The sequence below is a fragment of the Capricornis sumatraensis genome, chromosome 5 (assembly GCF_032405125.1).
Source record: "Capricornis sumatraensis isolate serow.1 chromosome 5, serow.2, whole genome shotgun sequence".
In the NCBI taxonomy this organism is placed as follows: domain Eukaryota; kingdom Metazoa; phylum Chordata; class Mammalia; order Artiodactyla; family Bovidae; genus Capricornis; species Capricornis sumatraensis.
Genome location: NC_091073.1, coordinates 55,308,461 through 55,596,818, shown reverse-complemented (window position 1 = coordinate 55,596,818; position 288,358 = coordinate 55,308,461). Strand labels below are relative to the sequence as shown.

The window sequence follows — 288,358 nt, the reverse complement described above, 5'->3', positions numbered from 1 at the left end:
ACTAGATGTCCATCCTTTATTTCCCGAACTTAACAGATGCTACTGCGTTTTGTACATCCTGCCCATTTTCACATTTTGCGTATTTGCACAATGCCATCTTCCATCGACGTGTTTCTCTCCCTTAGGCGATGATACCTTTATGGTCAGGAAACTACCCTTGGTACCTTGTAGGCTTGGTGCAGGGCCTTAGTTATCCCCTTGGTTGTCTTACTGCCAGTGAGTCTGTAAACCACAGTCAAGGCCTGTGTTTGGAGAGGAAGGGAAATAGGTAACCCTGCTATGTTATCTAATTCACCTTAACCAGTAAATCCACTACATTGAGTGTAGGTTCTTATCTTTGTCCCTTTGGGCAGCCAAAACAAAAATACCGTAGAGTGGGTGATTTGTAACAACAGAAATGTATTTCTGTCAGTTTTGGAGCCTAGGAAGTCCCAGATGAAGTCACTGGCGGAATCATGTCTCATGAGGGACTGGTTCGTAGACAGCTGTTTTTTACCCCTGTGACCTCACAGGCAGAAGGGACAGAGGAGCACTTTGATGTCTCTTGCTGCTGCTGCTAAGTCGCTTCAGTCGTGTCCGACTCTGTGCGACCCCATAGATGGCAGCCCACCAGGCTCCTTGATGTCTCTTATGTGGGCACTAATTGCATTCAAGAGAAACCTAACTTCAAGACCTAATCACGTCCCAAATTGCTCCCTCATGAAACCATCACACTGGGGATTAGGTTTCAACATAAGAATCTGAGGAGACACACATTCAGACTATAGCATTTCTTCACTTTGGGTCCTTGTGTTTGTTTCCCAGTGTTTGAGACTCCAGTGAGTTATGACTGGATTATGGCTGTATGGACTATAGCTGTATTACGATATGTGGAACCATTTGAAGTTTTTACCCCTCAGTAAAAAATCTCTTACATTGTTTCAGTAACTTGGGATGAAAACTACTGCAAGATTCAGATATAACAGTGTATAGCCAGGGCCTCTATCTTATAAGGTAAAAATGAATCACCGTTTTTCCTGGGAAATGTACTTACTGATCAGAATGGAGACTGTTTAATGCTATTGCTAAGTTCTTCAGTTGAAGCTCAATACAGCCCATCTGTATTAAGCTTAAGCTAGTCCAACTAGCTGTACCTAGCCTTATTATCTTCATTGTAAATGCTACACAGTAGACTGCAGTCCAGGAAACATGTTTAAGACTCTTCACACTTGATTAAAATTCACTCTAGGCTTCACAGTGTCATACAGAAATATTAGTAAATAGTTGTGGGTGAAATTAAAGTTATAGAGCCCTTGCCAATATAAACCCCTCTAAGAGACTTTTCTGATAGCCAAGCACTCAGATGACCAGTGCTTAGATGTTTCATAATTGGTGACTTTTTATCATTTCTGAAGGTTAATATTTTGCTCTCCATTTAGAAGTAAAACCCTGGGGACCAAGATTTCAGTTCCAACAGTTCTAATTTCCACTCATTACATAGCTACTATTGGTCTATCAGGGTTCCTTTTATTCAGAGAAAAAATATTTTCTTTTAGGAAACTTTGTGAAGGTCAACAGAACACAGAGTGGATTTATCTTAATAATCCTTTTGTATTAGCAGTATTTACTTTAAGGATTATTAAATCTATTTTCCTCCCAGGTAGCAAGGTGGGTTGTTGCCACTGCAGAACAAAAAGTGGAGATTGTTAGTGTTAGAGAAAAGGCCGGAAACTTAATGTCATAAAGGAAAGGAAGATGCAGTTAGATAGGACCTGAGAGGAGCTGAGGAAAGGGCTTGGAAAAGAGATTTACTCTTCTATCTTAAATGTGGTAGATCCTTCCATGTGAGATTCTTTTCCAACCCATATAAAAATTCATTTTTCATTTTCCATAGGTTTAACTCTAAGTTTTTTCTTTGCACTTTATTCTTTGAGGTTTGGGGAGGTGAGCCATCCTCCCTTGATTTAAGATTCTTACCTTTTTAACTTTCAATCTGTAGAGTCTCTGACTGTCTGGGTCTACACACAGAGGCCATTCAGAGCTCCATTTCAACAAATGATTGCATCTTTGATTCAATAATTCTCTAGAGCCAGAATTTGACAATCCTTCTCAAAATATTTTCCAAGGAGTGTTTAGAATCATCCTTTTCATTAGATTAAGTGCCAGGTAGATAGGCATGGCCAAACACTTTCCATGCAGCCTTGACAAAGAAACAACTAAGACATGGATAATTGATTAAGCCATGGTTATAGGAAGTTCACATAATATTTGACCACCTCTTGTTTGCTTGTGACTGCTAGGTTACTTGTGACATTGGGCTGACATCCTGCCTTTAGACATCATTATTCCTACCTGTAATGTGTAATAAAAGGATTACTTGGTCAGTGTCTCAAAACGACCAATTATAGACCGCTGAAGCCCATTGGTGGATCATGTCCAAGTTCATCCCTGAATTTCATCATAACATAAACTTTGGTGGCTGGGTCCTCTTCCTTTTCCCTTCCTCTGAGTCACTCTTAGAAATTTTTACAGTTTATTTAAATGGCTAGTTCTCCGGCCTAGGGTTAAAAGTATGCCAAAGAAGTTTACCATGAAGTTTAAGTTTGAGGATGTTATCTTATTTTGACTCATTCCAAACCTTCAATCATTTGCCTCAGTGGTTGCAGAATATACAGTAGCCACAGCATGTGATGAGAGATATGGGACACTTATCCAGAAGCCTTGATGACCCCAGACCAGTTCTACCTCTGTACCCCTAAAATTTGACCCTAGTAGACCTTAACCAGTGTCTTTTGTCCCAAGGAGAAGAATCTGAATGAGTCACTGCTTTGCTGTCTGAGGCCATCCACCATATCTTAACCTATATGACCATCTTTTCCATCCTATCTACAGCCAGAAGCACCACCTTAGCAAGAAATTTGCAGATGAGGCATTATCAATGAACCTAAAATGATTTAGTCTATATTGTTCAGTTGCTTAGTTGTGTCCAACTCTTCAGCCTCATGGACTGTAGCATGCCAGGCTTCCCTGTCCTCCACTATCTGCCGGAGTTTGCTCAAACTCATAGCAATCAACCATCTTATCCTCTCTCGCCCCCTTCTCTGCCTGTCCTCAATCTTTCTCAGCTTCAGGACTTTTTCCAAAGAGTTGGCTCTTTGCATCAGGTGTCCAAAGTATTGGAGCTATAGCTTCAGCATCATTCTTTCCAATAAATATTCAGGATTGACTTCCTTTAGTATTGACTGGTCTTGGACTGATCTCCTTGAAGTCCAAGGACTCTCAAGAGTCTTATCCAACACCACAGTTCAAAACCATCAATTCTTCAGCACTCAACTTTCTTTATGGTCCCAACTTTCACATCTGTACATGACTACTTGATAAAACTAGCTTTGACTATGTGGGCTATTGTCGGCAAAGTGATATCTCTGGTTTTTAATACCTGTCTAGGTTGATCATAGCTTTCCTTCCAAGGAACAAGCATCTTTTCATTTCATGGCTTCAGTCACCATTCTCAGTGATTTTGGAGCCCAAGAAAATAAAGTCTTGTCACTGTTTCCATTGCTTCCTCATCTATTTGCCATGAAGTGATGAGACTGGATGCCATGGTCTTCATTTTTTGAATGTTGAGTTTTAAAACAACTTTTTCCTCTCTCCTCTTTCACCTTCATCAAGAGGCTCTTTCAGTTCAGTTCAGTCACTCAGTCATGTCCAACTCTTTGCGACCCCATGAATCAGCACGCCAGGTCTCCCTGTCCATCACCAACTCCTGGACTCTACTCAAACTCATGTCCATTGAGTCGGTGATGCCATCCAGCCATCTCATCCTCTGTCGTCCCCTTCTCCTCCTGCCCCTAATCCCTCCCAGCATCAGAGTCTTTTCCAATGAGTCAACTCTTCACATGAGGTGGCCAAAGTATTGGAGTTTCAGCTTTAGCATCAGTCCTTCCAGTGAACACCCAGGACTGATCTCCTTTAGAATGGACTGGTTGGATCTCCTTTCAGTCCAAGGATTCTCAAGAGTCTTCTCCAACACCACATTTCAAAAGCATCAATTCTTCAGCACTTAGCTTTCTTCACAGTCCAACTCTCACATCCATACATGACCATTGGAAAAACCATAGCCTTGACTAGGCAGACCTTTGTTGGCAAAGTAATGTCTCTGCTTTTGAATATGCTATCTAGGTTGGTCATAGCTTTCCTTCCAAGGAGTAAGCGTCTTTTAATTTTATGGCTGCAGTCACAATCTGCAGTGATTTTGGAGCCCCCCAAAATAATGCCTGCCACTGTTTCCACTGTTTCCTCATCTATTTGCCATGAAGTGATGGGACCAGATGCCATGATCTTCGTTTTCTGAATGTTGAGCTTTAAGCCAACTTTTTCACTCTCCTCTTTCACTTTCATCAAAAGGCTTTTTTCTCTTTGCTTTCTGCCATAAGGGTGGTGTCATCTGCATATCTGAGGTTATTGATCTTTCTCCCGGAAATCTTGATTCCAGCTTGTGCTTCTTCCAGCCCCGGGTTTCTCATGATGTACTCTGCATATAAGTTAAATAAGCAGAGTGACAATATACAGCCTTGACGGACTCCCTTTCCTGTTTGGAACCAGTCTGTTGTTCCCTGTCCAGTTCTAACTATTGCTTCCTGACCTGCGTGTTGTTATCTGAATATCTGAGGTTATTGATATTTCTCCTGTCAATCTTGATTCCAGCTTGAGCTTCATCTAGCCTGGCATTTCTCATATATAAGTTCAATAAGCAGGGTGACAATATACAGTCCTGATGTACTCCTTTCCCAATTTAGACCCAGCCCATTGTTCCATGTCCAGTTCTAACTGTTGCTTCTTGACCTGTGTATAGGTTTCACAGGAGGCAGATGAGGTCTGGTATTCCCATCTCTTGAAAAATTTTCCACAGTTTGTTTTCCTTACTGTCAAAGGCTTTCGTGTAGTCAGTGAAGTAGAAGTTGATATTTTTCTGGAATTCTCTTGCTTTTTCTTGATACAATGGATGTTAGCAATTTGGTTTCTGGTTCCTCTGCCTTTTCTAAATCCAGCTTGTTTGTACTGTGAGTGTGTGGTTGTTCAGTTGTGTCTGACTCTTTGCAATCATCTGGGCTGTAGCCAGCCAGGCTTCTTTGTCCGTGGGATTCTTCAGGCAAGAATACTGGAGTGAGTTGCCGTGCCCTTCTCCAGGGGATCTTCCCAATGCAGGAAAAGAACCTGTGTCTCCTGCATTACAGATGGAGTCTTTACCTACTAGCCATTGGGAAAGGCTTAATCAAAATAAAGTTTGAAAAACTGGTAGAGTCAAGACTGAATTCTCTATTTTTTTCTATATAAAATTTTATAGCATCATTGCCACATTAAAAGGAAAAAGAATGCTATGTGGTCCATGAAGAGTACAATCCTTAGACTGCAACTTTTATTTCATTTTTTGGGTAACAACTTTTCTGAAGTATAATGCACCTATAGGCTTCCCTGGTGGCACAGATGATAAAGAATCTCCCTGCAATGCTGGAGACCAGGGTTTGATCCCTGGGTTGAGAAGGCTACCCACTCCAGGATTCTTCCCTGTAAAATTCCATGGACAGAGAAGCCTGGCAGACTACAGTCCATTAGACTGAGCAACTAACACTTTTACTTTCTTTCAATGCACCTATAGGTAGGATAACATACCATTCCTCCATTTAAAGCCATTACAATTCAGTGGTTTTTAGTGCATTGATAATTGCATTGCAACCATAACCAAATCAATTTGAGATATCTTCATCACCTCAAAAAGAAACCCTACAACCTTCAGCTATAACTTCCCTCAATTTTCTATCTCCCCTAGGCCTAAGCAACTGCTAATCTACTCTCTATCTCTACATATTGTTGTTTTTTTAAAAGTACATAGTGTTTTGTAAGAAGATTTTTAAAATGTTTTTAAAAAAACCATTAAAAATGATTTCTTTTTATATTCTCTGGCTTGAAATTCCTTGCAGAATACGATTTTGTTCTTTCTGGCTGCACTGGGCCTTCAATGCTGCAGGCAGGCTTTCTCTAGTTCCTGCCAGCAGGGCTTCTCGTCGTGGAGGCTTCTCTTGTTGTAGAGCACAGGTTCTAGGGCACACGGGCTTCAGTAGCTGCAGCTCCTGGGCTTAGATGCTGTGAGGCATGTAGATTTCTCCTGGGGCATGGATCAAACCTGTATTCTCTGCATTGGCAGGTGGATTCTTAACCACTGGGGACCTGGGAAGTCCCCCAAATATAATTTTCAACTCTTTATATCATATCAAGCATTACACTGAAAAGGAAAGGAGGTCTGTGCAGAGTAGAGAATGTCTGATTCGTTTTAGATAGACTTTCTTTCCTTTTTACAAAGGTTGATCCTTAACTGTGTCTGGCATGGTATAGTTGCAAGTTATATTACTTAGAATTTTCAGTCTCAAGAGACAGAAGTCTCACTCACACTGGCTTGAGGAAAATGAGAATTCATTGGCTAGTGTGAGCTTATGGGTCTTCAGTTCAGTTCAGTCGCTCAGTCGTGTCCGACTCTTTGCGACCCCATGAATCACAGCACGCCAGGCCTCCTTGTCCATCACCAACTCCTGGAGTTCACTCAAACTCATGTCCATCAAGTCGGTAATGCCATCCAGCCATCTTATCCTCTGTCATCTCCTTGTCCTCCCGCCTTCAATCTTTCCTGGCATCAGGGTCTTTTCCAATGAGTCAACTCTTCGCATGAGGTGGCCAAAGTATTGGAGTTTCAGCTTTAGCATCAGTCCTTCCAATGAACACCCAGCACTGATCTCCTTTAGGATGGACTGGTTGGATCTCCTTGCAGTCCAAGGGACTCTCAAGAGTCTTCTCGAACACCACAGTTCAAAAGCATCAATTCTTCGACACTCAGCTTTCTTCACAGTCCAATTCTCACATCCATACATGACCACTGGAAAAACCATAGCCTTGACTAGACAGACCTTTGTTGGCAAAGTAATGTCTCTGCTTTTGAATATGCTATCTAGGTTGGTCATAACATTTCTTCCAAGGAGTAAGCAAGCGTCTCTTAGTATCATGGCTGCAATCACCATCTGCAGTGATTTTGGAGCCCCAAAATACAAAGTCTGACACTTTCCACTGTTTCCCCATCTATTTGCTGTGAATGATGGGACCGGATGCCATGATCTTCGTTTTCTGAATGTTGATCTTTAAGCCAACTTTTCCACTCTCCTCTTTCACTTTCATCAAGAGGCTTTTTAGTTCCTGTTCACTTTCTGCCATAAGGGTAGTGTCATCTGCATATCTGAGGTTACTGATATTTCTCCCGGCAATCTTGATTCCAGCTTGTGCTTCTTCCGGCCCAGCGTGTCTCATGATGTACTCTGCATAGAAGTTAAATAAGCAGGGTGACAGTATACAGGCTTGACCTACTCCTTTGCTTATTTGGAACCAGTCTGTTGTTCCATGTCCAGTTCTAACTGTTGCTTCCTGACCTGCATATAGGTTTCTCAAGAGGCAGGTCAGGTGGTTGGTATTCCCATCTCTTTCAGAATTTTCCACAGTTGATTGTGATCCACACAGTCACAGGCTTTGGTGCTGCCGTATTAGCTGCTCAGACCCTATTATCAAGGCTCAGTCTTGTGCTCTCTGCTTTTCTTTGCTGACTTCATTGTAAGGCAGACTTGCTCCTTCAGGTGGCAAGGTGGCTGCCAGTAGCTCCAGACTTCACAATATGTCCTCTCAACAACCTTAGTAATGGGGATAATGCCTCTGTGTGAACCAGAAATGTTGTTCTAGAATCGAGTGTTCTTTGGCTCTAATTGGCCTGAACTGTGCCACATGCCAACTCTTGATGCTGGAGGGAGCGTCAGCTCTGCCTGGTCCACATGACAGAAAAGGGAAGGAATTATTTCCTAGGGGAAATTGTGTGTGAGAGCAGAAGTGATCAAGGGGATGCTTTGGGGGAAGATAAAATGAAAGGATAATGATTAAAGACCGCTGCAATATGATTCATAAAATCTGAGTTTTAGCCTTATTTGCCGCTAAGTAGTTTTACTATCTGAAGCACATCACTTATTCTGTAGGCATTGGTTCCCAATGTTGTAAAATTATAGACTTCTATACGTAGTCTTTAATGATCTCTGTTTAAAATTCAAATTCAGTGATGAGCTGGCTAGATCATTTGGTATTAAATGACTAACCCTGATTTTCTTTGATAAAATCAGGACAGTGACTTTCATGGAATAGAAATGCATCCTACAGCAAGCATAGTTCTGTCTGGAGTCATGAGGTTGTGTGCTGTTTTTGATACTGAATGTTAACTAGAGGAACGCAAGGTTTCTAACTCAGTTTTGAACTCTCCAGTCAGTTTAAAGAAGTTTAATCCCTTATTATTTAGAAGCAGTCATACTGGATATCAAGTTACTTCCAGTGCTTTCTGTATGTTTATGTCAACCCTTGTGGTGTTAAAGAATCAATAAATTCTTGGAAGTAGCAGAAATCAATTAGTAGCAGAAATCAAAAATGAGATTAAAATTCCTAGCATAAATGAACTTTCTGATATGCTTTTTTAAAAAGGAGTTATCATCATACGCTAGCAACTACAGAAGTGAACTGGAGAAAAGAGTGAACCTAAAAGAAGGGTCTTACGATATTTGATGTGAGCCATGATGAGCAGTCAGCATCGACAACTGGGCCAGCTCAGGATGTGTTGAGAGGAGCTGGGAAAGACCTTGGTGGGGTAGGGAAACAGTCTTCACGTTTGGGTGTAGTGTAGCGTGGGAATTCATTTTCTCAACTAGAGGTTCTAGCTTTGGGTGTTAAAGTCCTTTTTAAAATAAGTTTTCAATAAAAATGGAAATATTAGATCATTGAGATTCAGATATCAATTAAAAGTCAAGAAAATTATGAGTCTTTAAAAAATTCCAACAAAACATGCTTCATCTGTCTGTAATACTAGCAACAAACCTCTTGGCTTTTACTTTGATATAAATGAGTCACTTGTGTGGGGCTTCAAAGAAGCACATCTTTAATTTAGGACAGGCTCTTAGCTTGGACATAAAGGGCAGGTACTGGGTAGGCAGACATTTTTCACAATCCAAAGAACGCACTACTCATATGGAATTCAATATAAATGGTGTACGTGGAAGCATAAGTCTGTTGAAAGTGAAAGTCGCTCAGTCAAGTCCTACTATTTGTGACCCCATGGATTATACCATCCATGGAATTCACCAGACCAGAATACTGGAGTGGGTAGCTGTCCCCTTCTCCAGGGGATCTTCCCAATCCAGGGATCAAACCCTGGTCCCCTGCATTGCAGGCAGGTTCTTTACCAGCTGAGCCACTAGGGAAGTCCATAAGTCTATTGGGGTCTCTTTAAAGACTCTATATTGTCAGATTCTACAATATCCAGGTTGGCCATTCCCAAGGGGAGATACAGTTTGATTTGAAGTTAAAAATCAGGCATTCAATCTCAAGTCTACCCCCAAAGTACAATATGCTTCCATGAATTTGGCCACATTTTTGAAAAATCAAAGGAAGGTGTGAGAAGGGGCAAAATAATGATCCATCTTGCCACTGCAATTGCTCCAGCAAGTGGGGCAGTTGGTAGACGTGAATCTAACCGGATGTAGGCTTATACTGGAATGTGTATGGGCATACAAACATACTACAAGATTTCTGTGACTGACATGAGTCACAGCATGAACATTGTATGAAGAATTAGTTGGTACAGTAATGTGCTTCAGGTACTTTGGGTAAACATTAGGTTTAAAGGTAAAAGTACTGTGTATTTATAGGATTAAGTGAATTATATATTAATATTAGCACCTCAAAGGGAGAGAGATAAGACAGTGTTGTGGTCACCCCTCAGAGGGTTCCGGTGGAACCCTCCACCCAAAATTTGGTTCAGATATCAAAACTGATGAACACACACACACATCCAAGAAAGTATGAAAGGTTTATTACTTATATGATGAGGTCTTCTAGGCAAAGTAGGGTGGGCTCCCATGCAAGTCCCAAAGCAAGTCCTGCTTTCAGTCAGGGAGGGCTTGTGGTTATATGGTGGCTAAGTGGTGGGGCTGTGGTTAATGATTTGTTTGTATGGGTGAGGATTACATGATTTGAACTTCTCATCAGTGCTAAAGGTAGGAAAATCCAAGCTTTCTTATCAGCTTGCCCAGATGTGGGTAGGGGGAAAGGGAAGCTTGAAAGCAGCCAGCAGTCAGGTTCAATGGTTAGTGCTTTACATGTCCTGAGAAATCTGTACCTAATCTAAAGTTAAAGGTTTTTGCCTAGAGTTTCTTTTAGAAGTTCTTTGCTTTTGCTTCTTAGATTTAGGTCTATACCCCATTAGAGTTGATTTTTATATATGATATAAAGTAAGAATTGAGTTTTTTTTTTTACCTTTTTGTGTTTTACATATTGATATGAAATTGTGTCAGTACCATTTATTATAAAGAGGATCTTTTCCCCATTGACTTACTTTTCAAAATCAGGTTGGCTTTTTTTTTGGTCCTATTTCCATATAAGTTTTAGATTCGGCTTGTAAAATCTTAAAAACAACAATAGCAATTGAGATTTTGATGGAGATTGCTTTGAATCTGTGAGTAATTTTGGGGAGAATGGATATCTAAAAAATACTAGCTTTCTTCATCCACTGGCATGGTATAACTCTCCATTTTTCTGAGACCTCATTTATTTTCACATTGCTTTACAGTTTTCAGTGTACATGCCTTACATGCAAATTTTATTGGAGGTATTTCTAACTTTTGTTAATTTAGATGATGTTATAAATAAGATATCTTTTAAAATTTTCATTTGCCACTAGATAAAATTGCTATTGATTTTTTCTTTTTTTCAAAATTGAAATATAATTGATAGATAACATTATTTAGTTTTTAGGTTTAACACATAAAGAATCAATATATGTATATATATTGATATATTGTGAAATGATCACCACAATAAATTTAGGTAACACCATCACTATACATAATTACTTTTTTTTCTTTTGATGAGCACTTTTAAGAATTACTTTATTAGTAACTTTCAAATATATAATAGAGTAGTATTAATTATAGTCCCCATGTTGTACATTATATTCCCTGATCTTGTTTAATTTTATAGCTGGAATTTTACATCTTTTGACATCCCTAACCCATTTCACCGCCTGACTCTGCTTATGGCAACCACTAATCTCTTTGCTATATTGATGAGAGGTTATTTTTGTTTTGTTTTTGTTTTTAGATCCCATACATACATGATATCATACAATATTTGTCTTTCTCTATTTGACTTATTTAATTTAGCAAATCCTCTCAAGGTCCATCCATGTTATTACAAATGGCTGAATAGTATGCCAGTGTGTATATATGCCACATTTTCTTTATCCATTTATTCATTAATGGTCACTTAAGTTGTCTCCCTATCTTGGTTATTATAATTAATACTTCAATAAACATGGGGGTGCAGAAAACTTTTTGAGATGATTTATTTTCATTCTGAGAGAATTTTAAAGAACTATTCTATTAGTAAATTTCAAATATATAGTAAAGTATCATTATAGTAACCATCCTATACATGACACCCCCAGGACTGACTTATTTTGTAACTGGAAATTTGTACCTTTTGGCCACTTTCCCTCATGTCACCCACCTATCCCCTACCCTACCCCCTACCTCTGACAACCACCAGTCTGTTTGCTGTACCCATAAATTTTATTTTGTTTTATAAGATTCCCAAAGTGGAATTGATAGATCATATGATAATTCTATTTTTAATTTTTTGGGGAACCTTCATACTGTTTTCCATAGTGGCTGTACCAATTTACATTCTCATAAATAGTGAATAAGTGTTCCCTTTTCTATAATACTTGCTATCAGAACTAAGGCAATTTGGGCACCCATCTTTTAGGTGGCAGCTGCAAAAGTTGGGGAACAAGTGTGTGTACTGGTTCCCTTGAGGCTAATACTAGCTACATGGAGCAGGCAGGAAGGAGGTGGTAGGTAAGGTGTCTGCTGGGCCTCTCTCATCTCTGGGAAGGATTGCACTTACCCCTAGTGAGTAGTGAAAGTCGCTCAGTCAACATGATATATAATTTATATGTACATAAATTATTTGATGTAGTAATTCCCCATTAAATAGAAAAATGTTAGCTGATCAGTTGTGTCCAACTCTTTGTAATCCCATGGACTGTATCCTGACAAGCTCTTCTGTCCATGGAATTCTCCAGGCAAGAATACTGAAGTGGGTAGCCATTCCCTTCTCCAGGGGATCTTCCTGACCCAGGGTTGGAACCCAGATCTCCTGCATTACAAGCAGATTCGTTACTGTCTGAATCACCAGGAAAGCCCACATTCAGCCCTAGGTGTATGTTAAATTAGAATTTTGACCCTCAGGCAGTAGCTTTTAAAGTCTGCAAATATATTTTACTCAAGGAAAGACTAGGAAATGGGCATTTTTTTCGCAGCTATCTCAGCTTAACCCTGGTGAATGACAGCTGCTGTGAATGCTTGTGCTGTTAGAGTCTTATGGGTCTAGTGGACCTGAGTTGTTAGGTTTCAGAGGTAGGTATTTTGGGGGCCCACTCCTCATGTGGGGGACTTAAACATTGAAGTACTAGACTGGGGTCTAAACTCTTCGCTTCTCAGGGAGAAGCTTGGAGTTGAGGGTTCCCTCCCAATTGTATGGCAGTCTGCTGGGGAAAGGTTAATGGCACTCCCTTTTTTACCAGTTTTCATGTGGCTTTTCTCATTTGCCTGATGTGTAGGAATCACTCAGCTAATTTCTGAATTTCTTTGGGAAAAAATTGTTCCATATGTAGCTGTTCATTCACTGCATCCATGGGAAGAGGGGTGATAATTTAGGAAACTCCTGTGTCACCATTTTAAAAGGCCTCCATGGTTTTCATTTTTTTAAGTGCCTTTGTCGACTAAAAATTAGTCACAACCTGAGAACAGAGAGTTATTTTATTTAGTGGAAATGTTTAGGATTCTGAGCCCGGGAAACAGCATCTCAGAAGCTCTGAGAAAACTGCTTCAAAGAGGCAGGGTCGGGAGTCAGGCTATATACAAGTTTGCAACAAAGGGAGCAGGCAGTTTGAACATCAAAGATCAGGTATCAAGTTAAAGAATTTGGCATTCTGTGTATGGGAAGATGCAAGTCTCTGGGCTCACTAAATTCATTCCTTTCATATACACCTCAGCTATCTGAGACCAAATCCTGTTTCCTTGTTCACCTTAAGGAGTGACAGATGGCTGCTTCTTCCATCCCCCCAAGCTCCTCAGCAATCACTGTGAGGGGTGGTGGCATCTGCTGGATCACAGTCTTGGGAGCCCTTATTCACATTTGGAGGCCAGAAATCAATGATGGCTGTGACATTTCTTATTTATTTATATGGCAGGAGGTATTTTCATTTCACAGTCCCTCTCCATGTTCATAAAGTCAACCATATTTGGGAGACATTTCATGACATTTTGTTTTGGCACTGGGAGGCTCATCCCAGATCAGGGAAAGGTCCTCATTGGTGTGTCACTCCAAGTGTTAATTTCCGGATTAGGCCCATTGATAAATAATGGAAGATTCTCTGGATCTTCTACCTTTTAACCAAACAGAATCCAGGAGATATTTCCTTTATTGCCTCTTCCCATACCTAGAATCACACTATTACAATTATGTTATAAATGTGATCTAAGATATTTAGCTACCATTAATTTTGGCTGGAGGCCTGGTTATACATTATGTAATACAAAAAACAGCAATCATAAAATAAACAGAGTACAAGTAATATAGCTAATAACTGACTAAGTTTCAAGGGATTTAAGCCATGAGCTTTCAGGACCAGACCGTCTTTTCTAAAACATTACCAAGACTAGCAAGTGGATCATCTAGGGCAGCAATCTGATTTTTCATATGAGTCATTAAATGTGTTACATTAGAGGATTCATCTGGTACATAAACACAGCATTCTGCTTGAATTATAGCACAGGTGCCTTCTTAAGATGTTGTAAGGATATCAAGGGCCATACAATTTTGTAAGATAGCTTTTCTCATCATAAGAGACCTTAGAATTTAGTAGGCTAATAGCCTGATTGCTATCATTTATTGTGTTCTGAGTGAATTTTATTAGGGCTTCAATGTGAGAAATAACATTTTCCAATCCTACTGAAGGCACAAAAGTAGCTGCTAAATGATCACACTGCTGAAATACACATCTCTTGGCCCATTGGGCTCATATTGGTGGTAAATTTGCTGGAGTCATATCTAAATTTGTATGTAAGTGGCTTTGAGCCCAAGAAAATCCCTCAGTACACCTTCCTAGCTATCCTGGTGGAAGCCAGGGCCAAAGACTGAACCCATGAAGCTATTGAGTCGCATTAGGTGCCAGCCAGTATATTTCTGGATATTTGACCCAATCTGTACCATACCAGTCACTGTCTTTAAGAGAAATGGTATATTGGTAGTTTTCTTAAGGAACCCATCCTAATTTTCTGGTTATATTTGTATGATTTAATTGTTCGCAGAATAGGGGGGCCTTTAGGCTTAGATGACATAGCCTGGTGTTAACCAGGTAAATCTATCCCATAACTGAGGAAGCATCCCTCCTGATAGTCTAGAGTTTGCATTTTTTTTAATTTGGAATTTTGTTTGTTGCTCTGATTGAGCTTGAATAACCTTAAGGGAAAATTCATATTTATGGCCAGGGTCAGAATAAGTATATTTGATTGGCCAAGTGAGTAGATCCCCTCTAGTGATACCATTGGTAGACAGACAGAACTATAATTTCTTTCTTCTAAAATAAACTTCCTAAAAGCCATCTAATCAGAGCCTAGGAGGGGAGAAACCCACCAAGGTAAACCAGAAGTACTGACTCATCAAGGTAAACCGGAAGTGCTGACCCATCAAGGTAAACTGAAAGTTCTGGAAGCAGGTGATTGACCACAAACCCAACAATTTGATTGATTTCTAAAATCTGCATAAGACCATGCCCATGATAGAAACACATTTGATTTACATGTAAGAGTCAAAGAAACCAAGAAGAAAACATGAACAATCATACAGGTCAGATCCAGCATCTTGGGACAACCATCTGTTTCCAGTATCGTTGTCTTGTCCTGCATTGGTGTTTTCTTATTATCAGAGTATTACTTTAAGGTGAGTTTGAGGTCAGCAGGTCTCTTCATAGACCAGCCTGGTACAGGGGCCCTTTTTAGTTGGGAAATATGAATTCAAGAGTCAGTTCCTTTCAGTTTTGCTGCACATGAGCTAGTCAAAAGAATCTGATAAGGGGCCTTCCATCTAGATTGGAGGGAATCCTTTAAAAGATGTCTTTTCTAATATACATAATCTCTTGATTGTAAGATATGGGACATTTGATCTTCATTTAAGGATAGATTACTATGGTAAGCTTCAGAAACAACTTTAGAATGACTTGTCAATAATTTGATTAAATCCTTGCAATAATTTATCTCCCTTAAGTAATACAGGATCATATAGCCTTTCATTCAGTCTCATTGGTCTCCCTGTAGTAATCTCAAAGGGAGACAAATGATATTTGTCAAAGGGAGTGGATCTGAGGTTGAGGAGACCAACAGAAGGGCCTTAGGCCAAAGTAAAAAATGAGCATCCATAATTTTAACCAACTGAGTTGTTGTTCCATTTTTCCTTTCCATTAACCCACAAGACTGGGGGTGACAGGCACAATGGAAATGTTGCATAATTGACCAAATTTTATAAAATTTTATAAATTTTCTTAACAATTTGTCCAGTAAAATGGGTCCCTCTGTCTCTATGTAGTTCAGAGGGGATTCCCCAGATAGGAATCAGTCTTTCTAAAAGCAGCTTCCCTACCAATCATGCTGTAGCCCTTCTACATGGTTGAAGATTTGAGTACACTATAACTAGGAACCTTGGATATTTCTGCAACTTATAACATGTAGTATAATTACTAGAATTATAACAACTTTATATCAGAATATGTCAGATGTTAGAGATTCCATGTAAATTTTGAAATATCTGTATTAATGATATTTACCTATACATTACAACTTAAAATTCACCTTTAATCACTTGGCAATGGTGGATTCATGTCAATGTATGGCAAAACCAATACAGTATTGTAAAGTACAATAAAGTAAAAATTAAAACAAACAAACAAACAAACAAACAAACTTAGCCTAACGTTTGTCTCTGAGGTTCCTCTGAGGATGTTTCTTTGAAACATCCATCCCAGAGTCAGCTAGAGGCTAAAAAGCTTAGTTAGATTTTGATGTTTGAGAAGTTTGTTAGAAATATCAAAAATATTTTAAAACACAGGATCATAGATCACTGAAACAATACCTATTCATTTAGCTAAGGTCACAAAGAAAATATAGATGATTTAAGGACACAGAAACTCACACAATCTGTTATCAAAAGGAGCACTTACAACAGAAAGGAAAAAAAAATCCCAGCCTTGCATTAGCTCACTTAACAAAATCCATTTACTTAGTTAACTTCAACCTAAATTTAGTTAATCCTAACTATGTATAAAACTTTTTTCTCAGGATTCCTCTTCATAATCTCTGATCACTTTTTGTATCCAGCCTGTCTTTCATTTTTCACCTAAATAAAATTAACCAGCTCTTTTTTTTGCTAAAATATAATTACATTTCTCATATTTTCTTTACATATATTTTATTTCCTACTATATCCTGAAAAATAACTGTATTATTTTTAATAGTTTAAATTTGTATGTTGAAATTAGATTCCTCAACTCTTAAAATCTTAATTTTAGTAAAACTAAGAAGCAATTATGAACTATCTTTGCATTGGCATTTTATAAATTGGTGAGATTAAATATCAGTGATAATTTCTAAAAACATTTGTTTTCTTACAGAGAACATCTTAGGTGATACCAAACATTTTCATTAATATTCTCAGATACTTTTAATTTTTTTAATGTAGTAATTGATGTCTCGGTATCTTTTAAATAAACTTTCATCACATAGCTTAAACTGGCACAGTGTTAGGATCTTAAGTTACCAAACATCTGGAAAGATCATTTTAAGTACACTTTTCTAAAATATGATTACCTGAAAGGTTTAATCCAAAAGTTCTTACCTCATTTACATTTACTTGAAAGTTTTTTCATGTCGAGTTATTTTTGTACAAGAGATTAGTAAGGTCTTATTTATTAACCTAGGTGCAATAAAGTATTATGCTTAATTGATAAAGAGCTCTTTATAAATCTCATTCTAATACCTTTAGAAGTAGAGATACCTAATATGTATAATGTGTTCTTGTTGTTCAGTCACTCGGTCATGTCTGACTCCTTGCGACCCCAAGGACTGCAGCATGCCAGGCTTCCCTGACCTTCACCATCTCCCAGAGTTGGTCAGACTCACATCCTTTGAGATGGTGATACCATTCAGCCATCTCATCCTCTCTTGTACCCTTCTCCTCCCTGCCTTCAATCTTTCTCAGCATCAGGGTCTTTTCCAGTGAGTCAGCACTTCACATCAGGTGACCAAAGTATTGGAAGTACAGCCTCAGCATCAGTCCCTCCAATGAATATTCAGGATTGATTTCCTTTAGGATTGACTGCTTTGATTTCCTTGCAGTCCAAGGGAATCTCGGGGGTCTTCTCTAGCATCACAGTTCAAAAGCATCAATTCTTCAGTGCTCAGGCTTCTTTGTGGCCCAACACTCGGATCCATACATGACTACTGGAAAAACCATAGCTTTGACTATACAGGCCTTTGTTGACAAAGTAATGTCTTTGATTTTTAATACACTGTCTAGATTTGTCATAGCTCTTCTTTCAAGGAGCAAGCATCTTTTAATATCACAGCTTCAGTCACCATCCACAGTGATTTTGGAGCCCAGGAAAATAAAGTTTGACACTGTTTCCATTTTTCTCACCATCTATTTGCCATGAAGTGATGGGACCGGATGCCATGATCTTAGTTTTTTGAATGTTGAGTTTTAAGCCGGCTTTTTCATTCTCTTCTTTCACCTTCATCAAGAGCCTTTTTAGTTCCTCTTCCCTTTCTGCCATAAGAGTGGTCTCATCTGCACATCTGAGGTTACTAATGTTTCTCCTGACAATCTTGATTCCAGCTTGTGCTTCATCCAGCCTGGTGTTTCACATGATGTACTCTGCATGTAAGTTAAATAAGCAAGGTAACAATATATAGCCTCGACTTACTCCTTTCCCAACTTTGAACCAGTCTGTTGTTTCATGTCTGGATCTAACTGTTGCTTCTTGATCTTTGTACAGGTTTTACAGGAGGCAGGTGAGGTAGTCTGGTATTCCCATCTCTTGAAGAATTTTCCGCAGTTTGTTGTGATCCACACAGTCAAAGGCTTTAGCATAGTCAATGAAGTAGAAGTAGATATTTTTCTGGAATTCTCTTGCTTTTTCTGTGATCCAGTGAATGTTGGCAATTTGATCTCTAGTTTCTCTGCCTTTTCTAAATCCAGCTTGAACATCTGGAAGTTCATGGTTCACATACTGTTGAAACCTAGCTTGAAGAATTTTGAACTTTACTTTGCTAGCGTGTGAGATGAACAGAATTGTGAGGTAGTTTGAATGTTCTTTGGCATTGCTTTTTGGAATGAAAACTGACCTCTTCCAGTCCTGTGGCCACTGATGAGTTTTCCAAATTTTCTGGCATAGTGAATGCAGCATTTTAATAGCATCATCTTTTAGGATTTGAAATAGCTAAAGTGGAATCCTATCACTTCCACTAGCTTTGTTCGTAGTGATGCTTTCTAAGGCCCGCTTGATTTCACACTCCAAGTTGACTGGCTCTAGGTGAGTGATCACACCATCATGTTTATCTGGGTCGTTAAGAGCTTTTTGTCTGGATTCTTGCTACCTTGTCTTAATATTTTCTGCTTCTTTTAGGTCCATACCGTTTCTGTCCTTAATTGTGCCCATCTTTGCATAAAATGTTCCCTTGATATCTCTAATTTTCTTGAAGAGGTCTCTAGTCTTTCCCATTCTATTGTTTTCCTCTATTTCTTTGCATTATTCACTTAGGAAGGCTTTCTTAACTCTCCTTACTATTCTTTGGAACTCTGCGTTCAAATGGATATATCTTTCCTTACCTCCTTTGCCTTTTACTTCTCTTCTTTTCTCAGCTATTTGTTAGTCCTCCTCAGACAACCGTTTTGCCTTTTTGCATTTCTTTTTCTTGGCCTTGGTTTTCATCACCGCCTCCTGTACAAAGTTACAAACCTCTGTCCATTGTTCTTCAGGCACTCTGTCTATCAGATCTCATCCCTTGAATCTGTTTGTCACTTTCACTGTATAATCATAAAGTATGTGATTTAGGTCATACCTAAATGGCCTAGTAGTTTTCCCTATGTTCTCCCATTTAAGTCTGAATTTTGCAATAAGGAGTTCATGTTCTGAGCCACAGTCAGTTCCAGGTCTTCTTTTTTTGCTGACTGTATAGAGCTTCTCCATCTTTGGCTGCAAAGAATATAATCAATCTGATTTTGGTATTGACCATCTGATGATGTCTATGTGTAGAGTCATCTCTTTTGTTGTTGAAAGAGGGTGTTTGCTATGATCAGTGCATTCTCTTGCAAAATTCTGTTTGTCTTGACCTGCTTCATTTTGTACTCCAAGGCCAAACCTGCCTGTTATTTCAGGTATCTCTTGACTTCCAACTTCTGCATTCCAGTCCTCTATGATGAAAAGAACATCTTTTCTTTTGGTGTTAGTTCTAGAAGTTTTTGTAGGTCTTTATAGAACTGTTCAATTTCAGCTTCTTCGGCATTAGTGGTTGAAGCATGGACTTGGATTACTGTGATATTGAATGGTTTGCCTTGGAAATGAACAGAGATCATTCTGTTATTTTTGAGATTGCACCCAAGTACTGCATTTAAGACTGTTTTGTTGACTGTGAAGGCTACTCCATTCCTTCTAAGGGATTCTTGCCCACAGTAGTAGATATAATGGTCATCTGATTTAAAATTTCCCATTCTAGTCTATTTTATTTCACTGATTTCCAAAATTTTGATGTTCATTCTTGCCATCTCCTGTTTGACCACTTCCAATTTACTTTGATTCATGAACCTAATATTCCAGGTTCCTATACACTATTGTTCTTTACAGCACCAGACTTTACTTTCACCACCAGACCCATCCATAACTGGGTGTTGTTTCCTCTTTGGCCAAGCTTCTTCATTCTTTCTGGAGCTATTTCTCTGGTCTTCTCCTGAAGCATACTGGGCACCTACTAAACTGGCGAGTTCATCTTTCACTGTCACATCTTTTTGTATAATGTGTACACAGACATAAACGAATGAGATCTAATGGCTTTACTTAAAGCTTAGATGTGAGCTTTACATAATAAGTTATCTTTTTTTTTAAACAGGTATTACAATATGGTTGTAAATTTATTAGTTAGCAGTTGGAATATCTTAAAGTTGCTTGCTCAGATGATTAAGGCTTACTATCTGTTCGGTTTGGCTGAGGAAACATTCTTAGCAGTTTCGATTTAATACTGGCACTTTTTTTCACCTCGATCTTGCAGATCCTGTCAGCTTAACTGGGCTTAGTCTAGGTCCTTGCGACCTGTATTCATATCCTGGTTTACACATTTGCTAGGCAAAGGCAGTTCTTTAGTTTTTCATAGAATGATTGTGTTGCCTAAAGTTTTCAGTTCAGTTCAGTCGCTCAGTCGTGTCTGACTCTCCTGATCCCATGGACTGCAGCACGCCAGGCTCCCCTGTCCATCACCAACTCCTGGAGTTTACTCAGACTGATGTCCGTTGAGTTGGTGATGCCATGCAATCATCTCATCCTGTCATCACCTTCTCCTCCTGCCCCCAATCCCTCCCAGCATCAGGGTTTTTCAGATGACTCAGTTCTTCACATCAGGTAGCCAAAGTATTGGAACTTCAGCTTCAGCATCAGTCCTTCCAATGAATATTCAGGACTGATTTTCTTTAGGATGGACTCGTTGGATCTCCTTGCAGTCCAAGGGACTCTCAAGAGTCTTCTCCAACACCACAGTTCAAAAGCATCAATTCTTCAGTGCTCAGCTTTCTTAATAGTCAGACTCTCACATCCATACATGACTACTGGAAAAACCATGGCTTTGACTAGACAGACCTTTGTTGGCAAAGTAATGTCTCTGCTTTTGAATATGCTGTCTAGGTTGGTCATAACTTTTCTTCAAAGGAGTAAGCGTCTTTTAATTTCATGGCTGCAATCATCATCTGCAGTGATTTTGGAGCCCCCAACAATAAAACGTCACTGTTTCCATTGTTTCCCCATCTATTTGCCATGAAGTGATGAGACCGGATGCCATGATCTTAGTTTTCTGAATGTTGAGTTTTAAGCCAACTTTTTCACTCTCCTCTTTCACTTTCATCAAGAGGCTCTTTAGTTCTTCTTCACTTTCTGCCATGATAGTGGTGTCATCTGCCTATCTGAGGTTATTGATATTTCTCTTGGCAATCTTGATTCCAGCTTTTGCTTCATCCAGCCCAGCATTTCTCATGATGTACTCTGCATATAAGTTAAATAATCAGGGTGACAATATACAGCCTTGATGTATTCCTTTCCTGATTTGGAACCAGTCTGTTGTTCCATATCCAGTTCTAACTGTTGCTTCTTGACCTGCACACAGATTTCTCAGGAGGCAGGTCAGGTGGTCTGATATTCCCATCCCTTGAAAAAATTTCCACAGTGTGTTGTGGTCCACACACTCAAAGGCTTTGGCATAGTCAGTAAAGCAGAAGTGGATGTTTTTCTGGAACTCTCTTGCTTTTTTGATGATTCAAGGGATATTGGCAGTTTGATCTCTGGTTCCTCTGCCTTTTCTAAATCCAGCTTGAACATCTGCGGGAGGGGTGGGTTTGATCCCCAGATTGGGATGACCCCCAATGATATCATATGGTATTTGTCTTTCTCTTTATGACTTACTTTGCTTAGTATGATAATCTGTGGGTCCATCCATGTAGCTGCAGGTGGCATTATTTCATTCTTTTCAATGGTGAGTGCTATTCCATACATAATAGAATAACATAAAAGAGTTATGTGAAAGTGTTAGTTGCTTACTGCTGTCCAACTCTCTGCGACCCAATGAACTATAACCCACTGACTACTGTGTCCATGCCATTTTCCAGGCAAGAATACTGGAGTTGGTAGGCATTCCCTTCAAAGGTATGAAGGTTTGAACCCAGGTTTCCCACATTGCAGACAGATTTTTTACCATCAGAGCCACCAGGGAAGCCCAAATAGTTATATATGCTATTTATTCCATTATATAGATATATTCTATTATATATGTGTGTATAAACACACACACATACACATACACATATCTGCTAAAAAACGATGTACAACCTGAGAGTTGCAAGTTAAGTCTTATTGGGGGCAAAATGAGGACTTCAGTTGGGAGACAGCACCTCAGATACCTCTGAGAAACTGCTCCAAAGAGGTCATGGGAAAAGGTCAGTATAAATGACTCTGGTGAAGGGAGAGTTCACACAATCACTTATCTTACAAAAGGTTTTCTGTTAGTCACAAGGAGCTGATGTCACCGTGAAAGGATTTAGTGCTTTTCTAGATACAAGGAGATGAAAGGATTGGGATCATAAAATCAGTTCCTGAAAACATCTATCTAAAGACCTGTTCCACCAGTTTTCCTGGAACACAATGTGGCTCATTCTCTACCCAGAACTCCCTTCAGCGCATGTCAAAGGTCAATGGCTGCAGCATCACCAGATTCAGTCTCTGTAGAGGCAGATGACCAATACCCTTGGCAAGGGCCAATTTCTAGTTCACACATACCACACAACAACAACACACACACACACCCCACATATTAATTATCCATTCACCTGTTGATAGACATTTAGGTTGTTTCCATGTCTTGGCTACTGTAAATAGTGCTGCTATGAATATACAGGTGCATCTGTCTTTTTGAATTAGAGTTTATCTAGGTATATGCCCAAAATGTGGGATTGCTGGATCATATGGTGATACTATTTTTAGTTTTTTGAGGAACCTCCATACTGTTTTCCATAATGGCATACCAATTTACATTCCCACCAACATCATAGGAAGGTTTCCTTCTCTTTATACCCTCTCCAATATTTATCATTTGTATACATTTTAAGGGCTTCCTTTGTAGCTCAGTTGGTAAAAAAATCTGCCTATGATGCAGGAGACCCAGGTTCCATTCCTGGGTTTGGAAGATCCCCCAGGGAAGGAAATGGCAACCCACTCCAGTATTCTTGCCTGGAGAATCCCATGGACTGTAACCTGCCAGGCTCTTCTGTCCATGGGGTCATAAGAGTTGGACATGACTTAGCAACAAAACCACCACCACCACCAGACATTTTAATGATGACCATTCTAACCAGCGTGAGATGGTACATCATTTTTGTTTTGATTTGCATTTCTCTAATAATTAGTGATGATGAGCATGTTTTCATGTGCCTGTTGGCCATCTGTATGTCTTTGGAGAAATGTCTAGATCTTCTGCTCATTTTTCAACTGGGTTATTTGAGGTTTTTAGATATTGAGTTTTATGAGTTGATTGTATATTAAATTCTTGTTGGTCACATCATTTGCAAATATTTTCTCCCAGTAGGTAGATGGTGTTTTCGTTTTGTTCATGGTTTCCTTTGCTGTGCAAAGCATAAAAGTTAGATTAGGTCCCATTTGTTTGCTTTTGCTTTTATCTCTATTACCTTGGGAGACTGAGCTAGGAAAATATTTGTTTTGTTGTTGTTCAGTGCTGTGTCTGACTCTTTGTGATCCCATGGACTGCGCATGCCAGCCTTCCCTATCCTTCACTATCTCCCGGGGTTTGCTCAAATTCATGTTCATTGAGCTGGTGATGCTATCTAACTATCTCACCCTCTGCCACCCGCCTCCTTTTGCTTTCAGTCTTTCCTAGAATCAGTCTTTTCCAGTGAGGTGGCTCTTTGTATCAGGTGGCCAAAGTATTGGAGCCTCAGCCTCAGTCCTTCCAGTGAATATTCAGGGTTGATTTCCTTTAGGATTGACTGGTTTGATATCTTTGCAGTCCAAGGGACTCTCAAGAATCTTCTCCAGCACTGCAGTTTGAAGGCATCAATTCTTTAGTGCTCAGCCTTCTTTATGGTCCAGCTCTAACATGCGTACATGACTACTGGAAAAACCATAGCTTTGACTAGGCGGACCTTTGTCAGCAAAGTGATGTATTTGCTTTTTAATATGCTGTCTAGGTTTTGTTACTGAATTGCAAGTCCACATGCCTGACACACAGCAAGGCCCATCGATATGTCGACTAAATAAGATGTATAACTTGAGAGTTGCGAGTTAAGTTTTATCTGGGGCAAAATGAGGACTGTTGTCCGGGAGGCAGCATCTCAGCTCTGAGAGACTGCCCCAAAGTGGCAGTGGGGGAAGGTCAATATATAAGGTTTTGGTGAAGGGGGAGTTCAATACCAGGAAGCACTTGTTTTATAAAAGTTTCTTTGTTAGTCATGAGGGTCTGATGTCACCATGAAGGAATTTAGTGCCTCTCTAGATATGAGGAGATGCAAGGATTGAGATCATAAAATCTGTTCCTAAAAACATCCAACTATCTAAAGACCTGTCCCACCAGATTCCCTGGAGCACAGAGTGCCTCACTCCACCCTGAACTCCCTCGGGGGTTGTTGAAGTCAACAACACTGGTTTTAATCTCCTTAGAGGCAGGTGGCAAATGCCTTTGTTGTTCAGTCATTGTCGATGCTCTTGGTAAGTGCCAGTCTGTAGTTGACAGATAGTAAAACGTTAGAGTTTGGAAGAGAAAGTTTATTACAGATTCATACAAAGAGAAAGGTGGCTCATGCTCTAAGAACCCCAAAGTTACTGAAAGCTTTTAGCAAGTCATTTTAAAAGTGAGGGAGGGGCATGTTAGCTATTACTACCTTCATGGTGTCAGACCCTTTGATCTTGAGGTCTGGAAATGGTCAGGTAACAATGTTCCTGTAAATCTGTACAAAATGAATGTTATTCTCTCTCTTGACAAGAAAGGGCACGGTTCCAATGCACAACTTTCGCCCTCCAAGATCTCAGGCCTGGCTAAGAGGAGGCAAATCTCAGTTGGCAGCTCCTTCAGGACCAAGTTTCCACACTCTGCCCAGCTGACACCCCTGAGGGAGCCAAGCATGCGACCCAACTGGGCCTCAGTCTCCTCAGGATGCGCAAATCGGGAGACCAGGTCTCACAGACTGCGATCAAGGCGCATGGCCACTGCTATGCAGTTGCAGAGACAGGGATAGGGGAGAGGTTCACCGCTCCTCAAGGCTAGTGGAGGGCCTCGGAGAGGGCCCTGGAGCCCTGCAGGATGTTCCCCGGCGCCTCCAGCACTGACCCAAGCCTGGGTGAGCTGAAGGGCCTTCAGGAGGAGGCCTGAATCTGCCTCTTACTTCCGTCTCTACCTGATTACCACCCCGCCACTAACCCTTTGCTGAATCGCTTCTCTAAATGCCCCTCATTGACAGTTACTTGTGGGGAGGGCCCACTACGTCACTGACCAATAACTGAGCTGGACAGTTAATGGTTTCTCATTGACAGTTGGTTGCTTGTAGGCAGGCCCACTGAGGCAGCAACCAATGGCTGAGCAAGATCTATTGCCTGTAACAGGGTAAGGAGTAATCAGGCACAGCAATGGCTGCCTGCTAAGGGCTGTGCTCAGCCTGCTCTGTTACAGTTTGTCATAGCTTTCCTTCCAAGGAGCAAGTGTCTTTTAATTTCATGGCTGCAGTCATCGTCCACAGTGATCTTGGAGCCCAAGAAAATAAAAATCTGTCACTGCTTCCACTTTTCCCCCATCTGTTTGCCATGAAGGGATGGGATTGGATGCCATGATCTTAGTCTTTTCCGTGTTGAGTTTTAAGCCAGCTTTTAGTGTCCTCTTTCACCCTCATCAAGAGGCTCTTCACTTTCTGCCGTTAGAGTGGTATCATCTGCATATATCTCAGGTTGTTGATATTTCTCCCAGCTATCTTGATTCCACAGGTGACTCATCAAGCCTGGCATTTCTCATGATGTATTCTGCATATAAGTTAAATAAGCAGGGTAACAATATACAGCTTTGTCATACTCCCTTCCCAATTTTAAACTGGTCCATTGTGTCATACTCCCTTCCCAATTTTAAACTGGTCCATTGTTACATGTAAGGCTCTAACTGTTGCTTCTTGACCCACATAGAGGTTTATCAGGAGACATGTAAGGCGGTTTGGTATTCCCATCTCTTTAAGAATTTTTCACAATTTGTTGTGATCCACACAGTGAAAAGTTTCAGTGTCATCAATGAAGCAGAAGTAGATGTTTTTCTGGAATTCCTTTGGCTTCTCTATGGTTCAACAAATGTTGCCAATTCAATCTCTGGTTCCTCTGCCTTTTCTAAACCCAGTTTGTGCCTTTGGAAGTTCCTGGTACATGTACTACTGAAGCTAGCTTGAAAGATTTTGAGCATAATCTTACTAGTATGTGAAATGATCCCAGTTGTATAGCTTGAACATTCTTTGGCGCTTCCCTTCTTTGGGATTGGAATATTAACTGACCTTTTCCAATCTTGTGACCACTGCTGAGTTTCCAAATTTGCTGACATATTGAGTACAGCACTTCAACAGCATCATCTTTTAGGATTTGAAATAGCTCAGCTGGAATGCCATCACCTCTGTTAGCCTTGTTGGTCATAATTCTTCCTAAGACCCACTTGTTTTCAAACTTCGGGATGTTAGGCTGTATGTGAGTGACCACAGTATTGTGGTTATCTGGGTCATTAAAACCTTTTTTTTTTTTTTTGTATAGTTCTCCTGTGTATTCTTGCCACCTCTTCTTAATATCTTCTGCTTCTGTTAGGTCCATACTGTTTATGTCCTTTATTGTGCCATCTTTGCATGAAAATTTCCCTTGGTATCTCCAATTTTCTTGAAGATATCTCTAGTCTTTCCCATTCTGTTGTTTTCCTCTGCCTCTTTGCACTGTTCATTTAAGAAGTCCTTCTTATCTCTCCTTGCTATTCTCTGGAACTCTGCATTCAGTTGAGTATATTGTGTCTTTCCCTTTCTCTCTCTTCCCAGACAATCACCTTACCTTCTTGCATTTCTTTTTCTTTGGGATGGTTTTCATCACCACCTCCTGTACAATGCTATGAACTTCTGTCCATAGTTCTTTAGGCGCTCCATCTACCAGATCTAACCCCTTGAATCTGTTTATCACCTCCCCTGTATAATCATAAGAGATTTGCATACCTGAATGGCCCAGTGGTTTCCCTTACTTTCTACCCTTGAAGTCTGAATTTTGCCGTAAGGAGCTCATGATCTAAGCCACAGTCAGCTCCAGGTCTTGTTTTTGCTGACTATATAGAACTTCTCCATCTTCGACTGCAAAGAATATAATCAATCTGATTTCCGTATTGACCATTTGGTGATGTCCACGTGTAGAATCGTCTCTTGTGTTCTTAGAAAAGGGAGTTTGCTATGACCAGTATGTTCTCTTGACAAAACTCTGTTAGCCTTTGCCCTGCTTCATTTTGTACTCCAAGGCCAAAGTTGCCTATTACTCCAGGTGTCTCTTGGCTTTCCTAGCAGCACTTGCTTTAAAACCTGTCTCTTCTCCTTTGTGAATTCTCCCCTCCTTTATTAAAGATTAATTGCCCATAGGCGTGTGGGCTTCCTTCTGGGCCCTCTGTCCTTTCCCATGGGTGCACATGCCTGCTTCTGTGCCAACGCCACCACGGTTTTGATTACTGCCGCTTTGTGGTGTTGCCTGCAGTCTAGGCGGGTTATGCCTTCTGCTTTCTTCTTTCTCCTCAGGATTGCTTTGGCAGTTATGAGTCTTTTACTGTTCTATATAAATTTTAGGATTATTTGTTCTAGTGAAAAGCATCATAGATAATTTGATAGGGATCACATTAAATCTGTAGATTGCTTTGGGTAGTATGATTATTTCAACAATATTAATTCTTCCAATACAAGAGTATGGGTTATCTTTCCATTTCTATGAATCATCTTCAATTTCCTTTATTAATGTTTTAAGTTCTTAGCATATATATCTTTCACCTTCTTGATGAAGGTGTTTATTTCTTCAGATTTATTTCTAAGTATTTAATTTGGAAGGTGTTAAAAAATTTTTTTTTTAATTTTAATTGGCAGATAATTGCTTAACAATTTTGTATAAGACAGGGTGTGCTGTTTTAAAGGATTGTTTGTTTACATTCCCCTTTTGTTTTTCATTGTTAATAAAGAGATGCAACCAATTTCTGTGTGTTAATCTTGGATCCTGCTATCTTGCTGAATTCATTTGTCAGTTTTAGTAGATTTTGTGTGAAGTCTTTAGGGTTTTATATATATAATATCATATTGTCTACATATAATGACAATTTCACCTTTTCCATACCCGTTTGAATATCTTTTATTTCTTTTTCTCATCTGATTGCTATGTCTAAGACTTTCAATACTATGTTGATGAGAAGTAGTGAGAACAGGCAGCATCCTTCCCTTGTTCCAGATTTTTGGGGGAAGATTTTCAGCTTTTTATGTTGAGTATTTTATGGGCTTGTGATTGTCATAGATTTGATTTCCCTGGTGGCTCAGCTGGTAAAGAGTCCGCCTGCAGTGTGGGAGACCTGGGTTCAATCCCTGGGTTGGGAATCCCCTGGAGAAGGGAATGGCTACCCACTCCAGTATTCTGGCCTGGAGAATTTCATGGACTGTATAGTCATGAAGTATAGGGTCACAAAGAGCTGGACATGACTGAGTGACTTTCACTTTATTTTTGTCACAGATAGCTTTTATTATGTTGAGATGTGTTCCCTCTATACCTACTTTGATAAGAGTTTTATTGTGAATGGATGTTGAATTTTATTGAATGTTTTCTGTATCTGTTGAGATGATTGTGTAAAAGGTTTTGCCTTTTCTTTTGTTGATGTGGGTATCACATTGACTAATCTGCATATGTTGAACCATCCTTGTGAACTTGGGATGAGTCTCACATCTTTTTTATGTGTTGTTGGATTTGAGTATGCTAATATTTTGTTGAGAATTTTTAAATCTGTATTCATCAAAGATGTTGGTCTCTAACTTTATTTGTTTGACTTCCCTGGTGGCTCAGACGGTAAAGTGTATGCCAACAATGCAGGAGACCTGGGTTAAATGGAAGGAAATGGCAACCCACTCCAGTATTCTTGCCTGAAAAATCCCATGGATGGAGGAGCCTGCTAGGCTACAGTCCATGGGGTTGCAAAGAGTTGGACATGACTGAGCAACTTCACTTTTTAAGTTTTTTTAATAATACCCTTGTCTGGTTTTGGTATTGGGGTGATGGTGGCTTCATAGGATGTCTTTGAGAGTATTCCTTCCTCTTCAGCCTTTTGAAAGAATTTGAGAAGGATAGTTATAAGTTCTTTGTTGTATGAATAATAGAATTCACCTGTGAAGCTATCAGGCCCTGGACTTTTATTTGTAGGCAGTTTTGTTTCTTTTTTTAAAATTACAGATTCTCTTTCTTCCAGTGATTGTTCTTTTCAAGTTATTTAGTTATTCTTGATTCAGTTTTGGTGGGCTGTATGTTTCTAGAAAATGGTCCATTTCTTCCAGGTTGAAAATCTGTTGGCAAATAATTGTTCATAGTATTCTATTATGATTTTTGTATTTCTATTGTATCTTGTGATTTCTCCTCTTTCACTTAATATTTTGTTTAATTGGGACTTTTTACTTCTTAGTGAGCTTGTCAGTTTTGTTTACCGTTTCGAAGAACCAGCTCTTGGCTTTATTTTTTCCTATTGTTTTTTAATCTCTATTTTATTAGTTTCCTCTCTGATCTTTATTATCTCCTTCCTTCTGCTGATTTAAGATTTTCTTTGTTCTTCCTTTTCTAATTCTTTTAGGTGGTGGGTTAGGTTGTTTATTTGAGATTTTTCATTTTTTTTAAAAGAACAGACTGTATCACTAGGAACTTCCCTCTAAGAGCTGTTTTTGCTGCACCCCATAGGTCTTTTATGATTGTATTTTCATTGTCATTTACCTCAAGGTATGTTAAAATTTCTTCTTTGATTTTGTCATTGACTCATTGATGTTTTAGTAACATGTTGTTTAATCTCCATATAATTTTTTTCTCATTTCTTTTTCTGTGGTTGATTTCTAGTTTTATACTGTCGTGGTTGGAAAAGATATTTGAAATAATTTCCATATTCTTATAATTTTTGAGGCTTGTTTTGTGCCCTGGTATGTGCACTTGAAAAGAATGTATATTCTACTTCTCTTGGATGTAATGTCTTGAAAATATCAATTAAGTATAACTGTTCTATTATATAATTTAGGATCTCTATTGCTTTGTTGATTTTCTGTCTCAAAGATCTGTCCATTGATGTAAGTGGGGTTTTAAAGTCTCTTACTTCATGGGGTCGCAAAGAGTCAGACACGACTGAGCGACTGAACTGAACTATTAATTTATTTCAGTTAATCTCTCCCTTGATGTCATTTAGTATTTGTTTTATATATTTGGGTGTTCCTGTGTGGGGTGTAATTATATTGACAACTGTAGTATCCTCTCCTTGCATTGATCCTTTTTTCATTATGTAGTGCCCTTATCTTTCTTTATAGCCTTTGTTTTAAAGTTTATTTTGTTTGATATGAGTATTGCAGCCCCCACTTTCTTATTTGTTTGCATGGAATATCTTTTCCCACCCTTTCACTTTCCATCAACATGTGTCCTTTGCCCTAAAGTGGGTCTCTTGTAGGCAGTGTGTTGGAGGCTCTTGCTTTTTTTGTTGGAGCATTTGGTTCATTGACATTTCAGGTAATTATTGATAGAGATGTATTTATTGTCATTTTAAACCTTCTCTGTTGAGTTTATATTTCTTCTTTTGTCCTTTTCTTTTTCCTTTTGTAGTTTGATTTTCTTTTGTATTGTGTTTATGTTCTTTTTGATTTATATGAATGTGTTGTATGTTTCTGATTTGCGGATACCCTCTTTTTCAGGTTATGTTTACGCCTTCCTATATCTACTTGCCTTAGGCTAGTAGTCATATAGACTCAAACACGTTCTAGAAAAAAAAATCTATATTTTCTTATTCTCTTCTCCCCTTCATTTTCTTATTTTGATATCCTCTTTTATATCTTCATGTTCATCCTTTTGTTGCCCATTGTGGTTATCATTGCTTTCACTTCTGTCTACTGGCTTATTTAAGTGATTTACTTTCCAATTATATTTTTCTCTTTTCTATATAGATTCTTACTTCTTTTCTGTTTAGGGAAGACCTTTCAGTATTTCCTTTAGGATAGGTTTGGTATTACTTTATTCTTTTAGTTTCTGCATTTCTGAGAAATTCTTTCTCTACTCTGAATAATAATCTTGCTGGTTAGAATTTCCTAGTGTGCAGATTTTGCCCTTTCAGGACATTGAATATATCTTACTACTCCCTTCTGGTCTGCAACCATTTCTGTAGATAAATCAGCTTATGGCTTTATAGGTTTCCCTTGTAATTAAACTCTTTTTCTCTTGCTGCCTTTAGAATCCTCTCTTTTTAAAATTTATTTTTCTTGTTTTTATTTTTATTGGAGTACAATGGCTGTACAATACTATGTTGGTCTCTGGCACACATCAACATGAATCAGCCACAGGTATGCATATGTCCCGTCTCTCTTGAACCTCCTTCCACCTCCCACCCCATCCCAACCCTCTAGGTTAGAATCCTCTTATTTTTAACTTTTGGTATTTTTATTATAATAAGTGTTGGTGTAGGTCTGTTTTGCTTCCTGTACCTGGATATATATTTCCTTCTTAAGGTTTAGGAAGTTGTCAGCCATAATTCCATCAAATATGTTTTCAGTCTCCTTTTCTCTTTCTTCTGGAATCACTGTTATGCATAGGTTGACGTGCTTTTTATCATCCCTCAGGTCTCTTATATTGCTTTCGTTTTTTTCATTTGGCTTTCTGTCTGCTATTCTGATTGAGTGACTTCCATTATTCTCTCTTTCAGGAGCCTTATTCGTTCTTTCGCATTATTCATTCTGCTATTCAGTGCCTTTAGCTCAGCTTTCATCTCAGCTGAAATTTTTCCTGTTGTTTTTTTTTTCCTAGTTTCTTTTTATAGTAATCTGCATTTCTGTTGACAGACTTTCTTAGTCCCTATAGTATTTTCATTATCGCCTTTTTGAGTTCATTGAATTTCAAATGGAAGAAGTCTGTTTTGTTTGTTCTTTCAGGGGACTTCTCTTGACCTTTTAATTAGGCATAGTTTCTCTGCTTCTTTGTTTCACTTATATTTCTCTTGCTGTATGAGTTTAGGAGGAACAATTTCCTACTGTGGTCCTAGAGGGCTATTTTTATGTGGGAGTGTCCTGTGTAGCCCTAGCCTGTGTGGGTTTAATATTTTTTGATATGAGGACTGCTTTTAGTGTACTCGCCTGCCAATTCTTTTCTCGGTGTATGCTGGACATTATCCCCTTGGTGGGAAGTGTGACTGGTGTTGTGGTGATCAGAGCCTGCCCTGGTGATTGAGTGGGTCCTTCTTTTTGCTCTGTGGTTGCCAGTGCCCTGTCAGGGCCTGGATCTGCTCCCTGGCTGTTGGAGTGGAAGCCCCCAGGTCTGTCTCTAAGCCGAAGTGCCAGGCAGATGAGAGTAGAGCGCTCCCACTGGGAGAGGAGCCAGAGCATTTCTCTGCTGCAGCTGTTCACCAGTGAGTGCGCTCTGCTGTGTCGCCTGCCACTCATTGCGCTGATACACAAAGCACACCACTGTTGGCCCCATCTCAACCTTAGAATGCCGGTGGTTGGCCTTGGTGTCCCTCAGTTGCTGTTTACACAAGTCTACTAGCACGGATCCACTGAAGTCATGTCCTGGGACTGTAGTTGTCGTGCACCTGGACCCACTGTGGGAGCTCTTGAGGCAGTTCAGACTCTGGCCCAGCCCAGCCCCCATGCATATGCCCCGTGGCAGCCCCCATTGTCCACTTGGATGTCTTACAGATGTTGAATCTACAAAGCTGGTATTGGAAGTATAAATTTGCAACCTTCTGGGAGAGATTTTAGCCCTGCTTTCTAAGTCATGTGGCTCCTGGGGCTCACCTGTGGTTTCAGCCCCACCTCTGTGAGTGGGCAACCCACTGGCATCTGCTCCCAGAGCTGGCTGAGGTGGCAGCTGGGGTGTGAGAGCCCACAGAGGCAGGAGTGCCCCCCACGGTGGTGGCTGAGGCAGATTCTCGGGGAGTCTACATTGTGGCAGGGACTGGTGCTTGGAAAAAGAGGCTGTAATGGCAGCCCCTCCCCTCCCTTCACACACCACTTAACAATGGTGCTTTGCTTCTATGGTGGTTCTGGGTTTCTTCCGTGAACACCCCTAGTTGTGGCCTACACACTCCAGCCCCTTTTGGCTGTTTCTGCACAGCCAATAGCGGTTCTCTCCCTGAGTCTGTCCTCTAAATCCTGAGTTCCAGCACCCAGCCCTGGCCTGTACCAATGGACACACCCATCTCAAGCTGGGGCTTGCAGGGTGGTGGCAGGGACCATTTGTACATCTCTCTCTGTTCTGCCCACCACAAACCAGTTGTTGCTCTCTCCGCTGAAACTTCCTGTCTATATTGACCATTCTCCCTGCCAATGAGAGGGCTTCTCAGGGTACAGGAACCTTTCCTTTTTTTCAGTTTTCTCCCAGGGATGCAGGTCCTATCCTTCTGCTTGTTTCTTTTTTCCTTTCATCCCTACCTGATTGTGTGGAGGTCTTTCTTTTCCTTTCAAATGTTTGAGGTCTTCTGCTAGTTTCAGTAGGTGTTCTGTGAGAACTGTTCCATTTGTAAATATACTGTTGATATATTTGTGGGAGGAGGTGAGTTCCATGTCCTTGTACCCTGCCATGTTAGATCTTGCAAGTGATAGAAAGCTGAGATGTCACCAAACTTCTAAAAAGGAGTTATGTGAACTCATGTTTACTTTCTAATGAAGGTTTTTTTAAAACATGTTAAATATGAGGCAAAATTTGATCTAAGACTCTTTCATAATCACCTGATAGTGAGGTTGAGGAAAGTAATTATCCCTTGAAAGTGAAAGTGAAAGAAAGCCAAGTCGCTCAGTCGTGTCTGACTCTTTGCAACCCCATGGACTGTAGCCTACCAGGCTCCTCAGTCCATAGAATTTTCCAGGCAAGAGTACTGGAGTGGGTTGCCATTTTCTTCTTCAGAGGATCTTCCCAACCCAGGGATCGAACCCAATTCTCCTCCATTGCAAGAGGATTCTTTACTGTCTGAGCCACCAGGGAAGCCCTGATTATCCCTTACCCACCTTTAATTGTAGGTGGCTATCGGTATTTACCAAAAAACCTGAGTTGTACATGACTGATTTATATCAGGCTCCAAAGTAGTTAACAGTCTTTATAAAAATGATTATTAAAACATACTAGATGTAAAAATAGAAAATAAAATTAAAAACTATTAAATGACTCAAATAACATTTTTCTGTCCACAATATCCATCTTTAGAAACATCAAAAAACTTCAATCACAGCCTAAGTCACAGAGTCAGGTAGGTCATGATTGAAAGAAACTTTCAGTGTCATTCAGGATAGTCTTTTAATTTGTTATTGTCTTTCCCTAGACCTTTGATTTAATTGTTCCAAGGATTAATCAAGATCCTCTATGAAATCTCTCTCAAGTTCTGATCAATCCTTTGTTCTCTCCGTTGAACCGTAAGGATTAATTATTAAAAATTTTATCTGTGCAGATAAAATTTCATCTGTTTACCCACAGACTTTTGTTTTCTCAGCTGAATTTGTCTAGAATTTTAAGATCACACTTTCTAATGTTTTGACCATATAATAGATTCTCAGTTGTATTTACTTTTCATCAGTTCATTTGATCTTTATAAAATGCTATGAGTTAAGTATCGTCTCCATTATTCAGATAAGGAACTTGAAGTCAGAAATGTAAGTGATTTCCCCAACATCATTCTTAGTAAATGAAGGAGTTGTTACTCAAACTCAACTCTATATACAGAGCCAAAATTCTTGATATTATAAACTATATGATACAATAAAATATGATACTGTTTCTCAATCTGTTAGGTGGGATAGTATATGAGATTTAACACAGTACCTGTCATAAATATATTTAGATCAGTAAACATCTAATTTAGGTAAATAATCTTTTCTTTTTTCCTTTGCCATTTTAGATGGATACTTTTTAGCTTTTGAAGTTTAAACTAATTGGCCATGAAAATTTTGCGAAATACTAAAGACTTCTGTTCTGCAAGGAAAAAGAACTTGGATGGGCAGGAAATGATGGAAGAATTTGGGAAGAAAAGACCAAAGAAAGGGTGGCAGAACTCCAGAGTCCAAAAAACTGGGGGCCCACTAGGAAACATGGTTGGAAAGAGAAGCCAGTGTTTAGAGGGAAGAGCCATTGCAAGGGCCCTCATTTGGATGCTTAGGAACATGGATGAACAGGGTGTTTACAGGCTGATGGTTCACACTTTCCACTTGCCAGTTATTTTTCTTTGGTCTTTGCCCTACTATTATCACTCTAATCCATACCATGAACTCCAGGACCTCTAAAACCCCAAATGAAAGACATTGTTGTCTATGGTGGTGGTGGTGGTGAGGATAAGAAGCCATTATATACTTTCTTAAGAGGATTTTAAACTGAACTTGGCTTCCTGGTTAGTCTAGTCCACCATCATATCATCATATTTTTATCAGTTCTTGTGAAATAGTTATATGCCTATTATTTTTCTACTATACAGTAGTACTAGGTATTGGAGGTAAAAAGAAATGAGCAAGGTATGAATGATCTTTGCCTACAGGAAATAGAGTATCTTCTCTTTGGTTGATATTAAATATTTGTCACAACATTTCATTTTCATTCAGAGTTCCTGGACTCAGCTGGGATTAGCTTGATGAAGTATCTCTTCACCAAAACTTCAATCTTCAGCCTGTGTTTCTTTTTCACTATCTACTTTTCTAGCTTGTGTGTATTTTCTTCTTGGACTTTTTGCTCCTTCCTCACTTCCTGTACCAGCATGGTGTCTTTCACTGTTCCCCTCCCAGCACCGGGCACCTGGGGCATCACTTGATGTTGAGGGACCCTTGTCCTTTATCCTATCTGACAGCTTCCTTCTAACTAGATGTGGGGATTCTGGTGCCAGCCCTCACTGTTCAGTTGAGAAGAATAAAAGAAAAACAGCTAATCTGAGGTTACTTGAGGTACTTGATAAATTATAGAAGCAGGGGGGTTCAGGATGGGGAACACGTGTACACCTGTGGTGGATTCATGTTGATGTATGGCAAAGCCAATACAATATTGTAAAGTAATTAGCCTCCAATTAAAATAAAGAAATTTATACTTTAAAAAATTATAGGAGCAAAGATTTCTGGAGCTAGAAGTTACTTTCATTCCAAATCAAAAGCCTAGGCTAAGAAAAGTTAGGTGTCACAAGGCTGATGATACAGGTCACTCAAGGGGGTAGAACAGGAAATTTTTTATTTCAGTTCATGTACTCTCTTTACTAAAGCACAGAATGCCACAATATATATCATATCTTAAGACAGTTTAGAAATGAGAAAGAGGGGAGCAGGCAGAGCTTGCCTCACCTCTCAGATGATACCATACAACTTATGCTACACCTTACGCTGGTTCCTGTTTCATTATGTGGCCAGTCTTGCACGTTCCAGGGTCAAGTGAATAAACTGTCTGAAAGAGCTAAACAACAAACTGATTTGACAAGGCCAACTCAAGCTGCTTTTGCTTTTAAAAAATATTTTAGCTAAAATATATTTTGACTTAAACACTCCTTGAAGGATTTGTCTGGCAGAAAATAGAACATTGATTGTAAATGGCATCTTGGCACAGAGGCCCAGAAATCAAAGGAATTTAGAGAAGAAAATTCCCCAAACCAGTGGCAGTTATTTGTGTGTTGTTTCCAGGTCAGAGGGCCAAGTGTATACACTAGAACTTTCCAGATTAAAAGGGCAGATATATATTTCAAACAACTTGTCACCTTCTCTCTCTCTCTCTCTCTCTCTCTCTCTCTCTCTCTCTCTCTATTTTTCCTGGGATTTTTTGATTGCATTCTATCTATAGATTTGAGACAAATTGACTCAGTGTTGTGTTCCTAGCCACTAAAATGCTGAGTCTCTACATTTATTTAGCAATATTTTATATTGTTCAGCATATATGATTTAACTTATTTGTTACATTTATTCCTATATTTTATAATATATAATAATTAATATTTATTTATATATAATAAATATTATACAATTAATATTAATATATAAATATATATTTTATATATTTGATGCTATAGTAAATGATATTGTTTTCCATTTGCTTATTCATAAAATATAAAAATACAATTGACTTTTTTGTACACTGACCTTATATGTTGGAGCTTACTAAATTCACTTATTAGTTCCAGAGGCTCTTTTTTAGATTCCTTAGGATTTTCCATGTATATGATCATGTCATCTGCAAATACTGACAGTTTAACTTCTTCCATCTCAATATGTAGGGCTTTGTTTTGTATGTACCTATTTTCAGTAAAAGTGGTAAGAGTATCTTTACCTTCTCTTGATTTTAGGGGAATATATGATGTTTTTCACCATTAGGTGTGATATTGGCTATTGGTTTTTTCCTAAATGTCTTTTCACAGGTTGAGGTAGTTACCTTCTGTTCCTTGTCTCCTGAAAGTGTCTGTCATGAGTGGGTGTTAAATTTTATGAGATAGTTTTCTAAATCTATTTAGATGATCTTTTGATTTTTTTCTATATTTAGTAAGTATGCTGAGTTGATTTTTTCCAGCTTTCTTGAAATACAATTTATGAAAAATATTGTGTAAATTTAACGTCAACACAATAATATATGTACACAATCTGAAACAATTACTACAATAACTTTAGTTAACATATTTATCACCTCACATAGTTACGTTGTGTATGTGTGAAAGAGAGATAAGAACTTTTAAGATCTACTCTCATAGCAGCTTTCAAATATATAATACATTATTGTTAACTATGGTACCATGCTGTACATTACCTGCTCAGGGCTTATTTATATTATAACTGGAAGTTTGTACTTTTTCACCCCCTTTACTTATTTCCCCAAGGTCCCAGCTCTTGTCTCTGGCAACTGCCAATCTTTTGCCTGTTTCTCTGAGTTTGAATTTTTAGATTCCACATGTAAGTTAGAGTATACAATATTTGTCTTCTCTAACTTATTTCCTTTACCATAATGCCCTCAAGGTCCATCTATGGTGCCTTGGCAAGATTTACTTCTTTTTTTTATGGCTGAACGATGTTCCATTGTTATATATACCACATTTCTTTGATTCATTCATCCATGGATGGCCACTTGGGTTACTTCCATAGCTTGGCTATTGTGAGTAATGCAGCAGTGAACACGGAGGTACAGATATTTTTTTGAGTTAGGATTTTAATTTCCTCCAGATAAATACCCAGAACTGGAACTGTGGGATCATATAGTAGTTCTGTTTTTAATTAATTAAATAAAAGTATAGTTGATCTATGGAGAAGGAAATTGGCAAACCACTCCAGTGTTCTTGCCTGGAGAATTCCATGGACAGAGGAGCCTGGTGGGCTACAGTCTGGGGTCACAAAGAGTTGGAGACGACTGAGTGACTAACACACACACACACAGTTGATTTCGAGTGTTATGTTAATTTCTGCTGTAAGCTAAGTGATCCAGTTATACACATATACATACATATTTTCTTTTTTATTATTCTTTCACATTATGGTTTATCATAGAATATTGAGTATAGTTCTCTGTACATTAGGACCTTTTTGTTTATCCATTCTGTATATAATATTTACATCTGCTAACCCAAACCTCCCAGTCTATCCGTCCCCCAATTTTCCCGTTCCGCAGCTCAGTTCAGTCACTCAGTTGTGTCCAACTGTTTGCAACCCCATGAATTGCAGCACGCCAGGCCTCCCTGTCCATCACCAACTCCTGGAGTTCACTCAGACTCATGTCCATCAAGTCGGTGATGCCATCCAGCCATCGCATCCTCTGTCATCCCCTTTTCCTCCTGCTCCCAATCCCTCCCAACATCAGAGTCTTTTCCAATGAGTCAACTCTTTGCATGAGGTGGCCAAAGTACTGGAATTTCAGCCTCAGCATCATTCCCTCCAAAGAACACCCAGGGCTGATCTCCTTTAGAATGGACTGGTTGGACCTCCTTGCAGTGCAAGGGACTCTCAAGAGTCTTCTCCAACATCACAGTTCAAAAGCATCAATTCTTCGGTACTCAGCTTTCTTCACAGTCCAACTCTCACATCCATACATGACCACTGGAAAAACCATAACCTTAACTAGATGGACCTTTGTTGGCAAAGTAATGTCTCTGCTTTTCAATATGCTATCTAAGTTGGTCATGACTTTTCTTCCAAGGAGTAAGCGTCTTTTAATTTCATGGCTGCAGTCACCATCTGCAGTGATTTTGGAACCCCCCAAAGTAAAGTCTGACACTGTATCTGTGAGTCTGTTCTAAATCATAGATAGGATCATTTGTGTCATATTTTAAATTTCACATATAAGTGATATATGGTATTTGTCTTTCTCTATGTGACCGGTTTTGACTTCAATTAGTATGATACATCTAGGTCCATCCATGTTGCTGCAAATGGCATTATTTCATTCTTTGTTATGGCTGAGTAGTATTTCGTTGTATACATGGACCACATCTTCTTTATCCATTCATCTATTGATGGACATTTAGGTTGTTTCTATATCTTGGCTGTTGTGAATGTAGTGAACATGGAGGTGCATGCATCTTTTTAAATGATAGTTTTGTCTGGATATATGAACAGGAATGGGACTGCTGGATCACCTAGTAATTCTATTTTTAGTTGTCCAAGGAACTTCCATACTATTTTCTGTAGTGGCTGTACCAACTTACATTCCCATATTCAGAGTAGGAAGGTTCCCATATCTCCATACCCTATCCAGCATTTTTTATTTGTAGACCTTTTGGTTGTTGTTCAGTCACTAAGTCAGACTCTTTGTCTGACTCTTTGTGACCCCATGGACTGCAGCATGCCAGGCTTCCCTGAACTTCACTATCTCCCAGAGTTTTCTCTAACTCATGTCCATTGGGTTGGTGAAGCCTCCAACCATCTTGTCCTCTGTCACTCCCTTCTCCTATTGCCTTCAATCTGTCCCAGCCTCAGGGTCTTTTTCAGTGAGTTGGATCTTTGCATCAGGTGGCCAGAGTATTAGAGCTTCAGCTTCAGCATTGGTCTTTCCAATGCATATTTGGGATTGATTTTCTTTAGGATTGACTGATTTGATCTCCTTGTTGTCCAAGGGATTCTCAAGAGTCATCTTCAGCACCAAAACTCAAAAGCATCAATTCTTTGGCCTTAGTTTTATAAATGTTTAATTTTAAATCAGCTGTTTCACTCTCCTGTTTCACCCTTATCAAGAGTCTCCTTAGTTCCTCTTCACTTTCTGCCGTTAGAGTGGTATCAGCTGCATACCCAAGGCTGTCGATATGTCTCTAGGCAGTTTGATTCAATCTTGTGAGTCATCCAGCCTGGCATTTTGCATAATGTACTCCGCATGTAAGCTAAATAAACAGGGTGACTATATACAACCTTGTCTTACTCCTTTCCCAATTTTGAACCCGTCCGTTGTTCCATGTCCAGTCCTAACTGCTGTGTCTTGACCTGCACACAGATGTCTCAGGAGGCAGGTAAGGTGGTCTGGTAGTCCCATCTCTTTAAGAATTATCCACAGTTTGTTGTGGTCCACACACTCAAAGGCTTTCATGTAGTAAATGAAGCAGAAGTAGATTTTTGTGTGTGTAATTGCTTTGCTTTTTCTATGATCCACAAGTTGTTGGCAATTTGATTTCTGGTTGCTCTGCCTTTTCTAAATCCGGCTTGTGCATCTGGAAGTTCTCAGTTCATGTACTGTTGAAGCCTACCTTGAAGGATTTTGAGCATTGCCTTGCTAGTATGTGAAGTGAGCACAGGTGTATGGTAGTTAGAACATTTTTTGGCATTGCCCTTCTTTGGGACTGGAATGAAAAACTGACCTCTTGCAGTCCTGTGGTCACTGCTGAATTTTCCAAATTTGCTGACATATTTAATGTAGCACTTTCACAGCACCATCTTTTAGGATTTGAAATAGCTCAGCTGGAATTGTATCACTTCCACTAGCTTTGTTCATAGTAATGTTTCCTAAGGCCCACTTGACTTCACACTCTAGGATGTTTGGTTCTAGGTGAGTGACCACATCTTTGTGGTTATCCAGGTCATTAAGACCTTTCGTATAGTTTTTCTGTGTATTCTTGGCACCTCTTCTTAATATCATCTGTTTCTGTTAGGTCCTTACCCTTTCTGTCCTTTATTGTTCCCATCTCTGCATGAAAGATGTATCCCCTTTGTATCTCCAATTTTCTTGAACAGATCTCTAGTCTTTCCCATTCTATTGTTTTCCTATATGTCTTTTCACTGTTCACTTAGGAAGGCTTTCTTATCTCTCCTTGCTATTTTCTTGAACTCTGCATTCTGTTGGTGTATCTTTCCCTCTATCCTTTGCCTTTTGCTTCTCTTCTATTCTCAGCTACTTGTAAGGCCTCCTCAGACAACCACTTTACCTCCTTGCATTTGTTTTTCTTGGGGATGGTTTTGGTCATCACCTCCCGTTCACTGTTATGAACTTCCATCCATGGTTCTTCAGGCATTCTGTCTACCAGATCTAATCTCTTGAATCTATTTGCCACCTCCACTGTAAAATAATAAGAGTTTTGATTTAGGTCATACCTTAATGGTCTAGTTGTCTCCCCTACTTTCTTTAATTTAAGGCTGAATTTTGCAATAAGGAGTTCATGATCTGAGCCACAGTCAGCTCCAGTTCTTGTTTTGCTGACTGTATAGAGCTTCTCTATCTTCAGCTGCAAAGAATATAATTAATCTGATTTTGGTGTTGACCATCTGTTGATGTCCATGTGTAGAGTCATCTCTTGTGTTATTGGAAAAGGGTGTTTGCTATGACCAGTGCATTCTCCTGGCCAAACTCTATTAGCCTTTGCCATGCTTCATTTTGTACTCCCAGGCCAAATTTGCCTGTTATTGTGGATATCTCTTGACTTCCTACTTTTGCATTACAACCCCCTACAATGAAGAGGACATACTTTTTGGTGTTAGTTTTAGAAGGTCTTGTAAGTCTTCATAGAACCATTCAACTTCATTTTCATTGGCATTTGTCACTGGGGCTTAGACTTGGAATGTTCCATGGTTTCCCTTGGAAACAAACTGAGATCATTCTGTCATTTTTGAGATTTCACCCAAGTACTGCATTTTGAACTCTTCTGTTGACTGAGGGCTACTCCATTTCTTCTAAGGGATTCTTGCCCACAGTAGTAGATACAATAATCATCCGAATTAAATTCGCCCATTCCTGTCCATTTTAGTTCACTGATTCCTAAAATGCTGATGTTCACTCTTGCCATCTCCTGCTTGACCACATTCCATTTACCTTGATTCATGGACCTAACATGAATCAAGGTTCCTATTCAGTATTATTCTTTACAGCATCAGACTTTGCTTTCACCACCAGACTCATCCACAGCTGAACTTCATTTTCACTTTGGCCTATCCTCTTCTTTCTTTCTGGAGCTATTTCTCTGCCTTTCCCCAGTAGCATTTCGGACACCTATTGACGTGGGGGGCTCATCTCTTGGTGTCATATCTTGTTTGCCTTTTCATACTGTTCATGGGATTCTCACAGCAAGAACACTGAAGTGGCTTGCCATTCCCTTCTCCAGTGGACCAAGACATTTTAATGATGGCCATACCAACCAGTGTGAGGTGGTACCTCATTGTAGTTTTGATTTTCACTTCTCTAATAATTAGCAGTGTTGAGCATCTTTTCATGGGCATATTGGCCATTTGTATGTCTTTTTTGGATAAATATGTATTTAGGTCTTCTGGCCATTTTTATGATTGGGTTGTTTCTTTGTTGAGCTGTAAGAGCTGTTTGTATATTTTGGAAATTAATCCCTTGTCAGTCTCATCATTTGCACAATATTTTCACAATTTGTCACAATATTTTATCCCATTCTATAGGTTGACTTTTCATTTTGTTTATGGTTCCCTTTGCTGTGCAAAAGTTTGAAAGTTTATTTTTGCTTTTATTTCTATTGCCTTCAGAGACTGACTTGAGAAAATATTGATATGATGTATGTCAGAGAATGTTTTGCTTATGGTCCCTTCTAGGAATTTTATGGTGTCATATCTTAGGTTTAAGTCTTTAAGTAATTTTGAATTTATTTGTGTGTATGGTGTGAAGGTGTGTGCTAATTTTATTGATTTACATGCAGTTGTTCAACTTTCCCAGAACCACTTGCTGAAAAGACTTTGTTTTTCCCATTGTATAGTCTTGCCTCTATTGTCAAAGATTAATTGTCCATAGGGGAGTGGATTTATTTCTGTGCTTTCTATTCTGTTCAGTTGGTCCATACAACTGTTTTTGTGCCAATACCATGCTATTTTGATTATTGTGCTTTGTATTATTGTCTGAAGTCTGGGAGGCTTATGCCTCCTGCTTTGTTCTTTTTCTTCAGGATTTCTTTGGCAATTTTGGGGGTCTTTTATGGTTTCATATAAATTTTAGGAAAATTTGTTCTAGTTTGCTGAAAACTGTTATGGGTAATTTGACAGAAAGAAAGTCACTCAATTATGTCCGACTATTTGTGACTGCATGGACCACACAGTCCATGGGATTCTGCAGGCCAAATCACTGCAGTGATTTGGGATCTCATTAAATATGTGGATTGCTTTGGGTAGTATGACTATTTCAACAATATTAATTCTTCCAATCCACAAGCATGGGGTTATCCTTCCATTTCTTTTAATTATCTTCAGTTTATTTTATTAATGTTTTATAGTTCTTATAATTCTTTCACCTCTCACCTTCTTGGTTAGGTTCATTCCTAAATATTTTATTTTGGTGGGTGTGATTTTTAAAAGTATTGTTCTTTTACATTCCTGTAATGATATTTCATTGTTAAAGAAATGATACTAGTTTTTATGTGTTAATCTTATATCCTTCTACCTTGCTGAAATTGTTGGTCAGTTCTAATAGTTTTTGTGTGGAGTCTTTAGGGCTTTTTCCATATATAGTATTTCATCATCTGCATATAATGACAATTTTATTTCTTCCCTTCTAACTTGGATATCTTTTATTTTTGTTTTGTTGTCTGATTGCTGTGGCTAGGACTTTCAATACTATTGGAAGAGGTTATGCAAAAACCCAAACTAACTTTTTAGCCAACTCAGTATGTTGAATAGAAGAGGTGAGAGTGATGTCCTTCGCGTGTTCTGTATTTTAGCAGGAAGGCTTTCAACTTTTCACCACTGAGTATTATATTGACTGTGGTTTGTCATTGATAGCTTTTATTACGTTGACAATGTTCCTTCTATACCCATTCAGTAAGAGTTTTCATCATGAATGGATGTTGAATTTTGACACTTGGTTTTTGTCTTTTCTTTTGTTGATGTATCACATTGATTCATTTGCATATGTATAGCCATCCTTGTGAACTTAGGATAAATCCCACTTGGTCATGTTGTATGATCTTTTTTGTGTGTTGTTTAATTTGAGTTTGCTAATATTTTCTTGAGAATTTTTGCTATATTCATTTAAGATACTGGCCTGTAATTTTCTTTTCTCGGAGTGTCACTGCATGAGTTTGGTATCAGGGTGACAGTGGCTTCACAGAATGTCTTTGGTAGTGTTCCTTCCTCTTCAATCTTTTGGAACAATTTGAGAAGGATTGGTGTAAGTTCTTCGTATATCTGGTAGAATTTGCCTGTGAAGTCATCTGGTCCTGTCCTTTTGTTACATATTCTAGTTCATTTCTAGTGATTGGTCTGTGCAAGTTGGTAAGCTGATGCAGTGGCTGATGCTGGTTCTGGTGCCCAGTAGTGGTGGTGGTTCACGCATGCCCTCAGAGATCATGATGGGAGGAGAGGTGGCTTGTGAACTCCCCTGGAGTCTGCAAGGATGCTTTTAGTTTTTGAGAAACCTCCATACTGTTTTCCATAGTAGATGCCTATTTACTACATTCCTTCCAACAGTGCATGAGGGTTCTTTTTCTCCAGATCCTTGCCAACACTTGTCTCTTGTCTTTTTAATATTATCTGTTCTAACAGATGGACTTCCCTGGTGGCTCAGCTGGTAAAGAATCTGCCTGCAATACAAGACACCTGGGTTTGATCCCTGGGTTGGGAAGATCCCCTGGAGAAGGGAACAACTACCCACTCCACTATTCTGGCCTGGAAAATTCCATGGACTGTACAGTCCATGGGGTCACAAAGAGTTGGACATGACTGAGTGACTTTCAAAAAAAAAAAATTCTAACAGGTATAAGGTGACATCTCACTGTGGTTTTGATTTGCATTTTCCTTATGATTAGTGATGTTGAACACCTTCTCATAGACCTGTTGGTCATCTGTATGTCTTCTTTGGAAAAATGTTTATTTGGATCCTCTGCCCATTTCTTGACTTTTTTTTTTGGTGCTGTTTTATGAGTTTTTAAAATATGTTTTAGATATAATCCCTTATCATATATATGTGGTTTATAACTATTCTATTTTCTAGGTTGGATTTTCCTTGTGTTGGTTTCTTTTCCCATGTGCAGAAGCTTTTGGTTTCTATGTAGTCCCCCTCATTGATTTTTGCTTTTGTTGTATTTACTTTTAGTGTCAGATCAAAAAAATCATCACCAAGACCAATTTCACAGAGCCTTCCCCTCTGTTTTCTTCTGAGTTTTATTTTTGTAGGCCTTAAACTCAACTCTTTAATCTCTTTTGAGTTAATTTTTGTATATGGTGCAAGATAGTGGGTTTAGTTTCATTCTTTTGCATGTAGCTGTCCAGTATTCCCAACACCATTTATTGAAGAGACTGTCCTTTCCTCGCTGTATATTGTTGGCATCTTTATCAGAAATTGTCCATATATGCATGGGCTTATTTCTAGGCAATCTATTCTGTACCATTGATCTGTGTCTGTTACTATGTTGCTGCTGCTAAGTCACTTCAGTTGCGTCCGACTCTGTGAGACCCCATAGACGGCAGCCCACCAGGCTCCCCGTCCCTGGGATTCTTCAGGCAAGAACACTGGAATGGGTTGCCATTTGCTTCTCCAATGCATGAAAGGGAAAAGTGAAAGTGAAGTTGCTCAGTCGTGTCTGACTCTTAGTGACCCCATGGACTGCAGCCCACCAGGCCTTCTGTCCATGGGATTTTCCAGACAAGAGCACTGGAGTGGGGTGCCATTGTCTTTTCTGTTACTATGCTAGTACCATACTATTTCAATTTGTTATAGCTAATATAGTTTGAAATCAGGAAGCATGACACCTTCAGCTTTGTTCTTTCTCAAGATTGCTTTGGCGGTGCCATACAAATTTTAGACTTATGTGTTCTATTTCTGTGGGAAAAAAAATTGGCATTTTAATAGCAATTTCATCAACTCTGTAGGTTGCTTTGGGTACATGCATGCTAAGTTGCTTTAGTAGTTTTCGTCTCTTTGTGACCCTAAGAACTGTAGCCCGCCAGGCTCCTCTGTCCTTGGGGATTCTCCAGGCAAGAATACTGGAGTGGGTCGTCATTCCTCCTCCAGGGGATCTCTCTGACCCATGGATCGAACCCACATCTTTTAAGTCTTCCTGCCTGCTTTGGTTAGTAGGGACATTTTGACAGTATTGAATTTTCAATCTGTGAGCACACAGAATCTCTTATTTGTACCCTCTTCAGTTTCTCTCACTAGTGTCTTACTTTTCAGTGTACAGGTCTTTTACCTCCTTGGTTAAATTTATTCCTAGGTATTTTGTTGTTTTTAGGGCAATTGTAAAATAACTGATTTCTTAATTTCTCTGATACATTCTTGATTTCCTTAAAATGTAACCCAAGTAATTATTTTCAGGGGGATATATTTAGCTGATACTCTTCCTTATTTAAGTGTCAGAATGTGTAGGAACAACTGTCAGGATTTCTGATTTTCCTATTGTGCTTTTCTTTCTGGGACAAGAATAATCCTCATTTTTTTTTTTCCCAATGAAGTCATTGAAACCAAAGATGTTACATGGTGTCTTAGCCTTCTGTCTAGAACTGCAGCTCTTGACTTGATAATTCAATGTTATCTTCTAATATCTGTTATATTAAGGACAGAATAAATAAGGTATGCATCTGATATCCTTTTTCTGTGTATTTCCATAGTCCTCTTTCTCAAATTAACAATGCCATCTTGGTCTATAACAACTATTTATTTGTAGTAAAAACCAAATTAACAGGATTATCTATTCACTCATTTATTCCTTTCACATCTATGGAATATTCTCTTGAGAAAAATATTACAAAAGGGATCAGATAAAATTCAGAAAGTATCACATAACTTCATAGAGAAAGTTTTGTGTAATAGCTCATGGTTGTTAGGAATAAATGCCTAAATCAGGTGTTGGCTATGTCTAGTCAACTGAACTTAATTTGCATTAAGTATTAACTGCACAGGAAGAAAAAATTATGAAAGTTCAGCCTTGTCTATCAAAATTGGCTTTTTTTCATGAATAATCATATTTTATGACATATTTACTTGTTTTCTGTTTGTATTTTTTTTTTTCAACTGCAAAATGTGTTAGGTCTATTTAGGAGAAGCTCATCAGCAAGTTAACATAAAAGGAAAATAAAATTTGCTAATGGGTTATAGTTATCAATTTCCAATTAGATATTTGTCTTAATTAGGTGTTTTATACAACTCTAGTAGAATCTGATGCTCATAATACAGCTGTTAGTATTTTTGAGTTTATTACAACTTGATGGGATGTTGGAATGCCACAAAGACTTCTGGGACATAATTTATTACTTTTTATGTATGAGGGAGGTAACTAGAAACACTGTATTGTTACCTCATTTTAATGCTCAAGGACAACTTGTAGGGTTGTCATGATCCTACATAAGTATTGTGGAATCTGGGTCAAAGAGATTAAGTGACTTGTCTTAGGTCACACAGCTACTAAATGTCAGTGCTTAATTCAGTCGCAAGGCTGTGTAACACCAGAGACCTTTTTACTCCTGAAGCACCCTGACCCTCATCACTAATGGTATTGAGCTTCAAAGGCTTGTGCCCATGACCCACAGGAAGTTATATTTGCCGTCACAGTCCAGTGCTTACATCCATGTATCCACATAATTAAACAAAAGCTTCACACAAAATTCTTTTATTGACTGTGATACCGTGATGTGCTCTGATATTTTCTATTCTATCCTATTTTCAAAAAATGGTAGTTGTGATTCCCTAAATTGATAAAATGACCCATTACTAGGTTTTCATATGTATTTTGGAAACTCCTAATCTAAATGCCCTCTTTAGACATCTTGCAGTCTACTATCCAATTACGTAAGTATACGTGTTGAATCACTAACCAATCAAAACTATATGGATAGGCTACTAGATGTCATCTTAATAATGTATTCCAAATTTGTTTTTTTCTCTTTTCTGGTCCTTGACTATAATAATGAGATCTATATCTTCAGCAAAATTGCTCATGTAAAACAATGCCTTATCACTAAAAAATAAAATTCAATATGAAGGGTATATTAGCAGGACAGCATGCAGCAGAGCCACCTCAACCTGGGTATGCTGGTCTAGGATATGGAGAGCATTGAGTTTTGTCCCCAAGATTAATGTCTTTCTGTGAAACACTTGAGAGTATCAAATACCCCCAGGGCACCAAGAATTTAAGTCCAGCTCAAAGGCGTTATTGTGTTCAAGCCTATTTCTTCCAGCCTTTCTCCTACTTACCCTCAGTCCCTTGCTCTAGTTCTGCTTCCTGTTACAAGGTCCATGCTGTACACCCAAGGACGGCAGAGATGAAGCCTGGGCTGACAGGTCCTGGAATGGATCTCTTCCTTGATTCTTCCTTCACTTCACTATACATTTTTTTAATGATACTTGCAAAATGTAATATAGTTTTCATGCACATGTGTATATTATTTTAAATAACCATTCTGGCCAAGAAAGGACTTTAAATACTCTAAGATAAGCAAATGATTGTTGGTATATAATTATACTTTTTTTTGGTAAATATGAAAAATTTGTTTTCAATGAGCACCTCATTCTAAGAGCTCCACTGAAATGTTTATTTTAGTTTAAACCAACTGATACTATGTAACAAAATCTTTCTCTGAATAGCTACTGAAATACAAACATGGAGGACCAGTTGAAATGGCTCTAAATTGAACACAAGTATCTTTTGCATGGATTAACTACTAACAACAGCAATAGATAAAAACTACAGCAAAAAGTTATTTCACTAATTCAATATTTTATTTGGTGTCAAGGCATATAACTTTTAGTTATGTCATTTAATTAGTAATTTGAGAAGAAAGTCTAGAAAATATCAATTGTGCCACTAGAAGAGGGAGTTAACTTATTTATTGAAGCATTTACAGTTATTCTTTTTTATATCTACGTAGGTACAAAACTTTTGTAAGAAAGATAACACTTTTATTGCATTATATAAGTTCATATTTACAGGAGTCATAATGCAAACTCATAAGCATAAATATACATGATGCAACCATTAAAAGTTTAGAAACTGAAAACTATAGTTTAACAGGCAAAATACTTAATATGGCTTTTAAGAAAAGTAACTGTTTAGAAATGATATGTTATTGCCCCATTCTAGTCATTTGTCATCAAGTGAACATAAAATTATGATCTCTTTAAAATGATACATGTTATCTAAGCCAATGCTGTACACATTTTTAATGTAGTATGCAATGATGCATAGCTTTCTTAAATGTACATATGTACATATGTATAGATATACAGTACACAGACAGTTGTTTTAATACCCCTGAACATCTCGAGTAAAACTCTTATGACTTTTCTATTATAAAACTACTTGAAAAGTGGGTATAACTTCTTGGTATTGCAGTTCAATTTGACAGAATGGAAAAAAAAAAAAAAAGGTTGCTTATAAATACATTCTTTACAAAAAACTGAATAGTGGTCCTGCACTCATCCTTTATATTGCAGTGAAAACATTTGATTCATTTAAAGGTATTTACATCTTGTTGTCCTTGGTTTCTGTGTGAAATATACAGAAGAATGAGAATACTGTAGGCAGGCCTATTTGTTAGATTTTACTACTTGTTCATTTTTGCGTAGGTTCCAAATCTCTTGAGTTGTTGTTTATTTCTATTTGCCTTGTATTACTGCTGCTGCTGCTTCTTTTGGTGTTCTGGGAACACTGGGTGACTTTACTTCTAGGAACAGGAAGAAAAGATTTAACTCTTGAAACACCCAACTCAGTCTTTGATTTACTGTTGCTGCGTTCGGTCATTTGATGGCTGCTGAGAGGACTGACCTCCTGTAAGAAAGGAAAACAGAACAGCTTAATTTGATATTGTTCCCAACTTCTGTGATCAGTACTAACTTCCTCCTCTCTGTTCCTGTACAAGTATGTATGAGTTTCTCCCTGAACATAGGTTCTCATGGGGGGAAAAAAGGGGGAAGAGAGAAGTTGAATACTTAATGTCCTATAGACTCACTGTCTGATCTCCACTAGGTCCTTTGTGGTATGCCAGATACAGGAGTCAGTGAAACTAGTGCCTGAGTCTGGAGTCTCCTCGTCAACAGAAGTTGTATGAAGTCTTAGGCCTGAGGAAATCAAACTGGACTATTCCAACCATTTGTAAGCAGTTCTACAGTGCAACACCTTTACCTTGAATGTGTCACTGAATTTTTCTGCCTTTAGATCTAACTGGACTATTACTCACATATTCTGAATGTTTATCAGACAAGCACTGTTCTTGGTGCTTGGCTGACAGCAGAGAATGGAAAACGGCACCATCCTTGTGCTAAGGGAGCTTCTGCTGTAGTGAATTGTCTCCTGGTGATGAGTCTGCAATTAGGGAGCTCAAGATCTTTAATTCTTGGAAACTGCATGCTAGCATTCTTCTAGTACTTCTGAACTCTTCTGATCACCTGGTCCAGGCCTCTTTTTGCCCATCAGGAAACAGAGGTGGATAGGTAAGTGCGACTCATGATGCTGCAGTAAGACCTTTTACTCACGTTTCCCTGATCTTGAGCGCACTTGGGTAGGTCCCCCTTCGTGCTTACCAATCAGCAGAACTCAAGTGAGTGGTGAAGTGGGAAAGGAGGAAAGGTGACCATGGGGAGGTGTAGTGGATGGTCTGAAATAGTAAATTATATGTAAACATAAGTTACGTGAAGTTCAAGGACATAATTTGGAAAGAAATGGGCTAGAAAATATGAATGATGGATCAAAGGTATGTGCTAGAGAACAGGTCTAAGCCCTGATTGCACATGAGAGTCACTAAGCTTTTAAAAACTCCAACGTCCAGGTTGTACCTTAGACCAATTACATCCGAACCTCTAGGGCATGTGGTCCAGGTACAAGGGATTAAAAAACAAATCCTCAGATAGTTTTCATGATGCAACCAAAAAGGGAATTTATGCTTTAGGGGACTGAATTTTCATCTCCATAAGAAGAAAACATTATTATATATTCTGTGGATGATTTAAATATGTATTTATGTAAACATGGGCATTTCTGTTTAAGAAGGCTGGCTGACATGCTGCTTGATTAACAGGCCCCTCTCTGACCACATAGGAGAAAGTGATTTCAGCTAACACAGACAGCTTTTCCTCGTAAAGTGAATTACTTCCTGATAACAGAAGAAACTGGGCATCTAACCAAGAAATGCTCACTGTCTTTATCAGGATAGAAAAGGCCTGAGCCTGTGAAGGGTTCAGGAATCTGGCAAATGCCAAATGAGTACTACTTCGCCCTCTGGTGGCAGGTTCGAAGAAAACAATCATCAGGGAATAGTCCTTAGAATGCTCAGTGGGCAAAGAAATAGAAGGCAGGCCCAAGGAATGTGTTCTGAACCATAGCTCAGGGACAGCCCCTGAACAAAAATGTATTCCATCCAGAACCAGAATTATCAGCAGGGACCCCAGGTGTCACCTCCTCAGTCATTCTTATCTGCTCCCAACTATTTTGCTGTGCTTCTAAGCCATTCCTAATTGGGGGTGGGCGGGGGGAATCGCGGAGAGGAACAAATACTATATAGAGTAAGCCAGACAGGTCATGCTCTTCTTTGTAGACTGTCATGTTGTATATTTTTATATAAGACCCCAGCCTTGTTAATATTTCCCCCAACACAAACAGCTTGCACAGCTTCACAGGAAACTAGTCAGGACTGAAAGCTACTGAAGCTGTGAGAAAGCAGGGGACGGGAGCCCAGGGCTGTCAGAGGGGGATTAATAATGGGATAGTCTCACCATGCTCACTGTTTAATCCTGCTCTTTGCACTCCATCTCCCCACAGGTCTGTGTCAGCTGCCATGTGAGGGGACATAGCTTGGTGAGCAAAGTGCACATTATTAAACACGTCTTACAAAATGGACCACCTCACGAAAGCACTACTGGGTAAGAAGTGTTTTTATTGTTTCCGTTCACTCAGTAGTACCATACTGGGCCATCTCATCTTTTGGCATTTATTAACCAATCATAAAAGTTATTTCAAGAGGGTAAGGAACTCTATGGGCATCCTGGCTCTTCTATTGGACATTCTGATTTGCTTGCAAAGGACATTCTGGCTCTGAAACATGCATGGTATGGGAAGTTCAAGTAAATCAGAGGGAAATTTTTATGTATGTGTAGATTTTTCTGTTATCACTCAGCATTAACTCGTTTTTGAAAATGGTGCTCAAAAGAAATTCAATGTTCCATTTCAAAATACAGCAGAGAAGAGAGACGTTACATTTGTTCCAGGTTTGGCATAAACTAGTGAAAACAAATAGAAGAGAGAGTAAAAATTTTGGAATGCAATTTTTTGGCATCAAATAGAAAGGGGGGAAAGTAATGCTTTTCTATGTGATTCCTTCGCGCTATTAGCCGAACAGTACTTTTTTCTGACATTGATTACCTAGTGAACACTTACATCTTTATCCTGATTATATCCCTGCTATAGTGTAAAAGTAACTTTGTAATGCACATTTAAAGATTTGTAAAGTCAATTTCACGACAATACTTCTTTGTCCCATTTTGGAGGGAAAAGGGACACTTACCTTTTGTGACACTGGCATTCTTGGATTATTAACAGTTGCTGAAAACACAGGGTTGTTTCCTGAACTATCAAACCTCCTTAAATCATCCCTGGAATCAGCAATCTGGAAAATACACAGTTTATCAAGTCATGTTTTCACAGGTAAACTGTGACATACTCAAGGTAAGATGTAAAGTCACTGTGGAAAACCCACAGTGAGAAATGTGGTCCTTGTCTTACTGTCAGAAGCTTAGGTCCTGAAATGCTCACATAAGGACGTTAAGCTTACCTGTGAAACTAACAGCAAATGCATGAGACATAGTTTCTAAGAAAATAAAAGAGTCTTTTAAAGTCAAAAGACAACCAGATAAGCCCTATTTAAAAAAAAAAATACTTGGCACAAAATGAAAGGATTTAACGTTTGCAAGATTTTTCATTGTAACCTTATTTTTCCAGGGTTAACTATTTCAACTCACTTTCAGTAAGATTAAATAAGCTAGTGAGTTCTTTATCCCTAGTAGACTGTCCTGGAGAAGGCAATGGCACCCCACTCCAGTACTCTTGCCTGGAAAATCCCATGGATGAAGGAGCCTGGTTGGTAGGCTGCATTCCATGGGGTCTCTAAGAGTCGGGCACGACTGAGCGACTTCACTTTCACTTTAATGCATTGGAGAAGGAAATGGCAACCCACTCCAGTGTTCTTGCCTGGAGAATCCCAGGGACGGCAGAGCCTGGTGGGCTGCCGTCTATGGGGTTGCACAGAGTCGGACACGACTGAAGCGACTTAGCAGCAGCAGCAGTAGACTGTCCAAATACAACAGGTGAGTTTTGGGGTAGAACCTGCACAAGTTATAACTACCCTCTTTTGCTCCCTTTCAAGCAAAAGGCACTTATCAAGGAAGCCTGGTAAAAAACTGCTGCAGATATCAGAGTGCAAAAATAGGTTGAACTTGATGCTGTTAATGCTTCAAGATTTTGGGTCACTGATTTCCATCTTTGGATCTCAAATTTCACAGTTTAAACAAATTACTTGGAAAATAAGAAAAATGAGTGGCCTGTGTAAAGTTGTTCCCCTCTGCAGAATGCAAGTCTGCTGTCCTGCTCTTACTGTTGGTGACACCCAAAGGTAGGACTATGGAAAGGAAAAGGTGGTATTGGTTTAATTTGTGGTAACACAACACATGCAAATTTCACTTTGGGTTTTTCAGAGAAGCTGTGCTAAATAGAGCTCCCTTGTATAAGTGGGCTTTTTTTTTTTTTTTTGGAAGGAAAGAAGGACTTTTCTAAGCAAGGTAATGGAAGTTTTGATTTGGAGCATTAGTCATACTATTTGATAAGGGATTTTTCTCAGGGAAAGAGCTAGAAGTCTGTCTGCTGCTGGGGGAGCCACTCAATGCCCTCCCCGCTGTGTCCTGCTTACCTTGCTTATATCAGATTCAGATTTGCTAGAGCACATGCTCTGAAGTTCCTTGACAAGATCTGCTTCATCATCCGAACCCAGAGACAGTCTTTGATCCAGATTCAATGTCAATGACAGATCATTCTCTAAAGACCTACCACAGAGTTCAGAAAGGAGTTTTTCAAACCCAGAGTAACCATCTAACTTCCAATATGGAAACCTAGACCCCACACCTTTCTGGGGGATTTGTGGAGCAAAAAAGTTTCTAACATCCTTTAAAGGCATCCATAAATGTCACTTTATACAACAACCCATTCCTGTCTGATTTTGGTAACTCCCAGTCAGAATTCTCAATAGGATATAATTTTATTACACAAAGAAATCCACTTTGACTTACAACATTCCAGTCTTCTTACTCTTCCTTTTCCTTCTCTGTCCCCAAGGATGACACTAAACACGCTGGTGTAAGGGCAGCGTGACAATGGAGTAAAGGTGAATTTATCACTTTTTATTAGCAACGTGACCATGGGTCGGGTTTCCTTTTTGTACTCAACACCTCAGTTCCTGGGTTCCCTTCTATCAAATGCCTTATGCTACATCATAGGGTTATTACAAATACTGTACAGGCTGTTGAATACAACAGATCTAACAGTGGGCCTGGCACAAACAAGCGTGTGACAGACTCATTGACCCCCTACCCCTCTTAAATTCTGTGAACCAGGGTCCTAAATGTCACCTGTCAAGTTACAGGGTACACAACTTATTGGCTACACTAGGGACCTATTTACAAACTAGCTAAGCATTTTTATTCTATGATAAATGTTTATTTCAGTTTACAAATTTGGAAGCATAATCGACAATTCCCTAGCAGCAGCATGAGGAAAAAAAGTAAGTCATGTTATGTTTTTGTAACTCTATCATTAGAATCATCAGTCCTCTAAAGCCTGTTTAAAAGTTCACAGATACAGGATTTTACCATATCTTTGTGAACTGTATTAATAATAACTATCAAACTTGATACAAAATGAAGTCAATGGTATTTCTAATCTTTCACCAATCTAAAAGCAAAATAGGCCTTGTATTTTTTTAGATTTCATTCATTCGATTTCAGCTTAATACTAGCCTTTGAATTACCTCGACTGCTTTTTAAAAAATTCTATTCACAGCATAACAGTTGCACAGACTAATGCTTCCCAGGGGGCGCTAGTGGTACAGAACCCACCTGCCAATGCAGGAGACATAAGAGATGAGGGTTGGATTGCTGGGTCTGGAAGATTCCCCTGAGGGCAGGGCAACCCACTCCAGTATTCTTGTCTGGAGAATCCGATGGAGAGAGGAGCCTGGCGGGCTACAGTCCATGGGGTCGCAAAGAGTTGGACACTACTGAGGTGACTTAGCACACACATGATGAGAATGTGTACTGTTTGTTATGAGTTAAATCTGCCAGGGAAACTTACCTTTGGTTTGACAGTGAAGCATTCCTGTTGCAATTCAGCTGTAATATAGTGTTACTTTTGATACCTGTTTAAAGAAAAAAAAATGTAGTCATTTCCATAGAATGTCCCTGTGCATCGTGAACTCTGTATTTAAAAGAAATAGTCTCTAGACTCTGATGTATTTTCATATTGTTTTTGGATTAAATCCATCTCTTGAGGCCCTGTGGAAGCCTAAGGAATAAGCAACCTCATGTATATTTATGACTAAAATCAGTACAACTCACACCACCTGAGGCTCAATTCGGGAATCCTCAGCTCCACTTTCATCAATGGATCCTATTCCAACCAGGCAAGTCCCCACAACCTTAGGCCTTTGTTCTCCAAGTGCCTGAAAGAAGTTAGTACCTGCCTTTTGAAGATGGTAATCCTTTTGTTTGCCTTCCAAGGGATCCTGACTGTGTAGACCCAACAGTTTTTGATGTGTGGGCCCCATGATGTATTACAGTGCAGGCGGCTTTAGTGGTATAGAAACTTAACTTTTGATTGCTTTGCATTTTACAGAAAACTAAATAGGAAAAGTAAACAAAAAGTCACAGCATTAAAACAAATGCTGCCTATTGTACCAATGTTTTTCTAACTAACCGCAAATTTCAACCCATTTAAAAAAAGAGCGAATAGGGAACACCGGATTGCACAGCTAGTATGTCGTAAATATACAAGTTGGTATCCATTTACAGAGACCTGCAAATGCATAGGTCTGTGTGTACTGGTCAGGCTTTAAAATACATTTCTCACTGTGGCTTATGGTCAAAAGTTTGAGAAACACTAAACCATTTTAGATTCAAAATGTCTACTTCTATAATACTCTACATTTTATAAATGCATTAATACAGTTGTTTCTGAGTAGATTCTAAAATTGTATGAATGGTGCTAGCATAGATTATCTCTAAAGAATGATTTTGAGAAGTCTGTCGAATTTGGTATATCCCGATTAAAACCAGATCATCAGAAGGTCTCTACATTTCCTCATCCACACTTTTGTCCTTACTGTCGGAAAGCATTAATTAGTAGCTTTCCCCTAACTAGCATGGAAGTGCCTAAGCTTGAACTCTGCCCTCCAGAAGCAGTGACCATCATCTCAGCTTGGTTTAGGTCAGGACAGAAAAGGGCTGTGTCTTTATCAAATTTTATGAGCTTCCCTAGTGGTCTGCATGGAATGCAAGAGAGTTCTACTTTGGTATTTTTTAAAACAATGATGTCCAAAAATATCAACCCAAACATTGTTGTAATAATTTTGTATGAAGTGTAATTATTGGACAAGGTGACTATTATAAAAAATAAAAACAAAACTAGAAGCATGTCCACCTTTGGTTCATTCACCTAAACCCTGGCCAATGCATTTTATAAATCTCTATGTTGTCAAACCATGGTTGCATACAATTAAGTTTTCGTGTTTGAAAGAACATTTGCTATATCCACTAGTTCTGCAACTCATAAATATTACAAATTTAAACTTAAAATAATTTATAATTCAGCTTTTTGCCAAATACATATTTCCAAGTTAGATTTATCTCCATAATACTGTTTGAAGTTCATATTTATGGATTTTGTCTGACAAGTCTACAGTACTGCAATATATATATTGACAATGCTTATTGTTTAGGTACTCACTTAGGAAAGCAGCTGGTCCTGAATTCTACAGGAATTCTAATGAACTAGGAAGTAACACAGTGGAGAGCCTGCATAGGTGTCCTTATTTGAGTACCAGGATTATTATGAGTGGCAAAGACTGAGAAAATAGCACTGGACTCATTAGAAACAAAAACATGGATTGCAGAACCCCCTGTTTGTAGGAGAAGTGGTTCAGAGCAGGTGATCAAAGGGCTCTGAGTCTCAATTTTGTCATCTGTAAATGAAGATGACAGTCCTCATTGTCGAGCTCTTTTGAATACTTTCAAAGGATAAACAGGTATAATCCTTGTTACAGAAAGCCAGCTGAGGGAGTCTCTTTGCTCTATTGGGGGACTACAGTCTACTGATTTTATTCCCTGAAGCAAACACTCTAACTTTAGGAAGTAAGGGCAAGCCTTGGAGATCAGAATGTATCCTATTATAAATAACACTTACCTTTACAATGAGAGTTTATGTATTTTTTTCAGTGACTATCCATTCAATTACTTTAAAACTTATTACTTACATGACGTTAAGTCACAACTTATGATCACATACTTGGGGTAATCACACAACTCTGGCATGTATTGATATAGTTAAAATCGCATTAGTTTTTATTAAAAATCAATACAATCTTCCATATGAAAAGTATGGTAACTAAAGCAACTGTTTCTATTTTAAGAAATCTAGGATGTTAGACATCATATTACTTAGGAGCCCCACTGCTGTAAAGCTGCCATGTGTGTGTGCCTGCTGAGTTTCTTCAGTCATGTCTGACTCTTTGTGACCCCATAGACTGCACCTCGCCAGGCTACTCTGACTATGGGATTCTCCAGGCAAGAATACTAGAGTGAGTTGCCATTTAGAACAGTGTGGGGTACAAGGGACTCCTGAAGAGGTAAAGTTGGTTACATGTATCAGAAATCCATAATGCATATGAGGTAGGAACATCTTTCCATTCTTACTCAAATATGATATCTGTAGGGGAGGATACGAACAAAGCTAGTGGAGGTGATGGAATTCCAGTTGAGCTATTTCAAACACTAAAGATGATGCTGTGAAAGTGCTGCACTCAATATGCCAGCAAATTTGGAAAACTCAGCAGTGGCCACAGAACTGGGAAAGGTCAGTTTTCATTCCAATCCCAAAGAAAGGCAATGCCAAAGAATGCTCAAACTACCGCACAATTGCACTCAACTCTCACACTAGTAAAGTAATGCTCAAAATTCTCCAAGCCAGGCTTCAACAATATGTGAACCATGAACTTCCAGATGTTCAAGCTGGATTTAGAAAAGGCAGAGGAACCAGAGATCAAATTGCCAACATCCACTGGATCATCAAAAAAGCAAGAGAGTTGCAGAAAAACATCTATTTCTGCTTTATTGACTACGCCAAAGCCTTTGACTGTGTGGATCACAACAAACTGTGGAAAATTCTTCAAGATATGGGACTACCAGACCACCTGACCTACCTCCTGAGAAACCTGTATGAAGGTTAAGAAGCAACATTTAGAACTGGACATGGATAACAGACTGGTTCCAAATCAGGAAAGGAGTACGTCAAGGCTGTATATTGTCACCCTGCTTATTTAACTTATATGCAGGGTACATCATGATAAATGCCAGACTGGATGAAGCACAAGCTGGAATTAAGATTGCCAGGAGAAATATCAATATCCTTAGATATGCAGATGACACCACCCTTATGACAGAAAGTGAAGAAGAACTAAAAAGGCTCTTGATGAAAAAGAGGAGAGTGAAAAAGTTGGCTTAAAGCTCAACGTTCAGAAAACTAAGATCAAGGCATCTGATCCCATCACTTCATGGCAAATAGATGTGGCAACAGTGACAGACTTTATTTTCTTGAGCCTCAAAATCACTGCAGATGGTGACTGCAGCCATGAAATTAAAAGACATTTGCTCCTTGAAAGAAAAGTTATGACCAACCTAGATAGCATAATGAAAAGCAGAGACATTTCTTTGCCAACAAAGGTCCGTCTAGTCAAGGCTATGGTTTTTCCAGTGGTCATGTATGGATGTGAGAGTTAGACTGTAAAGAAAGCTGGAGCACTGATGAACTGATGCTTTTGAACTGCGGTGTTGGAGAAGACTCTTGAGAGTCCCTTGCACTGCAAGGAGATCCAACAAGTCCATCTTAAAGGAAATCAGTCCTGAATATTCACTGGAAGGACTGATGCTAAGCTGCAACTTCAATACTTTTTAGCCACCTGATGCAAAGAACTGAGTCATTTGAAAAGACCCTGATGCTGGGAATGATTGAAAGCGAGAGGTGAAGGGGACAACAGAGGATGAGATGGTTGGGTGGCATCACCAACTCAATGGACATGAGTTTGAGTAAGCTCCAGGAGTTGGTGATGGACTGGGAAGCCTGGCGTCTGCAGTCCATGGGGTCGCAAAGAGTCAGACATGACTGAGCAACTGAACTGAACTGAGGGAGGATATTTAAACAACTGATTATCCTAATATCAAGGCCAAAGGAACAAGTCTAATAATTTATTAGAATGTAACTCTGTGGGGGAGCGATTTTTATCTCGTTTTCACTGCTCTATTTCTAGCGTTTAGAAGAAAACTTGGTACATGGTATACATCTCATGTAGGAAGAAACATGTAAAGCTGACTCACTTATAAACACCTTAAATTGGTATTAAATATGTCTATAATCAAATAACACATACTTCTAAAAGTTCTGAATGCAGATTTGTATATTTCTTTCTTTTTATGTATCAGCTTTTATTACATAAATTGTGTGGATCACAAGAAAATCAAATTGCTAAAAAGCAGATGATCACTAACATGGTAAAGATAAATTTAATTTCAGAATTCTAGTATGAATGGTTTTTTTTTTTAGGTAGGGGACTCTCAACTATTTGTGGAATGTACCTACCACATGCTTTATTCCATGAAAAATACACACTGAAATCCTCAAAATTTTGCTTTGTTGAATGCATAGTGATAAACATAAAGCACACTGGCATTCAGAAACCACCTCATGGGTACACATGTCTCATGCCTGCCCCCTTACCTTCTTCACTCAAGTCTGGCTTGTTCCAGGTGGGTGACGAGAACCGGCCGGACTTCTTGCGAGGACTGGTGCTCACCTTTCTCCAGGAGCCACTCTCTCTCTTCTTGCTGCAACTGCTGTAACTTGAAACTATGGACAGAGGGAAGCTTCCTCCTTTGAAATCAGCTGTATGCTGGTCCAGCTCTGAAACAACATTAACCACATTTTGCCAGAAGGACAGAAGCAAGAGCGCAGTTGCACAGAGTCAAGCAAAATCCAACATTTCTAACGCTTAAAGAAATAGCCTCTTCAAAAATCAGGGGCCTAGCATACCCAAGCAAGGGTTTGTCAACCAGCAAACATTACTTTGAAGTCTGGTATTTAGACATAAGCCAGTAATTAAAAGAGAGCAAGTGAGTTAGTTTTAAAGCAGTGCTGTGCAACATCCATTACATGGAGATAATCTCACCCATTACAGAGAGAAAATAGAGTTCCCTAAAAGCCAGTTCAAGCAAGCATTACATAATAGCGGATTTCCTCTCCTCCCAGCATAAACCCACATACCTGCTCTCTGGAGGGGACAGCCATGCAGAACAGCTTTATTAAGCAAAATGCTGAGAGCAGCTCTAACCACAGCCTGCTGCCCTTGGCTAGGGTTTTTAGTTGTTTGCCCAAGGCCGGGTTGTCTTTTCACAGAGGCTCTTGACAATATTGCTTCTTGAACTCTGGGTGCAATGACAGCATTCCATAGCTTAGACATCCACCTTCCAAGAGAGAGTTCACAGTTAGGACCCAGGCTCCCAGGAATCACACACAACTCTATCCGGGACAGAGCTGAAGACCCTGAACAAAGCCCAAGTGTTTCTATGGCTAGGCTACCTTTCCCAGGTTGTTTTGGAATAAGTGAAATTATCCAACACCAAAACAGTTTGAATGTGCTTTACAAATAACAATGTATTTCTAATGAAACTGTTTACCTGTTTCTGTTTTTCTTTATAAGATCCTGAAGCACTAGAGTGCTGAATAAACGAATGCACAAATAAATACATGGAAAGGGAAAAATACATGGAAAACTTTACAGACTAAAAAATCTGGGGGAAAAAGATTTCCTGAAAGTCTGTGTCTAAATAGCTTAAACTTAATTGCCACTTTCCTTACTAAGATACATATGTTTTAGTATTTCTGCAATTGGGATACATTTTATGATCACTGGCAAATAAAATCTTCCTGCTCTGCAGGGGCTTGGTGTCTACACAAGGCAGGTGAGCCCTGAAGAGAGGGGATGGGGTCAGCCAGCCACTGCCTCAGGTGGACTCTGCATTAACAACTGTAGCTGCTGCAGGACTTTAGTTGAAATTTAGAGCACTCAATGCCAATCAAAATTGCTTCAAAAAAGATTATACTTTGTTGCATCATTAAAACACAGTTAATAGCATTAAAAGCTGTAGACAAAACTACATCACCTAGAATAGGAACTGTTAAAACTATTACCTAGTATCAAGTTTCTCTGTTAATGTAGAGTGACATGTAATTCCGGAAAAGAAAAAAAAAAAAAAAAAAGAGCAAACAGTTAGTCCCAAAGGTGCTGAGGAGGTAAAGATACAAGCTTTGGCTAAAAGAGAAAACTTTAAAAGGCGGCCCCTGAATACGGCTGTTGGGAGATAAGTCTCCATGGCATTTCTGTATCCTCGTGTCAGCTGTTGTCTTGGATTGTCTTTTCAAGGATGTTAGCAGTGTACACAGGCTTGGGAAGGAGAGATAATGTCTCCTTCTGGAGCAGAGGGCAGACTGTTTCCTGACCAGGATGATGAAAGTTATGGTTCCTTCCAGGGCAAAGGGTGGGCAGATTTACCAGCATCCCCCATTAGAAGATGGGGTGATTCCCAAGCTCGTAGTTCCACAGCTTTGCTGCTAAAGCCAGCATCCACCTGGGCTGCTACGCATCACCCTGTGGGACCTGAGGAGCTGGGGAAACCACTGCCGACAGTGCAGGGCTGTGGCTGTGCTCTGAGTGATGAGGAGGGGCCTCTGACCCAGCATCCTGCACCCAGCAGGCTAACCTGTCAGCTTGCAGGTAGGGTACCAGTCTCAGAGCCTCTAGTTTTTGACAATGACTGTGCTGCAGACAGGAAAAGCCAAATATGGCTCCTAAGAATCTTGAGATTCTGGATGTCAGGGGAAAAAAAGGCTCAGGTGTAATCATGATACTGAGAGAATCGGGTGATTATATGAATAAATATACTGCTTTTTAACAAGAAATTACTATGTAATTTTTAATACAGTACTCCTCCCTCAATTAACCGTTATTAAATTGATAGTTTGTGTTACAATAGAGAAGACATTTTACTTGAATCCCTTTCTTTCCAAAATAGATTTCTGCCCAGGATGCCAGAAAGTACAGAATCAAATCTAACAGCAACTCACAGAACCCTTACTAAGGAAGTCGGATGGTGACAAATTCCTTCCTCCTTTCAATTTCCTTCTGATATTCTATGTCATTAACCTTACTATATGTATGTCTATTTTTATAAGCGGCTACAAAGGAAAATATAGTAAGTTTATAAGTCTGCTCTGTCCGTGGAATTCTCCAGGCAAGAATACTTGAGTGGGTAGTCATTCCCTTCTTCAGGGGATCTTCCTCACCCAGGGATTGAACCCTGGCCTCGTGCACTGCAAGCAGATTCTTTACCATCTGAGCTACTACTCATGTAAGTGTATAAGTATCATTAATAAAAGAGCAAGCTTTTCAATTCATCAGTAGAATGTGGTTTTTTTTGGTTACAGGGTACTTGACTGAATTTCTTACGTGGGCCTTCCTCAGGAGACACTGCACAACAAGCCACATATGGATCTGATGAGAGTTTTGAAAACAGAGGAAACCTATGATCTATCTAGTCTTAGCAAAAACTGTTTCCTTAGGAACTGCCCAACACACAAGTCATGGTCGTCCTCTGACAAGAGGGCAGGGCTCCACGTCCCACGCTGACGACAGGAGTGGCACAGCTTTCTCACTCTCCGCCACTCCCGACTGGCCAGGGCTCTACTTTAAATACTTTAAAGGCAAAGAAGGACCAATGGCACTTACTTCACTGTTGCTTGGGCGTGCCCTGGGATTACAGGACAAGACAGGAAATACTTTGGCCCGAGGAGTGCTTCCGGTGTGCCCAGGCGGGCCAGGCACGAGTTGAGCTGGCGCCACACAGCCAGGGCCCAGTCGACCGTCTTGCACACGGGGTCGCAGGGGGAGGGCACCTGACCTCTGAACTGGAGACGGAGAGGAGGAAGACAGGGGCTTGGGTTAGAACAGTGCTCACTGTCCTTTTGTTTCTAACCATTCAAAATTAAAGCTACAAAAATTAATAACTATAAAACTGTAGCCACATCTAGTCTTACGTTCACTTGGGGTGGGTGAAAGAGGGATTAGGTAATAACACACCCTGTGATGTGTGTTAGTGTGAGATACGGATCTGCAGTTTGTTACATCAAATGAAAGGATGCAGGTGCCACAGAGCAGCGAGACACCCTGGATGCGGTGTCTTACTTGGATGAATTCTTAAAATCAGTGCTGGCAAAAATCACTTTTCACATGTGTACAGAATATCTCACAAGGACTTGCAAATAGTAGGTCTTCAAAAAAGGATTTTGAATAAATGAAATAAAAATGACATTAAATATTTTAATATGGATTAAGTGATAAGACGGCATATTGGAACCTATGGCATGTTCACTTTGTCTTATTTTTAATTTCCCTAGAAGGGAAGTCTCAGCTAAAATGCTAACTTAAAATGTAAACCACTCTGCTAACATGAAGATATGTTTTCAAATTTTAAAATGTGAAACATTTAAGTAATACTGTGTAACACACATGGTTGAATGGGAGCAACTCTTTTTAGAATTATATCTTATACAAGAGTCCCTTTTTGGTACTACAGAGGATTCACAAAAGGACAAAGATTAATATACTATGAAGAGAAATCTCTCAAATATTTAAAAGTAAGATATAGCAATTAACTATTTTTATAAGAAACACATTCATGTAAATCTCCACTTTACCAAGGAACTATGATATTAAGACTGAGGATAATATGTGAATGTTTGAATATCCTACATCACGGGATAGAATTTGGCATAGAGGAAAATGCAAGAGTGGTTCAGTGATTGTAGCAGCTTCACTAAAGTGACATCACTGTCACACGAGGCTTTGGGATCTGTTATAATATCCCATTTTTTTCAAAAGAGGATCATATTTCTCCCACTTTCTCTTATAGTCTTCCAGTGAAAATGAGATCATGGGCTACACTTAATAGGTGAATATTAATTTCCTTGGCTTTCTCTGGTGGCTCAGACAGTAAAGAATCTGCCCGCAATGCAGGAGGCCCAGGTTCGATCCCTGAGTGGGTAAGATCCCCTGGAGAAGGGAATGGCAACCCACTCCAGTATTCTTGCCTGGAGAATTCCACGGACAGAGGATCCTGGTGGGCTACAGTCCATGGGGTTGCAAAGAGTCAGACACAAATGAGTGACTAACACTTTCTTTTGCTTTCAATTTCCTACTAAAGAAGGTACGATTATTTTTCATTAAATACTAGAAGCTTTGTCTTCTCCAAAAAAGATCTGTTTACTTTTATTCCTGTGAGAAACTGGAAGAAGAAATTTTGATCACATGCCAGTGTGCTTCTCAGCGCCCCAAAGATTTGGTTCCATCTGCAGTTACACGATTTCTGTTGTTTTGCAGTTGTCTTTATTCCCACTGTACACCTACCCCAGGAATCCATTTTATTAACCTACTTGAAGTGATTCCTGGAAAATTAAACACATTACCCTTCCTCCCCACTTTCTGTTCCTTACAGCACACCCCACTTGCCCATCCGCAGGCACAATGGAGGAAAGTGTAGCGCTTGAAGATTAGAACTTTCCTTTCAAAATAAGTAAAATCAATCCTTTTCAAACTATGTTTACCAGACAGCCGGAAGAGGGAGAGGGTTAGGAAAGACTTCAAGGAAGATTAGCATGGCCCTTGCGCAAGAAAGACACAGAAATTTGTGACGCACTCCATGCTCTTCTCTTAGATAAACCAGGCACTCTGCTGTGTCAGTGCAGGTTCCTCCTTGATGAAACAATGCAGCCTTCTGGTGAGAATGCGGGAAGCTATGCTTATTTGAGGACTTTCGATTTTATTGTAAACCGAAAACTGCTCTAAAAATAATAAAGTCTTTAAGAAAAATACTGGTATCTTTTGCAGTTCTCTAGGTGAGCTTTTTAGCAGTAAGATTTAATTATTAATAAAGTTAATGGAAGCATCAATGATGTGAAAAGCTACAAAATCCATGACTGTCTTTATCACACCTTTCTTCCTACTGGCTGAGGTCATATAATAGATCATAAAAGCATATATTTATGATCAGGCAACTGACTTTAGCAGAGCTTGGGGCAGACGATTTCTGATTCAATTAGGAACTTCAGGTACTAATTGAAATCACCACTGGTAGGGACTGTTCACTGAAGTCCCAAAGGCATTCCCGCCGCACCCTTCTCCCTCCACCACCCTCCCCCAGCCTTCCTCTATGAATGCATGTACATTCACATGCTCTAACACAACAGACCCAGAGATTTTGATCAGGAACTCGGTGGAGCACTCTGGTGTTGGGAAGATAGCTCTAGTCAAGGTCTATGGCAGAAGGGTGGGCATGGAACCAGTTCTGGTTAATGAACCATTAAGGGGAAGTCTTCTGATTCTGGGAGTTTCAGAAAAAGATGCTGTCCCCCCTGATAAGAAGGAGGCAAAGAAGCCTAAGTTCCCTCTCTGCACAGTGCGGCATCCTGCTCCCTACCTGTGAACAAGTCTGTGTGAGGGTGTGGTGCCTGAAGCCCTGCAGAAGCCAGGCAGTCCTGAAGAGAGGCCAAGAGATTCACCCAGACCTGGGACCTGACATCACGAAGGTGTGAATGGACATCAGCAACACCTACTGCAAGGCATCTGGTTATGTAAGGGAAAAAAGCCTCTTTTTGTGTGGGAAGCAGCTAACAGTGGGGTGTCGTATTACCTACTGCTTAAACTCCTCTGCTGATACAATCAAGATCCTGTCCTCCAAGTGTGGCCCATTGTGCAGGATTAAACAATAAAATCTTGCTAAATAGAGCTCTTTTATTTCAAATCCACCCAGACACTTAGCTACTGGCTTAATTTAAGAATATGACTTTAGAGAATAATGTGCTCAATTTGGTAAGCACTAAATTAATTTTGTTATTTTGATAGAATGCAGAATATTTACTATGAAAAATCACTAAAAGTGATTATTCTTCTTAAAAATGTGTCAACAGAGATTTCTAATTTTTTTATATGACTTTTTAATAGTTACTATAACACAATGTAACAAATATTAAAACTAGCTTGAGTAGATGGCTAATGAAGGCTCCAAAGAAACAGTAGCTTTTCCTTAAGAAGAATGATTAATTTTCTAATCTAGTCTCAGCATTTAAACTCAGGGAGACCCCTTGAGAATGGTTAATTAAAACAGTAAAACCTATCTGCTTTTTTTGGAGGGGGGCCCCCACCGCATGGCATGTGAGATATTAGTTTCCCAACGAGGATCAAACCTGCATCCCTTGCACTGGAAGCTCAGAATCTGAACCCTGAACCATCAGGGATGTCTATTTGTTTGCTTATTTGTTTTTTTAAATTTTATTAATTTTTTTTCACTTTACAATATTGTATTGGTTTTGCCATACATCAACATGAATCCGCCACGGGTGTACACATGTTCCCCATCCTGAACCCCCTCCCTCCTCCCTCTGGGTCATCCCAGTGCACCAGCCCCAAGCATCCTGTATCCTGCATCGAACCTAGACTGGCAATTCGTTTCTTACATGATATTATACATGTTTTCTCCCAAATCATCCCACCCTCTCCCTCTCCCACAGAGTCCAAAAGACTGTTCTATACATCTGTGTCTCTTTTACTGTCTCACATACAGGGTTATTGTTACCATCTTTCTAAATTCAGGATTGGGAACTCATGTACACCTGTGGCAGATTCATGTCAATGTATGGCAAAACCAATACAGTATTGTAAAGTAAAATAAAGTAAAAACAAAAATTAAAAAATAAATAAATAACCACTTAAAAAATAAATTCCATATATATGTATTAGTGTACTGTATTGTTATTTTTCTTTCTGGCTTACTTCACTCTGTATAATAGGCTCCAGTTTCATCCACCTCATTAGAACTGATTCAAATGTATTCTTTTTAATGGCTGAGTAATACTCCATTGTGTATATGTACCACAGCTTTCTTATCCATTTGTCTGCTGATGGACATCTAGGTTGCTTCCATGTTCTGGCTATTATAAACAGTTTGTTTTTTTAAAAATACTTAATATAGTATAGGTACTGCTATGAGTTTTACATGCATTATCCTATTTAATCCTTAAAGTGTTAGTCGCTCAGTTGTGTCCAACTCTTTATGACCCCATGGACTGCAGCCTGCCAGATTCCTCTGTCTAAAGGATTTTTCCAGGCAAGAATACTAGAGTGGGTTGCCAAGCCCTCCTCCAGGGTATCTTCTTGACCCAGGGATTGAACCTGAGTCTCTTGCAAACCCATATCTCCTGCAAAGCAGGCAGATTCTTTACTGTCTTAGCCACCAGGGAAGTCCCACTTGACCCTTGCCTATCCCCAATTTCTGCTTGTCAGAAGCCACACAGTAAGTGGCAGAGCTCAAGCCCAGGTTGCCTGACAGCAACGCCAGGGTAATGTCAAGGACTCTCTCCCAACAATGGGCTGCGTGTGGTCTGTTACCTTATTCACAACCTTCCTCCTGAGGAACCTCTGCAGCAGCCCCTGCATGGGCTCGCTGTCCCAGCGCAGCTGCACCCAGCGGAAATGTTGCTGCACCAGCAAGTCAGAGCCCTGGAGACAGGCCTTGGCGATTGTTCCCATCAGAAAGCAGTTCTCATGAAAGTAGTAGCATTCAGACATTCCGTTTCCTAAAACACACCAAAGCAGCAGTCCAACGTCAGGACACCTTAGCAGGGAACAAGTCCAAACAAGTGAAGGAGAGATGGCCATGAAGCCTAACGTGCTCCAGGGGACAGAGAGATCAGAAAGCTCTTAGAGCAGCTGGCTTCTTGGGGTGGTCTCTCTACTATCTTTCTTTACCTTTTTGGAAGGTACAGGGGCTTTCAGTGCTGTGATTTTCCAGAGGTCCCAAAAAGTCCCCCAGTAACTCAGACAATGAAGATTTTTCCAAGTTCTCTAAGATGACGATGATTTTCTTGTTAGCAGGAGATTGTTTCACTGGGATCAGACATGCTGGGGTCAAAACAGAAGTTCAATGATTAAAATGTATCAATGATTAAATGATCAATGATTAAAACATAAAATGACAGAAATGTACAAACTTGCAAAAGTTTACATGTTAGCAAAGATGTGACAAGGTGCTCTGACATGGCTGGGAAAGTATAAAGACTTTGGGAAACAGTTTGAAATTACTGAATACAGCTGAGGACACCCCCACACAGAACGATCCAACACTAACTAGTTCCATAACAGATCCCAAATGGAATCAATCCAAAGTCCACCAACAACAGAATAGAAAGTATGTTCCTACAATGGATTTGAAAATGAACAAACTGTAGCTACTAGCAGCCACATGGAAGACTGTCACAAACGGTATATTAAGAAACAAATCACACAAGGATACAAACAATATGACACCATCATTTAGAGTTCATGAAACATACACGTTAAAACATGAACATATACTTTAGGAATTCATAGATAGTAAAACTGTTTTTAAAAAGCAAAGAAATGATTACAAAAGCGAGACTAGTGGCTACCTCTAGAAGGAAGGGTTTGTGAACAAGGGTGGGGCATGTGGGGCCATTCTGGAAGCTAGAGATGTTCTATTGTGTGACCAGGTCAGTGGTTAAATTATCATTTTATTTTAAATTATTCACTGATCTATAAAAATAGGTAGTATGTATTTTATAGATGGATATTTCAGAATACAAAGGATCAAGATCCTTCAATGAGGATTGAATCCTTTAAATTTATTTTAATAAATTTAATCCTTTAAATTACACATGTGTATAATGTTCATAAAATTATGGAGACAGGACCTCAGAGACAAGCAGATCACTCCTTTCATTTCATAGATCTCAGAGATGTTAAGGAGATTTGACCAAGGCTTCAGAAACAGCAATAAGGAAGGACCACAATCTGGGTCTTGTGATTCTTATTTTAGGGGTCCTCACACTAAAGACAGGGGGCCTGAACTGCATAAATGCAGGATTATTATTATATGTATTAGGCAAATCAGTAGATAAAATGTAACTGAAAGACTGCCTGGGTACCTGCTAAGCACTCAAATGTTGTTAATACGGTAATTGAAATACATCTATAATACTTGCTAGATAGCAATGAATAAAAAATTTATATCACCTTTTAATATTTTAGAAGATTCTAAGATGCCCTAGTCTTAGCTAAATTAACCTTGAGAAAAGATCAATTTAGAATACTCAGTGGTGATTTTGTCAAGTAATTCCACTTTTCGCAAACACTTATGATAGTACATTATACCCATTCCGCCTCCGTGTTACTATACACACAAATGCATTGTCACTTTCAAGAGAACTCCTTGAACACTGTAAATTAATCTCTTCTGAGACTGAAATAACTTTTCTGGATGTTACAAAGCTTTAAAAACTAAAAGACCAGAATCAAAACCAGCTGCCTCTCCATCGAGTGGTCTGTGGGGGTGGGTACGCCAGCATTCGGCATGTGCCCCATCCCCCTCCACACGGCCGTTCAATGAAGAGTGCTAACACATTCTGTGCTTCTCAGGGTCAAATGTTATTTCAGAACTACACTTATTATGGAAGTATGATGGCTTTACCAGCTCAGCTGGTAAAGAATCCGCCTGCAATGCAGGAGACCTCAGTTCGATTCCTGGGTCGGGAAGATCCCCTGGAGAAGGCATGGTAACCCATTCCAGCATTCTTGCATAGGGGCATTCCATGAACAGAGAAGCCTGGCAGGCTACAGTCCATGGGGTCACAGAGTCGGACACGACTGAGCCACTAAGTACACGATAAACCTATAGTTTTTTTAAAAAAATAATAATGATAAGCTAACAAATCCTTTATGCCCAGTGATTAAAAAAAAAAAAGACAGGTTGAATGGCTTATGTATCTGCTTTTCTGTAACTGAGGACTGAAGGTCTCCAGTTTTTCCTTCATCTGGATTAAGTGTGCAGCTAGTTCTAGTGACCTTGAAGCTGCTACGTCCAGCTAGAACGTGTCTGCAGGAACACGTAATTTGTTGTTATTTAGTTGCTCAGTCATGCCCAACTCTTTTGTGACCCTGTGGACTGTAGCCTGTCAGGCTCCTCTGTCCATGGGGTCCTCCAGGCAAGAATACTGGAGTGGGGCTGCCATGCCCGCCTCCAGGGGATCTTCCCGACACAGGGATCAAACCCACATTTCCTGCACTGGCAGGCAGATTCTTTACCGTTGAGCCACCAGGGAAGTGCTTGGCTAGTTCTAGTAGCTTTGAAGCTGTGCGTCTAACTAGAACGTGCCTACAGGAACATGTAATTGCATCTCAACAATGTCTTCCACTGCCCCCTTGCCCTGTGTACTGTGCTAAGCACTATGGCACAGTGCTGGAGGTGACTGATTCTAAGTGGGGGAATGTAGCATTTTAAACTGGACCCATTATGAAGAATGGCATCTTGACAGATCAGAAGAAGGTTTTCTAGTTTTAAGAAATGGCACAGGTGGGAGAATGGACTCCAGGCAGGGCTCAGTCCTTGAAGGGACTGGAACCTCAAACTAAGGTTAGAGTAGTTTCAAGAGTGGCACAAAGGCGAGCCCAAAGCTGACCCAGGCCTCCAGTCAGGATGGGCTGGGAGCTCGGGGGCAAAGCCACGTCAGTGGGGTGGAATCCAGGAGACCCCTCTGTGGGCAGCAGGGTGGCAGGCAGTGTCGTCATTCTGCGCCACACTCTGCAGTCACCTGGGATCCATCCTCAGAGGTCTGATGCAGTCGGTCAGGGCTGGGCCTGGGGCACTGGTGTTTTATGTACAGCCTGCATGGAACTGGTTGAAATGAAGTCTCAGAACCCAGCCACAAACGAAAAGTGGGAGGCCTGGGATGTCATGCTGAAAGGGAGGAACTACCAGCTCTGGGAATCAGTGGAAGTCTTTAAGGGCAGGGAGAAACACGAATTGGCTCCTCCTCTGAGATCTTGCTCTGGTGAGTAAAATTGATGGGAGAGTAAAGAAACAAGAGAACACATCCACAGGCTCTTACTGCTGAGGTGAGGACAGGGGGTAACGGGAGCCTGCTCCAGGGCCAACGCTCAGAACAAAAGGGTATTCTGAGATGAGTCAGCAAAGCTCAGTGGAAAAGACCCTGATGCTGGGAAAGACTGAGGGCAGGAGAAGAAGGGGGTGGCAGGATGAGATGGTTGGATGGCAGCACCAACTCAGTGGACATGAGTCTGAGTAAACTCTGGGAGACAGTGAAGGACAGGGAAGCCTGGCATCCTGCAGTTAAGTGGTTGCAAAGAGTTGGACACGACAGTGACTGAACAATAACAAAGCTCAGTGGTTGACTGTCTTGAGAGAGGGGCAGAGAGGGAATATCAGAGGCAACTCAGAAGTTCTCACCGGAGGAGGAGCCACGTAGTGAATGAAGGCAGAGAGCACATGAGCGGGAGCACACTTGAGACAGTGGCAATGGGCTATGTCTCAGGCCTGAGTGTCTGATGAGTGAGGCATCTCTCCTGAGATGTCCAGCAGGGTTGGACCAGAAGGAGGGAGGCAGCAAGGAAGGATTCAAGCTGGAGATAAATGCATTTATAGGATTGTAGGAGATCTCCTGGAAAAAGACACCAACTCATTCTCCTGGGACCATAAGCAAGGATTGTATTTATAGTGAGTGACTCAATTTATCCCATATTTAACGCACAGCTTGTGTCCTAGACAAAAGGTACATGGGGTGCTGTTCGAAACAGTTGGGTTGGGTTTCCACCTCAATTTTGTTGATATCAGTCTCCCCTCAGGTATCAATCCCAGGTCAAATAGACTGGGTTGTTTTTTGGTGAAAAGCTTTGTCTTCAACACTCCTGGCTGCATATGTTCAATTTTCCCTACTTCTCTATCTGACCACTTAAGTTCAACATCCTAACAAGTTCGTCCAAATGTGAATTTCACTTTAGTTGTGAAATTAGACTAGCATGTCTAGTTCAAGTTATTTAACATGGATTCATTTCTATAATATTAACCAACTACAGAAGCAAAAACTCATCACACCTTTGGGTTTGAAGGATTATTCAGCCTTTGATCAGGGTTTATGGAGACACAAGATGGCTACTCATGACATGTTATATCTGGAGATTTCTTCTGGCCTATTGTGGGAAAGCTGACCATTTAAATTTCCTTTGTCCTCTACTAATTCAAAACCCCATTTCTGAAACTAATCTCTTTTTGTCCTTTCTTCTAACTTTGTAGGTGTATCATCTCTGCTCCTCCTCAGAGATCAGTAATCTTAATCAGATATCTCCTTGGCTAGGCTCAGGGCTATAGTTCAGTTTTGCACACCCTTGTATGCAAAGTTCTGGATAGCTAAGTTCTACAGCAAGACTCATTGGTTTAAAAATAACATATCACAGTTATAGTTAAACCCAAATTACTTCATGTCTAAGGTGAGGCCAAGTCCACACTCTCCTCTTTGGGGATGGACGTGGCCCATCTTTTACACCATCCATTTAAAACAAGGCTCTGTGGGGATGATGCTCTGAGTCCAGATGAGAAGCAAGGAAAAGGTCTGCAAAGAGCCTCTAGCAATCCAGGGTCCAAGGAGGAAATCTCATTTATGTAGACTTCAATTATATATGATATTATTACAGTAATTCCATCTTTATTTCTTTGGAAGTAGAAAGTTTTCTCAGGAATTCTAAGCATTGCTTTAAAATACCAATTGAGTGTTTTTTTTTTCTTACTACTCCTGTCACGTGTAATTTAAAAAAGTATCTGTCTTGTTAACCTAACTCAATACCTTATACTGAGGAGAAATTCGACCCAATTCTAATACACGTTCACACCTTCCTTACCAAATAACTGAGTCATGTGACGTGACAGTTTCTCACGAAAGCCAATACGAGAAGGAAGATGTTATTTTAAAATGAACAAAATACCCATTGCAGGTGTAAGTGCTAGGCCACTCTTCCTGAACTGTCTTCTGCTCTACATTCCTTTCTTCACTGGCACCGTTTCACAATCCATGTAAGTTTTAATTCTTAAAACTAATAATTTTTAACAATCTGCTATTCTTCCTTGTATTTTGTTGCTCATACACTTCTTTTATTCACCCTCTGTCTCTTTCACTGGCTTTCTTCTACAGAGTCACAGAGAGGAACATATATGGAAATGTATGTGCTGTGCCCACTGGAAGAGGAAAGCTCAACATTCTTACCCCCAGCTAAATCTTCGTAGTTTAAACCTTTTTTTTTTTTTTTTGAGAAAATAAGGTTAAAAACTAGGAATAAGTTTAGAACACCTTATGAATCAGTACATTCCTCATGTTGTTCAGTCATGTTGCAGTCATGCTGTTCAATCAATTTACTTTCTTGGTTAAAAAAGAGAGAGACTAGGGGATAGACATTTTCTGTCCCATTAGTATTCTAAAAGCTTAAGTAGAATAGCCTTGAAGCTCCTTTTCTCTAACCCAGATCTCTGCCTTCTCTACTCTGTCCTTTTCCATCACCTTTTCTTTCACCACAAAAGAAAATTCCCTGCTGGGGGCTTTCTGCACTACACTCAGTGACCCCACACTATCCATAGAGCCTTCCCTCTGGCTCACTTGCGATTCCCTGGTGCTGCCTCAGGAGCTCCTGGTGTCCTCATCTACTCAAAATGTACCTTCTCCATGATCTCCTCATTGGCCACCTGTCAAGAGCAGTGGGGCCTACTGCCGTGACAATGGACGGAGTTCCCGAAGCTGAGGACGGACAGCAGCGAGGCAGAGACCTGAAGCCAGACTGCAACGTTCCTGACTTGACATGCGGAGACCGCCAGTGTCTATTCTGGTGACGCTAGAGGATAATAGTAGGAAACTGTCATGAGCAGCTTTACGTTTTAGGGTGAGCCCTCTGGAAGCCTGCAGAGGGCTTCAGAAAGGAGTGAGAGCAGAAGAACAAGAGGGGTTAGTGGCACAGTCCCTTGAACAAGAGATGACAGGTGGCGGGGGACTGGAGAGCAGGAGGTGGAGACGAGCTATGGGAAGCAGATTCAAAAGGAATGAGGACTGCCTAGATGTGGGGACGAAGGCGAATGAGGAGCCTACAATACGCTCTGCTTGCTAACTTCGGTAACTGCATTCAAGGTCTTAGCAGGCAGAAGCCTTGTGTTTGTGTCTTGTTTGTGCTAATAAAAAAAAAAAAGAGGATATTTGATACTTGTAAATTATTGAGCCAAATGCAGAATAAAAGTCCTTTAATACTTGGAGATGCTATACTATTTCCTATAAGAAAGTAGATTTTTTGGACTCAGTCTATCATTTGAAAACCTTTTGGAAATCCAATTCATTCTGTTTCTATGCCCTGTCATCAAGGACTGCCTCAACAACTCCTACACTCTCTTTTTTCTTTCTAGCTCCACTATAAGCAAGTTCTTCTACTTGCTGACAACTAAGTATGATTAACATTCCATTTTTCTTTGTCTATGTCTTATATCAGGAGATTCAGCCACTCACTCAACAAGTAATTACTGGCAATCAGTGTACAAAGTGAAATAGAAGAAAAAGCTACATTACTAGCCTTCAAGGAGCTCATACTGTGTGTGTGTGTGGGACGAACGTAAAAGCCCAAATAAGCCTCAATGCCTTGACTACAGTTGGGTGGGACAGAGGTAAACAAAGCTTCCTGCTCTTCATCAGAGGTAGTTGTCATATCTGGAGAGATCAGAGAAGCCTTTATTTGGGGTGTCCTCAGAGTATTTAAAACAGGGACTGCCATGTCTTATTTTAACTAGTCATGTACAACACAGTACTTTACCGGGAACCTGCCATGCGGTAGTCATGGTATGTGTGTGTGTAGGGGGCGGGGGAAACCAAAGTTTGTGTGTTTATTCTAGATGAAAGCTGCAGAATAAACAAAGATGTGGAGAGCAGAAAAGCAAAGGACATGTGAGGAAGAAATACTATATTCTGCTGGAGCTTAGATATCTAGTTTTTAAAAGACTCAGATATTCCAAAGAAGATGTACAAATGGCCAACAGGTACATGAAAACAGGCTCAGCATCACTAACCATCTGGGAAATGCACCAATCCACAGCAATCAAAAGCACAATGAGATATCACTTAACAACTGTTAGAAAGGCTATCACTAAACAGAGTTAACAAATGGTAATGATGTATAGAAAAGGGAACCCTTGGGCACTGTTGGTGGGAATATAAATTGGTGCAGCCACTATGGAAAACAGTATGCAGGGTCCTCAAAAAACTAAAACACAGAAGTAGCATATGATCCAGCAATATCACTTCTGGGCATATCTCCCAAGGGAAGGAAATCAGAATCTTGAAGCGGTACCTGCACACCTGCGTCCATCACAGCATTATTCACAAGAGACAAAATATGGAAGCAATCTAACCATCCATCAAGAGCCGAATGAATAACAAAAAGGTGGCGTACATAAACACCAGGATATGATTCAGCCGTGAGAAAGAGAGACCCTACTGTCTACGACAGCACGGATGGACCTTGAGGGCATTATGTTAGGGGAGGTAAGTCAGACAGAGTAAAGCAAATACTGCATGATGTTACTTGTATGTGGAATCTAGAAATGCCAAACTGATGAAACCGAGTAGAATGGAGGTTGTCAAAGTCTGGAGTGTGAGGGAAGTGAGATACCAGTCAAAGGATACAAACTTTCAGTTGTAAGATGAGTAAGTTTGGGGGGGTTAATACTGTATTTATTATATACTTGAAAATTGATGAGAGAGTAAACAGTAAATGTTCTCACTGCAAGAAAGAAATGGTAATTATATGAGGTGATGGAAATTCTAGCTAATGATAAAGTGGTAATCATTTTGTAATATTTGGGTATCATATCAACACACTGTATACCTTGCACTTACTGTTATATCTCAAAAAATTAAAAAAGGTCAAACAAACACATTAAGTGGAACAATGTCCTAGAATGGAAGACCAAGTGGCACTGACTTCGTTCGGTGGGTGATGGAAAAATGGACAGGAATCACAAAGAGCTTCTAATCAGAGGTCTGGGGATCTGTGACGGCTGTTCAGGGAGGAGAAAAGGAAGGCAGAGCAGCCACTTACAGGCAAGTAGACAAGACTGAGTAAAAGGAGGCATGAAGTAGATGGCACCGACAGGGATGGATGAAAAAGGCACACTGAGGGGCCCACTTGGCAGGACATGACTGTGGACTGGCTGTGCGCCAGGAGTGAGTGCTCCGTGAATCAGAGGACCTGGGGGGTTCTAGATGGTCTTAACATAGCTTTAAAAATTAAGATAGTAATTCAGGATTGGGAGCTTGTATACACCTGTGGTGGATTCATGTCAATGTGTGGCAAAACCAATACAGTATTGTAAAGTAAAATAAAGTAAAAATTAAAAAAAAAATTTAAGATAGTTGAAAACACACTGAAGAACAAACTCCCAAATTTTCACAGAAAAACTTGGGTTTCTTGCTTCTTCCTGCAAGTCACAAAACCCATGAAACTGCATCTCCACTGAGCTGCTTAGAGCTGAGAGCTACTGTTCTCATGGAGACAGAGACAGGCTTCCCTCCCTCCTGCCCCCACCAGCCTGCTCCACCCCTTTATGTAGCTTAACGGCACTTGTGGGCATTTAGGTTTTCAGGTCTGCCAATGCGACCTGAGTTCCAAGTGTGGGGGCCAAGAGACTCACCAAATTGGGAAATTAGGAAGAAGAGTTATTTTTAGGAAGGTACTCCTCCAAGATTTAGAAATGCTGAGCTGGTCACCTTAGCATCCTTCTTAACCTAACTCACTGTTTTCAGCTTTCTTTTTTTAGCTAAGCTTAGAGCAGAGTTCAGTCTAACTGCTGTTTACCCTGATAGAACAAGACACACAATGTTTTAACTTCTTACTCTGAAATGAAGAAAGACTGAATATTTAAAAATGTAGGGGGTTTGTGCTATAAAACTAAGGGAGGGAAATGGGGGGTACAGATGAGTTTTTGAGGAGCAGCAGCAGCAGGCAGTGACTCAGGTCAGGTTCAGGATTCTGACTGCTTGGTTTAAGTCTGCACTGCTGTGTCCTCGCTGCGGCATCCATGAGCCAGCACTTAACCTCTTGTCTCAAGTGTTTATAAACCAGGGACGTTAGAATAGGGCTTAAGCGTGTTAGTCACTCAGTTGTGTTTGACTCTGTGTGACCCCATGGACTGTAGCCTGCCAGGCTCCTCTATCCATGGAATGCTCCAGGCAAGAATACTGGAGTGGGTTGCCATTCCCCTCTCCAGGGGATCTTTCTGACCCAGGGATTGAATCTGGGTCTCCTGCATTGCAGGCAGATTCTTCACTGTCTGAGCTACCACGGAAGCCCCAAATAGGGCTTACCAGAGAAAAAGCTTAATAATTGTTAGCTTTGTCATTATTGTCAGAGAAAACAGTTTTCTGTCACTTACTCTCACTACCTCTGGCAAAGAGTCGCCTGAGTACTACGGCAACATTCAGATTCTGGTGTTTTCCTATCCTCAAAATGTGCTTCCATGTCTGTGGACTCCTCAGCCTGCCTCTAAATTGCCCCTCAATCGTATTTCTTGGCTTAGGAACTCCTGGTGATTTCCATCTTCCCCAGCCTGGTCACCAGCTACAAGATATCTCCCTTGATCACAGGTCCAAAGATGAGAATCACCCCTTGCTCTGAAGAAGAGACCTGAATCTGCACTTTATTGCATCCTAACTCAGCTCACAACCACCTCTCTCCTTCACCCCATCCCCAGGTTCTCTGAGGCTGTGAGCCCATAGAGACCAGAGGCTGCTCCATTCCAGTTCTGGTTCACTAGTCACTTATGCTCTACAGGGTCATACTGACTCTGCCTGTGCTGAAGATGGGGGTGTTAGGCTCTGGAGCCTAAGAAGGGGAATTCATGGAAATGCTGTATTAATTAATATGTTTAAATCACGGTTCTGCCACTGTGTAGTTGTGGCAAGTTATTGAAGCTCTTTATGCCTGTTTCCTCCCCTTTGAAATGGAGATAATAATACCAACTCAAGGGGCTTCCCTGGCGGTCCAGTGCTTGAGAGTCCAGCTGCCCGTGCAGGAGACATGGGTTTGACCTCTGGCCAGGAAAGATCCCACATGCCATGAGGCAACTAAGCCTGGGCGCCACCACTGCTGAAGCCTGTGAGCTGCAGCCACTACTAGAGACTGTGAGCTACAACAAGAGAAGCCACCACAAGGAGAAGCCCTCACACTGCAACTATTTCCAGCCTGCACGCAGCAATGAAGACCCAGCACAGCCAAAAATAAGTAAATACTCTATAATGGCCCATGTGGGAAAAGAACTAAAAAAAGAAAAGGGTGGATCCATGTATACGTATAACAGATTCACTTTGCTATACACCTGAAGCTAACACAACATTGTAAATCAACTGTAATTCCAGTAAAAAAATTTTTTTAAATGCTGGTGCCCATCCCATACTTCAGACAAATTAAACTAGACTCTCTCAGAGTGGGGAAAAACCCCAACTTGCATAGGGTTGTTGTGGAGATTGAGTGTGCTCAGTCACTTAGTCATGTCTGCCTCTTTGCAACCCTTTGGACTGTAGCCCGCCAGGCTCTTCTGTCCATGTAATTTTCCAGGCAAGAATACTGGAGCAGGTTGTCATTTCCTACTCCAGGGGATCTTCCAGACCCAGGAATCGAACCCATGTCACATTACAGGAGGATTCTTTACCTGCTGAGCCACTGGGGAAGTCCAAATGAGTTAATTAACGCATGGTTTGTGTTTAGCAAAGTGCTGGTCAACAGCACACTAAGAATGAAGTGGAGAAAGCAGTGCACCCCAGGTGCAACAATAAGGGGTGCTTTGTTGTACAGAATTCATGAATAATTAAATTTACTAAAAAATCAATCACTTATTACCACTGTGCAATTCATTCAAAACTGCACCAATGATACCATAGTCTCATTAAGGTGGACTGCCCCCCCCAACCCCTCCTTTGGTATCCTCTAGTGCCAATTATATATCACACTTCAAACAGATAATTTATAAACAGGACACAGGATGTAGAAGAGATGCAATGACACGTACATAAATGCCTTTTACAAGTGTCACCGGGGCTCCCAATTTTCATCCCATAGCTGCGGCAGAATTGAACAGTCTACTGAAATTTATCCCCAAGCACAACACTTTTTCCTTGCAATGGATTAATTGACAAAACATGCCTTTTGGTTATCACAACTCAGTTAGCTGAGATGGTCTTACCGCTACTGATGAACAGATCTACTAGCTGTTCCTTGGAGAAATCAGCATCCACTTCAGCTCTCACTATTTCACAGGGGAATCCTGCAGCCATTTGTCTGTGCTGTGATAAGAAGAGTGTGGTTAGTTCTGAACTCTTTCGCATTTTCAAAGGAAAGGAGAGGGTATGTGGTTAACCCATACCTTCAGACAGAGTGCAAGCTGATGGGCGATGTAGTCTTGCAAGCTCCCTTCTGGGCCGTGGAAAATGACATTATGATATTGCTCGACCTATTAATAAACCAAGAGAAGATCTTGGTAAAAATATTAGAGAGAAGATAAATATTAAGTTATTGGTTTATTTACACGGTGTAGAATGTCCTTTCTGATTGTTTTCTGCCTTTCAAAAGATTAAAAGTATTTTTCTAGGGATTGGCTTCATTCACTGGACATATGGTCTTTCATTTTAATGTGAACACTGACAAACATAGTATTTTATATTTTACACAGTTGCTGCTACTGCTAAGTCACTTCAGTCGTGTCTGACTCTGTGCGACTCCACAGACGGCAGCCCACTAGGCTCCCCAGTCCCTGGGATTCTCCAGGCAAGAATACTGGAGTGGGTTGCCATTTCCTTCTCCAATGCATGAAAGTGAAAAGTGAAAGTGAAGTTGCTCAGTCATGTCCAACTCTTCATGACCCCATGGACTGCAGCCCACCAGGCTCCTCTGTGCATGGGATTTTCCAGGCAAGAGTACTGGAGTGGGGTGCCACTGCCTTCTCCGAATTTTACAGTATTTACATGTTTATAGCAAGAGAGGGCCTCTTTTGAAAAAGTATACTCCTTTCTTCCCTCCATTTTCTACACTGAGGTTCAGTATACTACCTGGGAACACAGTTTCTAGTGTATTTTGTCCCTTATAGATATTCTGTAATTTTTTTTATTATCCTTTACAGATGCTCTTTAGTTCAAAATTTTCCAATGCTTATCTTACTTTTCAGAGGTTAAAATAGCAGTGAATGTTTTTCAGGAAATTTTGGACAACACAAAGAAAACTAAAGAATCAGAATAGAAATCAGCAAAGCAACCACTACAATATGGTTCATGCTTCCAGTTTTCTTCTCTGCACAGTTGATAGGCATGTATTTGGTTTTTAAGCATACAGGAGTGCCATCTTTTTACACCTATTGTATATCAGAGAATACCTTTGTGTTGACTTTTTACATAAAGGACATCTTCATGAGGATAAAATACTTGGATCAACTCTCTATACGATCCCACTCTTCGAAGCACTGAATTCCAGAAATCTAGGTAGAGTCTGGCTGATCACTTTTCCTTCCTTCCTGGAAGCCTATATGATTTTAAAAACTCTTTATCCTCATGTATAAAAATATCTCATCTAAGAACAGGTGGAGATGTAATGGGTGCTAAGATGGAAAGTCAATGAATGATGTTTTATGCAGGACAAGGGCAATGACGTTTGGAGTGAAATTGGGGTGGAGATCAGCCTCCCACACCCCCATAATCCAGTGCTGTGCTCCCATGCTGGGGAGGTTTCTTCCTAGAAAGGTTTGGCAGAAAAGGACCCACACAGGTGAAGCACCAACCTAACCAGTACCCTTGACGAAGTTAGACTGAGGACTGAGCCACCCAGACTTAGAAAAGTGTTAAGACACGACAGGGTCTTGTCTCTCTTTTTAATCTGCAATGGGACAATGTAAGGACACGGATGTGGATCTTTGTGCTGTTGTTGCTCCGCTGTGCTTTCTTGCCCGTTTGTCCCTTTTATATAAAAGGGAAGGTCACATCCTAGAGGGTGACCAGAGTGGCCTTTTGTGAAGACAGTGACTATGCCCCTGGCTCCTTACAGGAAAAGGAACTCCTTCCTTACCTGGGGCCTTTAAGACCTGAGCTTTGGCTTCCCGGGAGACCCTGGCATGTTTAGACGAACTCCTAGGAAGGGAAGGGAAACCAGGCTTGACCACTAGGTGTCAGACAATGGGCTAAGGAAGGAAGTGATCCTAAGGGGCCCCTTGATGTTGCACTGGGGACTGAGTTTTAGGCTCTGAAAGACAATCTACCTGGTAGCCACCAGAGATTTCATCTTATTTTAAATATTATTCCACCACTGCTAAGCCTTCAATTAAAAAGGGAAGAGTGGGATTCACAGTGGGGGTAGGGCAGCAACAGAGAGACTAGCGTGTCTGGAAGAAAAACGACAGTGGCTGTAGCTGCCTGACAAACATCAGGATCCTAAAAGGAGAGGCTGAGCTCAGCAGCGACTGGCCTGGGCTGTTTTCCGTGGAGCTGGGAATCTGAAAACCAAGCAGTGGTAAAAGTACCAGCCAGGACCCAGACGGGGACAGGGCCTCCCTCAGAGACACAGGAGAGAGAATATCCTAGACAGTCCAGTTGAGGTTCTGCTTCTAGGTAGTGAGGCTATGGCACCACAAGACTGCAGGGGTAAGCTTTTATTAAAGAAGAATTATTATAGTATAGTCTGTTCTCACTTGTACCTATGTGATAGGGAAGCTTGGGGATACATCAATTGTTCTTGTCATTAAAAAATGTTGCCCATTTCCCAGATTTATCTAGTTACAGTCTCTTTCTCCCAATTTTAAATGAAATAGGGTAAATCCTTTGGACATGTGCAAACTTTTTCAGCTTGGAAACTTTTTCTTCCTTATGCTTAATTTCTCCTCTTCTAGTTCTAAGGCACACCTGTAAGCCTTAGGTTCGCTTGCTGTGCTCTGTGAGGACACCTGTCCCTTCATCATTACCCTAACTCTGTCCTTCTCTTCTACCCTCACAACCCTGAATGGAACTTTCACTTGCCACCTCTGTTCTGCTCTTTATGATCTCAAGTACAATTTCAATGAGGCCATTGCATTTTGGGTTGTTCTTTGATGAGCTCCTTGCCTCATCCATCTGTTTTCCAGCCCTTTTCCTTTTCATCTTATCCTGCCCTCTACCACGGCTTTCTTGCCCTGCTTTCACAATCTATCTCCTTGCATCCTCTAGAGAATGAACATAATCTCCCAAAGTTCTTTTTCTTTTTTTTTTTTAAAAGTTATTTTTAAGCTGTGTTCTTTTGAGTTTTCAGGAAGGTTTTGTTCTTTTCCGCAGTATTCTCCCACAGTATAATGTTAACTTGTCATGGGTATTTATCTACTGTGAAGCGACAGGAAGAATTCTGCGGTAAAGCAGGGTGTGTGGACCATTACTGATTTCACTCACTGTCCGCTGATTTTCCAGCTGAATGAGGTCACTAGATGGAGGGCAGGCTGGTGTCTATAATTTCTAGTTAAACTCCAGGATCCAGCTCTGGCTGCAGTGGACTAAGGTCCTGCTGTTTCCCTTGGGGGAAAAGTGCATGAGCTGAACTGCTCGGGAAGCAGGATGCTCCTGTTCCCAGCCCACTGAGAGGGCAGATACAATATACTTCCCGATGCAGCACAGTCTCATCAAAGCCCGTGATCTCTGCTCAGGGATTTCTAGGATCCAACCTCTGCAGAGCTGCGGAAGGACCCGTGCTGACAGACGGTGGAGCAAAGTATCATGGTGCTGCCCAAAGCAGAAGCAGTAAAGGATGTATGCTCAATTTCCTAACTGCTAGTAAAGCTTGCTTTTTAAAAAACCATTAGTAAAGATGGATAAGAGAAAGATAACAATATTTTCCTATCTCATCTCAGGTAGGCCTCAAATAAATAAACCTGACAATCTCTTGCTCCTCAAGTTAGTGAACAATTTTTCTAGATTCTTGCCCAAGGAAGACCTCAGTTCTATTTTTCTCTGTTACTATGAAGCTTTATCCCTTTTTAAAACTACTTTAGTGGAAAAGTGTGTGTTAGGTGCTGCTTGCCAGGTGCAATTTTAAAGCAGAAATCCTGAGCTTTCCAAATTAATCCCAAATTGCCATGAATTGCTGGGTAGAAATTCTCTCACCAAGAATGGATAGTTTCACACTAGTGAAACAGATTTTCAAGGTTTATTGAATAGTCTGTGCTGTGCGCTGCAATTGGTCGCTCAGTTGTATCTGACTCTTTGTGACCCCGTGGATTGTAGTCTGCCAGGCTCCTCTGTCCACAGTCATTCTCCTGGCAAGAATACTGGAGTGGGTTGTCATGCCCTCCTCCAGGGGATTTTCCCAACCCAAGATCGAACCCAGGTCTCCCGCATTGCAGGCAGATTCTTTACCAGCTGAGCCACCAGGGAAGCCCAAGAATGCTGGAGTGGGGAGCCTCTCTCTTCTCCAGCAGATGTTCTCGACCCAGGAATCAAACCAGGGCTCCTGCACTACAGGCAAATTCTTTACCAGCTAAACCACCAGGGAAGCCCACTGAGATTTTCAACTAGCACTGCTATTTAATCTTGTCTCACTTTTGAAAACAAGCTTAGCCATCCTGTCAAACTGCTTATATTTTCTTAAGATTGACTTTGAAGTCATGTAACAGCAAGACACCCAACTTCACACATAAGCTGTCTTCAATTCCAGCACCTCATTTGGTCTCAGATTGTTGGTTCTCAGGAAAGACAGAAAAATTTTACTGAAAGGCCATTCACTAGTAGTAAGCATGTCTGTTCACATAGTCTTACATCCTTTCTAGAATATAAATAAGTAAATTCAATAAGTAAATCAAGGTAAAAGACTTCTGGATCATTGAGACATTCTAATGCAAGCATCCTATTAGTAGGTTTCTACTTATTTCAGGTATTATCAATTTTTTTGTGAATGATATTTTGTTCTAGCTCATCAAATGATACAGTTGTGTTGGTTACCATTTAAGAGCTGAACAAAAAAATTGATTATGGAAGCCTCTCGCTATATTTAAACTGGTGAAAACATGCAATGCTATGGCAAGAAAACATATTTATCTGTTTTAGAGTTACCATATTATTTCTCCAAATAGCAAGGAAAGCCTGAGGTTTAAAAAATATACCAGCAGAGGGCAGCTCTAAAGATAGATGGATAGGTAGACAGGAAGGCAAACAGATTGGGGGAGGTGGGGGTAGTAAATATTTTAACTGTGTTGAAAGGAGACCTGCTTTTTGAAACCCAACTTCTAAAAGGTGAATTGTAGTCCCCAGATTTATCTTTTAAGTGCATGCTTACAGTGTGACATTTCTGCTTATTAGTAAAGGGACACAGGGCTTGTTATCACAATGGGTACCAATCCCTTTTATTCTTGTGTCTTCAGAGCCTATTCAGGAAGCTCTCATCACATGTCAATTAGTGCTTTGTGTGGCAAATGAATTCTGGATAAATGGAGACAATGACCTCCACAAAGGCCCATCTATCCCTTTATCTTTTTTTCCCTCCACAGTGTTTTTCTGCAGAATGGAGTTTACCAGAGGAGCCGTAGTCCTGTTATGGCCAAGGTGGCACCTGCAATGTGTTTTCAGACTTGTGGCATTATTTTAAAGCAATCAACTTCAGCGTTTGGTCAGAGTTTCACTTGTCTGAGGAAAAGCTTCTACTACTGAGACAGTTTTTAGGCCAGGCTGTGCTGAGATGCCGAACTCAAAAAAGAACGAAAAATAAAAGGTCTTTCCGGAGCTAATGAAACTGGGACGGCTATAGGTTTAGAGCTAAGACTTTCATTACAACCTCTCCGAAAACTTAATTTTAAACAACTGATTTATATATGACTTCAGAGCCACACAGAATACAGTTACTGTCAACTTACTCATGTAAAATTCCCCCAAACAATACTGGAACATTCAGCATTAGGCATAACCAAAGCTGGGGTCTTTCACGCTAGTGTTTTTAGGCACTTGCTGAGGTCTCTCTTTACAGAATAGGTATAAATACTAATGGAATTCAAGAGAGATTACAGTTCACATACAGAGAGACACCCACACTATATGCTTTCAAAAATGAGCTTCAGTTCAGTTCAGTTCAGTCACTCAGTTGTGTTCGATTATTTGTGACCCCATGGACTGCAGCGCACCAGGCCTCCCTGTTCATCACCAATCCCAGAGCCTACTCAAACGCATGTCCATCACGTTGGTGATGCCATCCAACCATCTCATCCTCTGTCGTCCCCTTTACCTCCCACCTTCAATCTTTCCTAGCATCAGGGTCTTTTCCAACAAGTCAGTTTCTCGCATCAGGTGGCCAAAGTATTGGAGCTTCAGCTTCAGCATCAGTCCTTCCAATGAATATTCAGGACTGATTTCCTTTAGGATGGACTGGTTGGATCTCCTTGCTGTCTAAGCGACTGTCAAGAGTCTTCTCCAGCACCAGAGTACAAAAGCATCAATTCCTCCCCACTCAGCTTTCTTTATAGCCCAACTCTCATATGCATACATGCTAGCTGGCTGCATACCAGCCCCTCCCCGCCAGGAGGCAGAGAGGCAGGCTTGTGACAGCCAGAGCCAGAAGGTAACGGGCTGCTACAATCTCAGCCCCAGAGATGACATCTTCCACCAAACTGTCAGCAGGCTCCCAGCTGCTAACCTGTCTTCCTGAGATCCTGGATGCTTGACATCCACCAGGAGGGTCGCAACCTGAGATCAGCTCTCCAGAGGAGACACACAGCACACCTGAGACGGTGCTCTCGCGGTGCACCCGGGAAACCAAGCAGCCGGGACTGGGGAGGTGATTTGCCAAGCACCTGGTTGCCTGAGCTGCTCAGACCTGGGAAGGGCACAAAACACACACCCAACCCACAGAGACCAAGCCAGAGCTGTGTTTGAGTGTCTTCTGTGGAGGTACAGGTCAGCAGTGGCCTGCCGCAGGGGCTCTGGGTACAGCACACCTGGGTATGACATAAGCCCTCCTGGAGAAGGTCACCACTGACCCCACCACAGAGCCACCAGAACTCACACAGGACTGGGGAAACAGACTCTTGGAGGGCACAAACAGAACCTTGTGTACACCAGGACCCAGGAGAAAGGAGCAGTGACCCCACAAGAGACCAACCCAGACCTGCCTGTGAGTGTCCAGGCATCTCCAGCAGAGGTGTGGGTTGGCGGTGGCCTGCTGCAGGGCTGGGGCACTGAGTGCAGCAGTGCATGCATGGGACCTTTTGAAAGAGGCCGCCATTATCTTCATTTCCTCCACCACAGAGTGGCCTTAAGTCAAGCAACAGGGAGGGAACACAGCCCCGCCCATCAACAGAATATTTGATTAAACATTTACTGAACACAGTCCCACCTATCAGAACAAGACTCAGTTTCTCCCTCAGTCAGTCTCTCCCAGCAGGAACCTTCCATGAGCCTCTTATCCCTATCTATCAGAGGGTAGACAGAATGAAAACCACAATCACAGAAAACTAACCAAACTGATCACATGGACCACAGTCTTGTCTAACTCAATGAAACTATGAGCCATGCTATGTAGGGCCACCCAAGACGGACGGGTCATGGTAGAGAGTTCTGACAAAACGTGGTCCAGTGGAGAAGGACATGGGAAACCAGTATTCTTGCCCTGAGAACCCCATGAACAGTATGGACAAATGAGCTTATGGAAACCATAAAGGCCAAGATCAGACCTGGTTACTAACTTTGAATAAAGACAGGCCATTACACACTAGCACAAAAGTAGTAAGTTGGGTATATAACTATTTAAAAAGACTGTAAGATATAACTCTTAGATATAATTTCCCCCTTGTCACCTGGCCTCTGCTGCTGCTGCTGCTAAGTCGCTTCAGTCGTGTCTGACTCTGTGCGACCCCATAGACGGCAGCCCACCAGGCTCCCCCGTCCCTGGGATTCTCCAGGCAAGAACACTGGAGTGGGTTGCCATTTCCTTCTCCAATGCGTGAAAGTGAAGTTGCTCAGCCATGTCCGACTTAGCAACCCCATGGACAGCAGCCTACCAGGCTCCTCCATCCATTGGATTTTCCAGGCAAGAGTACTGGAGTGGGGTGCCATTGCCTTCTCCAACCTGGCCTCTAGCACTCTTGAACTCTTTCTGCCCCAGAGTTTCCACTAGGACCTTACCCAGTATTGTCCCTCCATGCCCTGAAAAAGATCAATCTGAACCTGGTCATCTACTAAAGGGGCTGATAAGCTTTTATGGGCAATGTTAAGATACATAACCATCATTTACAGCATCATTTCTATGGGAATATAGCAAATTTATTTTGGGAATATATGAAGAGTAAGTAGGACCTCCTAGTGATGATTCTTGATGATGAGCATGGCACATACTGAAGTAGACAGTCAATGTAATTCTCAAGAATCGTGTTCATGAGGATTCAGAGTTCTACATTTAAAAACAGGTATCAGATAAAGGTGATCTACTCAAGTATTTTTCTAATAGTTATTCACAGTCACTGAATTATTAAATTATGGAGTTATTAATAAGCTAATAAAAGTTGCAAACTGACAGAGAAAAGTTTGAGATAATAAAAAATTCAACTATTATAATAAGTGATTAGTGATTCAAACTCAATTAAGTTAAATGCCTCCTTATTAACTCAAGGATGGCAATTTAAAATGTACTTGTATTATTTAACTATTCAGTGAAAGAACACTATTTAAAATTAACATTATTTAAATAAAAAAAAGTCTAATTTAAAGGTTTCACTCCATTTGGTTTTCTGCATCCGGGCTTTAATAAATGAATTCTATTTACCCCATTTACATGTATTGTGCTTCCCATATGGATCAGCTGTAAAGAATCCACCTGCTAATGCAGGACACGTGGGTTTGATCCCTGGGTAAGGAAGATCCCCTAGAGGAGGAAATGGTAACCCACTCCACTATTCTTGCCTAGAAAAAAATGCCATGGACAGAAAAGCCTGGCAGGCTCCAGTCCATGGGTCTCAAAGGGCAGAACACAACTGAGTGACTGAGCATGCAGTTGCTTCAATCAGGTCCGCCTCTTTGAGACTCTGTGGACTGTAGCCCTTCAGGCCCCTCTGTCCATGGGATTCTCTAGGCAAGAATACGGGAGTGGATTGCCATTCCCTCTCCAGGGGATCTTTCTGATCCAGGGATGGAAGACGTGTTTCTTGTCTCTACTTGAACTGGCAACCGTGTTCTTTACCACCAGCGCCACCTGGGAAGCCCTAACCACACACACACACATGCAGTAAAAACTGTCTATGATGACTATGTCTAAACCAATAGATTAATAACTAGTGTGAACTCTGCTAACATGCATAAGAATGGAAGACAGCCTAGGTTCAATTCCTTAGGGGCTACCACTTTCTCCCTGAGGATCTTGAGCAAACAGTCTTGGTCTGTTCACCTTTAATGGAGAAGGAAATGGCAACCCACTCCAGTACTCTTGCCTGGAGAATCCCATGGAGGGAGGAGCCTGGTGGGCTACAGTCCATGGGGTCGCAAAGAGTCGGACACGACCGGTATAAGTAGCTATCTCATAAAATGATTAAAGGAAACAATATATATACTTATAACAAAGCTTGGCATATAGAGGCATGCTAGTCTGGTTCCAGACCACTAGAAATAAACTATCTCAATAAACCAAGTCACATGTCTTTTTCGGTTGCCAGTGAATATAAAATTTATGTTTATGTTTACACCAAACTGTAGTCTATGAAATGTTAAGCAATGTGCATATCATAATCCACTGTGCCACCTGGGAAGCCCAATTAAAAAATACTTTATTGCTAAAAAGTGCTAACAATCATCTGGGCCTTCAGCCAGCAGTAGTGGTAGTAATATCAAAGATCATTGATCACAGATCACCATGACAAACATAGTAACGAAAAAATTTGAAATATTGGGAGAATTTCCATCAGAAACAGGAAATGAGCAAATGCTGGTGGAAAACGGCACCAACAGACTTGCTCTACACAGGACTGCCAACAAACCTTCAATTCATTGTGAACAAAAAAAATTAAAATAAAGCAGTATCTACAAAGTGCAATAAAACAAGGTATGCCTAAAAGAAATACTCAAAACTCAGGCATTACTAGGTTTCCATGTCGTGTATAGATTGTCAACACTTCAGTTATTGTGGTGTATGTCACTTTAGCTCAAATCCTACCAGTGGGTTCCTATCATAGTTCAGTTCAGTTCAGCCGCTCAGTTGTGTCCGACTCTTTGTGATCCCATGAATCGCAGCACGCCAGGCCTCCCTATCCATCACCAACTCCTGGAGTTCACTCAGACTCAAGTCCATCGAGTCCGTGATGCAACCCAGCCATCTCATCCTCTGTCGTCCCCTTCTTCTCCTGCCCTCAGTCCCTCCCAGCATCAGAGTCTTTTCCAATGAGTCAACTCTTCGCATGAGGTGGCCAAAGTACTGGAGCTAGCTTCAGCATCATTCCCTCCAAAGAAATAACGGGGCTGATCTCCTTCAGAATGGACTGGTTGGATCTCCTTGCAGTCCAAGGGATTCTCAAGAGTCTTCTCCAACACCACAATTCAAAAGCATCAACTCTTCGGCGCTCAGCCTTCTTCACAGTCCAACTCTCACATCCATACATGACCACAGGAAAAACCATAGCCTTGACTAGACAGACCTTAGTCGGCAAAGTAATGTCTCTGCTTTTGAATATGCTATCTAGGTTGGTCATAACTTTTCTTCCAAGGAGTAAGCATCTTTTAATTTCATGGCTGCAGTCACCATCTGCAGTGATTTTGGAGCCCAAAAAAATAAAGTCTGACACTGTTTCTACTGTTCCCCCATCTATTTCCCAAGAAGTGATGGGACCGGATGCCATGATCTTCGTTTTCTGAATGTTGAGCTTTAAGCCAACTTTTTCAATCTCCTCTTTCACTTTCATCAAGAGGCTTTTTAGCTCTTCACTTTCTGCCATAAGGGTGGTGTCATCTGCATATCTGAGGTGACTGATATTTCTCCTGGCAATCTTGATTCCAGCCTGTGTTTCTTCCAGTCCAGCGTTTCTCATGATGTACTCTGCATAGAAGTTAAATAAGCAGGGTGACAATATACAGCCTTGACGTACTCCTTTTCCTATTTGGAACCAGTCTGTTGTTCCACGTCCAGTTCTAACTGTTGTTTCCTGGCCTGCATACAGATTTCTCAAGAGGCAGGTTACGTGGTCTGGTATTCCCATCTCTTTCAGAATTTTCCACCGTTTATTGTGATCCACACAGTCAAAGGCGTTGGCATAGTCAATGAAGCAGAAATAGATGTTTTTCTGGAACTCTCTTGCCTTTTCCATGATCCAGCAGATGTTGGCAATTTGATCTCTGGTTCCTCTGGCTTTTCTAAAATCAGCTTGAACATCAGGGAGTTCACGGTTCAAGTATTGCTGAAGTCTGGCTTCGATAATTTTGAGCATTACTTTACTAGCATGTGAGATGAGTGCAATTGTGCGGTAGTTTGAGCATTCTTTGGCATTGCCTTTCTTTGGGATTGGAATCAAAACTGACCTTCTCCAGTCCTGTGGCCACTGCTGAGTTTTCCAAATTTGCTGGCATATTGAGTGCAGCACTTTCACAGCATCATCTTTCAGGTTTCGAAACAGCTCAACTGGAATGCCATCACCTCCACTAGTTTTGTTCATAGTGATGCTTTCTAAGGCCCACTTGACTTCACATTCCAAGATATCTGGCTCTAAATGAGTGATCACATCATCTTGATTATCTGGGTCGTGAAGATCTTTTTTGTGCAGTTCTTCTGTGTATTCTTGCCACCTCTTCTTAATATCTTCTGCTTCTGTTAGGTCCATACCATTTCTGTCCTTTATCAAGCCCATCTTTGCATGAAATGTTCCCTTGGTAGCTCTAATTTTCTTGAAGAGATCTCTAGTCTTTCCCATTCTGTTGTTTTCCTCTATTTCTTTGCATTGATCGCTGAAGAAGGCTTTCTTATCTCTTCTTGCTATTCTTTGGAACTCTCCATTCAGATGGGTATATCTTTCCTTTTCTCCTTTGCTTTTCGCCTCTCTTCTTTTCACAGCTATTTGTAAGGCCTCCCCAGACAGCCATTTTGCTTTTTTGCATTTCTTTTCCATGGGGATGGTCTTGATCCCTGTCTCCTGTACAATGTCACGAACCTCATTCCATAGTTCATCAGGCACTCTATCAGATCTAGGCCCTTAAACCTATTTCTCACTTCCACTGTATAATCATAAGGGATTTGATTGAGGTCATACCTGAATGGTCTAGCGGTTTTCCCTACTTTCTTCAATGTAAGTCTGAATTTGGTAATAAGGAGTTCATGATCTGAGCCACAGTCAGCTCCTGGTCTTGTTTTTGTTGACTGTATAGAGCTTCTCCATCTTTGGCTGCAAAGAATATAATCAATCTGATTTTGGTGTGACCATCTGGTGATGTCCATGTGTAGAGTCTTCTCTGGTGTTGTTGGAAGAGGGTTTTTGCTATGACCAGTGCATTTTCTTGGCAAAACTCTATTAGTCTTTGCCCTGCTTCATTTCACATTCCAAGGCCAAATTTGCCTGTTACTCCAGGTGTTTCTTGACGTCCTACTTTTGCATTCCAGTCCCCTATAATGAAAAGGACATCTTTTTTGGGTGTTAGTTCTAAAAACGTCTTGTAGGTCTTCATAAAACCGTTCAACTTCAGTTTCTTCAGCGTTACTGGTTGGGGCATAGACTTGGATAACTGTGATATTGAATGGTTTGCCTTGGAGACAAACAGAGATCATTCTGTCGTTTTTGAGACTGCATCCAAGTACTGCATTTCAGACTCTTCTGTTGACCATGATGGCTACTCCATTTCTTCTGAGGGATTCCTGCCCGCAGTAGTAGATATAATGGTCATCTGAGTTAAATTCACCCATTCCAGTCCATCTTAGTTTGCTGATTCCTAGAATGTCGACATTCAGCCTTGCCATCTCTTGTTTGACCACTTCCAATTTGCCTTGATTCATGGACCTGACATTTCAGGTTCCTATGCAATATTGCTCTTTATAGCATTGGATCTTGCTTCTATCACCAGTCACATCCACAGCTCGGTATTGTTTTTGCTTTGGCTCCATTCCTTCATTCTTTCTGGAGTTATTTCTCCACTGATCTCCAGTAGCAACCTGGGGAGTTCCTCTTTTGGAAAATGACAGGAAAATCCTATCATTTTGCCTTTTCATACTGTTCATGGGGTTCTCAAGGCAAGAATCCTGAAGTGGCTTGCCATTCCCTTCTCCAGTGGACCACATTCTGTCAGACCTCTCCACCATGACCCGCCTGTCTTAGGTTGCCCTGCGGGCATGGCTTAGTTTCACTGAGTTAGACAAGGCTGTGGTCCTAGTGTGATTATTTTGACTAGTTTTCTGTGAGTATGGTTTCAGTGTGTCTGCCCTCTGATGCCCTCTTGCAACACCTACCATCTTACTTGGGTTTCTCTTATCTTGGACGTGGGGTATCTCTTCACGGCTGCTCCAGCAAGGCACAGCCGCTGCTCCTTACCTTGGACGAGGGGTATTTCCTTACTGCAGCCGTTCCTGACCTTCAACGTAGGATAGCTTCTCTAGGCCCTCCTGTGCCTGCGCAGCCGTCCTATCATAACTGGAATAAAATTCAAAGTCCCTGCCTTGGTCCTGCATGATCTGGCTTCTGCTCATCTCTCAAACCTCACTGCCAGCTGAGACACGTCTGTACCGGCTGTTCTTTCTGCTTCAGATCCCTCCGCAAGGATTCTAGCTTCACTTCATCTAGTTTTCTGTCTATGCATCATAATGGAAAGATTTCTCCTAATAACTCCATTCAAAAGCTCCTTCTGCCACCCCTTTCATTATCTCTTTACCTCCTTATCTGCTCTATTTCTCTTTACACTTATAATTAGTACTGGATATCACATTACAGATGTATTTATCCATCTGCTTTTTATCTGCCCCACCTTACAGTGGGGCAGACACTGTACACATACCTACACAGCTTACAGTGAAAGCTCCATGAGGTCAAGGAATGCAGCTTATACATAGCTATATCATAAGTCTCTAAAACACTGCCTGCATTTAGGAGCTTCTCAACAAATAACTGTCAAACAACCAAATTAAATAACTAAACAGGATATAAGAATGCATCACAGATGGTCAATCTCCATAAAGGGTTTATCATCTTTTATAGAAGGAGAATGGAGGACACAGCAACCCACTCCAGTATTTTTGCCTGGAGAATCGCATGGACAGGGGAGCCTGGCAGGCTGCAGTCCATAGGGTCACATAGAGTCAGACACCACTGAAGTGACTTAGCATGCATGCACAGAAGGACAAAGTCACAATGACTATGTGTTTGTTATGCTTGCCTGTTGTTATTTAGTTGCTAAATCATGTCTGACTCTTTTGTGACCTCATGGACTGTAGCCCGCCAGGCTCCTCTGTCCATGGGATTTTCCAGGCAGGAATACTGAAGCCAGTTGCCATTTCCTTCTCCAGGGGATCTTCCCGACCCAGGGATCGAACCCACACATCTCCTGCACTGGCAGGCAGATTCTCCATTAACTGAGCCACCAGGGTCATTTTAAACTTTAAAGTGATTGCTTCGATCCCTTGGTCAGGAAGATCCCCTAGAGGAGGGCATGGCAAACCACTCCAATATTCTTGCCTGGAAAATTCCATGGACAGAGGAGCCTGGTGGGTTACAGTCCAAAGAGCTGCAGAGAGTCGGACACAACTGAAGTGACTTAGCATGCATGCAGTATGGCTAACAGAAATTCCATTTGACTGAGCTAGTTAGTCAAGACTAATGTACAGTTGTAATCTGGTTGCATCGCCTTTCTAGTCATTTTATCATCTCAACAGGTGATTCAGTTCAGTTCAGTCAGTCCAGTCGCTCAGTCATGTCCGACTCTTTGGACCCCATGAATCGCAGCACGCCAGGCCTCCCTGTCCATCACCATCTCCCAGAGTTAACTCAGACTCACGCCCATCCAGTCCGTGATGCCATCCAGCCATATCATCCTCGGTCATCCCCTTCTCCTCCTGCCCCCAATCCCTCCCAGCATCAGAGTCTTTTCCAATGAGTCAACTCGTCGCATGAGCCCTCTGAGAGCCTAGACTCACATTCCTGAAATCCAGTTGGTCACATAAATTTAACCTTCAGTGAAGCAAAGGAATAGGACAGCTTTCTTTCCTGTTTCTATGTAACCCTCAGGCTTTCTTTGATCTTTCACAAAGAGAGGAGCAAATAGCAAAAAAAAAAAAAAAAAAAAGAGAGAGAGAGAGAGAGAGAAGGGTGGGGGGTGGGGTGGGTGGAGAAAGTATCAGATTTAGAAGACACCCTGTCTCCTAAATTGTGAAGCCTTTGAATGTTTATATGCTGTTTTTAGAAAGGTCAATCCCAGTGGTAAACCTAGCTAGATCAATAGGAAGATTTTGAAAACTTCTTTCCATCAGGATCAAAGATATCAATTCAGTTAATGGAAACAACTTGTGTAAAGGGTCAGAGTCAAAGCCATTCATTTATTTTTTTTTTAAGCTTTCCAAATTAAGGCCAGATGATGGTTCAATGTTTTCAGTTCAGTTCAGTTCAGTTGCTCAGTTGTATCTGACTCTGCGACCCCATGATCGCAGCATGCCAGGCCTCCCTATCCATCACCAACTCCTGGAGTTCACTCAGACTCATGTCCATCGAGTCAGTGATGCCATCTGGCCATCTCATCCTCTGTCGTCCCCTTCTCCTCCTGCCCCCAATCCCTCCCAGCATGAGTCTTTTCCAATGAGTCAACCCTTTGCATGAGGTGGCCAAAGTACTGGAGTTTCAGCTTTAGCATCATTCCTTCCAAAGAAATCCCAGGGCTGATCTCCTTCAGAATGGACTGGTCTGCAATGGATCTCCTTGCAGTCCAAGGGACTCTCAAGAGTCTTCTCCAACACCACAGTTCAAAAGCATCAATTCTTCGGCACTCAGCCTTCTTCACAGTCCAACTCTCACATCCATACATGACCACTGGAAAAACCATAGCCTTGACTAGATGGACCTTTGTTGGCAAAGTAATGTCTCTGCTTTTCAACATGCTATCTAATTGGTCATAACTTTTCTTCCAAGGAGTCAGCGTCTTTTAATTTCATGCCTGTTTTACACCTTCAATATTAGTTTGAGATGCATTTCACATGCAGAGACATATATGTGTGTCAGGGGCTTGCATAATCTCGGCTTTATTATTCACTGGCTTGTGGTAAGTGGCTCATGGCCTTGAGCATGTTCTTACCTCTCTCTGCTTCTTCAGGTTCGTCATCTATGACAGTGCTGGCTATCTCATACTGCCGGGCACATAGTAAGTACTGGACAAATGCAGAGCATTAAAACTATCCATTTTGTGTCTAGAATTTGCTACTCTTTCCTGATAATCATATTCTCCTTCTTCCTTTTAATAACAAAACTACTCAGTTTTAGCTGAATGCCTGGTTGCTCAGCAAGTCCACACTTCCAGTTAGGTGTGAACACATGTCTAATTCCTTGGGCAGGGAGGGTGTGTGCAGCTCCTCTGAAAGGCAGGGACTTGCCCTCCTGGCTCTCCTCCCTCAGGCTGGACCCTGGGAGCACTGACTGTCTGACCAAATCCACACACGACCCCTAAGGGCGAGGAGCTTAGGAGAGAGATGGAACTGAGACCCTGAGACCCTGCACCTTCCACCTCCCTGGGCCCCTCACATATGCTGGGACTTCTGTGTTTGAGAAAATAAACTTCTGTCCAAGTTATAACTGCTTCTGTTGAAGTGGCAAACCAATACAATAACTAACGCTAGCATATTTACTCAATTTTAAATTGAGTAGGTTTACAGCCAGGCATCTTGATAGCTAGTCATTCTCTTCCATATTAATGACCAATTACTTGGTGCCAAGTCCTTGTTAGAAAAAGACACCCTCCTCCTGCCCAAATTATAGTTGGCAGGTCACAGGCAGTCTCTGGGTCTCAGCAATTTCCAGGCAAGATACCAGCAGTTTTCCAGGGAGTGGGGCCTGGAAAGGTCACGAGGTCAGAGCACAGGGAAATGAGGGGCTCACACGGCTGAGCAACCAACTAATCCTCACTGGGGCCAGGAGCGTAAGACTCCACCTGGCAGGTCCACCTACCAGTCTGAGGTAGTTCTGCAGCATCTGAAGAGGGATCATAGACGCGTAGGTCACACTACTGAGGCAGCCCTCCTGAGGCCCTGAGAGAAGGAAACACACAGAAGGGCTCTTCATGTCAACTGTAAGAATGATCAAAACCAGCAGAGCTGAATGTAAGATACAAGATGGTTACTGACATCTGTAGGCAGAGCTGACATGTGGCCAAGAGGAACCAGTGTGCCTTTACCATCGTGAAAATGTTGTGACACCTTGGACTGGCTGAGAAACAGCCCCTGCCATGGCTCCCGAGAGTTCCTCAGCTGGCCTGATCTCCCCCAGGGGGAGCCCACCCATCCCCTGTCAATCACGACCAGTGCCTTCAGATCCAGGTTCCAACACTGTAGCTTGTACCTTCTCTGATTGCTGGATTCAATATTCTACTGCTTATAAGCCATGCATAATACCAACCCTCAGAAGTTCTAGCTTTGCCAGCACCCATGTACAGGTGCATTCCCAAATTCTGACCCCGCTTCCACCCCCTCTGTGTGCTGCCACTCTCTCAACATGGCGTCGAGCCTGAAGGAATTTTCTGGAATGGTCTCAGGTTTTTAAAAAAAAAAAAAAACTTAGGTCAAATAATAAAATAAAACTTTATTAGTTGAAACTGAATTTTTAAAAGCTCCATTCCCAAACCTGGGAAATACATGATAAAATCAGTAGCCTTTTAGCATCAAGGGCTGGGAAACTGAAAATTCCTATACTACTTACTAGCTGCACACACTCAGACTAGAACATCAATCTCTCTTAGCCTCAATTTCCTTATACATGAAATGAGGATAAACAGATACACCTATCTTAATTACGCTGCTATAAGGATTACATGAACTGATACTTGTCATGCATGTAAACAAGAGGACCAAGCACACAGTAGATGCTCACTGAAGATTAGCTTGCACTGTAATAATCAGTCGTCATACGCTGTACTTGACAGCAGTAAGACGTTTCTCTTGACATGGTGTCTGTCACTCTCTCATCAGCACATCAGCTTTCTCCTAATGAGAAATGCAGTCAGAGTTGCAGCAATCAACGATCAGAACAGACATCATCACAGGTGTCAGAAACATGGCTTTTGATTTTTCTTCTCCTTAATCAAATATTTCAAAGAGAATCTAACTACTCAGCGTGGGAGTCACGCACGCATGGCTTGGGGACACAGGACAGAATCATGACTCATGAAACACTCACGAGGCACTCTCTCTCAATGTAGCCTTAGTTTGGAGTATCCTTACCTGACAGAAGCACAGTGACCTGCTCTGCTTTATTTGTTCTCATGAAGTCCCATGGGGACTGGGTGAAGCTCTGACCCGCTGACCACGGCACACTTCCTAGTTCAAAAAAAGGCAAAAGGAAACGTCAAGAGATGCTTAAAAGGAATTCTTACAAGAGTCAATGTACACTCTCCTGTGTGAGACCCTAAAGGACTCTAGAGCTTGGACTGTCAGAGACACACACTATGGAAAGGGTCACCCAAAGGGTTAACTCCAGCATAATTTTCACTGACAGTCAGTGGGAGGCCTTCAAGCTATAGGGATTGAACAAAATCTGGAGAGTGCAAATATAAACAACAGGTCCAGGGTGTAGTTTTTAAGAACAATGGAGATGACACCCTTCCACGGTTCTTCCAGTGCCTGCTTCGCAAAGCTGGAGCACTTTGAATGAGGCAAGAGATCCTTTATGATCTGGTCCCTGACACCCTTTCCAACACATTTTTGGATGCACAGGCAACTTCAGGGGCTCAGAATAAATCAAACCTTTCACAGTTTGGGCTCTCTGCTCATTCTTGCTCAGAAAAAAGGGCCCTGCTTTGAAAGTGTCCATTCTGGGGAGGGAGCAGTCATAAGCACTTACATTCATCCCTTCCTTCCATAGATCAATTCCTAAATGCCTGTCCTCAGCACGACCCCAAAATGCATACATAACTCACCTGTAACTCACTGTTTCTCTGTTGCCCTTGGTCACTTTAATCCAGCTTAGGTTATTGATACTGTAAAGTTTCTCATGTACATACACATTAACAGTGTTATGGAGGCACACCTTTTATTGTGCTTTGCTCTTCTACATGTCACAGATATTTTTAACTACAAACTGAAGGCTCTTGATGTTGCATGGATCAAGTCTATCAAGTCATTTGTCCAACAGCCCATTTGCTCACTTTGCGCCTGTGTCACATTTTTGGTAATTCTCACAAAATTTCAGATATTTTCACTCTCATTATATATGTCATGGTGATCTGTGATCGGTGATCTTTGATGTTACTATCGCAAAAAGATTATAACTTGCTGAAGGTTCAGATGATGGCAAGCACTTTCTAGCAAAAGTTTTAAATTTAGTATGTATATTTTTTTAGACATTGCTCAGTTCAGTTCAGTCGCTCAGTTGTGTCCAACTCTTTGCAACCCGATGAATCCCAGCACGCCAGGCCTCCCTGTCCATCACCAACTTCCAGAGTTCACTCAGACTCACGTCCATCGAGTCAGTGATGCTATCCAGCCATCTCATCCTCTATCGTCCCCTTCTCCTGCCCCCAATCCCTCCCAGCATCAGAGTCTTTTTCAATGAGTCAACTCTTTGCATGAGGTGGGCAGAGTACTGGAGTTTCAGCTTCAGCATCATTCCCTCCAAAGAAATCCCAGGGCTGATCTCCTTGCAGTCCAAGGGACTCTAAAGAGTCTTCTCCAACACCACAGTTCAAAAGCATCAATTCTTAGGCACTCTGCCTTCTTCACAGTCCAACTCTCACATCCATACATGACCACTGAAAAAACCATAGCCTTGACTAGATGGACCTTTGTTGGCAAAGTAATGTCTCTGCTTTTGAATCTACTATCTAGGTTGGTCATAACTTTCCTTCCAAGGAGTAAGCGTCTTTTAATTTCATGGCTGCAGTCACCATCTGCAGTGATTTTGGAGCCCCAAAAAATAAAGTCTGACACTGTTTCCACTGTTTCCCCATCTATTCCCCAAGAAGTGATTGAACCAGATGCCATGATCTTCGTTTTCTGAATGTTGAGCTTTAAGCCAACTTTTTCGCTCTCCTGTTTTACTTTCATCAAGGGGCTTTTTAGTTCCTCTTCACTTTCTGCCATAAGGGTGGTGTCATCTGCATATCTGAGGTGACTGATATTTCTCCCGGCAATCTTGATTCCAGCTTGTGCTTCTTCCAGTCCAGCGTTTCTCATGATGTACTCTGCATAGAAGTTAAATAAGCAGGGTGAAAATATACAGCCTTGATGTACTCCTTTTCCTATTTGAAATCAGTCTGTTGTTCCATGTCCAGTTCTAACTGTTGTTTCCTGACCCACATACAGATTTCTCAAGAGGCAGGTCAGGTGGTCTGGTATTCCCATCTCTTTCAGAATTTTCCACAGTTTATTGTGATCCACACAGTCAAAGGCTTTGGCATAGTCAATAAAGCAGAAATAGATGTTTTTCTGGAACTCTCTTGCTTTTTCCATGATCCAGCGGATGTTGGCAATTTGATCTCTGGTTCCTCTGGCTTTTCTAAAACCAGCTTGAACATCAGGAAGTTCACGGTTCATGTATTGCTGAAGCCTGGCTTGGAGAATTTTGAGCATTACTTTACTAGCATGTGAGATGAGTGCAATTGTGCGGTAGTTTGAGCATTCTTTGGCATTGTCTTTCTTTGGAATTGGAATGAAAAGTGACCTTCTCCAGTCCTGTGGCCACTGCTGAGTTTTCCAAATTTGCTGGCATATTGAGTGCAGCACTTTCACAGCATCATCTTTCAGGATTTGAAATAGCTCAATAGGAATTCCATCACCTCCATAAACTGCAGTACATTGTAAGTAATTTTTATTTGCACTGAGAAACCAAAAAATACATGTGACTTGATTTATATTGGGAAACTTTTATTGCTGTGGTCTGGAACTGAACTTGCAGCATCCCTGAGGTATGCCTGTAATTACCAATCATCAAGTGGCCACAGCCAGGTAGCAAACTCAAGACCTAGCCCACAGAACTCAATGATTTTTTAGATATGAAATGCTACTTGGGTGCCCAAGTACTCAGGGACAAGAATGAACACCAGAACAGACTGGCCTTCACACCCACTGCTCACAGAAGTACATGGATATGACGGAGGTGAACAACCACCTGCCTTCCCCCAGTTTCCAGATTAGTTGGATGAGGGTTGATGATGGAGAGCCTTTTCCTTCAAAGCAGGGCTGTGCTGACTTCGTTTATTGGAAGTCAGAAGAACCAGAGATCCCTGGGCAGACTCACACTTTAAATAACACTGCACCTGTGGGCAAATGAGGTCCTGAGAATCATTTGACTTCTTTTCTAAATGTACTTCTAAAATGATATAATAATTCTGTAATAATCATTTTAAGATCATAACAATCCATAAAATTAAGTTGTGAATAATCTGCTGTGTGGATCACAATAAACTGTGGGAAATTCTGAAAGAGATGGGAATACCAGACCACCTGACCTGCCTCTTGAGAAATCTGTATGTATTCAGGAAACAACAGTTAGAACTGGACATGGAACAACAGACTGATTTCAAATAGGAAAAGGAGTACGTCAAGGCTGTATATTTTCACCCTGCTTATTTAACTTCTATCTCAGAGTACATCATGAGAAATGCTGGGCTGGAAGAAACACAAGCTGGAATCAAGACTGCCGGGAGAAATATCAGTCACCTCAGATATGCAGATGACACCACCCTTATGGCAGAAACTGAAGAGAAACTAAAAAACCTCTTGATGAAAGTGAAAGAGGAGAGCGAAAAAGTTGGCTTAAAGCTCAACATTCAGAAAACGAAGATCATGGCATCTGGTCCCATCACTTCATGGGAAATAGATGGGGAAACAGTGGAAACAGTGTCAGACTTTATTTTTTGGGGCTCCAAAATCACTGCAGATGGTGACTGCAGCCCTGAAATTAAGACGCTTACTCCTTGGAAGGAAAGTTATGACCAACCTAGATAGTAGATTCAAAAGCAGAGACATTACTTTGCCAACAAAGGTCCATCTAGTCAACGCTATGGTTTTTCCAGCGGTCATGTATGGATGTGAGAGTTGGACTGTGAAGAAAGCTGAGTGCCTAAGAATTGATGCTTTTGAACTGTGGTGCTGGAGAAGACTCTTGAGAGTCCCTTGGACTGCAAGGAGATCCAACCAGTCCATCCTAAAGGAGATCAGTCCTGGGTGTTCTTTGGAAGGAAGGATGCTAAAGCTGAAACTCCAGTACTTTGGCCACCTCATGCGAAGAGTTGACTCATTGGAAAAGACTCTGATGCTGGGAGGGATTGGGGGCAGGAGGAGAAGGGGACAACAGAGGATGAGATGGCTGGAAGGCATCACCGACTCGATGGACATGAGTTTGAGTGAACTCCAGGAGATGGTGATGGACAGGGAGGCCTTGCGTGCTGCGATTCATGGGGTCGCAAAGAGTCAGACAGGACTGAGCGACTGAACTGAACTGAATCTGCTTCAAAAATGACAGGATATATATGTTTTCTAAGTGTTTTAGGGTATATGGCTGAACAGAATGAAACACTTTCTAATATAAGCTGATACATTAATCACATGCTGAAACTTGCCCTTTCCTCAATTTTGACTCTTCTTTTGGAACATGGTGCTATTGAAAATACACAGACCTTCCTATCAGACAGACTGGGACTGGAGAATTGACTGCTTTGTTCCTTAGCTGTGTGACCTCAGGCAAGTTATCTTGTAACTAGTTATCTGTAAATGAGCCTGCTGTAAGGACTCAGTGAGGTCTGTATATAAATATAGCTCCTAGCACAGTCCTGACACCACAGAAGGTTCCCCATAGACGTCAGATCTCCTACTTGAACAGCAAAGAGGGTAACCAGGACAGCTAACATTTATAGTACGTGTATTATGCTCACCAGAAGGCAAATCTTATCTTTTTAAGTTCTTCGGAGTCCCATCAAACAGAAACAACCAGTTATCACCCCAACTCCTCCCAAGGAAGGCTTGACTACATCTTCACTATAGTGCTTCCTCTGACTCTCGTCTGAACGTAAGGTGTTCCTGCTCTACTCAATCTCTGGCGCAGTCCAAGTACAAACTTGGAGCTGTGTTCAGAGCTTGTGCATTAGCAAGCAGCTGCAATGTGGTTAGTTTCTTGCATTTATCAAAATAGCAAGTGCAATCACAAAGCCTCATCAAGGGCTTTCATGTTCTTCATTCTCTGGGTATTATTTGAGGTGTAAAAGCATTTTTATACCAACAGGCAACATTATGTAATGGCTGCATTATGAACACTCAAGGTTTTCAGCGCCAGCAGCTGCCACAAGTAAGCTTTGAATGTAATTAATCAATGAACTATGAATCAGGTTAGGGAGCCCATAAACATAAATAAACCCAGAAATGTAACTTTCCCTTCATTGCAGGACTGCTGATACCTAATGTGATGGATCGCACACTGCTTGCACTGAGGCCAATGCTGGAGTCGGTGGTGCTATTAAACGTCATGTCTTCCAGGCTCCACCATCCATCAGAAGAGATTGCTTGGAAATGGTTTGTCAGAGCTTGACTCACTGCTTTTGAAAAATCATCCCAGGATGTCTGTTTGCGAATATTTAAAGCACATATTGTGTTTTCACATTCAAAGTCATCGGCACCATAGTTGCCTGGTTCAATTTCACCCACTGAAATCCTTAAGGGTATTTTAAGAGCATCTGTTGGAAGAAAAAAAAAAAATTAGGGAAAAGAAATCCTGATAGGAAGTAAACCAGCAAAAATTTTACACAAAAAAGGAACAGATATAAACATTTTGAAAACAAAGCAAAGGACACCCATCCTTTGTAAACAGCGAATGAATATTTGTTTATTGGAGGAAATTTTGGTCTCCCAATCTCTTCATAGTTTCTTTGGAATCATGTTGCTTGAGCTCTTTATCTTTGTCTAATTGGCTGGTCTACTTCCTGATGCCTCTGCTCGGCAAGATTCTCATATTCTTTCAAAAAGTGTCAGAGAAAACTGGAGCCCTCTCTTGACCCTGAACTCTCAATTGCCCTTTCTCCTCACCTTCCTTGAAAACATCATGAAGAAGAGGGGTTATTGCTAAATAGGTCAGTTGCTGAGGACAGTGGCTTCAGGCTCATACAGACTTTGGGCTTGGCCTCAGGATCACCTTCTACTAGCCATGTTTCCTTGCCTTACGTGCTCTATGCCCCAATTTCTCTATAAAATGGAAGGAAGGCACAAGTGAGTTGCTATGAAGAGTACATGAATTTGTGTTTGGAGGGGCTTTAACACACTACTTGTATAACACATTATCTGTTAACACACTATCTTACAAGAACTAGTAGGTATTTGATAAACAGTGAACAGTGCTGTAGAAGCTTTTAAAATAATCCTTCCAATCTCTCTGTGATACCAACTGAGGTATTCCCCCAGGTGGGCAGCACCCCATGTACTTCTGTTCTCATGAACTGAATTATATGCAAGAGGCATTTGTCTTTCATCCCAATCTTCATGTCTGTTGAACACAAACTCTTAATTAGTAAACGAAATATTCCAGATACTGAAGAAATGAGTTCCTACTTCTAGAAAATCAGAACACTTTTAAAACTGAACAAAGGAGCTGCTATAAAAGTTTTTAATGCGACATGGATGAGATGGCTAAATAAAATTAGAAAAAAATTTAATTGTCTTGAGACAGATATTGTTATTAGTTTGCTTCATAAATATGTTTAAATCCTCAAACACTAGAAGCCACAGATGAAACATTAAAGGTGTGATCTGTTCAAGAATACATGGTACTTCAATCAGGAGAACCATATTAATATGAAGAGCTTCACCTAAAAGTTGATGAAAGAATTACTTGGAGTGTTTTAAATTAAAACAAAATGTTTAAAAATTTGTTATTTTTATACTCCCCTTCTTAAACTTTTCTTCTTTTTCCATTAACTGGCCAACTTGTTGTTCAGTTCCTAAGTCTTACCTGACTCACTGTGACCCCAAGTACTGTAGCATGCCGGGCTCCTCTGTCCTAAACTATTTCCCAGACTTTGCTCAAATTCATGTCCGTTGAGTCAGTGATGCTATCTAAACATCTTATCCTTTGCCATCGCTTTCTCTGTTTGCCTTCAATCTTTTCCAGCATCAGGCTTCTCTTGTAGCTCAGCTGGTAAAGAATCTGCCTGCAATGAGGGAGACCTGGGTTCGATCCCTGGGTTGCGAAGATCCCCTGGAGAAGGCAAAGGCTATCCATTCCAGTATTCTGGCCTGGAGAATTTCATGGATGCTATAGTCCATGGGGTTGCAAAAAGTTGGACACAGCTGAGCAACTTTCACTTTCACCTTCCCAGCATCAGGGTCTTTTCCAATGAGTCAGCACTTCCCATCAGGTGGTCAAATACTGGAGCTTCAGCTTCAACATCAGTCCTTCCAATGAATATTCAGGGTTGACTTCCTTTAGGATTGACTGGTTTGATCTCTGGGCAGTCCAAGGGACTCTCAAGAGTCTTCCACAGCACCACAGCTGGAAAACTGTGGCACTCAGCCTTTTTTATGGTCCAACTCTCACATCCATACATGACTTTTGGGAAAACCATAGCTTTGACTCTATGGACAAAGTGATATCTCTGCTTTCTAATACACTGTCTAGGTTTGTCACAGCTTTCCTTCCAAGGAGCAAGCATCTGTTCCCGACTGCAGTCATTGTCTACAGTAATTTTGGAGCCCAAGAAAATAAAGTTTCTCATTGCTTCCAAAAGGACCAGATGCCATGGTCTTAGTTTTTTGAATGTTGAGTTTTAACCCAGTTTTTTCACTCTCCTCTTTCACCCTCATCAAGAAGCCCTTTAGTTACTCTTCACCTTCTGCCACTGCAATTAGAGTTCTATCCTCTGCGTATCTGAGCTTATTGATATTTCTCCTGGCAGTCTTGATTCCAGCTTGTGATCCATCCAGCCCAGCGTTTTGCATGACATACTCTGCATGTGTACATGCTAAGGTGCTTCAGTTTTGTCTGACTCTTTGTGACCTCATGGAATATAGCCTGCTGGGCACCTCTGTCCATGGGCTTCTCCAGGCAAGAACACTGGAATGGGTTGCCATGCCCTCTTTCAGAGATAGAACCCCTATCTCTTATGTCTTTTGCATTGGCAGGCAGGTTCTTTACCATTAGTGCCACCTGGGAAGCCCAGTCCTGTGAATAGAAGTTAAATAAACAGGGTGACAATATATAGCCTTGACGTACTCCTTTCTCAGTTTTGAACTAGTCAACTACTGTGTGTCCGGTTCTAACTGATGCTTCTTAACCTGCATACCAGTTTCTCAGCAGACAGGTAAGGGAGTCTGGTACTCCCCTCTCTTAAGAAGTTTTAACAAACTGTTGGGATCCACACAGTCAAAGACTTAACATACTCACTGAAGCAGAAATAGATGCTTTTTCAGGAATTCCCTTGCTTTTTCTATGATCCAAAGGATATTGGCAATTTGGTCTCTGGTTCCTCTGCCTTTTCTAAATCCAGCTTATACATCTGGAAGTTCTCGGTTCACATACTGTTGAAGAATTTTGAGAATAACCTTGCAAACATGCAGAATGAGGGCAACTGTGTTTGAATATCTTTGGCATTGCTCTTCTCTGGAATTGGAATGAAAATTAACCTTTCTAGTCCTATGGCCACTTCTGAGTTTTCCAAATTTGCTGACATACTGAATGCACTCCTTCAACAGCATCATTTTTCAGGATTTTAAGTAGCTCAACTGGAACTCCTTCACCTCCACTAGCTTTGTTCGTAGTGATGCTTCCTGAGGCCCACTTGATTTCACACTCCAGGATGTCTGGCTCTAGGTGAGTTACCACACCATCGTGGTTATCCGGGTCATTAAGACCTTTCTTGTACAGTTCTTTGGTGTACTCTTGCCCCCTCTTCTTAATCTCTTCTGCTTCTGTTAGGTCCTTACCATTTCTGTCTTTTATCATGCACCATCCTCACATGATACACTCCCTTGATATTTCCAAGTTTCTTGAAGTGATCTCTGGTATTTCCCATTCTATTGTTTACTTCTTTGCACTGTTCATTTATGAAGGGCTTCTTATCGTTCCTTGCTATTCTCTGGAATTCTGCATTCAGTTGGGTATATCTTTCCTTTTCTCCTTTGCCTTTCACTTCTTTTCTTTTCTCAGCTATTTGTAAAGCCTCCTCAGACAACCACTTTGCCATCCTGCATTTCTTTTTCTTTGGTATGGTTTTGATCACTAACTCCTGTACAATGTTATGAACCTCAGTCCATAGTTCTTCAGATACTCTATCAGATCTACCCCTTTGAAGCTAGTCGTCACCATCACTGTATAATCATAAGGGATTTGATTTAGGTCATACCTGAATGGCTTAGTGGTTTTCCCTACTTTCTTCAATTTAAGCCTGAGTTTTGCAATAAGGAGCCATGATCTGAGCCACAGGCAGCTCCAGGTCTTGTTTTTTGTTTTTTTTTTTCTGACTATATAGAGCTTCTCCATCTTGGTCTGTGAAGAACATAACCAGTCTGATATTGGTATTGACCACCTGATGATGTCCACGTATGGTCATCTCTTGGGTTGTTGGAAAAATGGTATTTGCTATGACCAGTGTGTTCTCTTAAGAAAACTCGTTAGCCTTTTCCCTGCTTCTTTATCTTGTGCCCCAAGGCCAAACTTGCCTGTTATTCTGGGTCTCTCTTGATTTCCTACTTTTGCATTCAAATTCCCCATGATGAAAAGACATCTTTTTTTGGTGTTAGTTCTAGAAAGTCTTGTAAGTCTTCATAGAAGTAGTCAACTTTAGCTTCTTCTGGATCAGTGGTTGGCACATTGACTTGGATTACTGTGATGTTGAATGGTTTGCTTTGGAAAAAAACCAAGATCATTCTATCGTTTTTGAGATTGCACCGAAGTATTGCATATTGGACTCTATGAGGGCTATTCCATTTCTTCTAAGTGATTCTTGCCCACAGTAGTAGATACAATGGTCATCTGAATTAAATTTGACCATTTTTGTCCATTTTAGTTCACTGATTCCTAAGATGTTGATGTTCAATCTTGCCATCTCCTGCTTGACCACGTCCAATTTACCTTGATTCATGGACCTAACATTCTAGGTTCCTATGCAATATTGTTCTTTACTGCATCAGACTTTACTTTCAACACCAGACACATTCACAACTGAGCATCATTTCCGCTTTGGCCCAGACATTTCATTCTTTCTGGAGCTATTAGTAATTGCCCTCTGCTCTTCCTCGGTAGCATATTGGACACCTTCTGACACAGAGGGCTCATCTTCTGGTGTTATATCCGTTTGCCTCTTCATACTGTTGATTGGGTTCTCTTGGCAAAAAATACTGGAGTGGGTTGCCATTTCTTCCTTCAGTGGACCACATTATATCATAACTCTTCACTATGACCCGTTCGTCTTGGGTGGCCCTGCATGGCAAGGCTCATGGCTTCACCGAGTTATGCAAGTCCTTTCACCACAAGGCGGCTGTAATTGATGAAGAGGAAATGACCAACTACTAGATTTTATTTTCGGTCTTTACTCAGCAGCTTCCAACATAACTGATGGATTTCCTTACACCTCACTGGCCATCCTCTAATATTGTTCCTTGGCTGGCCCCTTCCCTTTTTTGCAGACTTCTTAATAATAGAGTCTGGCAAGCCTCGTTTATTTCACTTATTTTTTTCTATCTGTGTTCACTGCCTTCATAACCTAATCCAGTTCCATGACTTTAAAAACTATCTCTAGCCTGCTGACTCTCAGATTTGTAAACCCAGCTCATACCCATCTTCACAATTCTTGCTAATCTGATACCTCCTACAGAGACACCCTAACAGATGTCTCAAATTCGTAATTCAAACAGTAACTCCTGACCTTTGCCGAAAAAATCAGCTTCACCCACAGCCTTTCCCTTGACAGCTGAGGGCAACGCTATACTTCCAGTTGTTCAGGCTGAAAATCTTGGAAGTTATCCATAAATCCCCTCTCCTGTACTTCACAGTAAGTCATTAGGAAGTTCTGTTGGCTTATCCTTAGCTATATCCAGAACCCACATGTCCCTATCTACTACGATCCTGAACTGAGAAGTCATTACTGGCTACGTTAGGCCTGTGACTTCCTAGTTGATTTTTGACAAAGCAGTCAGAGACACCACTATAATGTACACCATTCTTATTAGGGACATTGCCAGGATTCACTTTTACAATTATTATGAGAGTCCTTTGATTTTATCTTTTCTTAGCAACCATTTAAACAGTTTTTTTTTTTGGAATATAGTTGATTTACAATGTTGTATTAGTTAGAAGCTCACTTATGTCTAGTAAGTCGATAAAAGCAAATTTTAACATGAAATAGCTAACAAATATCTTTTTAGGGTAGGAATGCTTATAATGTTCCTAAATTTTAAAATGACAAAAATTCTTTAAAAAAAAAAAATGTACACCAGGTCCCATCACTACTATGCTCAAACACTGAAATAGCTACCTTAAGTCCCCAAAATGGCTCCACCCTCCTCCCATCCTGTAAGTTCTTCGACCTGTCTTCTTCCTTCCTTCCCTCACTCATTCCAACCCAGTCATTCGGCCCTGAGTGCCCTTCCTCAGACACACAGAAAGGCTCCTACTTGTTAGGGCTTCAGTCCACTTGACGCTCTGCCTGCAGAGTTCTTACCTGAGAGATCCTCAGAGCTACCCCTTCCTCACCTCTAAGTGTTTGCTCAGATGTCTTGGTGGTGAGGCTACCTGCCTATCATTTTAAAAACTGAAACCCACCCTCTCACTCTCCATCCCTCTTAGTCTTTAATGTAGCAAATATTACCATCTCACATACTATATAATGAATCATTCATGTTTATTGTTCATATTAGAGTGTAAGCTCAAGACCACTACTGAGAGAGCTGGCTGACTGAAGGGTTGAGTGATAATCCTGACATAAGAGGTCGTACTATTTCATCTGATCCACCACTCAAGGTCGGTAGGTGCCCAATATGCTACCGGAGATCAGTGGAGAATTAACTTCAGAAAAAATGAAGGGATGGAGCCAAAGCAGAAACAACACCCGGTTGTGGATGTGATTGGTGACAGAAGCAAACTCCGATGCTGTAAACAGCAATACTGCATAGGAACCTGGAATGTTAGGCCCATGAATCAGGGTAAACTGAAAGTGGTCAAACAGGAGATGGCAAGAGTGAACGTCGACATTCTAGGAATCAGCAAACTAAGATGGATTGGAATGGGTGAATTTAACTCAGATGACCACTATATCTACTACTGTGGGCAGGAATCCCTTAGAAGAAATGGAGTGGCCATCATGCTCAACAAAAGAGTTGGAAATGCAGTACTTGGATGCAATCTCAAAAAAGACAGAGTGATATCTGTTCATTTCCAAGGCAAATCATTCAATATCACAGTAATCTAAGTCTATTTCCTGGCCAGAAATGCTGAAGAAGCTGAAGTTGAATGGTTTTATGAAGACCTACAAGACCTTTTAGAACTAACACCCAAAAAAGATGTCCTTTGCATTATAAGGGACTGGAATGCAAAAGTAGGAAGTCAAGAAACACCTGGAGTAACAGGCAAATTTGGCCTTGGAGTATGGAATGAAGCAGGGCAAAAGCTAATAGAGTTTTGCCAAGAGAATGCACTGGTCACAGCAAACACCCTCTTCCAATAAGACAAGAGAAGACTCTACACATGGACATCACCAGATGGCTAACACCAACTGATTATATTCTTTGCAGCCAAAGATGAGAAAGCTCTATACAGTCAGTAAAAACAAGACTGGGAGCAGACTGTGGCTCAGATCACGAATTTCTTATTGCCAAATTCAGACTTAAATTGAAGAAAGTGGGGAAAACCACTGGACCATTCAGGTATGACCTAAATCAAATCCCTTATGATTATACAGTGGAACTGAGAAATAGATTTAAGGGCCTAGATCTGATAGACAGAGTGCCTGATGAACTATGGAATGAGGTTTGTGACACTGTACAGGAGACAGGGATCAAGACCATCCCCAGGAAAAAGAAATGCAAAAAGCAAAATGGCTGTCTGAGGAGGCCTTACAAATAGCTGTGAAAAGAAGAGAAGAGAAAAGCAAAGGAGAAAAGGAAAGATATACCTATCTGAATGGAGAGTTCCAAAGAATAGCAAGAAGAGATAAGAAAGCCTTCCTCAGCAATCAATGCAAAGAAACAGAGGAAAAAAATAGAATGGAAAAGATTAGAGATCTCTTCAAGAGAATTACAGATACCAAGCGAACATTTCATGCAAAGATGGGCTCAATAAATGACAGAAATGGTAGGGGCCTAACAGAAGCAGAAGATATTAAGAAGAGGTGGCAAGAATACACAGAAGAACTGTACAAAAAAGATCTTCACGAATCAGATAATCACGATGGTGTGATCACTCACCTAGAGCCAGACATCCTGGAATGTGAAGGCAAGTGGGCCCTAAAAAGCATCACTACGAACAAAGCTAGTGGAGGTGATGGAATTCCAGTTGAGCTATTTCAAATTCTGAAAGATGATGCTGTGAAAGTGCTGCACTCAATATGTCGGCAAATTTGGAAAACTCAGCAGTGGCCACAGGACTGGAAAAGGTCAGTTTTCATTCCAATCCCAAAGAAAGGCAATGCCAAAGAATGCTCAGACTACTGCACAATTGCACTCATCTCACACGCTAGTAAAGTAATGCTCAAAATTTTCCAAGCCAGGCTTTAACAATACATGAACCGTGAACTTCGAGATGTTCAAGCTGACTTTAGAAAAGACAGAGAAACAAGAGATCAAATTACCAACATCTGCTGGATCATCGAAAAAGCAAGAGAGTTCCAGAAAAACATCTATTTCTGCTTTATTGACTATGCAAAGCCTTTGACTCTGTGGATCACAATAACCTGTGGAATATTCTGAAAGAGATGGGAATACCAGACCCCCTAACCTGCCTCTTGAGAAACCTGTATGCAGGTCAGGAAGCAACAGTTAGAATTGGACACGGAACAACAGACTGGTTCCAAACAGGAAAAGGAGTACGTCAAGGCTGTATATTGCCACTCTGCTTATTTAACTTATATGCAGAGTATATCATGAGAAATGCTGGGCTGGATGAAGCACAAGCTGGAATCAAGATTGCCTGGAGAAATATCAATCACCTCAGATATGCAGATGACACCACCCTTATGGCAGAAAGTGAAGAATAACTAAAGAGCCTCTTGATGAAAGTGAAAGAGGAGAGTGAAAAAGTTGGCTTAAACCTCATCATTCAGAAAAGTAAGATCATGGCATCGGTCCCATCACTTCATGGTGAATAGATGGGGAAACAGGGGAAACAGTGGCTGACTATTTTTCTGGGCTCCAAAGTTTTGCAGATGTTGATTGCAGCCATCAAATTAAAAGACACTTGCTCCTTGGAAGGAAAGTTATGACCAACCTAAACAGCATATTAAAAAGCAGAGACATTACTTTGCCAACAAAGGTCTGTCTAGTCAAGGCTATGGTTTTTCCAGTAGTCATGTATGGATGTGAGAGTTGGACTATAAAGAAAGCTGAGTGCAGAAGAATTGATGCTTTTGAACTGTGGTGCTGGAGAAGACTCTTGAGAGTCCCTTGCACTCCAAGCAGATCCAACCAGTCCATCCTAAAGGAGATCAGTCCTGGGTGTTCATTGGAAGGACTGATGTTGAAGCTGAAGCTCCAATATTTTGGCCACCTGATGCAAAGAGCTGACTCATTTGAAAAGACCCTGATCCTGGTAAAGATTGAGGGCAGCAGGAGAAGGGGACAAAGGATGAGATGGTTGGATGGCATCACCGACTCAATGGACATGAGATGGGTAGGCTCCGGGAGTTGGTGATGGACAGGGAGGCCTGGCGTGCTGCAGTTCATGGGGTTGCAAAGAGTCAGACACTACTGAGCGACTGAACTGAACTGAACACTCCAAATTCACACACCCGCAAGTGAAACTTTCACAGCATGTGCTGAGAAGCTATACTCTTAGAGCTGTAATAGAACCAAATGGTTATCTTCCTACACAAGCAGGCAACCAGATATTGAGAGATAACTGACTGCCTACATTCACACTGTCAGCTAAAGCAAACTACTTGGCCATGATTTTTTTTTCCTACCTTCCTAGTCTCATGTCAAAAAAGCTAAAGATAATCTAAGTCAGAAGAAAAAAAAAGCAATGATTATCAAATATTGTCCAAGGTCAAAGATGAGAAAGAGCTAGCACTATTTCAGTAATTCTGTAAAAAGCCATTCTACACGGAAAAATAAAAGTATCCCATTTATAATCAGTGTTTCTATAGCAGCTAGTGTTCAATGGAAGTTAAGAAGAGAATGAGAAAACTGAAGCTGCATCAGTATCTTTCCCACAGTCCCAGAGCCCCCTGCATTGCAGATGCAGGACAAGCAACACAGCTGCACAGGGCACTCACTCAGATTCTCCAGCAGGTGCTTGCAGTCATCAGTAGCAACATCGTGTGCGGTCCGGTTACACTTATCTCTTCTTTCTGGCTCCAGCCCTCGATGCCTACACAAGACTTCTAGGCAGTTCTGTGAAGACAAGAACTCCATTACCTCCTGTCCAAATGAATCAACTCAAGTGAAAACTCCAAGGGAAGATTCAGTGGCCTGTAGCAAGACAATCAGGAATTCTCAATCAGAAAGCTTATTTCTTTTCCAACAACCCAAATATTCATATTAATGTAAACACTGTCTCCAAGTGAAAAGCAAAGAGGGCTTCATTTACATGTGATTCACAAGATCAAAACACTGCTGCTCTTAGAACAGTCTCTTAGGTTTCAAGTGAAAAAACTGGCTTACTAATCACGAAGTTTGCAGAGTGCCATTAAGGAAAAAAAGACTTGGGCAGACAGTATCCTTTTATGGTAATCTGGAAATACAAAAAGACTTTTGCTACAACCGAATGCCCAGCGTTGTCTTCTAGACCAGGTATTGTCTTCCTGGTCATAAAAGTGCAGGGTTCCAATTCTGTCCCAGAGTCCTTGTAACCACAAATATATTTTGGATCTTATGTTGTCTTATTTTTATTTGAAAATTATATGTAAACACCACATTGACTGAGGTTTTAGAAAAACACTCTCAATAGACATGGGAATTACATGCCCTTGCCTTTTCAGTTTCTTCTGTGTTGCTCCAGGGAGTCTCCACTCAACAGGTATCACTAGCCTTTGAGGTGAAAGGTCTTAGTTTTCCAAAGTTTTTCAATTCAAAGTGGTAGACAGACAATATATATATATACACAAACATTTTCAAGTAAGTGCAAGGCAGGATACTACATTGGGATATCTATCAAGGAGCTCTGCTATTTCAGCTTCTACTACTTCTTGATTTGTCTACTGATTTCCCATCAAAGTAAGCACAAAATGGAATAAACCAGAAACCATGAAAAGGAACTAACAACCAAAGCAAGTACTGTTCTTTTCATCACTTCCCTACATGTACACACACACCTACACCTACACACCTACACACCTACACACACACACACACACACAGAGGCTTTGGGCTAACTTTTGCTTCTGACAACACAGTAAACTAGGCAGTCTGAACAGCTTTCTCTAATCTTGCTCTAAGATACTTTTTTGTGTGTTTTATAAAACATGTTTTCCTTACTGATGTATAATATCTATGTAGAAAAGTACATAAATAAGTGTGAAGCTTGCAGAATTATCACAGAGTGAACATACTTGTGGGAGGAGTACTCTGGAAGCCTCCTTAATGTTCCATCTCAACCACTAATCCCTCCTTTCTCCTCAAAAAGGCAACTACTATTATGATTTCTAAGATGAGAAGTCCACTTAGCCTGTTTTAAGAGTTTTATATAAATGGAACCATATTACAGGTACACTTTTATATCTGGCTTCTTTTCATTCACCATAATGCTATAAAATTCATATATGTATTAGGAATAGTTATAATTCAATTCATCCTATTTTAAAATTACTGTGTATCACATGGATATGCCACAATTTATCTCTACTCTTGTTGGTGGACATTTGGGTTCTACTATGGACATTCTGATATGTGGCCTTTGGCAGACACAGGTACACACTTCTATTGTGTATACATACAGAGTTGGTCTGCTGGGGAACAGGGTATGCACATGTTCTGTATCTGTGTATACTGCAAAGAGCTTTTAAAAGTGGCTATACCAAACTCCACTCCCACCAGGAATATATCTGAGTTCCAGTTGCCTCCTACTGCCTCCTAAACATATTTAAATGCAATCATAGTCCATGAGGAAATACAAGGAATGTATAAGGGTCAGAAAGAAAAAGAGTAAGCTGAGGTCACCAAGTAAGCAAAATATGAAAAGGAAGCCAGTGATGATTTAATATAGGGGCTCTTTTTGGATGCTGAGGGGATGGGAGACAAAGCCTTGGTACCTGCAAAATGGAGGAGCTGAGCCAGAGGACCTTTGAATAAAGAAAATCTGTTTGCCTGCAAAGGGATTAAGTGTCAGCATTTATCACTGCTGCTGTTGAGGCTGGAGGGATCTCCTCTAACAATGAAAGTCTGGCTTTCATAGGTCTGGGGTTCAAGTTTTAAAAAATCACTAAGCTAAGAAATGAACTAAAAACTAAGCCAAATAAATAAATAATAGTTTTTATTCCATTGATATTACTAATTTGTACAAAATCAGTAAATGCATGAGAGTTAATGAAATTGACTCAAATGAAAGATTCAAGCAGAATGCAATCTGAGCACTAAACTTCATGAATTCTCAGATGACAGGAGACAGAAATAATACATTTATTACACAAGGTAGTACAGGTTAGAGGTAAAACAGACCTGGGGTCTTATCCTGCCATTATAAATGATTTTTACCTGACTTTTGGTAAATCATTTAACATTTTTATGCTTCAGTTTCCTTATCTGTGTCTCATATATCTATATTTCATAAGGTTGTTAGGTGATTTAAATGAAAAGATAGGTAATTTATATTCTTGGCACATAAAACACTCTCAATATTTATTAGCTTGCTGTATTTGTTACAATCAACATAATCATCACTAATTAGAAAACAGCCCAAGTATTCAGGTAAGTGGTGAGGAATTATAGTACATCAACAAATGTCATAATTCTAGGTGACGTTAGTTCAAATTAGAAACAGAAATAAAAGATACAACCAAAATTTGCAAGATTCAAGTCCACCTATAAGGTGGGTTGTGTGTAATTATTATAGTCAGGCAGATCAGTAGGCAATAATCTAAGCAGTGGCTTTCTCTATAGAGGAAGCGCAGAATGTCAGAAAGATAGCAGGATAAGGCGTATCAAATAGAGCCACAACTGTCAGTTTCACAGCACTCTGCTGGGCTCCATGGGGAACACAAAGAAGATGAAAACCTTACCTAACCGACACTTAACAACAGCAGCTACAAAAACTATTCAAGCACATACTAAGTGCCAGGCACCGTTACAACACCGCGCACGTATTTAGTGCTCATCAAACCTCACAACGTTATGAAATAGATACGAAGCACCTGGGTGCCAGGAGCTGTGTTAAAACCCCAGGGTTGTGACGATGAATAAGGTAACAGTTCTGTTTCTCCAGCAGAAACATGACATATTGTCAAGAGTCATGAGGAAAACATGCAGGAAAGGGGGCCTATGGAAGTGAGGGGCAAAGCTTTCCTCAGCAGAAGAGGAAGTGGGAAAGGTAGAGGAAAACATCTAAGCTCTCTCATTGATGGGTGGGATCTGAGTGAAGAGAACAAATGCTGTGATGCCAGCTGCTGTTTCTGGACATGGATTCTCAGGGGACCTAAACTGGGCAGGCTGTTCCAAGGGATGTAAAGCAAGCAGTTCCGACGAATAAGTCTAAGTCAAAGTGCTATTAGCCACAACACAGATACATGTCTCCAGCGAGCAGAGACTTTAAAAGGCAGTGGGCTTTGGTTCGGCTTCTATTTCCACTCACATCCCAATCGCCAGAACTTAGGTAGGCAGCCATGGTCATCTTCCAGGAAGCTGGAAAATGTAGTCTTTATTTGGGGCTGAACTCTGAGAGGTTCGTTACTATAGAAGAGGGGAGAAGGGATGTTTAGGGTCAATGAACCACCTCTGTCAGTGGCCTTTAAGAGCTGAGAAGCAAGGGTATCAGTGCCAGGCAGACTAAGGAGAACACCCAAGTCCAAAGAGCTAGAGATAAGATCCGGGTCAGGGCAGGAAACTTGAGAGACTGAGCTTGGGCAGAGGGAGTGGAAGGGAATTCAGTCTGCAAATGCACAGGTGAGGTCCAGCACACACGTCAGGAACAACCTTGGGATGTGGCTGTGCCCACTGTTGGGCAGAGCAGGGCAGATGGAGAAACAGCACAATGGGTAGCAACAGCTGAGGAAGCAGAGATTTAGCGGGGAGATGAAGGCGGCTGGAGTTAGCCATGAAGAGCTGAGGGTGAGGGAGCATGGACTCTTTGCAGGAGACACAAGGATACATCTGGGTAGACAAGTGCCATGATCAACTCAGTTCTGAAAACCAATTAGTGAGTTTGGAAAGACATACTGAAAAACAAAGTGACAGAAAAAAGACCAGTTAAGAAAGAACTGTCATAAAATTTACTCATTTACTCACTGATGCAACAAACATTTAGTACTCATGGGCCAGAGACTGCTGAGTACAATATATACAATGATGAAAAGTGATTTTTTTGGAGGCAGTGGAGAGGGAAGGAGGTATATAAATAATTCCAGTAAAGAATAAGCTCCCTAAGTGAAGTGTGAAGAGGTACCCTGGGAGCAATGAACTTCTGGAAGCCAAGACCTAAGCTGAGATGTTTTCCAGGCAGGGAGGGGTCAGGACAGAAGGGGCCGTCTCGGGTAATGGGAACAGCAGATGCAAAAGCAGGGAGAGGAGACAGCACAGGATGGCTGCAGGATTCGAGCAGAGGGCACAGGGGAGAAGGAGCCAGGAGTGTGCTGGTGCCAAGAGGCTGAGGCCGGAACTGGAGGGGACCTGACTGTCATGTACAGGGCTGGCACTCATCCTCGAAGTGACAGAAAGATCAGCTATCCCTGGAAAGATGAAGGGTTAACTACACAACCAACTCCCCCTGTTAGAAAGGTTCCTCTCAAAGCAGCATAAAGGAGGTGGTGAGACTGGAGATGGGGAGACCACAGCAGCCTATGCAAGTTCAGACAGCCTGTGGTGAGGGCTCCCCGAGGGACATCCTGGAATGTGTTTAAAAACACAGCCTCCTCTTTGTTCATGCACTCATTTATAAAGGAATAAAATCTAGAATTGTATCCATCATTTGAATTCAGTAACTTAGGAAGATGGAGCAAGAGACACAAATGTCAGATGATGTTACTGGATTAAGAGAGGAGGAACAGAGATGCATTATAGACCCAGAAGTCTGGGGACGCATCCTCATGGAGCTGTTTGGTGGAAATAAATGTGAATATGGCCATCAACAGGGCTTCCTGGATGGCTCAGCAGTAAAGACTCCGCCTGCAATGCATGAGACTTGCAGGAGATATGGGTTCAATCCCTGGTCAGGAAGACCCCCTGGAGAAGGAACTGGCAACCCACTCCAATATTCTTGCCTGGGAAATCCCAGGGACAGAGGAGCCTGGTGGGCTACAGTCCACGGGGTCGCAAAGAGCTGGACACAACTGAGGGACTAATCACCACCACCACCACTATAGATAGATAGCAATGGCCATCGATAGGGTTACCATACATCTGTCTAAACTGAGACACTTTCAGGAGTAAAAGGGGGCATTGTTAATGGTTCCACTGGGATGACGGACATCCACAAGGACTGTATTGGGCCAACTGGGGTATCAAGGAGATGCCCTGTAAATCATGGGCTTCCTACACAGGATCTTCCTGAAAGGACTGAGGACATGAATAAGTGGGCTAGAGAGAAGATTTTGGAACCTCTATAGATTATATTCTGGGGACCAGTAAGATCATTCAAAGGGAAAAGTATAAAGTGAGAGGAGAAAAAGGGTCAAACTAGATCCATGAAAGGTGTCAGTGGAAAACACTGGAAAGCACGGGAAAGTGCAGATCTTCAGTGAGGGGTGGGAGCACAACTCTGGTTGGCCAAGTTTACGTGAGAATCCTTTAGGATCCTGTCAGTGAGTCATTGGTGGTTAAATTAAGCAAGTGTACAACACTCTGCACTGGACATTCTGGAATGAGGTTTTAAAAGAGCCTTTCCTTTGTCTACACACAGTTGAGTCAATCTGGCCTCTTCAAAAATAATCTTATAAAAATTAAGGGAAAAATGGTCAAGGAGAATCAAAAGCACAAAAAATAAAAGACTCCAAAGAATGGATTTCTATCTGCCATGATTAGCATCTAGTCCCAAAGATTTGGTCCAACCTCACAAGTTATTCTGTGTTTGTCTTTTCTAGCCAGGCACCCAACTCACTGTGACAAGAAAGAATTCTAGGGACTCCTATCGTTTTTTTTTTCTTCCTTGTAGGCATGACCTAGGGAGAGAAAATCTACATTGTAGGGCTCTATGTGGGCCTCTGCACTTAAGATACACACCTCATGCAGACCATCCAGTTAGGGCGGATGCTAGAATGTGGGAGGAAATGCCTGGGATTCACCTGGTTAAGAGCTAAAAAGGCATCAGTCAGTCTACAATCCCAGAACAATGCAAGAACAGTGTAAAGATGGCAACAAGAAGACCACTGCCTGACCAGAGGACCATGGGCCTGCTTAGGGATGACCTCTAGGATAGTGGAAAATAAATGACTGGAAAGCAGGTAAAAAGCCAGGTGGGAGATCTGGGCTGGGGAAGAGGTATTGTAGAAGCCACCGCTGAAGTTGAAAGACTGGATAAATTCTTAAAAATAGGACTAGGCAGCTAGGATGGCTTGGGCGTTGCCTAGGGTTAAAAAATAAAAGAGAAAGAACAGGAAAAAAAAACAAAGAAAAAGCCTGATCATCAAATTCAGAAGGGAAGCCAAGGAGAGGTCTGCATTAGAACCAACATGTTCAACAACCCAGAAAGACTGAGTAAGAACAGGAGTGACAGGAAGCCTCCAGCTTTGGCAATATGTAAGCCAGAATTATAACCTACTCCTGTACTTACAACATGCACAGTCCCTCAAATAAAGAATCTGTTGTATGAGAGCTTTGACAACCAGATGCTCAAATCCAGACACTCTCCCTCATCTATTTCTGCTGCAGGAACTTGATGTGTCAAAGTTCTCATGACAGAACACAGAGTTTCACTAAGGAACTCTTCTATCACTCACGCTGAGTGATGAAAACAAGTGTATCCTCAGTGACGAGTTCAGCTGTGGAGTAGTCACAGACCAGCTTTAGAGAGAGCTCCTCTGGTCACCAAAGACCAATGGTGATTTGCATCAATTGCTTAGTCACTGGGAAAAAGACCAAGAACTAAGTGGAAAAAGGACTGACTGAGGAACCTGATCTCCTATGAACTGACTTTGGGGAATTAGTTATGCTATTTCCCAAAACTGACACTTTTTCATCTGCAAGGCAAGGGGGTTGGAATAGATGAGCTATGTGTCTTCAAGCTCCCAAATCCCACATTTGTCAAACGAGAAACATGTGAAACTGAAGTGATCATCTTGGGTAACAGTGGTGCTGCTCCCTTATGTAGAGCAGACACAGGAAAGCTATGGTAGAAGAAAAAAAAACATACATCTTTTAAGCCCCACTTGTGGTCAGTGTAGAATCTCTTCACCCACACAACGATTAACTCAGGATTGTAATGTATTTTTTCTGAAAACGAGTCTTAGCAACTTAGTTGTGAATAGATTACCTATCTGGAGAACTATCTCAGCCACGATATAAACACTGTATTAGGCAAAGGATGCAAAAATATTTTCCAATACCCATGACTAGGAAGGCACACTGAGTGGTATTGTGTGAAGAGTAATGAAACCAGGCAATCTGGTCTTCATTCCCAACGTCTATTCATCTCTCCATAGTTTAATTGTCCTAATTGTAAATGAAGAGGTAAGCCTGGAAGACAAAGTATCTACTCCAGGGCAAAAAAAAAAAAAAGCTTGTTATTTTAATCTATTATTTTTCTTTGCAGTGTGTCACTGTTGTCAGCCACGCTTACTTTCTAAAATCTCTCTCTTCTTATTCAAAATTTATCTTAAGTTCTTAAAATAAGAGAATATTGGAAGAGTCATATTAGACATGAGAAAGAAATTCTATTTCCCTTGACAGAGCATCCATGTTGCCAAGGGCCTGGGAATCCATGAAGATGCCATCTTCAGCTATGAAACCACCAGGACTAATGAGGAGTTCATAAAGGAGGAGCTGAGTGGCACCATAAGCCCCCACCCTAAAGGGGAACTCACCCTGGAGGGAGAGCTCCTCTCAGTGATGCTCAGGTTTCATTTTCTGTTTTGCCTTTTTTCTTGCCTTCAGGGTGAGTGCATGAACAACCTACCACTGTCAGTAACCTTTCACATTATACTCCGAGATTTTCTAGAAGAGGGAGGCAAGTCGAAAATCACCCCTGCAACACACATTTTCTCCATCAAATGAGATTCACTGTACTAGATTAACTATGCCTATTCAAATTTAAGCCTTCCGTATTTCCCATCTTTGCCTTCCAAGTACTTTTATGTTAAATGTCATTGCATTCCATTCAAATCAACACATAAATATCAAGCTCATATAATTACTGTAGGTTTTTTTTTTAAAGGATAATTGGGAGTAAACTACTACTAACAAGCAATACCTCCACACTGGACTGACTCATTCCTGTTTCTCACTTGTTTCAAAAACACCCAAGTCCAAGATGAACAGCTTCTGCTCTAGATCATAACACAGGAAGTTACCAACCAGGAGCTCCAAATGAACATTTCTAGCTATTTCCAGATATCTCCATCTGGATGAACACGTCCCAGCATTAAATTCAGCATGCCTAAACCCACATTCTATCTGCTGGATCACAACAATATCTCTTCTTTCCTCTTTCTGGGAAAGTAACTATGACCCTTCTATTCATCCCATTCATTCAATGCATCTGTCTGCAGTTCTTGGACATTTCTACTCTGTGACCTCTCTTATGATTTCCACCAGTCTCATCATCTTTCACCTAATCTCTCTCCCTGCCATCAATGTTTTCATAATCCCAAATCGTCTAAATGTCATTGCTCAATCAAGCAATTTAAACGATAGAGCTGATTCTTTTGTTCTTTTGTATAAACTTTTCAAGTTTTACTCTGTCTGGTAAATAAAACTCAGACTCAGTGCATCACCGAAGGCCTGTGCTATACTATGAAACTCCTAGTCTTGTCTTCTCACTACGCTTCGTTAGCTCAGCTGGAGCCTCTCTACTTCCATACCATTCCTTCTGTTCCCTGCATCTGAACTACTCTCTCCCAGTGATGGGTGACAAATGTAACCCAGCCTGCAAGGCCAAGATCATTTCTATCTCCTCCAGAGTGAGTCATTTCTGAGCCTAATACTCCACAGCTCTGCTCCCTGAAAGACGTGCATTCTGTCTTCCAAAAAAATAAAAATTTGCATTTTTGTATTGTTCCAAACACATGTCTATTATCTTGTTTTAAATTTTCAGTGCTTCTCTTATCCTATGCTTGTCTTGTATTTTGCACTCCTGCCGCTGAACTAGGAGTTACCTAATCACATAAATGATTCCTACAAATGTTAGCTCCCATAATGCCTTGCACTCAGGAGCTTCCTGATAGCTTTTCATTGTTAAAGCAATTATTGCTAAAGTGATTTAAATGGAAAAATAAGCATGAATGGATGGCTTCCTATGTCATGTTATTTCTTTAATAATCACAATCTTTCTCCACTCTAATGGGTGAAATCTAGAACTCTCTCTTATGAATCATGAGATGGCACAGGTAGTACATAGTGAGGGAGCTGAGAGTATAGGACATGTGTACTTGAATCCTGGTTCACCCTCAAAATCATTGGATGGCCTTGGTACTAACAAAGAATCTTGGTACTAACTCAAACAATCATTGGATGGCCTTGGCCTCAATCAATATCCAACTTCTCTTCCTAAGTTTACATGAGATAAAATGTCTGGAATTACTCCCACATTTGTTAACAAACTCCAAACTGATTTTTATGACATCTCATATACGCTTGATGGTAAGTATCTGCTGGACAAAAAATATAGTTGGTTCTTACTGGATCATTTCCGAAAATGGTGCTGCTCAGTCTCCCATTATTCAAGCAAAATACACTCAGCCAATAGCAGCCAACTTTGCCACTCATCAAATTACAACTGTATAATGAGGCCAGCTGCTACCAGACACACCTTAAAACCCTTTGAAGCAGCAATATGGGCAGCAGTCCAGCCTTCACTGTCAGCATGGTTGATGAGGTCTGCAGGAACAACGGGCTTGGATGTGCCTTCATGAGGCTCTTCTTGATCCAGGTCAAAGATGGCCAACCCAGGCTCCTCCTGCAACTTGTTTCCATGAGCTGGGGCTCCATGGTACATAAGAAGCTTGAGGCTGTCCACATTACCAGTGTCCACGGCTGCATGAATCGGTGTCCAGCCATCCTGAAAATAAAACGACCAGGGGGAAAGAGTTGATTACAACATGAATGTTGAGAGCAGTGTTATTTAAAGTTCACATCTAAATATTCTTGGCCATGGACCACTGAGACAGGAAAAGCAGGCATTCCAATCCTGAATATCATCAATGAGCTAGGTTCTCTCAGACCTCTGTCAGTTAGTGCCTTTTCCATTGCTCTGACTCATGTCTGCTATTTTGTAAGAGTTTCTTCTTAACACTCAACCATTTGGAGTGAGTTAGTACTACCCAGCCTGGTAAATATGCATTATATATGGTAAAAGAAAATCTCAACTTAATATTATGAAAGAATGAACTTCAGCATACACATTTTAAAAAATGTATATCCAAGTATAAGAAGCCAGTTCTATTTATAGGGAAGAGTGCTAATTCTAGTCATCTTAAAATTTTATGCCACTGATTCCAGAAGGAAAGATTCTAGATCATATGGAAAAGGCAGACATAAAGCGAAAACAAAGTCAAATAACTTTACGAGATATCTATTGGCCTCTATGGACCTCTCTGGGATTGCAGATGGATACTGGTAAACGCAAGCTTAGAAAATATTCCAACTAAAATATTGGGCTCATTCTCTAGAACATATTACTTTGAAGCCCCAATCATCCACTTAGCTGGTTGTTAGAACAGACTCAGAATTTTTTTTTTTTTTCCGGGTAGCAGTTCTCAAAGTGTGGTTCCCTGATCAGCACCATCAGCACCACCTGTGAACTTGTTAGAAATGTAAATTGTTGAGCCTTATCCAAGACCTACTGAATCAGAAATCTCAAGGGGTGGGGCCCTGCATTCTGTTTTAGCAGCCCTCTGGGCAACTCTGATGCACTAAAGTTTGACAAACTCTATTCTAAGGAAAACCTTGATCCCCTCTGTAGTCTCTCATTTTTATATATAGAGAGATCTGCCTTCTACTCAGGTATCCATCTTCATTAGATTTTTAAGACTATCATAAAAGAATTGATGATTATTTTGGTGATATGTATTTTGGTTTTATTTTCCCTTTAGCCTTTTTTTTTTTTTCATTTGGTATTTCATGCTGCTACACTAAATTTTTTCCAGTGAATAGGATTGATGCTTTTGAACTGTGGTGTTGAAGACTCTTGAGAGTCCCTTGGACTTAAAGGAGATCAAACCAGTTCATCCTAAAGGAAATCTGTCCTGAATATTCATTGGAAGGACTGATGCTGAAGCTGAAACTCCAGTACTTTGGCCACCTGATGCAAAGAACTGACTCATTGGAAAAGACCCTGATACTGGGAAAGACTGAAGGTGGGAGGAGAGGGGGACAACAGAGGATGAGATTGTTGGATGGCATCACTGATGCGATGGACATGAGTCTGAGCAAGCTCCAGGAGTTGTTAATGGACAGGTAAGCCTGGCAAGCTGCAGTCCATGGGGTCTCAAAGAGTCAGACATGACTGAGTGACTGAACTGGACTGAACTGAATTGATAGTACACTTAAAAAAAAAAATAATGAGTAGAAGACAGAGAGGAAAAGAGACAATAAATGATAATAATCTACATTTAGACTGAGTCATCTGATCATTTGCTAAAACCTGGACATTGTAGCTTTTTCTCTGGCTCTGTACTTCACATCATCGGAATCAACTTGGCCAAGGCAAGACCATGGCTGGCAGTAGCTGGAATATCATACAGTCCTTGGGAGTACCCCAGGCAGGCAAAGTGTTTCATAGCTTGTTCTTTGTTGGGCTGTGGATACCTTTCCTTAGGCATCAGCCTTAATTAAGGGCTAGAGTGTAAGTGCTCTTGACCTTCCTTATATTACAAAGGCCATGTAATCATTTCAGAAAAACTTAAAATCCTGTATTCCCCTTTGATTTCTTATTAAAAGTTGTGAGAAATAATTAATTATTCCCTTAAGGACCTTTATCAATTATGCTATTTATCTCTGTACTTTGGAGCCTCTGTACTTCTAATGACTTCACTCAGTTTATCAACAATTAGCTTGAGAGCATGGATTTCTGTGTTCTCTAACTTATAGGATGTGACTTCAATTTTTATGTCACACTACTTATTTTTCATTCAGATATTGATGTAAAATTCATTCCTTTTTCATATATAAGGTAGAATTTTATAATAAGTATGTGTAATACCACAGATTTCTTAAATATATAAAACAACATGAAAAAGAGTAACATTGGACTATTTTCTCAGATTTTCAAAAAATAAATAGAAAGTAAAGAAAAAAAGCTCTAGCCATAGGACTCAATGGTAAAATGTCTATACCTAGCTTATATTACATCCCTGATTATACTATTATTTGTGGATTTACTTTTGAAAACTTAAGAAAATCCAGTATCTAAGAGTGACCTTAAAATACATAATATAACTTTCTATCCTAGAAAATTTTAAGGGTGATTCCTGTGAAACGGATGCACAGTATAGTCAATTCGCTATGAACAGAAGAAATCCAAGGTTCAGATAATCTTTGGCAATTAAGATGTCTACACTTGTCATTCATCATGAATATGCTATAGGATGGTAATTACTACACTTTTAACATTCTGGGAAACTGCAGGAAAAAACTCCTGAGCCCAGTGAAGAGTGGGTCCCATAAACCTGCCAGCCTTTAGATGGGCCCCCACTGAAGAAATGCATGTCAGTGTGTGAAGGGCTGAGTCTTGGTCTTCAAGTCTATCATGATAGGATGATAAAGGCCAACTAGGGAGGGCGAATGGAGGAACTTGTTTTAAATGCATTTTTGTGTGCTGAGCCAGAAGTCTTATCAAAGGACTCTTCTTGTGAATCAGACTCAGTTTCTTCAGTTTCTAAATCTGGCTTCACCTGTGCACCCTGTACAGGAGGCAGCAGGACTGTATGGGATGGAGTCAAAGCTACTTCAGCCTATTAGTTTCCATACTGGACTTCCACACACAGTGCTTCAAGTTCTGAGGCAAATTAGACAATGACCTTGAACTCTGTGAGATGCTGCATAATCTCAGCAAAAACAAAGGTCAGCTCTGTGAGGAATAGTGAGCACAAATAACCTTCCTCTAAGTCCTGGCAATGGGCACTGTCTTGCCACAAAACTGCTTCCTGTTTATACACATTACAAATGAGCACTACCGTGGATGATGACGACAACTCAATGACAGGTGACCTTTGTCAATGGCTTACAATTCCCTGGTACTACACCGACTACCTTTAAAAAGAAAGGCTAACTAACAAGCTTTGAATAATCAGATGAACAGAGGTCAGACCATGAGGATCCAACATATTCAAAGCAAAACAACAAAACTTTAAACAAAACAAAGCAACCTGTATTTTAACCTATTTTATTTTTTGAACTGCAGAGTTTGCAGACATATTGTAATTAGAGGACAAAATATAAAATACAGGTACTCACTCTGGTTTTTACACTTCGGTCAGTTCCAGCTTCCAACAAGAGTTTAATACATTCTTTATTTCCATTTTTACAGGCCAGGTATAGAGGTGTCTGTCCTCCATCAGCAGCATGATTAATATTAGCATCATATGCAATTAATAATTCTACACACCTAAACACAACAGTATGATTAATTATGTACAAACTTGGTTTGATGTCTGAAGTACCACCTGACCAAGATATTAAAAAGAGCAAATACTGCTAGAGGAATTCTGCATCTTTATTTATTACATGAATTATTATATATATATAATCTCTATTATTACTGGTCTTATTATATAGATACTATTTTAACAAGGCTGGAAGATATTTTAATTACTCCCATGAAAATTTCAAATAACAGCTTTGATCAAGGGTGAAGACCTGGTTTATGACACTTCTCTGTAAACAACATATAAAAGTAGAGTCCTTGGAATGTGTTTAACTGTGCTTGACATATATATTATTTATGGTTCAAAATAGTTTGAACCTTGAAGAGAGTCAGGCTGCTGAGTCATTCTGAGATTTTCACTTGAGAAAATAATTATAAATAGCGCAGACAGCAGGGCACCATGTGCGCAGACCGAGGAGAGGGCCGTTTGGGGGAGAAACGGCAGCAAAGGCTGTTTTGTTCCCCTGAAATGGGGCTAGTTTACAAGGAAAAAAGACACAGTTCAGCAGAAATGCACTGCCCTGAGAATCGGGAAGGACAGCAGTGAGGTGAATTCAAGACTTCATGGCACTTAGGAACTAACTATAGTTTGCAAAATCAAATGAGAATAAATTCAGAAAAGAGGAATAAATCATAACCAAATGAAGAAGCAATGCACATCTTTGGTTTTTTGCTCAGAGGCAAGCGTTCTCTTGGCTTCCTTTGACAACATTTGATTTATTTATACATTAGAAAAAATAAGTTACTTATTGATGTGTATCTCATATACATTTAAATTAACCAAGCCTCCCTGCATTTCCCCAGGGTTCTCCCTTATTGGCAAATCCTTCCATGCCTCCATCCATGCCTCCATTCCCATGACTGCTACACGATCCAAGCAAGTAGCCCTACAGAACGCCTACTGGCAGTAAAGGCAAAAGTATAGTCCAGAAGAAGAATCTTTCCTGGAGGACTTAGAATACATGCAAAAAGGCAGCAGCAAAATCAATAGTTCTGATCATCAATAATAAATTCAGAGTGATGAGATGTATGTTCAACATGCAGAAAAAAAGTAATACATATATTAAGGATGCATTTTGAACTTTTAAAAATTCATATTTACAAAGAATGACAGCAGTGTGAAACTGAAAAACCTTATGTCAAGAATTCTGAGATTTGTTAATTGTTTAATGCTACTTAATGTTTGTTAATGAAACATTTCTATTCGGATGGTAAAAGTTAAAAGTTGAAAACAGCTTTCATTCTCCGTAGACTGCCATTTCAGTACAGGCAAAGAAAGCAATTTAGCTATATTCTATCAATATTATTATAATATCACTTGATTACAAAAAGTTATCTCTCTATTCAACTGACTTATTTAAGCAACTGAAGAAATCACTGCTAAACTTACATATCTAATTATAGGCTCTTTTTGATTTTGTGCTCTAACTTCTTTAAGCATGTAAGTTCCTGCTTCAATTTTTTAAAAAAATGATAAAGTATGTTGCATACTTGAACAATTTATAATAACGTGTGTGTGTGTGTGTTGAGGTGGTGGAAAATAGTGAACAATGAAGTGTGTAACAATCCATTATATAACCACATACACAGTTGACTGTCCATATGTGCAGGTTTCACATTTGCGAGTTCAACGAACCCCAGATGGAAAATATTTGGAAAAAAATCCTAGGAAGTTACAAAAAGCAAAACCTGAGTTTGCCACATGCTCGCAGCGATTTACATAGCATTTACATTGTATTAGGTATTATAAGTAACCAGAGATGATTTAAAGTGTATGGGCCGGGGGGTGGGGGGGATGTGCGTAGATTATATGCAAATACTGCAGCATTTTATGTAACAGACTCAGAGCATTCTTGCATTGTGGCATCTGTGGGTGGTCCTGGAACCAATCCCCTACAGAAAGGAGGGATGACTTTATGCTGATAGGCTAAAAATAATCTTCCTCTTCGGAAGCAAGTTCATTCACACGAGGTTTGGAAACAGCATATTCCTCTTCTTCACTTCCCAATATACAACTATCTATTATTAAGAAGAGCAAATTTAGGATCCTCCTTTGCACTTAAATTCTCAAAGACGTTTAGTTGAATTTACTTGCCAAAGGATCTTAAGTACTAGTTTACACATTCAGCCAGAACTAAAATATATGTGCAAATCATAAAGAGGCTCTTTTCATGAGGGGAAAAAAAAGGATTAAGAGCATCACTTACTTGAAATGTCCCTGAGCAGCTGCAGCACACAAGGGTGTGAAGCCATTTTTATCAGCAGCATTGACTTGGGCTTCTGCATTCAGCAGCAATCTCACACAGTCTATGGATTTTAATAGAAAGCCATTTTAATTTCCCACTTAGATTCACGATGAGCCAAATTCTATACAGGCTGTAGACAGATACTAACCCCAAGGGACCTCTCTCATGCACAGCTCATCTGACATTTCTTTCAGGGTCGATATAAGATTCCACAGGCTATTATGAAGGAAAAGAAGCCTCTTTCCCCCAGGATCATATACCCCAGACTCATCAACTAAGACAAGGTTTCTTTCATTTTGGGGGGGCACCCGGGGGAAGAGTGACTGATGAGTGAAAGGAGAGTCATATGTCAGAAAATGTTTTACCAGGTTTTTCCATCAGACAATCCCAGAAAAAAATGTTACTGGATGGAAAATAAAATTCTTTGACTAAATTGATATACCATTCTTTGTATTTAAATAGTTAAATCTTACTTTCTGGTGTTTAATTTAATCATTAAAATGCTTTCATGTTGTGGTTATCTTAGACTTAACTCCCTGAATGAATATTAAGGAGAACCTCCAGAAAGTCACCAGACTCAGGCATGAATACCACTTAGACCTCACGTTCCACATGTTATTTACTAGACTGAATTTCTCTATATTAGAGGAAATTCCTACTGTACTTTGGAAGAAGTACTCCAAAATACTTTTAAAATAATTGAGTTCTCATATTGTAGTTCCCTAGAATCTTCTATGCAGCCCACTGGAACACATTGAAGCTCTGAAAACTTCCAAGAAAGCCACATCATGTGAATTCGCCAGGATCGCATGGCTTATATCCGCCTACTATCTAACTTTGCATTTGCCATCAGGTCATCTCTTTCTGCACTACTGTTATGTTTTAGTGTGTCTGACTATAAGATTTGCTTTTTTAAGGAACAAGATTAATCCCCCAACTTCATCAGTATGTCGTGTATAGTTGCACAACCTCTCAGTTCTCTTAAAAAATTCAAATAACTATAAATTGGTTCTAACTACAGAACAATTTCAGACCCATGACCTTTCCTAACTACTAAAACTTTCCCTCACTGCAGCATATGCTAAAGCCCTACGGCTTTACTTTCACAGACATCAGCCATTTCTAAGAGACAAATTAGGGCTATTTTGTCCTGGCCAAAGCGATCACAGATGGGGGCTTTATTTAAAATGTGTTTTACAGTTACTAGACCCCAAATTTCTAGGCATACAATACATTTTACTGTGCATAAAACAAAGACAACTTTTTGCTAGCTGCAAAATTTTACATTGTTACCGAACTGTCCAAATTGGACTTTTAAATGTTTACAAAACTTTAAATCATGTAAAAAAAGTTTTTTATTTCACCTGGAAGAGAAAATGTGAAATAATAATTTTGCTCATAATAATGGCTACAGTGCTTTTAACTCTTCATCCTTTTGCAAGAGGGTGATACAGTGAAGAAGGTGCCATCATTACCTGTATGTCCATTCTTAGCAGCAGAATACAAGGCAGAATGGCCATCTTCACAGGAGTAATTAATGTCCAGTCCTTCTTCATTAAGCAGCATTGATAATAAAGTGACATTTCCCTGGGCAGCAGCTTGCTGAAGAAGGGTGGGCCTGCCAGCCAGGGGGGCAGGACCACCACTCATTAGCAAAGGGGTTAGGGAGGGTGACCAGCCTGTGGGTTAAAGTGACCCTAGTTAGAGAGTAGGAGCAAGGATAAGAGACAGATATTAACCATTCCTTTCCAAATTACACACACACACAGACACATGAACACGTACCCCTAGAGGATTATGTGGTTTCTAATATGACCAATCTGTTAATATTTACTTTAGCATAAATCTGTACTGTTATTTCAATCTTATATCTGCTGCTAGTTAAATTAATATACACTGTGACAAATTATTTTTAGTTGTGAGTCTTGTACAGATAAGTGTTAAAGTGGTGATTGGTTTCAGGAAACAAGAAGGCTGTCTTGTTTTAAAAACAAACTGAATTTTAAAACTATGTACAGATTTTCTCAGTTATTAACTGAAAGATATCTTTAGGCATAAGATAGAAATAATTCTAAAAAATAGAAAATTTCCTTTTTTCTACAATGTCTCCAAGGTACTTAATTTATAAATTTTGTATAAACCATTGAGATGGACCAAATACCGTGAAGGAATATTTACATTCTTTGAATTCTCTTATTTGGGAAGAAAAATAGTGGGCGGCCAACTACTATTAAGTATTCATAGAAGCATGACATATATAGAATACACCAGCACAAATATTCAATACACAGTGGAAGACTATATCATCTGGCCATCTTCACATTTTGTACCAAAAACTTTTAATCAGCTAACAAAACAGGACACTCTACCATATAATTTTAACAAAAGCCATAAGAGTTATCATAGTTAGGATTTCTCATCAGTATTTAGCAGCTTTAGGAGAGAATCTGTTAAGTGTGTGAAGTCGGCTGCATATAGCATGGAAAATTTTCTGAATTCTTCCTTGATCAAAAGGCTGTAAAAACAGTAAAGTAAAAATGTTTATTTAATGTAATATATAGGTATTTAGTGTATTTTAGGCTTAAATATAGTTAACTTTCAAAATAAGTCATTTTTCCTTCTTCCTTAAAGTCTGAAAGTAAAGCCCCAAAAATCTGAAAGGAAAGTTGATGTGTATATGGGGGTATGTGTGCACATATTCACTCCTGGGGTACACTTTCTACATCTGTCTAGTAACAGTCTCTGTAGTAAGATACGATGGTCGATTTTTACTATGCCCTGCATCTTTACTACCTCGGTACCGGGATAATATTCTGAATACATGGGTGTTATAGTAATACATAATAAACTCATCATTGAATCTTAAATTACTGACCTTAAATTATTTCAGTAAGTATTAAAAAGGTGAATATCAAAGTATTCCTCAGAACTTTAAAAATTCTTCAGAAAAACACCAAAGCAGTTTCTACAAATGAAACTGACTGCTTATCAGAAACTGGATATTATATCTTCAATTATTTGGATCTCTGGGTAACTTATTGCTTTTACTCAGACTATAATAACATAAAATTCAAATGCTCATAAAATTAGATATTTATCTAAACTTTATGATATTTTCCCATTGATATTCATTAGCTCTTCTTACAAAAGTAACATTTTTTACTTCATACTTACAAGAAGGCTCCTCTCTGGTACATTTTACCTTTTGTATTTTCTTAAAAACAAACAAAAAAACAAGCCCACAAAAATTAAATCAGTACTTATTAGAAATGGATGACAAACAGAGAAATTATAAATACCAAGGTATGAAACCTTGACTGCAAAGCAAACACAAAGGCAATTTGAAGGCATTGGCACTGCGCTTCTCTGTGGAATAGGAGGGACTATGGCCCCCACTCCTGTTTGTCCATCTCCCCCACTTCCTTCCTCCCAACCTCCACCCCCATCCCCCCCCTCTCTCAGTATCTCCAACTCAAACCGGGGGTGGGGTGGTCCTCAGTTCTTGATATCCTTTTAGGAATATTAACAGGTAAATATGAAATAGCCATTCTTTTGAGTTTTGTTTTCATTTTTCTTTTTTTAGGATGATTCTAGCCATTGGGGACAATTAAAATATATTTTAACTGTTTTTTATGGAAATATTCAATTATGGATATAATTTCCTGGGAAACCTGATTTCTAATGCTAAGCTATCTTAAAGACAAAATATTTTATTCAAAAATTTTCTCAGTCTTTAGACCACCCAAGAATCTTATAGTTCTGTAATATAAAGACTCCAGAAGAATATATATCAATTCTCTTATTTTCTTCTTTTAAATATATTGAAAAAGTCTTTAAAAATGAAAATCGCTTTATAAATACCAAGTATTCTTAAAGTTTAAAAATTCTTAAATGTATTCTTAAGTACATTTTTTATCTCCACTACCACTTCCAATTTTCTCCAGGCTCAGCAAGCTTAAATTACTATAATAAATCCTGCTATAAATTTGGGAAAAATAAAACTTCACCATGAGACTTTATTGTTCATTTGAAATTCCCCACAATGATCAAAATTATAATATTTAGTTGACTGGTTAGGTTAAGTAATGGTTAAGTAACACCTGAACAGACCTGCAGTTATATAGCTACTTTAATGATGCTAGAAAACGGTCATTCAGCTCTACAGAATCATATGCAAACGTTAGTAAAAGTGAGCATCTTGCAGAACATGCAGTGATGAAGGGAACAGACAGAACGTGCAATAGCAGAGAAGTTGAGAACAGCTTCCGGCATCAGCTTCAGAGTGTGGAGAAGGTTAATCTCATTCATAGCTCAGAGGGATCTCATTTTCTGACTTAGTCTTTAAGCCAATCAAACATGGAGAAGAATTTTTTAAATGCATGTTTACCTAAGGGAAAAAATCGGAACCAAATCAAATAAAATGCATCAAACAACTTTTTTAAGAAAAAGGAAAAAAAAAAAATCCAAGGGTATGGAAACTCAGTTGCCTGGAGTGATTTTTGGTTTAGGCTTCTGTTCATCTAACAATTAATGTGTTCGTGCGGCAAGTTCAGGAGCAGCAAGAAGTTCTAAGCTGTTTGGAACTTTAAATTCTAAAAATTTTGATTTAAATTTTACTTAAATAATAAAAATTTTAACATTTGGCCATAAAGTGTTAAAAATTTTACATTTGGCTTTAAAAGGGCTAACTGAGTTAATGTACAAAACAATTCATCAAAGTGATATCTTTTGTCATTGCAATTCTCTTCAGTGCTTTAACTTAATCATAATTATTTCTCATAGATATAAGCTGACATAGAAATGTAGATTTTTAGGGTTTCAAAGACAATGGGATCTCGATTTCCAAGAAGGGAGAGGTAGCGAACTACTTGAAAAATTCAACAGGCAAGTTTAACACATCTTTTTGGTTTGGAACTATTATTACTTTTTCGGTTCAGTGCTTTCATTTTTAGATGAAAAAACTAATGACTCAGAGAGAATCTGCTCTTTAGGGTAATACCTAGAAAGGAGCAGAAATGGACCAAGATTGCCTTTTTGCACTCAGCCCAGTGCTCTTTTCACCACTGACCCTGGAGCACACATCCACCAGGTATTTGGCAGGTGCAGTGTCCCCGTTTCCTACTTAGTGATCACAGTGATACCAGTAACTATTACAAGATGAAAACCCTTCACTGAGCCTACGCTTTGGAGAGGTACATGCTCACCCAGGCAAGGCAGATTAAGAAGCAGGATGGAGGGCACTCTGGTGCTTCCCAAGTAGCAACGGCATGGCAGCCAAAAGGGGGGCATCTAAGTGGAAAGAGAGTTGAAATCTTCTACCTTATTTGCAAAGTTTCAGTTGACCTACATCCACAGCTGAGTTAAACACCCCAACTATGTTAACTATAATAACATTTCTTCCTCCCGTAGTAGACTGGATGTTCAGCAAATGCTTGTTGATACCTAAACAAATTCCACTGCCTCCTTTTTTCTCCTAATAAACTGCATCTTCTAATCAAATGACATGGAAGGCTGTTATGCCACCAAAGGTAACCTTGCAGTGGTCGAACTACAAAGTCAGAGAAGAGAAAATGAGGAACCAGTTTCATGGATCTTCTGTGACTGCTGTTTCTTTGGTTCAACAATTTATTCTCTCTTGCTTTCTACACACAAGCAAGGGCATTCCCCGCGCCCGCCCCGCTGCCCCCACCCCGAGGAGCTATGATTCCTTTATCCAAAATCCTAGACAGGTCATTTTGGTGAATATATAGTAGAATTCTATGACTCTAGAGGTTAACTTACATCCTGCTGACAAAACATTCTTCAGTCATGGATCCTGACTTTAAAGCTTTTCCACTGAAACCAAAGGGCTCTAGGAGCTGAACCCTAGAACACAGTAATGACCCAGGCAGCCACTGGCAAAGCATCAGGGTACAAAGCAAAGATGGCTCCGTATTTTTTAAAAAGTGACAAAATTTATATATCACAGGAAGTGTTTTGTGTTTTACAGTCCATGTATTTATGTCAACAGCACTGCCAGGGCTCCAAACATTTTTGGAACTTGTGTTCTGTGAGTACCTTAAGTCCATACAGCACATTCTCTGATGCTCCTGAATAGTAGCAAAAATTCCTCCTTTGAGGGTGGATTTAACTTGATGGAAAAGGGCCATGAGAAAGGCCATCCAGCTCAATAGCATCATTTTGGATTAAAAAATAAGATATCACAAAGCAACACTGAAGTCAATTCTAAAGCAAATTTTCAAAATAAAGCAGTAATATTACTCTATTTGTTCATCAGTCATGCTGCTCTAAGCTCAATACCACATTCTTTGTGTAACGATATTAAATCCTAACAGCCACATTCCCCAATATACACAGCATAAGCTCCATATTAAGGATGAGAAAATTTGCTCAGTTCACGAAAAATCACCCAAAACACAGAGCTGCAAATGCCAGAGCCTAGACTCCAATGTAGACCTGCTGCTGCTGCTGCTGCTGCTGCTAAGTCGCTTCAGTCGTGTCCGACTCTGTGCGACCCCACAGACGGCAGCCCACCAGGCTCCGCCGTCTTTGGGATTCTCCAGGCAAGAACACTGGAGTGGGTTGCTATTTCCTTCTCCAATGCATGAAAGTGAAAAGTGAAAGTGAAGTCGCTCAGTCATGTCCAACTCTTCGCGACCCCATGGACTGCAGCCGACCAGGCTCCTCTGTCCATGGGATTTTTCAGGCAAGAGTACTGGAGTGGGGGTGCCATTGCCTAACATCAAATCCATGCTGTTTTCAATTTCCAATTTTGCCCCTTAATGTATGAACCTAACTTCTCAAGGAGTTGAACATTTAGGAGACAGCTTACAACTGGATAAATCAGTCCTGTTACACTGCTCTCACTACCTGATAATCAGCAAGTACAGTGCTACCTTCTTTTCTTATTCCTATGCTTCTCCCTAAACCTTAAAAACAACAGAGCTCAAATCTTCCTTTAATTCTTAAAGTTCTCTCTCATTCAGATCCAGCAGCCTCTGCTAAGCACTAACATCCTGGGGTAGGAGAGACCCCTGCAAAGTTTCATCAAAACTATGGCACTGTAACATTATTTTAGAGCCACTTTTAGTCAGTGAAGAACAAATGCCAATAAAAAGCAATGCTTCCTTTAGCACTATAAAACACAAAGGGAAAAATCTAGTTCTTTATCAACTCGCTGTTCAAGAGTCCCAGATTCAGTGACTTTATAAGCCACATCTGCACTGGAAACCTTCTCCAGTACCGCCCATGTGCTATGTTAGCCATCTGTGCTTAAGTGTTAGCTCTAAACAAAGTAAACAACTTTTGAAGTAAACTTCGAGCAGAGGTTTACAAACACACGCACTATTTTTGAGGTTAAAAAAGGCAACACCAAACTGATATTAAAACATAGAATATAGCAATTATGGAACACCTCTAATCAATTTGATGATCCAAAGTAGACTGTAGTGTTAATAACTACCTGAAAGCATTCTTTCAAATAAGCCTGGAGACAGCTCACTAATAGTGAAATCTTGTGAGATAAATATTTAATAAGAAGGACGAGTCTTTCCTCCCATGGAAATGCTTCAGTTTCTCTAAATTAATGGTCTCCGTGTGCTCCAAACCACTGCTTTCAGGTTATTTTTAAAAGAAGAAAGCACTCAGCATAACAAAACCACAATTCATACAGCAAGATGAATCACCATACCTTGGAGCCTTTAAAGAAAATCACACATACAAAAAAAAAAAAAAGAAGGGAAAGAAATAGAAAAAAGGTATCAGATTAAAAAAAAAAAAGTTTTTAAGGCAATGTGAGGGAAATGAAGGCAAGTGACAGGCCACATTCTTAAAGAAGGATATAACATTTCAATCCCTTTACCTGATGCTGTTACCAGGAGGCTGTCAGAGGCACCTGCTCTACGGGATGAGGCACTAACAGGGTTTATGGAAGAGCGAAAGGCAGTGGTGGTGGGAATGACAAGGGAGCTTTCTGAACATGCAGGTTGGTTCAGTCCAGGGGTTTCAGCAGGCCAGGCACCCACCTGAGATGTGGCCAGGGCTGAAACGGCACAGCCTGCGGGTGCCACAGTTAAATCTATGGATGGTTTTGGTGGCAGCTGAGGGGAGGAAGATTTAGAGAGATTCTCCTCATTTATTACCCTGTTCCCTTGTGGCAAACTGGAAGGAGGCGAAGCCACAGTTTTGTTATCAGCTTTGATCCCTGTGCTGGAGGCCCTGCTGCTATCCATGATAACCTTGAGTTGGGGGTGCGGTGGAGAAGGAGTTTGGGAGAGCCCTGGCTTTTTTGGAGGGATGGGAGGAGGGTTTCCTCTGTCAACTCGGGCCCCACCAGGAGTCTTTAAACTGGTTCGACCGACCGGGGGGTAGGTGCCAACGTCCCCCGTCGGGGGCGCTCCAGGTCTCGGGGGCGCTCCCGCCGGGGGGCTTGTAAATCTCGACAGTGCTTGGGTCACAGTATTCCGAGCAAGCTGTTTGGCCACTAGGTTGTCACGACTTGTAGGAGAGACATCTCTGGATGGAGGGCTTTGGGTGGTGTTTCCGTTTTGGTCTGGGTCATTAGCATTACTGCCCTGAAATCGAAATCGAGCCGCTTGGATGCGCGGGTTCAGACCCGGATGCAGAGGCGCGTTGGCACACGGTGAATGTAAACTGTGCGGAGGCGGGGTGGGCGTGTGCCCGGAGGCCGGGGAAACTGTACTGGGTAGTGGGGTTGGGCTACTGGTTAAATCTGGTGTTGAGCCGGTGCTTGGTCCATTTTCCTCAGTTCTGTCTGCACTTGGAGGCGGGACAGTGGGCAGAGAGGAGCCTATCAAGTCACCGTGGGAAACCTGCCTCTCGATACTCGGTCTGACCGAGGCGGCACTGGCGCAGGCATTCCCCTTGGCACTGGCGGAGACTAGGGGGCTCCCCGTGGCAGGCTTTACGGGCACGGTCAAAGGCAACTTCTTCAAGGGCTCAGCAGTCTCTGTCACTAGGTCGGTCTGGCACGCAACAGATCTTGTCATTGGTCCTTCTGTTGCCACAGATATGGAGACCAAACGTCTATCTTTCGTTTTCCGGGGGAGGGAGAGGCTGGGTTTGCTGTCATTTCCCCTTTTCAGCTGCTCGATCATCTTCTTCATCTTGTCTATCTCCTCTTTGAGGTCAGTCGTGTGTGCTTCTTCTCGGTGCAGCTTGGCACGAAGCTGTTCCCGCTCCGTGTCAAACTCCGAGAGTTGCTTTTCCATCTGAGCTTCCATTTCTGTGCTTCTTCGTTTCTCCGTGGCGAGTTCCTCCTCTAACGCGCTTGTCTTTTTCTTCTCCTCTTCCAGTTTGGCCATCACCTCTTCCAGCTTCTGGGCCTCCTCTAGGACTTTCCCAGAGAGCTGCTTGCACTCCTTGACCAGCATCAGGACCACGTGCTTATTCTTGCCTCGCTCCTCCTCCAGGCGGGCAGCCAACTTCTTGTGCTCCTGCTCAAGTGCTTGGAGCTGAAGCTTTTCCATCTCCAGCTGAAAGAAATGCACAGGACAGCCCTGATTAATAGGCAGAGGATTCTTTTCAGCCAAAGATGGGGAGAGACTTGTATTAACTTTGTAACAACTCTATGGTTTGGGTTAGCTAAAGCGCCACATTACTGAAATGAGTTGGGAGATGATGGATAATATTTTAGAGACTCATTAAAATGAGAAAATAGATGTTAATGGTTTTATTTAAAAAATCTCAATCATAGCAACAGAAAACTTTTTTTAATGTAAGTTAACTAGAGAAAAGGAGAAGGGTAATCTGATGCTTCAAATCACAACACATAGTTCAGAAAGGTCTGCTTCTGTAAAAACAGAACTCTGGTAGAGAACTTTTTTTTTAATGTTTAATGCCTTAGAATTACTAATCTTTGAGGCACTGTAAAATGAAAAGTGCTGAAAATAGAGGACTTCAGTTAAATTCTAAACTCCTATACTTGCTAATCATATTACTTAGCTTTTTTTTGGGGGGGTCAATCTACTTTGAGCTTACAAGTGAGCATTTGCTGGAAAAATCATGTAAAATCATATATGAAAGTTATTTTAACTCATATATAAGAAATATTAGAAATATAGTCATAGGATTTCTCTGGCTGTCCAATTGTTAGGACTCTGTGCTTCCACTTCAGGAGGCACAGGTTCCAAGAGTAGTAGGGGAACTAAGATCTCAAATGCCATGTGGTGCAACCAAAAAAATAAATAAAAAATATAATCAGTATCAGTGAACCCCAAGTTGACCTCATCTCTTTCAGTTCCCCTTTGCCCACTTGGGTCCCATGACACTGGTCTCCCTGATGTCTCCTGAGCGTCATCCTGCTTCAGGGGCTTTGGTTTTGTCTGTCTGCATAGAAATTCCGCCATGACCTGTCACATAGGGCTCCTGCACTGAGGAGTCTGTGTACTGCACAAGGGTGGTCGGCTGCAAGGGTACTCAGATGCTCAGTCATGTCTGACTTTGTGACCCCATGGACTGTAGTCGTCAGGCTCCTCGTCCACAGGATTCTCCACGCAAGAATGCCAGACTAGGGTACTGCAAGGGTGAGAGGAACCAAAATCCAGCTCTCACCAGCATCTGCCCAGGCCTGGGGCTGCATCTGCCTGGAAAGAAGAGCACTTTTTCCTTAAGGAGAAGGGTCTGTCTGCTCACTGAGCCATAGACCCTAGGATTTAGGCTTCCCAAAACAATATTTGCCTAGTTGATCAGCACAGAGGAGGAGCTTTTAAAAACCTTTTTACCTCCACCTGGCCTTTTCTAATAAGCACCAAAACACCCAACGGCACAAAAGCCTGGCTCTTTTACTCCTTCCGCCCTCTGCTCAACTGTCAGCTTCACAGCGAGGCTGCCCTCACCATCCTGTGGAGGACAGTCCTTTCCATCCTTTAGTGAATCACCCTTTGGTTGGCACCTGCTGCTACTGCTGCTAAGTCACTTCAGTCGTGTCTGACTCTGTGCGACCCCAGAGACGGCAGCCCACCAGGCTCCCCCGTCCCTGGGACTCTCCAGGCAAGAACACTGGAGTGGGTTGCCATTTCCTTCTTCAATGCATGGAAGTGAAAAGTGAAAGGGAAGTCACTCAGTCATGTCCGACTTAGTGACCTCATGGACTGCAGCCTACCAGGCTCCTCCACCCATGGGATTTTCCAGGCAAGAATACTGGAGTGGGGTGCCATTGCCTTCTCCCTGGCACCTGCCTACCCTCAACTAGAACAGGACTCATGAGGGCAGGGACTCTGGCTTCTTTGCTGCTGTGTCTGAATTAATGAAATTCACACAGTTCATAGAAACATCAATCTTCCAAACAGCCGAGGGAGGGCCTTTCTGATACACAGATACAATTCTAACATGTTCACCCAGGTTTCTCACTTCTCTCCAGGGAATGCGCCATGAAGTGCTTGTGAGGGATACATCTCAAGCTGGGCTGTAGCAGCCAAGTGGGCCCACATGCCTTGTCTTCCTAACTAGAGACAATGCCTTCATGGTGGTCCATAAAGGGGCTTACAGATCATCAAGGTTAAAGCAGATCTACCCGAGTAAAGAAATGGAAAAAAAGGACTCACCTACCCTCAGAGGTTAAACACAAATATACTCTCAAGAGAGACAGTAATTATTTAACTTGCCTTTAAGTAATCAATAACAGAGACAGGAAATGCTCGCATGATCCATCAGTTGAGAATGTGTTCCTGTTCCTCACCATTAAATCCACTACTCGATCCCCCTTAGTCAGACATGAGACCAAAAGCAAAGAATGGCTCACTGCCCAGTGGACAGTCAGAGGCATTATTCATTTATTTGGGGATCCTTCTGGCTGTGAAGAAGTCACTGAATAGCACTGCAATAGGTCCTATAAAGAGGTGATCAGGAATCCAAATAATTCCTCAGGAATAATCAGAGACACTTGTCCACACACATACACTCTATTGTATATGAAATTTGGGGTTTGACTTCATAAGTAGATTAGGTAATATTTGGGGAACAATAGTGCTGTCCTATACTTGATTTATACCTGTATTTTATTCATCTGGGTGCCTCACAGAAAGTTGAATTTATTCATACCTAAAGCACTTTTAATTCTTCTAAATGCATCAAAGTAGGTTGTTATGGAAGACATACAGAAAGTCAGAAGTACAGAGAAAATATTCAATAGGTTTTGTATTAATCCCCCCCCTTCCAAATTCTTATAGCAACCAATGTAGGAAAAAGCACAAATCAGGTCAATTTTCATTTTATTTTTAAAATATGATTTTCATAATCTACCTTGATGTGGAAAAAAAAAAACAACTGTCTTCTAGAATTTAAGGGCTACTTGCACTTTACAGAACAGCCAAATAGAGGACAAGCTAGCGATTTCCCTGATGTGGTCCAGTGAATCAGTGTCAGGATCCTGGCACTCAGTTACGGCTCCAGCTGTTTCAAGTTTTCCTCACCACACCCACACATGCAGCCCATGGTATTTCTATACTGGGTCATCTCACTCTATTTTTGAAAGAACTTTAATCTCTTACATTTTAGAATCAAATTAAAGAGACTTCCAACTCAACTAATCTCAGGTATCTAAACAGAAAACTATACTTCTAGAAAAGCAGCCATTATTCTTTTTTATCTCTGTTCTTCCATCATTCGTGCCTTATAAATCCTATCTCAGACAAACATGAGTCTTTTAATCTCACTATAGATAGCAGAGCACAGAGAAAATCACATAATTGATGCACCTACTACACATGGCTCCCAACTCAATTGAGTTCTGAGCCCCAATCATCCATCACTCTACCTAACTCTGTTTAGCTTCCTCTACCATTTACTATTTCAGGGGATATTTAAACCTCAGTCATTCTCCCCAGTACTTCACCCAATGACAACTCAAGTGACTCTCAGTCTCCCCTAACAGACTCTGATTAAGAACATTCAGACTAACTCATTCCCTGCACATCCTGTCTCCTCTCTTAAGCTTTTTTATGGCCATATCAATCCATTCATCCTTGCCTTCACTCCAAGGGAAACATGTTTCCAACTGCTGAAGGTCAGACTTTCTTCAACAATTAACTTCATTATTCCTGTCACCTCTGACTTGCTCCATTAGTGATCACACTGCTCTGTATAAACATCCCCCTCTCTATCCGCTCCTTCCAATAAGCAAATAAATGTACTTCAACACTCAAAAAATAATTTTTATATTTAAAAAATGTCCTTGACTATTCTGACCCAAAAATAAAGTTCTTGTGTTTTAAAGAGTAAGAAGTGTAGTTACAGCATGCGTGCATGCTCAATCATGTCTGACTCTTTGTGATCCCATGGGCTGTAGCCCACCAGGCTCCTCTGTCCATGGAACTCTCCAGGCAAGAATACTGGAGTGGGTTGCTATTTCCTATTCCAGGGGATCTTCCTGACCCAGGGACTGAATTTGCATCTCTTGTATCTTCTACATTGGCATGCCAGGGGCCAGCGTGAGGAACTCCGCCATGGCAAAGGTCATGAGGAAGGAGGCTTGGCATACGCAAAGGCTTGATCAAGCCTCAGGAAACCCCCTGTTCCCGAGCATCTACCCCAAAACCAGAGTCTGTTTTATGCTCTCACCTACACCTCTGACTTTACGGGGGGCTCTCCCCCATAACCGTTTCTCTCGGAGAAGGAGTAAACGTGCAGCTCCAAGGCAATAAAAATTCCTGGGCGTGACAAGAGTGTTTCAGCTTATGGACTCCTCTGAAGGTTATCTAGCCCTCCTGTATAGGTTCCTCCGGCCACATGTGATTGTTTACAGCCTCCCAATCTGAGAGGCAGAGATGTTTTAGACTTACTAAAGGCAAATTCTTTTGAGGAGGTGGAAATTATTAGTATAGTGGGTTGGTTAGGAATTATATTGGTGAAGGGTTTTTCGTTTGTTGTGCCAATAATTGCTGCTAATTCCCTGCCCTGGGTGTGACAAGGGTGTCTCAGATCAAACCTCTCTGCTGACAGACTAGCTTGTGTGACAGGATTATCCATACTCCTGCCACTACACACATGATTGTTTACTACCTCTCAACCATAAACAGCACAGAGAGTTTTGGAGTATTTTGAAAGTCTTAATTAGCATAGGGCTTTTCTCATTGTTGAGTCAATGATTGCCGCCAGGCCTCCATATCCTTAGGCATCTGGGAATATATTAATCAATGTATTTGGAATATAGAAAAGGAAATACAGTAGTTTTTAAGGTTAGCAATACTAGACTTTTTGAGTTAGTGAATTTTCTTTTTTGTAATAGATCACTGTACCTTGTTATAAATCACTGTGTCCTTGCTATGTAAAAATGTAACTTTATCACTATCTTAAGACTAAATAGATCTTAAGGGGAACATTGGTGAAAGGATTTTCATTTGTTGGGTTGATGTTTGCTGCTACATCTCCATGTTGCCTGCCCTTATAATGAATATAACTAGCATATAGGAGAAATAAGCATTAACATTTAAGCATATAGGAGAAATAAGTATTAACCTTTAAGATTAATCGTGTTAACCTTGGGTTAAATAAATTCCTTTCTTGATTGTAACTCACTACACCCTCACCCTATAGGAATGTAACTTTATTTGGAGGGTGGTGCCTGGTTTAAGAAACAACACCCTTGGAAGAAATAAGTGTTTTGGTTATCAGAAAGAAAGGATCATAAAATGTCAGCAGGTCTCATGGCCAGAAGATGATGTAAAATCCCTAAGACCTTTTTATGTGAAGCACCTAATTTTGATAAAGGTCAGGACTGCTGACCCCCGCGTGACTCTGTATTTATTCCTATGTGTAACAAAAGGTATATAAGCAAACCCAAAAATAAAGAAATTGGATCAGTTTCCGGAAAGACTGATTCCCTCATGTCGTTCTTTTCTGCTCCCTGTTTTTCTGGCTGAATTCCCATCTGGAGCGTGGGTGTTCGCCACGTCTACTTACTTGCCCCGGTTTTCAAGCCCACGCGAGAAGGAGCCCAAGGAGGGGCACCTTTCGATATTCAAGTGGCACCGGTGGCCCAACGTAGATGGTACAAATTCCTTGTCTTGGAATTTTATTGGTATCCCACGTAAACCAAGTTATTCAGCCTCCTCTTCTCTCCTACTATTTTCTGGCTGAATTCCCATCTGGTGCATGGGTACCCACCAAGCCTATTAATTTTGCCTGGGCTTCTAAGATCGAACCGGGGGGGCCTCTCCTCCTTCAGGAGAGTGGGAAGACGCCTGCGGCCTACGTAGGTGGTGATTGGTATTCCATGTGAACCAAGTTATTCAGCCTCTTTTTCTCTGCTAATTTTCTAATCCCTCTCTATCTGTAATTAAATAAGCTATTTCTAAGGACGCCGACGCCATCCCCACCTTCGAATTCCCTGGATCCACCGGGGCTGCACCCCGGCAAGTTCCTCCTCCAGGGGATCTTCCTGACCCAGGGACTGAATTAGCATCTCTTGTATCTTCTGCATTGGCAGGCTGATTCTTTACCACTGTGCTACCTGGGAAGCCAAGAAGTACAATGCTAAGTTCTAATCCCACCTTCTTGGCTGTGTAACCTTGGTAAGTTTTCCCTCTAAAGGAGGGTTCTCTTAACTGCACAACAGAACAAAAATAGTGATTACATTACAGGATTAAACAAGGCAACACATGTATTTACCATTGTGTGTAGCACTAAAAAATGTTAGCTTTGTGCTATTTCAAAATGTCAGTTTTGCTCAGTGTTTCCCCTTACATTTACATGCAAACAAAGAGCTAGAGAATGGACTGTACTAAACACATAGATGATGTCTTTATAAGTCAGACAGTAATTACAACCATGCAAAGTACATCAGAGACAGTTTCACTATAAGTAATGGTGAAACAACTTTTATTAGACTACCTGCTCATGCAGATAATAATGATAAACTTGAGAAAATACCTGTTTGAAGGCTCTGGAGAGCAATAAAACTGACAGAAATAGGAGAGGAGTACACCCTCCCATTAGAAAGAAACCAACAGCATTGGATGAGATTTGCCCTTGGACAGCTTTTCAAGTGAGGAATATTCCCTGTCCTGACAGCACTGGCAGCAAGAGCTCAAGCACAAAGCATCCCTGATGCTGGCCTGAGGAACCAGAGGATGAAACGAAAGCTGCTGCAGCTAACCTCACCAGTGTCACTGGCAGACTCTCGAATTACACATTTGTATGAGAGTCCAGGCTTCCCAGGTGGCACTATTGGTAAAGAACCTGCCTGCTAATGCAGGAGATGCAAGAGACATGGGCTTGATCCCTAGGCCGGGAAGATCCCCAGGAGGAAGGCATGGCAACCTACTCCAGTACTCTCATCTGGAGAATCCAATGAACAGTGGAGCCTGGCTGCTACAGTCCACAGGGTCGCAAAGAGATGGACATGACTTAGCATCCAAGCACAGGAGAGAGTCTCCACTTAACCACAGAGGTTACTACTGAGTGACTAACAGAAATACGCAAATATTTTAGCTGTTGCCAACTGCAAAAAGTCAGAGTTTGGACTGTGAGTCTAAGCAGGTTAACTACTTACACTCTTTGGAAGATAACAGACTCCACAGTCTCTGTACCACATCATCCATAATGTCTAGTATGCAATAAAAATTTATTGGACATGCAAAAAAAAAAGTTTTAAGTGATCCACAAGATAAATGTACTCAAATAGAAACGGAGCTTAAGGTGACTTCTATTGGAATTAGCAGACAAGAACCCTAAAGCAGCCATTTTCCAAGAAAACACAGTTGTGGTGATGGAACAAAATGGGAGTCTTGGCACAGGAATGGAAACGAGAAACAAATGGAAAATCTATAAAAGAATAATATCTAAAATGGAACAATATGTCTTCATGAGCTTAATAGAAGATTTGAAAGAGGAAAACTAAAAAGGAAAGGAAAAAACCAATGGATTTGAAAACAGAGCAAAAGGAAGTATCCAATTTGAGAAACAGTAAAGCGAACGGAAAGAGTGAAGAGCATCTCACTGTAGCACAACATAAAGGGGTCTAAATTCCACACAACTGGATTTCCAAAAGGAGAAGAAGAATGGGGAAAGAAGAACATATTAAAAGAAATATGGCCAAAATCCACACATCTGGTTAAAAAATATATATATCTAACCAGGAAGCTCAGAAATCCCAAAGCAGGATAAATATAAAGAAAACCCTAACTAGGCACATCATAGTAAAACTGATGAAAACAAACTAACAAATAACCTTGAAGCAGCCAGAGAAAAACACACATTACACACAGAGAAACTACATTATAGACAATGGCTGAAGCATTCTCTAAAATACATGAAGCGAGATCGGACAGAAGTCAAGGGGGAAATAAACAAGTTTCTAATAACAATCACATCTTGCTAAAGATCTAGATTGAAATATCAGCAGGAATACAGTAGCTGTGGATAACACTATGGAAAACACCTGGCCTGATGGATGCTATGGAACAGAATACCCAAGGACTACAGATGACACACTTGTTGCACTATTAAAAACCAACAAAAAATTACAAGACTAAAATCTTACAGAATATGTTCTCTGACCACAGGAGAATTAAACTATCAATCACAATAAGATATTAATAACACCCCAAAATTCAAAATTAAAACACACTTCTAAATAGTACAGAAGTTTAAGAAGAAATCACAAGGGAAATTAGAAAACATCTGAGCTAATTGAAAATAAAAATAATATATCACAGTTTGTTGGATGCAGTGAAAACAAAGTACTCAAAGGCAGATAAAGCAGAGAATACATAGAAAATTACACTGATAATTGCTTTAGAAGAGTTGTCTCCCAAAGAAGACACACAGATGTCTAACAGGCACATGAAAAGATGCTTGTTACTGCTAATTATTAGAGAAATGCAGATCAAAATAACAGTGAGGTACCACCTCACACCAGTTAGAATGGCCACTGGTAAAAAATCTACAAATAATAAACACTAAAAAGGGTGTAGAGAAAAGGGAACCTTCTTACACTGTTGGTAGGAATGTAAATTGGTGCAGCTACTATGGAAAACAGTATGGAGGTTCCCCAAAAAACTAAAAAAAAAAGTTGCCATATGATCCAGCAATCCCACTCCTGGGCATACACCCAGACAAAACTTACTCAAAAAGATACATGCACCTCTAAGTTCAGAGCAGCATTATTTACAATAGCCAGGATGTGGAAGCAGCCTTAATGTCCATCAACAGATGACTGCATAGAGAAGATGTGGTACATATATACAATGGAATATGACTCAGTCATCAAAAAGGATCAAATAACGCTATTTGCAGCAACATGGATGGATGGACCTGCAGATTATCATATTAAGTTAAGGAAGTCATAAAGAAAAAGACAAATACAATATGATATCACTCACATGTGGACTCTACAGTATGGCACAAATGAACCTACCTACAAAACAAAAACAGACTCACAGGCACAGAGAGCAGATTGTGCTTGCCAAGGAGGGAGGAGAGAAGGATAGGAATGTTGCATTGCTGTTGCTAAGTCACTTCAGTCGTGTCCGACTCTGTGCGACTCCATAGAGGGCAGCCCACCAGGCTTCCCCGTCCCTGGGATTCTCTAGGCAAGAACACTGGAGTGGGTTGCCATTTCCTTCTCCAATGCATGAAAGTGAAAAGTGAAAGCGAAGTCGCTCAGTCGTGTCTGACTCATAGCAACCCCATGGACTGCAGCCCACCAGGCTCAACTGCAGCCTACCAGGCTCCTCCGTCCATGGGATTTTCCAGGCAAGAGTACTGGAGTGCCACTGCCTTCTCTGGGAATGTTGCCTTAGCAGATATAAATTATCATGTGTAGGATGAATAAACAAATCCCTATTGTACAGCACAAGAAACTATATTCAATATCCTGGGGTAAAATCATAATGAAAATGAATATATAAATGTATAACTGAGTTACTTTGCTAATAGAGCAGAAATTAAACACAATATTGTAAGTCAACTACAGTAAAATTTTTTAAAAAAGTTTTGTCTCAAATTAATCATCTAAGTGTTACCTTAAAAAGTTAGGAAAAGTTAAGTGAACAAAATACAAAGTAAAAAGAAAGAAATAACAAATGTAAGAAATAGGCACAGGTAAGAAATCAATGAAAATACAGCAAACAACAAATGATAGAGAAATTCACAAAGCCAAAAGTTGTTTTAATCTAAAACATCATTAACATTGTTAAAAAACAGATTAAGAAACAGATATTAAAAAAACACAAATAACAGGAATAAAGGATGAGGTATCACTATGAAATGAATATTAAAAAGATAACGATGAAAACCCTTTCAAAACATTCAACAAATCAAATTCCTCTGAAGCATACAAGTTTCAGAACTGACATAAAATGAAGTAAAAGAATGGAATAGCTTTATATCTTCAAAAGAAACTGAATTCACAAATAAAAATTTTCCCCTAAAGAAAACCCTCAACTCATATGATTTACTAGTAACTTCAACCAAACATCAAAACCAAACTTATATATACTCTTTCAAAACAGAGAAGGAAATATTTCCAATTTCCTTTATGAATCCAGAATTACTTTCATATCAAAACAATTATTTTAAAATCCACAGAAAAAATTACCACTCATGAACACAGACACAAAACTCCACAACAAGATACAGGCAAACTGAATCTAGTAATATTTAAAAAGAATGATAAAAAGTTACCCACTGAAATTAACTATAGGAATCCAAGTTGGTTTAATATTTGAAAATCAATTAGTAAGATTCATCACATTAACCAAATAAAGAGAAAAATCATAACAGCAGCCACAGATGCAGATAAACCATTTTACAAAATTCAAAACCCATTCATGATAAAAACTATTCAACAAAGAACAGAATGAAACCTCAGTGAGATAAAAGACATCTATAAAAAAGCACAGCTAGCATCATACTTAACCCTGAAACAGCCTGTTTTCTCCCTAAGTAAAGGAAAGGCCTTTGAAGTCTTCACTCACTGCTTCTAATCAACATTGTTCTGACGGCTCTGGGCTCTGGTCTGTGAAATGATGGAGAAAAGAGAAAGGGAAGGCAGGCAGGCAATTTGGAAAGGAAGAATTAAAATGGGTTTTATTCACAGATAACATGCTTGTTTACCTAGGAAATCATATCAAATATACACAACAACTGCTAAATCTAATAAGCAAGTTTAGCAAGATCACAGGATACAATGTCAACATACAAAAATCAACTGAGCACCTGCACAGTAGCAACAAATGTTTGGCAAAAATAATGTGTTTATTATAGCACCGAATATTTAGAAATAAGCCTAACAAAAGACATTTAATACTACTAAACTAAAAACAATAAAACACTGCTGAAAGAAACCATAAAGATCTCAACAAATCAAGAGAAACACTATAATCATGGATTGGAAGACTCAATATTGTTAAAGATATCAATTCTCAACATATTTAAAGGTCAATGAAATTTCATCCCTGAAAACTTTCAAAGAAAACTTTCACAGAAATACAAGCAATCTAGAACAGACAAGACAATTTTCATAAATAAGAACACAGTTGAAAGACTTACAGTTTGTACACAGAAGGCTCATTATTTAATTGCAGTCATCTTTTTTACCTAAAGTTGCAGTACAGAGATAGGACTAATTCACGATTAAAAAAAAAAAAATCAGAGGAGTGTTCAGTGGCTGCCTGAAGTGGTAGAGATAATTATTGAGAAGATACTCCAGGAAACTTTCAGTGGTAATGGAAATATTTTCTATCTTCTAAGAGGTACAGGTGACACAAGTATATGCATTTTTAAAACATCAATTTGTGCACTTATGCAAATGTGCACATTACTTTAATGTGAGATTTAATGTAAATATCTCTTTAAAAGAGATAAACAATAGTGATTTTCAGGTTTGCAGTTTTGCTTTTTTTACAGTGCTATGGATTCTGTGTTCTGTGTTGTGCGGTGCTTCGTCACTCAATCATGTCTGACCTTTTGCGACCCCATGCACCATAGACCTTAAGGCTCCTCTGTCCATGGGTATTCTCCAGGCAAGAATACTGAAGTGGGTTACCATGCCGTCCTCCAGGGCATCTCCCCAACCCAGGGATCAAACTCAGGTCTCTCATATTGTAGGCAGATTCTTTACAGTCTGAGTCACCAACGAAGCCAAGAACACTGGAGTGGGTAGCCTATCCCTTCTCCAGGGGATCTTCCTGAGCCAGGAATCGAACCAGGGTCTCCTGCATTGCAGTCGTATTATTTACCAGCCAAGGTACCAGGGAAGCTCTGTGTGTTCTAGGCTGCAGTAAATGAGTAATATAGTGAAGTTTAATAGCTGACAGCTTTCTCACTGTTGGAGAAGTTAGTTCTGAATAAAGGATAAGAATGTACCCTATGGTTTTGGATTAAAATCAGAGGTGTCAATATAAGTATGAACTCATTATAGATAAATAAAGATACAGATATGTGTGTATATAAAATATGTTTATGAATATGATAAGTATGCATAATTTCCTAGCTCTAGATTCATTTCTACTTTCCATTAGAAAGGAATGAAAATAACAGCTTCTGTATGTAATAGCTAATCCCAGGGTTTGCGATAAGAAAAGTGTATGATGAGCTTGTAAGAAAAAAAAAATCCTTCTGTAAAAAGAATGTGCTGTAGGAATCATGGGAATATATCAAAAAGAGTAGCTTAAAAGGGCTCTTAGAGGCCAAATCTGGGACAGTTTTGAGCAGTGATCCAGGCTCTGTGGACCTGATGGTTAGGGGTAGGAACAGACTTTCCCAACTCAACTGCACTCTATTGTGATTATGAAGGAACCATGTCCTTCGTGTATAAAGATTACCGAGTTCCAGTTGATTCTGCTCTACTACTGTCCAGTTTATATCTACTCACAACCACTTTCAAGCCATGGCTCAAGGGGAATTTTGCATGAGGCAGTATCACCAAAGCCTTTTGCAAAAAGCAGCAGGTTGTATGGAAGAGCTCAGAAGAGCCAACACAGCTTCACTGATAGTGAGAAAGTGGGTGGTTCCTCCAAGAATAGCACCCAGACTGGGAGCCATGAATGAAGAGGCACCAAACAACTGTTTTTCCAGAATGAAAGGGAAAACTATGTAGGAGGGAGTGGAGCAGCAATGTAAAGGCAATTAGTTCTAATTCGAAGTGGAAAAGAGAGAGGAAAGCAGTTCTGGTCATTTGTAAAATGAGGAAGCAGACTGCATGTCTGTCACAATCACAAAACACTTCTATGACATCTAATTATATTTCTTAATGCTCCCTCAAATCTTTTAACACTCACTGCACCCTTTTGCTCTTTTCTACATGGTCACCCCCACTGGAAACTGTCCAGTCCTGGTAAACAAGTATGTAACAGTAAGATGTAGGAGATTTTCTTCCTTACTGGGGTTGTAACAACCAGTCAGTCAGCTGTTAGGCACTGCACTTCTCATCTGCCCCTTCTTCTTGATCTAGAGTTTCAAGAGAAGACATGGATAAGGGAAACTATTCTCCCCTATACGTCCTGGCTCAAAGCTGCAGACCTCAGTCTCCAGCTCCCCTTAATGCTTGCTCTACAATGCTCCCTGGGGAGTAAAAATGCATTTTGAACTGTAATGAGTTATACAAAAATAGACTCAGGAAGGAGTTGAAAACAATCATTCATGTACAAAGACTCTGATATACTCTTCCTAAAAATGTTATTTTAGATGTTTCTCTACCATGTTATCCGTGAACAAAAGTCTAGAAAACAATGTAAAATTAAATTATATTTGTATGTTATAACCATGAAGCAGAAAACAGTGAGTACAAATAGCAAAATGAATACAATTATTTACAATGTGAAGAAAGAGGCATATGAAATAAAACACATGTTTTCATTGCTCTTTTCTGGTCCATTCATCATTTCTTTGGTTGTCTAGCAGCTGAAACTCCTTTCTACGTCAGGGAAATTTTGCACTGATGGCTCTCTCCTGTGGTAGTTAAAATACAGCCGGTAGTTGCTCTCCTGGTCTTGTAGCTAAGGAGAACGCATGTGGCCTGAGCTTGGCCAATCAAATGCACCTGCTCTCAGGCATCAACTAGGAAATGAGTGACGAAAAGCAGCAGGGCTAGGGGAAGCATACCCAAGACCCAGAGCAGTGATGGCAGCGGTGTTGTCTGGTGTCAGCCAGCTTCAGCATCCAGCTCAGTAGAACAATCAGCCACTGCAGACTAGATCTACAGTGAGCATTTGTCAGAGATGCTGGCTGCTAAGAGCTGGTCCCCTAGTTCCTCCAGCCATGCTCTACCATGCTGTAAGCCAACAAATAAATGCTGTTTCCGATGAACTCTGTGAATACTGGAATCGCTTGTGACTACACATTCTGCCTGGTGCACCTACTGTCATGCACTGACCTCACTGTACTGAGCTGCCACCTAAGAGGTTGTTAATGTTTCGTTTTTAGTCGCTTTGGTCATATCCAACTTTTAAAATCCCATGGACTGTAGCCTGCCAGGCTCCTCTGTCCAAGGGAGATCCAAGGCAAGAATACTGGAGTGGTTTGCCATTTCCTTTTCTAGGGGATCTTCTCAATCCAGGGACAGAACTGGCATCTCCTGCATTGCAGGCAGATTCCTTACTGCAAAGCCATCAGGGAAGCCCTACCTAGAAGGAGCTCTATCTAATACACAGAACTACTTTGAGTTTTCCCTCTGGTGAAAAAAACTGCCTCCTTCTGAATTTCCTGGTTGTTATTTTTGCTTTTTTTCTTTTATAAGCTCTGCTCAAATTAAAAGATGTTTTTTATTTCTGGGCTAGAAATTATACTATGTATGAATAAAATGACTGAAAATAAATTAGAACAGAAGCTGTATTAACAGATGATGCACAAGATAAAAAGTAAAAACCCAAATAATAACTACCTGGGTTACTGCCTCTAACTGGTATATTACCAGAGGCAAATTTCCCCGTGATGATTACCCATTAGTTTATGCAAAGTGGCTTGAGGCTCAGTCCATTTGCCAAATTGACTCTTGCCCAAATTTTCCTGGCAGGCAAATTACCAGTTAACCCTCCTATTAGTAGTCTCAGCAGGAACCAATGTATGAACGAGTGCTAAGCTTCCTCCCCCGCCTAGAGAGGCCAACCAGAGCAGTGTTCAGGCCAAATGTCTTAGAATCACCACAGAGCTCTGCCCAGTGTCAGATAATAAATACTTGAATTGAAGATAATGGGACCTTTGCTTTCCCTGACTTTTGCTCTGGCAGTGATTTGATGACCTGGGTTCATTTAAAATAAAGGATTTCTGTGTCTTAATGCTTTTAGATTTCTAAAGCTGCCATTTATTCTACATATAAGAGACCTGAAGATGTCTGACTACTATATTTACTCTCAAGAGTAGAGGTGACAGGTAATTTTATTACTGAAATGACTGATCTTATCAGCTGCTATGTTACCTTATTTTCTTCGTAAATAAAGATCCAGGATAAGAGTACAAACAGTTACTCTCCTCACACGTTACAAGCTACTGGAATAGAATATCCTTTAGGGACAAAAGGTAGCACTGCCATTCAGAAAGACCCTTCACTGAGACAGCACAGCCAGTCAATGTGGCCATAAAGGACCTCTGTGTCTCCATAATATGTGGGAGACAGATCACTGGCTCATTCCATACCAGCCTCTCAGGACCCATAGGACAGAAACAATTTCCTTTCACTTCCAGCCAGGTTGGAAATAACCCAGGCATTCAGAAACAAACAGGATGTAAGCTGATTTAAAAAAAAAAGTCAACTAGATAATAAGAGCTTTGATTCAACTCAGAATTGAACTCAAAGCTTTGATTCAACTTTTTTTCCTCTCTTATAAGACAAACGATAGATAAAATGCAAAACTGAAGTAAAATTTGGTAAAGCATGCATTTTACGTACTGAATGAAAACTACAACAAAAACAAAATATTTTCTTGATTTTTGATAATACAGCACAAACCCCAGCAGATGTACTTTATTATGAAATAGCTCATTTGACACATTAAGAACGTAATTGAAATGTGTCTCATCCAAGACATACAAGTGAGCCTTAGTGACATCAACGGAAACACACTGGCTCTTAGCTTATGTGGTTTGTGGGGATTTTCGAAAAGCTCTAGAGATTTCAGTAGTTTTCCGCAGGGCTTTGTAGACGGTATGCAGAGTCCAGAGTAAAACAGTGTGATTCAGTCTCACATGCAGGGAAGACCGTCTATTCTTTTATTATTTACTCATGCTTCAGTTTTCTACCACGTGCATATTGAGCAAAGGTTTGCTTTATTCAACACCTATCCCAGAGCACCAGCAAATATATATTACTGCAAAGAAATAATTACAGGGAGAAAGCCCACACAGTCAATGACAGCATCATAAATATTTATATAGTATAGTGCATTTAGGTTAACTGTTAATCAGGTGTTAAATGTGAGCTATAACAAATTCTCTGAAAAGGATGAATAGAAGACTTATTTTATGTTTTAATAATGGTTGGAAGAACATACTACTTTTAATTCTAATCATACCAGACATCATTACCTTCTCTGTCTTCCTCACTCTCTTCTAATAAAGGGAATCAGTTGTCTCAGCAGTGTATCAGAAGGACAAAAAATTTAAACTTCTATTTCCTTATGGTTGATCACAGAAAGCTTTCATCACTTAGGACTCTTTGAAGCATGTGCTCAGTGCAATAAATGTGTATTTGTGTTGCTGGGGGAGGTGAGGCAGGCGGAGGAGGTTAGTTTTAATGAAACACATGTGAGCAGGAGCCTGGAGGTCTGCAGCAGACACACCATCAGACCCCAGAGGCGAGTTTGAGACGAACCAGAACTTCAAATGACATGTTATGAGATTGCATATACTAAGCAAACTTTCATTCTATTCTCATACTATTTTCATTAAAAAAATAATAATTTCTAATTGCAAAGAAATATAGGAGACAGAAGCTAGATAAAGAAAGTTGGGGACGCCACCGTATGATCAGTCCTGGTTGCATTACTGGATCACCCATTCAGAGTTAAACATGCCTTAGGGCATTAGGAAACAGAATCTCCCTCCAAAAATCCCTATTTTAATAAAAGCATCATAGTAACTATTAAGGGAAACATAATTTTTCATACTTCTTTTATGATTTAGTGTTACATTTGAGAAGGGTCTCCATAATTTGTCCAGCATTTAAGAACAAAACAACAACCTCGGAAGTGGTCTCCTCATCTTACACTGTGTTACGGGAAGAAAGACGATTGGAAAGTCTCAATACCTTCTTTTGTCTGCTCTCAGCAGCAGCCAGCTGTGTGGACATCCTTTCTTGCATTTTTCTGCAGTGTGCCATGACTGCTTCGAGGATGGAGAGGGGGTTGGTACAAACTGGCTTCTTCTCTTTATCGCTGGCACCTGCTTCATAGTCTCTCTGTAGTGCCAGGAATGGGTCATTTAAATTAAATCTCCCATACCGTTCCTGGATAAATACCTCCTTCCTGCGAGCCTAGAACAAAATCAGAAGAATGTATTCAGGAAGAGAAATGAAAATATACAGGAAAATATTTATATGAAGTTTTGTGGATACTGCTCCAAATGGTATTCACAACTGTCATGAGTCATGGCTTACGTGTGATGTCAGGTGGTGAGAAGTAAGGAGACTGTGACCTCAAACCTTGACCAGTCTGCCAAGCTATGTTCAAAAGTTCTTCCTTTAAGAATATAGTCTTTTAAATTGCAAAATATGCAAAAACAGTTTTTTCCTCATGATGCGGACCCCTTCAAGGATCTGAATTTTAGGTGCAGTCTTTTCTCATTTAAAGTAAAATAATATCAACAATTAAAATAATTTTTAACAAAAAATAAAAAACAGGCAAAATAATGTTTATAGAACTTATATTTCACATAATCTTCACCACGTTAAGTCACAAAATATAAATCTCCAAGTTTTGTATAGTCAGAAAGAATTTTATAAATATTTGAAGAAAATATTTCATGTATTTTTTAATGTCAAAAAACACAACATTCACATTTTGTGAAATGTGACCAACTACCAAAAAAAAAACCTTCAGAAAATTAGGAAGATGCAAATGTCTTCTCAGAACTGAAGGACATTAAAATATAGTTCATAGAATCCCAGGAAAGAATGTAACCTCATTTTACTTTAAATGTCAGTCCATCAGCGTCAAAGTTAATTTCACATCCACTTGGCACTAAATGCAATTTTCTATAATTAGCCTACAATGGCCTTTGCATAAAATGGAAAATAGCAGGAAAATAGTAGTAGGAATATATTGAAAATGAGCAACATTTTCCTAACTCAGGTCATTCGGAATAGCTACTAGACAAAAATTATCCTATGCCACTGCCAGTGGAAAAACTAAATTACTTTACAATAAATCAAGCTTAATTTTCCAAAATGTCAAAGATGTTTTCTAAAGAAATATTACATACATTTCCTTAATTTAAACCAACTGCACTGACCAACTCAACTTTTCCATTTTAAGACCACTATCAGCAAGCCAACAAGTAGATAAACACGAATGGAAATGACAAGTGAGAAAATCTAACATTTGTTTTCCTATTACCAAATCGGATTAGAAAATATAATTTAAGAAAAGTCCAATTCACCATAAAATTTAAGCTATCTTTCAGAGGATTATTTTAAACTTAAAAAATCAAAGTGGTTTGTAAGTCAAAAAACATTTGGTATTTCTAGATTCTTCAGATTCAATTATATAACCAATGCACTAAATAAGTATTATTTTAGAGATGCAATTATAAAAGCAATTTCATTTTATCCTAACTTTTCTCTTAATTTTTATTCAATGTGGTGATTCATCTTCCACCCTTGAGTGAACACTTGGGATAATCCCCATGGTTTTTCTAATCATTTTTATCTGATATAATACCTATAGTCACTTTAAAACATAAAAATCTCAGTTTGGTTTTTAGAATATCCAACTTCAGTGGTATGATGGCTTCTCTTCCCCAGCTAGGATCTGCACCACCTGGGAAGGAAGTGTTTAAGAAAACCTGTCTTCTTTCATTCAATTTTCTCCCTGTCTTTCCTAGTTATTTTCATCCTCTCCAGATTGGAAGGGACCAGAGGTAAAGGATGAAGATGAAGATGGAAGTGAGGGGAACAGGAGCACTCTATCTGAATGGTTCAGTAAACTGGCCTTACCAGCTGAAACTTACATTTTAACAACCAATTAAAATGACTTCTTCCTGAGATGAAGCGATGCACAGCATTCTCTCCAGAGAAACGCCCCTTGATAAAAATCCTTTCTCTCTTGAATCTCCAACAATTACATTTTTTATACCCTCAATGTGGGTAAGGAGTTTAAAAGTCAAAGGTGGACTTCAAGTTTCTTCTGAAAATCTGGCATCTTGGTCCTCATTTTAGCATCCATATTTATTATTATAGGTCCCCTGCTGAAACTTACATTTTAAGCAGGGGTTCTCATTTTTCAACTATGGAAGTATTTCTTTTAACATTATTGTAAGAAGTATACCTTTTTTAGTACATCTTTCTTTGTAACAGAGTTCTTAATCTTGAATATACCATATTACTTTTAATAAGGGCAGATCAACAATATAAAAGTATGAACATTTAAGGATACTGTGTAATAAAAAATGACTTGAAATGTGTATAATACTGAGTTTGAAGAGGCCTTTCCCTAAAAAAAGGAATAGCTGAATGTGCAGATAATTTCTTGGATTATGCATCAGAATTAGAGAATGAAATGCATTTCAGGGAAATGAGTCATTATGAAGCCACATGCTAACTATAATTATAAAAACAGACTCAAACTCTTAAACCACTGATGCACTGATAAATAAAAACATAATTTTATCAGAATCTGAAGCTACATAGAATCCTGAGAAAGTTGCAAGCAAGAAATAAAAACATGGCCATTATTAATGGAGGATCTGACATACAGAGTTCCTACTTCTGGCTTTCATTGTTCTGTAAGATCAACTGAAGTAGGGTGGACTCAATTAGCAAAAATAAAAGGAAAAGTACTTTAGCTATTCAGCTTTTTCTACAGTATATAATCCTTTTAGGGAAAAAAAAAAAACCCTAAAAACTTGAATTGTAGGTTACAATTACAACATATCACCAATTAATTTTAGAACATATTGACAAACATCATATTATTTTGTCTTTTGAAAAGCTGGAATGATTTTGTAACATTAAAAAGTATTAATAAAAGGTAAATTTTACTAAGAGTTTATTTTTTATTGCAAGATGTTTCCCATTCATTTTCTCCTAAAATTAAGTTCAGGAGATAGCCACTTTTTAAATTCACATTTTATAGACAAGCAGACTGAGGCTGAGAAAGATTAACTTCCTCTCCCAAGGTCATTTCTACAGGAGCTAGTATTCAACCCAGGTAGTATTACTTCAAAGACTACTCTGAAGCATTTTGTAATTTATGACTAGAGTATTCTGGAATAGTAGAAAGGGCTTCAAAAATTACTGCTTACAACATTATTCAGATCAATACAAAGAAATATTAATGAAGTTTGAAAGACAAAAATATGACAGTATTCTAAATAATTAACAGTTTTCCATATGCTCTATATGTACTTTCACAGTTGCTGACCATACACCAACATAATGTAATCAAATGTAAGCATTTTTTTTCCCTCCAGATTCATTCTTCAGAGAGTACTACATAAGTGCAAAATACAATCCAATAAGAAAAATGGTTCCTAAATAGCTTTTCCCCAAAAGCATATTATCAAAAGGCACTGAGTATCTGAAAACTAAAAAAAAAAACAACAACAAAAAAACAACAACCAAAACCCACTAGCATTAATACAGATCTAACTGCAAGAAGACTGCAGAGGAATTCGGTCTTCAGCTCCAGCCTACACAAGGCAGAGGCCACCGCCAAGGGTGCCAATGATACAAAAGCACAAGGGATGATTCAAATGATGAGTCCAGTCTGATTAGATGGACTTTCACAGAAATTAATATGAGTCAGTTCTTGAGCAGAAACACTGAAACAAGTATGAAAACCACTTGGGCCTGCAATCAACACTACCTTCAAGGAGTGAACCAAGAAATGAACACTGCCCCTCTACACCAGGCTTCATTAATTAACAGAAAAGATCTATCAATCAGAACTAGACAATTTCTGGACTACTGAGCTCACTTCTGGGTGAAATATTTAAAGAATGATCAATACAAAAAGGACCTGAAGATAGAACTGAATAGAAAAAGAAAACAGGAATGCTTAAAAGACTTACAGAAGCATGATAACATTCTTTCAATATCTGAAGTCATTTCATCTTTACAGAAGTATTTATTTTCATTATTCTCAAGGAATAGAATTATTGCCATTATAAAAAGGAATGTTTAAGGGCCAAAGCTGTTCCAAAGTAATAATAGGCTGCACTGGATTGGAGTGAAATCTGTCTGGCAGTGTTTCAAACATGGCTCAAATGGTAGAAATGGGGTGGGTGCAAAGTCTCAAAAATTAGGAAGGCCGTCTGCTTCTAAACTGCTACACTCCCCTCAAACCCTGAAATACTATTATTCAATATCAAGAGGGATGGAATTTTTTTCCAAGCAGCCAACATAAGAATTTATCTATCTAGCTCCAAATCTCTATCTTAGTGGTAAGGAGTTCCAGTAGACCAAGTTTAAAAAAAAAAAAAATTAAGTGCTCTTTTAAGAAGGGAAAAAAATCCTACTCGCAAATAAATGCCATTCTAGGAGTGAGTTTACACATTCATACACAGTGTGTGTGCATGTGAATACACCCACACACATATATAGTACTTGAGTGGACTGTAGAAGGTGGAACAACTATGAAAGCTACAGTCTTTTGGAGAACAACATTCATTGCCTTTCAGTGATTACAAAGGCTTAGAAATTCACTAGTCAGAAACAAAATGTAACTTCCTGGAGTAAAGAATGTTAAAAAGTCTGAGTAATTCAGTCCAGTGAGCACATTTCAAACATCGCTGATATGTGGCAAGACATACATGGGACACAGGAATGCAAGGTGTGTCATGACTTTTCCTGCAAGGCAGGAGGATGTCATGGAGCTGCCACAACATCCTACCTGCTCAAGGACAAAATAATCTGGATGTGCAGAAATTGTCATGCCAGTTATATACATAATGAATATTGTGAACCATATATTATGAGTGACTTAGATTTACCTGGTGCCTGAGGTTAAAATCTGGAAGTCATACTTCAATAAATGACCTATTTTCTCACAGGAAAGTAGACCATTCTAACAGTATCTGTGAAATGGTTTGATTTCATAGAAACCAGAGCAGGAAGTAATCTGTCAGTCCTTATTTTAACCCTGCCTGCCACTTAACCACCTTGCAAACACCCATCCGTGTTCATCTCAGCTAGAAATACGGCCCACATTCAACTGTAAAAATAAGATTACCCTTACTCCCTAACTAGGTCAAGAATGGCACATCATGCCTCATTGTTCTGCTCTCTTGCTTAGAGAAGACATTATTACACTCTCAACACACTTTAAGCTGAATCCAGGCTAAATCCTATTTATCTTAATACATCTCTCCAGGCAGTCACCATCCATCAATTAGAACTGGAGCACAGATGAACCAACCTGCCAACTCTGCCCTGGGCAGTTAATTGCTGCGAACTGCTGTATCTTTACCTCTGTGTGTTTGATCCGCCGTGTCCAAGTCTTTGCGACACCACGGACTATAGAGCCTGCCTGACTCCTCTGTCCATGGGATTCTCCAGGCAAGAAAACTGGAGTGGGTTGTCATTTCCTACTCCAGGGGATCTGCCCCACCCAGGGAACGAACCAGGGTCTCCTGGATCTCCTGCACTGGCAGGCAGATTATCTACTACCGCTAGACAGTTAAAACCATGCCTTTTACGTCTCCAACAATGAGCTACCAGTTTAAAACCCATGTATACCAATTATTTATTGAAGGCCACAGAAATAATGGTTCTATTACTGGGATTAATCATGCACAATGCCTTGTAAAACTTCCATATCAAAAAACAATTTTAAATTTTATAAAGAGGCATTATTACTCAATGTTAATAGAAACAACAACAACAACAACAACTAAGTGTGCTTATCCAAACCCATAAGCATACTTGACATACTCTACATTTTGACTTAAAATACAGTTTGCTAAACTTTGGAAAATATAATAAAAGGAAAAAAAAATGAACAAAAAGATCCATGATTCAATTACCAGAAAGTAGTCACTAGTAAGTTTTCCTGGTACTCTACAATTTATATTTTACAAGCATATACTTAATACCAAAAACAGTTATCAAGGACTTAAGGGAGTATGTTTCCAGTAAACTTTCTCATTTAGTTTGCTAAACAGTTCCTATTTCAATGATCTGTATCAATATTTAATAGTATTCCACATATGAATCCTTATATACTAAAAAAAAATCTTAGTTTATCACTTACTTTACTTTCAATTGTTCTAACATACCTGCAGGTAAAATGTGGGAATATTAAATTCACTGAGATAGAATTACTGGGTTAAAAGATAAAACCATTTTCGTATGAAAGCATTTTTCAATATCTGCAAATGGACTAAAGTGATATCCCTCATCAATAGATTAAATAAAAACCATATGACCATTTCAATAGATGCAGAAAAAGCTTCTGACAAAATCCAACATCCATTTGTGATTAAAAAAAAAAAATCTCTCCAGAAAGTGGACATAGAGGTACTATAGCTCACCATAATGAAGACTTCTTGAAATACATTACCAAATTCCTCTTTAGTGAGGAGTCTGCCAATTTTATTCCCATCAGCAGTAGTGATTTTGTGTCTACAGTTATGAGAGAGATTGGTCCATATTTTCCTTATTTTTTAAAACTTTGTCAGTTTGAGGATTACGATACTTCTAATCTTATTTAACTTATATGCAGAGTATATCATGCAAAATGCTGGGCTAGATGATTTACAAGCTGGAATCGAGATTGCTGGGCAAAATACCAACAACCTCAGATATGCAGATAGTACCACTTTAAAGGCAGAAAACAAAGAGGAAATAAAGAGCCTCTTGATGAAGGTGAAAGAGGAGAGTAAAAAAAGCTGGCTTAAAATTCAACATTTAAAAAATGAAGATCATAACATTTGGTCCTGTCACTTCATGGCAAATAGATGCGGAAAAAGTGGAAACAGTGGCAGATTTTCTTTTCTTGGGCTCCAGAATCACTGCAGATGGTGACAGCAGACATGAAATTAAAAACACCTGCTCTTTGGAAGACAAGCTATGACAAACCTAGACAGCATATTAAAAAGCAGAGACATCACATTGTGGACAAATGTCTGTACAGTCAAAGCTGTGGTTTTGTGCAGCAATCATGTACAGATCTCTGGGAGTTGGACCATAAAGAAGGCTATGTGCCGAATAATTGATGCTTTTGGACTGTGATGCTGGAGAAGACTCTTGAGGGTCCCTAGGATACAAAGGAGATCAAACCAGTCCATCCTAAAGGAAATCAGTCCTGAATATTCACTGGAAGGACTGATGCTGAAGCTGAAGTTCCAATCCTTTGGCCACCTGAGGAGAAGAGCTGACTCATTGGAAAAGACTCTGACGTTGGGAAAGACTGAAGGCAGGAGGAGAAGGGGAGGACAGAGGATGAGATGGTTGGATGGCATCACTGACTCAATGGACATGAGTTTGAGCAAGCTCTGGGAGTTGGTGATGGACAGGGAAGCCTGGTGTGCTGCAGTCCATGGGGTTGCAAAGAGTCAGACATGACTTAGTGACTGAACAACAACAATTGCAAAAAAAAATGATTTGGGCCATGATGCTCCCTTCTGCATTTTTTGAAAAGCTTTGTATATATTAGTATTTATTTGTTGAATGTTTGATGGCATTTATTAGTGCAACCAATTGAGCTTGGAGTTGTTTTTAGGGGAAGGTTTTTGATAATGAATTATAAAAACAGATATATGACCATTTGGAATTTTATTTCTTCCTATATCAACTTTATAAGTTCTATTTTTCAAGAAATGTGACCAATTCCTCTCAGGGTACTGAAGTTTTTCACAGTATTCACTTACTATCACTTTAATGTCTGTAGGATCCGTAGTGATAATACTTCTTTTCATTCCTAATATTGGTGAAGGAAGTCGGCCTTAGGAGGCATCACTACAAACAAAGCAACTGGAGGTAATGGAATTCCAGTTGAACTATGTCAAATCCTAAAAGATGATGCTGTCAAAGTGTTGCACTCAATATGCCAGCAAATTTGGAAAACTCGGCAGTGGCCACAGGACTGGAAAAGGTCAGTTTTCATTACTATACCAAAGAAGGGCAATTCCAAAGAACATTCAAACTAATGCACAGTTGCACTCATCTCACATGCTAGCAAAGTAATGCTCAAAATTCTCCAAGTTAGGGGTTCAGCAGTATGTGAATCAAGAACTTCCAGATGTTCAAGCTGGTTTTAGAAAAGGCAGAGAAACCAGAGATCAAACTGCCAACATCCGTTGGATCGTAGAAAAAGCAAGAGAATTGAAAAAAAAAAATCTGCTTCATTGACTATACTAAAATCTTTGTGGGGATCACAACAAACTGCGGAAAATTCTTAAAGAGATGGGAACACCAGATCACCTTACATGCCTCCTGAGAAATCTGTATGCAGGTCAAGAAGCAACAGTTAGAACTGGACATGGAACAACAGACTGGTTCCAAACTGGGAAAAGAGTATGTCAAGGCTGTATGCTGTCACCCTGATTATTTAACTTATATGCAAATAATATCATGTGAAATGCCAGGCTGGATGAAGCACAAGCTGGAATCAAGATTACTGCGAGAAGTATCAATAACCTCAGATATGCACACGACACCACCCTCATGGCAGAAAGTGAAGAGCAACTAAAGAGCCTCTTGATGAGGATGAGAAAGGAGAGTGAAACAGCTGGCTTAAAACTTAACTTTCAAAAAACAAAGATCATGGCATCCAGTCCCATCACTTTATGGCAAATAAACAATGGAAATAGTGACAGATTTTATTTTCTTGGACTCCGAAACCACTGCAGATAGTGACTGCAGCCATGAAATTAAAAGACTCTTGCTCCTTGGAAGGAAAGCTATGACCAACCTAGACAAAGCTATATTTTACCTAGTAGTCATGTGTAGATGTGAGAGTTGGACCATAAAGAAGGATGAGTGCTGAAGAATTTGATGTTGTTGAATTGTGGTGTTGGAAAAGACTCGAGAGTCCCTTGGACTTACAAGGACATCCAACCAGTCCATCCTAAAGGAATCAGTCCTGAATTTTTATTGGAAGGACTGATGCTGAAGCTCCAATTCTTTGGCCACCTGATGAGAAGGACCAACTCCTTGGAAAAGAGCCTGATGCTGGGAAAGATTGAAGGCAGGAGGAGAAGGGACGACAGTGGATGAGATGGTTGGATGGCATTATGGACTCAATGGACATGAGTCTGAGTAAGCTCTGGGAGTTGTTGATGTACAGGGAAGCCTGGCATGCTACAGTCCATGAGATCGTAAAGAGTCGGACATGGATGAGCGACTGAACAAGAACAAAAATTAGTTATTTGTGTTCTCTTGTTCTTGCTCATTTTAATCAGGAATAAGTCAATTTTGTTGATTTTTTTCAATAAGCCAGTTTTTAGCTTTATTAATTTTCTATTGCCTATCTTGTACTTTTCTAATTGCTGCTGTTTAGCAACAAAAAATTTTCCTTCTACTTATGTTTATTTTGCTCTCCTCCTTGTAGTTTCTTAAAGTAGAATCTCAGACCACCGATTTGTATATCTTTCTCCTTTTTAATACAAGCACTTAAAGCTCTCAATTTTCCTATAAACATGGTTTTAGCTATATTTCAAATATTTTGATGCTGTATTTTAACGCCATTCATTTTCCAATTTTGTGATTCTTTGTCACACAGAAGCTTCTTTTCTTCCAAAACTTTACATATATTTGGAATTTTCCCTGAGAGATATTAAAACCTATTGTGATTATTAAATTCTCTTTCTCTCTTGAATTCTGTCAATTTTTGCTTCATGTATTTTGAGGTATGTTATTAGTTATATTGAAGAAGAAAATGGCAACCCACTCCAGTATGCGTGCCTGGATAATTCCATGGTCAGAGGAGCCTGGCAGGCTACATACAGTCCATGGGATCGCAAAGAGTTGGACACGACAGAGCAAGTGAACAACAAATCCTTTTATTATTATGAACTGCCTTACTTTTGTAATACTGGGTCTTGTTTATATATATATTTTAAAATATAGAATACTTTTAAAGTATTTAAAATATTTAAAGTATTTTAAAATACTTTTTAAAAATATATTTTATTTCATTTATCTTTCTATTCATAATTCTCCAGTACAAAAGTTTTAATTTGTATTATTTAATGCAACCCACCAAAAGAACAAGCCTTCTTCACAATATGTTTCTAAAAATTTCTTTGCTATGCTAACAGTTTATTCTCCCAGATGAGATTGAGACGTATAAACTTCTACAAAGTAAAACAATGATAACTTTGATTGAAATTATGTATAAATTAGAAACACACTTGAAAATAGAGGGCTTTTTTCATAAAATTAACTCTTGCCATGGAAAGCATCTTTACATTTATTAAAATTTGCTTTTATATCTTACAGTTTTCTATTTTCAAACTGATTAGCCTAACGTTGAGAATAAAAAGATACTTTGGACAAATCTTTGGAACTATTCCCACTTTTCTAATTATCTCTGTATAGTACATACACTGATTAAAATTGCTAGAGCAGTAGTTCTTAGTCCTAGCTGCTCATCAGAATCATCTATATAACTCTGCAAACACTCAGTTTTGGCCCAACACGTTCAGTAAGTCTACCCAGATTTTCCTAAGTATGCTGATGCCCCAGTCAAGGATAAGAATAACCAATTTCTTGCTTATCTCTACATTTTTCTACCATTATTTCAAAACAGTATCTTATGCTTATTCTCTACTAGGTAGATCTCTAGGTCACTTACTTCTCAAGCAGCTTTTGGATGGGAATGCTTTCTATCTGTACTAGTCTTTAGATGATTTCTACTTCCTTCCTACATTTACACTGTCTGGGTAAAAACATTCTCAAGGGGCCATCCTAAGATTCCTTCCGTATCCAACAGTATACAGGAGCAAGTCCAAAGCCAAGGTGGACTTTCTCCCTTTCAGGTAAGCCTCCTGTTTTTCTGCCTGATTAAGTCGATTCTTTCTCCATCCTTAAAATTAAGAAATAACATTTAAGATTATCCCTGGTGTTGGCTGGCATTTTCCTGGCATGTCTTTTTCATCTAAAGACTCGGCTACATCTTGGTTACGGCCATCCATCTCATTTGTTCTAGTCTCTCTGCATGCATGCACGCTCAGCCATGTCTACCTCTCTGCAACCCTACAGGCTGCAGCCTGCCAGGCTCCTCTGTCCATGGGATTTTCCAGGCAAGAACACTGGAGTGGGTTGCCTTTTCCTCCTTCAGGAGATCTTCCTGACCCAGGGACTGAACCTGCGTCTCCTGCACTGCAGTTGGAGACTTTTTTTTTTTCCACTGCTGAGTCCTTCTTGAGGAGCATCAATTTTTCTCCAGCAGATCTCCACTCTCTGTGCTCCACACACATGTATCTTCATTTCTATTTTGTCCCTTTAATCCCTTCCTACAGGTTCTGGGAAATCCAGAACTTGTCATGGATTCAGTTTTTTTTTTTATAGTGCCAATTTTTTTCCCCCTCTCACTTCTAACATATATTTTCATTTCCCTAGCACATTTTAAATTCTCATGACAACCATATTAGGTAGGTACTGCTGTCTTCACACTATAGATAAAAACAATGAAGCACTGAGTGGGCAAGGGGCTTGTCCAGGGTTGTGTGGCTAGAAGAGGTGCAGCCAGGACTCTCTCCAGCCTCCAAGGTACAGGCTCCATTCTGAGAGTTCTTCCCCGTAGCTTTGTAGCAGTTGTCTCTCCATCACAATCTGGCTTACCCACCATTCAGTCTAATTTCAGAGCCTGTATTTCCTTGAATTTTAAGACACAAAGCAGATGCTCTCTAAAATACTTTCTAAAATTTACTTCTCATGTTAATTTTTGTCAGATGGAGGTTGTTACTTTGCATTTCAAGTGTTATTTTCCTTGTTCTATGCTGCAAAACTCTTCATAGGCCTTAGAGATTTTTCTCTTTCTCTTCCTAGTATCTGCTGACTCCATTTTGGATCAGTGGGAGTCAACCCAGATCTGGTTTTTAACCATCAGCAGGTAGGTAGAAGCTCCCTGAGTATCTTTACTCCCCATCTGAACTGCTATTAAAATTCTACTTGACTATGGGAGCAGTGAGCAGACGGGTGCAAACTTACATTGCAATGCTTTCAGCTGAGAAGAGTGACAGCCCCCGCGTGAGAGGGCTCCTGTTGCGTGGCCCCCACCCTGTGTGTTAAGGACAAGGAGTCTCTTTGGCTGAACTTGTTCCCTAGGCATGTCTTTGGCATCCTCGGTCCTGAAGGAATATCAGGGAGTAGCCTGGACGCCTAGACAGCTCTCTGGTTGTTGCGGCAATCCTGCTTTCTGACACTTCTCCTTTGCGTCACAGAAGGGATTTCAATTGGCAACTCCCTACTTATCCCCTAGCCTGCCCTCACCTCCCCAGATCCTAGGAGGTAGGGGTGGGTTGGCTCTTTCCAAGTTACAGGTCCACTTCCTGAGAGGGCATCACAGGGACCCAGGAAGTGAGTCCGTCCTCCTCCATCCCAACATTCTACGGAGCAGGTATTCCTTTATTTTTCAGGTTATGGGGAGTGCATCTGTTGAGAATGGGCTCAGCCATCAAGGTACATACTCAGGCTGGTTACTTTACTCCCTTGGGTCTTCTCTGGTTTCATAAGAGCATACCTAACCCAGGAAGTTGTCACTGTTTTTCTGAAGGATTAAATGAAATAACGCAGGGAAGGCACTTGGCTCGGTGTATGGAAGATAGTGTGTGTGTAATAAATAATGAAGTGAAGTGAAGAAGTGAAGTCACTCAATCGTGTCCAACTCTGAGACCCCGTGGACTGTAGCCTGCCAGGCTCCTCCATCCACGGGATTTTCCAGCAAGAATACTGGAGTGGGCTGCCATTCCTTCTCCAAGGATTTTCCTGACCCAGGGATCGAACCTGGGTCTCCCACACTGCAGGCAGACTCTTTATGGTCTGAGACACCTTCGATGCATGCCATTTTACTAATAACAACATTCTTTCTAGCTTGCAAGTTTTTGCTTATTTTTGTATCCTTTAGCTTATCTCCTTAGAGAAATGAGAAGTTAGAAGTCAGAGGCGAGTACCAAGTCAAGTCACCATGTTAGTTATAGCTCCAAGACATTTACCAAGCTTCTAGTACATTGGGTGATTGTGTTCATCTGTGCATTCACACCTTTAGAACTTTTCTGCCTCTTCAATTGCATCATAATCCTTAAGGCGAAAGTCCTGTGCTCCTAAGGGGCCATTATTCTAGACACTGAGGGTGTGTACTGAGGGTGTGCTCATGAGATGCTACACATGCAGCAAAAGCAACTTATTATGTCAGCTGATGGAAATGAACTCACCACCCAACACTTAAAGGCATATGAATATGACATTCCAGCAGTAGAGAAGGCATAGATAATACAGTCCTCTGAGATATTTTTAAAAGATTACAGTGCAAAATACAAAGACCCAGAACAAAATACAATAGAATCCTATTTCAATACCACTCTTTAATACATGAAATTGGTTCTAATGTAAGTTCAATGATGTGTTCTCATACACCACATTTACAGTGAGAAGATACTGTTGAGGCATTAACTTGATAAGCTTTGCCCTCATTAATGGATGCATTTTTCTACTCTCAGGGTAAATTTAGATGTCAACATGTAAAGATTCTATTTGTAGCCTTACAGTAACAAATGTATACTAGCCATTCATTTGCTGAAGCTGTAAATCGTATCTTTAAGTTTTCTAAAGTTTCTAGATACTAAATAAATTGAAAGAATTTTTCCAATAAAATATATAACCCCATCAAAAAACCTATCAAAATTTGTTACTGTACAGTGAACTAGCAAAACAGCAGCTGCTGGAAAACACTGCTTAGAGGAACATCTGTCAGAAAATATGTTTCTGATGATTAAAAAAACATAAAATTTTACTCAATCATAGATATTAAAGCGTTTGCAAATAAGACTTCTGTAGAGTGGTCGGAGACTGTCCAGAGAAGCAGTGACCACTTCTGGGGACTGAATATTTCTGTACCAAGCACACTGGCAGGAATTTGGCAGTTAGTCTCCTTCATGTTTGCTGGACCGAACTCCTGTTTCAAAAATTCTCAAACAGGTTTTTCTCCTGTTTGCACGTTATTCACCCTATCATGACTGCACTGAAGCATTTTCTGAGTTGGCTTCAACCACCTAGAACTTTGGACTCATAATAAGAAAAACAAAACCAGCATTAAATGCCTTGTCTAAAATGAACATACAAGTAGTTATCCAAACAAACAAAAAGAGACCAACCTCAAGAGAAAGGAAGGTAGCTTACTTGAAAGATTTCATTATTTTTGGAATAACATAGTTTACCAATATGGTAATTCCAGAAATGCCTACTTATTTGTGATTCAGGTGAAGAAATGTGCAAATAGTGGTGGGTATGGGAACAGTGTAAACATAAGCTTACCCTTGCAAAAAAATTTAAAAAGTGAAATACCAAGAAAGAAAGGCAGTGTTGTCTCCTAGGGACAATACAACAGATAATTTCTGTGGGCAGAGATTGCGATTAAAAATTTAAAATATGGTCCCTTTTATAGCTGCAGGAAACGTAAGCTGGTGCAGTTAAAAATAAAATTCCCCAAGACATAAAGAGGGAATGATGGTGACAATGTGCTCTCGAGGCTGCATCCCCTCCCACCTCCCAGTGGATCCAGCCTTGGTCACTGAGAGCAATTCACTAATGCAAGCCCTGCTGAGCATCTGGAAAACATAAACAGAAAGGCCTCAGCATTCTCACCTTCTACCAGCTGAAGATGACTCACTCCATACCAACAGCCATCAAGGGAAACGGAATGTCGACGATTTGAAAGCAGTCTTCATTCAAACTCCGTCAGTAGTTTGACCACCATTAAATGTTTCCCAGTCTAAAAGAAAGTACCTTCTGCTACTTCTTGCAGCAAACCAGAAAACGTGGCTCACTACACTGATCTCTGGGCAGCCCTGGGAGAGAGCAGAGTCCCTGGAGGGCAAGTTCCTCAGATGCCTGCAGTGAAAGATGGTGTGGGGTGCCTCTGAGATGGTGGCAGATGTGCAAACTTTGGGTCAGACACTCCTAGTTTCTCTTAAGTCAGAGTCAGGGATCTAGCAGGCAAAACGTGAGGGGAAGAGCTTATCTTATTCAAAGGACAGGCAGATCTCAGCAGGAGAGGTTTCACTGGCAGGAAGAGGGTAAGAATCCATTTCAGACCACACAATTTCATCTTCCTGCACTGTATTTGATGCAAGAATAGCTGTGAAAATACTTTATACACTACTAACTGTGGTGCACAGGTTGTTTGGTATTACTAATATAAAGTTGAATAGGTCATTTATCACAGGTTTGTGGTAACTCACATCGTGAAAATGTTCAACTACTTATGTTTCTGCTAGATTTTTCTTTTTGCTTTACATCATTTATTCACTGAGAATTCATTAGGCAACGTCTATGCATAGGCCATTTTCCTCTAGCAATCAGCTGCCCTTGTCTTCTTTATTCTGCTTTGTGGGCAAAAAGGAGAGAGGGTAGAGTTTCTTAAATAGTCTGTAATAGAGAGTAAATTACAGAATGCTGTAAACACGTGCTACACATTATGAAACAGTGAGAGTATGGCGTCTCCTCCAAAGGAGGTTAGGCCAAGACGAATGGTAATCATTTCCTGAGTCTCCAACATGATTTATGATGGGCTGTGATCAATTTCTGAAAAGAGTAAACCTGAACTATTATTTTTAAAGCCTATTCTTCTAAGAATCCATTTTCTCTTCTCCAAGCTCTGCCACCCACTTGCTCAGTGAAAGTGAGCTTTGGTCTGAAAGTGTCTGGGGCCTCAGACTAGACACACTCCTTCTAGGTGGCACACGACAGCGCTCGCTAGAATCTGCTGCAGGAAGGAGGCCAGGACCCTGCCATTACCACTCCCTCTATCCCAGAGCTGCTACTGAAGGCATCTGCTTCCGTCCTTTAATATCCTTAGTCTCCTATTAGTGTTCCTGGAGAACACAAGGACAGTAACAATAACAAAGTTAGGATGGGATTAAGGTCATTCCCCCTCGGCAGAAAACACGTCAGTTCTTAAAGTCGGATCAGTTGGACAGAAGTGCTGTTCAAGTAGAACTAAAGCCTGTGGTCACAGCCCCTCAGCCAGAGCAGACAACACTATCATTCATGCTGAAGACAAGCATTCTCATCTGATGATGACTACAACGTCAGATGATGCTATGAACCTCCTGGAAGACACACATCCCTACAAGCAACAGGACTAGGAACAGGCTTCCACACACACTCGTTCAACCACTGCTGCTAACCAACAGGAAAGGATCTGGGTATTTACCTGTCTCTGTGCTTTAGTAAATGCCCCCAGTAGGAATCACAGCCACAGCACTGGTCATAGCCATCCTACCTTCAAACTGACCAACCTTACTAAGCACCAGAATTTATAAGACAGGAGCCTTCAGAGCATCTAAGGCATCGCGTACAGCCATGCATTTAGGAGATCCCTCTAAAATATCCTCATGCTTGACAGTAGACACACGGACGGCTTTGCCTGTATAGTCTATTTTTAAATATTGGTACCAGGCACATGGATACTCACAGCTGTGTTTGAGACGTAAAAGATAACATGCGCTTGAGATTAAGCCTTGCATCCATGAGACAGTTCCCCTCCATTACATATAAACAACTGTACCAACAGAAAAACCTACCAAAACGACCAGAACATCAATTTATGCAAGAAAAAATGTTCATAGCCCATTTCTAAAATAATTCTTTTTGAAGTTGACTTAGTACCAGTCTTAATATTACTATTTCTCAATGTTCAAATGGCCCTTACAAACAACAGATTTTTTTTAAACACACAAAGAACACATATGGCATATAAAACAGGCAATCAAATTCACTTTATGTCCAGGAGGATAATAATGGAAGAACAGTCATCTGTTATAAGGGTTTTGCTATGACTCTGCTGAGTCAAGGTCATGCTAGGAGGCCAAGAGCAAATGCTTGATGGATGTCTTCTAAGGTCAAGCATCAGCACTACGATACATTAAGAACCTACCCTACAATTAATAAACCTGTGCACCCACATCTGAGGGAAAGGACAAAGACACAGTGAAACAAATTTTGCATCTAGCATTCCTATTCTTTTCTTCCCCTTCAAGAACTAGATTTGAAAATAAGAGTAAAGAATTAAAACTAGAAGTATATAGCCACTGGGAAGAATGCTGTCCTCAGAGCTGATGCATTATTTGGAGGGAGAAAGGGCCCAGGAAACCATCAGAGTCACTAAAACTGCTGACGGCTTTCCAACAGCACCGGCTTCATTCTCCCTTTATCACAAAGCCACGCCAGCAGCATCAGAACCACTTCTTGCTGGCTCAGTGACTCTGGAGGCTGCTTGATCCCCTCAGGAAATAAACTGAGAAAGCAGTCATTGTTTTTGTTTCACAAGAAGGTAACAGGAGCTTGCGACCCCATGGACTGCAGCCTATCAGGCTCCTCCGTCCATGGGATTTTCCAGGCAAGAGTACTGGAGTGGGATGCCATTGCCTTCTCCAATATTTAAACTACCTTTTGCAAATGAACAGCCTAGATTACCAAATGGTCAAAGAATCCTATGGGCTAGGAAAAGGCTAATGATGTTTCAAAATGTAAGCTTTTTTTTTTTTTATAGGGTAAGGTAAGGTATAATTCTAACTGTGGATGAAATATGTGTCACTTAGGACGCTTTCAGGTAGCATCACCGACTAAATGGACATGAACTTGAGCAAACTTTGATAGTGAAGGACAGGGAAGCCTGGCATATAGCAGTCCAGGGGGTCACCAAAAGTCAGATACAACTTAAAGACTGAACAATAACAGGGCACTTTCATTTTAAATTCCAACACTTGGAGAAAGATAAAACATAAAATGACTTCTCAATGATTTTAGTGCCCCTCTTCACTGAGAACTTTGCCATCATCCAGGAGGCCCTAAATTGTGTGGATGAGCAGAAGGGTCAGAGCTCACAATGTCCTAACATCTTTGGCTCCAACAGCCTTCACCCCTTTTCCTCTCCATCCAGGGTAGAGTTCAAGTTTCTCCAGATGCTTCTATTTTTTCAGACCATTAGTTCTCAGTTCTGTCAGCATGGCTCCACCCAGAATCTGCCATCTGTGTCTCTCAGGAGGCTGAGCTGCGCTGAAGCATCAACAGCCTATTTTAAAGCCAATACACATTTGAAGTCTCCGAACTCACCTGGGCCCAAGGAGTCAAGGCTACTAGGGGTTCAGTGAATGATAACAGCTCAGAGGAGGCCTATGCACCATGACTCTCTGGTTCCATGGCGGATATTCCAAACCTTCTCTGTGCTCCTAACCCATCCTCATCCCCTCATGGCTCTCAGCCTTTCTTTCTTTCTTTCTTTTTTTTTTTTTTCATTTCCAAATGAAGGATTTATAGGTGTTACTGAGTTGGAGCACAGGGCAGATGACAGTGAGTTGGACTGAGATTTTAAAGAGTTGAAGGTGAGTTGAAAGCTATTAAGCTGCCCACGAGGTCACTTAGAAGCCTACCACCCAACAGAGAAATTGCATCCAACACAGCACAGGCACTGATTGAAGAAAAAAGGAACAAGGTCACACTTCAGTTCAGTTCAGTCGCTCAGTCATGTCCAGTTCTTTGCGACCTCAAGAACTGAAGCACACCAGGCTTCCCTGTCCATCACCAACTCTTAGAGCTTGCTCAAACTCATGTCCATAGAGTCAGTGAGGCCATCCAACCATCTCATCCTTTGTCTTCCCCTTCTCCCCCTGTCTTCAATCTTTCCCAGCATCAGGGTCTTTTCAAATGAGTCAGTTTTCTCATCAGGTAGCCAAAGTATTGGAGTTTCAGCTTCAGCATCAGTCCTTCCAATGAACACCCAGGACTGATCTCCTTTAGGATGGACTGGTTGGATCTCCTTGCAGTCCAAGGGACTCTCAAGAGCTTTCTCCAACACCACAGTTCAAAAGCATCAATTTTTTAAAGTATTTTATTATTATTATTTTTTTACTTTACAACATTGTATTGGTTTTGCCATACATCAACATGAATCTGCCACAGGTATACACGTGTTCCCCATCCTGAACCCCCCTCCCACCTCCCTCCCCATACCATCCCTCTGGGTCATCCCAGTGCACCAGCCCCAAGCATCCTGTATCCTGCATCGAACCTAGACTGGCGAGCCTTGCTTTCTTCTTCATGCTGGAGATCATTTTTTTCCCTTAGTACTCTCAAAGTTCTGTTCCCTCCCTTATAGTCTTTTTCAAAGGAAACTATTTATTTTTCCCACTTCTTTTCTGTAGTCTGTCTATGCCTTGCTTTTCCTCTCCAAATCCTTTCATCTCTAAATTGCTACAAACAGTACTCTGTGAACAGTACAGTTTCTTGTAGGACTTCCCTGGCTGCCCAGTGGTTAACTCCACACTTCCACTGCAGGGGCATGGGTTCAATTCCTGGTAGGGGAGCTAGGACCCAGCATTCTTTGTGGCTAAAAAACCTACTTCTCACAGACTCTTAAATTCCACTGCTATTAAAAAATTTACCCTGGGTCTTTCAAACCCAGAAAAATTGGTAAGGATCAAACTGAAGTCTTCATCTTCTCCAGCAAGCACCTCTTACCACACCCTGCTCTGGTTATGGCATCACCACAGTTCACCTGCAACCTGACTATCAACAGGTAATTGCATCCCTTTCGTTCCCACGGGGTCAGTCAAGACCTAACATTGTTGCTGTTTAGTTACTAACTGATGTCCGCCTCTTTAAGACCCTGTGGACTGTAGCCTGTCAGGGTCCTCTGTGCATGGGATTATCCAGACAACAATACTGGAGTGGGCTGCCATTTCCTTCTCCAGGGGATCTTCCTGACCCAGGGATGGAACCTGCTTCTCCTGCATTGACAGGCGGTTCTTTATGGCTCAGTGGTAAAGAATCCACAGGCCAATTCAGGAGACTTGGGTTTGATCCCTGGGTCAGCAAGATCCCCTAGAGAAGGAAATGACAACCCACTCCAGTATTCTTACCTGGAAAATCCCACAGACAGAGAAGCCTGGTGGGGTCCAGTCTATGGGGTCACATAGCAGCCAGACATGACATAGTGACTAAACAGCAACACCATCCTAGCCACCTCTTTCTTACTCAAGCTGCTTGTCATCTTTCTCACCAACACTTGCAATGGTCTCCTGCTTGGTCTCCACATCTCCAGTGGTGATATCTCACCAATCAGTATCAGTCTTTCTCTTTGCTGACCAAAATGATTACCTGGAAATGCAGGTCAAAGATATCACTGTATTGCTCAAGAGCTGTCAAGAACTCTTCATTACTTAACAGTTAAGCCCAAACCTCATCAAAGTCTTCCATGAGCTGACCCGTGTTCTGTCTCTCCTCTCATTTTTCATATTCCATTGCCCACCTTCTTTCCCTTCATCTCCTAAGCTCTGTGTTAACTATATATCCTTATTTTCGGTATTCTTGCTGTTCTAACATCTAACTGATTGATAAGGGGAAGATTGTTCCTCTCAGGGCTAGTTTGTACAAAGAGCAAATGACTGTTTGCAAATGTGACTTTCCTGTGCAAACCAACCAATCTGCAGCCCAAACCCCACCCCTCCCCACCTTTATCACCTCCTTTATCAAACCCTCCCTCATTAATAAACCTACTATCCCCCACTCTAATCACTCCAGGAACAGGTTTGGACAACAAGCGGCAGTCCCTATTTCCTGGAGCTTTTTGATATTATTCAGACTACTCAACACTAAGCCTGCTTTCCTCACCTTATACATTCCTTCCCACAGAAACCATAATAAAGACTTTCTGCCCCTCCTGGCCCCCTGCCTCCAGACTGACTCTTGTGCTTCCCCACATGGCCCTTCACGGCTATGCTATGCTTTCTATTTCTCAGGATCTAAGTATAAAAAATTTCTTCCATCATGGCAGTCATTGCCATGTCTGCGTCTTATCATATCTGCTTAAAACAAATCCAGGGTAGTGAGCTACCCTGGTAGCTCAGTGACAAAGAATCTACCTGCCAGTGCAGGAGACCCGGGTTCAATCCTTCCAGGAAGATCCCACATGCCACAGAGCAACGTGAAGCCCATGCACCGCAACTACCGAGCCTGTGCTCAGCAGCGAGAGTAGCCCCTGCTCACTGCAACTAGAGAAAACCCTGAGCGGTACTGAAGACCAAGCACAGACAAAAATAAATAAATGAAATCAATCCTGGGTACGTTTTAAAGCAAGTTCCAACCACAAAACTATTCACAAGGCCTTCAGTTCACCATGCTGTTTCACAGCACTGTGTAGACAGCTGCTGTTGTATTTTTCTAGTGAGACTGAGTTTCGAGTTCGTCTCTCTCTGTAAAGCTTTCGTGACCACCCCTGCCCCAATGCCCAATCCTTTCTCTCTGTGCCACCAATGTCTTTTGTATAGAGCTCTCAGCTGAACACCTGTGATTCCACCTTAACACTGTTATTTGCTTAAAAATGCCTCTGTCTCCTCCTGCTGCTGCTGCAAAGTCACTTCAGTCGTGTCCGACTCTGTGTGACCCCATAGAGAGCAGCCCACCAGGCTCCCCTGTCCCTGGGATTCTCCAGGCAAGAACACTGGAGTGGGGCCCTCCTCATGTTTATCATGAGTACTGAGCTAAGTGCACAATAAACAATGAATTCTTTATGAATTAGTTTAAATGCACATCAGGGTTTCCCAGCTGGTGCTAGTGGTAAAGAGCCCTCCTGCCAACACAGGAGACATAGGAGAAGTGGGTTTGATTCCTGGGTCAAGAAGATCCTCTGGAGTAGGAGATGGCAACCCACTCTAGTACATTTGCCTGGAGAATCACATGGACAGAGAAGCCTGGCAGGCTACAGTCCACAGGGTTGCAAAGGGTCAGACTCAACTGAAGCGACTAAGCACAAACATCGGTAGTGTTAGTGACTAGCACAAACATCGGTAGTGTTAGTACTGAGTAGTGCTAGTGACTAGCTTTGCTCCTTTGAAATAAAGCTTTCTGATTAAGAATTTCCAGCTGGAAGAAAAAAGGTTAATCAGGAACAGCTTTGTACACAGCTTATTCTCAGCCATATAAACTATTCAAAGAAACATAGACAGAGATAGATAGACTAGATCTTAACATAGCTTAGTCAAATATATGGACTTCAGAATGTATTTTGTACATACATTTGACTAAGAGTATGTGATATAAATTTAGAATCCATAATATCTCTAAAAACTAGAGAGAACAAACTGATTCTGAGCTAGCTGAGAACATAGGCTAATTTTGTTTTTTTCCTCCCTACCTAGGATTCTTATAATCCACTGCAGGTAGGAACTGATACAAAGCACAGAGTGGAACAAACTGATCTCTCTTTTCTTCCTCATGAGAGAGAATTTAAAATTTCAATGCAGGGTTGTAAGAATGCAAGGTAAGTACATAGTTTGAGGGACAGAATATTTACCTATGTCAACAAGCTAAAGAAATATAAAATTAACATTTAAAATGAAGAAGTGTTACTTTTTAAAGTGCTAATCATAAATTTCTCCATCTTAACATCTGTAGCAGTCTCATTTACAGCATTCAACTCTGTTGCTTTCAGGAAATGATGAGCTTTTATAATTTGTTCCATTTTCTTTTCAACACAGGAACAGGAACACACTAATTCTTTGGTCTACCTGGAAGGTGTTAAGTTGGATTTACTTATCTTCCCTCACAGCTCAGGTGGTAAAGAATCCACCTGCAATGCGGGAGACCCTGGTTTGATTCCGGGGTCAGGAAGATCCCCCAGAGAAGGGATAGGCCACCCACTGCAGTATTTGTGGGCTTCCCTGGTGGCTCAGGTGGTAAAGAATCCACCTGCAATGCGGGAGACTGGAGTTCAATCCCTGGGTTGGGAAGATCCTCCTCCCACGGAAGAGGGCATGGCAACCCACCCCAGTATTCTTGCCTGGAGAATCCCCATGGACAGAGGAGCCTAGTAGGCCATGGTCCACGAGGTGGCAAAGAGTCGGATACGACTGAGCGACTAAGCACATACCTACCTGTCTTCTCAGAACCAAATAATTCTGGCCCTTTAAAAGCTACACAAGCAAAAGGTTAAGGTTTTACTTTTTCAGAGGTGCCTCTTCGAAATGCCTCAGAGTTATACAACAGGGTTCCAATTTTCCTACTCTCTTCAGATAATTGCCAGCATTAATAGAAGGAAAGAGAGCTTACAGCGCTCACATCCTCAGGTGGAATTCTGAACCCAAGAGGGCCAGAAACTGCTGTGCATGGATGGATGCTGTAACTTCCCAGCCTCCTACAAGGGACGGCTGAAGCTCCATCTGAACAGTGTTTGCAGGAGACAGCCTCCCACTGAACCCCAGGGACAGCACAGTGAGCTGTGAGGATGACTTGTCCACAAGAAAGATGGGCACACTAATCTGCACAGCTCTTGTTCCTTAAAGCGACTGGGTCTGGCTGAGACTGCAAAGACACTGAAGCTTCTAGGGAGGGAAAGCCATATAATCCAGTCCAGGATACAGACTCTGGTTTCCAACTGCCTGGATCTAGGTGTTGGTCCTACAATTTCCTAGCTCTGTGACCTTTCCCAAGTTGCTAACCACTTAAGCCTCAGTTTCTCAGGTGTAAAATAAAGGTAATGATACAAGTCACAGAACTGCTGTAAGTCTTAAAGAGATCATTAATGTACAGTGCACAGCATGCTGCTTGCCACAAGGACAAGTGTTCAGTTCTGTTGCTCTCAGTAACAGGAGAATTTATATACCACTTATCAAGTGCCCAGGCTAAGACTGGGCCCAAGAGTTGGTTATAGAAGGCTTCATTACCAAGGTGACGCTTCTACTTCTTCCTGCTACTTCAAGTTTTAAACACAAGCCATGCTCTTGGATTGTTCTTCTAACAGATTATTTTTAGGGCAGTTTTATATTCACAGAAAAATTGAGAAGAACATGCAGAGATCTCCCATACACCTTCTGCACCTACGAACGCACAGCCTCCCCCATTATCAACGAGTCCCACCACAGTGGCGTATTTGGTACAACTAATAAATCTGTATTGACAAAACATCACGGGAAGTACATTGTCTGCCTTCGGGGTTACTCTTGGTGTAGTACATTTTATGTGTTTGGACAAATGCATGACATAAATCCATCATTACAGAATCCTATAGAGTGGTTTTGATGCTCTGCGTTCCACCTATTCACCTCTCTCCCCCCTCCTCACTCCTGCCTCAATTACTGATCTTCTGACCATTTCTGTGTTGCCTTTTCCAGAACTTTGTAGTATATTTGGAATCATGAAGAATGCAGCCTTTTCAGACTGGCTTCCTTCACTAAGTAATCCTCACTTAAGTTTCCTCCGTGTCTTTTTATGGCTTGACAGCTCATTTCTTTTCAATACTGAATAATATTCCATTATTTGGATGTATCCCAATTCAGCCACTGAAGGGCATCTTGGCTGCCTCCTGGTTTTCAAAATTATGAATAAAACTTCTATAAACATCTCTGTGAATGTAAGTTTTCAACTCCTTTGGGTAAATGCCAAGGACCATAATCCCTGGAGTAGGTACAAGTATGTTTAGCTATGTAAGAAACCTCCAAAGTGGAGTACCAAAAGCAGCTGCATCATTTTGCATTCTTATCACCAATAAATAAGGATTCCTGTTGTTCCACAGCCTCAGCAGCACTTGGTATTGCCAGTGTTTGGATTTTGGCTCTTCTCATAGGTGTGTAATGATGCTAAATTTTTATCATTTCATGGGGTTTCCCCCATTATATTTTTCTTTATAAAACTGAACAAGGTGATCTTTAAGAATACAATGGAAATAGTTAATAAATGTAACTCTTGTACAAGATAACCTAATTCTCCAATTTATCAATGTACTTTTCAGAGAGACCAGAGCCAGTCTTTGCCTGAGTAGACTTAACCTGAGGGAATAAATCATAATTGAGAAATGGAATGAGACTGAGTTCTGATCAACATCATTTGAGTCCTTGTGTCTAGTCAGACCTTGAAGCTAGACTTACTGCTGTAACTGTTCAATTATATGAGCCAATCTATTTCTTGGGAATTATCTGGTTTCTGTCATTTGTAACAACAACAACAAAAATCTCAATAACAAGGCACTGAGCTCCACACTTTCATAACACCACCACCACCAACAACAAAACAACAAAATGTTCTTTTTCAACATCTGCTAGCCTAATAAACTTTGTTTTCTCACCACCATGAACCTTCTCTGACAGCCTCTTTTCCAGATTTTGTTTGCCACACCAGTGCAGCATGTGGGATCTTAGCTAACTGTCCAAAGTTCAAACCTGTACCCCTTGCATTGGAAGCTCAGAGTCTTAATCACTGGACCACCGGGGAAGTCCCTTCCAGATTCTGATTTCTACTTCTGTTGTCTTGGTATACCTGGCTACTTTCTTTGCTCTAAACTCTTCCTCAATGGCCCTAACCAGTCTCTCCCAGTCAAGAAAATGCCAAGTAAAGGACTAGGCATAATCCTTATAAAAAGGATGGTCTAAAAGCCCCAGAAAGGGACATCCACCTAAAGCTGCAGCAACAAGGTCCCCCATCCACTGATCTCTGCCTGCCTTTCCAGTCTCATCCCTTACTGCGCTGCCCCTTAATCAGCCAAGTTGAACCCAGCCAACCTACACAGATCATGAGAAGAACAAATCATTGTTTAAAACAACAATGGTACAGCTTATTATGTGGCTACAGTTAACTGTAATATTGCTCTGTGCTGTGCTGTGTCGCTCATTCGTATCCGACTCTTTGCAACCCCATGGACTGTAGCCCACCAGGCTCCTCTGTCCATCGGGATTCTCCAGGCAAGAATACTGGAGTGGGTTGCCATGCCCTCCTCCAGGGGATTTTCCCATCCCAGCGATCAAACCCAGGTCTCCTGCATTGCAGGCAGATTTTTTATCACCTGAGTCACCAAGGAAGCCCACGAATACTGAAGTGGGTCACCTATCTTCTCCAGGGGATCTTCCTGACCCAGGAATCAAACTGCAGTCTCCTGCATTGCAGGCAGATACTTTATCAGCTGAGCTACCAGGGAAGCCCAACACTGCCCTGGGGGACACAATCTCCCAAGGGAAGACATTCCACCTAGAGGTAAGCACAGTGTGACAAGATGCTTACCTCTTTAATGCTTTCCACAAAGACTCAATTGTTACTGCTTTCTACAAACCCTCCCAAGCATCAAGAGTCCATCCCTGGTGTGAGCAACCACCATGGTGAAAAGGACAAAAACCAAACTCTGAGCCCAAAGATCAGAGATCTGCCACTAACATCAGAAGAGACGTGACCCGCTGAACTACAGTTTCCCACTGAGGAAACAGGAATGTTGTAAAGAATACATGGCACAAAACTGAAGCATGGTCTCTAATGCCAACACTGTTAAAGACCTTAACATCGTATCTGCCACCTTGTTTAGGCGGAAGACTGTAGGCAAATTTTCTCTTCAGACATTAGCTAATCATTACAAAAGGAATAGAAAGAAGAATTTTTAAAAATTATTAACATATATTAACTCTGCATTGATCACAGGCCCAATCTTTGAAAACTATCCTAGCTATTAAAAGGATTTATATACTCAAATTCAGACTTTCTAACAAATGACCAGCTATTTAACAAGTGATCTAGCTTGGAAGATTTGAAGCAGAAATTCTCTGAAATCTACTATTTAATTTATGAGGTTCCACTTTCATATATCACCTTTGAATCTGCTTTTACAAAAACATTTATGAGAACACTAACATATAAAATACTGAAAGAAACTGCCCTAGAATACAGATTTCAGGATTTATTATAGTTTCTCTAGGCTTGTTTATATAAATCTTTTTAATAATAAGCAGTTATGAGGCAGCTGGGAACCACTGTACCATTTTATTATTTAGAATTTCTTAATTTCTTTAAAGTGTTTCTACATTCTTGTTTAATAATGTATATGAATGTTCCAAATGGGAGTCCTTTTAAAAAATCCTCCAAAATACAATTTCCACAAGTTCATTTCCCAGAGAAACACTAAAATTCATTTTCAGGCCTTTCCTAACTACCCTGCCTAAAACAGGAGCCTACCTACTATTCTCTTAATACAAAATCTGGTCACAAATAGTAATTTTTCCCCACAGTCTGTTTCCCTCACCCCGTCTCCCTATCTGGCACACCATAAGGGCTATGACTATTAGGAGTTTGCACACATAGCCTCATTAAATCCTGAAAGCCATATTAAGAGAGCTGTTTTACATCCCATTTGTCAGAGTGGTAAACTGAGATTGAAGGTATGGGAACACATTTCCTAAAGTCACACAGCTAATAAAGGCAAAGACCACATTAACACCATGGAAACAGCTTAATAATGCATCTTGTAGCTTAGTAAAATCCTCTAGAAAAGATAAAGGGATCACAGTAAATGAAAAACTTCAACACACATAACATATGATTATATTCAATATGCTAATAAATTATTCACATTAATGGGATCAAGCACTTTACTCTTGTTAATGTCTTCTTATAAGCATTTTCAGCCACATGGTTTTAATTTAATAAAAATGCTGCTACTGCTGCTGCTAAGTCACTTCAGTCATGTCTGACTCTGTGCGACCCCACAGACAGAAGCCCACCAGGCGCCCTTGTCCCTGGGATTCTCCAGGCAAGAGCACTTGAGTGGGTTGCCATTTCCTTCTCCAGTGCATGAAAGTGAAAAGTGAAAGTGAAGTCGCTCAGTCGTGTTTGACTCTTCACAACCCCATGGAATGCAGCCCACCAGGCTCCTCCGTCCATGGGATTTTCTAGGCTGCTGCTGGTGCTGCTACTAAGTCGCTTCAGTTGTGTCCAACACTGTGCGACCCCATAGACGAGAGCCCACCAGGCTCCGCCGTCCCTGGGATTCTCCAGGCAAGAACACTGGAGTGGGTTGCCATTTCCTTATCCATTGCATCAAAGTGAAAAGTGAAAGGGAAGTCGCTCAGTCGTGTCTGACTTTTTGCGACCCCATGGACTGCAGCCCACCAGGCTCGTCAGTCCATGGGATTTTCTATCTAAAACAGAAATAAGGTCAAGCCTCTGACTTTAGGAGCCTCATGATAAAAGGGCAGGAACCTAGAGTCTGATCTTGGTTTAACATTTGGTTCCAGTCCTGGTGGACCCTGGTCACATGGCCACCTCCCTACACTTCAGCTTTATCACCTACAGCATCATTACCTCAGGGTTCCCACAAAATAACCCATCTTTACCTCTACAAAATTACCCTAAAATGTTTTCTTAAAATAGGCTCTATCTATAAAATTTTTATGACTATTTATTACTATAAAATAATCAAATTTGATTAGTCTAAACTTCCAAAGGTATGACTCAAATTATTTTCCCTGAAAGAGTCACTCCTCCTAATTTATGTGGGCTATAAAAATTAATAAACACATACACATATATTTACATATATGTATGTATACAGACAAGTATATATACACACACACAAAAACACCTGTTCATGCATTCCACAAATATTTAGGGTGCATTTTAAAGGTTTCAAAGAGTGAAAAGTATACGACCACAGCTACGCATCATAGCTTTCTTGAACCTGTAGGCTTTCAAAACATTTCTAACTCCAGAAACAGGCAAGAAGGGAAAGATTTTTCTTTTGTGAAAAGCAGAACCTTTAGCAATCCCAACCTCTGTCAATGATGCAAGGGGGAGGGGGTATTTTTGATTCCTGTCAGTATTCAGTGTCAAGTCGAGGTCAGGCGCGTCACAAGATCAAAAAAAGATTTCTCCCCTGCCCTCTCCATGTCTTCCCCACACCTGTAACCTACTGCCACACAGGGGCATCCCTTATAAGCACACCAGGGACACTGCACCATCATTGTCTACGGTTGTAGCTTGCTGCGGCTGCAAAGAGCATGGTTCTCTTTCTCTTTGGAGAGTTTCTCTTGTGGGCAATTATTTGGAGCATCATTAGACAAAGCTATGTTTTCCAGCAGGAAATTTGAGCTGTGTGGGCAAACCCTAAGTAATCAAGAGAGACTGCTCAGCATGGGCTCTGGAGGAAGAATGGGTCTAAACAGGTCACAGCTAAACACGAACAAGCTGTATTTCAAAACCCAAATTATCTGACCAGTGATTTTACATTTCCATCTCAGGACCTCTTCATCCTTGAAAATTATTAAAAACCCAAAGAGCTTTTGCTTATGCAGGCTGTAGCTATTGCTACTTATCTTAAAAGAAATTAAGACTAAGAACATTAATGTCTATTCATTATTTTGAAACAATAATAAAACCATACTGCATGACAACATAAATTTTTATGGGAAAAAAAAAATCACTGTATTTTTCAAACCAAAGTGGCATTGTTTTATATTTCTGCAAATCTCTTAAACAACTGGTATAACAGAAAACAGTCCGATTTTCATACCTGCTTCTTCATTTGATCTGTTACAAAATCATACATCATAAAGCCTGAAAAATTCTTAGTGTATACTCATGATAGGATGAGACTGAAAAAAGAAAATGTCTTCTATTATTAAGAAAATCGTGTTGATCTCCTAAACTACTTACAAGGGTCTTGTGGATTCTGCGGACAATGAACCACAATTTGATAGCCGCTCCTTCAAACTCTCTACTCTCTGTCTTTATTTCCCTTTCATCTTTACCCTTTCATTAAGTCTTTGGAACATTTCAGACTTGTATGTTTTACTACAGAGAATGAAGAGCCCTCTACAGACACACTTGTTCTAGAACACTAATGAGATAGCAGCAACTTCCAAACATCAAATGGCAGCGTGGTGGTAGTCTCTGCTGCTGCTAAGTCACTTCAGTTGTGTCTGACTCTGTGTGACCCCATTGACGGCAGCCCACCAGACTCCCCCGTCCCTGGGATTCTCCAGGCAAGAGCACTGGAGTGGGTTGCCATTTCCTTCTCCAGTGCATGAAAGTGAAAAGTGAAAGTGAAGTCGCTCAGTCGTGCCTGACCCTTAGCATGGACTGCAGCCTACCAGGCTCCTCTGTCCATGGGACTTTTCAGGTCAAGAGTACTGGAGTGGGGTGCCATTGCCTTCTCCGGGTGGTAGCCTCAGGACCCTAAAATACTCTGTTCCATACCTCTCCAAGGAAAAATTAAGTCTCAAATACAAAAAGACAGATTTTCATGGAACCCTTTTAAATTTCCACCAGAAACGACATGTATAAGAATGGGGAAAAGGAAACTTGATGAATACATGATTATATGCCACATGCAGAAAGTTAGAGACACTAACTGATGTGGTCAGATGAAAGATCACTTTTTCCCTCCATCATGGTTGAAAAATGATGGGGTACACAAGAACAGAATATCAAGGCATAAAAGAGGAAAAACAGAACAGTAACAATTTAGAAGTAGTTGCCATTAGAATCACAGCCCAGTTCAGTCGCTCAGTCGCATCCAACTCTCCGCGACCCCATGAAACACAGCACGCCAGGCCTCCCTGTCCATCACCAACTCCCGAGTTTACCCCACAACCAGGACAGCAAATGGCAGGAATGCTATAAGCAGAGAATAAACACAAGAACCAACAGCCCCTCTGGCTTGGTGGAGAACAAGGAGAAAGGGACACCTGATCAGAGTACAGTTTCTTTCTTACAGGCTTTAAGGAATCACACTAACCACTAACTCATCTCTATCACAGAATGATGATGGAAGCAGGAAGAAGGCACCATAAAGTGTAGGAAAGAACTCCAGGCTCCCTAGAAATGCAGACTTAACACCCCAGAACCAAGTAATACATAAAAGCTATCCTCCCCATTGGCTCTACCACCTATGGAAAAAGAAGAGAGATAGCAAAAAATGCACTAACCTAAAATCAAAAATAAATGAGCATTTTTGTATGACATGGAAAAAGGAAAAACAGGATACAATATGGCTATGTCTATACAACATGTATTAATCTAGCCTCCTCGTAACCTCATGGACTGTAGCCTATGAAGCTCCTCTGTCCATGGGATTTTCCTGAAAAGTACACTGTAAGTGGGTTGGGTTGCCATTTCCTCCTCCAGGGGGTCTTCCTAACCCAGGAATCAAACCCACGTCCTACTGTGTCTTCTGCATTGCAGACAGATTCTTTACCACTGAGCCCTCAGGGAAGCCCCTTGATATAAAAGTACACATTTATTTCACGGGGGAAATTTGGAGTCCGTCTAAATCCATTCATTCAAGCCAGGAGCCATGAAGCAGTGAACAAAACAAAATCCTTACTCTCAAGGAGCTTATGTTCCAGTGGGAAAATGAAAACAAACATGTAGATACGTTAAACATGTAAAAATATACACCATATCAAATGCCACTATATGTAATAGACCTAAATGAAACAAGAAAGGAGGAAGAGGACCGCATGTGATGTGGAGAGGGCGGCAACGTAAACAGGACGGATGACATTTCAACAAAGACCTTCAAAGGGCAAGGGAAGGAGGCCACAGGTCTATTCATAAGAGCTTTCTGGGCAGAGAGAACAGCAAACGCAGAAGCCCCAAGGCTGGAACAGGCAACGGGGCCAGTTTAGAGCCGCAGAAGAGTAAGGAAAAGGTACTGCGAGATAGGGCGGGGGTGGGGATCATTCAGTCTTGAGGTCCCTGACAGGCCTCTGCCTTTTACTCAGAAAGGGGCAACTAAAGGGATGTCAGCTGAAGGATAACATGACCTGACTCCTGTTTTAACAGGAGCACTCTGGCTGGAAATTAATACAGAGAACTATCAGTGGCGATGGCAGAAGCAGTTAGGGTGTGCATCTTACGGTTAAGAGTCAACAAGATTTAGAGAGAGACTGGATACAGAGCGTGGAGAAAACAGAGGACCCAAGTCTTACTCTGAGGTTGTTTCTTCATTCGTTTTATTTTTTTTTCCTGGCAGCTACAAAGCGGGGTTGCTTCTCGGTAGAGAGAATGCTGGGAAAAGTCTGATTAGAGGAGGGCCAAGGGAGGGAGAGTGGAAGAAAAGGAATGGCGCCAGCTAGCGGACAGCTATCTCAGGGAGTTCTGCTGTAACGCGGCAGAAGGAAATGAAGCACCGGTGGGAGGCAAGGCCAATCTGAGGAAAAATCTGACGACACAGAAGGGCTGGGAATAATTGCTGAAGAGGTGTCCCTGAAGATTTGAGAAGGCACACAAGTGGCTGCACATGGGCCAGCAGAGCCTGAGCCAGAAACAAGGGCAGTCTGCCCACAGTGAGAGGAGGAAAAACGAGTGTGGGGACAGAGGCCTGCGCTGGTCCCTGCGCTGCTGAGGGAGGATGGCAGTTCTTTCTGATGGCCTCTATACTCTCAGTGAAACGGACGCAGCCCAGAGTGAAGCAAAGGGAGGAGGTGCTGCAGGAAGGTCTCCACGGGGGAAGAAGGCGCACAAGCATCTAGAGGAGCAGGTGAGGAAAGCGCCAAGAAATGCGCTCTCACTGCCAACCAGCACCAAGGGCCAACGTGAGGCTCAAATGGTCAGGAAGTTACCGGGAGTCCAGTCAGCAAGGCGGGGTGGTTTCGCTCCAGCCTGTGCCACCCTATGGGTGTGGACATGAGGTCGGCAGAGAGTTGGATTCAACAAACATGGGGATTTGCTAAGTGAATGGGGCAAACTGAGAAGACCAAGGGAATCGGGGGGCTCTGCAAAGAAGGAACTGCAGCCAGACCTCATGTTATCCAACGTATGGAAGGAGACTTCCCTCGTTGAGGTTTCATTAAATAAGTGACACGCAGTGACTAAAAATCATCATGTTCATAAATGTCTAGTGACATATACATAATATACTGAGAAAAACAGGCTATACGAATGATTAGGTAGCGCATGACTGTATTTTGAGAGATATATATACTATGTACTCTCATTAATGCGGATAAAAATGGTTACTTCTGAATGAAGGTTGAGTGTCATTTTCGGTGCCTTTTAAAGACATTCTACAAAGAACATATATTGCTTCAATAATTAGGAAATAGGCACGCTATTTTAAATAGCATAACTTAAAATTCTTTGTAAATTATGTCATTTAAATCTGCACCCACTTAAATTACAGGGTTTAGTTTATATGAATAGGTCATTCGAAAATCATTAACAGGTGTTATCAAAATGCATTAAGATGACACAGCAAATGGTATCTGACTGGACTGCGCATCTCCTTGGAAGGCTTTCCAAGCTAAAACATTTCTAAAAGATGCCCATCACAAAGGCTCTTGTTCAGCTAGTATGCAGAAGATGGTGTAATGGATGTCATATGTCTTGGTTGGTTAGGAATCCTTGATTCACTGGGGCCTATGTAATGCTATTAACATTTTGAAAATCATTTCTGCCTACCACTAAAAGAAAAACAGCAGATTAGAGAATATGGAGGAATAATTAGGTTTTGTTTCTTCAGTCCTATAAAATACAGTATAGTCTGCTGCTGCTACTGCTGCCAAGTCGCTTCAGTCATGTCTGACTCTCTGAGACCCCACAGACGGCAGCCCACCAGGCTCCCCCGACCCTGGGATTCTCCAGGCAAGAACACTGGAGTGGGTTGCGGCTATAATTGATGAGCACTAAAATTACTGAAAATGTTTGATAAAAATGAAGAATATAAAACAATGTTGAATAACAGAGTTACAGTTACATTATGGAGGTAAGATTATCAATGAATTTTAAAGTCAGAATTTATCAAATGATGTATGTTTCTATTAAGAAAAGTTAGTATAACTTCTAGTACATGAAGAATTAAAACAATTATTAGTGAGGAAAACTGTCAGAGAGAAAGACTGATTCCATATGGGTCCTATCAAATATGTACAAAACAAAAATAAAACAAAACTGTGACTTTAAAACATCATACAATATTACTGATACAGTTAAGACAATGATTAATGATGAGACACATTTGAATAGCCTATAAATGGTCATATTTTACAAAGCTGATATAAACTTTAAATTCTAACAAATATTTTTACTAGTAAAACCATTTAAAAGTTGTTCTGTTATTATTCCTATTGGGGAATCTTCACTTTGTTGTTAAAAATGTCAAGATTTAAAAGCTAGCTACTTTGTCTCACTTAAAATACTCTCATTTTTAGTTAGGGTACTATAGTTGGTTTCATTTAGGTAAGGTAGCCTAACTTGATATGACAGTGAATATTTACCAACAGTTACACTTGGTTAATTACAATTTGAAAACATGCTATCTGGTCTGGAGACAGGCGGAGAATAGCAACAAGATCTTGAAAAAATCCATACACAATCCACCGGAGGGAAGAAACACATGAGTAACGAAATTCTAGATAGCAGAGTTACCAAGTGCTTGTAACATTTTAAACCATTTGAGGTGTGCCGGAAAAAATGTGGCACAAACTGGTTTTCAAAGCATGAACAGTCACAATAAAGGGAATTGGAAAGTCCAAAACCAAGCATGTGGAAAACTGATAAGCTTGCAAACTGATGAACTTCCAAATGAAGTCAGTTGATTAGAGGAAATATTTAGCGAAATTATTACAGTGCTAGAATGTGGTACATACAGTGTTTAATGTCAACCAACAGTACCTGAACTACAAAGTATATTCATAAATTTGTGACATATGAATGTTTGTTCCAGGCAGTAGTTGGACATTCTTAGAAAAAGTTATAAGCCAAAGTTTTTAACATCAATTCTCATTTTCTTTTGGAAACATTGATATAAACCATGTTCATGCTTTTCTGTTCCACATTCATTTTTATAGCTACTGCTTTGTCTAACCATGTTTGAATATAAATGACTTGTTCTGTCTGAAAAATGTGTACATAAACTGATTAAACAAGGAACATTAGGAAATGATAGATCATACTAGCAAATGGTTTGAAGGTTACACAGCCCATCTGTTTATTTAGAGGATCTTCTGACTGCCTCCTTCACAGGGAACTCTCGGCATTAACCCCCTGCTGCCTGCCCACCTCCCACCACCTGACCCTCTTCACTTCCACCCTGGCTACCTCCCCTAAGCATCTTGCCTCTCACTTACGCCCTTGGATGCTAGGCATAAACAGTCACTTGCTCTCAGCTATCACATTTTACGTAGACATTGATAAACACACCTCCTGTTTGAAGATGCACTACAGAAAATTTCAGGACTTTCCTGGTGGGACAGTGGGTAAGAATGTGCCCACCATTGCAGGTCATGGGTTCAATCGCTGGTCGGGGAAGGTCCCACATGTCACAGAGCAACTAAGCCCATGCACCACAACTACTAAGCCAGTGTGTCCCACAGCACATGCTCTGCAACAAAAGAAGCCACTGCAACAAAGAGTAGGCCCTGCTTGCTGCAACTAGAGAAAGCCCACGTGGAGCAGCGAAGACCCAGGACAATCGAACAGAGAACAAAATACATAATTAATTAATAAAAGAGAAAAGAAAGACATTTTCGACCCCCAGCAACCAGCAGTCTGTCTTCCCTGAGTAAGTAATCTGCATGGCACTTTTTCTTATGAACAACACAAATCATGTAACTCGCCTGTTACTGTTTTATTTTTCCCATCAGGAAGCACAGAGCCCCAACTTTTGCTTCAACTCGGTGGCTCAGCTTCTGTTATACGTACTGGGCCCCCACGTAAGATTTGATGAGAAGAAAAGGTCTTATGACTACAAGGTTTGTAAACCCCTGTGTTAGCTCCTAATCTTGATTTTCACATACTTGTATCTTCCATCTTGCTGTTTTTATTCTTGTAAGCCACCTTAAATCCTCTGTGGAACAATCCGGGGTATAAAAGTTTTCAAGAAAAATGATCACATGGACTGTGACAGAATATCCATTTTTATACACAGTTCTTCATGTCTCGATAACATGTTTTATTTCAGTCCAACAATTCTAGAAAGCTTCTTTAGCACAATTCCCACAACTTCTCTGAGACCATGTCTGGGTTGAGTCACTTAATGATGGTTTTTGGAGAAGCTGTCCTGAGACCAATCATTGGCTGTCTTTTTCTCATCAAAATCTCTCCACAACAAGAAATGGCATCAGACCCTAATTTGCTGGCCGTTCTGCTTACTGCACGAAAAGCCTCTTCAGCCTTTAGGGATTTCAATCAGTACCAAGGATTTAAGAGCACCCTGATTTTATGTTACATAAAGCACATCTGGCCTTACAGTGAGTGGCCACTTGTCAGATCAGTGGCTCTAAAACTTGAGTGCCGATCAATCATCCGAAGGGCTTGTGAGGCCACAGAGTAGACTGTGTTCCACCCCCAAAGTATATGCAAAGGAATATCTGCATTCCTTTTTAATATAAATTTCAGGTATACAGCAAATCACTGTAGACGGTAACTGCAGTTGTGAAATTAAAAGATGCTTCCTCCTTGGAAGAAAATCAACCTAGACAGCATATTAAAAAGCAGAGACATTACTTCACTGACAAAGGTCTGTATAGTCAAAGCTATGTTTTTTCAGTAGTCATGTGTGGATGTGAGAGTTGGACCCTAAAGAAGGCTGAGTGCTGAAGAATCGGTATTTTTGAACTTAGAGAAGACTCTTGAGAGTCTCTTGGACAGTAAGGAGATCAAACCAATCAATCCTAAAGAAAATCAACCCTGAGTATTCATTGGAAGGGCTGATGCTGAAGTTGAAGCTCCAATACTTTGGCCACCTGATGAGAAAATCTGACTTATTAAAAAGACCCTGATGCTGGGAAGATTGAAGGCAGGAGAAGGGGACAAGAGAGGATGAGATAGTTGGATGGCATCACCTACTCAATGGATATGAGTTTGAGCAAGCCCCCAGAGTTGGTGATGGACAGCAAAGCCTGGCATGCTGCAGTCTATGGGATCGCAAAGAGTCCTGGCCGAGTGAGTCTACGTGACTGAGCAACTGAACTGAACACAGCATTCTAATTCAACATCTGTATACACAACAGTGTGATCGCCACCACAGATCTGGCTGTTACCCACCACCGTCTAGTTGACTCCCTGCACCCATCTTGCTCGCCCCTCAGCGTCTTTCTTCTTCTCCTCTGGTTCCCACCCACCTGGTCTCCAAATCTATGAGATTTTTATTTTTGTTTGTTCATCTGTTTTAGAGTTCACATATGAGTAAAATCGTTTGGTGTTTGCCTTTCTCTGATTTTTTCAATTAACACACTAACTTTTTAAACAAGTTCTAGGTGATACAGATGCTGCTGGCCTGGAAACCACACTTTGAAAACCAGTGCTTTGGCGTCAGTCCACTTCCCTGCTTAGACATCTTTAGGGACTCTGCCCTATGTACTCTATTAGTCACACAGATGTTTCAGCTTGGCCTTCAAATCCTCATTGACTGAGCCTGTCCTTGTCGTTCAGTCGCTAAATTGTGTCCAACTCTTGTTGCAGCATTCCAAGCTTCCCTTGTCCTTCACTATCTCCCTGAGTTTGCTCAAACTCATGTCCATTGAATCAGTGATGCCACTGAACCATCTCATCCTCTGTCGTCCCCTTCTCTTGCCCTCAGTCTTTCCCAGCAGCAGCCTGTCGTAGCCCTGACTAAAGTGCATAGCCTGTGCTCCAGGCCTCCTTATTCCCTCTCTGCCCAGAGTACACAAATCCTGTGCTCATGTTGTCTGACTCACATCCACTTCTTGTTGCTCTAATTATTACTTGTTCTAGAAATTAATCATTCTTCAGAAGACTCCTAGAATGCCACCTCTTCCCAGAAACCAACCACCTTCATTAAAACTCTTTCATCTATGCTTTACAAACCCGCCACGCATTATAATCAGTAGCCTTGGCAGGGTTATCTTCCACCAGATTATATAGGAGAGTGGTTAGCAAGATGCACTTAAGAGTCAGGAAGGCCAGAGTTCAAGTTTGGGCTCCACACTTGTCAGCTGCATGACACAGAACGTATTTCTTAACCATGAGCCTTAGAGTGAGGGCTTCCAGCGACAATGTTGAGAATTAAATGAGATAATCTACATACAGCCCTAGGTAGCACTCTTGGCAGACAGGGCTCAGCAAAGATCACTTTTTTGGAGTTGGTCAAAGATTATCCCCAAATTCTCTGCCACTCCGGCCAGGTGATCAGGTCTACGTCTCTTCCCCTTGAATCCGATTCCTGTGACTGCCTGACAGAATATAGTGGAAAGTGACTTTGCGACCCAGAGTTTAAGGCACTAGAAGATGCTACTTCCTGTCTGCTAGGATGTTTACTGATGGATCCCAGCTACCCTGTGACAAGGAAGCCGAAGCAACCCATGGAGAGGAACCCAAGCCCCGAGCTGAGAGTCCCACTGCCCTCCCAGCAGGCAGCCAGCACACGAAGGAGCCATCCTGAAGCAGGTTCTCCAGCCCCGGCCTCTGTCCTCCTCCCACTGCCACGTGAGGAGCGGATGGCAATGTTCCTACACAGCCCAGTCTCGACTGCAGACATGGGAGCAAAATAAAGGACTGTTGTTCTTTAAAACCATTAAGCCTCCAAGTGATTTGTAACATAGCCACAGATGACAAAGCCAGGAACATAGTATTATCTTTGCATCCTTTCTCCTCTCCCGCTGACAGGATCATAGGTTAGGACCTTTGAGAGTGCTGATCACAAGATTCAGACATTTCTAGAGGCAAAATTCTCCCAGGGGATCTCTCTTCGTGAGTAAACACAGGACTCCCTGAGAAAGAATTCAAATTAACTGAAGAAAAACACCACCTCAGTCCTCATCTCCACTAACCCCCTCTAAAGTTGCAGCAGAACCCTAAGGAACTGAGGCTTCAATAATTATAAAGGGAACTTAAAAAATAATAATAACTCTATAAAGTCAGTGGCACAAATAGCAATACTGCTTTGTAATCTGAAGTAACCCAATGAGTGCTAAATAAGGGAGTCTGATATCCACTGCGAAGAGCAGGAAATTCATGAGGCCACCATCTGCATGAGGGCAAAGAGCAGAGGGAGACAGCATAGCAGCTGATACACAAAGTGAAACAACTTTTGGAGGGAGGTGCACAAAATCTAGTGACACACGGTAAGTATGGACCAAACGAGAGAAATATGGTTATTCACCTTTTCATTAAATATATTATAAATGTTATTATTTTGCTGTTGTTAGTACTCTTATTTTGACCCTATTTTCATACAACCTTCTAAAATGGATCTTAAAACCTAACAGTTATGGTACCTAATTTTAATGGCCAGTATTTATCCTTTGCTTCATGTACCACAAATGTGACTTGTTAATTATGGTTAACTTCCTCTCCTAGACAATAAATCCCTTGAGGAAGGGACTGGCTAGTTTCCACTCTTCCCACTGTCCAGAACAAGGCATGATGGAAAATACTCAGTATTTGCTGGGTGAAGGCTGAATGGCTAGCAGTAAAAAAGCTGGTCGGAGAACTAGAGTTGGTGCCTATTTACCTAAGTATGAATTCACATGGGGCACAAACACACTATCCTTTTTACAAAAAAGGTTTATACCCTGACACTGAAATTGCCTTAGCAATAACTGGTTGCTGTCATAAGTCAGAAAATGATGCTCTATTATGCTGGAAGAGTTATTTATATTCACAATCGCTTCTCCATCTATTCAAGTCCCTTTAATTCATGAGGCATTTCACCTACATTTAGAGCCATCACCTAGAAATCAGAGTTTTACAGAACCCACACTTTTAAAAATGTCAATTGTAATTGCTTCCTCAGATCAACTTCTCTCCCTTTTTCTGTCAATCTACTTCCAAAAGTGGTTAAAAGTGTTTAATGTCCCTTAAACACTGTTTTTATCGTATCCTTTCCTATTTCAAAGCCTACAGTTAATCTCAATAGGCAACTATTTGACATTTAAACTTATTAAGAAGTGAATGTATTAACAATTCCTATTAAGGGTTTCTGAAGTTCTTCCATTGATTGTCCAACTTACCATCCCTCTAAACCAAATTCATATTGTATTACCATTCCCCAGACAGGCACAAAATCTGTAGATCTAACCAAGCAGAGATGATGGAAGGTTTCTTCTGAATTTCACCAGTGAGGTCTCATTATTTTGTCAAGACACTATAGAAGGAAGCTCAACACACTTTTCAGAGTGTCTATGAAAGGTTTATGCCCCAGTCACTCATGGAGAAAGACAAAGCAATAGAAAATCATTGTCAATCTCTAATTTTTAGGGATTATTTAAAATAATCTAATCTAAAACTACTATTCTATTGACTTAGCCTTTGTGAAAGGAAATCTGAACTTTTTAACAAGGCCAGTGATATATCTGCATTTTAATATATTAGTTACTAAGAATATTACACTCCTCTCTGGGAGTGAATCTATCATTACCTGGCTATATAATTTCATCTTTATGAATTCCTTGCAACTGCTATTAATTGGAAAAAAAATCAAAGGATTATATAAGTCAAATAAATCAATATAACAGCCTTTCATGGAAACCAAACTAAATTCCTATCTAAAGGCTCAATTACCACCTGCCATTTTCTCAAATGCAGATGAAAAAAGAAAAACAAGTCAGAAAAAAAAATATCGAAAAGTGAAATGTAACCACCAGAGACAGATTTAACAATGACTGAAATGTGGGAAGACGATCAGGACAGAAACAGCAGTTCCTTAGCTACTGCCTCCTCCTCTGTTTCAGAAATCTCCATCATTTTCTTAAACTTGGGTCACGCGGCATTCACACACGCTTCATAATGTTCTCAGGCAGAAGATGAGAATACCCTTACTACAGAACTTTTCTGTATCTGGTGTGACAATTAGTGAGAAGAAGAAAACATTTCAAAAAAAAAAATAAATGATGCTCTTCTACTTATCATAAATGCCAGTCAATAAGATCTTAGAAGTCTTGCTAGATTTATTTCTGTTTATAATTACCTGCAGTCAATTGGGAGGGAACAGCCTGTGATTTAAAAGGAGGCTTTCTAACAATAATTTCTGTGTAGTTTCCATTTCTGTGCAGCTTTTGATATTTACAATCAACTACAGGTGTGTGGGGAATGTTCTGGGAATTCACACCATTTAAAGTAAAATAACGGTTCCATGAATGACAACATCCAGCTCTAGCAAAATGAATAGTGTCATTAATGCTGTCTTTGAAGCAGAGGCATATGGTGAGAGCCAACGTTAGGAGTCAAACAGAAGATGGCTTATTTTCCTTGGAGGCTGTTTCACCATTCCTAAAGTGGTCAAGCAATTTCACAGAGATGACAGGAGATAATATATGTGAAGTGCTGGTATGTAATAAAAATTCGATAACGTTAAGTCCCATTCCATCTCCATATCCTGCTCCAAATTTGCCTGCTGGAAACTGCAGCAAACCTCAGGATTCCTTGGAAGAATGAGTCAAATGGAATCAACCCTTTTCTTGATTTTGGTTTGCCTACTGCCTAGACCACAATCATGGGGTGAAGGAAGGAGGTTGTAGAAAAGAAATTGTTTAGTTTGAAAGGACTGAACCACCTCCCTCCTCTTCACTTTTAGATGGCTGGGAACAGAGGCGGTTGTAAACAATTATTCATGCCAAGTTTAAAACAACGTCACTGAAAATCAAAGATTTAACATAAAGAGTATGCAGCCTAAATATGGAGATGTGGAGAACAGACTGACAAGCTGCAGGGTAAGTATTTATAACAGTTCATAGATCTAACTGTTATCACACCATTCCTACACACTTAGAAAGTGACTTTCTAAAATAATTAACAACATGTATTATCCTATTCCCAAAACAGTTCAGAAGTTTTCAAAATTCCTAAGCCCTCTTTTTGTGGTGGTGGTGGAGGGGTGGTGGTGGGGGGGCGGTGGTGGAGGGGTGCTGGTGGAGGGGTGCTGGTGAGGGCGGTGGTGGGTAATTCCACTTTAGCAAACATTGTCTGGACAACACTTGACAAGTCACTCCTCTCCACTCAGGACCCATGTGGCCCCCACAGAGCCCCCAGAAACGATGCTGACTCCAGCTCCTTTCAGCCTGTGGTATGATCATTCAAAATACCCACCTGATTTCCTACTACTGCTTATTTTTCTGCCTGCCTTAGGCTTGCTGTGAGGATAAATTAGTAGCCTAGATTAGCTTTAGTTTTCATCTAGCAAAGTCTGACTTCAGGAGTCAGAATTCTATCCTAAGAAATAAAAAGCAATGCCCACTTTATGAGACAGGAAGCAGGTGACCAAGATCTGTCCTATAACTTTCAAAGTGTGAGGAGAAGAAGAAAGGTTAGGGGAAGATCTTTCTACCAACACAGATTGAGATTCAAATGCAAATAATTTTTTCAAGCACCTACTCTGTGCCAGATCCTTCGCCAGCATATTATCTTGTTTAATCCTTACAATTCGAACAAACCTACAACTGTGTATTAAGACCAAACAGACGTGCTATGAAATCATCCATCCAACCCCATTTACCCGGGATTTAAAGTCTTTCATAAAAGCAGAAGAGCTGCAGTACCCAGAGAGCAGCACACAGGTTGCCCTTTCCTTCTGACTTGGAGAGAAGCAACCTATGCTATGTGTACACAAAGCCATGTCCGATGTACTTTACTGGTAAGTTAAGACTTCCCATGGGTTTACTACTGGCAATATTTCAGCCATTCAAGCCTAATGCCCATAGGAGATGCAACTCCACTTTACTACAGGTAAGGTGCCTAGTGCAGTGCCTACACTGAGAGAAGACTGTTCATGGTCCGTTTTCCATGGAAGAATGTCACGAAAAGGGTTCTGGGCTGCTGGACAGCTTTTCAGCTCTAGCATTTTATTTTTGTAAGGGATAATCATGTGAGCATAAGCCCTGTTAATGGTCCACTTAAAACAGGCCAACATAGATGTCCTAGAGCAGAACAAATTCTGACCATGTTGAAATGTATTTCACATTCTTGCCAGGTCACCTTTAGTACGTGTGAAGCAATCTTTTGCTATTTCACCCAACCCTATGTGAAAAAGCTGAAAAGGAATTTGATTTTATAACAGATAGGTCTTTAGAAATTTATAGGACTCTTATGCCATGAAAGAGGTCTTTTAGCAAAATTCATGAATGGAGGGGAACTGGATTGGAAAAATGCAAGTGAAGATAGAATTTTGCCTTTCAAAAAATTTCAAGTGGGGAATTTACCTTATCAATCTTATTTTAGGTGCACAAGCCCTTAACTAAAAACCGTAATCAGCTCATCTCAACGGTTTGAAGAAAAACACTGTTCATTCCTAAGTGACAAAAGTTAATGAGGAAGCACATTTTCCACACCCTCTTAAAGGGCAATAATTGTCAGCATCTGAGGTGTCCACATTTCTTAGACAACCGCTCTGACAGCCTGCCTTTACTACGGCTCTCCTGCAGACTTTTGTCTGCCCAGCAGTTAGGGTGTTTTTTGTCATTTTTTCCCTTGAAAATGGTGACAAGCTGAAAATAGTTACATTAAATATTTACATTTAATAAATTAAAATTTATGCAAAAATAGAATGCATGATAATGTTGCATTTGCCAAAAAGATGCCTTTCACAGCACACCAATTCACCGGCACTCTCAAGCTTAAACAAACCAACAGCTGACTACCTGACCCAGGATGACATCCAGTCTTTCTACCACCCTTGCCCTCCGGCGTGGTCGGGCCTCAGCCTGGATCCGCATCTGACCTTGTGCCATTTTCTCCTGCTCTCTGAGCTCCCGCAGCTCCCATCACCTGTCAGTCTCCGTCCTCTCCAAAGGCCTTTACACGCGCTGCTCCCTTCGCCTGAACACTGTCCTTGCAATTGGACTCCCAATACCTCTGCAGTCTCAGGGAGTGTCACTTCTTCAGAGAAGCCGCTCCTGACCCAATATAAGCAATCCTTCACCTCTCTCCTAACAGTCTGTCCTTTCTTTCATAATCATCATTTGTACTTAGATACTGTGTTCATTGGTTTAATGTCAATCTCTCTCACTAGACCCTAAGATCCTTGAGGAAGAAAGCAGCTGTACTCCAATAAAAAATTAATAAAAAAATATGAGACTCATGAAAAAGAAATCATATCCCCTTGTCCGCCACCCTGGAAGCCCAGGACATGCCTGAAGACAATAAACATCCGTTGAAGGAACGGATGCTGGATCTCATCTTCCCGCACCCTGTCCAAGTACATAGAAATATGGGACACAGCCTTTCCTTATTTGTTCAACAACAGTTTATTTTTTGACTCAGAAAACTGAATGACAGAACCTGAAAGCTCTTCATTTTTCTTCCCCAAATAACCAGAATCAAAGAGAAGGAGGGCAAAGTTTTGAGTACCGTTTTAGACCCTTGTTCTTCTTTCTTACAATCAAGACAGAATTAGTCATGTATGAGGCAAAGCAAATTCCCACAAGAATCCACGCCTTGTAGTTTAGCCACTGAGGGTTAAGATGAGATGGCCGAAATGTTATCAGACTGCCTCAAGGGAAGACCCTTTATTTTCAGATTTCAAGGAGCTAGTTCTAAAAACGAACTGTTAATTCAACTGATAGTTCCACACATTATGATAACCTTTGAAGTGTACAAAAACACACTCTTGGTTTCAATACCATTTGTAACCTTGAGTCTATCCTGTACACAGTGTGGATCAGATGGTACATTATTGACCTAGGAAACTTCCTCTTTAGCTTGTTCTCACAATATCCTGCTAATTTATTAATAATCAGCAAGAAAATGTTACTCGAGTGACTTCAGTTGCTTATTAACTGGTAGTGATAAAACACTTTGCTTTCATGGCATCTTTACCTTCTTTTTTTTACCATATGATTCCACTCATATAATTTTTTTGATGTACAGTTGCTTTAAAATATACTGTAAGTTGCAAGTATACAATATAGTGATTCACAATTTCTTAAGGTTATACTCCATTTATAGTCATTATAAAATAATGATATATTCCCTGTCGTGTTGTACAGTCTATCCTTATAGCTTATTTTATACCTAATAGTTTGTATCTCATCTCCTACCCCTAGTATAAAAAAAGCAGTATTTTGCCTCATAGTCTTCTATTTTTTTTTTCTTTCACTAATAGTAACTGTTCATCAGGGAAAATAAAGTCTCTCAGAAGAATCAAAATTGGTATTTCTTGTTTGCCCTACTAAACCAAATACAATGCTACTTAAAAATCATCAGCTATTACATATTATGAAAATTCATTTGCTTGCAGAAAAAAGCACATCTGGTCAACTTGCTTCCTTTTTCTAAACATAGAAGAAAAGGCGTTATCTCCACAGACGGGGAAGGAAACAATTCATGTCTCATGAATTCAGCTCTGCTCAGCAAATTCACTTGTTAATTAAAATAAACAGCACAAAAAAGAGTACGTTTTGGTCAATCAATTGCCTGCAATCACAGGAGAATTCTGAAATACAAAAGGCTGTATGTTTTACTTAGCTGAAACCAGAATGTTGTTCTTTTATCATTATTTCGCAGACATGTCATTTGAGGACAACCCTCACAATACTCTGTAGTATATGCGTAGCTGCTTTCAAAAGGAGTGGCAACATTATTCCATTTAACGCTTTCATTTTATTTAAAAAGACTGACTTTGTTCTATGTAAAGATTCCAGCACTGAACCAGATGGCCATTAAGGTTTTTGAATTTTAAAAATAAAACATTGAAGTTCTGCCTAAGAAACTATAATGCAATTTAAAGTATCTGGTGTGTTTTGAGAGTCATGAGATTTGTTAAAATGGACGTTTTCAGATTAATATTTAGCTTTGAGAAAAAAAATCTCTCCCAGGAAAATCCCTGTATCATAACAAAATATATTTGAATCATTAAAGTTCTTACATTTATTTTAGCAAATATAGTTTTGAAAGTGGCATTTCCTTAACCAGTTTTAGTTTACAGCAGTGTTTCCCAAGGAGGGGTGACTTGGAGACCTTCTTGTCTGTCATAACTAGGGAGGTGTTGCTGGCATCCAGTGAGCAGCAGAGGCCAAGGAGGCTACGAAGCATCCTAGAGTGCAGAAGACAGCTTCCTTCCTGCAACCCCCATCCCCATCACCTGATCCCAAATGTCAATTATGCTGAGGTGGAAAAAATCTGCTTCAGAGCAAAACCATTACAACTGCTTTTTAACTGAGTTTTTAACTCAATGGAAAGACCAGGTTTTCAAAAAGGGATATATTCTAGACAAAATATATACTGAGTCACAATCCAAGAAAAGTATAACTCCAGCCGAAATGACACTACTCGGAACTATATAAACTCAAGATATAAGAATTCTCTAAATGAACACAATCTTGGTATTGTAATAAAGCTCCACTGATACTCGGTTCACAATTATACAAAGTAGGCACTCAACAAATATTTACAGAGGGAAGTAGAAAGAGAAAGATCTTCTTGTACTGTACCCCAGGACACTGAATATGTAACATTAAATCAAGATAATGCTCTGTGTTGGGTTGTTGTGCTGTGTCAGTGTGCCCGACTCTTTGCCACCCTATGGACTGTAGCCCACCAGGCTCCTCTGTCCTTGGGATTTTCCCAGCAAGAATACTGGAGTGGGTTGCCATGCCCTCTTCCAGAGGATCTTCCAGACCCAGGGATTGAACCCATGTCTACTGTATTGGCAGGTGGATTCTTTGCCACTGAACCACATGGGAAGCCTGTATTCGGTAGTTAGAGGCCATCTAAACTTCTCCCTTCCTTCCTAGCACTAGCAAGTAACCAGCCAGTGCCATTTTCCGGTGTCCTATGCAGCTACCTGTGTCTACAAAAGTTCTCACTAATGCACGTGTGTGCACTGCTTAGAGGAAGCTGCTTGTTCATTTCCTCTCTTGACCCCACCCCTTGCCATAGGTCGGGATGTGGAGATGGCACTGCCCAAGTTTCAACTATACAGAGGAAGCTAATTCCCTAAGGAGAGCAGTAGGCTAGAAATCACCTGGGTGGTTGAATGACTCCCTGGCATAAAGCTGTCTCTCCAGTAGAGATCATTCATCTGCAGAATTATAGTTGAGAAATGAACCACTTAATCGATTATACTTTAGGTCCCTTTGTGGCAGCAGCCTGCACAAGTCAATTCTATAATTTAATATCCACTATGATCTAAGGGCTACAAATGCTTTCTATCCAAGGAAATGTTTAACTGGCTAATTTTTAAAGTTTCAGTGCAAGTAATATCTGAAAATCTGGATGATGTGGTTACTCTATACTGACTATAGATTAAGAGGAAGATCTGCTCTGTCTGTTAATATTGTTAATTCTCATTTATCCAAACTAAGTGGAAAAAGAAGGCAAATCTGGAGGTTCCTGCCCAAGGAATTCATTGTTTCAATGATATGATATTTACATAAACATACTTCCCTGGTGGCTCAGATGGTAAACAATGCAGGAGACCCAGGTTCGATCCCTGGGTTGGGAAGATTCCCTGGAGAAGGGAATGGCAACCCACTCCAGTATTCTTGCCTGGAGAATTCTATGGACAGAGGAGCCTGGCTAGATACAGTCCATGGGATTGCAAAGAGCTGGACACCACTAAGAGACTAACACACACATGCTAATGATAGCAGGCTAACACACACACAAGACAATTTTCACTCTTCAAATTTTGTAACTGCAGCATTTTCTTCTCCCTGCATTTGTCTCCCCTTTGACTAAGATGCTGGTGAAAATACCAGTAGCAACAGGGAAAATGAAGTGAGGGCTAGAGGATTTCAAAAACTAAACACTGAGCATTGAAATAATGATTTATGGACTAAGTTGTAGATTCAAATTTTGAATATTCAATTAAATTTTATTCAAAAGGCTCTGTGTCTATCTTAGTTTTCAGAAAATACAAACGCTTCTCGCTGAGCACCCTTCTTTATTAAAATTCAAAGTATTTTCCTTTAGACTTGATTTGATACTGAATATATTTATTCAATGATTTATTTCTATTTTATGTGAATGAGAGGGAAATCATTGAGAAACAAAGTATTTCTTATGTGATGAAATTATAACATTTCAGTTAAGCAGCTTTATCCAATTCAGATTTTCCATTGATATTGCTTTTTAAAACATAATTTCCCCCAATAAAAAGTAATGTGTTGAATATTACATGTTATAAAGCCATAAGCTTACTGAAAAATATTTTTACCTTAAACATATGAAAACAGTAAAAGTATCAAAATATATACTGCGATTTCCTAACATCTTTTTCCCCAAATTGTATTTATGGATTGTCCTAACAAGTCTAAGGCTATTAATTCAATGATTTATGCAACTTTTATGGTAACTTGACCATATCTTATAACTTGACCATATCTTGACCATATCTAACTTGACCATAACTTATCCAGAGCCATCAGGATAACATGATTAAAAAGGTAAAATAAAACAGTTTGGTCTGAAATACCTTTTCAACATTTGTTAAATTCTAAAGAATTTTAATGCCTCACAACAAAATCATTTGTAAATCTTAAAGTTCAGAGTACAAATTAGGCAACTTCTACTTTAAAAAAAGATCACAATTTATATATTAAATTCAAAGATCTTCACTATTCTCAAAGAAATTACTTTTGACTTTATCTTTAAACAAAATGTATTTCTCCCAAGAGAATACTTACTGAGTAGATTCTGACTTTTTATTTAGGAATAAATTTCTTACAAAATGAAAGTTTCACTTTCTTTCTCCTTCCCAGTTTTTTTCTGGGGCATTAGCCAGTCACTAACTTATACTCTGCTATTAAAAGAAAAGGTAACTAAAGGACACTCCTGGACCCAAGTAAATATTTCACTAGTTTCACCAGCTCTAACAAAAATCCCCAAGGGAACAGCCAATCAGTAAATCACCAGAGTGAGTCTACAACAGGTATGTGAAAATGACATTATTACCTACTCCTAGAAATGCAATCATCTACACAAATCAATCATGATTTCCAATTTTAAAAAGTGACAAAAAACCTTAAGAATTCCCAAACACACCAAGTTTAAGCATGCCACGTTTTCAACCTGAAGTAAGTCACAATTTCCTTGGACTTCCTTTTTGTCTGAGTCTATACATAAGAGAGACTGGTGGTGCTCTACAGGCTAGTACCCAAGAGGCATTCTTGAAATAGGTGAAAACAATGTCACAGTGAGTGGCACTTAGGAAGCAGGGCTAGGGGCCTGCCACATATCCAGGAGCTGTCCCAAGTCCCCCACAACTTTCCCTCTGTTCATTCCTTTCTCTAGAACCTTCAGGATGACTATCTGAGCCAACAGAGGATCTTCTTTCCACACATAAACAAGCTATTTTAATTCAGCTTTAATAAACACTAAATTATTCATGGTCAACTCCCATGTAAATGTGTGTTTTAATTTGGAACTTTACCAAGAGTCATTCACTATTTCAGTGAAATCACTTTACCCATGACAAATCTGTTCCCTGTATCCCAGTCAGTGACATGGCAAGCCTGGATCAGGATTCTTTTGCAATGACTGCGCTTATGGCAATGTCATGAGAATAGGTGGGAACACCCATCTAATTTATCTTGTCTTCCAATATAGTCATGCAGCAGTTATATATGGAAATGAATAATATTTTATTATAAATTACTTCTCTGTCACTTTATATCACAATTAGGGCAATGTATTGCCAATAAAGGTCCATCTAGTCAAGGCTATGGTTTTTCCAGTGGTCATGTATGGATGTGAGAGTTGGACTGTGAAGAAAGCTGAGCGCTAAAGAATTGATGCTTTTGAACTGTGGTGTTGGAGAAGACTCTTGAGAGTCCCTTGGATTGCAAGGAGATCCAACCAAGTCCATTCTGAAGGAGATCAGCCTTGGGATTTCTTTGGAAGGAATGATGCTAAAGCTGAAACTCCAGTACTTTGGCCACCTCATGCAAAAAGTTGACTCATTGGAAAAGACTCTGATGCTGGGAGGGATTGGGGGCAGGAGGAGAAGGGGATGACAGAGGATGAGATGGCTAGATGGCATCACCGACTTGATGGACGTGAGTTTGAGTGAACTCCGGGAGTTGGTGACAGACAGGCAGGCCTGGCGTGCTGCAATTCATGGGGTCGCAAAGAGTTGGACACGACTGAGCGAGTGAACTGAACTGAACTGATTGGCTATTTTTAACATAGCCTACTTATATATGCAATTTAGCATACATTTCATTGGGACATAGTAAAAGGGGAATACAAAGTATTTCATGAAAAATGAAAAACTGGGTCTGCTAGATATGCAAACCCTGACCTAGAATACCATCTAAGGCTCCTTGCAGCTCCAGCACTCTTTGATTCTATGAAAAACTTACAGTTCGGCAAACCCTGATCATTAACAAGCCTCTACCTCTGCACGAGTTTGAAAGCATTGCAATTAAGTTAAAGAGATAAAAACATGTGGTTGCTAAGGTGACACATAAAAACACAAACTCCAGTAAACACTCCAACATGGGTGTAAGCAGAGGGAAATGCCTCGGTGCTGATGACTTTTACAGGTAAACAGAGAGGGACGGGGGCTTCCCTGTTGGCTCAGTAGTAGAGAACCTGCCTGCAATGCAGGGGACACATATTCAAATCCCTGGGTCAAGAATATCCCATGGAGAAGGAAACAGCAACCCACTCCAGTATTCTTGCCTGGGAAATCCCATGGGCAGAGGAGCCTACTGGGCTACCATCCGTGGGGTCATAGAAGAGTCAGACATGATTGAAAGACGGGGCACAAGAGAGGGAGAGAGAAGTATCTAAGGGAGAACTGAAGGCTTCACATCCCTTTGGTCTCAAGAAGCTGCACAACTGGTCTTACAGGTGACTGCTCCCTTATTCTCTCCTTGGGTTGAAAGTCACAGTCTTGAGTGGTGAACTGCCTTAGCATTTCTCCCACAAAGTTCATTCAAGAAAATACACACCGGCAAACAATGTAAGACTCCTGAGAGTCCCTTGGACTGCAAGGAGATCAACCCAGTCAATCCTAAATGAAATCAACCCTGAATAGTCACTGGAAGGACTGATGCTGAAGCTCCAATCCTTTGGCCACCTGATGCGAAGAGCTGACTCACTGGAAAAGATCCTGATGCTGGGAAAGACTGAAGGCAGAAGGAGAAGGGGACGACATAAGATGAGATGACTCAACCAACATGAGTTTGAGTAAACTCTGGGAGATGGTGAAGGACAGGGAAGCCTGACGTGCTGCAGTCCACAGGGTTGCAAAGAGTTGGATGTGACTCAGTGAGTGAACAACAACAAAACAATGCAGATGTTCCAAATGTGGAACAAGACGGAAACCTCTCACTACCGAACTGTGCACAGGTTTACTTAGCAAATCTTATCATTCAAAAATCAACACCCTCAACTCATCACTGGCATGAAGTTGCTATAACCACAATCCATTTTCTTCTGAGACCATCATTCTCTTCATCAGATTGAAGAATCATTATTATCCCCAGAAAAGCAATTTCCAGGCTGTGAAAATGACTTAAGTCATTACTTCAGGAACTATTGCCCCTTTCCCCACACAACTGGATTCTCAGCACATGCACCATCACTACGTCTAACCATTCACCTCTCTTACCTCTTTTCCCACCATATTAGCACCCACATGGGGGAACACTGCTTATACATTCCACAAAGTTTCACATGTTAAACTCCCTAAGACAAAGTTTAAGGAACTATCTCCTGGTGAAAAAAATACATCCATACTTCCTGTATAATAAATATATCCCTCTTGATTAAATGACCAAGAATCAGGAAACACCTGCTTACATACAAAGTATTAAATATAAAACAGAAAAAAAAAAAAACCCTCAAGTTTGGCTTACAAACCTAATCTGGGGAGTAACCAATTAGAAAATTCTACATCAAGAAAGTTTAAAAACATTTTTCTTAAGAAAACAAAACTTTGTTGAGGTATTCTAACATATTGGAAGATAATTCTTTGCAAATTATGAAAAGTTAAAAATTACTATATGATCAGATGAAAAAAGTAATAAAACTATTTAAAGATAAATATGTATATATAAAGATTTTTTTAAAATTTTACTTTACAATACTGTATTGGTTTTGCCAAACATCAACATGAATCTGCCACGATTTAGTTTTTAACTCAAGAGTTTCTGAAAATAAGAAATCATTTATAGCTTATATAGGAAGAAAAAACCCTCTACTACCAGCAATTTCTTTCATAAATGATTTGCTTAATTTTTCCTCACTGGCCTCACATACATGTAGGGTACCAAGCTACAAATTTCCTGAGAACTTATGTTTTTAATCAAAGAAATACGGGGAATATAAAACGATTTCAGAAGCTACAGAGTTTTAATTCTCAAGTTCCTCAAATCAGACAGTTTGGAATCATTCTCTCTCTTTCAATGTCCATCTGACCTGAGGGTTTGTTAGGGCTTATCAAGGTTATGGGTTGGTATTCAGAAGGAGGGGCACATTTTAACCTGAGGTAACATTTTAAAGCCACGTGACTCAAAAATTAAGAAGCAGCAGCTTTGCTATTGGCCATCTGAGAAAAGAAAGTGACACAGAAATGGGACTCAGCCCTAGAAGGTTCTTACCCGCAGGGCCTCGATGACGAGGTCTCTGGCCTCCAGCTCCCCTTCCATCACGCTGAGGAGCATCCGAAGCTCTGATTTACTGAGGGTATCCACATCAAACTCTTTTTTCTGTAACACAAATTTTAAAAAGTGAAAAAGATTCATAAAGGTATGCAATGGGTCACATTTATCCCAATGGCTCAACAAACCCAGGGGACACTGGGGACCCATTCAGCAGCAGACAATGTAGGTTCTGACCTTCTACAAGAAGGAGTTTCCCTGGCAGCTCAGACAGTAAAGAATTTGCCTGCAATGTAGGAAGAGCTGGGTTTAAGCCCTGAGTCAGGAAGATCCCCTGGAAAAATGAATGGCTGCTGCTGCTGCTGTTGCTAAGTCGCTTCAGTCGTGTCCGACTCTGCATGACCCCATAGACAGAAGCCCACCAGGCTCCCCCGTCCCTGGGATTCTCCAGGCAAGAACACTGGAGTGGACTGCCATTTCCTTCTCCAATGCATGAAAGTGAACAGTGAAAGTGAAGTCGCTCAGTCGTGTCTGACTCTTAGCGACCCCATGGACTGCAGCCCACCAGGCTCTTCCGTCCATGGGATTTTCCAGGCAAAATGAATGGTTACCCACTCCAATATTCTTGCCTGGAGAATTCCATGGACGGAGGAGCCTGCTGGGCTATAACTGAGTGACTAACACTTTCACTTTTTATGAGGAGAGGTAAAAACCACAGACAATATTCCACGTCTCTCCACTAATGAGATCTATTTTCCCAGCCTGACTGCCCACCTGGCTTCAGGATCTCTTCAGATTATACCACACAAATTTAAAGTCCCTGGAGTCTATATCAAAACAGGCCCAGTCTGTGTTGGGGAGAAGTTACAAGGGTAGCAAAGAAAGCATGACTGTATTCCTAGAAGGGCCCCAACATAAAGGCTCCTGGGAGGTTATTATAAATTCCAGGACATCCAATAATAACAGGTCATGTTTATAGAACACTCTGCTGCAGAGGCCACCAGCTAGCAGCCTACAGCCAAATCTGGCCCACAGATGTGTGTTACTTGGGCCACAAGGCGTTTTGTTTTCTCCAGTCAGCACTAAGAAAATCTCAAGATGTCACCAAAAAATCCAGATCACTGGCTTCTCCAAACTCAGATGACCGGGTAACCCCAGATTCACATTCCCACAGGGGAATAAGTCACCGAGTCAAGTAGCAGCTGCCCCTTTAGAAGGAACATGCTCTTTGCTACCTCCACAACCACACATGTTCTCACACACACACACACACACACTCATGCATGCAGGCAATATGATTTTAAGAGGCCAGGCCAGCCACCTCATGGAGTCATCTGGGCTGCTAGTTAGGTGTTTCTGAAGGCCCCGCTATATGGTTATCAAATGCTTTCTTCCACAATGCTTTTGACTTCCTGCCATTCCGTAAGGCCAGCTTTATAGGGAGCTGAGGCTGAAGTGAGTGAGTCTGCTTCCAGAGACCAGTTATCCCAGGAGGCGATGGCACCATGGTCCTGGGGGGTCATGATCCTCACCCACTGCCCATGCAGCCCCGTGCCCTTCTCTACCATTCCTCCTTGATGACTGCATCCCACTGACACACCACGGCTTCTCATTCTTTTGTTGCCAACTCTGCCCTCTTTCCTCACAACAGCTTTTCCAAGCAGGTCTCCTGACAGCTATCTCACAGACGAAGCTGAAAGAGGACGGGTTAGCATGCTGACCGCTGGGCCTGGGTAAGTCCACAGCCCCAGCACCCTCCAAACATGCAGCCCACTGCTCCTTCCCATCATGACTCATTTGACAAACCCAGTCACCATCCAAAGAACTCGTGAAGAAACAGATCTAACCTGTCAGATCTCTATCATCCCCTCTATTTTTCAAATTAGAACACCGCAACTCAGAAGTCAGATAATGTACCCAGATCACACAACCAGGAAAACGGCAAAACTGCAACCAAGCACTGTGTCTTGCCTGCACCCTTTTCCAGCATGGTGCCAACATTCTAGAGACGAAAACAGTGCTAAGCTATCAATAAGCCAATGAGAACCAGTTTAGCAACTGTGTATCTGGCACCATACTATCATTGTGATGACAAACAAGTAAACACAGCAAAGCCTATAAATGACTCCAGGGACTTCCAAACAGGTATGACCAGAATCGGTCACTTCCCAGTTGCAAAAGAACCTTCTGGAAGGAGATAATGGTGGTATAAAGGGAAACAGAGACCAGAGCTAACTGGTTCTCTGAATAAGATTTTTAAAGGATCGTACCCTTAAAATTGTTTCTTTTTGCACATACATTCAACAAAGCAGTTATTTGGAAAGGTAGGGGCTAAGGTGGGAAAAAGAGAAAAGAAAACCTGTAGCAAGCCTACAGGATGGGTAGTTCTGGGTTACCTCTGCTTGGAAGATTAACTTAGAGATGTTCACTGTGAAAAATAAAATCCAGTATATTAGAGCTCAAATTCTGCTCCCATTACTTAGTGGCGTCACATAAGCTTTATAACCCAGTTATTCTCAAAATTCAAGCAAAAGAATCACCCGGAGACTTTGTTAACACAGGCTGCTGGGCTTCATCCTTGACGTGCGATTCAGAAAGTCTGAGGTGGGGCTGTGAATTTGCCTTTCTACGTGCTCCTGCTACTGCTGGTGGTTTTGGTCCATGGGCTACATTTGGAGAAGCATTCTGTAACTTATCTGAGTCTGTTTTCTCGTGGGTGTAACAGAAATCCCAGCATCTATCCCACAAAGTTCTTGTGAGGATTAAACAGCAATGTGTCAGTGACACGCACCCCCACATTCACGGCAGCACAATGGCTAAGACACGGAAGCAACCTAAATGTCCATCGACAGGTGAACAGATAAAGACGACGTGGTGCATATGTATACAATGGAATGCTACTCAGCCATGGAACAGAATGAAATAGTACCATCTGCAGCAACATGGATGCAACCAGATCATCATACTAAGTGAGGTCAGTCATATTGAGAGAAAGACAAACACCATATGAGATCCCCTATACGTGGAATCTGAAATATGACACAAATGAACCTATCTACAAGACAGAAAGAGATCCAGGGCTCACAAAACAGACTTTGAGGTTGCCAAGAGAGAATGGGTCGGGGAAAGATGCAGTGGGAGTTTGGGATTAGCAGATGTAAACTATTACATACAGAACAGATAAACTACAAGGTCCTACCGCATAGCAGAGAGAACTCTATTCAATGTCCTATGAAAAGTACAACAGAAAAGAATAGAAAAAAGATTGTATACATATGTATACAATATGCCTACATATTGTGCATACACACACACACACACAGGCGTCCCTGGTGACTCAGACGGTAAAGAATTTGTCTGCAATGCAGAAGACCTGGGTTCAGTCCCTGGGTCAGGCAGGAAAATCCCCTGGAGGAGGGAATAGCAACCTGGAGAATCCCCATGGACAGAGGAGCCTGGCAAGTTACAGTCCATGGGGTTGCAAGGAGGTGTGTGTGTGTGGGTGTGTGGGTGTGTGTGTGTGGGTGGGTGGCTGTGTGTGGGTGTGTGCGTGTGGGTGTGGGTGTGTATGTGTGTGTGTAACAGAATCACTTAGCTATACAGTAGAAATTAAACTTCAATTTAAAAAAAGAATGCATCAGTGAAGTAAGTGCTAAATAAAGGCAGGTGACTGTTATTATTATTAAAGTTGAGAGCTCCCAGATGTTTTAAAAGGGAGGAGTGGGATATTGGCTAGGAGCCTATTTCTTTGAAAATCTACCAGCCCAAGTCCAATAAACTCAGTTTATTGACTATAGGAGAGACAGACTCGTTTATCCCTGTTTTTCCCACTGAGATGGGAAAGTAAGCTGCAATTCTTATGTGCTTTAGAGGGTAATGTTTTATTAATGCTGCTGGTGGTTCTAAAGATTTTAATTAATTGTATATTTTATTGTCCTTGTTTCCCCGAAGCTTCATAAGCAAAGCACTCTACTTTAAAAACTAATAAATTGTGAAAGACTTTGCCATGATTTGATTCACATTAGAGTCAGAAGAGCTGGCCCTGGTTCCATCACCAACACTGCAACATGTGACCTGCAACCAACACGTCTATTCTTTTTAATGCACTACCATCGATGAAAAGGAAAAACCATTTAAAAAACCATGTTACAAGGATTCTTGCTAAACAATATATGCTACAAAGAATGTTAAAAAATAATCTGTCTTAATTTATTAAGTGATGCATTATTTTAAGCATAGTGCATCTATCTGCCTGCTTCTCTGTCCTCTACCTCTCACCCTTGCTTCCAAACTGAAAGTGAAGTGAAGTCGCTCAGTTGTGTCCGACTCTTTGTGACCTGTGGACTATAGCCCACCAAGCTCCTCCATCCATGGGATTCTCCAGGCAAGAATACTGGAGTGGGTTGCCGTTTCCTTCTCCAGGGGATCTTCCCGACCCAGGGATTGAACCCAGGTCTCCCACATTGCAGGCAGATGCTTATAACCTCTGCACCACCAGGGAAGCCCTTGAGTGAAGGTACTTCTAATCTGTGGCCTTCAACAATAAAGATATTATAAGCATATTTCCAAATGGTCACTCTCCAATACTTGATGCTTTCACCTTCTAAACCGGCAAACTAAGAGTAAAAGAAAGTATATGAAATTATGCCATAGGTCTTAGACTGGGTATTTCACAAATAAATTCAAAGAATTTTGGTATTTTTAGAAAAATAAAGCCCAGAATCAAAAAAAACTCATTAAAAATTCTATTACTGTCTCATACGAAGTGTCACTTATCTGACCTGACACATTTACAGTACAAAAGTACTTAGATACAGAAAAAGCAATTATTAAAGTCTCTTGGTTTAAGAGTAAAATGATCATTTAAAATTGTACTTTAAACTACTCTGAGGTGTGATTGACATAAAAAATGCTGTACATATTTAACATATACAATTTGATGAGTTTGAAGGTAAGTAAACACCCATGAAACCTTCATCAGAATCTATGCCATAAACAAATCTATCACCTACGAAAGTTTCCTTTCATCCTCTTTACTATTTTTTTGTGATAAATCATGTAATATTTGAAAAGACTAACTTGAAAACCTAATTTTCAAAAGAAGATACAAGACAGGATAGATATAAATGCCACACTCACACAAAAAAATCAGGATCTACATAAAGGTCCCTAAGCAAATATGATACCCATACCCCTGCCACCCAAAAACCAGAGCAGACATGTTCAGAGACTAAACTTTATTAACACTGGAATAGCTTTTCCTAATTAACAGGGAAAATTCAAATCTCATTTTCTTTTTAATGACAGCAAGGCACTCAGAAAAGGAAGAAAAAAAATCTGGTAAATTTCAACTCCACAGGCCACTCTCCTGCCTACCATGTTTGATGTTTGCCAGAAAAAAGGACTCTAGGAAAAGCTCTTCTTAACACCTAGTTTAGAAAATCCGGCACAGGCAGCCTAAACTAATCCTGAGTCTGGTCATCATATTGAAAGATTTCTTTGGGACATATATACATGGAAAAGGAGACACAACCTCAAACTGTTACTGTTCAACACAAAAGTCTGCAACACTTTAATTTATCTGGGGCAGGTGTAGGACAGCATTCTCCTGAATATTCTCCTACAAGCTTCCGAAGAAAAAGGAAAAATGAGAAACATGACAAAATAGAAGCTGGCTGAGCTGTCATCTTAAATTGCCAGAACTGAACACTGGCCAATACCAAGTTTCCTCCACTACCACTCTTCCCACACTCTTCCTGAAAGAAAAAATCTTACATACTTTGTTTACACAGGAAATTCAAACTTGGTCCTTCAGTCGTGTCCTACTCTTTACGACACCTTGGACTATAACTCGCCAGGCTCCTCTGTCCATGGGGAGTCTCCAGGCAAAAATACTGGAGTGGGTTGCCATTCCCTTCTCCAGGGGCTCTTCCCAACCCAGGGATGGGGATGGAATCCGCAGCTCCTGTGTCTCTTGCACTGCAGGCAGATTCTCAACCCACTGAGCCACAAAGGGGCCAGAAGTCTCCTTAGGAATTAATGGGATCAGCACACTGATAGGTACCAAAAGAGCCTTTAGAAGTTATGATTATGAGCCGCAGTGGCAGAAGTACCCCTCAGATCTTTGCCCATGTGCATCAGCTTGAAGACCCCCTGGAGAAGGGAAAGGCGACCCACTCCAGTATGCTGGCCTGGAAAATTCCATGGACTGTATAGTCTTTGGGGTCACAAAAAGTCAGACACAACTGAGGGATTTTCACTTCATGGTGATAATCTAGTGACCAGATACAAAGCAAAACATGCACTCTGGCTCTTCTCAGACACCAAGAGCATCTCCAATTCAAATCTAGCGGGTTGTGCCTACATTTGATCAATGAATTTACAAGGGAGGGAGGAGGGGTGTCAGAGAAAGCAGATGGATTGAAAGAACGTTACCTCATCTCTTTGGATCTCAGGTTTCTCAGCAGTAAAATGAGAAAGCTGTACTAAGTGATCTCTGAAATCTCTTCCAGCCCCCAAATGTCCTCATTTCACATACCATCAGAGTAACTGGATTATTGGGCTGAGGAAATTTAGGTCATTCCCTGAAGCCTTTGAGAAATATTTGAAGAAAAATTGATTTTTACCTCTTTGCTTAGAAGGTACAGAAATATGTTTTCCTCTCAGTTTAACAGTGGGCTTCCCTTGTGGCTCAGCTGGTAAAGAATCCGCCTGCAATGCGGGAGACCTGGGTTCGATCCCTGAGTTGGGAAGATCCCCTGGAGAAGGGAAAGACTACTTACTCCAGTATTCTGGCCTGGAGAATTCCATGGACTGTATAGTCCATGGGCTTGCAAAGAGTCAGGCATGACTGAGTGACCTTCACTTTCACTAATAATTAATAATGCATTTAGAATTTTTTGTGTAAGCAAGATTCATGCTTTGGGAATGAATGTAAAAGGTTGTAAAGAAGAGGAAAGCAATGAAACTCATATTGAGACTTCAAGGAGAAAAAGCAAAATTTGAAAACTATCATTAACATGGAAAAATTAAATCCAGGTACAAAGAATATTTACACTCTTTTTTAAAATGTGTAGCCAATTATAAGGATTTTCATGATGAAAAGTACATGTGTTCATGGTCTAAACCTGTACCTCTGCAGTCATGTCGTGCTTTGAGATTATTTCTTCTGATTTCTTTCTATAGGGAGGTAAGAGTATTCCTGACCAGAGTTGCACACTTCTGATCTTGTTCTTCCTGGTTCTCCTCTCTCCTCTAATTGATCTGAATCCCATTTTCTTCAGGACATAGCTCAAAGCTCCCTTCCTTAGGTCTTTCCAGACTCAGAAGTCTCTCAGTCTCAATTCAGTCTTAAGAGTCTGTTCTGTTAGTTTATTGACAAGTAATCATGCTCTGCTTCCTGTGTGTCTTCACTGTTTTATACTTACTTATCCATATTAACTCTCCATTTTCTCACCTCTACTAGATGTGTCAGGACAGCAAGAGCAATTACATCTTTGAATGATTTTACCTAACACACATGCCTCCCACTTTGGGTATGAAAATGCCTCTTTTGCTCAGTATAAAAACACAAATCATGTAAAATGACATGTTAACAGATACACCAATCTTGCTAAGACACAACGTGATGGCCCACTCTAAGGGCAACTAAGTAACAGATAGGTCATTTTCAATCATTCTTCAAAAATCATTTACAGTAACCTAAAGTAGGGCAACTTGGCATGCGCCTTTAAAGCCACATGCTGAGAACTTGGCCTCAGCTCTCCATGGCCATGCACCTCAAATCAACCATGCAGCCGGGGGTCTGCCACGCAAGACAAGCAACTGCATGTATTAGAAGGAAGTAAAACCAACAAGTAAACAGACTGTCAGGAAGGAAACCTGGTAATGGATGTAATTAATTTTAAGTAGGAGAAAAGGGGAATGAAAAGCACAAATATGGCTCAGCCAGGGGCGGCAGCATTTCATAATTAAGGACAGTTACCTCCCTTCCCTTCTCCCCCTTTCACAATTCCTCTAACCTCCATTTTAACTCTGGAAAAGAAGGGCCACATCTCAGACAAAACAAACATCTATTTCCATCGTAACTCATTTATTTTCAATATTAACAACACCTCACATGGGACATGGATCATTTTCACATATGAGCTGGCATGCAGATAGAATGCATGGAAGACTATCACTTCGATTATCTGTAGGTGGCAAATGTCAGCACGCTGATTTTCAAGTGAAGAGCTAAGACATGGACAACTAAATGAACTGTCTTGCAGTTACAAAGCCCTTCTGTAGAAGAACTCAGGCCTTTGGCATCACCTTGTTGCCTTTTCAATGAAATATAAAAATGTCAGAATCAAATCATTTGCAAACAAGTATCCATTCCAGGTAGCAATGTTAACTTGGCTCCACTGCACTTACTATAATAACATTTTAAATTCATGTTCAACATATTTGGTTATTCATTAATAATTTACTTCAAGAGAACAATTTTTTCCCTCCTGCATTGGCAGGTGGGTTCTTTACCACTAGTGTCACCAAGGAAGCCCCAATTTTTTTTTCTAAAATCGAGATTTACACATGGATGGGACCACACTGTGCACAGCATTAATACTATGATGCTGTTATTTTTGTGTAAGTTATTTTAACAAAGTAAAATTTTAAAAATCCTCTGCTATCAATGTCATCATCATCATCTCTCTTGTAACTGTTCTCCATTTCTTTACCTAATCGTCAAAGACAAGTTTCCTTTTCCACATAATATAAGCCCTGCAAAGGAGCTCCAACAGAGAATACAACCAAGTGTATTCAAAGAAAAGCTGCCTTCTAAAGCAATGCTCAGATGTGCTTAGGTGGTCAAGTATGCAGGAGAAGAAGGGAGAGAAACTGGCACCATCCCTTCCTGGGCACATTCAAATCTGAATTCTAGTCCCACACTTGTGGACATCTGCAGACAATTCCAAATGTCCTTCCTGCCCAGTCTTTCCTTCTACTCCCTCTTCCTGTTTCCAAGCTTTCCAGCATCTCTCTTGACCCCTTCTCAACCATCCTCCCCCTCCACACACCCTAGTGGGTGATTTGGCCTTGACTCTATTATTAGAAGAATTCAGCAATGGAGAGGTGCAGTTTCCATCCCTCCACCACCACAACCCCAGCCTCAATCATTGTTCTGATGAGGGAAAATCTAAAGGGAAAACTAACCATGTTGGAAATTTAATTAAAAAAAAATCTGTAAAGCAGCTGAAATATCACTGAGAAAAGCAGTTTAGAAGGGAAAAATATAAAATGAAAACCAACAACCACAAGAATCAGAAGAAGAAGAAAGAAGAGATCTGTAACATCTGTATTCACACAAATCACAGGCCAACGGCTTCATTACAATCTGGTAACACATGAAGTAAGATTTCTAGTTAGCCTATCAACATTAAGGATTATGACCCAGGCTCTTGATGAATGTTCACTTTCTTTATTCAACAAATATTGGTGGAATATCTATCATGTACCATGTAGTCATGTACAGATGTGAGAGCTGGACCATAAAGAATGCTGAGTGCTGAAGAACTGATGCTTTCAAACTGTGGTGCTGGAGAAGACTCTTGAGGATCCCGTGGGGAGCAGGGAGATCAAACCAGTCAATCCTAAAGTTAAATCCAGAAAATCTGTTACCTTAATTACCTTGAGATTCTCAACCCTGAATATTCATTCATTGGAAGGACTGATGCTGAAGTTCTAATACTTTGGCCACCTGATGCTAAGAGCCAACTCATTAGAAAAGACACTGATGCTGGGAAAGATTGAAGGCAGGATGAGAAGGGGATGACAGTATGAGATGGTTGGATGGCATGACCGACTCAATGGACATGCGTATGAGCAAACTCCGGGAGACAGTGAAGGACAGAGAAGCCTGGTGTGCTTCAGTCCATAGGGTCACACAGAGACAAAGATGAGCGACTGAACAACAGCAACAATCTACCATGTGCCTGGAACCGTACTAAGAAACCTCTGCTTTCACAAACAAAATCCACACTGCTCTTCTTGAGGAAGGAGGCTGCTCTCTCCCAGTGAGCGCCTTGCTGTCCATATGATCAACAGCAGATATCTGTATATGGCTAAGTACTAAGCCTGTGAAACATTTCTCACTTCATAAAGTTATGTGAAGCACAGGAGGGTAAGACCAAGTGGGAATCTAGGAATGGATTCAATCATAGAAGAGGAGAAATATTTTTCTCTTAACTAAGTTACTCCTGTGAGAAATATAACAATGATGACAGCAACAATAATGAAGTCCATAAAACAGATGCAAATAGAAATATACAAACTTTTCAAGAAGAAACAAAGCAGCATCCTGATAAAATCATGTATATTCTTACTTGGGGAATATTTTCGTACATTTTTTCCAACTTCTAAGCAGTTTTTCTAAAGCACATAGTTGAGACTGAAACCTCTATGCTCATCTTTGTCCCAGGCCTCCTCTCAAGGAATCCCGGAAACCAGTCATACTCGCACACTGCTACCTGCAGTCTTCCTGTCCAAGTCCTCCATCCTTCTGTGGAATGCTTCCAGATCTTTCCACCAGGAATCCTCCCTGTGACTCTCCCCAGGTTCTTGCTGCAGTTTTGTTTTTTTTGTGTGCCTCTCATGACCCCATGGTCTTGGATTTGATTCCCTGGTGCCTGTGAGTTTCTACCACTGCAATGCTTTACTTTAGAACAGCAAAGATGTTACAGTATCTCCATCTCTGTATGTGTTTGGTAATGTGTGTTAAATCCAGAAAATCTGTTACCTAAATTACCTTGAGATTCTCAAAACTCTATAGCTGCCACATAACTATAATTTTTAAAGAAAACTTAGCAAAATTGGCTTTAAAAAGTTCTATTGGGTTTATATTCAATATTGTCACCTGGGAACACAACTTTGAAGGTGCTAGCTGTTAATTTGTTTAACATCACTATTGTGCATTCTTAACAAAATTACTGTCCAAGTTTTTTCTTGTCACTATCACCATGACAACAAAATTTGGTATATTAACTGCTCCAGAAAAGCCTAGAAGAACAAGAATATTGGTCCAGTTCCCAAACATAGCTCTAAAAAGATCTGTGTTTTCCTTTTACTCTTAAATTCTTCGGTGACAATTAAAGCCAGGAAGATTTCTGCTTTCCATGCTGCCTTATCCATTAGGAGTTAGTTTCAAAGTAGAAATAGCAATATAGTCGAAGAGACATCACATTTGGCTAAGACGCTGAAAATACTCCAGGCCTCCAGCATGGTTCACAGCAAACACTATTAATATGGTCTACTGAAAAATGTAGTTGTTACCTTAGCCTTATACTTTGGATGCTTTCAGGATTTAAACAGCTAAGAACAAGGACCACAACTAAATTTAAAACACTCCACTGAAAATCATATTAAGCTGAAAACTATAAATTAAACTTGTCTCTAAGCAACAATCTAAATAGTCAAAACTTAATGAAAACATTCACTTTCAAAAATAGCCTACCGCTTTGGGTCTCTGTTGGCTCATTACTGCCAAATATACATGTAAAATGCATAATATATAAACCGACTTGAAATAACTTTCAAAAATTCAAAAAAGAATTATCCACTAAAATAATTAAGTCCTCAGTTGCCATAAACCTAAAATGCATAATCATGCCTTTAAATTTTAATCATTAGACTAGAGGCAATTATAATGACAAATATTCTTTAATCTAGTTTTTCTTTAATTAAAAAATCAGTCTACAGATTAAGAGGCAGCTATAGGCAGATTGTACGTTACTTCAAAGATAAATGTCCAGTTTACCACATATGAAGCCATCGTTAAAATTTCACTAAATACCAAACATTTTTAAAAATATTAGATTAAGAATTCTTACTGCATCTCCTCAGAACCCTATAGGAGTCTATGGAAATAACAAAGGAGTTTCACTTTCACAGGTTTTTCGTGGCTATTCTAATCCACCAGGATGACATGATCAAACCTCTACCTCTAAGCAGTTAAAATATCAGACTCCTGAAAATTTCAACAGCAGAAAGGGAACACTAACCTTCCTAACACAAAAATCTGCTTGTGTCTAAAGCTCTGTTTGTAATCTTACCAAATAAAATGATTTGGTAGCTATTATTTGGTAGTAGGAAGCGACTGACCATAACTCAGCTGTTTTTGTTTGGTTTAATTATTTGATGATTAAAATACTGAGTGTATAGAAAGAAACCCATTTTAAGTCAATTAAGCAAACAAATTCAACCTTTCTGGGAAACAAGAAACACACCTCTTTCTTTTCCCTCACTCCCCTCCCCATCTCTTGGGGATGAAGGTACCCAATCATTTCAACTTCTCAGAGAGGTTTGTTGTCTTACTAGCTAGCTTCTTTATAGTACCTTACACAGGGGAACTGATCTCCTGCATCACAAGTAGGTAGGTTTCATATGAAATCGTAAGACATTTTCTACGTAAAGAATGAGCCATCAATTTCCCTAAAAGTTTCAAATCAAAACTTGCCAGTTTCACAAGTGGAAAACAGCAGCCCTCCGCCTCAGTGTTTCCTTCTCTCCCTGTTTCTTTTTTCCTTCCCAGGCTCAGCTCTTCACACGGCCAAGTAGCTTTCCTCCACATCTCTCCTTCACCTCTCCAGAAAGCCATATCTCCAAACAGAGGGGTAGGAAGTTAAAGCAGCCCTGGATGTTCACACCTGGCCATGCCCTCCGGAGGCTACTCCTTCACCGACACTGGTCAGGTCACGGGTGGGAAAAAAGCCAGGGCGTCCACGCTTGGCTCATGGGATCCCGCCAAGGTTGGAAGACGCTCCCAGAGCTGCGTTTCTTTGCAGATCCTTGCAGCTCCTCCCGAGCTGTTTCCCCCCAAAACATTTTCACGCAGGTATTGTGCGACTGGCCTTCCCCCAAGGTAGGGGCTGGAAACTAACCGTTGAGCCTCTGTGCACTGGGTATTCTGGGGGTGAAAGGAGGGACCAGCAATAGATGGAAGCTCATTTGGCTTCTAGATCCGAGCGAAGAACAATGTGTTGATACCAGGTGCTGCGCCTCAAACCCGCCGGGGTCTTGGGAAGAACGAGGACATCTCGGCCGCCTCAAGCCCAACCATCACCAAGTGATGGGGCAGCAGGCAGCTAGGACCCAAGCGCCCGCGCTCAGCGGCAGCAGCGCCCACAGCGGGGCATGGGGCCGCTCCCAAGGGGCCTCAGGCACGGAAATACACAACACACACACACCCCACACACACATACACACACACAATGGGCATCCCGACACCGGATCGGCGCCGACCCACCTCCCCCACGCAGCTTTCCGGGTCCGCGGAGAGGTGCCAGGCACCCCCGAGACACGCGTCCACAACCACGCGAGCAGCCAGAGGCGAACAATAGGGGGTCAAGCTCGCCAGGAAACACACCCCTGCCCAAACCCGACCGCGGCAGAGGGGCCGCGTGCAGGGGCCGCACAGGACGCATGCATGGAGCCCGGAGAACCGGGCGGACCGGGGTTGCTGCCCGCGAGGCGCGCAGAGGACAAACGAGATGCCCAGACCAGGCGACCGCCTCGCCCCGGCCTCCGGGGATGAGGCGACCCCGTGGAGGGCGCACTCCGAGGAGAGGGCACCGGGAAGCGCCCGGGCGTGCGGAGCGCCCCGGGGGGCGCCCAGCCCGGCATCGCATGCCCACCCTGGGACCTCGATTACCGCCGCCTCCGCCGGGGCCCCGGCCGCGTCCTCGGGGGCGCGGGAGAAGTCGGGCTCGCAGCTCGCGCCGTCCGTCGCCATCTTCCTGCTCTAGCGGATCCGAAGGCGAGCTCGGAGCGGCGGCTCCAGGTTCAGCCCTCCCGGCGCGGGCGGCGCTTAACCCGCGGCGGTCCGGGGACGCGGGCGCTCGCAGCCGGGCCGCTGCCGCCGCCGCCGCGCTCCCTCCGCCCCTAGCCGCCACCCCCGCCGCCTTAACCCGCTGCGCGCCGGCGCGCCGCCCGGTCCCCGCCCCGCCGTGCGCACAGCGCCGGGCCGGCAGCCATCCGCCCGCTCGTCGAGGTACGAGAACTGGGCACATGCCCAGGCCGGGTTAAGGCCCCGAGCGCAAATAGGAGAATCAAAGCCACAGGGCGAGGTGAAGGAAAAGAAAGAGCCCAGGAGCAGATCCTCCTGACACCGCCCCACGAAGGTGGCGGTGCAAAGACACACGGATTAAATGTCCGGCCTCCCAAATCCCGAATTCTCTATTAGAGCAAGGGAAAGGTCCTTCTCTTCAGTTCCCCCAAGCCCACGTCTAGAAATCACATAAGGCACCCTTTTCATTTTTTCTTAAAAAAAATTTTTTTCCCCCCAACACTGCCGCCAGGACGTTTTCACCCATTTGGTTTATATGCCTGCCTTTGTTTGATTCTCATTCTCCAAAACCGTCAAATTCCCGATCAGAATGTCTGCTACTACCGTTTATTGCGGTAGCGGGCCCCTTAACTGTATCTAGCTATACAATCTCTTTCCAAAAAGGTGAAAGCAGGCTAACCAAGAAATGTTGTGGCATTGCTAAGAAAAGACAGCTCTCTACTCTTAAGAGAATTTTAAAGAATTATCCCCATGTAGTGGGAACACACAGGGCTTCCCAAGTGGCTCAGTGGTAGAGAATCTGCCTGTCAATGGAGCCACAGGAGAGGCGGGTTTGATCCCTGCACTGGGAGGCTCCCCTGGAGAACGAAATGGCCACCTGCTCCAGTATTCTTGCCTGGAAAATCCGATGGACCCAGGAGCCTGGCAGGTTACAGTCTATGAGACCACAAAAGTGTCAGACACGACCTAGAGACTGACAACAACAAAGTGAGGACATACACACCAGACAAGAACAAGACAAAGCAAAAGCTCGCCTAAAAGCGGTTTTATGGGAATCATAAAGTCTCAGGAGGTATTTCATGAGTGAGTTAGGCCCAAACTCTCATTTGCCCTCCCCATATCGGCTTCGATTGCTACCCTTTCCTGACAATTCCTCGGATGTGAAAATCTATCACCTTATCAAGACCATATGGTGTAGGCTTTCCCAAATCTCCAGATCCCAAAAATGTGTTGAAAGCACAAAATCAAATGGAGGCATTCAAGCTACGTTTCAAAGAAGTAAAAGCAAATCACAACCAAATCCTGGACTCAAAATTCTGGAAGATGAATATCTAGTTTGAGGGTTACAGATCAGAGTTCATTTTTTTAAAATGGGGGCCTCCTAAATGAAAGCACTTTAATTGCTTCACTTTCCAAATTGGATCTAAATATAAGGCAAAACAGGGCAGAGAAAATCTTTTCTGCAAAGGTCCTTAAAGGGGATGATCGATAAATTGTAAAAAGTTCCCTTCCAGAAGAGTGCTACATCCAGAAAGAACTTTCACCTGAAATCCTGGGTTAAGGGTCACAGGTTTAGAAATCACCTCCAGCATGTCCCATAAGCAGAAGTGTTCATTTATTTTCTTTTGATTTCTCTCTGGTAGTTCCTCCCTCTCTTATCTGCATGGTTTTCATCCTTATTCATTATACCACTTTCTTTTATCAAATATTTTCTTTGAAATTGCTCAGTATTAGAATAACTAGACTCCTTATTAGATAAAAGAAAAACACTTGATGGTAAAACTTAGACGCTGAGCTGATAGTAAAAATTTTAAGCTAGAACCAAAAGCATTCCTTGTTCTTTTCAAAATGAATTTTCATACCATGCTCCTGCTAAGTCGCTTCAGTCGTGTGCTACTCTGTGCGACCCCATAGACAGCAGCCCATCAGGCTCCCCCATCCCTGGGATTCTCCAGGCAAGAACACTGGAGTGGGTTGCCATTTCCTTCTCCATTTCACACCATAAGGTAATATATTTTCTTGATACTGATACTTGATACTGAAATTGAATTCTACCCAAGAAATTAACCAACTCACTTCTGAAAAAATAAGAATAAACTTCACTTGGGAGTTAAGAACTAAAAATATGACATGACAATATTTCTGGGAAGCAAACCTCATTTATTTTATACATGAAGCTCAACTTAAAAAAAATCATCATTGGGAATAAATAGCTTCTATTAGTCTAAATAAAATTAAAACTATCACATCACAAAGAAATCAATCCCTGAGTGGTTTCTTTCCTCTCTCATTTCTTTAAAAAATGAAAAATAAACAGTTAGGAAAGGAAGAAAGAAAGAAAAAGAAGTCACAGGGCATTTTCTAACTGCCAAAATTCAAGACCTGGGAAGAAAAACAGCATTTTTTGTCTCTACCTTAAACCTGCCACTGCCCACTGCTGAGGGTTGAAGGAATGTCCCAACCTACTGCACAGAAGTAGCACACCAGGAGTTCACTAGTCACCTGGCTGGGGTTGCTTCTCCACCAGGAAGACACTTGATGGATTAAATTCTCTCCTGAGTTAGCCTCTGTTGAGACTGCAAATTAACTCTTTCAGAAATACTTTCTTTGCACAAAGACAAGCTCAATTAGAGTCAAACCAAAACAGATCTGAAAGGGTATTGACTTGATGGCTTTAGAAATTAAATCTTTTGAAGCTTCATTAAACAGCTAAAAAATGTACTGCAGAAACGAACACAACATTGCAAAACAATTTTTCCCCCAACTAAAAAAAAAAAAAAAGACATCCTAGGGTTTGAATGAACATTTCTGGAAAATGGGAAAAAGAAGGGGTGAAAGTATAAGCAAGAAGAAAAGCAATGAATATAGGTAACAATGAATAATGATTTCTAATTAGTAAATTTCTTTCAGCATTAAAATGAAAGGAGAGATATTGAATATTTTACAAACAGAGAAAACCATTGGTTACATTGTCTTCTCCTTTGAGCAAAAGGGATGATCCACTGACAAATGAATTCAGAAAAATCATTTTCTGAATCCTGGAATAAAGGTATTTGTGCCGAGCCGTAGCACACTCTTTAAGATTCTCTTTTAAAACCAAGGAAATGGGTTTCTGCAGCTAGAAATGCAGACTTTGCTTGGGGAACCAAGTGGTTTTCTGATTAAACCATGGCCTTGACCTCACTGGCCACATCCTCCAACCCACTAAACCAAAACCCCAGAGTGTTACGCATAATGATGCAACGTGTGCTTCCTTCCATGTGAAAAGATGAAAGAACTTACACATGTATCAAAACTGGTTCCCTGTTAGAATAAGAAAATTCTTAATTTCAGTCAATGGCAACAGTTATGCTAACTCCAAAGAGCCAACCATATGTTACCATGCATTACTGTTGCCAAATGACAGAATTACCGAGTAGCATATCATTTCTGACTCTATCCACAGGGCTATAGTTATAAAATTTAAATATTCCAGACCATGCTTATCCCTGTCTACGCTGCGGTGGCCAACCTGGGAAGCCCCAGATCTTGACACAAGAAATTCTAACAGAAGAGCACAAATGAGCTTTGACTGCCCTGTATCTATCTCATGTTTTTGAAACCAAGACATTGCCAGAAATGAGTTTTCATATGACCTAACTACATTCCCTCTTAGTCAACTTGTCATTATCTACATGTGCTCAGGCTCTTTGTGGATTTCTCAGTAAATTTAATCCTAATCTAGTTAGCCACTCTTGTCAACAACCTATGGTTTTGGAAGGCCGCCTCCACCAACTGCAGTTGGTGTGTGCCAAGGGAATGCAAGCTAATTTTACCTAAACTAAAAGCAAAATATAATTAGGAAATTAAACATGCCAGGTAGATGCAAGCCAAAACTAAACATAAATATATTATTATAATCACTCCCAGGCCCTTTTAATACCACCTCTAGCTGGGAACTGCATTTGGTCATTCAATGCTAAAGCAATGTCCAAATACAAGATTTTTTTGAAGAGTTAAGGTTTCAATAAGAACATTATTCCCCAGTTCGGTCACTCTAAGAACAGAAACTCAGGCTAATATAGAACAATACAGTAGTGTTGCTTCACTTCTATTTGTGTGCTTAGTCGCTCAGTTGTGTCCGACTCTTTGTGACCCCACGGGCTGAGTAGCCTGTCAGGCTCATCCGTCCGTGGGGATTCTGCAGGCAAGAATACTGGAATGGGTTCCCATTCCTTCCTCCAGGGGATCTTTCCAACCCAGGGATCAAACCCAGGTCTCCTGCATTGTGGGTGGATTCTTTACTGTCTGAGCCACCAGGGAAGCACTTCCATTTAATGTTTTTAAAATCTTAAACTATTATTTGCTGGTTGGATTCTTATCTGCAGAAGTCATTTCCAAGAGTTAGTTTTAGTGCAAAGCTATTATGGAAAAATAATTTTAACAAAGAAATCTAGCCCATTGCTGTCCCTCATCCACCTGAACTGGAAATGAATCTGATTATTTCCGTTTATTCAGCCTCTTTAGCAACCTCAGAAGCCTGCCTTACGTAGTTACTAGGCAACCACCAAAGCAGGGGTGTTTATACCATTAGGCGTTAATTATAGAGAGCTTTATTTTTCTTAGAAAGTTTAAAAACTATTTAAATAGATTATGAGATCAGACCCTTTTCTCCTCTGATGAGGAATGCAGAGCTAGCTCTAAAATCAAAACTGAGATTTTCTTTTCACTATGGGGTATGTATTGTTCAATTCAAAGGTAAATGTAGTACTTGAAGAATTGATAAGGAAACTAAAGATGATGGCCTTAAATTTTGATAAATATGTAGATGGAATATATGATTGGCTTAGTGATGATTTACTTCTGAGACAAAATGCAAAACAAGGGTCTTCTTCGGCGGTTCAGTGATTAAGACTCTGTGCTTCTACTGCAAGGAGCACAGACCACAGGTTCAATCCCTGGTCTCAGAAATAAGATCCCACATACTGTGCAGTGTGTGTGTGCATGGGGGGCAGGGTGGATGGTGGGTGGGAAAGATGTGTAAAACAAACAAAAAAGTGCAAGAGAAAAGCCATAAGTATATAGCTCGCTAATGGAAAGTTGTGAAACAATACCCCAATGTTTCCCAGACAATTGTCATCATTAGCCATATACCAAGTTTATGGAGTTTGAAATATTTGGGGAATTTTTGAGACATAAATTCCACCTGATACTGCCCCAAATCTCACTTTCTGACAATAGTTTTTGGTCTACATTTTTTTAACTGATTCAATCTGTTGGCTGTATTTAAAAGTGCCTGAAAATATGATGTCATTATTTGAAAAGGCATACTATAAATATACATAGCAGACATTATTCAATTAACCAAACACAAAATAAAATTTAAGTCAAAACATGAATAAAGCAATGTCATAGCTAGACTTGAAGGCTTGGTCTTATTTATGATTCAAGAATTTAAAGGAAAAAAACCATTGGTGTTGCTATTTTCATTTTAGGGAAAGTGAAGTTACCTGTAGAATAATCAAGAAAAAAACTTCTGAAAAGTCAACCTTAAGGTTTAAGTAGTCTGGAATTTTACTATAACAATTAAAGAAACATTTAACCACTGAAGTTGTTTTGTTAGCAGTAAGATTTTTTTTTTAATGGAAAACAGAAATAGCCACCTACTAGCCATTACTATCTGGAGAAGGCAATGGCAACCCACTCCAGTACTCTTGCCTGGAAAACCCCATGGACGGAAGAGCCTGGTGGGCTGCAGTCCATGGGATCGTGAAGAGTTGGACACAACTGAGTGACTTCACTTTCACTTTTCACTTTCATGCACTGGAGAAGGAAATGGCAACCCACTTCAGTGTTCTTGCTTGGAGAATCCCAGGGATTGGGGAGCCTGGTGGGCTGCCGTCTATGGGGTCGCACAGAATTGGACATGACTGAAGTGACTTAGCAGCAGCAGCAGCCATTACTATCAGTCAAAATCCCTTTATTACATCATCACTTGATTTTCATGAGTTATTACTTTGAGCATTAACATCTTTGTTAAAAATCAATTCAGTTGAGATATATGTCTTCTCTTCAGTAATATCTGCTAAAGTGAAAGCGAAGTTGCTCAGTTGTGTCCAATTCTTTGTGACCCCATGGACTGTAGCCTACCACACTCCTCCATCCATGGGATTTTCCAGGCGAGAGTACTGGAGTGGGGTGCCATTTCCATCTCTTCCCAACCCAGGGATCGAAGCCGGGTCTCCCACATTGTAAGCAGACGCTTTACCATCTGAGTCACCAGGGAAGTCCTACTATCTGCTAAGGGCCTCACTTTGTCAGTGTTCAGCCTCCAATTCCTGATCACAGACTATCCAAAAGGTATGATGCTCTCTGGGTCACAAGACATGTTTGTTTGACATTTCTGCTTTGATCAGCTCTCCACCCTCACCCCATGTGGCCACAGATACCCATGGGGATAGTGATGGGGAATTTAAATTTAGAATTTAAAATTTTAAATTTGAACAGAATCTTCTCAAAACCCGTGAGTGTGAGCAGTGGGTAAAGGCACTCCATTTACAAATACCACATTGTACAGTTCTATTTCCTCTACAGAATCATTTTTAGAGCCATAGAACCAAACAAAAGAATGTAATCATAGATTCAAATGGGAAAAGTAAAGCAATAAAGCTTCTGAAAGGGAAATATTTTCATGAACTTGTAAATCAAAACATAAGTCCTTTCTTTTAATACAATCCATTTACCAATTTTTTGCCTCTGTGATTAGTGTTTTGTGTCCTGTTTATTAAATCTTTGTTCAACTCCTGCCCCTCTCAGATGCTTTCTGTTGCTTTTTTAAAGTCTCATCATGCACATGCCCAGCTTAGAAATCAGCCTAATGTTTAAGAAGAAATTGTATACAGAATATTTGGACTCTTTCTTAAGTTTCTTATTCTCTGGGGTTTTGTTCATCTCTCAGACACTGTGGCGACCCCCAAATCTTGACCTCTGTCTCTTTAGCCCAGTAAAACTCATCTTTATTCCCCAACTGACCTCTATGCCATCCTGAGCACTTCACTCAAGAATCATTGTTCTGGAAATCCTGCCTGTATTCACTACACGTCAACGCCTTCTAACAGTCGTTTCATATAACAATATGTTGTTTCACTTGTTTAATTTTCAGTAAGAGGACTGGTCCAATATTAGGGACTCTGTCATGACTGGAACTGAAAAACACATGTCCTTACGTTCAGAGAGTGTGTATCATTAAGGGAACTTCCTAGTGTTCCCTTTCCTAAGTGGATTGCTCCAGGACCATATTACTTGTTTTCTCAGTCTGCAGACTAGGCTGAAGCCAGTCTAGACTCTCCAGCTGCCATTGACAAACAGAATCCAGACACTGATCTGCCACCGCATCTGTCGTCAGACATGAAAACCTGTGTTGGCAACAGAGGATGACATTGCAGAAGCAGAAGTAATCAGTTCAGTTCAGTCGCTCAGTCGTGTCCGACGACGTACAAGTTCTAATCCTAGTCTTTAAAGGGTAGCAACGTTCCTCTTATTTCTAGGGAGTAGCATGCCTACATAGGTTTCAGAAAATAAGAAAAAAGTTAAAAGATTTAAAGGGAAGGGGAAGAACAGAGTGAGGGGTGGCCTTGGGTTTCCCTCAGCTAAGAGACTGATAGAAATTGAATGTCTTTCCAAGAACAAAGGCATTTCAAATGTGAAGATTCCAATACCTTCTGGGAACCTTTAGCAGATTTTTCAGACTTCAGGGTCAATAGAGGATTGGTGGGTTTGTAAGAACATTACTCCAAGCCTGCGATGCCTAACACAGGGTCGAACACATGATGTACAGTCAGTCATATTTAATCAAATGAATTCAACAGAACCAATGGCCGGATAGATGGAAAGATAGATGAATAAACAGATAAAATATTATTTTCTTTTTCATGTGATTGGTCCCTTTGGCACTGCAGTGCAACTAACTTACTGATTTCTTCTCAGAAAAAAAGAAAATGTAATATATAAAACAAAATGTAGGCCAAACAACAATGAAGAAAACTAGTTATATTCAAGAATTCTGCATATACAAATTTGTAATGTAGAAACAGATGTGCTTCGTTCTTTCACAGTAAATAAGAAGATACAGTGGCAGGTCCACAATTAACATAATTTTGAAGTTTCCATGAATATAAATAATACTTTGAAAATTCTACAACAATTTTATGTATTAAGATTTTAAATAATCTATGATTTCTACTGTGACAAAATCACAGGTACAACCAGGTGTACTGCTTAAAGTCATAATTGAAGTAAATACTGTTGGTAATTATATTCTTTGCAGTCAAAGATGGAGAAGCTCTATACAGTCAGTAAAAACAAGACTGGGAGCAGACTGTGGCTCAGATCATGAACTCCTTATTACCAAATTCAGACTTAAATTGAAGAAAGGGCAGAAAACCACTAGACCATTCAGGTATGACCTAAATCAAATCCTTTATGATTATACAGTGGAAATGAGAAATAGATTTAAGGGACTAGATCTGATAGACAGAGTGCCTGATGAGCTATGGAATGAGGTTCGTGACATTGTACAGGAGACAGGGATCAAGACCATCTCCAAGAAAAAGAAATGCAAAAAAGCAAAATGGCTATATGAGGAGGTCTTACGAATAGCTATGAAAAGAAGAGAAGGGAAAAGCAAAGGAGAAAAGGAAAGATGTACTCATCTGAATGCAGAGTTCCAAAGAATAGCAAGGAGAGATAAGAAAGACTTCCTCAGCAATCAACGCAAAGAAATAGAGGAAAACACTAGAATGGGAAAGATTAGAGATCTCCTCAAGAAAATTAGAGATACCAAGTGAACATTTCATGCAAAGATGGGCTCGATAAAGGACAGAAATGGTATGGACCTAACAGAAGCAGCAGATATTAAGAAGAGGTGGCAAGAATACACAGAAGAACTGTACAGGAAAGATCTTCACGACCCAGATAATCACGATGGTGTGATCACTCACCTAGAGCCAGACATCCTGGAATGTGAAGTCAAGTGGGCCTTTGGAAACATCACTATGAACAAAGCTAGTGGAGGTGATGGAATTCCAGTTGAGCTATTTCAAATCCTGAAAGATGATGCAGTGAAAGTGCTGCACTCAGTATGCCAGCAAATTTGGAAAACTCAGGAGTGGCCACAGGACTGGAAAAGGTCACTTTTCATTCCAATCCCAAAGAAAGGCAATGCCAAAGAATGCTCAAACTACTGCACAATTGCACTCATCTCACACGCTGGTAAAGTAATGCTCAAAATTCTCCAAACCAGGCTTCAGCAATACGTGAACCATGAACTCCCTGATGTTCAAGCTGGTTTTAGAAAAGGCAGACGAACCAGAGATCAAATTGCCAACATCCGCTGGATCATGGAAAAAGCAAGAGAGTTCCAGCAAAACATCTATTTCTACTTTATTGACTATGCCAAAGCCTTCGACTGTGTGGATCACAGTAAACTATAGAAAATTCTGAAAGAGACGGGAATACCAGACTACCTGACCTGCCTCTTGAGAAACTTCTATGCAGGTCAGGAAGCAACAGTTAGAACTGGACATGGAACAACAGACTGGTTCCAAAGAGGAAAAGGAGTATGTCAAGGCTGTATATTGTCACCCTGCTTATTTAACTTACATCATGAGAAACGCTGGGCTGGAAGAAGCACAAGCTTGAATCAAGATTGCTGGGAGAAATATTAATAACCTCAGATATGCAGATGACACCACCCTTATGGCAGAAAGTGAAGAAGAGCTAAAGAGCCTCTTGATGAAAGTGAAAAAGGAGAATGAAAAAGTTGGCTTAAAGCTCAACATTCAGAAAATGAAGATCATGGCATCCAGTCCCATCACTTCATGGAAAATAGATGGGGAAACAGTGGAAACAGTGGCTGACTTTATTTTTGGGGACTCCAAAATCACTGCAGATGGTGATTGCAGTCATGAAATTAAAAGACGCTTACTCCTTGGAAGGAACGTTATGACCAACCTAAACAGCATATTGAAAAGCAAAGACATTATTTTGTCAACAAAGGTCCATTTAGTCAAGGCTATGATTTTTCCAGTGGTCATATATGGATGTGAGAGTTGGACTATAAAGAAAGCTGAGTGCGGAAGAACTGATGCTTTTGAACTGTGGTATTGGAGAAGACTCTTGAGAGTCCCTTGGACTACAAGGAGATTCAACCAATTCATCCTAAAGGATGGTGTTCATTGGAAGGACTGATGCTGAAGCTGAAACTTCAATACTTTGGCCACCTGATGCGAAGAGCTCACTCATTTGAAAAGACCCTGATGCAGGAGGAGAAGGGGACGACAGAGGATGAGATGGTTGGATGGCATCACCGACTCAATGGACATGGGTTTGCGTGGACTCTGGCAGTTGGTGATGGACAGGGAGGCCTGGTGTTCTGCAGTTCATGGGGTCACAAAGAGTCGGACACAACTGAGCCACTGAACTGAACTGACTGTTGGTAAGAGCCAGTGAACATGAAAATACAATATTTAAATTTTTATTTTTATAGACTTCCTATGAATTCTATCCACAAACACAATAGTTTAAGAAGCTCACTTTATAGCTATTAAGCAGAGTTCAGATTTCTTACAATGAGGTTTCTGCCCAATTTGGGACATTTAAGGAGATCTTTTATGGGGAGAGGTGGGGAAGATTGAAATTTAAGTATGATAGACCAAATAGGGAATTCTGAGAGGAGAGAAATTTCGAGCCCCAAATGCCCCCACTCCCTGAAAACAAAACAGTAACTCAGGTCACATATCCTAGAATAGTGATTAAGTGCAAGTTTGCATGATTAAGAGACTCTTTCTATGACCCTGAGCAAGTGCTTCCCTCAGGTATCCATCTGTCAAGTGGCAGTCATAATGGAGATCCCCCACAGGGTTGCTGAAGAAGTTAAATCAATTCATTAATGTAAAGTTCTTTTAACAATGTCTGATCCCCCCGAAAACTCTTACAAAGTCATTACTATTTTCATGTTCTGCATACACCTATTACAAAATGAATAGTCACCCTAATGTATGTGAAATTTAGGAAAGAAAGAATTTATTGAATTAAATAAAATGATCCTGTAACTATACAATAGTCCTAACAAGGCTATTAGTATATATTTTTTTAATTTTTAAAGCAAATAGTCTAAGTTTTATATTAAACGGTAAAAACTCTCTGTAAGTGCTTGCAAAAGTCATAATACAGAAATGTAGGGTCGGTCCTATAAGTCAGTTCTGGCCAAACAAATGATTGCTACATTTAAAGCATGACTCTTTTCTCCAGTGAGGAAATGTTTTAACTAAATACTACATGGTAATGATTCAGAAACTTCCCTAGCGCTCATATATACCTGGGGTTGAAAACTCTGATCTAGTACAGGTCATCAGATCCAGACCAGCCTAACCCATTCCAGTGGGTTAGATCCAGTATGCAGACATATTTTGTTTGACTCATACAGGATTTTGGTTTTTGAAAAAGGAATGAATGGCCAACATTTAAAATTTGAGCCATTTTATATCAATATTCAGCCTTCCAACCTCTCTGATTCAGAGCATCTGAACTCGCGGGGTTCACAGCAAGTCCCAGTGAGCCTGCGGAGTGTGCTCACCAGTCTGTCTCTAGAATCCCCACCTACACTGTTTAATTTTACTTTACTTCCTGTACATGCTTATCTTCCATAGAGTTTTAACTTCATGATCCCTAAGGCAAAACAGTTTAGTTTGTGTGGCTCCAACAAGACTTTATGCATTTTATTCATTTCAGTAAAAAGGTGGAGGAAACTTGGACTTAAAAACATCTGAGAACTGGACCATAAAGAAGGCTGAGGGCCGAAGAATTGATGCTTTTGAACTGTGGCCTGGGAGAAGACTCTTAAGAGTCCCTTGGACTGCAAGGAGATCCAACCAGTCCATCCTAAATGAAATCAGCCCTGAATATTCATTGGAAGGACTGATGCTAGAGCTGAAACTCCAATCCTTTGGTTACCTGATGCAAAGAGCTGACCCATTAGAAAAGACCCTGATGCTGGGAAAGATTGAAGGCAGGAGAAGGGGATAACAGAGGATGAGATGGTTGGATGGCATCACCAACTTGATGGACATGAGTTTGAGCAAGCTTCAGTATATGGTGAAGGATAGGGAAGCCTGGCGTGCTGCTGACCACGGGGTCGCAAAGAGTTGGACACGACCAAACAACAACAACAAAGATCTGCTGACATCGCTTGCCATCCACCATCAAAATACATGCTGACAATTCACAAACTCTAAGAAGGGTCAATGTAAGCGTCTGTTATAGGCTGAATTATGTCTTCCTCAAATTCATTGTTCAAATCCTAACGACTGAAGCGACTTAGCAGCAGCAGCAGCAGCAGCAACAGTACCTCAGGATGTGGCTGTATTTGGAAATAGTTTTTATAGAAGTAATTAAGGAAAAATGAAGTCAATCTGACACAACTGGCACCCTTTTAAGAAGAGATTAGGATACAGACACCGGAGAAGGCAATGGCACCCCACTCCAGTACTCTTGCCTGGAAAATCCCATGGACGGAGGAGCCTGGTAGGCTGCAGTCCATGGGGTTGCTGGGAGTCGGATACGACTGAGCGACTTCACTTTCACTTTTCACTTTCATGCACTGGAGAAGGAAATGGCAACCCACTCCAGTGTTCTTGCCTGGAGGGTCCCAGGGACAGGGGAGCCTGGTGGGCTGCTGTCTATGGGGTCACACAGAGTCGGACACTACTGAAGTGACTTAGCAGCAGCAGCAGCAAGATACAGACACACACAGAGGGAAGAGGGAAGAGAACAGGCCTCTGAAGAAAACAATCTACAAACCAAAGAAAGAGCCATCTACAAACTAAGGAGAAAGGCTTCAGAAAAACCAACCCTGCTCACACCTTGATCTTGGATTTCTAACCTCCAATATTATAAGGAAATCAATTCCTGTTTAAACCACCCAGTCTCTAATACTTTGTTATGGCAGATTAAGCAAATTAATATAGCATCTGTTCTGAATAAACTCATTCTTCCTCTTCTTTCCCACAAGTTACTTTTATATCAACCAACTCACTCATCTCTAGGGTAAGCTGACCTCTCTAGGATAAGGAGGATTTATGGATGTATTTGAGGAACTGTAGGGAGCCTCGGTGCTTCTTGCTGCAAGTCCTGAAGTGTCTCACAAGTAACTTGTCCCTAGTAATAGGCACAGTACTGAAGTTTGCTTCCCCCCCTCCTTTTTTTCAGTACTGAAAATGAGATCAGATTCAAGGTCATTTCTATATCATTGCACTCACATGATTTTGAATATGCTTAAATAAGTCTGTCTAGCCCACTACGAATTCCACAAAGCTTGTCTTATTTATGCCTGCAGGGAAATCCAGATACAAACCTTTCCCACTGATGTGCGAGGACTCAGCACTGCCCACACTACACAACTCCAGGGAACTCTATCTGGTGTTCCCAGTGGCTCGGCTGGGAAAGAAGGCAATGCAGAAGACTCAAGAGACACGGGTTTGATCCCTGGGCAGGAAGATCCCCAGAAGGAAATGGCAACTGGCTCCAGTATTCTTGCCTAGGAAATTCTATGGACCGAGAAGCCTGGCAGGTGACAGTCTGTGTGATCGCAAAGAGTCAGTGACTAAGCATGTGCACACGTGCACGCACACTGATGCACACACAGACACACACACACATGTAAATGGAAGCCCTATACTCTACAGAAGCTGTGAAGGCTGAATAAGATTCTTAAACACTGGTCATAATTTAAAATGCAGGAGAGTTGTTATTAGAAGACATGTTTGACCTGAAGCAAGTGATTAATCTTCAGTGAATCTCTTTTTGACACTATAAAGTGGGAATGAACATTTCGACACTTACTTCACAGAGTTGGTTATGAGGATTAAATGAGATTAACATGCACAAGTGCCTCAAATACTGAAAAGAGCCAGGCAATGAGTATTATGACCTTGAGTTACCTTCCAGTCCTCAGGTTCAAGTATTCCTTCAGCTGGGCATCTGCAGCCTCACCATTAAGAAATAACACCTGCCCTTGGTTGAGTCAGATCATGGTGCAACTTCTGTCCTATGTGTACACATATTTCTGAGCTCTTATAGAGGAAATACCCCCAAGGCTAAGGCATGGAAGGAGTTTTTCTATCCCTCATTCCCACCTTTTTTTAATAAGTGAAAATTTCCCCTGTCAGAACACATCAAGATACCATGGTGACAATTGCTATAGGAATGCTGGATTTAGAAAGAAATAAGGTGATCTCAATTCTGTTGCCTGTGACCCAGGCTCAACATCCTAAGTCAAACCCATGCTGGCTAGATGCCTGGAAGTAACCACTTGCCCCAAATATCTTGACCATTCTCTGCTCTAGCACATACAATTCCCACTTCCCAAGGTGTTTCAAGGTTTGAGCATAGAAGTAGGTCACAGCCTTATCTGGGACACAGATAAATTGGGATAACATTAACAGAGCTTAAAATTTTAAAAAAAAAAACAAAAATTGAACTACACACTTGACTCTGGATCGCAGGTCATTAAATCAAATGATTACAAGGGCTATGGGCTCTGTAAGGTATCTGAATAAGGATTTCCAGGTGTGCAACCCAGTAGAGAAGGACAGGGATTTGAACTAGTCCAATTGTAACGGAAAAGGTTCCTTGAATTGAGTCAAGAAGCACAAACCTAGTGATATCAGAGCTTCTAATTTTTCAAGACAAGGAAGAAATTAAATGTTTATATGAAATTTCTCAATCTTAAAAAATGTATCTGCAAGTCAGATCTAGCCATGGCTGTCAGTGTCCCGAATGATGAATGCCCTGAATCCAGGAATCATCTCCCTTTGACCTTAAAGTATGGAAAAATGGAAGCGTGCTAACAATGTGTACATCATGTGGCCTCCCCAAGTACCGTCACAGAGTAAACCTCTTCTGGAGGCTAAACAGCTGCGTATTTTAATCAGCAGATCAGAGGTGCACGTGGAGATCACTCAGGGACCACCTTTGGGGGCACACTGGTGAAGACAGGAAGCTACTCACAAGCTAACATGCATTGTTGTGTCCCCTGGGCCCAGCACATTACCAAGGGCGGTGGGGGAGTGGAGTTTTAGGGCTGAATGAATTTTTCCATGTCCAAGTGCTGATTCATAACACTCATAATAATTTTTAGTAAAGGCTCTATTAACCAGTATAATATAATGCTTTTCAAGTAGCTATCAAGGCCCCTAACACACACGATACTAAGCAAATGCAGGAAAATAAATTTAGATTGGGGAGGAAAGAAGAGCAAGGAGAATTCTGGAACATGGAACATTTTCTGAGTTGGGCAGTTCTGGCTGAGTGGAGTGGGCTTTAGTGTGGGTCCCCATAGCATCTAAAAGTCTCAGAAGCACTGAGAAATATTTAAAGGCGCAAAATAAACTGGGTACCATGATAACAAAGCTTGACACAGTGGGAAATAACTAATCCAAAATCCACCGTAGTTACTATTTAGCTTCAGGTATTTTCATTTGTCAGAAGTATACTGGTTAATAAAGTAAATCTATGAATTAAGGACAGATAGCAATAAAAATACAATAAATATTGATATTTTATTTCAAAGTCCAGATTTTCCAATCTTAATATCCCTTGAAATTCATTTGTGTAGTCCCCTAATTATCTTTAGAGTGAATCACAAATTTTCATTTATTAGAAGTATCCACACAGCAATATTTCCTGCTCCTCAGGAGAGGAGTGGTGAATTTTTAATCAATGTTGATTTTGGAACAACATTGTGAAGACTGTTTAAGAGGCTTGCTGCTGCTGCTGCTTCTGCTCCGTTGTTTCAGTCGTGTCCGACTGTGCAACCCCATAGATGGCAGCCCACAGGCTCCCCCATCCCTGGGATTCTCCAGGCAAGAATACTGGAGTGTGTTGCCATTTCCTTCTCCAATGCGTGAAAGTGAAGTCACTCAGTTGTGTCTGACTCTTAATGACCCCATGGACTACAGCCTACCAGGCTCCTCCGCTCATGGGATTTTCCCTTTCCAAATTAATGATTTTGAGGGCCAGCACAGTCAAAACTATAAGTATTAAAAAAAAGAACAATACACAGTTACATTCAACATTTTTATACTACTTATAAGTGTCTCTGTTCATGACCTCCATTTTTTCCTCCAGAAACTAGAAACTCTTTACTCTCTCCTCTCTGATTGCTTGGACTGAATGAATCTTCTCCAGGCTGGGCCTTATCACAACTCCAATAGCTCTGTCCTCTGTTACCACTTGGAATCTATTCTGTCTCACCATGTGACACTATTTGATTATTCTAATGTATGTATAGACATCACCAGTTGGTCAATACTGAAAGCAGACTGATTATATTCTTTGCAGCCAAAGATGGAGAAGCTCTATACTGTCAGCAAAAACAAGACTGGGAGCTGACTGTGGCTCAGATCATGAACTCATTATTGCCAAATTCAGACCTAAATTGAAGAAAGTAGGAAAACCACTAGACCACTCAGGTATGACCTAAATCAAATCCCTTACGATTACACAATGGAAGTGACAAATAGATTCAAGGGATTAGATATGAAAGACAAAGTGCCTGAAGAACTAAGGATGGAGGTTTGTGATATTGTATAGGAGGCAGTGATCAAGACTATATCCAAGAAAAAGAATCCAAAAAGGCAAAATGGCTGTCTGAGGAGGCCTTACAAATAGCTGAGAAAAGAAGATAAGTGAAAGGCAAAGGAGAAAAGGAAAGATATACCCATCTGAATGCAGAGTTTCAAAGAATAGCAAGGAAAGATAAGAAAGCCTTCCTCAGTGACCAATGTAAAGAAATAGAGGAAAATAATAGTATGGGAAAGACTAGAGACCTCTTCAAGAAAATTAGTGATACCAAGCAGAAATTTCAGCAGACAGGCACAATAAAGGACAGAAATGGTATGGATCTAACAGAATCAGAAGAGATTAACAAAAGGTGGCAAGAATACAGAAAAGAACTGTACAAAAAAGATCTTTATCACCCAGATAACCATGATGGTGTGATCACTCACCTAGAGCCAGACATCCTGGAATGCAAAGTCAAATGGGCCTTAGAAAGCATCACTACAAACAAAGCTAGTGGAGGTGATGGAATTCCAGTTGAGCTATTTCAAATCCTGAAAGATGATGCTGTGAAAGGGCTGCACTCAATATGCCAGCAAATTTGGAAAACTGAACAGTGGCCATAGGACTGGAAAAGGTCAGTTTTCATTCCAATCCCAAAGAAAGGCAATGCCAAAGAATGCTCAAACCACCGCACAACTGCACTCATCTCACACGCTAGCAAAGTAATGCTCAAAATTCTACAAGCCAGGCTTCAACAGTATGTGAACCATGAACTTCCAGATGTTTAAGCTGGATTTAGAAAAGGCAGAGGAACAGAGAGGCAGAGATAAAATTGCCAACGTCTGTTGGATCATTGAAAAAGCAAGAGAGTTTCAGAAAAACATCTATTTCTGCTTTATTGACTATGCCAAATTCTTTGACTGTGTGGATCACAACAGACTGTGGAAAATTCTTAAAGAAATGGAAATACCAGACCACTTTACCTGACTCATGAAAAATATGTATGCAGGTCAAGGAGCAACAGTTAGAACTGGACATGGATAATAGACTGGTTCCAAAACAGGAAAGCAGTACATCAAGGCTGTATATTGTCACCCTGCTTATTTAACTTTATATGCAGAGAACATCATGCGAAATGCTGGACTAAATGAAGCACATGCTGGAATCAAGATTGCTGGGAGAAATATCAATAACCTCAGATATGCAAATGACACCACCCTTATGGAAGAAAGCAAGGAAAAACTAAACAGCCTCTTGATGAAAGTGAAAGAGGAGAGTGAAAAGTTGGCTTAAAACTCAACATTCAAAAAATGAAGATCATGTCACCTGGTCCCATTACTTCATGGCAAATAGATGGGAAAACAATGCAAACAGTGAAAGACTTTATTTTATTGGGCTCCAAAACCACTGCAGATGGTGACTGCAGCCATGAAATAAAAAGTCATTTGCTCCTTAGAAGAAAAGCTATGACCAACCTAGGCAGCATATTAAAAAGCAGAGATATTTGCCAACAAAGGTCCATCAAAGCCTTGCTTTTTCCAGTAGTCATGTATGGATATGAGAGTTGGACTATAAAGAAAGCTGAGCACCAAAGAATTGATGCTTTTGAACTTTGGTGTTGGAGAAGATTCTTGAGAGTCCCTTGGACTGCAAGGAGTTCAAACCAGTCAATCCTAAAGGAAATCAGTCCTGAATATTCATTGGGAAGGACTGATGCTGAAGCTCCAATACTTTGGGCACCTGATGCAAAGAACTGACTCTGGAAAAGACCCTGATACTGGGAAAGATTGATGGCAGGAGAAGGGGATGACAGAGAATGGGATGGTTGGATGGCATCACTGACGCGATGGACATGTGTTTGAACAAGCTCTGGGAATTGGTGATGGACAGGGAAGCCTGCCATGCTGCAGTCCATGGGGTCTCAAAGAGTCAGACAGACTGAGTGACTGAACTGAACTGAACTGAATATATGTGTTGGCAGACTTTTTCTGTAAAGTGCTAGACAGTAAATATCTTAGGCTTGTGGACCATACATTGTAACAATAACTCAACTCTCCGCTATGCAACGTGACAGCAGCTATAACTGTTGGGCCAGAGTTGTCCTGCAAGTTGTATTTTGCTTACCCAATTCTAATAGAAAATGATGTACTTTTTTGCATTATTTATTTTTAAACCTTGTCTTCTCAAACAGATAATAAGTTCCCTATAGACAGTACAATCTATATCCTGTTTTGCAACATCTCTAGACTCTGGGCAACAATGTTTGGATCTTTATATGGGCTTGATGAATGTTTGTTCCTGACTGTTGGCTAATTGTTTGATTCTGTGTGTTGGGGGTGGGTGATATAGTCTCAGAAAATGAGAGAATCTTTTAATGGAAGAGACTTTGGCTGCCATCTACCCTCTAACTTAATAGATGAAACCAAGGCCCAGATGGACTTGTGACTTTATCCATGCAGGGGGTTACAGGTTATGCCTCAAGCATAAATGCACTCTAGTGATCACAACTTTATCAGCCTTCTTTTAACATCCAAATGAAATAAAGTGAGCTCTCATCCCACGCAGCTCAGGCATTCTCTGTGCCTCCACGCCTTTTATTGCTAAGAATTTCCTAGAGGTAATGTCAGTCTCCTGCTATTCCCTTACCAACTGCTCTGAATTCTTACCTTTTGACCCTCTTGCCCTCAAATCTTCTAATCATGCCATGGTTTTCTTTTTTTTCCTGCACAGTGGAAAATCTATTTTCAGTTTTCCATCATGAAAGACTTCATGTTTCAAACCTAAGATGACTTTTAATAAATGTAAAAATCCAATTCCCTGCTGATTTGGATATACATCCTCTCAAAACATCTGGTTATTTCCAGCATCCAGGAAGATGGTTCAATTTTAGTTTTGGGATTTCAAGTCATAAAAACAATTGCTTTTCAAAATATGAAATTGCATTGTTTTGCTAAATATGCCTTTTCTTACTACACACACTGCTCATAACTCAAGAGATTCTAATTCTCATCTCCAAATCCAGGAATCCATGCCTCCGTGGTAAGAATCACTGCGCCTAAAGGAACTGAATATAGCCCCAGCTCTAGCAGAAAATCCAGGCTCCGATTTGAGATAACATTATGGTCACATTCTGCTACTTTTGGAGTCATACACAAAGCAGGCAGCCAATTTTACATAGTTCATTAGAGGGAAGTAAAGCATCCTTAGCACCCCTACTGACATAGATCTGATGCTCAAAGTGATCTCAGGGTGTGTGCATAATCAAAGCCTTCAGACTCCCAGCAAATAGCAATAAGAACTCTCATCTAAAGAAATTACACCACAGTGCAGATCACTGGAAACAATAATGGATTAATGAAACTGAGGGTCAAAACAAAAAGATGCTCTAAAACAAAGGCTGTTCTCTCAACTATGCCTGGCTAAAGATGGCCATGAAATCCTCAAAAGGAATGAACTGAATACAGTCGCAATACCCTTCAGATAACATTTGTGGTTGTCAAGTATCATGACCTCTGAATAGAACTTCTTCTTCTGCAGTACAGGTTCCCTAATTCTCAACTAATTCTTCTGATGATCCATCAAAATATTATAATGTAGCTATCTAAACTGGGGAATAAAACCTGGAAACAACCTTTGAATTTTTCCTTAGGATTTACTTTACATAAGATTTACATTTTGTCTCCAAGTGCTATTATATGTTATATTGGATATTTAGCCTACATAAATTTCAAAAGACTGTAAATTGTTCGTATATGGCCTTTTATTCCTAGTGGTAAAGAACCTACTTACCAGTGCAGGAGATGTAAGTGATGCATGTTCAATCCCAGGGTCAGAAAGATTCCCTGGAGAAGGGCATAGCAACCCACTCCAGTATTCTTGCCTGGAGAATCCCATGGACAGAGGAGTCTGGCAGGCTACTGTCCATAGGGTCCTAAAGAGTCAGACATGATTGCAGCGACTTAGCATGCATGCACACATGTATCACCTTTCATACAACAGAATGTGGCAGAGGAAAGGTAGTTCCACTGGGGTAGAGTGACTGATTCTGGTAATTTAGCCATAAATAGAGTTGACACATACAACCTCCAAGTCAAAGTGCAGAGAACAGCTGTGATCTCTTTTCTCTTACTCAGAGGTCTAGAAGTCAACAGTTCTACCTGGCATAGCTACAAGGTATGTTCTCAAGTCACCACCTGGATGAGAGCTGCTGGGAGTAAGAAAAATGTTCATTTTGTTACACCACTGAGGTATGGGCAGAAATTTATTACCACAAGGTCACATAGCCTATCCTGACAAGGAAATTGTAGGGGGGAGAGGATATTATGAATTTAATATTTACATAATTGGGAAAAAATAAAAGTAAAATACAATTAAAGGTTTGAATGAGAAAACATTTGAAACTAAATACAGTTTTGAGACATTCTGTGATATTCAGTACCTGGGGACAATAAACTATATTAATGAGGCAAATGACCCTCTTAGACTGCATGAAAGTTATACAATAAACTTTGAGAAGGTGAGAATGAAATTAATGGATCTTAAGATTTAAAGCCTTTTGATTTAAAAGGATAAAACTAATGTTAAGGCCTTTTGATTTAAAAAGATAGTTAATCTTATTCAGCATTAGACCCTAAAAATTACAGAAAATACATAAAACTATTTATATTATAAACAGTTAATTTGATTTTCATATACATTTATATTATATAAATTAGACTATATAGCCTCCACTCTTAATTTACTTCGTGACCTTTCTCCACTTTAAAGAACAGCAGTTTAGAAATATAAGGATACACTCCAGAAGCAACAGAAACAAAATTTAGATAGACAATTGCTGCTGGAATGTAGAATATAGAGATGGGAGAGAGGCTGCTGCTTTTCATTATAAGCTCGTGCCTTCAGAAATATGTATACACATCACTCTGTAAAATCAGATTGTTTTCATGAGTATTGAGGGAGGAAGATTGGATGAAGGCAGTCAAAAGGTACAAAGTTCCAATTATAAGACAAATAAGTACTAGTGATATAATATACACCATGATTAATATAATTAATACTGCTGTATGTTATAGATGAAAGCTGTTAAGAGAGCAAATCCTAAGAGCTCGCCTCCCAAGGAAAAACATCTTTTTCTATTTCATTAATTCTGTATCTATATAAGATGATGGATGTCCATTAAACTTTTTGTGATTAAAAAAAAAAAAGGAATACTGGTTTCCAATGCTCTAGGTCAGGGGTTGTCCAATTATGATTTGCAGCCTAAATCTAGCCTGCTGTCACCTTCTGTAAATAAACTTTTGATGGAACACAGACAGTCATTAATTTATGTACTGTCTATGGCTGCTTTTGCTCTGCAATAGTTGAATTGAGTGGGTGCAATGGAGATTGTATGGTCTGCAAAGCCTAAAATCTTTACTGGTTTTTCCAGTAGTCATGTATGGATGTGTAAGTTGGACTGTGAAGAAAGCTGAACGCTGAAGAATTGATGCTTTTGAACTGTGGTGTTGGAGAAGACTCTTGAGAGTCCCTTGGACTGCAGGGAGATCCAACCAGTCCATCCTAAAGGAAATCAGTCCTGAATATTCATTGGAAGGACTGATGCTGAAGCTGAAGCTCCAGTACTCTGGCCAACTGATGTGAAGAACTGACTCATTGGAAAAGACCCTGATACTGGGAAAAACTGAAGGCGGGAGGACAAGGGGTTGACAGAGGATGAGATGGCTGGATGGCATCACTGACTCGACATGAATTTATGTAAGCTCCGGGAGCTGGTGATGGACCGGGAAGTCTGGCATGCTGCAGTCCATGGGGTTGCAAAGAGTCAGACACAACTGAGCAACTGAACTGACTGACTGCCAGCCCTCTATAGAAAAAGTTTACAGAACACTACACTAGGGAAAGGAAAATGACAGTAAAAATGGGAAAACAAACACGAAAGTTCTGTCCTTTGAATCCTAGGGAATTTTCCACGGTATTTTTAACTATGTGCAATTTTCATCACAGCCCTGACTTGAGAACCTGTAGCTGCAGTGGATTGAATGTTTGTATTTCCCGTAAATTCGTATGTGGAACCACTTGGCCCAATATGATGACAGTTGGGGGTGGGGTCTTGGGGAGGGGATTAGGTCATAAGGGTGGAACTCATGAAAGATATTAGTGCTCACAAAATCTTTTAAGAAGAGGTTGGAGAGCTAGCGAACTCTCTGCCCTGTGAGAACATAGAGGGAAGAAAGCCATCCATAAGTGAGAAGCAGGGCACTCACCCAGAACCTGCCCATGCTCGCTCTCTGATCTTGGGCCTCCAAAACTATGAGAAATGCATCCCCGTTCTTTCTAAGTCACTCCGTGTCTGGTTCTTTCTTATAGCAGCCTGAACGAAGACACACACAGAGAATGGGGGATCACAACAGCTGGGCTGGTTATCTCAAGTTCTGAGTGAGAAGAATAAAAAGTAGTTTATATTTTACCATATACGAGGTTCATCTTCAACATATGGCTGTGTTGCTTTTAATGCTTCTGAGTTGTCTTGCATGTTATTGTTAGAATAACCTGTTTATTGGTAAGATTTCCAATAAGTAGCTCTTCTGTTTCCTCTTCCCTTTGATAATATTCAACAGCTTTCTAATGCCCTTGGTATCAGACACTTCTGCTCCCTGTAATCTAACTAGCCTTTTCAAGATATTCTTATTTTTCATCAGTCCATAAAGTTCTCTCTTTCAGTGTCACTTAGATGTCGATTTTCACTCCTTTTCTTACACTTTATGATGGAGAATTGCATTTTCCCGTAAGTGACAGATAGCATGACTACAATGGCTTAAATAAGTGCTAATATTTTCCTCCCGTATAATAAGAAATTGGGAAATAAGAAACTACTGGTATTAATGAAGCTTCAACAATTTGGGTCTTATATTTCTTGAATTCTCTGGGCTTTTCCCTCATGGTCACAAAATGGCTACTACAGCACCAGTCATCATAATTATATTCAAACAGAAATAAAAGAGAAGGGGAAAGTACAGCTGTCCCTTTTAGCAAGGAAGCAAAAATTAGCTAGAAACCCTCAAGGACAATTCTATTCATGTGACATATTATCCAGAACAAAAATTCATAGTCATGTGACCACTCCTGGCTGCAACAAAGAGCCTAGAAAAGCACGTTGGGGAGGATACCCAACAGGATCTGCTATATATACATTAAGTAATTCCTGCTTCTGTGTTCTTGCGCATATTCTTTCGCTACATACAATGCTCCCTCTGTCTCTCCTTATTCCAAACTCTCAATGGCCAGCTTTACATTTCATCTCTTTTATTAGGTGCACCCTAAAACTTCCAATCACTATTGTCTTCCTTTCACATACAGACACATAAAATATTTTTGTTTTTAAAAACAAAAGTATTCTCTACTTAAAGTCACATGCATTTGTTATTTTCCTGATGAAATACTTAGTTCTTGATAGCAAGACTGCATCTTCTATTAAGTATCTTCTACAAAAGTCAGTCTTTTTTTTAGGTAAAAGTAGACAATCTATAAGAGATACATTCTTTTTATTCAACTATGAGATTATGTTTCAAAAAACCTCATTTATCTTATTACTGATTTTTTAAAAATATGACATGAATTATGATTTTACAGTAATGAGGCTGAGCCTTTAAATCAACACAAGTGTGACTTTAAGGTTATACTGTATACATATTGATACATTTAAGATCGTTAATACAGGAAAGATACTAACTTTAAAATGCAGTGTATTTTTACACCATTAAGATTATTTTTGGACTATTTGGAGGCTGATTACTCTGCTTACTGAACTGTAAGAATTCTAATTCATGTATACCACATGGGAGGCGAGCTTACTGATACTTCCTACAATCAGCCAGGTTTGGGTTCTTAAGTAACGCAAGAGTGCATGTGTGCCTGCTCAGTCACATCAGTTGTGTCTGACTCTTTGCAATCCCATGGACTGTAGCCCTGCCAGGCTCCTCTGCCCATGGAACTTTCCAGGCAAGAATACTGAAGTGCGTTGCCATTCCCTCCTCTAGGGGTTCTTCCCACCCCAGGTCTCCTGCATTACAGGCAGATTCTTTACTGCTTGGCCACCGAGGAAGCCCAACTCAAGAGACTGGAATTGAAAAAAAAAAAATCTCTCTCGGGGCCTCCTAATTTTCAAAAGCTTTGTAGCACTTGATTCTTCAAAATGTAAATCTTGCTTTCCGCCCCCAACTCTTTTAAAGGGCCTTGTGTTTTCCTTTCTGAACTTCTAAATGTTCTTATATTTTCTTTGTCATGTGAAATATATACCTTTCCCTCACGTCAGAATAATTCTTTCTCCAAACAACTGGAAACTGTTTTAATTTCCTGGGTGGAGATTTGAATTGCTGAGTATAGTTTAAAATAACGCACGTAATTGCCAATGTTGGAAGACTTTTGAACAAAAGGTGAAATAGGAATTAATGGAGGGAATTCATAGCTGATTTAAATCTAAGTATTGGGTACCAATGTCATTTTAGAACAAAGGCCCCTTCAACACAAACACACTTTTAAGAGGGTACTGAAAGTCTGAAGTAGGAGACGCTATAGGGCTCTAGGGTACAGATATGTGACGTTAAATGTAGCAGGTGGGCAACCGGGAGAGATTGGAGGATATGCCTGACTCTTGGCCTGCTTCTCAGGGAGCAAGAGGCTTTTGCATCGAGAAATAAACCATGTACCTTTTGAAGTTATGCCACATCAATCACAGGTCTTTATATACTGATTAACTGCCTCTCTCAGCAAGAAGGATGAGCCAACTAGATCTCCCAGTACAAAAGAAACCAGTTTGGCAGCTCGTGAATTAACCCTTCTATTGCCAGGGAAACTATTTTTCAGGATAATGAAAACAAATGCTTCAGAAGATAGGCTGGCAAAAATACGTGGCGATTATCTTCTAGCCAAACTTTTATTAAGTTTATCACCTAATACGATCTAAGGTCATTATCTAATAACCTAGAGTGGCTGCTAGAGGTGGTAAAGGATGGGAGAATTATCAAATTGAAACTTTCTTGTGTAGCAGTTGGCAGTAGTCGGAATCCATCTGAGACATGGAACAGACATGGATTTACCCAAGACTGTTGCATGCTTGATGTTTGGGAGAACTGAGTTGTCCAATATCTCATGTGTCATTTTCTAGAGTAATGGTTCTATAATATTAAAGTGCCTACAAATCACCTGAGCATCTTATTAAACCACCTACATTGATGCACTAACTCTGGTCAGGTCCTGGGTCGCTATGTTTCCAGCAATCACCCAGCTATGAGGCTGCTGCTGGTCTGTGGACCACACCATGAAGTAACATGTTACCACAGGACTCTTAGCCTTAACTCATCTGTCTTAACCTATACTCCAAAGCATGTAAGCTTTGCTCTCCTCAGTCGTATGGGGTTTCTGCATTTCTATAGCCTCTCCTACTCTTAGCCCCAGATGTGGCTATACAAGATTAGTGGTGGCCTTCCCAGATGTGCTGTCAGTAGATATAGGGAGGTCCCTGGGGGATTGCAGTTCCAACCGTATTAATTTAAAAAAACAGAGGGATTGATTTGTTAAAGCCTCATATAAATTCAAGAGCTGACTCATCAGGAAAGACCCTGATGCTGGGGAAGATTGAGGAAAGAAGGGGACAGCAGAGGATGAAATGATTAGATAGCATCACTGACTCAATGGACATGAATTTGAGCAAACTCCAGCAGATAGTGGAGGACAGAGGAGCTGGTGTGCTACAGTCCATGAGATTGAAAAGAGATGCACATGACTTAGGGAGTGAACAACAACCACAAATAAATTCAAACATATCAAAGAGAACAAGTAGAGAGAGTGGGAGAAGACTTTATAACAAAAAACTCACCTGAGCGTATGAACTTTCTAACTTCTTTGGCATATGCGGAACATATTTTAGGCGAAAAAATACAAGAATGAATTTGCATGCAACAATATACCCATGGTGTTAAGTAAGTAACTCACCCAGTTCTGCCGCTTGGATTGACACCCGAACAGGGAGCAGTAATCATACCTTACTTTTGTATATTTAGTTACAGGGCACTGCTGCATGCATTATCTCTTTCATCTCTATAATAACCCTCTGATGTAGGTGTTATTCTTATTTTACAGATGAAGAAACAGGAACTGGGAGGTTCCGTGCCTAATTTCCAAGCCAATAGATGGCAAATTTTGGATTTAATGCCATGGCTCTCAGCCTTGGGTGTATACTGAAATCACTGGCAGAGCTCAAACAATGATACCTGAGTCCCACCCTCAGACATTCAGAGGTAACTGGTTTAGGGAGTGGCCCAGACATAAGGATTTTTTAAAGCATCCTGTTGAGTCTAATACAAGATTTCTCAGTCTCAACACACTGGGCATTTGAGGATAATTCTTTGGTGAGGAGGGCTGTTCTGTGCATGGTAGGGTATTTCGCAGCGTCTAGATGTTAATGGCATCTCTCCGGTTGGTAGAACTCAGTGTCTCCAGACATGGCCATATAGTCTTATATTCCCTGGGAGGTAGGATCACCTAGCTGAGAAGTACAAATCTATGAGTGGATTATATGACAGAGAGCTACATCAGCAGCAGCAACTGCCAGTTTGTTAATTTCTTAATTTACTCATGTCCAGGTGAAACAATTCATCATATTAGGGGCCAAGTTCAGTTGTATCCGACTCTTTTCGACCCCATGCACTGCAGCACGCCAGGCCTCCCTGTCCATCACCAACTCCCAGAGTTCACTCAGACTCAACGTCCATTGAGTTGGTGATGCCATCCAACCATCTCATCCTCTGTCGTCCCCTTTTCCTCCTGCCTTCAATCTTTCCCAGCATTAGAGTATTTTCCAATGAGTCAGTTCTTCCCATCAGGTGGCAAAAGTATTGGAGTTTCAGCTTCAGCGTCAGTCCTTTCTGGAGAATGGAATGGCAACCCACTCCAGTACTCTTGCCTGGAAAATCCCATGGATGGAGGAGCCTGGTAGGCTGCAGTCCATGGGGTCACTAGGAGTCGGACACGACTGGGCGACTTCACTTTCACTTTTCACTTTCATGCATTGGAGAAGGAAATGGCAACTCACTCCAGTGTTCTTGTCTGGAGAATCCCAGGGACAAGGGAGCCTGGTGGGCTGCCATCTATGGGGTTGCACAGAGTTGGACATGACTGAAGCGACTTAGCAGCAGCAGCAGCAGCAGCAGCAGCAGCAGTCCGTCCAATTAATATTCAGGACTGATTTCCTTTAGGATGGACTGGTTGGATCTCCTTGCAGTCCACGGGAATTTCAAGAGTCTTCTCCAACACCACAGGAGAGTATTTTTGCAATACTATATTTATTTGATGATTATCTGATCTAAAAATACAAAAGAAAGTTCTGTTCATGAGTAGTTTTTTTAGTTCACTCAATCACTTGTTCTTAGTGTTACTACATGCCGGGCCAGGATTTCCCAATCTTGCCCCATGATAAGGATCACCTGGAATGCTTGTTAAAACAACAAGATTCCTAGGCCTTAGCTCAGAACTACTCCATCAGAATTTCCAGGGAGAGGCCAGACAATCCAAGTAATTTAACAAGTGCCCCAAGGTAAGCCATATTATCTGGGAACTTTGGGGAAAACTGTCTAAGGCGAAGGGAATTCAGAGAGAAACAAGCCCCTCCCCCATGGAAATATAACCAAAGAGTCGTCAGTCATGACACTAAGAACAGAATTACAAGTGTGTACGAGCCCAGAGCACAGCGTCTGGGTGGCAGTAACATCTTTTTTCAGTTGGGGAAGCACTGCTCATAGAAAGGCATATGTAGGAGATGTTATCTGTCTTAAATAACCAGGACTCTAAGCTTTAAATGTTCATTTCAGGTAGAGAAAGTCAACAAGAGAAAAACCCTTCTGGTTACAATTTCTGGTTACCGAGCTTGTAGCGATGCAAATAGAAGATCAATAAATATCTATTCTTTGATCAACTTTCAGTCTAAGGCTCATTCACCATAAAGTTCTCTTGCCAATCTTTCCATAAACTCAGTATTATCCTCAAATGAACATGAGAAGAAAATTTGCTTGGGCCAGAAGTTTGCAGACAGATTAACATTTTGCATCTCATTTAGGCACTCCCTCACTCAGATTTCTTCCCCCTACATATACATACATATATTATATATAAAGGTACTTGGAAGTTTTTATTGGAAGTTGAGTTACAAGCTTCCCTGGTGGCTCAGTAGTGAAGAATTTGCCTGCCAATGCAGGACACATGGGTTTGATCCTGTGCTCCACAACAGGAGAAGCTACCACAATGTGAAGCCCTCGCACAGTAAGAGAGTAGCTTCCACTAGTCACAACTAGAGAAAAGCCCACATAGCAATGAAGACCCCCAGCACAGCCAAAATTACATTATATAAAAAAATTGAGTTACTACATTATCGCTATGTGTGCATAGAAGGATGCAACAAGCTTCTACAGAGAATTAATGGCAACGTGAACAGCCTTCCCAGATTGTGCAGAGGACCTACCTCTAGATGATGATGGCACTGGCACTGCAAAGCAGGTTCAAGATCTGGGGACATCTCCGGATCTTCCTCCTGCTCCTAAGGCCACTTCCCAGGAAGTCTGATAAGATGAGGCTGGTTCTAGAAGAAAGAGGCCAACTCAGATATAATCTTAAGATGTCTTTATACAACTGCCCACTCACCATTTCCTTCAACCTTATTTCTTATGCTTTTTCACAGGATTTATCATTCCTTGACATTTATTATTTATCTGTTTGTTATTTCTCTTTCCCCTACTAGATTGTAAATCCTACCACGACAGAGACTTTTCTGGTCTTACTCACTTTTGAAACCCCAACATCTAATAAATATCCTTTATGCATAGCAGCCACTCATCAAACATCTGTTGAAGAGTGAAATAGGTTCTTTATTCATCTAGGGCTTCCCTGGTGGCTCAGGTGGTAAAGAATCTGCCTGCAATGTGGGAGACCTGGGTTTAATCCCTGGGTTGGGAAGATGCCCTGGAGGAGGGCATGGCAACCCACTCTAGGATTCTTACCTGGAGAACACCCATGGACAGAAAAGCCTGGCAGGCTATACTCCATGGGGTCCCAAAAAGCCAGACGCAACTGAGAGACTAACACTTTGACTATTTATTCATCTAGAATCTTGGTTTTCTTCTTTGTAGACTCAACGTGCTTGCCGTTAGTTGTCAACATCTAACTCTCGCTGGGCTGTAATGTTTATTACATCGAAGATACTGTTTATCTTGTTTTATATTTATCCCCTGGGACCAACATGTAGTAGATACTTAGTAATTATCTATTGATTTAATAGATCAATGAGCAAATACGTAAATCAATACAGGAGGCCAGCACTAAATGGCTTTAATCTCAGGAACTCTGCTTCTTCAGCAGTATGCTCACTATCAGCATTGACTTTCGGTTCAGCAAATTCCAGAACTGAGCAGCCCTGATTATTAGAGCAGTCAGCTTATCCTGTGACAGTGTAAGACTAGAAAATGGTTAATGAACAAATAATCCTGCAACACTTGAAGTAAAAAAAAAAAACCAAAAGTCAAGGAAGGAAAATGCTTGTATCAGTGATAGGGAACCTGTTCGAAATAGTCGGTCAGTATAAATGAAAAAGGGGCTTCCCAGTTGGCTCAGTGGTAAAGAATTCACCTGCTAATGTAGTAGTCATAAGAGATGCATGTTCAGTCCCTGGGTTGGGAAGATTCCTTGGAGGAGGAACTGGCACCCCATTCCAGTATTGTTGCCTGGAGAATCCCCCTGACAGAGGAGACTGGTGGATTACAGTCCATGAGGTTACAAAAGAGTTGGACATGACTGAGCATCTGAGCACATGGATGAAACAGACAGCTTTGCAAGTCAAGAAAAGTAACTTTCCAGTGAGGAGACAGCAAAGGTATGGGAGTCCAGCCTAATGATTTAGAGTGAACCCCGAAAACTCAATGGAAGTCATTGATGAGGTCCTCTCACTGGAGTTCATATTTACTATTCAGCAGTAAGCCTTCTACCATAGGAAGTCACTTCCATCTTGAAAAGGGATTCCATAAGAAAAGAGGGTTATCTGTTGACATCACCTTCACACTAAGACCTGCTTCATGGTCAGGATGCAACTGTCTTCTGGAATCCTTGGCTCTCGAAAAAACAAGTCCTGATTTTTCCAGAGCAGTCATTGTTGATGACTTCAAACATGCCTTACAACATCCTTTTCCATTATTGCCACACATAGAATATGATATTATTTGAATGGCACAGCTGGATAAATAGACCAGGCGACTCCACCTGCCGACTCAAGGGCCCAGGAGAACAGGACATCAGGCACATGAGAACTCTTTTTGCAAAGTAGCAATTAGGCTGCAGCTCACTGTTTAGAAGTTTTGTACTTGCAGATGCAATCCATCATGGAGGGATTACTTCATGTCAGGTTTTTCATTTAGCCAAGAAATATTTACTGAGTACCTTTTATGTTCCAGGTGCTTTTCAAATCCAGGAACAAAACAGACCTCTCTTATGAGGACTACATTCTAGTAAGGTGAGACAAAAAACAGATAAATAAACCTATGTTAGGTGTTGATCAAGTGCTAAGAAAGTGTATCCACCAGGTTAAGCAGAAGGGAAAGCCATGGTGTGGGTGGAGAGATGGGGGCAATTGTATGTAGACAGTGAGAGAGTATCTGTTAGTTTCCTATTGTTGCTGTAGCAAGTAGCCACAAGCTTAATGGTCAAAATCAATACAAATTTACCTTACAGTTCTGGAGGTAAGAAGTCTGAAATGGATTGGTAGGGCTGCTTTCCTTCTCGATGTTCTGGTGAGTGAGGGGTGGAGTGAGAGGGAGGTGGGTGGTGGTTGATCCATTTCCTTGCCCTTTTCAGCTTCTAGAGGCTTCCTCCACTTTGAAAGCCAGCACTGGAACATCTTCAGATCTCCTCCCCTTCCTCCACTAACTCCTTCTTACAAGGACCCCTGTTTTTATTGGACCCACCCACACGGCCTTGGATAATTGCCTCAACAGCTGTAACTGAATCACAGGTGTAGTCTATCTGGCTATGTAAGGTAACATAGTCACAGGTTCCAAGAATTAGGAAGTCAACCTCTTTGCTGCAGCAGGAAGGGGGAGGGCGGAATCAGGATTATTCTACCTACCGTAGTAGGATTCTCTGATAAGGTGGCACTTAAGCAACAGCCCTCCATAAAGGTGCAGGAGAGCCATGTAAATATCAGGAACTGAGGGTTCTCGACCCTGGGAGCAGCAATGCAAAGACCCTGTGGAGGGAGTGGACCCAGTGTGCTGCAGGATGAAGGAGCCCAGTGTGCCTGAGTGGAGAGAGAAGGGGAACTGTGGTAGGAAAAAGATCAGAGGGATAGCTGCAGGTTGGGTAACACGAGGTTGGGGGAGTCCAGGTGGGTCATATCAGAACCACTTGGGTAACCTGCTTCAATCCTCACAGCAACCAGGTAAAGAAGCTTCTGTTATTTGTCTCACTTTTATTAATAAGAGAAGAGGCTTACTAAAGTGCAACCAGCTCGAGGTTGTTCAGCTTCCAAGTGCTAAAGCCAAGTTTTTGCCTGCACCAGGGCTTACCTGGTGGCTTAGATGGTAAAGAATCTGCCTGCCGTGCAGGAGGCCCAGGTCCTATTCCTGGGTCAGGAAGATCCTCTGGAGAAGGGAATGGCTACCCACTCCAGTATTCTTGCCTGGGAAATCCCATAAACAGAGGAGCCTGGTGGGCTATAATCCATGGGGTCTCAGTGTTGGACACGACTGAGCAACTAACACATGCACACAATTGATTTCAGAGTGTTCACACACAACCCCTCTACCAGCTACCTCTTTATGTTCTCAAGTTTGAAGAACCAGCATTGAAGGGGAGCTGATGATCCTGGAACAAGGCTTTACAGGAACAAGAAGATCTACTAATGTGGAGAAATATCCATGTCCTTCTGAGTCACTATTTCAGCTGTGACTCAGAAGCTGTATCAGTGGGACAGAAATCACAGGACAAGGTCCAAATAGCTCCTACCAATTCCCCATGTGACAAAAATAATTAAGAGCTGTGGTTGCTAGTATGTCGCTAAAATTAAGGCAGGTAAGCTTTTTGTCCTTTCAGGTTTACTATCTATAAAACGGTAATACAGAGTTGTAAACATAACTTGCTATTGAAAAATAAAAGAGAGCTCTGACTGAAACGAATTTTTAAAACAGAAAAATGGGGCATTGTGTCATCAGAAGACACAGTATTAAAAGATTATCTGAAGCTTCTGTATAATAGTACGTTGTCCTGGTGCACGGGTGTGCACGCATGCCTGCATGTGCATATACATACAGGAGTGTGCACATACATTTTCTGATATTTGATTGGCAACTTTTGTTAGAAAGGCAGAGGGCCTTTATTTTTGCATGGCATTTATTAGTTATTTTCCTGTAGCTCACAGTTTTTTGCCACATTCCCTGGTAAAAGATGAGATGTTTTGGGGTGATTTTGAAGGTTGTGTCCCAGAGGGGCTCCTGGAAAGAATAAAAGGTTTCTAGAGATTTCTCAGTCACAGTGAAATCTTTTTCTCTTGATTCCTGTGCCCAGTGAGTGCAATGCATTTAGGGGAGCAAGGCAGACCCAGTGTTGTTGGCATCGTTCCTAGAATAGTCCATCCATGTGAACTGTTAATAAAATTACATGTTTATAGAAAATTGGGCAATTTAAAGGCAGAGCTGTGTGTTCATTTCCAAACACCTTCTTGGTTGTTTAGAATAGAATTGTTAAGCATGCGAGCTGATTCTTTAGTTTCTACCATTCACAGCTCCCACTCATGTCTTTGAAAATTTCTTTATGGCATCTATTCACGGTAGTCAAATTGCGAAAGTTAAATGATATACATCAAGGGAAAAATAGGCCCCTGTGGCTGCTGGTGCTTTTGTCATCATAACGGGAGTCAGGAATCCTGGAGGGACCCACATTGTTCCTGCAGCCATTGTTCCTGCAGGAACAATACACAGTACAGAGTGTCAGAAATCATAAAGTACCCCCCTTAATGTGATCATGTCACAGCTCCCCGCTCCACCCCGCAGTGCTTCCTCCTCACTTCTGCCATGCCCGCCACCCCTGTTTTCTTAACACGTGGAGCTCTGTGGATAAGGAGGACCACGTCACCACACTGTGATGCCTTACCTCTCACGACTCTCTTACCCCTACCCCATCCTACCTCCCGCGAGTGTTTTCTGAGCTGTGGAGCTGCCCGTGAGGAACAACAGACCTGAGCAACCATGGATGAGTCCACAGGAGGTCTGAGAAGCGTCCCATAGGGAAAATTTTGTCTTGCAGCCTCCATTGTGAACTGGCTCAATGGAGCAGAAAACCAGTGCAGTGAGGGACTCAGAGGAAAATGGCCTTTCATGAAAGTGGAAACTTATTTAGGTGGAGACTTTCCAATTTAAAGATATTCAATGATGCAGTTATTATAAGTTCAATTTTTAGATACTGAGGATCCCCGAAGTAAACAGAACATGATTTTGTGACTTAAAGCACTCATATGACCCATGTCCAAGCCTCATCTAGGTATCAGGCTTCGGCCCTCAGTGGAGTCAGCTCTGCTGGAAGGGAGGAGGGACTGAGAATGGAATTGGGAAGCAAAAAATGTGGGCTTAGGTTTTTCCACTTACTAATATCATGACCTTGGGAAGCTTGCTGCCCTTCTGAACCTCAAGGCCCACATAAGGAAAATGGGCATAATATTTCTCTTACTGAATTGCTGTAAGGCATAAGTGAGGTCATTCACAGGGAATTACTTTGTAAGTTGTTCTGTTCTGTTCAGCTGCTAAGTCAGGTCCAACTCTTTGTGACTCCATGGGCTGTAGTATGCCAGGCTTCCCTGTCCTTCCCCATCTCCTGGAGTTGCTCAAATTCATATCCATTGAGTCGGTGGTGTTACCTAACCATCTCATCTTATGTCGTCCCCTTCTCGTTTTGCCTTCAATCTTTCCCAACATCGGGGTCTTTTCCAATGAGTCGGCTTTTTGCATCAGGTGGCCAAAGTACTGGAGCTTCAGTATTAGTCCTTCCAATGAATATTCAAGATTGATTTCCTTTAGGATTGATTGGTTTGATCTCCATGCACTCCAAGGGACTCTCAAGAATCTTCTCCACCACCACAATTTGAAAGCATCAGTTCTTCCACACACAGCCTTCTTTATGGTCCAACTCTCACATCCATGCATGACTACTGGAAAAACCATAGCTTTGACTATACAGACTTTTGTTTGCAAAGTGATAGGTCTGTTTTTCAATATGCTGTCTAGGTTTGTCAGTGCTACAAAAATGCAATCTTCAATGTCAATAATGGGAAAAAACAAAGTCAGTGCATTGGCCGTGTACTCCTCCAATTTCTTTGTTCTGTTTAAATGTGACCTCTTTGCAAAAGTGGTTTAGATGTCTTGTCAATTATTGGTGTCCTTAGAAACCAACTTATTATTATTATTTTCAACTGGTAATAATGTGATGATGCAGACTTGCATTATGTACAATAAACAAAAATAACTTACAAGAACCAACATGAAATATTTACAAGGTTTAAAAACTGTGGGACTATTTTGGACCACTGACCCAGGAGGAGGGTTGGTTGAAGTTGAGCTGACATCTTCCTATCACAATCAGATTTAGGCATTCCTTTCTGTAAAAGGGCTATTTTCCTCATATGGAAGCTATCTTCTCTTAGACTAAGACAACCATATTATTCTTCACTAGTCATTATTTAAATAGCACAAAATATGGTGAATGACATGAGCAATGATTCATTGAAAATGTTTTGCTTGCATAACGATACCTGCAGGTATGTGCTCATGTACTCAGTCATCTCTTGACTCTCTGCAACCTTATGGACAATAGCCTACCAGACTCCTCTGTCCATGGGATTTCCCATGCAAGAATACTGGAGTGGGTTGCCACTTCCTTCTCTAGGGGATCTTCCAGGGATTGAACCCATGTCTCTTGAGTCTCCTGCATTGTAGGCAGATTCTTTAGCACTGAGCCACAGGGAAAGCCCTACCTGCAGGCTGCAGGTATGCCTCATATAAATTTACTTTATATTTTTAGGCACTGCTGTTCTGTGAGCATGATCTTCCTTTTGTCTTCATTTATTTGTTCATTTTTATCTCTTTCTTCTGCTTGCTATTCCCGCCCCCTTCCCTTTCTTTCTTATAGTTGGTCACATTCAATCAGATAGACTACTTTAATCAGTGTATCAGCTCAAATTAATATACTTTGGAGGAACCCCTTGTTTTTGATTTCCTGTTCTTCAATAAGGGAGATGCTCTACTATTAGACCTGGAATACCCTGTTAGGCCAAATGCTGTAGAGGGAAAGATGCATACAGGCGTGTTTGGAAAAGAGCAAACATCCATGTTAAGAAAAAATGAAGCAAGTGCAGTTATCCATTCAACACACTCTGAGTTAAACAGGAAAGGACAGGACAGCTGTTGAACATACTAGAAATATGCCTAGGTAAGTAATCTAGCAAACAAGACATGCTGACATTATAAATTATAAATCGGTTGAGTGAACTTTGATGAGAATTAAAATGCTGCACATAGCTCTAATTGAATACTTTTCATTTTGTCTTCTCAGTCTGATAAATCTGTGAGAAGACAGAAGCATATGTAACCTACATCTTTACCCTTAAAATGATTGTGACTTTCTGAGTTTTCTTGTTAATTACAGTGATTTTTTTCCACATGCTCAGATTGTCAAGGTATGAATAAGAAAAAAATGATTTAATGATATGATTTATTGCAGAAGCACAGAACATTCAGAAGTAGATAGCAGCGACCTTTTACATTTTTTTTTCCTGTTTTTATGATCAAGCTTTCAGAAAAAATAGATGTGAACAATTCACATTCTAAGATTAGGAAACTTCAGTTGCCACTTTAGTGGCTTCAGCGTTTCTAGCCCTGAAGTGATATATGCCATCTGCCCTCTAAAAACACAGAACTGGAGTATAAATTTGATCCTTATATGGCTTAGGACCCAGCTTTAATACTTAAGGATTTTTCATGTTCTTGTCATATTTTTGAATTCAGTTAAAAAAAAAACTGAATTCAATCAGGCTTGAAAAGAAACAGTAGAATTTTAACTTTGGTTGATATTTTAATTTTTTGCTATGGCAATTAAAAATATTTTTTACCTGTCATGAAGTATAGTATCAAATGAGTGGCAATTTTGGGAATACTTTTTAATCTTTTTTGAGTTTTCTATAAATACAAAGGAAATTTTTTGTAGAAAATGTTTATTCACTCTGATTTAAAATTAAAGTAGATTTTATTATTTATGGTAAATTGCTACTGAAATTACTAATAGAAGTCATCAGGTAATGTAGACAAGGCTTCCCTGGTGGCTCAGTAGAAGAGAATATGCCTGCCAATTCAGGAGACACAGGTTTGATCCCTGGGTTGGGAAGATCCCCTGGAGGAGGGAATGGCAACCTGCTCTAGTATTCTTCCCTGGGAAATCACATTGGCAGAGGAGCCTGGCGAGCTGCAGTCCACGGGGTCACAGACAGTCAGACAGGACTGAGTGACTAAGCGTGCCCACATAGCACCATGTAGACAAATGTTGACAGAACTACTAGGCAAATGAAGACTATTTTAAAATACAGATAGTCCTTTATTAGGAAATATCTGCTTTTATTGGGTTGGTCATAAAATTATGTTTCATATATTGATCGATAAATGGATTGATACTTAAAATTTTAGATATATTTTTCTAGGGTGAATTGTTTGTATCTTCTAAGCTAGACACTGTCTTAGGCATTACTTGGTCCAAGGCAAAATTCCTCACCCAGTAGGTTTCTGGTGACTGCTGAATGGTGAAATGGGCACTGCGTAATTTCTCATCTTCCCCTGTCTTTCAGCTACAGCCCCTGCCCTTTTCCACATCTCTAAGAATCCTAGATTTTTTCCTCTCTCTATTATTTCTCTTGTCTTCTTCTAGTACCTATCACAAACTTGCCTCAAGTTCTGGAAACTCCCCAGCGAAGGACCTGACCATGACTCTGTCTTGCCTCTGAGCCATCAGCACCTCTGCTCCAGGAAGGAGGCCAGTGCTGAGCTGGCTGGAGCAGCAGTAGTGGTGGTGCAGAGAAATCTGGTTCCATGAGCATCTTTTCTCTTAGTTCTGAAGTTTGTAGAGCTGCTCAGTAAAAACCTTGTCTCCGGTGTTGGCTGAGCATCCCCCAAACACGCTCAACAACATGCTTCATTAAAGAGCAACTCATTATTCAAAAGCAAGTTCTTCACACACTGACAAGGTTATGATGGATCTTATGTTACATAAACAGTGTTTATGACTTCCAGAAAAAACACATCTGTTTCCATCCCAACTCAGAGAGACTCGACCATTCAGATGCTCCTTGTGTTTGGCAAACCAACACTCATTCTCATCACACCAAAATTTTAAAAGCCTACTTAAATGAGGAAAAACTTCCAGATAAAAGTAAGACTATACTCAAAATGATTATTTAACATCAAGTATAATCACCCATCATTTTTCCATGAAACTGTTCATTTTAAAATTGGTTTCATCTTTTTTAAAAAAAAGTTAAATAAAATATATGCTTCTTTACTTAATAAACATCTATTTTTCTAAGCCTTTGACCTTGCCCTTTTAATTGGCCATTCCTCTCCCATCCCAAACAGCCCTCTGGCTCATTCATTGCCCCTTTGGATGATTTCTCTACAGTCAAGCCTCCTGCTCTCCCCGCAGCATTTTGCAAACACTTCCCACATTCTGCAACCAATCTCCCGCATTCTGGCTCTCCTCCCATTAAAATCATTGTCTGTAGAGTCAACAATGGTCTCCAAGATGCTCTCCTTTGGGTCGTTTTCAGCCTCCCTATATGTTTCCCTGAAGCGTTTGGGGTTCCATTATAGTTCCTCTGCTATTCTGAGACTACATTCTCTTGTGTGTTTTCATCCATACCCACAATGTCTGTTTTAGTCAGGGTTCTTGGAGAAATAAATCAACAGGATATATACATATGGATAACTTGAGGAGATTTATTATAGAAATTGGCTCATATGAGTATGGAGATCAAGAAAAGTCCCACAGTATGTCATATGCAAGCTGGAGAACAAGAAAGATGTACGTGTGCAATTCTGTCTCAGTCTGAAGACCTGGGCTATTTAAAATATTAAACGATGTTGCTGTTAAAGTGCTGCACTCAAGTTTGGAAAACTGCATGTTCACGTCAGCAAATCTGAATAACTCAGCAGTGGCCACTGGACTGGAAAAGGTCAATTTTCATTCCAACCCCCCAAAAGGGCAATACCAAAGAATGTTTAAACTACCATACAACTGTGCTCATTTCACATGCTAGCAAGATTATGCTCAAAATCCTTCAAGCTAGACTTCAACAGTACATGAACTGAGAACTTTCAAATGTACAAGTAGAGTATAGAAAAGGCAGAGGAACCAGAGATCAAATTGCCAACATTTTTTGGCTCATAGAAAGCAAGAGAGTTCCAGAAAAACATCTACTTCTGCTTCCTTGACTATGCTAAAGCCTCTGACTATGTGGATCACAACAAACTGTGGACAATTCTTAAAGAAATGGGAGTACCGGACCACCTTACCTGCCTCCTTCGAAACTTATAAGCAGATTAAGAAGCAACAGTTAGACACAGACCAATGGACTGGCTCAAAATTGGGAAAGGAGTATGACAAGGCTATATGTTGTCATCCTGTTTATTTAACTTATACGCAGAGTACATCATGGGAAATGCCAGGCTGGAAGAAGCACAAGCTGGTCAAGATTGCCAGGAGAAATATCAACAACCTTAGATATGCAGATGATACCATTCTAATGGAAGAAAGTGAAGAGGAACTAAAGAGCCTCTTGATGAAAGTGAAAAAGGAGAGTGAAAAAGCTGGCTTAAAACTCAACATTCAAAAAACTAAGATCATGGCATCTTGTCCCATCACTGCATTGCAAATGGAGAAAAAGTGAAAGCAGTGACAGATTTTATTTTCTTGAGCTCCCAAATCACCATGGATGGTGACTGCAGCTGTGAAATTAAAAGATGCTTGCTCCTTGGAAGAAAAGCTATGATAAACCTAGAAATCATATTAAAAAAGCAGAAACAAAGGTCCATATAGTCAGAACTATGGCTTTTCCAGTCATGTACAGATGTGAAAGTTGGACCATAAAGAAGGTTGAGTGCCAAAAAATTGATGCTTTTGAACCTGTGGTGTTGGAGAAGACTCTTGAGAGTCCCTTGAATAGCAAGGAGATCAAACCAGTAAATCCTAAAGGAAATCAACCTTGAATATTCATTGGAAGAAATTATGCTGAAGCTGAAACTCCAATTCTTCTGCCACCTCATGTGAAGAGCCAATTCATTGGGAAAGACCCTGATGCTGGGGAAAATTGAGGGCAAGAGGAGAAGGAAGAGACAGAGGATGAGATGGTTGGATGGCATCACCAACTCAATGGGCAAGAATTTGAACAAACTGGGTGTGAAGGACAGGGAAGCCAGGTGTGCTGCAGTCCCTGGGGTAACAAAGAATAGGACATAACTTAGAGACTGAACACCAACAACAATTGAAAACCTGAGAACTGGGTTTTGGGGGTGGGTTCTGGCAATGAAGTAAGTCTTGGTGTTAGCCAAAATCCCAGAAGCAGGAGTGCCAGTGCTTAAGAGGAGGAGGAAATGGATGTCTCTGCTCAATCAGAGACAAGGAATTCAGCCTTTTCCCCCTCCCTCCTCAGGCTCTCATGATGGGATGATGCTTATTTATTTTGGTGAGAGTAATCTTTTAGACCTACTTCACTCAGAGTACAGATTCAAATACTACTCTCTTCCAGAGACACCCTCACAGACACATCCAGAAGTAATGTTTTATAGGCTAGCTGGGATCCCTTAACTCAGTTAAGTTTACACACATCAAATATCACCTAAATGTCCATGACTCCCATATTTGTAGCTTTGGTCCAGACTTTTTTAATCCCCAAATTTCATTTCTATTTGCCTATCAGGCATCTCTGCTTAGAAATGCTGCAGAGATGGTATCCCAAAGAGAATTGATCATCTTCCACAGTGATCCTAAACCTTGTCCCCATGTTGCCTCTACTGAATTTATCTTATAAATAAAACTTTGTTAGCTGTGCAAGCCAGAGATTAGGGTTTCATCTTAGATGACTATTCCTCCTTTAAAATTCACATCTTATCAATCCTTATATTCTGAAGATGTGTGTGGGGTATGTGTGTGTGTGTGAGTGTGTGCACATGCCATCATGTCCAACTCTTTGTGACCTCATAGGAGTACTCTTGCCTGGAAAATCCCAAGGACGGAGGAGCCTAGTAGGCTTCAGTCCATGGGGTCACTAGGAGTCGGACATGACTGAGCGACTTCACTTTCACTTTTTAGTTTCATGCTTTGGGGAAGGAAATGGCAACCCACTTCAGTGTTCTTGCCTGGAGAATCCCAGGGATGGGGGAGCCTGGTGTGCTGCCATCTGTGGGGTCGCACAGAGTCAGACATGACTGAAGTGACTTAGCAGCAGCAACAGCAGACTGTAGCCCACCAGGCTCCTCTGTCCATGGGGTTTTTCAGGCAAGAACACTCGAGTGGGAATGGGTTGCCATTTCCTTCTCCAAGAGATTTCCTGACCCAGGGATCGAACTCGTATTTTCTGAGGCTCCTACATTGGCTGGTGGATTCTTTACCACTAGCACCACCTAGGAAGCCTGTCTTCTAAAGATCCTGTCTGCTAAATAATTTTCATTTTAGATTCCCATCTCTATTATCATGGATATCTATATAGTTCATGACCTTGGCATCACTTGCCCACTTGTCATTTTAGGTCACTTTCTGATTGCCCCAGGGCTTCCCTAGTGGCTCAGCTGATAAAGAATCGACCTAGAATGTAGGAGACCTGGGTTTGTTCCCTGGGTTGGGAAGATCCCCTGGAGAAGTAAATGGCAAACCACTCCAGTATTCTTGCCTGGATAATTCCACAGACAGAGGAGCCTGATGGGCTACAATCCATAGGGTCACAAAGAGTAGGACATGACTGAGAGATTAACATTTTCACTTTCCGATCGCCCCTTTTATGGCCTTACTTCACTCTCACACAGCTGCTGAAGTGACATTTCTGGTGTGAAAATCAGATCCCTGTCTCTATAGCTCAGAATTTCCCTGTGGCTTCTGGTTTCCTTCAGGAATGATCTGGAGTGTTTTGGTTGACAATGTCTTCCATGATTAGGGCCTTGTCCAGCCTCCACTCACACCTGTCTCACACCTTCAGTCCCCTCTCCCCACTTAACACGTTACCTTCTGAGAGTAATGAGCCACTTTCCACTAACATTTGGGACATGCTGTTTCTTGCCTGGCATGCCCTGCACATCTGTCTGCCCATTTTTCAAGGTTCAGTTAGACACTGCCTTTGTGCAAGGTATCTTTTTCCCCTTTGGATTCATATGTTTCCAATGTACTTAGACCTAGAAGGATTCTTTCTGTTTGCCTCTGCATCCCTATTAGATTGTAACCTCCCTGGAGGCAAGTTTGTGTGTTTCCATTTATGTATTTATACATACAAGTGTCTAACGCATTGTTAACTTAATGAATAAGTGAGTGAAATTACAAAAACAGCCAAGGACTTTGAAGCTATCTGATGCCAAACTTTTCTAATTTCAACTTTCTATCTTGACTATGCAGACACGTCATTAATTAAATTCTGGGTGCAGAGCAAGCCTTATAGAGCATGATTATATTACTATCTAAGATGAAGATAAAAATATTTGCATGTAAATGAGACAATACCCAGCCTCAGTGAAGCACTCTCTCTCAATACTCCAAGAAAATTCCATTACCTGTTGGGAAATAAATGAAAATGAATCCACTGCAGTAACGGGTTTTTAGGCCAGTTTTCCAAGTAAGAGCTCATTTCTTGCTGAAAGCAAATATGCTTCTCAAGCTTATAAAATCGGCTATTGGTTATGTGTACACGTGCACTGCGGAGGAATTCACATCTCATTCAAGATTTGTGTGGTTTGAAATGAGCCCCGAGAGTGATCACAACATCTGTAGGTTTCACAAATTCTGTTTGTTCAACTTAACAAGCAAACCCGTAAGTTTCTGGATAATTTGATTTATGAAAACATCTTACATTTGAAGCATTTGCTCTTGTCCCTAAAGAGAGAACTATTTCTTAACTCTAGAAATTGGAGTGTTAAGGCAAAAAATATAGAAAAATGCCCTCATTCTTTTGGTAGTTTTAATTCTTTTTTTTTTTTTTTCTTCATTCATTCCTGACTTGGTCTTTTTAATTCCTTTCTTAAGTCGCCAGTGGCAGTATGCGTGAATTTACTATGCACCACAACTACATGAAGCATAGTTATTTTAATCCAATTTAATCCTCTTAACAGCCCAATGAGATGGATCGTACATGTAACAGAGCAGGAAACTGACACAGGCAGGGGAGAGACAGAGCTCATAACTGGTAAAGCCAGGGCTTGAACCCAGGTGTGATTCCAAAACCTTGCCTATAACTCACTGTGGCCCACCTCATCCAAAGACGGTTGAAATTCATGAGATGGAAAATTATTCCAGCTCCTTTTGAACCACCTCACACTCTGCTTAACGAGAATGGCACATATCCTATTATTACTACATGACCCTTTATATATACTTTATAAAGTAGGCAGGTTTACAGCTAACAGTACTGATTCTGGTTTGTTGAGATGTAATAACTAGCTCAGAGTGGTTAAATGCACCAAAGAAAATAAAGGGAATAATGAGGGAACTTTTCAACTTCCTGTTCCTCTTATTGAGAAAGAGAAAAATCAAACCAAATCCAAGAAAATGGAGATCTTTCAGGAAAAGCAGCACTGGGAAACCGTTTTTTAAAAAATAAAATGGTGAATATTTTGGATGTTGCCTCTGCAGTCTCTGTCTTAACTATATAGAGTCCCCTATCTACAGTTCTGTCCTGAGAGCATGTTCATAAGTCCAATTTGTTCATAAATCTAATAAAGTTTAATAAAGTCTAATAAAGTTAGCCAAGGTATCTGAATAACACAATCCGCTATATACTACTGTACTGTAATGGGTTTATAATACTTTTCACATAAATAATACATAAACAAACAAAAACACAAAGAAAATATTTTTTGTCTTACAGTACAGTACCTTGAAAAGTACAGTAGTACAGTGCAACAGCTGGCATACATCAAGTGAACAGGCAAGAAGAGTTACTGACTGGAAGAGGGAGAGGAAGTGGGAGACGGTAGAACTGAAGCATCGTCAGCAACAGGAGACAAGGGGCAAGTTGCAATTTTATTCACTCCTTATAATGGCACAGATTCTGGTTCCTTGCTGGATTCAATTCTATCTACCCTATAGAAAAAATGATCCAGTAATATGTGAGCTCTTTTTTTCTCATCATGGGTGACATGGTAGCACCGGATGGCATTCTGAATGCAATGCATTCTGGCTGCTGCAAACTTTATGTACCATGCTACGTTTGGTCCCATTCCTCAAAAGCAACAGAGCCTCCTCAAATAAAGAAAATCTCTTGCCATTTCCTGCATCGTGAATCTTTTTGATTCTTCAGTTGTTTCTTTTTCCTCTTGTCTCTCTTCATCCTTTCTCTGGGCCCCCAATTCCATCTTTTTGCCTTACTCCACTCTCTCAATTATTTTCTCTTTTGTTTCCATTGTTATTGCTTGGGCTGCTTAGCAGTACACCACATCACTGCTTAGCAGCTACATCACTGCTGCTTCTATGCTTGCTTCCAGAATCCTGCACTTGAAATCAAGACACTGTACACTGTATGCTACATAGTCCACAAAATCTTGACCACTTGTGGAGGATGCTCACACGTGACACTGCAGGCCAGACACATGAACTAACTTACGTGACTGGACATGTGGGTGCACATTTGCCTCTTGGAAGTTTGTAACTTGAAGGTTCATAAGTAGGGGGCTTATTATATTCAACTCTGCTGTCATAATGTGAAAGCAACCATGGACAAGATATAAATGAGTGGGTGTGACTGTGTTCTAATAAAATTATATTTACAAAAGCGGGCCAACATTGGCCCATGGGCCATAGTTTGTTGACCCCAGCTTTAAAGTGTCCAGATATATTACTTACCTTATGCTATCAACCCATATATTTGAAAACACCTAGATTATTAGCAGAATGTAGGATAGATGATGGAGGCTGATAGTATTTTAGTCCCATCAAGATTATTTTTGTGCTATATAGCTATAGCCTCACTGAATGTGATAACAGTTCAAAGGGAGGTGATCTATTTAAACTCTAGAAGCAGGCTGTCTGGCAATTTGTGGCATCAAACTGTGAAGGCTCAGAAAAGCTTCTCACAACTATGGAACTGTGTTTGTACAATTTGGAATTGCAATCTTATCTGGGAGGATTGAGATCCAGACCCAAATATAGATAGTGCAAAAAAAAAGTGCTATAAATCTTTCCATTGAAACCAACAAGCAAAGTCGTGCAGAAGAGTTTTACTGTCCAAATTGATATATTGTGATTTTTCCCTCCAAAAACATTAGAAATAAGAAAAATCAGAGCCCTACACACAAATTTCAATTTCTGGTCTCTTTTTAAAAGTTCTGCTTTATTTAAAAAATGGCCAGCTTGTTTTAAGACTGCTATGATTACTATTTTCAGATGGATATAGAATGGTAGAGAAATCGAGGAACACAGAGTGTTTGCGTTGGTAACTGCACTCTGCTACTTCCTAGCTGTGTGCCCAGTTCTAAGCCTGCAAATAAAATACATACATAGCACAGGCCTGGCACATGGTCACTTCTCAAGAAATGTGTGCAGAAACAATAATGTGTCCTTTTCCCTGATGTCTTCTGCCTAAAGGTGTGGATCTGTTTCACTGGAAACAAAAAGGAAAACTGAGTCTAGATGTTGAATTCCAACACTTGCCAGAATACTAAGGTGAAAGGCTTGTAGCTATTCCAAATAATTGATCCCATAGTCTACAAATAGTTATATCATCTTTACAATCATTCATTACCAGTTAGAAAAGAAAGAAGAAAATGAAATTCTCTTATGATTTTTTGGTATCATTAAAAAATACTTTGTATGTAAACCTATGGTATGCATTTCATTTGTTAGTTGTTTTTCAGTCACTAAGTTATACCTGACTTTTCAAGACATCATGGACAACAGCATACTAGGATCCCCTGTCCTTCACTGTCGCCCAGAATTTGCTCTAATTCATATCCACTGAGTAGATGATGTCATCCAACCATCTCATCCTTGGTCGCCCACTTCTGCCCTCAATCTTTCTCAGCATCAGGGTCTTTTCCAATGAGTTGGCTCTTCATATCAGGTGGCCAAAGTATAGGAGCTTCAGCTCCAGCATCCATCCTTCTAATGGGTATTCAAGGTTGATTGCCTTTAGGATTGACTGGTTTGATCTCCATAAGACTTCAGCACAATTTGAAAGCATCAGTTCTTCAGTGCTCAACCTTCTTTATGATCCAACTCTCACATCAGTACAAGACTACTGAAAAAAATGATAGCCTTGACTATATGGACTTTTTTCAGCAAAGTGATGTCTTTCCTCTTTAATATGCTGTCTAGGTTTGTCATAGATTTTCTTCCAAGGAGCAAGCATCTTTTAATTTCATGGCTATAGTTACCGTCACTTTCTTTAAAGGACACATGTTGACCTCTGGTGTTTTTCTGACAGAAAGAGAGACAAAGAGAGAGACAGAGAATGAGGACGAAGGAGAGGGCTAATGTGCGTCCTCTGGGCTATATGCAATGCAGAAGCAGGGATGGGGAGAATCAAGCTAAAATTTCTTCCTGTTTTCTCCTTTACTGATATTTCTGGACAAGGAAAGACTGATATATAGCAGAAACCTGTGCACATCTTGTTCCCTTTATCTCTGTCTTAGAACAGGAGGCAGAAGTTTCCAAGCCCTTACATCCCAACTCTAAATTCTGTAGGATTGAAGGAGAAATGAATGAGGCACAAAAGACAAGCCCAACTAAAGAGGCAATTTATAGGTCATAAAAGAGCCAGGGTGATGTGATCAGGTGCATCCCTGTATTTTTCTGTTTTCCACCCTTATCCCACTCCAATCTCTGCCTTCCTCTCACTCTCTGCTTTCAGCTTGTGTTCAGCCAGTGGGCGGCATCAGCATAAGAGGGAATGGAGGGAGAAGAGAAGTGGGTATTTTCTTCCTTAATCCTTTCTGCTTTGACCCTGAGACCGTGGCAGGAGCTCCTGGGACTGCAGCTCCTGGCAGGCAGCCCCTCACCATGGCCCCAGGTCTCATGGGTGTCAGGCAACACTCTTTCCTCCCTATTTGCTGGGTGCAGCACAGTGTGGGGGGGCAGCTTTGGGTGCTTCACTCAGTCATACACAGTGAAAGTGTTAATTGCCCAGTCATGTCTGACTCTTGCAACACTGTGGATTGTAGCCTCCAGGATCCTCTGCCCATGAAATTTTCCAGGAAAGAATACTGGAGTGAGTTGCCTTTCCCTTCTCCAGGGGATCTTTCCAACCCAAGGATTGAATCCACGTCTCCTGCATTACGGCAGATTCTTTACCAACTGAGCCACTGGAAATACACAACCATATATATTTTCACTCAGTCATATTTGTTCCTGTCATCTTGCTCACACTTCTCTAAGGAGCACTTTCCTTAAAGTCTCTTCATTTGAACTATCTGGAAGTAAACTGTGTTTTCTGCTATATCCTTGACTAAGGAAGAATTTGAAGGAGGTCTGATGTGAGCAAAATATTTGGAATTTTACTCTATAGCCCCAGTTTCTATTTTGCTGTATTCAGTTGTTTCAAACCATTCTCCCCATCAGTTCTACTAATGTCATTTTTATTTCAGAGACTAAATCATGTTCTCAAAGCTTAAGTCTACACAGATCTGCCCTTATCAGAGCACAGTAAGGTCCCCCTTCTATGTCTTCGGCCAATCTAAATAGTTTCTGTATAAAGAAATTTCTACATGAATGTTCTAAAAGTTAGTTCTTCGTACAATAATATCAGAGAGAGAAGCTGAAGTGAACAGAAACTGCATTTTTCACTTTTTTCCAATGCAATCATTCTCACTGAGGTGTGGGCCTCAAAATCAATCACTGTAAGACTTTCAATTTATGACAGTTTATATTCCTATATGATTATATTACAGGGCTGGGGAGGAGGTGAGGGAGAGACAGAGACAGTGGCCTCTTTCCTCACTTTATAATTTGCAGCAGTTTTTTGTTCTCCTTCTATGGCCAAAAAGATGAGCTTCTCCCTGAAATTTTTGCTGATTGCGCCAATTTTGTAGTTTTCCAATTCAATCCACCCTTGGATCAAAGACAAAAGCTAAAGGAGGGAGAAAAAAAAAACTCAGAAAATGTATGTGTGCGTAAAAAAAAAATCTCAGAAACTCACTACTGTTACACTTGTCATTTTTCAAGTTTTGACTTTTCTCAGTATTCTAACTGCTATTTAATATTCTAAGTCCTAAGTAGTTTCTTTTTGCATATTTTTCAGTTTTTACTTGTAGTCAGTAGGAGAGATAAGCTGCAGTGCACTTCCTCCATACTGACTAGAACAGGAAGATTTTTGAATGTTAAACTAACTTCATATTTATAGAATAAATAGCAATTAACCATTATATATTGTCTGTGATATACACCTCTCTCTGTCTCTCTCAGTCACTCAGTCATGTCTGACTCTTTGCCACCCTTTGGACTATAGCCTGCCTGACCCCTCTGTCCATAGGATTTTCAGGCAAGACTGTTGGACTGGGTTGCAATTTCCTCCTCCAGGGAATATACATATATCAAAATATAAAATATATATATATACATGCCATATCTATCTACCTATCTATCTATACATATTACTGGATTTGATATGATAATCTTCTAAGAATTTTTGTATTTATGTTCCTGCTTCCCTCTCATTATTACTTTCTATTTATTTCTGTCTTCAACATTTTTCTTTTTGTGTCAGTTCAGAGATGCACTTAAAGGATGTTTCTTATTTATAGTTTATGAAGAATTTTAGTTATTTGAGTTGGGATGTCTGTGAGGGATATCTAATCTGTTAAACTGCCAGAAATAGGGCTCATGTTTTTTATTTCATGTGATACTGCTTCTTATTTTTATGTGCCTTTTGCTTATTATATCAAGTAGTTAAATATCTCTAAAAGTTTCTTTATATAATAAATATATTCATATTTGTAAAATAACCTATAGTTTATAAGTAAATTTCATGTTAACCCCAATAACTTTATGAGGAATTCAGGGCAAAAATTATTGTCTCTATATTAGAAAGGGATAAATGGGTTCAGAGAGGTTTACTTAAGCTGCCCAAAGTAGGCATGGGGTAGAATCAGAATGATTAATCAGTTTCCCTTCTTCTCTACCATATCGCATCCAGGAAGACCAAACAGAAATTACATTCTGTAAGAGAATCTGGGTCAGTCAGCTTCGGGGGAGGTGGTGGGGACTGGACAATGGGGAAACAATTGGAGTGTCTGACATTGATTTTACAGCTCCTCACTTGCTTCTCTGTTCTATTGCTAACTTAACCTTCATTCAGTAAAGAGTCTTGAGATGGCTGACCACAAATATATCCTTTTAATTTGGCCTGCTACTCTCAAAAAGAGGATTTTCTTGGTTTAGTAGTCTCAATAATTGTATTCAAGACCGTAAGAACTTGAGAAAAGTAGGACTGGATTTTCAGAGACTGCCTTTGATCCTGAAATACCAATCAGGGGTAGGTGCTGGCTTTATTTCAAGAGTAGGAAAGACTCATTTTTGTTGAAACTTAAGTTCAAAATATAATTTGTAAGTCTTCAGTCTAATAATTTTTCATCAGGTGAATGTTTTCTTATACTCTCTGTGATAATTCTGCTAAAACAATTTTTAAAATGAAAACAACATGCATTTTTCTTTTTAAAAAAATTCAACCTAATACCCAAGCAAAAGACAGCATTCTTATACAAGTAGAGGTTGATGCCTCTAATAATCCCTCAATAATTTAATGAAAATGTAATTTTCCTCATTCTTATTCACCAAATATATTGATACCTTGAAGATGCTGATTTGAGAGGAGCACTGCAGCTTCTTTTTTTCACTTGGTACTAACTCATCAAGTGCTGTGACATTTTGTAAAACAGCCAGATGAATAACATCATTACATTAAACTCAAGTCTTTAAAAAGGATGTTTGATTAAAATATTTATCTTCAGTTTTGATTACTCCTTTCATGGTTTTTAAGTTTAGCTTCTTGATGATGCCCAGAAATTTTTATGTAGGTCTTAACCCAAATTCTTCTACTACGCTTGAAGTCTTGTAGCACAGCGTCTAATATACAAATACTCTCCTCTACAGTTATAAACAATTCTCAAAATTCTCTCTTGTAACTTATTGCAATGATTATACCTTAATTCCATATATATTCCAGTAGAACACAACCTCTACTCCTTCTCAGTTATTGCAGCCATCTCTGGGTCTATGATGTCTGTTTAACGTCCATTTTTCTCAAACAAGTCTTCATATGACTCCTTGTAATCCCTGCTCAGTTCAGTTCAGTTGCCCAGTCGTGTCCAACTCTTTGCAACCCCATGAATCGCAGCACGCCAGGCCTCCCTGTCCATCACCAACTCCCGGAGTTCAGCCAGACTCACGTCCATCGAGTCAGTGATGCCATCCAGCCATCTCATCCTCTGTCGTCCCCTTCTCCTCCTACCCCCAATCCCTCCCAGCATCAGAGTCTTTTCAAATGAGTCAACTCTTCGCATGAGGTGGCCAAAGTACTGGAGTTTCAGCTTTAACATCATTCCTTCCAAAGAAATCCCAGGACTGATCTCCTTTAGGATGGACTGGTTGGATCTCCTTGCAGTCCAAGGGACTCTCAAGAGTCTTCTCCAACAACACAGTTCAAAAGCATAAATTCTTCGGCACTCAGCTTTCTTCACAGTCCAACTCTCACATCCATACATGACTACTGGAAAAACCATAGCCTTGACTAGTCGGCCCTTAGTCGGCAAAATAATGTCTCTGCTTTTGAACATACTATCTAGGTTGGTCATAACTTTTCTTCCAAGGAGTAAGTGTCTTTTAATTTCATGGCTGAAGTGACCATCTGTGGTGATTGTGGAGCCCCCCAAAATAAAGTCTGACACTGTTTCCGCTGTTTCCCCATCTATTTCCCATGAAGTGATGGGACCAGATGCCATGATCTTCGTTTTCTGAATGTTGAGCTTTAAGCCAACTTTTTCACTCTCCTCTTTCACTTTCATCAAGAGGCTTTTGAGTTCCTCTTCACTTTCTGCCATAAGGGTGGTGTCATCTGCATATCTGAGGTTATTAATATTTCCCCTGGCAATCTTGATTTCAGCTTGTGTTTCTTCCAGTCCAGCGTTTCTCATGATATACTCTGCATATAAGTTAAATAAGCAGGGTGACAATATACAGCCTTGACGTACTCTTGTTCCTATTTGGAAAGAGTCTGTTGTTCCATGTCCAGTTCTAACTGTTGCTTCCTGACCTGCATACAGATTTCTCAAGAGACAGGTCAGATGGTCTGGTATTCCCATCTCTCTCAGAATTTTCCACAGTTTCTTGTGATCCACACAGTCAAAGGCTTTGGCATAGTCAATGAAGCAGAAATATATGTTTTTCTGGAACTCTCTTGCCTTTTCCATGATCCAGCAGATGTTGGCAATTTGATGTCTGGTTCCTCTGCATTTTCTAAAACCAGCTTGAACATCAGGAAGTTCATGGTTCACGTATTGCTGAAGCCTGGCTTGGAGAATTTTGAGCATTACTTCACTAGAGTGTGAGATGAGTACAATTGTGCAGTAGTTTGAGCATTCTTTGGCATTGCCTTTCTTTGGGATTGGAATGAAAACTGACCTTTTCCAGTCCTGTGGCCACTGCTGAGTTTCCCAAATTTGCTGGCATATTGAGTGCAGCACTTTCACAGCATCATCTTTCAGGATTTGAAATAGCTCCACTGGAATGCCATCACCTCCACTAGCTTTGTTTGTAGTGATGCTTCCTAAGGCCCACTTGACTTCACATTCCAGTATGTCTGGCTCTAGATCAGTGATCACACCATTGTGATTATCCAGATCATAAAGATCTTTTTTGTATAGTTCTTCTGTGTATTCTTGCCACCTCTTCTTAATATCTTCTGCTTCTATTAGGTCCATACTATTTCTGTCCTTTATCGACCCCATAATTGCATGAAATGTTCCCTTGATATCTCTAATTTTCTTGAAGAGATCTCTAGTCTTTCCCATTCTGTTCTTTTCCTCTATTTCTTTGCATTGATCGCTGAGGAAGGCTTTCTTATCTCTTCTTGCTATTCTCTGGAACTCTGCATTCAGATGCTTATATCTGTCCTTTTGTCCTTTGCTTTTCGCTTCTCTTCTTTACACAGCTATTTGTAAGGCCTCCCCAGACAGCCATTTTGCTTTTTTGCATTTCTTTTCCATGAGGATGGTCTTGATCCCTGTCTCCTGTACAATGTCCCGAACCTCATTCCATAGTTCATCAGGCACTCTATCTATCAGATCTAGGCCCTTAAATCTATTTCTTACTTCCACTGTATAATCATAAGGGATTTGATTTAGGTCATATCTAAATGGTCTAGTGGTTTTCCCTACTTTCTTCAATTTAAGTCTGAATTTGGCAATAAGGAGTTCATGATCTGAGCCACAGTCAGCTCCTGGTCTTGTTTTTGCTGACTGTGTAGAGCTTCTTCATCTTTGGCTGCGAAGAATATAATCAATCTGATTTTGGTGTTGACCATCTAGTGATGTCCATGTGTAGAGTCTTCTCTTGTGTTGTTGGAAGAGGGTGTTTGCTATGACCAGTGCATTTTCTTGGCAAAACTCTATTAGTCTTTGCCCTGCTTCATTCCATATTCCAGGCCAAATTTGCCTGTTACTCCAGGTGTTTCTTGCCTTCCTACTTTTGCATTGCAGTCCCCTATAATGAAAAGAACATCTTTTTTGGGTGTTAGTTCTAAAAGGTCTTGTAGGTCTTCATAGAACCGTTCAACTTCAGCTTCTTCAGCATTACAATTTGCAGCATAGACTTGGATTAAGGTGATATTGAATGCTTTGCCTTGGAGACGAACAGAGATCATTCTGTCATTTTTGAGATTGCATCCAAGTACTGCATTTTGGACTCTTTTGCTGACCATGATGGCTACTCCATTTCTTCTGAGGGATTCCAGCCCACAGTAGTTGATATAATGGTCATCTGAGTTAAATTCACCCATTCCAGTCCATTTTAGTTCGCTGATTCCTAGAATGTCGACGTTCACTCTTGCCATCTCTTATTTGACCACTTCCAATTTGCCTTGATTCATGGACCTGACATTCCAGGTTCCTATGCAATATTGCTCTTTACAGCATGGACTTTGTTTCTATCACCAGTCACATCCACAGCTGGGTATTTTTTTTGCTTTGGCTCCATCCCTTCATTCTTTCTGGAGTTATTTCTCCACTGATCTCCAGTAGCATATTGGACACCTACTGACTTGGGGAGTTCCTCATTCAGTATCCTATTATTTTGCTTTTTATACTGTTCATGGGGTTCTCAAGGCAAGAATCCTGAAGTGGCTTGCCATTCCCTTCTCCAGTGGACCACATTCTGTTAGACCTCTCCACCATGACCTGCTGGTCTTGGAATGCCCAATGGGCATGGCTTGGTTTCATTGAGTTAGACAAAGCTGTGGTCCTAGTGTGATTAGATTGACTAGTTTTCTGTGAGTATGGTTTCAGTGTGTCTGCCCTCTGATGCCCTCTTGCAACACCTACCATCTTACTTGGGTTTCTCTTACCTTGGGCATGGGGTATCTCCTCACAGCTGCTCCAGCAAAGTGCAGCTGCTGCTCCTTACCTTGGACGAAGGGTATCCCCTCACTGCCGCCCTTCCTGACCTTCAATGTGGGATAGCTCCTCTAGGCCCTCCTGTGCCAGCGCAGCCACTGCTCCTTGGACGTGGGTTGATCTTCCCAGCCGCCGCCCCTGGCCTTGCACGCGGGGTGGCTCCTCCTGGCCGCCGCCCCTGGCCTTGTATGTGGGGTGGCTTCTCCAGACTGTTGCCCCTGAGTTCGGACGCGGGGTGGCTCCTCCAGGCCGCTGCCCCTGACCTCGGACGTGGAGTAGCTCCTCTCAGCCGTGCTGAATGAGCCAGCCATCGCGGCCGCCTGCCATGTTCCAAATGAGAAATTTAACAACCCCTAACACATACAACATACAAACAGAAGAAATGTTAACAAAATCTTTCAGTCAGAAAAGACCTTTGTATAGGAGCAGAGCAGGAAAGTAGCACACAGTGGCTGCCCTGTTGCATAAGGAGGCAGGTTACTTCTGTTGCAAGAGTTCATGGCAATGGATTATCTACTGAGAAGTTGGTTTGTCTGGTCTGTCTGCTATGTACTAGAGAGATTCGATTTGCTTAGTGTTCTATGTGGCTTTGGTCATCATGGACATTTGGGGGGATCTTTCCACTGGGAGATGTATTTGGTTAGGCTGTGATAACAAACAGAACCAAACATGTAGATAGAAGTTTATACCTTGCTTGCATAATAGTCCAAGAGAGCTGCAGTTTTGCCTTCTTCAACACATGGTTCCCAAAGTTTTCCTAACATTTTTCGGCACCTCTGTCAGCCAGAAGTGGGAAAGAGCACGGAGATGTACATATCGTTGCTGCTGTTCTGTCACTAAGTTGTGTCCAATTCTTTGCAACCCCGTGGACTGCAGCATGTCAGGCTTCCCTATCCTTTACTGGAGTTTGCTCAAGTTCTTGTCCAGTGATCAGTGATGCTATCTAACCATCTCATCCTTTGCATCCCCCTTCTCCTTTTGCCTTCAGTCTTTCCCAGCATTAGGGTCTTTTCAAATGAGTTGGCTTCTTGCATCAGGTGGCCAAAGTATTGGAGCTACAGCATCAGTCCTTCCAATGAATAGTCAGGGTTGATTTCCTTTAGGATGGACAGGTTTGATCTCCTTGCAGTCCAAGGGACTCTCGAGAGTCTTCTCCAGCACCACAGTTTGAAAGCATCAATTCTTCAGTGCTCAGCCTTCTTTATGGTCCAACTTTCACATCCATGCATGACTACCAGGAAAACCGTACCTTTGACTATATGGACCTTTGTAGGCAAAGTGATGTTTTTGCTTTTTAATACTAGAAGGCTTTTTATGAGCAGGAGGACAGAATGAAGGAGGTATCATTTCCTCTCATTTGCCATTACAGATAATTAGACAAAGGACCACAAAACTCCTGTAAGGGAATCAAGGTGGGTACCTGAAGGAGGGAAAAAATACCTTGGTGGACAGCTCAGTATCTTCGCTACACTTCTTTAGCTGTGCATTTCCTGTTGGTGAGATGGAGCATGAAAAAAGACTGGCCCAGGCGTGGTCAGTCCTAGATTCCTAATTTGTATGCCTTCTTTCTTGTTTGGGAATGGCGGTGGTGACAAAAGACCCTCCTTAAAGCCCTAGGACTGCCTAGGAGGAACTCGGTCTGATAGGAACTGAAGCCAGTAACCTCAGCAGTCAAGGTGCTTGAATCTGGATCCCCTCCTCCTCCACAGCTTCCATCCCCTGGTGACTCTTCAGTAGGCACTGCCCATCTTCCTGGGCCTCATCTTAGTGCATCCAACTTTGGTCTCCATCTCAGTCTGGCGGGCTGCAGGGATGGGACAAGGCCCTCTGCCACAGGTGCTCACCATCTCCTTTGTAACCCGGGGAAACATTTATGGGAACTGACTTCATGCTGGTTACACCACGGCTGGATTTCAGTGCAGTGGGTACTTTTTGAAATCCAGAGCATGCTCAGTGGCAGAATGGCCTCTTTACACAGCCGTGCCAGGCTGCTATTCCTGCTCCGCTTCAGAAACCTCTGCATTGACCACATATTCCCCCTCCTGTAGTACCTTATTGAAGCTTGCAAGTAGCCAATACCCCCAAAATCTCAATTTTTTTTTTCTGTGACATTCGAGCTTAGTGAGAATAGTCACATCATCTAAAAAACCTATAATGATTAACTAACAGCTTTGCTACTGAGTTTCCTGCCTTATGATGCAGAAAACCTCCCAGCCCACTCTGCACCTGAATGTAGCCAGTTCCACATTTTAGATCTATCTCTCTCACTGCCTGTGTTCCAGTTACTGATTTCAGCATCAGTTAGGGCTCCACAGGCTGCCAATGGTACACACCTCACCCCAAGTAGCTAAACAAATCAAAAACACAGATTACACTAGAGAGCAGTGCTGTTTCAATAGAAACATAATTTGAGACTCTCATGTAATATAAAATTTTCTAGAAGCCATATTAAAAAATAAGGAATACATGAAATTAATTTAAAATCTAATTTAAATATACATTCAATACATTATAATTCACATGTTCATTATAAAAATTATTAATGAAATATTTATATGCATTTTTTCTCACACCAAGTCTTCAATATACACTGTTATTTGAGACATATAGAACAACTCAATTTGGACTAACCATGTTTCCAGTGATCAAGAGCCACATGTGACCAGTAGCCACCAACATTTGGTAGCAGAGGACTGAAGCATATTAGGATGCCTCTTAAAGTCAAAGGAATTGCTTAAAACAACCTGTCCTCCTGAATGATAGCTTCATTGTTGTTTGCTTCTGATCAAGCTCTCTCAGTGTGCCTGAATACATGGCTATCTTGTTCAGAGAGGACAGAACTTCTTTTCACCTCCCTATTACTATTCTCCTAACTACCCAAGCTCTAGTTCAAAAAATCTTTGGGAAGAGCTCTGACTCGCCCATTTCCAGGACAATCAGGTGGCCCTCCATGAGAGTGGAGTTCTGTGATTGACGGCTTCCAGTCAAACCTCATGCTAGAGCAGGGAAGAAGAGCTGTTCAAAGGAGAGCTTGCTATATCCAGAAGAAGAGGAAGAGGAGAAGTCAAAAACAATAAATAAATAACAAAAACAATAAATACATACTACCAATACCTAAGAAAGAATAAAAATGGCTGTTTATGCAAATTGAGTCTTTGTTCTTGGATGAACCAACCACAAGTACAGATAGTATGTGTGCTTGCTATGTAAAAATTCCATGAACACTTTTGTGATGTCAGGAAAATGAAAGTAATAGCTTCACTTAGCAACTAACTCCTCAATCAGCCTATTACACACTCTTCCTTTTGTTCCTTTAATTTTTAAAAAATCAGGAACTGAAATACATGAATTTGGTAGCTTAATACTATATCATAAAATGTTGTATCCCTAACTAGGAGTGAATGTGTGGAATTTCTAAATCATAAAACAAGCTTGGGATCAACAACATTTTTTGTTTAGAATACAGTCCTGGTGATTGTTTTACTAAAAAAGAAAAAGAAAACACCACCAGAAAAGTAGAGTTCTGGTAAACAAAATATCCTAGTGATTCTAGAACCTTGACAATTACTGCCATTTCGCAAAATCCTTCCTGGAAAGATTGATTGATAAGTATTTAAACCTTGGATCTCTTCAGATCAAGACACATTTCAGAAACTACCTTGCTGCTGTGGCAGGTGATTTTAAGGTTAAGGATGATGACTGTTTATCTTCATCCACTGGGACCCATCTATAGCTTCCAACACTATGACTGTGTGATGCTAATGTTCCTCATACATGTTCTGGCTAATGTAAAGGAGCCATTTTTCCCCAGGATACATGCTTCCTATCACATTGCAGCGGAAGATGTTCCTATGCTTAGTTTAAATTGGTACTGACTGCAGAGGGTGTCTTGAGAATTGGTGGAGTCGAAAAAAATCCTTTATATTTTTCCCCTTGAATTATTTCTGTCTCTTTCATGCTTTATTGGTAAGTCAAAAGCAAATGTCCACCACAATACAGATGGCTCTCTAGCTCTCTGCATCCAAGGACATGGATATAGATATGGAGGGATATGGAGGGCCAGCTGTATTGCATCATTTTACATAAGGGACTTGAGCATCTGTGTATTTTGGTATCTTCAGGGGACCCCCAAGCCAATCCCCCTAGCACCACTGATACTGAGAAATGACTGTATCCTCTTCATTACTCGTGAAGCGGATCTCTAAGTGAAGTGGGCACCGGCATCAGCTTACTGCTGCTGCTGCTGCTAAGATGCTTCAGTCATGTCTGCATCAGCTTGGTGCTAGTTTAAAACAGTGGGGGAGGGATAAATTTGGAGATTGGGATTGACACATACATGCTACCATATATAAAACAGATAACTAATAAGGGCTTATTGTATCACACAGGGAACCCTACTCAATACTCTGTAATGACCCATATGGGAAAAGAATCTAAAAAAAAAAAAGTGGATAATATATATGTATAACTGATTCACTTTACTGTACACCAGAAATTAACACAATATTGTAAATCAACTACACTCCAATTTAAAAAAGGCATCTCACCTGGTCTTACCATTAGAGACTCTGAGTATATCTGGGTAGGATTTAGGAATATGGATGTTTGATAAGCCCTGTAGGTGATTCTAACATAGGCCACACTTTAAGAAAACCAACTTTTAGTTCATAAATTGTATCAATGTAATTCTCCATTCTAATCATATATGGAGGAATTAACTAAAATAACATGAAATGATAATTCCCTTGAGTAAGGCTCTTTCTCAAAACTTCTTTAATGCAGGATTCCCAGGGAAGGAAGGCCCTGGAGGCGCTCTAGGTGTTTGTGAAGCTTCTGAAACAGTATATAGCATACACTTTGTACACCTGTGTACTTTTCTGGAGCAGTGCATCTGTAGTTTTCACAAGATTCTCAAAATTCTCAAGCACTGCATTACTAACTCCCCACTGACCCCTGAATTCAGTGCAGATCTCCCAACTTGGATTTAAGGCATACAGAAAACTATCCTAAGTTCCCTTTCTAGTTTTTCTCCCACTCCTCTGCAGGTATTCTCTTGGTCAAAGACACTACTGACTGTTTCCTGAGTTTGTTCCTGTTTCTGTACTGTCTTACTCAGCTTAGGCTGCTACAGAAAATTATCAGACTGGTGGCTTATAAAGCAAACATTTATTTCTCATAGTTTTGAAGGCTGGGAAGTCTAAGTCCAAGGGACAGGTAGACCCAGGTGTCTGGAAAGACAACTTCCTGGTTGGGAGGTAGTGGTCCTCCCATTGCAGTCTCATATAGTGGGGAGCAGAGAAGGAAATCTCTTGTCTCCTTCTCTTACAAGGGCAATAATTCCGTTCATGAGGGTTCTACCCTCATGACCTAACTATTTTCCAAGTACTGCTTCTTCAAATATCATCACACTGAGGAGCTGGACTCAATATATGAATTAGGGGCAGGGGTAGGGACACATTTAATCCATAGCATACCTCTTGCCCATACAGTTTCTTCCGCCTGGGATTCCTCTTTTTGTTGAATCTACAATCATCCATTTTCAAGTTTCAATTCCATCTCATCTACTTAAAAGAGATCCTCCCGTTTGGATATAACTTCTTCCTCTTCTAAGACCCCAGAACTTTTGGTTTGAATCTGTTTTGTATTAAACTTATTTGCTTCCTACTTTATACTTCTAACTATAGATGAATCGTTTCTTAATTATCCCTGTAACCACTCTTAGTTCCAGCCCTGCACTTAGCATATGGCTTCCATCAGTTCAGTTCAGTCGCTCAGTCGTGTCCGACTCTTTGCGACCCCATGAATCGCAGCACGCCAGGCCTCCCTGTCCATCACCAACTCCCGGAGTTCACTCAGATTCATGTCCATCGAGTCAGCGATGCCATCCAGCCATCTCATCCTCTGTCGTTCCCTTCTCCTCCTGCCCCCAATCCCTCCCAGCATCAGAGTCTTTTCCAATGAGTCAACTCTTCGCATGAGGTGGCCAAAGTACAGGAGCTTCAGCTTTATATCATTCCTTCCAAAGAAATCCCAGGGCTGATCTCCTTCAGAATGGACTGGTTGGATCTCCTTGCAGTCCAAGGGACTCTCAAGAGTCTTCTCCAACACTACAGTTCAAAAGCATCAATTCTTCAGTGCTCAGCCTTCTTCACAGTCCTACTCTCACATCCATACATGACCACTGGAAAAACCATAGCCTTGACTAGACAGACCTTAGTTGGCAAAGTAATGTCTCTGCTTTTCAATATGCTATCTAGGTTGGTCATAGCTTTTCTTCCAAGGAGTCAGCGTCTTTTAATTTCATGGCTGAAGTCACCATCTACAGTGATTTTGGAGCCCGCCAAAATAAAGCCTGTCACTGTTTCCACTGTTTCCCCATCTATTTCCCATGAACTGATGGGACCAGATGCCATGATCTTAGTTTTCTGAATGTTGAGCTTTAAGACAACTTTTTCACTCTCCTCTTTCACTTTCATCCAGAGGCTTTTTAGTTCCTCTTCACTTTCTGCCATAAGGGTGGTGTCATCTGCATACCTGAGGTTATTGATATTTCTCCTGGCAATATTGATTCCAGCTTGTGCATCTTCCAGTCCAGCATTTCTCATGATGTACTCTGCATAGAAGTTAAATAAGCAGGGTGACAATATATAGCCTTGATGTACTCCTTTTCCTATTTGGGACCAGTCTGTTGTTCCATGTCCAGTTCTAACTGTTGCTTCCTGACCTGTATACAGATTTCTCAAGAGGCAGGTCTTATTAGATACTAAATATTCATTAAATTAAAACTAAACAAAGTAGCACTTTTAGATACTATATACTTACTTCAATAAGCAAAATACTTTTTCAACTATTTAGGAACTAAAGCAGAACATGTAGTGGTTTGTTTTGAATATCTTCAATGGTGGAAAAATAACTGTTCTTTGAGAATGAATGGATATCAGAATACAGATAAAAATTCAAGGAAAACCAAGTGAGTTGCAGCTGTGCATACATATCACAGACTGGTATTCACATCATTTCAAAATACTTGCTCCAAACATATTAAAGCAGAGCTATATAAACCTACAGCAGCAGAAGTCAAGGTCATTACATACAGTAAAACATATGCTGTTAAGGTATATAATTTAAGTGTTGAGAAACTTATATAGTTGTGTAACTACCAAAGTAATCAAGATATTGATTACATCCATCATCCTGAATACCTCCCCATACCTCAGTGGAGAATCCTCTAAGTCCCTGACAACAACTGATCAATCTTCTGGCATTACGGTTTTGTCAGCTTTCTGTAGGGAAAAGTATAATGGGATGTGAATGGAATTACATACTATGTCATGAGTGAGCCTGGATTCTCTTACTTAGCATAATGTTTCTGAGATCCAAGGTGACTTTTCAAAAGAGGACATCACTCTTTTGTGCATACTCTGGCACATTATTGAAAAACTGCATCAGGGAAACCCATGTACATTTTGTACCTCTTAGGGACAATTTGAACCAGAGATCAAATTGCCAACATCCATTGAATCTTTGATAAAGCAAGAGAATTCCAGAAAAACATCTCCTTCTGCTTTATTGGCTATGCCAAAGCCTTTGGCTGTGTGGACCACAACACACTGTGGAAAATTCTGAGAGAGATGGGAATACCAGACCCCCTGACCTGCCTCCTGAGAAATCTGTATGCAGGTCAAGAAGCAACAGTTAGAACTGGACATGAAACAACAGACGGTTTCCAAATAGGAAAAGGAGAACGTCAAGGCTGTATATTGTCACCCTGCTTATTTAACTTATATGCAGAGTACATCATGAGAAATGCTGGACTGGAAGAAACACAAGCTGGACTCAAGATTGCTGGGAGAAATATCAATAACCTCAGATATGTGGATGACACCACCCTTATGGCAGAAAGCAAAGAAGAACTAAAGAGCCTCTTGGTGAAAGTGAAAGAGGAGAGTAAAAAAGTTGGTTTAAAGCTCAACGTTCAGAAAACTAAGATCATGGCATCTGGTCCCATCACTTCATGGGAAATAGATGGGGAAACAATGGAAATAGTGACAGATTTTATTTTGGGGGGCTCCAAAATCACTGCAGATGGTGACTTCAGCCATGAAATTAAAAGATGCTTGCTCCTTGGAAGACAAGTTATGACCAATCTAGACAGCATATTAAAAAGCAGAGATATTACTTTGCCAACCAAAGTCTGTCTAGTCAATGCTTTGGTTTTTCCAGTAGTTATGTATGTATGTGAGAGTTAGAGTATAAAGAAAGCTGAGTGCCAAAGAATTGATGGTTTTGAACTGCGGTGTTGGAAAAGACTCTTGAGAGTCCCTTGGGCTGCAAGGAGATCCAACCAGTCCATCCTAAAGGAATTCAGTCCTGAATATTCATTGGAAGGACTGATGCTGAAGCTGAAACTCCAATACTTTGGCCACCTGATACAAAGAACTGACTCATTTGAAAAGACCTTGATGCTGGGAATGATTGCAGGTGGGAGCAAAAGGGGACAACAGAGGATGAGATGGTTGGATGGCATCACCAGCTCAATGGAAATGAGTTGAGTAAGCTCTGGGAGTTGGTGATGGACAGGGAAGCCTGGCATGCTGCGGTCCATGGGGTCACAAAGAGTCAGCTAGCACTGGGCACCTAATCTGAACTAAACTGGTAAATGTATTCATTTCCTAAGAATGCTGTAGCAAATTAACACAGACTTGGAGGCTTAAACAACAAAAAATGTTTTCTTTCACATTTGTAGAATTCTAAAATCAAAGCATCAGCAGGGCTTTCATGCCTCCAGAGGCTCTAGGGAAAATTCCATTTCTTGGCTTTCCATGATTCCAGTGGTAGTGAGCATTACTGGCCTTGTGACTATACCACTCTGTCTCTATCTTTACATGTCTTTCTCCTCTTTTCTGTGTGTCTCTGCTATGTGTGTGTTTTGTAAGGATATTTGCACTGAATTGAGGATAATCCAGGGTGATTTAATCTCAAAATCCTTCAGTTCATTTCAGTTCAGTCACTCAATCGTGTCCGACTCTTTGTGACCCCGTGAATCACAGCACGCCAGGCCTCCCTGTCCATCACCAACTCCTGGAGTTTATTCAAACTCATGTCCATCAAGTTGGTGATGCCATCCAGCCATCTCATCCTCTGTTGTCCCCTTCTCCTCCTGGCCCCAATCCCTCCCAGCATCAGAGTCTTTTCCAATGAGTCAACTCTTTGCATGAGGTGGCCAAAGTACTGAAGCTTCAGCTTTAGCATCATTCCTTCCAAAGAACACCCAGGACTGATCTCCTTTAGAATGGACTGGTCGGATCTCCTTGCAGTCCAAGGGACTCTCAAGAGTCTTCTCCAACACCACAGTTCAAAAGCATCAGTTCTTTGGCACTCAGCTTTCTTCACAGTCCAACTCTCACATCTATACATGACCACTGGAAAAACCAAAGCCTTGACTAGACAGACCTTTATTGTCAAAGTAATGTCTTTGCTTTTTAATATGCTATCTAGGTTGGTTATAACAAAATCCTTAATTATATCTAAAAAGACACTTTTTCCAAAGAAAGTAACACTCACAGATTCCAGGTATTAGGATGTGAGTATATCTCTGCCCCTTCCCCCAAATTCACTCCATGTGTGTGAAATACATTCACTTCATCCCAATACCCCCAAATGTCTCAACCAGTTACAGCATTAAGTCTAAGTTTAAAATTTCATCCAATTACCATCAGTTTTTAAAGTTCCAAATCTTATGATCTAAATCAACCCAGTCAGGTACAGGTGAGACTCTGGTATTAATGATATAAGACTCTTCTCCATCTGTAGACCTAAGAGACTAGAACACAAGTTTTCAGTTTCTAAAAAACAGTAGTGGGATACATAGAATAGATAGTCACTTTCCAAAATGGAGAAAAGGGAAGGAATAAAAGAAAAACTACCCTAAACAAGCTTGAAATCCAGCAGAGCAAATTCCATTCAGTTTCTGCAGCTCAGTGCAGCTCTGGGCCCACTGCAGCTCCAGACACCTCTGCCCGCAGCTCTTGCCTCTGCCTCTGAGCCCTTGGCCTCTGCAATCTTGCCTCTATCCTTGGAGTCACTGCTTTTTCTTCAAGGGTAGCACATGCTTGCAACTAAGGAGTTCTATCAGCTCACTTTCTAAGTATAGAATTTTGGGAATCCAACAGCCCACTTTTACCTTACCCTATCTCTGTCTCCTTTGGTCTAAGCTGGCCATGCTTCTGTTTATACAATGGTTTCAAAACCCTTGTGGGTTTTTGTAGATGTGATTAACATGTACAATCAGTTGACATTAAATAAAGGAGGTGATCTGATCCAACCAGTTGCCTTAAGAGAAGAATTGAAGCTTCCCTGAAGAAGAAGATATTCTGTCTGTGGAAGCAGTATCAGCCCCTCTTTAAGAGTTTTCATTCTACCCTTCTTAATAGCCTGCCTTATGGAATTTGGTTTATGTTCCCCTCTCACCATCATAGCCACCACCTTTGGTGGTGCAATGGTAAAGAATCTGCCTCCCAGTGCAGGAGAAGCAGGAGACATGGTTTCAATCCCTGCCCTCTTGGAGGAGAGCATGGCAGCCCACTCCAGTATTCTTGCCTGGAGAATCCCATGGACAGAGGAGTCTGGTGAGCTACAGTCCATGGGGTCACAAAGAGTCAGACACGACTGAACACACACACACGAGCACTATCATAGTAGCTGCCTTCTCTTGCTTCCTCTTTAAGGTTCTTCTATAACCCACCACTTTTCTTTATGCTTCCCATCTAGTTTTAAGGGTTTTAATACAACTCATAATAAACAAACAACCCAATTAAAAAGTGAGCAGAAGACCTAAACAGACATTTCTCCAAAGAAGACATACAGATGGATAACATACACATGAAAAGATGCTCAGCATCACTCATTATTAGAGAAATGCAAATCAAAATCATGATGAGGTATCATCCCACACCAGTCAGAATGGCCATCATTAAAAAGTCTACAAACAATAAATGCTGGAGAGGGTGTGGAGGAAAGGGCACCCTTTTACACTGTTGCTAGGAATACAAACTGATACAACCACTATGGAAAACAGTATGGAGATTCCTTAAAAAACTAGGAAGAAAACTACCACACAACCCAGCAATCCCACTACAGGGCATATACTCTAAGGAAACCAGGAGTGAAAGAGGCGCATGTGCCCCAGTGTCCATTACAGCACTATTTACAATAGCTAGGACACGGAAGCAACCTATGTGTCCATCTTTAGATGAATGCATAAGGAAGCTGTGGTACATATACACAATGGAGTATTACTAACTCATAAAAAGGAATGTACTTGAGTCAGTTCTAGTGAGGTAGATGAACCTAGAGTCTATTATACAGAGTGAAGTAAGTCAGAAAGAGACAAATACCATATATTAACAAATACCTATGGAATCTAGAAAAATAGTGCCAATGATTCTATGTACAGGTTAGCAAAGGAGACACAGATGTAAAGAACAGACTTTTGCACTCAGTGGGAGAAGGAGAGGGTGGGATGACTTGAGAGAATAACAGTGAAACACATATATTGCCATATGTGAAATAGATAACCAGCGAGAGTTCGATGTATGAAGCAGGGCACCCAGAACCAGTGCTCTGTGACAGCCTGGAGGGCCAGGGTGGAGAGGGAGGCAGGAGGGGAGTTCAGGACGGAGGGGACACATGTATACCTATGGCTGATTCTTGTCAAGGTATGGCAAAAGCCTTCACAATATGGTAATTATCCTCCAATTAAAATAAGCTTAAAAAAAGAGGGTAACAAATATAACCAACACAGAGATTTTACAAACATTTCAGAAGGCTGCACAGTTCTAACAGTCATGGTCTTTGACTTACAGTTCTTAGCTCTTTCTGAAACAAGAAATCAGATTCTTCAGGGTTTTAATTTACTCGAGGAAGGGGCTTGCTACATACCTCTTCTATTAATCTTTTCTTCTCTAAAGGCTTTCTTACTAATTTTAAGGTTGACTACAGGTAGTGAGTTCCTGGCCAGCCCCCTTCTATGCAGAGAAATGGCTGAGTACCTATCTCTATGTGTTTAGGTGACAGACAAAATTATATGGACTTTAACTTATAAACACCTTAATATTGCTAATAAGTAACATTTTCCTAGTCTGATAATATGGATGTTTTTCAAAATATCAAGATTCAAAGCGTAACTGTTTATAATACCCAAGCTCATCGTCATTGATTGGATTTCTAATGGCTCATTTATTCAGAATGACCGAAAGGAACTTTTCAAAATGAACGCTATTCGCATCATGAAGGCTAAGGCAGTAGGCTGATGAAAATGACCTTAGATAGAATGGTCAAAATCTGCTTTATTTCCTATTTCTATATCAAGAGAGATAATTTTATGGAAAGAAATGAATACAAGGAAGGCTGTGTTAAATAGAAATGCAGTAGTGTTTTACCTTTTGGTGATTCCTTTACTAAAAGAAATTCAAAGATTTTATAGGTAAATTTAGTACCATAGTGCTGCAGACAATAGGAATTAACGTGTTCAGATTTTTATCATTCCTCATTCAAGCTCAATAAGCAAAAGAATACAGAAGAATCTGGTGACTCCTGAGATTTTGCAATGCACACAAATTGGTTAAGTCTTCCAAAGGTGAATTCTTTGGGTCCAACTTTTCTGTCTTAACTATGAAAATGAGCTACTGTGTCCATAATGATTCTCCAAGAGCTGATGGTTATCAACTGTGTGGTCATAGATGTGGTATACAGTACTGTGGAAGGAAAGGAGACACTGCATGAAGAAAAAAAAAAAAAGCCATTTTCTATTTTTAAGTCTCATGACTGCCCCCTAAATCCCTTGCCTCATTTCCTTCTAACAGCTGTCTTTAAAATTGGAGACAATATGTGTCCAAGAGAAAATAAAGGCTGAGGCTTTCAAATGTTCCTCTGGGAACTGTATGCAATAGAGTTCCTTCATGCAGATCATTTACCCTTTAGTTTTAAAATCGTATACAGTGCATCATTCAGTACCAAGAAACTTGATATGTAACCAGACTTTGCTGATGATTTATGATGATGATAATGATCAATATTTCTCAATTTTCAAAACAGTTTGAACAGATGCTTAAGCCTTATGGATACCTAATTTTTAAGGATGAGTCTGTGTGCAGAGTTCTTTGTTAAAATAAAATAAAAA

General features: G+C 40.6%; 1 protein-coding gene across 1 annotated transcript; it reads right to left on the bottom strand.

Moving 5' to 3' along the window:
• Positions 1–49,561: 49,561 nt before the first annotated feature.
• On the bottom strand, positions 49,562–221,611 carry CTTNBP2 (cortactin binding protein 2). The gene is made up of 23 exons (XM_068972796.1): positions 221,531–221,611; positions 207,844–207,951; positions 155,519–155,743; positions 137,177–138,809; positions 130,791–130,994; positions 129,277–129,376; positions 126,880–127,030; positions 123,236–123,484; positions 113,403–113,520; positions 103,389–103,664; positions 98,221–98,316; positions 96,953–97,032; positions 80,234–80,320; positions 80,054–80,153; positions 68,731–68,883; positions 68,371–68,558; positions 63,658–63,836; positions 61,137–61,336; positions 60,594–60,776; positions 55,902–55,965; positions 54,466–54,598; positions 53,068–53,169; positions 49,562–50,339 (listed from the first exon to the last, which is right to left on the bottom strand). Exons 1-23 carry the CDS (start codon positions 221,609–221,611, stop codon positions 50,124–50,126), a joined length of 4,926 nt encoding a protein of 1,641 aa, XP_068828897.1. The 3' UTR covers positions 49,562–50,123.
• Positions 221,612–288,358: the final 66,747 nt, after the last annotated feature.

Bases quoted from the DNA above. Each gene is read 5' to 3' on its own strand.
- CTTNBP2 (XM_068972796.1), bottom strand. From the start codon at position 221,611: ATGGCGACGGACGGCGCGAGCTGCGAGCCCGACTTCTCCCGCGCCCCC. The intron at 130,995-137,176 runs GTAAAGGGATTG...TTTAACCCACAG, and splicing joins CCTCCTGGTAACAGCATCAG to GCTGGTCACCCTCCCTAACC. The intron at 80,321-96,952 runs GTAGGTGGACCT...GTTTATTAATAG, and splicing joins TGCAGAACTACCTCAGACTG to GTCGAGCAATATCATAATGT.